This window comes from Artibeus jamaicensis, unplaced genomic scaffold, assembly GCF_021234435.1.
Source record: "Artibeus jamaicensis isolate MK-2021 breed Jamaican fruit bat unplaced genomic scaffold, CSHL_Jam_final scaffold_916, whole genome shotgun sequence".
NCBI classification, from domain to species: Eukaryota; Metazoa; Chordata; class Mammalia; order Chiroptera; family Phyllostomidae; genus Artibeus; species Artibeus jamaicensis.
Genome location: NW_026522059.1, coordinates 37,416,532 through 37,662,646, shown reverse-complemented (window position 1 = coordinate 37,662,646; position 246,115 = coordinate 37,416,532). Strand labels below are relative to the sequence as shown.

The window sequence follows — 246,115 nt, the reverse complement described above, 5'->3', positions numbered from 1 at the left end:
AGCATTTATTTCTTGTTCCTGGTTTTGCTGGAAATGGTTTTAGTATTTCACCATTTGAAATAATATTTGTTGCCTCATCATATTTAAGCCACTTATTTCAATGTCTTCTTAGAGTTTTTATTAGAATTTCTGCTATATTTTATCAAGTGCCATTTCAGAATATATATTGAAAAGATGAAAAAGTGTTTTCCTTAGTATGTTACTTTGTGAATTACATTAATTGAAATATTTTTATGTTGAATCCCCTTCCATTCCTAAAAAAAAAATCTTCCTTGGTCATTCTGATACATTGAGTGGACTGAGTTCTATATTAAATGTTAGATACAGTTAGATTGGATTAAAAAACAACAGGTTTTTTTTAGAATTTGCACCATAGTCATAACAGTGAAGAATGAGTAGTTTTCCTTTTTTGTGTTCTTTTTAACAAGTTTTGTTATTAAATTTAACTGTATTCTTGACATAAATGAAGAGGTTACTAGAAAATAAATCAATGGTCTGAATTTAAAATCTAAAAAATAAAATTATATCAAGAAGAATCCAAGTGTTGGCACCTTTTTCTTTTTTTAAAGGAAAATATGACTTGCAACACATACAGATGTGTGAGGAGAGAATGTCAGAGCTAAGAAAAACATGGCCAGGGTATGCATATTTTTTAGGATGTGCATATTGTTTATGGATATCATTTCCCTCCTCTTTTTCTTTGTCATTCCTCCCTCATCCCCAAGAATGCCTGTCCATGTGTCAACCTGAGCTGGGCTCAGCTGCAGAGCAGTTTTGTACTTTTGCTGCAGCCAAACCTACGAAGTTGGAATATACAGTCTCTTAGGGCTTAGCAGTTGTTAGAGTGAGAAAATCATCTCTGGCAACTGTTGAGGGAATGCACAAATGTCAGGGAACAAGGACATCCTGGAGGCAAAGGGCCACTCTTGAGAGATGCAGATGTGTAACTTGTAAGGCACGCTCACTCCTGACTGTTGTAGCAGCTGTCGTGGGTGTCCTGGAACTCAGAATGCTTCCTCAAACCCTGGGCCCTAAATTGTAATGAACATTTCTCTCTTTGATAGCTGATTCTATAGTCAGAGCTGTTCTTGCAACTTCTAAATCTGTTGCAATTGTAGTGGAAGGAATCTGTGGTCTTTTCCATCCCATCCATGGGTCCTTTGCCTTAGCAAACTACCCTTCTTCTCTCCTGCAGTTTGTTTCTTATTTCTGCCTCATATCTTCTGTCTTTCCAACTTTACCTTTACCCCCTCCATACATTGCACTCAGCCTAGTTTAGAATGGAATGTGGTCCAGCACATTGACCATATTTGCTGCTCACTTTGAATGCCATGTTCACTTAGGATGCAAGTTGTTTCATAATGTTGGCAGCAATAGGTTTAGAGTAATGACAGCAGTGCAGTGGACTGAGAGGTGGCAGTTCTGATGGTCCAGATTAGGCAAGGATGCAATTTTCATGGTGACATTGTTGGCTTCTAGAGAAGCAGGGCATGAATAATGGTCAGTTGCAACCCTCCCCCCACCCATCATGGATGTTGTAATTGCCTTTCCAGCATCATTTCACTCCTTCTCCATTGGCTTGGCTGAGACTGAACTCACCCTCACTTCTTGGAATGGGACCTGGTTTGATCTAAGCCAATCATTACGATTTCTTGCTGTAACAGCTAGTTCAAGGCTAAGCAAAAACTCAGCCCTAACCTACTTAGTGCACAGAATTACTTCAGCCATAGAGATTTGTTGGAGAGATGGGCACATGCCATTCAAATGGTCCAATCAGAGACAGTGTTAAGAACTTCTGTTAGATATTATTGATGTTGTTTCAGGAATCTATCGCTGAAAGAAAAAATCACGCCAAAACTTAAATCATCAATGATTTATTATTTCTCTTAATTTTGTGAGTCAACCATGTGTCTCTTTCTCTGGTCTTGCCTAAGGTCATTCATGTGGTTGCAATTATGTAACAGTTCACTTGTGGCTGGAATTCCCAGATGGTAGCACCCTCATGTCTGACAATGGATACTGACTGCTGGTTAGAGTGTCCTGGCTCTCCTCTATGTGGCTTATTATTCTGCAGCAGGGTACCCTGGGTATTTGTCTTACATGTTGCTCTTAGGTTTTTAAAAGGGCAACAGTGGAAGTTAAAGTTTTTTAAGACAATCTCAGAAACTTGCATATCATCGCTTCCATCATATTCTGCTGGTAAGCGCAATTAACAATGTCAGCTACATTTAAGCTAGAGAAAAAAAATAGACTTCATCTCTTCGTGTGAGCAGCAGAATTGTCAAATTACTAAGTGATGTGAACACAAGGAATTATAATCCATTAAGGAACATTATCTACCCATAATGATAAGTAATGTTGGTTATGCAGGGCAAGTTACATGTGTTGCATAATCCATTGTCCATCATTATCTTTCAAAAACTATTGCCCTGGCTGGTGTAGCTCAGTGGATTGAGCACGGGCCTTCGAACCACATGATCACAGTTCAATTCCCAGTCAAGGCACATGCCTGGGTTGCAGGCCAGTTCCCAGCAGGGCACGCACGAGAGGCAACCATACATTGATGTTTCTCTCCTTCTCTCCTTCCCTTCCTCTCTAAAAATAAATAAATAAAATCTTAAAAAAAAAAACTATCATGTAGTCTCCTCTATATGGTATATTCCAGTTTTTATAACTTTTTTAAAAAACTGGCTTTCTGTTCTACCACATCTTATAGTGTGGTATGTTTATTTTAGTGTCAAAATATGAAGATACTACTGATTTTTCTTTTTAGATTATCATAATCCTTTTATTTAAATGTCCCACTGACAGCTACATTGTACTGAATTTGAAACTTGTAAGTAAAGATGGTTCAAGGTAATGGTCTGAGAATGTACATTTTTCTGTATCTTTTCACCACCACCCCCCGGCGGCCACCACAGTTAGATAATAGTAAAAGAAAACACCCATTGCCATGAAGAGAAATGTAAGTATGAGATTTCAACAAATGTCTGAAGGATAAAAAGAGGATGGAAGTTTTGGACAAGAAAAAGAGAGCAAGGCAGTGTTAGAGCAGAGTCACAGGAGAAAGCTGAAGAAAAGGAGACGTGGTGGGGACAGGGTGACAGGAGGCTAGTGACTTACTTGAGAAGTCTCTCTGCAGAGCAAGTTATGCTTTCTTGCTGAAACACCTATTTCTTCCTTTCCCCTCTCTGTGTTCTCTGATGATTAGTGTAGGAACCAATCATCAATTTCAGACTGAAAATATGTAAGGATTCTGATCTAATAAGACATAGGTAGACGCACAGGCAGATGCATCCCAGAGTAAAGTTTTCCCATTTTGGCAATTGGAAGCTCCCTAGCTAAACACTTGCCACCTGTCTATTCCCATTGATAGTTTCATTTCATTTAGACAAGGCTTGGACACAACATAAAGTTCCCAATCAGTGTGTGTGTGTGTGTGTGTGTGTGTGTGTGCGTGTGTTTAAGATTTTATTTATTTATTTTTAGACAGGGGAAGGAAGGGAGAAAAAGAGGAAGAGAAACATCATTGTGGGGTTGCCTCTTGTGCACCACCTACTGGAAACCTAGCCCACAACCCAGGCATGTGCTCTAGATTAGGAATTGAACCAGCGACCCTTTGATTTGAAGGCCAGCATTCAATCATGGGGCCATACCAGCCAGGACCAAATCAGTATTTCTATTAGTGAGAGATACCAAGCAGGAAAACAGACCTACCTATAAGAATATAGGAAACAAACCCCTGCTACAGAGAGAAACTATCCCCTTTCCTTCTCTTAAATAAAGGGATATCCAAAGATCATCAGCATCATGAATGAACAGGATATAAGATAGGATAAGGTAAAGAAAGGGTAAGATTAAACAACAACAATGACAACAAAATAAAGTAAAAAGCAGAAAAATTGTCTCTACAAGAAACAAAGCCACTTCAGTGAAAGATTACAGAAGGTAGTGCCCCCAGAGTACAAGAGCAGAATGCTGAGAGTAAAGGAAAATCAGAAAACAAATTAGAACGTTACATGAATCATCATATGCCACATGAAAAACTTAACAAAGGCTAGAGTATAAAGTGAGTAAGTCTCTTACAACATAGAGAAAAAAGCCAATGGAGATTGAACCAAACAAAGTGACACCACCAACAAAACAAAGAGATTGAACACTTTAAATATTACATACAGAGAGTAATTTTAGGAGATCCAACTCAACTAATAAAAGTTCCAGAAAAATGGGCACACAATAATAGAGAGGCAGAAAATATAAGGGAATAATACATTTTTTCCAATCATTAACAAAAATGGTAGGAGAAAAGTAAGCAATGCATTCGAACTTCTAATGGGCAAGTAATTCTGAACCTAGTATTCTTACATAGTCGAGCTATTAATGAACCATAATAAACAGGATTCAGACAGTTTACATCCCATGCACTCTCTCTAAGGAAATCTTTTAAGATATAATTCAGCAAAATGAGTATAGATATCAAGTACTGTCAGTTGAATTGTGTGCCCCTAAAGATATTGTAGCTGTAAGCATGTGATATTATTTGGAAATAAGGTCTTTGCAGATTATCAAGGCAAGATGAGGTCATCAGGGTGATCAATATGACTGTGTCCTTCTGTAAAGGGGAAATTGAAACACAGAGACTGGCTCTCATATAATGAAGACCATGAGAAGACATAGGAAGAATACTATCTTCAAGCTAAGGAATGTCCGAGGGTACCAGGCAATAGTAAAGAGGCATGTATAGTTTCTCCCTCACAAGCATCAGGAGAAATCAACCTTGCTGACACCATGATGTTGGATTTCTGGAGCCCAGAATGGTGAGCTATGAGTATCTTATTACAGTAGCCCTAGAAAATTAATATACACAAAGAACAGATTTCTGATAGAAGAGATGGTGGAATTCACCAGGAGGCCTTGGCAAAAAACCCCAGGGTGAGAGTTTTCTATCAGGCCCTCAGCAATCAGCCCAGATTGGAAAATTAAATCAAAGGGCTCCAAGAAGAATGAAGAACAGAAGAAAAAGAGAATAAAATGACAGATAGTACCTAAGGGGCTAGATAATGTGAGTAACTTTGTGAAGAAAGAATATATTTCTCCTTTCCATCAAAAATATGATTTCCACCAAAAATGGAAAACAAAAACAAAGAAACTATGTCATAAAGTCATGGCTCAACTATAAGGAAATCAAGAGATGTCATGCCCGTCTTTCTGTAATTGGTGGTGTGTTATGACACAGGAACCATTTAACCTAGAAGTGGTCCCTGCGGTGTCATGAGTGTTATGACTTTGGACCCAAAGGGAACAAAATGCAATCTTACCAACTTATGTATTTAGGTAGTAAGCATTATTAAGGTAGTCAGATAGTATATGCCCCATTTATTGACTTAAAGTTTTTGGAAAGTAACCGAGGTGACTTAAATGTGGTTACAAAACACAAGATAAATACTATCAATCCTGACAACACAAAACTAATGGTAAAACTCAAAATGTAGAAGGCAGTGAGATGGAGAAAAAGGGCAGAATTGTTGATTTGGAGAGATCTGATCAGATCACTGGGGAGGAGAAGGGTGGGCTTATAAGAGGAGTTTGCCTGAGGCAATGGTAAAGTCTAGGATGGGACTGACTGAGAAGCTGACGGTCTTTGGAGCGCATAGAATTATGGGCCAGAAGATATAAAATAAAAAGAAGGCAGAGACTGGCTCTTGGTCTATCTTCCTTGAGGAGGCCTGGGTGATTGTGCTGCAGTTGTCTGCCATTTCCCAAAGAACAGTATTTTGGATGGATTTGGACTGGAGAAGCAACTTGGGGCAAAGTTAAGGATCAAGTGGCCTGGCAGAGGGTGGCAGAGTTATTCTTCTTTGGGTGCTCTGCGGCAAAATTCTGTAGCTTTTGTATCCTAAGTTGCTTTAGTTTGTAAACTAATCCTATAAAATGCAATAATTAAAAACTAACAGGGGAATGCTAAACTCTTGAAGAGTTTAGCCTTAATTGATAGTCTCAAGTGACTAGCGCTTGTGCAAAGCTGTTATTCCAAAATTCTGTAGCTTTTGCATAAAGACTTCTTTCTTTTATCACCAATGCTTTGCCTCTGGAATTTTGCCTAGAGGGTGGCGGTGGGCAGTGGGACCCCACTTGCCGTTCTGTAACATTGTTAGTAGTCTTATTTGAGTATTATTTATTTTTACAAAGTTGTCAATATAAGAATTAAAAATAATAACTGTCAAATATGGGTACAGTTTTTACCAACTTGATAAAGATCACCTGTGAAAAACCCACACTTACCATCAGAGTGAATGGTGAGCACCTTCTCCACTGTGATCAGGAGCAGGGAACCAAGACCTGCTGTCACCACCCAAATTCTGCATTGTACTGGAAGTCCTGGCTCGTGCAATCAGACAAGAAATGGAAATAAAAGCCATATAGACTGTTCACAGATGACTTAATTGTTTAGGCAGAAGTGCTAAAACAATAACAGCAAAACTCTACTGGAACTAATACATAATTATGGCAAGATGACAGGATACTGGGTTAATATAGAAAAGCCAATTGCTTTCTTTACACCAGCAATGGATAACTGGAATTTGAAATTTAGAAACATGACTATTTACATTAGCACATAGCAATAATATAAACTTAGATAAAAATATAGCAAAATATGTGTAATATTTATGAAGAACATTTAAAAACTGACTAAAAAAATCAATGAAGATCTAAAAAAAATGGAGAGGTATTCCATGAGTATAAGCATGGAATATTGTACACTCAATATTGTAAAGATAGCAGTTTTTTCCAACTTGATTTATGATTCAACATAATTCCAACCTAAATCCCAGCAAGTTTATTTGTACATATTAAAAAAGTTATTCTAAAATTGATATGGAGAGGCTTAATACTCAGAATAGACAACTTAATATTGAAGAAACAGAATAAAGTTGGAGGACTGATCATACTTGACTTCAAGACTCATGATACATGTAGGATAATCAATACAATGTCATCCCTGTGAAAGAATAACGAATAGGTCAAGGTGTTGGATAGAGAACACAGAATAGATGCACAAAAATATAATCAACTGATTTTTAAAAGAGAAGCAAAGCAAAGATTAAATTTAAAGAGTTATTTTTTCTAATAAATTGTGCTGGAGCAACTGTACACCCAATACAAAAAAAATCTAAACACAAACCTTATATCTTTCACAAAATTAACACATGGATCATCGACCTAAGTGTAAAACACAAAACTATAAACATCTGAGGAGACAACATAGGAAAATATGCAGATGACTTTGGCTCTGGTGAAGATAATTCTACACATTTTTAGATACAACACAAAAAATGGGATACATGAAAGAAAAAAATTGATAAATTAGACTTCATTTAAATGAAAGCCTTCAACTCTGCAAAATAAAAAGACCAGCCACAGACTAGGAGATAATATTTTCAAAAGATGTGTCTGATAAAGAACTGTTCAACGAAATATATACAGAACTCTTAAAACTCAATAATAAGAAAACAACCTAATTAAAAAATGGGCCAAGGGCCTTCACAGTCTTCCCTAGACAAGACATACAGATGGCAAGTACACCCTGGGAAAGGGGTTTAACATTGTAAGTCACAGGGAACTACACATTAAAACCATGAGATGCCACAAGGTACTGTTTATATGGCCAAAATCCAGAACACTGACAACACCAAAAGCTGGAGAGAATGTGGAGCAATGGAACTATCTTTCATTACTGGTGGGAAAAAGCTTGGCAATCTGTTACAAAGCTAAATATACTCTTGTTAAATGATCCAATAATTGCAATCCTTGGTATTTACTCAAATGAGTTGAAAACTTGTGTCCTCAAAATGTTTATACTGGTTTTATCTGTAACTGCCAAATTCAAAAGCATCTGAGATGTCCTGCAGTAGGTAAGTTGCTAAACACACTAGTGCATCCAGACAATAAAATTTTTTCAGTGATAAAATGAAATAAGTTATCAAATCATTAAAAGACATGGAGGAAACTTAAAAGCATATTGCTTAGCAAGAAAAGCCAATGTGAAAAGGTTACATGCTGTGTGATTCCAGTGATATGACATTCTGTAAAAGGAAAAACTATGAAGATAGTAAAAATATCAGTGATTTCTTTTTTTAAAATTTTATTTAGTTATTTTTCAAGTACAGTTTTTTGTCTATTTCTCCCATCCCAGCCCCCCCACCCCGTGCCCCCCACCTCCCTCCCATTTCCTCCCCCCAGTCCTCATCCCTGTGTCTTTCATACTTGTTCCTCCAAATCCCTCCCCTTTTCCCCCTTAAATTCCCTTCCCTCTCCCCTCTGGTCACTGCCCCCTTGTTCTCTATTTCAGTGTCTTTATTTTTATTCTGCTTGCTTGTTTGTTTTGTTGTTTAGCTTCCTGTTAAAGGTGAGATCATATGGTATTTGTCCTTCAACACCTGGCCTATTTCACTCGGCATAATGCTTTCCAGTTCCATCCATGTTGTTGCAAAAGGTAGTAGCTCCTTCTTTCTCTCTGCTGCATTGAATTCCATTGTGTGTATGTACCACCATTTTTTGATCCATTCATTCACTGATGGGCACCTAGGTTGCTTCCAGCTCTTGGCTATTGTAAATTGTGCTGCTATGAACATTGTGGTGCATAGGTTCTTTGATACTGATGTTTTAGGATTCTTAGGATATAATCCTAGCAGTGGAATTGCTGGGTCAAAAGGCAGGTCGATTTTTATTTTTCTGAGAAAATTCCATATTGTTTTCCATAATGGTTGTACCAGTCTGCAATCCCACCAACAGTGAACTAAGGACCCCTTTTCCCCACACCCTCTCCAACATTTGTTGTTTGTTGCTTTGTTTATGATGGCCATTCTGACCGGTGTAAAGTGGTATCTCATTGTGGTTTTAATTTGCATCTCTGATAGCTAACGGTATTGAGCATTTCTTCATGTGTCTCTGAATGTTCTGTATGTCCTCCTTGGAGAAGTGTTTGTTCAAGTCCTTTTCCCATTTTTTAATTGGGTTGGGTGTCTTCTTAGAGTGGAGTTGTGTAAGTTCTTTGTATATTTTGGAGATTAAACCTTCGTCTGGGGTATCATTGGCAAATATGTTTTCCCATACAGTTGGTTGTCTTTTTAATTTAATACTGTTTTCTTTAGCCACACAGACGCTTTTTATTTTGATGAGATCCCATTTGTTTATTCTTTCCTTTATATTCCTTGCTCTAGGGGACATAGTGGTAAAAATGTTGCTGCGTGGAATATCTGAGATTTTCTTGCCAATGTTCTCCTCTAGGACTTTAATGGTGTCCCGGCTTATATTTAAGTCTTTTATCCACTTTGAATTTATTTTGGTGTATGGTGTAAGTTGGTGCTCAAGTTTCATTTTTTTTTGCACATAGCTGTCCAGTTCTCCCAACACCATTTGTTGAAGAGGCTATCTTTACTCCATTTTATGTTACTGCCCACTTTGTCGAATATTAATTGACTGTAGAGAGTTGGGTTGATTTCTGGGCTCTCTGTTCTGTTCCATTGGTCTATGTGCCTGTTTTTATGCCAGTACCAGTCTGTTTTGATTACAGTGGCTTTGTAATACAGTTTGATATCAGGTATTGTGATCCCTCCTACTTTGTTCTTCTTTCTCAAAAGTGCAGCTGCTATTCAGGGTTGTTTGTGGTTCCATATAAATTTTTGAAGTGTTTGTTATATGTCTGTGAAATATGCCATTTGTGCTTTAATAGGTATTGCATTGAATCTGTAAATTGCTTTGGGTAGTATGGACATTTTGATGATATTAATTCTTCCAATCCATGAACACGATATATGTTTCCATTTGTTTGTGTCTTCCCTGATTTCTTTCTTCAGTGCTGTGTAGTTTTCTGCATACAGGTCTTTTACCTCCTTGATTAGGTTTATTCCCGGATATTTTATTTTTCTTTTTGCTATATCGAATGGGATTTTTTCCTTGATTTCTGCTTCTGATTCATTGTTAGTATACAAAAATGCCTTTGATTTCTGGATATTGACTTTGTATCCTGCTGTTTTACCAAATTCATTAATTAGTTTGAGCAGTTTTTTGATAGAGTCTATAGGATTTTCCATGTACACTATCATGTCATCTGCAAACAGTGACAGTTTTGCTTCCTCCTTTCCTATTTGGATGCCTTTTATTTCCTTTTCCTGCCTGATTGCTGTGGCCAAAACTTCCAAAACTATATTGAATAGAAGTGGTGAAAGTGGACAACCTTGTCTTGTTCCTGATCTTAGTGGAAAAGCTTTTAGTTTTTTCCCATTGAGTATGATATTGGCTATAGGTCTCTCATATATGGCCTTTATTATATTGAGGAATGCTCCCTCTATTCCCACTTTGCTGAGTGTTTTTATCATAAATGGGTGTTGTACCTTATCAAAAGCTTTTTCCACGTCTATTGATATGATAATGGGGTTTTTGTCTTTGCTTTTGTTTATGTGATGAATTACATTTACTGATTTGCGAATGTTAAACCATCCTTGCATCCTTGGAATGAATCCCTCTTGGTCATGGTGTGTAATCTTTTGTATATATTGTTGGATGCGATTTGCCAGTATTTTGTTGAGGATTTTAGCGTCTATGTTCATCAGCGATATTGGCCTGAAGTTTTCTTTCTTTGTTGTATCTCTATCTGGTTTTGGAATTGGGATGATGCTGGCTTCATAAAAGGAGTTTGGGAGTTTTCCATCCTTTTGGATTTTTTGGAGTAGTCTGTGAAGAATAGGGGTTAGCTCTTCCTTAAATGCTTTGTAGACTTCTCCTGTGAACCCATCTGGTCCAGGGCTTTTGTGTGATGGGAGTTTTTTTTTTATTACTGCTTCAATTTCTTTTGCTGTTATTGGTCTATTCAGGTTTTCTACTTTTTCATTGAGTTTTGGGAGATTATATTTTTCTAGAAATGTGTCCATTTCTCCTAGGTTCTCAAATTTCTTGGCATACAGTTCTTCATAGTAATTTCTTACAATTCTTTCTATTTCTGTGGTATTAGTTGTAATCTCTCCTGTTTCATTTCTGATTGTGTTTATTTGTGTCCATTCCCTTCTTTTCTTGATGAGCCTACTTAAAGGCTTGTCTATTTTGTTTATCTTTTCAAAGAGCCAACTCCTGGATTCATTGATCGTTAGAATTGTGCTTTTAGTCTCTATGTCATTTAGTTCTGCTCTGATCTTGGTTATTTCCTTTCTTCTACTTGCTTTGGGCTGTTTTTGTTGTTGTTCTTCGAGTTCTTGCAGGGGTAGAGTAAGTTTGTTTGTTTGAAATGTTTCTGTCTTCTTTAGGTAGGCCTGTATTGCTATAAACTTCCCTCTCAGGACTGCCTTGGCTGTGTTCCATAAGTTTTGGGTTATTGTGAGATCGTTTTCATTTGTTTCCAGAAACTTTTTGATTTCTTCCCTAATTTCATTCTTAACCCATTCGTTGTTTAATAGCATACCATTCAGTCTCCATGATTTTGGGTGTTTTGTATTTTTTCCTTTGGGGTTAGTTTCCAGTTTCAGTCCCTTGTGGTCAGAGAAAATGCTTGGTACGATTTCAATATTCTTGAATTTGTTGAGGCTCATTTTGTGTCCTATCATGTGGTCTCTTTGAGAATATTCCATGTGTATTTGAAAAGAATGTGTATTTAGCTTCTTTGGGGTGAAGGGCTCTGTATATATCAGTTAGGTCCATTTCATCAAGGGTGTTGTTTAATGCCGCAATGTCTTTGTTGATATTTTGTTTGGAAGATCTGTCCATTTTTGATAGTGGGGTGTTAAAATCCCCTACTATAATTGTGTTGCTGTCTATATCTTTCTTGAATTCCTCTAAGATTTTCTTTATATATTTTGGTGCTCCTATGTTGGGTGCATATATATTTACGATGTTAATGTCTTCTTGGTGGATTCTTCCCTTGCGTATTATGAAGTGACCTTCTGGGTCTCTCTTTATGGCTCTTTTTTTTGAAGTCTATTTTTTCTGATATGAGAATTGCTACCCCCAGCTTTTTTTTCTTGTCCATTTGCTTGGAAAATTTGTTTCCAGCCTTTCACTTTTAGTCTGTGATGGTCTTTTATCCTGAGGTTGGTCTCTTGTAGGCAGCATATGTGTGGGTCATGCTTTCTTATCCATGCAGCTATTCTGTGTCTTTTGATTGGAGCATTTAATTAATTTATGTTTAAGTCTATTATTGATAGGTACTTATTCATTGCCATTTTTGTACCTGAGTTCCTCTCTGTCTGTCTCTTTTCCCTTCTTTCCTTAAAGCAGACCTTTTAGTATTTCTTGTAGAGCTGGTTTGGTGGAGGCATATTCTTTTAGACTTCTTTTGTCTTGGAAGCTCTTTATTTGGCCTTCTGTCTTGATTGAGAGCCTTGCTGGGTAAAGTAGCCTTGGTTGTAGGCCTCTGGTTCTCATTACTTGGAATATTTCTTGCCATTCTCTTCTTGCTTGGAGTGTTTCCATTGAGAAGTCAGTAGCTAACCTTACTGAGGCTCCCTTGTATGTTACTTCTTTTTTCTCCCTTGCTGCCTTTAAGATTCTCTCTTCGTCTTGGAATTTTGCCATGTTAATGATGATGTGTCTTGAAGTGGGCCTCCTTGGGTTCCTCTTGATTGGGACTCTGTGTGATTCCTGGATTTGTGTCACTTTTTCTCTCATCAAATTAGGGAAATTTTCTCTCATTACTCTTTCGAATACGTTTTCTATCCCTTGTTCTTCTTCTCCTCCTTCTGGTATTCCTATTATTCAGATATTATTATGTTTAATATTGTCTTGCATTTCTCTTAATCCTTCATTCTTTCTGAGCCTCTTTTCCCTTTCCTGTTCTTTCTGTGAGATGCTTTCTACTTTGTCCTCCAACACACTAATCCGATCTTCTGTCTCATCTACCCTATTTTTAATGCTTTCTACTGTGCTTTTCAATTCAGAAATTGTATTCTTCATTTCCTCTTGGCCCTTGCTAACAGTTTCCATGTCCTTTTTCATGTTGATATAGTTCATGGTGAGATCGTTATAGCTCCCCTGTAGTTTCTGGTAGCTCATTGTGAGCACTTTGAACTTCCTGATAACCAGTGCTTTGAATTCAGGATCTGATAGTTGACTTGCCTCTATTTCATCTAACATTCTTTCTGAGGGTTCCTCCTTTCCTTTCATTTGGGGATTGTTTCTTTGTCTTCCCATTGTTTGTGAGACTCTTCTTGTTAGCCTCAGCTTCTTAGATTGATCTGTTCTGACGCCCTGGGTTTATGGTGTGAACTTCTGTGGTGGAATGCCTGTGAATTTCAGTGGTGCGGTCTCTTTTGGTTATCCTGTCGTTCTCTGCTTCCACCTACTCAAATATGCAGCAACTTGTGGCTTCTCTCCTACAGCAAAGTGCAATTTGTCTCTCTGACTCTACTTTGGGAGACCTCTTCTATGGGTCCAGCTCTGGTCTTTTTGTATTTTCAAGTTGATTGTGACTCTTGTGGGTGAAAGAAAGAAAAGACAAGGAAAGAAATAAAAGGAAGAAAAAAAAAGGGTAGGGGAATGGAAGAAAGAGCAATAAGTTTAGAAAGAAAAGAAGAAGGAATAAAACAGAAAATCTGAAAAAAGTGGACAAAAGTATCAAAAGATGAAACAGTAATAAAATTTAAAAGAAATAACAGATTACGTCTGGTTCCTCTGTGACTGTCCAGGTTTCTGGTCCCTTATTTTCATATATGCTTGTCAACTGCTGGCTTGCTGTCAGTGATTTCTAAGGTCTTGGAGAGAGGGAGAGATAAGCAGGTGGATTTTTAGGGCAGTGAAATTATTGTGCATGATATTGCAATGGTGGATACATTATACATGTTTAGCAAATGTATGACAAAGACATGTCTTTGTTCGGAGATGGAATGATTAAACTCTGGGAGGCCAATAAAGTTCCAGTATATTTTATTCTTCTATTTATTTATTCATTATTCAACCAGAAAATATTTATTTAGCATTAATTACATGCCAGATTATCGAGGGGCACAGGGTACACATGGCTGACATAATCTTTTTTCTCAAGACACTGTGGTCTGGTAGTGAGTTCCATCAATTGATCTGGCAATTATGATGAAGTCTAACCAGTGCTACATTGGGGAGAAGGGATTGTGCTATGGGGCTTGGCATTGTAAGAATCCTGAAAGTACTCCAGCTTAGCTGAGGTGCATTTGCACAGTGGGGAGTGGCATGGAATGCAGCCAGGGAGGTTGGCCAACAACGACCTTTGTCTTTATTTTGAAGTGTCTGAAACAAGATCAGAAACCCCATGTATTCAAGGGGAAAACTCTCTTGACCTCTTCCTTTATTTCTGAGGGTCATGGAAGCAATGCCTTAAATAATTAGACCAATCTGATATAGGAACAGTCCAAGAGTGCCTCACCCTTCTCCACTCCTGACTCAAATCTTACCTGTGAAAACCTTTGGACACTCATGCCTGGGCAACATGGATGTACAGGGGCCAATCTACTCCCTTCAGCACAGTCCTTGACCAACTGAGAATAGAAAATGATGAATAGGTGTTTCCCTCTTTCTTCCTCCAGGTAGGTAGCTCTGAGATGTATTTCACAAGGCTTCTCAGAAGGTCCTGTAGGATAGAGCATCCAGTTTCACATAGGGGCAGCCCACTCTCTTATGTACTCCTGTATTGGTTTTCCCTCTCTCTCTGTATGACTCTCCCTTTGCCTAACTCCTGCTCCCCGGGATCATATTATCATATATATTATCTTCGCCTTAGCTTTTGTCTCACACTCCACTTTCTGAGGAAACTAGGTCAAGTCAAGTAGAGAATGATATATGTATAGATGAGTATGTATTTGATATATAATACATCCTGTATAGATAATAATTAGAAAGTAATATATATTTTATGTATATCAGAATTATATAATATATTTAAGGTATATAAGAAAGATAATCCTGGAGAACATATGACAGGGTGTTAATATAAGAGGCAGGGCAACCAGGTAGAGATTTTCATAGGAGGAGATAAATAGGGTGTAGCTTGAGGTATGGGAGATTGGAGAAGATTTTTAATGGAGGTGATAAGGGAGGGCTAAGCAGGCAGATGGTACAATGCAAGGATGTATCAAGTCTCTTCTGAGACTGACCACAGACAAAACCCGACTATTTATTTCACAGGGATGGTTGTAGGTTAAATTTCCATAATAAAAAAAGTGACTATCTTTACACATTAGATTGTGACTATGAGAGGTTAGTCAAGCCAGTGTGGAAAGGACCACATCTTTAAGAACTTCAGAGTCTTGCTGAAGTAATCCTATCAAAACATTTATTTACTTTTATATGCCATAAACATTGCAACTAAAAGTAAAACATGGCTATGAAAACTATATTTTGTCCTTTCAGGCAATACACATTTTAAAGTCCTTGAATTGGTGTGATAGAAATATTTAATTACATGCTCCAGTACATCCCATGCTTGTTATGACTAAAGTATAACTGAATTAATGAGGGTTTTAGAATTACTTCCTGTCCAAGACTCTTAATTATGCATTCTATAGCTCAATGTATCTGTAATATTTTTATACTGGTGTAATTTAGAATCATCTATCACAGACCAGGGCAGTGAAGGAAATACCAGGATTTTACTTGTAAGTAAAAAATAGTCTGACTCTTAGAATTTTCTATTTAACTAGATGGATATACAATCAACTTTTCCATTTTTCTTCAGTGCTGCTATCTTAATAAATGTCCATGTTGAATTTGATTTATTACTTTATTTAGTATTGAAATGACAGGAATGTTAAAATGATCTCCACCTGAAACAGGACCAAGGAAGCTGTCTTTGTACAAAGGGACAGCACAGGCTTTTCTCATTCAGTCCAGGAGTCCTTCTCTCCACCGGACCAAAGGAAACCTGCGCTGCCGTGTGCTTTGGCTCTTTGAACTGTATGATCATGGGTTCTAACTATGCCAAGTTCATGCATATGAAATTAATTTAATAGCTGAGCTAGTTTACTGCTCAGCAGCCTCTTCTCTCTATCTCCTTTTCTCCCATCTCCTTTTTATTGGATGCTTCAACCTCATTAGTATTTCAGGAAAAAAACTGGATCCTGTCCATCATTTTTGTTGTTGCTTTCCTTTCCCTGGCAGACAGGGCCTGAAATTTCAATGGAGGAAGTGGGGAGAGACACAACACATTCAGAGTTTATGAAAGACCTTATTTACCATCAAAGTGAAGGTTTCCAGATACTCCAGCCCTGTTTTCTTATGCTCTTATGTCTTTGATGAGGAATTAAGAACTTCAGCCAGAACTACAGAAGACACTGAAAGCTGCCTGGCAGAAGGCACTACCTGGTGTCCTGCAGCCATTCACTAATTACCAGTGATGTTGAGGAGTACACCGAGGAGCAGAAGAATGGGCAGAAACTATTAATAAATTCCAACACTGGGCACTTCTGAGAGAAGAGTGAGTCTGCACACTTTAAGTGAATATTTTTCTGCCAGCTTCCTTGCACATTTTTAAATTTTTTGCAAAGCAATTATTGCAGTTTGTCTTTTGATAGAATTACTTAAACACGTGACACTGTTCTACTCAATTGTTAATCTTTAGAATGGTGGCTCTTGGGTGTTAGCATGTCTAAGAAGGATCTGAAGACATTGTCAGATTAGTTTAGGGCTCACATCTTTGAGATTCTAATTCAATAACTTTAGGATGGGGCTGGAGACTGTTCATTTCAACAAGATCTCAGGGAATTGTCCTATAACTGTCTATGACTCACCTTAAAAAATTACTTGCCAAGAGGTCAAGATCTGTATGGTCTCAGGCCCTGATACTATGCAACACACAAAGAGGTCCTCAGCACGTGTGTGTGGAACTGAGGTAAGTGCTTGGGTGGGTAAACCCCGTTGATGATTCAAGCTCAATGCATTGCTCTCCGAGGTGAGACTGAAGCTTTAGTGGGTTGTGTATAAGTTCATTTTTTTTTTGGATAGAAAAAAATTGCATAAACAGTTCTTCAATTGGGGATAATTTGGGAGAAATATTATTCTATCTAGGAGAACATCTGATGCAAAGCATGCTTTATTCACTCACTTTTTACATTAGAGGAGGGTGCAGACCTAGGGAGGAGGAAATGCATCCATTCCCTGCTGCCTGCAGTACATCGTGAAAGGTTCAATCCTGTTTGATTTTCCCATTCATTTCCATCCCAGGTCTTCCGCTTGTTTGTTGTTTACTAGGTGCTGTTAGCTCTGCTCTTTCATGTGCCTTGTCCTTTGTTCCTCTGCCACAGGGTGTGAAGCCATTTACTTATTTGTCCTTGGCTCATGGCAACCTCTCAATAGCTATGTGCATAAGAGAGGAAAATCACACCTTGTCCACTGGCTTCTCACACATCATTTAAACTGAGTCCTCAGTATAAGAAGAAACAGACAGTCCCCGTTCACTTCATTACAGAGGGGCATAGTGATTCATCACAAACTGGGCTCTTGAAACACATCGTCTGGAAAACCGATCATTATTTCAATGGCAATAATTGGGAAGCATCTTTATTTTTTAGAGTTTTGCTAATGTTTTCAACTATTGGAGCAAATTAATGTGCCACTTTCTTGCATCAAAACAATTCGCTCTTCCGTTTATTTAAATGTCACTTATTGCAGACTATTCAAAGTTGCTGTAAGTAGGAAAAATGACTCTGAAAAATACACATGCATGGTATCAAGACAAAATGCATATGGGTTATTTTTGCTTGCTTGTTAAATCAATTGGAACTATTCAGTGCTCATTAGGTTCTGGATCTGTTTCAAGTGAGAAAAGGCAATAAACATAAACATTAAAATCAAGACATGCTCTCTGTTTCTCTCCATTTTCAAATCCTAAGAAGCCGTCTCTAGGTTTTTTGATGAGCATTTGGTAACAACTTTGTTATAACTAGTGATACTGTCTTAAATTATAGCAGCTCTTAGAGACAAAACTGGCACAGATAATCTTGCCTCAGGTTGGGTTTACACACCATCTAGACGTTGAAATAAAGTTACAGACGTGCTAAGGATCTCCCTTCCAAACAGCACAGTGCAATGGTGATGCTTATTGTATCTGGAGCTTATTGCATAGGCCAGGGCAGTCCCTTTCCCATAGTGTCTCTGTTTATTATGCTAATTGACTCTCCCCGGGGCCGGCAGGACAGTATCAACCCTGTGGAATATTCTCGGTTGGGGGGAAGTGGTGAAAAGCAAACCTGTTTTGTGCCTTAATAAAACAAACAAACAAACAAAATCAATCTGTTTTGCTTTTTTTCAAAGACGGGAGGGTCAATACCACGGTTGTTTTTGTTCCCATCCAGTTATGTAAGCCTGGGGACTTGTTTCTCTGCCTTCAGGGTTCGTACAAAACACATTAGAGCTAAACAATAGGCGGGAGACACAGGGGCAACCCTGGAGCTGCGTCTTGGAGTGTGACCTCCTAGGTTTGGGAATCTCCCAGTAGTTCCATCTCAAGTGCTGTGTGTGTGTGTGTGTGTGTGTGTGTGTGTGTGTGTGTGTGTGTGTGTTTAGTTAGCTGGCACGCAACACACTTCCCCAGGGTTGTGTTTCCTTTTTCCTGAGATTTGGCGAAGGGTAAAGGGTCGGAGTCACATGGATACAAAGCATTTGATTAATGTCCAAGTCACCGCTGTGGCTGCCAGAGCCGCCTCCCCTCCAGCCGGGGCCGTGTGAGGCCGGAGCGGCGGGGCCAGGCGCGCAGGTCCCTGGCCTGAGCCCCATCTCCCGGGAGTTTCCTCCGCAGCGCCCCGCGCCTCCCACGCTGGACCTCCAGCGAGCGCCCCGGCCGGTCCCCGCGCCCCAGCCGAAGCCTCTACCCGGCATGTAAAGTCGCGCGTCCCTCCTCGGACTTTGCAGAGCCATCAACTTTCCTTTCCCACCGCGTGGACCGGACCGCGCGCAGCCCTGTCGCCAGCCCGGGGTCCCACCGCCACCATGAACGACGAGAGCCGCGCGGACGGCCGCGCCGAGAGCGCCAAGGACCTGGAGAAGCAGCTTCGCCTGCGCGTGTGCGTGCTCAGCGAGCTGCAGAAGACCGAGCGGGACTACGTGGGGACCCTGGAGTTCCTGGTGTCGGTGAGTGTGCAGGGGCGACGCGGGGGTGGCGGGGCGCGGGAGGCATTGTTTGCACGGGGACGGGACGGGTCCCGGCATCCCGGGCACCTGAATCCGGATGCCTCACCCCTGGGGGGAAAGTTTAATGCCTGGGGATGCACTACGTTGGCAGGGCCTCGGAGAGCGGCTAGTTTGGAAAGTTAGCTGGAATGAGAGAAGGCGCCCGTTCAGGGAATCCCGGCGGTCCCCATCTTTACTTACTCTTCTTTACACCCCCGCCCCGGCCTGCTCGGTTGCTCTGTGCACCCCCCCTCCCCGCCCCCCGGCTACCCCCCTTCTCTTTCTCCCCTGGGATTTTGTGTTAGGATTTTGGCTTGCTGATTAAAATCAGTCTGCTACATTCAAATACATTTTTAAAAAATCTTTTATTCTTCTAGAGTCTGAGTTCATTATTCAGATTCCATGGCAGTGAAGTCCCTTTAGTTAGAATAATCTTTGAAGCAGGATTCTGATGGAGGGTAGGCACAGAAAGAGCAGCGGGGTTATGATCTCTAGCAGCTGTGTGATATTAAAGACACATGTAGTGGTGACCCCATCCTAGACCTACTAACTCCTCCTCCACCCCTGGTTTAAATCAGTCCCCGGTCAGGTCCTGGGTCCCCTGTGACCACTGAGCCCAGGAGAGGCGCATAATAAAACTCATGTCAAACAACTTCAAGATTTCCTAGAACTGGCAGAAACTTTGTTTCAAAGTTTCAGCTTGGCCCAACTGGAAGTTGCCTTTGTGAAAGGTTCATTCATTGTAGGATATGGAGGGACAAAACTGAGTGAGAGAAACTTCTGAGACATCACTCAAGAGTTGGATTTTTTCTACTCACTGCTGCAAAGACAAAGAATTTGAGGATTGGCTGCTCTCCACCCAGATGCCCAGGAGAGTATCCTTCAGACTCAGGAGCCATGGCCTTTGCAGACTACCCCAGCTTCTAACCTTCCTCTTCCACCACCCCCTTGGGAAAGCCCTGGTCCAAAGGAAAATGTTTCATAGGCCGAACTTCCTGCTCAGTTTTCTCAGAGGTGTAAGTGTTCTGCCTATGGTTATGATAGAGGAAATTAACTACTTAGCTATGGCAAAAATGCAAGAACATTTTCTCAAGGGATTTAAGGTGTGTAGGTTGGCTTCTGGTTAATTTCACAAGTTAAAATCAATCTACCTGAACCCTAGGGACTACCTTCTTTAGAAATATATGGGCATTTGAGACGATACTGGTAATTGCTAATAAGTAGAATTGCACACTTCCATGCAACAATGTCAAAGAGGCACGTTTTCAAAGATTTGACTTTTAATAACCTCAGATATGGCTTTCTGAAACCTTGGTGGTAATGAAGTCCTTTGACTTAACAAAAATCTGAATCATGTTTTAAATTGCATTAGTTATGCCTTCCTGGAGTTTATGAAAAAGATACTGTGCAAATTCCTAATTTAGAGAAATAGCTAATCTAAACTACCTTGGAAACCAAGTTGATCTTTATTTAAAATATCACTTTTCCCTCTAATGTTAACACCTGCTAATTAAAACTGCAAACTAATTGCTATATAGAGCTAAGTAAGAGATTATGGGAGGCATAAAACAAATTGCATTTTCCTATTTACAAGTAGATCATCTTATAATTTCATTCTTCTCATCTGATTCAGAAATTATGGATTTTTCATTTTCTTTTGTCCACTATTTGTGCACATAAGTGGTCACACAAACACACATAAACACAAGGACACTGACTGGCCCTAAAGTCATCCTTAACAAAAGTTTTCTTACTTCTGTGTAGTTTTGTAACTATTCACAATCTAAGACATACTTAATACACTATTAGATTTTCTTGAGTATTATTTATAGTAATAAATAATGCATTTTTTGTTTTCATGTATTATATTTGTTTACCTTCAGTTGATATAGTCAATCTAGTTTTAATTTTAGCCTAAGCTAATATGTACCAAGAGCTTTAAAAATATTTAAACCCTATGGCCTGGTAATTCATGTTGTAGAAATTCATTCTAATAGAATAATTAGAAATGCAGACAAACAATAAAAGTAATTAAAAAGTTAGCTACAGTATGAAGTAAGTACTGTGGTAAATTTGTTGCAAAAATTTGATAGTGCATTCTTAAGTCAAATTTAAATATTTGTTATTTTAGTAATTTAGATTTCTGTTGTTGCCTCAACATGGATGAAAGGTAACACCTATCTTTATTACAAAGAAATAGAAAACATAATTTTACCAAGAACATATTTTCACTTGTGGGCCTGGAAATAAGTCAACACAATGGTATTATTGCTCTTGATTAAATGGTCGTATAGCCTGAGGTGATAACTTTTCTTACCAAGATCTTTTACTTCTGATTCTTTTCTCTTCTCTTTTCCAGCCCTTTGCCTCTGAAGGAGAGAGCACCTTTCCCCACCTCAGTCCCAGATAGTCTGTGACAATGGCCTTGTTCTCTGTACATAGACTCAGTATCCATGCTCTCTCTCAGGTTGCCACCCAGGAACACACTTCCTGATTGAACAAGGGACTGTCCTTTAAGTTTATTGCTGTCATTTAGAGTGGCTCTCTTCCCGAGGGTGCCATGCTTTCTCAGGGCTCCTCTTTTGCCCCTCCCTAGCCCTTAGTTACCTGCTAGATTCCTACTGGGCCTTCAAGACTTAGTTCAAGTCCTGCAGAAACCTCTCATGGACCCCTCTCTGTCTGCTGTATCCCCCTCCAAGTTAGAGTGCTCACTGCTGTGTACCTACTCTGCCCTGTGGTTACTTCTTTCTTAGCACCAAAGACAGCCTATGCATTTATTTGTTCACCTTTGTCTCATTCTACTAGGATGTAAGATTCTTGAGGGCTACATTTTATTCATCTGTGTTTCCCCAGAATTTTGTCCGGTGCTTGAGACATTGTAGGTACTCAGTACATGCTGAATGAATGAATGAATGAATGAATGAATGAATGAATGAACAAATCAACAAGCAAACTGACCCATCTTCTAAATTTCTACCTATTTTTAAGGACAATTTCTTAATCCTTTAATTTCTGATTTGTTTTTCTTACATTTGGTATGTATAGATAGTGAAATAATTACTTCAGCTCATATACATGTGTACTTTTGTAACAAAATATTTTAAATTAAACATTGTGTCTTCATTAAAACAGAAGCATGATTTAAATCAGGCATTGAGGTATGAAAAACTTTGCAACACAGTGTTATTTGAATTCACTGTATTCTAAATTTTTATTGGAGAGTATGGATAGATTATATTATCTAGATTAATTATTTTAGGTGAAGAATAAAATGGTGGAGAGTGGCCAAATACATTATATATTCTTGTTTTGTTTGGGAAATGAGATTTCGTGTTTCATTAGAAATACTCTAATAAAACATTTCTTCTAAAGAAATGCTATCATGGATGTAGTGTTTAATGTCCTAAGTCTTGACAAAAGTAGCCTGCAGCCAGCTTCCTGTCTGCACCCTCGTCCCAGGGCCTGCCAAAGTCAGGATGGTTTCACAGACCCATCTGAGTGGATGCAAAAAGGGCAGATCAGGGCCAACCTCATGGGTCTCACTTCATAGCAGTGGCATCGGGCTTAGTGCTCAGGAGGACCTCGTGCTAGGTTTAATGCTCTGCTATCACCATCTCGAAATTGTTGCGAAATCTATCTTTGAGCTTGTCTTTTGCAAGCAGAGTCCAGTGGGACAATGGAGTGTGACCAGAGTGGATACATAAATGAAGGAAAAAACTTATTTCAGCACCTTTAATAACACTTTCTCCTCTGCTTTTTGAACAGAAGGCCTCCCAGTTTTATTTTGCAGTGGGCCTGGACAGTTGTGCAGATGTGTTTCTCTGTAGCAAGTGGTGGCGAGGCAGGATGACTGTGTTCATTCTTGTCTAAGCGGGGACACTTTTGAGAGTGAGAGTGGCTTTTAACGATGACAGTGGGAAACGGATTGTTCTTGGCAAATCAGCACACTATGGGCACTTTAAGACAAAGTTGTGTGTTTTGCCATAAACTGAAGATACTGAAATTTGTTATCGGCCCACGTTTTGACGTCAGATATGCCGCAATAACTTTGGACACATTCCTGAACTTTGCAAGCCCCATTTTCCTGATCTGGAAAGTGGGGAGACAGTAAATGTCTCCGGGTCTCTGGGAGGGCGGGATGATGTATGCATGGGGCTCAGCTCAGAATCTGGCTGGGGCGGGGCGTGTGCGCTCAGTGAATAGTCGCCATAATCTCCTCTGATGCTGCAGTTGTCCTGCAGAGCCAACACGTGCCGCTCATCCTCAGTGTATAACTTTTGTCTCTATTGCATTCTCCTCTACCTGTGTGCTGTGTCTCAGAGCTGCTTCTTGGCTCCCTACCCTGTTTCTTTCTGTCAGGGCACTCCTTCCCTTGCTATTCTGCAAGAGCTCAGTGCTCTTTAAGACAGCGAGAACACTTTATATCTATGTAACAACTGTAGTAAGTATGGTGCTTTACAATTTACCCTCAACAACTGCATATTTATTACCTTGTCTGGTCTGATATATGTGTCTCTTAGCTCTTTCAGATGGTGCTCCGTAGAGCTCCAGGGTGCTGTGTTTTGCCTACAGGGTCCTCACAAAGGGCCTGGGGAGCTGAATTGTGTGGGTTCGGCTCTCTACCCTGGCTTCTAGCATAGCCCCATCTTGTCCTGGTTTGTGTTTTTGCTAATGCTGAGAAAAACCACTTAACTAGATGGCGAACTCCAAGAGAAAACCCACTTAACTAGATGGCAAACTCCAAGAGAATAGCAACAGTATGTTTACTTCCTGTGTGTGCTTTTCTTGGCCTAAATGTAGTGCTTTGTAAATAGCAGGTGCTCAAAAAACAAACAGGCAAATAAAGCAAAAGCAAACAAAACAGTTTGAATGAATCTGAAAACAACTTCTTTCAGTCCTGATCTAACTTATCCAGGCGCAGATTAATTGCTTCAACACATTATGTTAAGGCTTATGTTACTGGGTGTATTTTGCACACCCCCCCCACTGCTGCAATTCATGTTGCAGGGCCAACCCTTAGTATACAAATAATCACAGTATCGTGTGGGAGGTGCAACAATAAAGTGATAAGCAAAGGAGCAAGGAGACATTAGGGTGCTCCTTCAATCTGGGGTCAAGAGAAGTTTTGGGGAGAGGTGATAATAAAGCTGGTTCCTGAAGGCTGAGGAGGAATTTTCCAGAAAGGGCAGAGAATGACCTATTCCCTGTTCACACAATGTAGCATGCTCAGTGTGACCTTGGGATAGCATGCCACGTGTGCTGGCATGACCTGGCATGCAGTGGGCACTGGAATATCCTTCATTAAGGGAGATAAAAAGTTCCATATGCTTTTTGGGTATTCACAGGAGATGAGATAAGTTCAGTCTGGTTTGAGTAGGATTTCACTCTTTAAAATTCTGACTTCAACTAAAGACAGTGGGAAATCAATTGTAAGCGTATGCTTGTTCTTTTTTAAAAGAGATTTTTAAATTTATTTTTAGAGAGAGGGGAAGGGAAGGAGAAAGAGAGGGAGAAAAACATCAATGTGTGGTTGCCTCTTGTGCGCCCCGCAGTGGGGACCTGGCCCACAACTCAGGCATGTGCCCTGACTGGGAATTGAGTCTGTGACCCTTAAGTTCACAGGCACCAGGTGCTCAATCCACTGAGCCACACTAGCCAGGGCAGCTTGCTCTTTTTAAAAAGAAATGATAAAGAAGTTTAAGAATTTCAAGTGCCACCACGGTTGGCACTGGGCAGGGGTCTCCCACAGGAAGAAGTCGCCAGGCCACGATTCCCTGAGTCTGTGTCTCAGAGTGTCACCTTCAGATTCCTTTTCCTCCTGTCCTGTTTCTGCCACCTCACGGGCCCTCAGCACATGCTGCCTCTTCAACAGTCCACCCACGCACACAGAGAAGACCTGTCCTTGCTCCTCTTAATCTGGGCCAGGTTATACCTTCAAATGGTGCCCTTATTATTTAGTAAAGGAGCGCCTAGGCCAGTAATCCCAGAAGCAACATGAAACAAGCATAGCTCAGCTTGTGTAGTACAGATTTCTTCTCTTACCAAAGTCGTCTTGCTCGTTGGGTCTGCAGACTCTGCCCTGATTTTATCTTGAGCCCTTCGGTACCTTCCGTTTGATGCCCCCGGCAGGGCACTACTCCTGGGACGACTTGCCTGGGTTCTTTGTGTTCTACTCCTTGGCCTGAGGTGCACACAGGGGGGTGGCAACAGGAAGCTGCGCTTAAGGTGTCCTGACTTTTGCAGTAAATATGCCATGAACTAACTGGGATTCATTCATAATTCTGATTTTTGAAGTATTCATCCTGTGGTCAGAGCCTACTCCCTACGCAGAGGGAGGTGTCTTTAGTCTATGGTTTCACGCGCATGAGTGTATCTCATTATGATTGATGATGTTAATGGGAAAATAGAACCTGTTGAGATTAGCTTTCTTTCTTAGCAAGATAAGTCTGTCAGAGGTTCTGAGGAACAAAGACTGGAGTCTGGTTACCCATTGGGAGTTTCTGCCATTGTGATGGTCCACGTACGAAATGTGAAATGTCTAGTTTAAGGTGGAAGCAATGAAGAAGATGCCAAATCATACCACACCGAGCCACACACACAAAAAACCAAACACCCAGGGGGCATTTCTTGGGTAGAAACTCTAGGTTTCTTGTTCACTCAGAAGTGAAGGTAAGTAGAATGGAGAATACAGGGTGGGGTGTGGGTTTCCAGTTCCAAGATAAGATGGGGAGTGTCATTAATGAGGAATGAAATGCAAGAGAAGAACAGTATTAGGGGAAGGAGAAAAGTGAACTTGGCTTTGCACATTGAGCTGCAAATTCTGATTTTGGAAGACAGGAAGATAAAACTTAGGAAAGAATTTGGGCAAAAGTTAGAGAGCTATAAATTAACTAGTCATCTGTGCTGAAGCTGTTGAGTGGCTCCGATGACTCAAGGGGAACAGTGTGAGGAAGAAAGCATACAAACCAAGAGCAGGGCGTCGGAGAGCCGATGCTGAAAGGTGGGAGGGAGGGGAGGGTGCCCAGGTGGCTTGGACTGAGCCGTCAAAGGTGGAAACAAACAACCAGGACATAGTGATCTCTTGACAGCCAAGAAGGATTTATAGTTCCCAAAAGAAAGTTTTCTTTCAAGAATCAACTTTAGAGAAGTACGTAGTGTAAAGATAGAAGGTTTGGTGCTTAGGGCATTGTTGGGGTTTTGGCTTCAGCAGTGGCTGTGAGCAGAAGCTTGCCCGAGAATAAGGTGAGACATGAGTGGCAGCTGAGGAGGTGAAGAAGGTAGAGAAACTATTCAAGGAACTTGGTGGTGAATGCAAGGGGAGAAATAGGCTAGTGTTGTAAAGGGACGGTTTTGTCCAAGATGTTTGAGGAAGATGTGTATAGCCAAGGAGAAGGAAATAATAAAAAGGGAACTAAGGAGCATGGCAGAAGTCAGGTGCATCTTCCGGCAAACCAGGGCCAGACTCACTACGCCACCGTGCCGTGGAACATACCCACAGCAAAATGTCATTGCAGAACTAAGACTGAGCAAGCCGTCTCTTCTACGTTTGTAAAAGTTCTGCTTGCTGCTTCTCTAGTCTAGAGCTTGTGGAACTGCTGGGGTGGCCTGCACCCCTCCTTGTGAACACTCGCCAGCACTCTACCCTCCCCACTGGGACAAAGGGGTGAAGGTAGAAAGCATCAGTTTAGGTAATCTGACGATTTGGGTTAAAGACCTGGCAGAAGGTTTGTATAACATATACAAACTGTGTGAACTGAGACAAACATGTGAAAAGATAATATTAGGTAGTGAGCATTTTCTTTCTTTCTCCCTTCTCCAACTCTGAGTTCATCTCTCTCTCCTCTGTCTCTCCCACCTCACAGACTGAGCCTGGAACTTGCTTAGGCCGCCTAGCCTCCTCCTGACCTCTTCCTTTTGCAACCTAGAAGCACACAGGAGAGTTTGACAAATAAATAAAGGTCCTCAGGAGGCCAGAGGGGCCTTCGGGAATGCAGGGAGGGTGGTCTTGGAGCTGCGGAGGGATGCTTTCCTCTGCAGGGAGGGAAGGATGTAAAGCCAAGGGTCATGTTAGGGGACCGGGAAGTTGGAGGTATCTACCCGGTGGTCTTAATTTCTCTGTGGAGTTGAGTTCCTTGTGTTCTGCTTTGTTTTTGTTTTGTTGTTTGTATTGGTTGAGAGTCCCTAAAAACAGGAATAAAGATTTGGAACATACACTTTCAGGAAGAGTAAAGGGAATTCAAAATAGACATCTGAGGTTTGTTGGGTGTCTGTATAGTATCTTTGTATAATTATTTCTTTAAAATGTGACTTTCTTAAATGCAACGTAAATTTAAAAGTCAAAACAGAGAAGTAACCTTTCCTGATGGTTATGATGAGGTTCAAACCTTGGAAATATTAATGTAGTAATTTTAAACCATGATACAAATTTTGTAGAAGTTCTATATTACATTTAGTGTACACACTAAGCATTGTGTATACTTTTTAAAAAGAAACATTGATTTATCTCACAATGTTTTGTTGTGATTACATTTTTCTCAGTGTTGGTTTTTTAACAGCATTTTGTTGAGTGTTCTTTCACACTTTTTCTGGTATTGTATTTTAATTCTTAATAAAATTATATTTGTTCTGAGTACAATTTGTTTGACCTAAGATAGTTCTTTTTGTTTACATTAATTCCTTGAAAATATGTATATTTATTTTTCATAATAGCTGATTTTTTATTATTTTCAACTTATTAAAATTGTCTTACCTATATTAAAATCAAGATTTTTTTCATGTATGACATTATAAAAATAATAAAAAATACAGGAAAGACATTTTTAGTAGATTTTCTTTGCTTAAAAGTGTGGGTCACTTTTCCGATAGTATTAAGCATAATCGAATAACTGATCTAATAAAATTTTTCCTATTTTTTCCATTCTTATAAATTATTTCATTTGAAATGAATTTAATGATTGTAATTTTAAGAAAATTGATACATTAAGGTGAGATAATGACTTTTAAGCACTTCTAGTTAGTGTAGATGATTTCAGATTTTGGTTCTTTGAATAAATTTGTTGCATTCTAGCCTTACTATATAGCTAAGTATAGTGTACAAGAAAGGACCTGTTTTGTGGGAGAAAATCTAAGCCAAGGTCATTGTGTTCCATCATTAATGCAAAATGTGTATTTTCCATTAGAAGGCAAGCCCTTCATCTGAGAAGGTTAAATGGTATAATACTTAAGAAATGACTCCAGCTGCTTAAATTTAGATGACTGATATAAAAATAGGCTCTAGGTTTTTTAACAAAAATATGGCTATAGAGAATAAGAATGGGTAAACTTTTTTATTCATCCGAAAACTTTGTCTCTCTGAGACAGTTACATAAGGGTTGGTATCTATGTTTGGCTTTGTTCTGCCACTTTTGTTGCTTTAATTACCTCTTTAAGTTGTCTTCTGGCCAATAGGAGAAACTTTATAGATGGTGACACATTTTTTAGTGATTGCGCAAATAATGTTGATGTTTGCCTTTGATGCCTTGAAATGTCTCAACTTGGCCTTGCTCCCTTGGATTCTAGTTGTTTCTCATTTGCCCCAAAGAAAGAAGTCTCAGAATTCCAGAAATTCCATTCCAAAGTTTTATTTCTCTCAATAGCACTAGGAGAGGAGCTATAGAAAGGCATCATTTCACCTAAATGGTAGTCCCATTCCCATGTATTCCAAGATTACTTTAATAAGTCACTGCTTCCCCAGAGGTAAAACTGCAAAAGAGGACTTTCATTTTTTTGCACGCTGTACATACATCTCCATTGTGTTGGACTTTCTATAACTTTAATATATGTTAATGTTTTATATAGAAATATTTTTAGTATTTATATATTTTACACTTGACAACATTTTTGAATATTCTAGACACAGTTTATTCTAAATTTTTTAATACCTTTTAATCATGAGACCTCTGGCAGAGACTTCTAACTGCCCCCAATAGCCAACATTCTTTCCTTCTGTAGTGATAGAAGTTTAGCTCTTTACATTATTATCCAGCTTCAGATCATGTTTCCTGGCCTCTGCTGTGGTTAGGTGTGGGATATGTGTAGGTTCTAGGCAGTGGGATGAGCAGAAGTGTTATAAAGTGTGTTCTTATGACAAACGAGCAAGCACTCTCTCCCTTCTTCCTGGCTGGCGTGAGGTTGTGATGGCAGTTGATGGGCAGCCATTTGGGACCATGAAACGGAAGTCACATGTGGAGGATGACAGAGCAACAAAACAGGAGGAGTCTGTTTTCTTATTAAAGCAGTCTAACCCGTAATCTATCAGAAATGAGCCTGTATGATAAGTCAGTATTTATTTAACTCTGTCCTAAAATCATCTTTTTGAGATTTCACATTTTGCTTCCAAGCTGTCGTTGATTTATGCAAATTATTAATGAATTGGCAAACTTTAATATATTTTTTCTACCTTTGTCTTGTCTAACTGCTGAGTCTTAATATTTAAAATCTTATTTTTAATTTTTCTTTAATGAATCTTCTTTAGTTTAGCAATGATTTCCCTCAGACCATACTCTCTTTTTTTTGCTATTGGTATACTTTAGTGGTTTTTTTTAGAGACACTACAACTTTTTTTTTACCTGTACTTATATATTCTTTCTTTTAAAGACCAGAATTTTTTATGTATGTTTATTATGTATGTTTATAAGCATATTTGTTTGCTTTCACCACAGCCAAATACCAGTAGTTTAAATGACACAGAAGGATTGTTTGTGGATATGAAAGCTGTATGTAATCAACATGGCCTTTTTTGCATTCTTTCTTAGAGCTCTGGTTACTTAGTTTTTTGATACTATTTCCCAACCATGTTCCAGAAGAGTAAGCAGCTCAGCTCCATCAGGGTATTCAGAGACTCTTGTTCCTTCTATCATTTGCTCCGTCATCCCCCAGGACCAATTAAATCTGAGTCTGTAGGAGAGAGAGCCAGGCGTTAGTATTTTATGTGGTTTCCCCAGGTGGTTCCATTGTGCGAAGAAGGTTGGGGAACCTATATACTGCAGTGTTCCTGTGGGTATGGTTGGAGCTGGTGTGCCAGGGCCCTTTACCCATTCCAGACCCAGGGGGAGGGAGGGTGTGAGGCCAATTCTGCACATCACTTTCACATTCATCCTCTCGGTCAGAACTTCATAACTTGGCTGAGTGAGCAGCAAAGGAGACTGGGAAGTGTGCTGTGAGTTGGGCAGCCATGTGTATAGCTCGGAGATTTCTACAGTAAAATAAAGAATTGGAGGAGTAATACTGAGGAGCAAAGTATGCTGTGGTCTCTGCCACATATTGGGCCCTAGTGGTACTTTAGGCTTGTGTCTTCAGAAAATCATTTACATTAAAATTCCAGAATTCCTTTACTGTAAGAATCTATCATATTTAAAATACAATTTGAATTATTTTTCTTTAAAATAACATTCTTATTCACATAAAAATCCATCTAATATTATCTTTTCACATATGTTTGTAAGAGCGCCCTAAAGTTCCCCCCATCCTCACTGGCTTTTGCTACAGGAATAATTTGGGGGGGGGGGGAATTTAGAAATTTTGTGTAATTTTTAATCTTTCTGAAGTCTCTAAAATAATGAAATCTAAAGTAATGAAGGTAGGGTAATAATGAAATCATCAACTATTATGTGTTTGTATGTGTCAGGTGCTACACAATCACATATAACTCACAACTACCTTCAAGTCATACATCATGGTAACTCACACCTGGGAGCACGCTGATCAGCTCCTAAGTGGGAGGGTGCAGATTCTGAGTGGGTTGTGCAGCTATTCCAAGATTCAGCCGGTTTCTAGATGGCGAGGCCAGTGTCGTTAATCAGGACTAGGAAAACCAAGGCAGGTGTCGGAATCCAGACACAGAACTTCACTCTGGAAGTACACGGAAGCTGGAAGTCAGGAAGGAACAGTAGTTCATTTAGGCAGACTATCAAGAGCAAGAGAGCAGCAGATGCTGATGGTCAACCAAGACAGGTCAGAGCCAGGCAAGTATTCAGGAGCCAGAGATCATCCAAAAGTCAGGAGCTTCCTTCTCGGAAATAATGACACACAATACACCTTTTCAAAATAGTCTTAGTTCTCCTGTTGGTAATCTGTTACTGTACATCATATTTGAGACTTCATTTAGCTTTAATTTAATTCTATGATTATTTTGGATCCTTTTGTACTTATTTACTTAGTATTTCATAGATTTGAACTCTTATTTTTAGCTGTGAAATATAGCTCATATTTATCCTATACAGGCTTAAATCAGAAGATATTTGAGGCAAGGGTTAATTTTATACACACACACACACATACACACACACACACACTCATGCATGTTCTTTCTACTCTCCAAAATGGGTGTGCTGCTCTGCATTCAGTGGCTATTGTGTAGATTGCATTGGTAGAAGGCAGTAATGTAATTTAAACACAAATGAAGTGACTCCATAATTGAAATGATTGTTATTCCTGGGATTCTGTTGGCAGGCCTACTTCTTTTGATCACTTAGGTGAGACAGAGTTCCTAGGATTCTGGTAATCATTCTGGAATGAAGTCTGATAAATAAGTGTGTTACATAGACCGGGGTGTTCTCCTCAGTTCCTAGCAAGGTCAAGTAGCACAACTATATACATTTTTTGAGTCCAAAAGGACTCATGCTGCAGATAGATGAGTGTAGCTTTCAGTTGAAATCTGAGAAATTGATGTTTCTGCTGTATGTTTTTCAGAGAGGTCATGATTTTCAGATATTAACTGTGCCTTCTCAGTATGGTGAATTTTTGAGGGTAGCAAATAAATATACATTGGGATTTAAGGTATTTTTCAAGTTTATACTTAATGTTGACTTAATTATAGGAACCAGGGTAAAGTTAGATTGTAAGAAAAGCTGGGAGTTTAGTTGATACTTGAATGGATTCTTAATTTTAAACATACACATTTATAGAGTTGAAGATTTGGGTCAGATACAACTTTAATGGCATTATGTAAACTTAAGCCAGGTAGTCAGCCAGGATATTTGAATAAATTTTCTAAATAAAAATCTGCTAACTAGATTTAAAGAGAAAAATATATATTTTTTATACTGTATTATATATCTTCCCTACAAATTTTTTTTCTGACCTACCAAGATTCAACATTTAACTCCTCTATGATATTCTAGAGTTTTCTTTAGGATTTAACATATGGTAAATAATATTTTTAGTAATTTTAAAACGCAGAAATAAAAATTTTTGTAAAAAATTACTACTGAATGGACTCAGAGTGATTTTTGATTCATTTCCAAAACCAACTAACTTAATTTGTGAAAAAACCTTATTTCCAGCACAGTGTAATTTATGAGTCGGGTAATTTAAAATAATAACCTAGTATGCTGAGCACTATAGTTTATCTTTTCAAATAATTGTTTTCAAAAACATAGGGTCCAGATACTTTGATTCTTAATATTCCAGAGTATATTTGTTGAGCACCTACTGTGTGCCAATCACTGTTGTAGCCTGAGAGGATATATTATATGCATATATATGTATGTGTGTGTGTGTATATGAATTAAAAATCCCTGCTTTCATGAAGCTCCCACTCTAAACCAGGAGCTACAATTCAAAAAAGTAAAACGTATGATATGTTAGGTAACGTAAACAGCAGGAAGTTGAATGAAGCAGAGGCAAAATAAAAATCTGTGTTTGGACAGTTTATGTGAGGAAAAGGCAGGAATTGACTTTTTTCGGTCACACTTTTTTCCTGTAAGTCTCTAAAAAATTAGAAAATAACATTTATTTTTTTACTGTTAACCTTAATAATCGTTATCCAAGAGGAAACAGATCTCTTGTTTAACTCTCCAGTATGATTCTAATTTATAAAACCCAGATGTACATTGGTAATAAAGTTAATAGAACAGATCAGCAGAAGCATTGGGACGAAGATTTAAGGCTTTCACTGGTTAATTCTTCAGCGGGCATTTCTCAGCACACTGCCTTGAACATAATAGGCATATTTTTTTGGCAGTGAAAAATGAAAATCCACTGCCTCCTGTTACATGTTTATGCCATTGAGGAGCTTATTTTGTAGCGTGTTTGCCAGCTGGTTCCGGTCACAGCAGCTTTATGTCTAGTGGGATCTGCCACCAGGGTCGTCACCGCCAGGGCACTGCTGCTGAGCAGCTTCTGCTGGAAATGAAATGAGGTGTCTGTCCTTCAGCCTCGGGGGACAAAGGCACCCAGCAGGGTGGGTGGCGTTGAGGGGTCGGAGAACCAGAATGAGCGGTCAGTTTTAATCTAAAGCCCATTTTATCATTGTTACTTTAGATAGGCCCAAGTGTGAGTTAAAAGGGGAGGTATGAAGCCCTTTCATACGTTTTTTCAGTTGCTTAAGGTTTTTCCCTGAGAGGGAACAGGAAGAGTAAGCTGTGTTCCTGGCAACCCCTCCCCACTCAGTGTTCCTACAGTACTGTCTCCCTGATGTCCCCGAAGAAGTGATTCCCTTGAGAAGTGAGGACAGCTGGATGCCGCCCCTCTGTGGCCTGTGAAGTGTCTGGGAGCTAGGACCAGAGGCTGTGGGGGAGGGGAAAGGTCACTTCAGGACTGTGGAAAATGGCCCCACCCCCTCAGCATCTCGGGGGCCTTACTGTTAATAGAGTCTAGGAGCTCGGAGTCTGGGGCCGAAGTTTTGTTCAGGGTTAGTTAGTTCAGTAAGTGGAATTTTTAAGCAGCCTTTTGTGGGGCTTCATTCTTTAGTTCCCTGAATTTGTAGCACAAAGGAGAGGAAATAGACTTATTACTAACTGAAGGGAAGGGATTTAGCTGCCTGTATTTTTTGATAAGGTTCTGTGTTTTCCTCTTCCGTTTCTCTTTAGAGACCATTCTATGGCTAATACATCATAGAAGTTAAAAGGAAGTGCAAACACAATTACCACAGAAGGTTGAAATCGTTTCCATTCTATTTGTGACTTGTCTGCCCAATTGTTTCAAAGTAAAGAAAAAAAAAGTTGGTATTCTTATCTCGCCTGTATCAGTGGCACTGCTTTTGAGAATGCGGTGTGGGGCAAACCAGCCCTAAGCGCTAACGGCTTTGTGCTGAACTAACCCGGAGACTGTGTGCAGAATATGTGCAGTGAGCCTTAAAGGCAAGTAATTTGTCTAATGAGATAGTGTAAGATACAGTGTGGAGAAGGGGAGTCAGACACAGAACCTCCCTTTAAATCTGTGACGAGTGTTCAGTGCCATCAGTAGCTCTTAGGGCTGTGAGATTTTCTGCTTTGTGCTCTGCTCAGGATCTTAGCACTCATCCAGGTCATGGGTCCCCAGGCCCCAGCAGGTGGCACTGAGTGCTGCTGATGGTTGGTGCTCATTAAAGAAGAGCACAGGGACTGCCGTGGGGGTGATCACTGGGTTTAGAAGCTGGTCTAAGATAACATCTGGACATTTCAGCGGGTCATGAAAGGAAATGGGGTCAAGGGTTAACACAGCTGAGCCAAGGAAGCAGCTTCGGAGGATCTCTGCCACCTTTTACTCTTGAGAAATGTAGTTCCTGCTGCTCAGCCCCTTCCTGTGCACTCTGGTCTGGTGCAGCCTGGCATCCTGCACTTTCCAGATTCTCTAGCACAGACCGTTTTCCTGGACTGCCCCATAGTTTAGGGTAAGAACTTCAGGCTTGTGATAACGTCTGAGGGATGGATGATCCTATAATAATCAAGATTAGGACCAATATTTGTAACAAGGAGAAATAGATTTTAACTGTCTTTATTAAAACTTATTTTCTGAGATCATTAGAATAATCATTTGAGCCAATTAGTTTATAGTTACTCCCTTAGTCCATTTTCCATGAAGAAAAGTATATTAATGTTTTATGATTATTGTACGATTTATAAGAGTACTTAGGAGACACAAAGACCTTCCTTAATAAATCAAGCCTGGTCCTACCTAGAGACTGAGACTTCAGGAAAAGCTTGAAAACATTCCCGACAGCTTGTGTAAGGTCAGCAAGCTCACTTTGCTACCACTGTGTGAACATTAAAAAGGCCTTTCGGTTCACTTACGGTCCCACATGCACAGAGGTAAAATGGGTTGCTCCAGACCAAAGGGACAGAGTCGGAGACTCTTGCCCATCATCTGAGCCTGACTCCAGTCTTAACGTCCTGTAATGCAAGTTTCTACAGCTCGATTTATTCTAATTCCCAGCACCTTAAATGCTTCTTCCACTTGATTGTTTATACTGGTGGTATAATTAGGTTAGAGATTCAGGGAGTATGAAAAAATAAGAGAGAAATCAGTTATCTCCCTCATTTTGGGAAACCACAGTGCAAAGTGGCTTTCTGTGTTAACTTGACGATGCTTGAGTAATAGTTGTTGGGAGGAAGGTTAAGATCTGTTGTTAGCACTCATAGCCTCTGAATTTCATGGAACACAGGATAAGGTCCAGATACAATTCAGCTTTCGAAATACCACACCAAACTGAAAACAAAAATGATTTAAAAGCCCCCAAATCCCTAAACCTCAAATGAGAGCCATTCCTATTCATCTGAAAACACTGTAACGTTCATCAGCCTTTCAATGACATGGGATTAATTATCCCAGCAAAAATAACAATACCCCTAATCTATTTTCACCCTTCTATGTCTCTGATGGAATCAATTTACAAGTAAAGGCTGGCATTTTACTTTGAGTTCTCAGGCCCACCAACCTCCTACAGAGATTGGGCTGGGCTTCTAGTTTGGGAAAATATACCAAAAACACTTGGAGTTAAGAGTTCTCACACTGGTAGTTACAAACTCATGTTTTTTTGATCAAGGGATAATCCCACTTTTGACTTCAGAGTAAGAAATGTGAAATAACGTGAGAAAATCAGTCTCTTCTTAGGAGATTGTGATGCAATTAATGTCACACATGAAGCTGCTCAGAGTCTTGTAGATTAGAGCCTGGAGGGTCAGGACAGGGGGGTGCAGGGGTGCTTTCTCCCACCTGCTCACCCAGGGCCCAGCTCTCTGAAGCCATTTAGCAATTAGATTCTTACACTAATTTACTTAATATAAACAGATTCTCTCCCTCCCTCCCTTCCTTCCTTCCTTCCTTCCTTCCTTCCTTCCTTCCTTCCTTCCTTCCTTCCTTCCTTCCTTCCTTCCTTCCTTCCTTCCTCCCTCCCTCCCTCCCTCCCTCCCTCCCTTCCTTCCTTCTGTCCTTACCTGGAGCTACTGCTATTGATTTTAGAGAGAGGGAAAGGAAGGGAGAGAGTGGGAGAGAAACATCAATGTGAGGAAGAAACATCAGTATGAGAGAGAAACATCTATCACTCTACTGCAGTGATTTTCAACCAGTGTGTTGTAGAATTTTCAAAACATGCCATACTTGACTATTTAGTCAGGGGCACTGACCTCTTTCCTTTGGATTGTCAAATAAAAAATTGATGACAGCCAACACAACAATATCTGTCCAATGTGAATTAATCAAAATTACACCTATTTTTTGTGAGATCTGCAAAAAATATATTTTTGGTGTGCCCCCAGAATTTTAGTAATTTGTTTACGTGTGCCTTGAAGATGAACAAGGTTGAAAATGGCTGCTCTAGTGACAAAGAAGGAAGGCCTATGGTGTTTGAGTTCGGTGTGAATTGTTGAAAAGGCTGTCTCATTCTTCAGTTTTGCTTTTGTAGATCAGGGATCAAAATGGTTATCCTGAAGGGCTGCTGTGGAGGAATGGCGGTGGGAGATTGGGGAGGCCTGGGGTCAGGGGGTGGTGGATAGATAGCCTCGAATGCCAGAAGAGGCAGGTGAGAGCTATCAGTATACAGTGGAGAGCAGCTAGGGGACCTCGCTGAGCCAGGGAGTCGCAGAATGGAATCTTGGTTCAGGAAGAGTCATGTGGCAGACTGGCTTCAGACAGGCAGTAGATGGTAGGAGTGGCTCTGTTGGGTACAGGGGGACTGGAAGAGATCATCCCATTGAGCCCAACAGAGGTTGAAAGACTGAATCTGTGGGGAATATGATGATGGCCTTACTCTTACTTAGATGACCAACTTAGTTAGAATTTCAGAGTAAGGGGAAAGGGGGACTCAACATTTTTCAAAAGCTCTCTAGCTGATTCTAATGTGTAGGTAGGGTTGAGAAATACAGGGAAATGAACAAAATGGCATACACACACACACACACACACACACACACACACACATAAATCCAGGAGGAGTTAAATAACGTTTTTCCAACATGCCCCTAAAACTTGGATCAGTTGGTTTAAATTGTATACTTGCTTCCTTGAAAAGTGAGAGAGCTCTGAGGTAACAAAGAAGAAAACAGAATGACTTGAGAATCGGAGTGCATTTGCGGAGTAGTTCAAAAATCACCACTAGAAAGACAGATATTAAATTGGTCAAAATGACCGAAAATGAGGCAGAATGACCACAATCATGGGCCAGAATAGGCTTTTTTCTGCCGTTAAATGTGCTTATGGATTTTCTGATGCTCCCCTTCCATACTTGACTCTAGTTTTCCACATCCATAGATCTGACATCTGGTCCTTCTGCTGCTTACTAGGAAAATGGGGAAAGTAACTGATGTCTGTCAAGTAGCTCCCACATGATGGGAGTTTATTATATCACATTATCATTAACCTGCACAACAGTCTGGTGATATAGGGATTAACTTTGCAATTTTATAGAAGATGAAAGGAACCTCAGAAGGGTTCATGGGTTCGTGAGAGAGCTCACCTCTCCTTGTTCCCAAGCCTGTGCTTCCCATGCTGTCTCAGTTCTGGGGAGAAGGAGTGGAGGTAGACTTTGAGTACTTTGTCATAAAGGAGAATGCAAAGATTAGCATTATTATTTCCAGTATTAATTACCACAGAGATAACCCAGATGGACAGCAGGTTCAAGATTGTTTGAAGATAAGTGACAAAGGAAACGTTCTTGTGTAGAAGAAAGCAGAGTTCAGTTATTCTGAGACCAGAAAGAAGGGTTAGGCTAAAGACAGATAAATGAACATTACTCTCTTCAGACTTTTTGTTGAACCCAGCCCTGCTTGTGTTCATTCCACTACTCCACCAAAAATGCCTTTCTCGAAGTCACCAATGGGGCTAAATCAATGCTTGACCTAAAGGAGTGTTTCATCATCTTCCTCACTTTCTTCCAGGACACTGCACTCTTCTGACTCTCCTGCTGTCTCTGCTCCTCCGTCTCAGTGTCCCTGGCTGGTTGCTCTTCTCCGTGAGGTGTAGCTGCTGAAGCTACACGATACGTTTCCCGGAGGCCCAGGATTCATTGCTCTGACCCTTTCCCTTTTCCACTCATGTTTATTCCCTTGGTGGTCACGCTGAACTTGAGCCTTGAATTTCTGCCTCTCCTCCTGCTTGCATCTACTAGATGCCTCACAGTCTTCTTTGCGCTGCTCTTGGAACATGCCAGGCATACTCCTGCCTCGGGGCCTGGCACTGTTGTTCCCTTTGCTTGGAGCACCGTCCTTCCAGAGACCCTGATGGTCAGCTCCTGTGCTTCTTTTAGGTGTTAGCGAGGCCTTCCCTGACTACCATATTTCAAAATTGCAACTGGTCTCTTTTCAGTCCAACACTCCCCATTTCACCTTTCCTGCTTGAATTTCTCTAAAGCCCTTGCTGGTATACTAAATACCTTAATTATTTTGTTTGTTTATGTCTGTTTCTTCTCTCACTAGCAAGTGAGCTCGTTAGGAAAAGAAAGAGATTCATGACAATTGCTCTTTGCTCAACCCCTATAATGATTCCTAGCATTAAGTAGGTGCTCATAAATGTTTTGAGATGAATTTGTGTGAGTTGTACTCAATATCACATTAAGGTATAGAAATACTGTTTAAGACCATTTGGTGAGAGAAATTCTTGAAGCTTTCTACAAATATTGGAAGGATATTGAAGATCTAGTAACAAGCTACAAACTGGAGTCAAATCTAGAAACATAAAGAGTTTAGCAAAGTAAATAATATTGATAATAAAATGAATGATGAGAAAGGATACCTTGACCAAATTAACTTATAACATTAAGGGGTAACTAAACATTGCGAAAGAAGCTAATGAGAAAAGAAATTAGGTAGGAGACTGCATTTATAAGGTGATGCCATTCACTGGTTATCCAATAATACTTTTCAGTAGTAATTGGAAATCCACTAGTATAAAGGATGTTGTTAAAGTTTCGATTTAACTTAGGTAGAAGAGAAGTCAATTATTTTCCATGTATTTGACAGAGTGATAAGACAATAGTGATTAGTGGGAAGGACTCTTGATGTGGGAAAGGAAGTATGCTACTTTGGGAAATAAGGATGTTGTAGAAATTAATATTTCAAAGTCTTTGGATGATTCCCAGAGGGGACTGATGTATTTGCCAAAGTTCTTTGTTGTGATTAGATATGCAGGGTTATTTTCTAAGGGCCAGTTTGTGAATATAAGCATCTGTATACTTAGGGAGTTTTGAAGAGCAGGGAAGCCGCTGTAGTTTGATGTGATGTCGTTAATGGTTTTGTTTTGTTTTTGTCTTTTTTTTTTAATATTAAATTTTATTTAGTTACTTTTCAAGTACATTTTTTTTTAATCTACTTCTCCCATCCCACCCCATCCCCCCGCCTGGTCTCCCCCCTCCCTCCCATTCCCCCCCCCCCTCAGTCCTCATCTCTGTGTCTTTCATACTTGTTCCTCAAAATCCCTCCCCCTTTTTCCCCTTAAGTTCCCTTCCCTCTCCCCTCTGGTCGCTGCCCACTTGTTCTCTATTTCAGCGTCTTTGTTTTTATTCTGTTTGCTTGTTTGTTTTATTCTTTAGCTTCCTGTCAAAGGTGAGATCTTATGGTATTTGTCCTTCAATGCCTGGCCTATTTCACTCAGCATAATGCTTTCCAGTTCCATCCATGTTGTTGCAAAAGGTAGTAGTTCCTTCTTTCTCTCTGCTGCATAGAATTCCATGGTGTATATGTACCACAATTTTTTGATCCATTCATTTACTGATGGGCTTATCCCTCATGCCTGAAGGTGTAACTAAAGTTCACTGGTGTGAGAGGCTCAGATGCCTTTGCTTTTGGCTGTAATAGCAATAGTTTGATTTCTGGTTGCAGTAGATCCTGAAGTAAAAGTCCACTGGCGATCTTCAGAGAATTTAGGCCATTACTGTTTATATGAAGAAAGAAAAACGAGTGTCACTCTAAGTTCTTTCTGTCTTTAGGATTACTTTTGCCATCAGATTAGACAGGCCTTTGGTATTGAAAATGCCACTTCTACAAACTGCTGTGGAAATTCTCTTCCAAAGCTTTCAGACTCCTTGCCCACGTTGCTGTATTTACTTGAATTTACCAGCCTCCTGGCCCCACTGTAGGAGGAGGACTCCTGAAGCTTTCCGGTGGCCATTTTTAACTATTCCTCTTAACTCTGTTCCAGTTTTGACCTCCCTTTGCTTCCCTGTGGCATTCAACATTGTCATCAATGCTACTTTTTTAAAATTTCCTCTCTGTAGGGTGTCCCTTTTGGGTGCATGATGAGCCACTATAATTCTTCTCCTTGCTTCCAACCCTCATTCTTAGCTTCTCATTCCTTTTTTCATGCAATTTTTAGCTTTTTTTTCCCACTAAGTTTATTAGCTTCTCATGGCCTCTACAATTACCCTACCCTGCTATTTTTACAATTACCTTTACACGAATAAAGTTTAATTGAAATACTGCTCTAGGTAAGCTCTTGACTACTAAGGTCATGTCTTTTAAATACAGGACATTTTGCTGTATGTCTCACTTTCACCTCCAGCTCCTCGTGTGCAGAATTGAACTCATCATTTTCTCTTAGAAGACACTTAGGCTCTTTTTCTCTCTACCTTCTTTCTATAACTGGCATTCTCCAGTCTCCCTGGGCTGGAAAACTGTCATCTTTGTCTCCTTATTTTTCATCCCTATCTAACCAGTCTCAGTGCCCTATTGATTTCCCTTCCTAAATGTCTCCAGATATTTCCAAATGGCCACAGGACTCTACTGCTTATTCTATGAGTTAAATACCATTTCTTCAGGGGAGATATAACAATAAGAGAGCAGACAGAGTGATATCCATCCAGCCAACATGCCCGGATTAATCTTTCAAAAATAGTCCTTTCATCTTTTTGTTTCTTTTGTCATAGACCTCACATCTTTGATTCTCACATTCTAATTTCTCAACTTGACATTCTAAAACCTTTGTAAAAATATCCTTACCATACTGTCCAAACTTTACTTTACTTTAGTGACCCCTAAAAATAGCTCTTGTAAGGTTAGTTTGGTTCTCAAGTAACCCAAATAGACATGATACTGACATACCTTTCTGCCTTTGCTTATGCTCTTCTTGCTGCTGGGATAACTTTTCTCCTCTTCTTGAGTATTTATAATCTGCTTGACTTTCAAGTCCAGATTTAAATACACCTTTTTGTAATGACGTCCCTCCCTAATCTATCCCATATCAACCTTACTTTTTATCACCTTCTTTATATTTTATTATTCATAATACACATTTCTTCACTTCAGTATTCCATTCTTGCATTGCCATTTATATGGTCTCTAATAATTATTTGCATGGACATCACAGTTAACAAAGCATTGCCATATTTGTGCCTGATACTACAGCAAGGCAGACATTTTACAGTTGGGAAGAGTAATATTAAGAGCCTTGGAACACGTGGCTAGTGAGAGTTAAATAGGAAACAAAAATAGGTGGAGTATTGACACCAAGTGCAGGGCTTTTTCAGTCATTCCAACTTTCAAGGTGCATTTGCTTTCTCTAAAATTTGACACATTTTTCCTTTATACTTTTCATAAAACCTAGCATTTGCTTGTTACATAGTGAATGTTTAGTGTCTTATTGGCTAGTTGTAATATATGCTCTAAATAATTGAGACTGATTCTGCCCTTATTTATTCCCCAAAACCTCCCTGTGCTGCTAAGAAATTAAATTTCCTAATGATTCTATGGATATGGCTTTTACTTATACCTCTTTTTATGCCGTCAGATTACATGACGACATCAAAAATGGGTAATGGTTTACCATGACCTATTGAAAACCAATCCAAACTCATGCTTTTCTCTGGTCAGGGCCTCCCAGTCTTTTGAACTATTATGAACAAATGAATCAGTGGATCTGATTCATGTTACCTATGAGTAGTTTTTTTTGTCTCTCCATCTTACTTACTGTGTTTCTCTCCAAGGATCTGCAAGCAGAAACTGTGCCTTTTTCCACATTTTTATTCTAATAATTCCTCATACAGTGTTAGTTCTGTGGTGAACCTGAAGAATGAATGAATGAATGAATAAATGAGCAATGCATTGAAAGTGAAGCAAATAAATGTTAGTGTGTACCTTTTTTTATCAATTACAATTCCAAATATATAGCAGTCTCTTAATAAACTGAATATATAGAAAAAGAGCACAGAAATTGACCAAAGACTTGGATGGGTATTACCATATTGGTATGGCAGGGAAGCAGTACCTAAGTTTACCTGTTAGTGCAGTTATATCTTTTCAACACATCCTACTCATCTATACTTAGTATTTAGTAGGGGTTTGGTGACTGGTTTTTGATTACATGAATGCATGAATTTTTTCTTATCTATATGTTTAAGTTTTTGACTTCATAGTAATACACTATTGCAGCTGATTTCCAGAGTTATCTTCCCAATGACTAAAACCTGCCTGTGGTCACACTTTATGTGGCACCCTTTCTTGGACCCTGGGCTGGCCTCCTAAATTGCTGTTGACCGATGACCCCCAAGGCTGGGTCAGATGAAGCTGTGCAGCTTCTGTCTGGGTCTCTTGGGGAGATTTGCTATTGGAATGCCCCCTCTTGAACCCAGTGACCACACAGGAAGTGTGCCTATTCTGAGATTACCATACTGTGAGAAGCCTGAGCCATATGGGGAGGATTTAAAGTATGAAATACCATGGAGAGAGAGAGAGAGAGAGAGAGAGAGAGAGAGAGAGAGAGAGAGAAGTTCACAGAGGTTCCAGACATGTGAGTGATGGAGGAATGAAGCCGCTTCAGCAGCAGACCCTCTAGTCCCCGCGGTGGTGCCAAGGTGGAGCAGCAAAGATGAAGCCTTGGGCTGAGCTCTTCTCAAATTCCTAACCCTCCGAATCATGGCAAAATAAATGGTTGATTTAAGCCACTCAGTTTTGGCATACTGAGCTCCGTAGCAAGAGATAACGGAAACATAACATACAGCAGCATGTAAATCACCAATAAATTTCACAAATTGAACACAATGTGTAACTTGCACCAGAATCAAGAAACAGAAGATTGCCAGCACCTTGGCCGCTGTTTTCACCCACTTCTAGTCATGGCCTCATCCATGAGCAGCTACCATTCTGACACCCAGCACCCTGGGTTAGTTTAGTCTGGTTTTGAATTTTATGAAAGTGGGTTTATCCATTATATACTGTTTTGTGTCTTCAGTCTTTTACTTATATTTGTGTGATTTATCTGTGGTTGTGGTCCAGACCTTCTCATTGCTGTGTAGTATCCCATTCTATGAATATATCACAGTTTATCCATTCTACTACTGAAGGACATTGGCCTGGTTTCCCATTGTTGACTATTATGGACAGTATTGCTATCAATATTCTTAGATACGTCTTTGGTAAACATATGTACACCTTTCTGTTGGGCACTTTTTGAATCGTTGTGATTGTTTTGTACTTGTTAATTTAAACTCTAAGCATTCTATAGGCCATTTTAAAGTATAAGGACTAGGGTTTTTTCCTTTTTCATCATGATGCCTTGCAAGCGTTCAAGTTTAGAATTGTCATTCAGGAAATATATGTTGATTGGTCTTTTAGAAGTTTTAAAGCCATTTATTTGGCTTCTCTGAAAATGTTCTAAATTAATCATAGAGCTTACATTCCCGTCTTTAAGTGCAAAAAAATAGGAAATATCCTTTTAATTGGGCATTTCAGTTGAATTCATAAACGCTTATTAGAAAACATTTCATTTGCCCAGAGCTATTGTTTGTTGTTTTGCAAACGGCGTAAGGAAGAAAATCACTTTGTTTCTTATAATGATAAAAGAAAGGATACTAATGAACAACGAAGGTTTCTGTGTACTGTTAGCATACCGAGGGATTTTAAGCTTCAGTGAATCACTTGTTAGGAAAGAACTAACAAATTGTATTATTGTGTGTAACTTGAAAATAGTCTTACAATACATATTCTCTGTTTTGATATGTGTTTACAGCTGTCTCATAACATTTACTGTCATATAAATTAATGGATACTAAAAGTGTAATATTTTTTCTTCACATCTAATCAACTCCAGAAATTTCCTTGTTCTTTGCTCTAATATTTGGACTATTTACTTGAAAAACCACAATGATAAAACCATTTCAAATAAGCTAGGTCAAGGTCTGATTATTTTTAACCCTAGCATATTTACTTAAATTTCATATGGAAAAAATTTGACTCTAATAGGCCAGAATTTTTTTCTTTTTTGGTAGAATCTAGCTTTTGGACAAAAAAAAATGAATGGCTTAGAGATTCAAATTAATGTCACATGGTTTTATAGTTTGTGTGGTTGCTAACTCTGAAGAATCAGGATCTATCAAAAGATGAAAGAATCTTTTTAACTACCAAGCTTAAAATATATTTGTTTACAAACACATCCATGCATTGTATATCTTGGTTTATCCTTGTCCTTTATTTGCTAGTATGTTTTCTTTTTTAATACCACGATGTCTCTTGCATCTTCCCATTCATTTATTTACTGACTCATTAAAGTTTGTTGAGTCTTTTCCTTGGGGCAGATACTACTCTGGGTCCTTCCATTTTCATAGATGTGGCTGTGCCCCAGGGGCAGTCTACTGGGAATACCAGATATGCAGACAGACATTTATAATGTGACATCTAATAGATAAGTGAGCAGAGTAGGATCAGAGCCACTCATTCTGCCGAGGGGGGTGCAGGACGTTTTAGAGAGCAGGTGAACTTGTCACTGAGACTTAAAGGAAGTATAGGAATTTGAACAAAGAAGTGGAGGGAAAGATGTATGCAAAGGGAGTAAAGGTAACACAAAGCTGAACTGAGAAAAGTTTGGCATGTTCAGGAAAGTGGGGAGTTCCATTTGTTTGGAGCTCAGAGCACGGGGGAGTGAGATGGAGGGAAGTGTGGGGATGAGTTAAGTTACTGTTCCCGCTGCCAGAAATGAAGAGTCCTGCCTTCCCGCAGGCGTCTACCTTCCTTTTTTACTTGGAATATTGCAGTAATCTGGGAGCTGGAAACTCTTTCCAGAATTGAGAGGAATGGAAGGAAAGGTAAACTTTTGATCAGGAAAGAGAATAGGATTGGATGTTCTAAAAAGCAAACAAAAGAATATGAGGAAGGAGAGGAATATTCTCAGAACAATAAGTAGATCAGTTGGTCTTCCTGAAGTAGAGATGCTACAGATCACATGGACACGCCGTTTGGAGGGAAACCTTCAGTAGAGCACTGCAGGGCACTGGCCGTGGCCGTCTTTGCCCTGACTTGACCCTGGTGAGATTGCAGAGGGCAGCTGGATGGAATAGATGCTAACGTGGTTGATGATAGAAGCAAATAATAAAACATGGATTTTTGATAGGAAGAGAGAATGACTTGAAAATGGGGATGTATAATTTAAAGTCATAAATACAACTTTCTAAAATTTTACATTTATTAGGAAAAAGATGTTAGGCATGTTAAGCAAATGCCTAAAAGAAGGGGGGAACAGTGTTATGAGACTTGTTAAAGAAGCAAGCGTCTTACCAGGAAGCCCTGGGTGGGGGAGAAAGTGCCTCCTACCCTCCATCAAGGCAGTTCCTTCAGTCTGGGCACTATATTTTAAGAGATAATAGCAGGGAAGAGAGTGGCTGCAGAAGGTAACCAGAACAGTGAAAGGTCTGGAAACAGTATTGCAGGTAATGAAACTGAGGCTCTAAACCCTCGAATTGAATGAAGGTGACAAGACAGTTGTTGAAAGCAAGAGTTTGTCTGGAGGGAGGACAGTAACCACTAAACGAAGTCCGGGGAGTAGATTTAGTTCTTACTAATGGGTTTCTCTGTGAGTAGGGACGTAAACAATGTTGGGGTACATACCGTGCCTCTAAGATAATGAGTTCCTGGTGGACTAGGAATGTTCCAGCTGAAAATGAGTGTGAAGCTGTCAGTAATGCTGTGAATGTGGGAGTATCACCTAATGACCATCAGTGGCACTAGAAGATGTCTGAGAGCATAAATGTGACACTGTTGATGTCCTTAAGATGTGCGGGAACCTGATGGCGCCAGCTGAATGTATTTAGGATCCCCGAAGCCAGTGAACCTGGGTGTAAGGTAGGGCTGTGTGCTGAGAAGTTTTGTTTTATCTGAGGTTGGACTGGTAGGAAATGACTTCGTTGCTAAATTGAGATGCATTCAATTATGATCACAGCCACTGGGAAATCAGAGCCTCTCAGTGCCTTAACCCTCACAACCTGATTGGGTGGAGGGGTCGTCCTTCCTTTGGCCAGTGAATAATTGGGGTTAAACAAATTGAGTCCAGCTGTGACATTTACTAGCTGTGTCACTTTGAGAGAGTGACATAATGTCTCCAGGCCTCAGTTCCACCATCTAGAAGTGCCGATGTTGTGAGATGTGTTGTGAGGGTTAAATGTGTCTGGCACAGAGTACAGAGTAGATGCTTAATAAAAGTTTGCTTTTCTACTTGAATTTTTAGGATGGCTCCAAAATTCACCCTGTGTGTGCACTATGGCACTTTCACTTCCCCTCAGGTAGCAAAGGATGGAAGTGAATGTGATAATTAGTGAACGAAATAGTGAAAAGTACTAGAATCTTCATTCTTTACAAGGGAAATATTAAAAACATATGCATTCCACTTAGGAATTTGGTAACAATCAGTGATGGCACAAGTGGACTCACATTTTTATGTATGGGAACAGTTGACAGCATTTGCCCCTCTGTGTATGATTGGTCGTGTCCCCAAGCCGATCTAAAATGCGGTCCACTTTATAAACTTTTTCCCCATCTACGAGGTGGGAAGGGATTATGTCTGTCTTTATTTGCTTATTTCCTGCTGTTAAGTCATAGTTATACTTGTGTATTTATCTTTTCTTCTCCAAAGGACCCAAAGCTCAGTTTTGGCCCAGCCTTTGTCATCTCTGTGTGGCATTTCTTGGACAACCTCATTTATGCAGATGATTGATCTTTGTTTGAACTGAGCCTCATTAACAACCTTTCATTTTCATCCCCCTTTTCCTGATTCCCTTTAAGTAATACTGAAAGGCATCTTCAGAACATTTACTTTATAGACTCTATAGTGGTTTTTGAAAGTAGATATGCCCATTCAGAAAATTTCATGATTGTGTTCTTCAAAAGCAAACATTGATGAAAGCAGGTTCTGAAAGTTTGTTCAGTGTTTGCACACCAACAATTGTGAATCAGTGATGAAGGGTACAAACTTGGTGTCACACTTACCGTAGCCCAGAGGACGCTCATGAAGTAAAAGACTAAATGCTCCCTGTAATGCATCCACCTCCACGGACACGTGGGTGCACATTGTCCCCTGCATTGCCCAGCCAGGCTGGCTCTCTGATGCTTATGTGTCCAAGTGCTTTGCTACATCTGTCATCTTTCCATCTTCACTCTCACTTGCTTTGAATTCTAAAATAACTCTCATACCTGAGTTATTGTAATAGCCTCCTAATTTGAGGTTCCTGCCTCCATTATTGACTCAAATAAGTCCCCACCTTCCATGACAGTGAGCTTTCTGTACAGAGAGGTAACTGCATTCATTCACCTAGAACATCCACATGTGTTCCACCCTCCCAGGTCGCTCCCCTTTGGAATTTCCAGCAGCATCTGGCCTCCTGCTCTCTCCCTTCTGCCAGACCCTTGACTTTGTGCTCCAGAAATACGCTAGTTTTTCCATTTGTTTACTCTTTGATTATCCATTAAATATTCCTTTGTGCCTCCTCAGTAATTATTAGTGAAGTAGGCTCTGGATCCACATGGTCCAGATCAAAGCTCTGGGACCATAGAAGAGGTTCTTAGTTTCTGTCTCCTTCCCCTTTCACATCTGTAAGACTGGGATGATATGAGCGCCCAAGTCATAGATTGTTGTGAATACCTAGTGAATACAGGTAAAGAGCCCATCACACACTAGGCGCTCGTCGCTTTCCCTCTGTGCTCAGGCCTGCTCTGGAGATTTGTATCCTCATGCCTTTGTTCCTGCTGTTCCTGTGTCTCCAGTGCTCTACTCTGTCAACTTACAGAACTTCTATCCATTTAGAACCCTCCTAAGGTACCAGCTTCTGAACAAAGCCTTTTTCTATCACCCTTTCCATCCTAAGAAGAACTTTATCATTCCATCTTTTGTTCTACTTCTGAACCTTGAAAATAAATTTATATGCAATGTACTTTAAGGCAAGTATTTCAGTGAGTATCTTTGTGCCTTCTAGGTCACTAACTCATGAGAATAGACTATGATTTATCTGTCACTGATTCCTTAGAAGATAGCTCAGTGCCTGTCACATAGTATTTAACAAATAATTGTGACGATATTGTACATAGAGAACCCTAACACCAAAAAGTTACTAGAATTGATAAATGAGTTCACCAGAGTAGCAAATAGTGAACTATCAAAAGAGAAATTAAGAAAACAATCCCATTCATGACTGCTTCAAAAAGAATAAAATACCTAGGAATAAATCTAACTGAACATGTAAAAGATCTATACTTGGAAAGTTATGACACTGAAGAAAGAAACTGAAGAAGATACAAATGAGTGGAAGCACATACTGTGTTCATGGATAAGAAGGATTAACATCATTAAAATGTCCATGTTACCCAAAGCAATCTATAGATTCAGTGCAATTCCTATCAAGATTCCAATAACATATTTCACAGAACTAGAACAAATATTTCAAAAATTTATATGGAAGCACAAAAGGCCTTGCATAGAAACAGTGATCCTGAGAAAGAAGAATGAAATTCAAGGACTCATGCTACCTAACATTGAACTATAGTATAAGTCCATAAAAATCAAAACAGCATGGTACTGGCATAAAAACCAACACGTAGGTCAATGGAACAGACTAGAGAGCCCAGAAATAACTCCCACTTTTAAAGTCAATTAATATTTGACAGAGGAAGCAAGCACATACAATGGGCTAAAGATAGTTTATCCAATAAATGGTGTTGGGAAAATTGGACAGATATGTGCAGAAAAATGAAACCAGACCACCTTCTTACACCACACACAAGAATAAATTCAGAATGGGTACAAGAATGTTAGACCTGAAAACATAAAAATTCTAGAAGAAAACATAGGCAGTAAAATCTCAGACATTGATTGAAGCAATATTTTATCTGATATATCTTCTCAGACAAAGGAAACACAAGAAAAAATAAACAAATGGGCCTACATCAAACTAAAAAGCTTTTGCACAGCAAAAGAAACCATCAACAAAATAAAAGGACACCCCACTGAATGTGAGAACATATTCATCAATGATACATTTATCTGATAAGGGGTTAATATCCAAAATTTATAGAGAACTTATAAAACTGGAAATTAAAAAAACAACCCAATTTAAGAATGGGTGAAGGACCTGAGTAGACAAAGAAAACATACAGATGACCAATAGACATAGGAAAAGATGGTCAACGTCACTGATCAGAGAAACGCAAATTAAAACCACATGAGATGCCACCTCACACGTGTCAGAATAGCTATTACCAATAAAACGACAGTTACTGGTGAGGATGTGGAGAAAGGGGAACCCTTTTGCACTGCTGGTGGGAATGCATCTGTACAGCCACTGTGGAAAGCAGTATGGAGATACCTCAAAAAATAAAAAATGAGACTGCCTTATGACCCAGTGATTCTACTTCTGGGAATTTATCAAAAGAAACCCCCATTGCCAAGATATGAAAGCAGCGTAAGTGTCCATCAGTAGATGAGTAGATAAAACAACTATGGGACATTTACACAGTAGAATACTACTCGGCTGTGAAAAAGAAAAAACTTACCCTTTGTGATGATAGCATGGATGGGCCTTGAGAACATTATGCTGAGTGAAATAAGCCAGTCAGAGAAAGACAAATACGATATGATCTCACTCATATGTGGAGTCTTATGAACAAAGTGAAGTAACAAGCCAGTTAGACATACAGTCACAGATAGAAAGCAGGATGACAGTTATGGTTGGGAGGTTAGGGGGTGGAGGGATTGAGCAGAAAGGAAAACGGACTCATGGACGTGGAAACTGTGCTGATAGCTGGGGGGGGAGGGGTATAAGGAAAATAAATGGTAATGAAAAAATACAATAAAAAAACAAGTAATTGTGAAACTGTATTTTTTGAATTGAACAGCAAAACACTTTATGACAGCAGGGGAGGGAGTGGTATTGATTTCAAGATGTGGCGCTCTAATTCAGAGCACTCTGTCGCTGGGTCATGCTGATGGGCGTACATATCTGCGAATCTTTGTGTCGTTTGATTAAATAGTGACTGTGAGTTGTTCACTTATTAACTACTTCTGGGAGTTTAGAAGAAATTATTTTCTCTGATTTCCTGTGGAGAAACGGAAGCCGGGAGTTGCGGTGGTTTAGTGCCAAAAATGCGTTGCTGTTCTCCTGGAAGACTCCATGTCCGCTGGCGCAAGCTGCGCTTTAATAAACAGGAGTTCGACCACTTGAGGATGGGAAGTACAGCTGAGGGCTCTTTCAAGTGCCCAAGCTAATCATGCTGAATGCCTTTCTGGGTCATGTTCATTTCATAAAAACAGTCCATTCCCAGCCTTCCCAGGAGAGGAAACGCTGAAGGTCCCCAGCTGCAGTGTGGGGTGAGAGGGAAACCGAGGTCGGGGAGCGGGAGGGCCCCAGCGCCTGTCTTCTCCTTGGCCAGTAACCGGCAGGCGGCAGGCACGGAGCCCAGTCACACAGGTCCCTGCACAGCAGCTTTCAGGCTAAATTTGTAATTTGTGCTGCTGCTTAAATGCAGACTTTTTTTTTTCTTTTCTTTTTGTAGCGACCACGTTGTTCCACTGACCAGAGCAACATGACATAGAAGCAGAAAAAACCACACCAAGTTCTTGCCAGTTGCTAGGCAGAGAAAATGCCTTTGGATGGTTAAAGTATACTTCCCATGTTGATTTCCTAATCATGACTTGTTTTCAAAGCCAAATACAATAGCCCCGTGAATACTCATCGGCATTTGGTCGGCTTTGCTGCCAAACTAATTAACAGATTTTGATTTAGAGAGAGGAGAATAAAGGGGATGCTTTTACTAAAAAAGTTGCTTCATGGGAAATTTAATTTTCCTCTATTTAAGAATGGTTATTTCTAATTTTTTGACATAATGTTATAAATACTAATTCTATTGGCTATGTGTGCTTTAATTTTATCATGTGCAATCTTTCGATTACACTTAATGTTGATGCCAACATATTTGCAATGGATATTACCCAAGTCATCTTTTAAAAATCTGATGAATTATTGAAAAGGTACTTCACTTTGGATCCAAATGTCAAGATGAGAGCAGTTTAGCTGTGCGGTGATTTACGTGTGCACTGAGGAGGCTTAATTTTCCTTATTGTCAGGGGTGGGAACACGGCTCTTTGCTCTAGAACAGCAAGGCTCTTCCTCAGGAAGCAGGGCGTCCCCTGAGTCCTGAAATGAGAGGCAGGGAATGCTCAGGAAGGCTGCTGAGTATAGGAGGCTGAAAGGGAAGCAGGAAGGGGGCTTTTTCCTGGATGGCCGAACGCATTTGGAAGTTGCAGGAAGGGGAGGATGCAGCGGCTGGTTTGAGAGTGATGCCAGGGCAGGGCATTTGGGCGGCTGGTCCTGGGGTCAGCCATTTACCTGGGGGCAGTGGAGCTGCTCCATCCGTACAAGCAGCCAGTGGCACCCACCAGAGATAACCAGAGTGATGTCTGTTTCAGTCTGTTGTCGGAACTGGGAGGTGTTTAGCTGGGAACACAGCTCTACTTGAGGCTTCCAGGAAGCTTTGTGAATAGGAAGACTCATGTGGTGGTGGAAAGAGCTCAGGCCAGCTGTCACTTGGGAGATGGAAGTTCAAGGTTAATTTCACTTGGTTGGCAAAAAAAATATTGAGAGAAAAGTTCATTTTCATAATGTTTCTTTTGGCTGGAGATAGGAAAAATGGGGGAAAAGATTAACATATTTTCCTAAGGTCTTTTTGGGGCTAATCAGGTTATCCTAATGAAAGGGCTTAGTGTGCACTGTGCTAAGTGCGTTGTGTGTGTAAACTTAGTTCTCACAATATCCCCATGAAGTAGAAACCCCTATCTTTCCTTCTTTCAGATGGAAAACTGAGGTACATAGAAAAGAAGGGATGGCCCAAAATCACCCAGCTAGTAAGTGGGGGAGCTGAGATTCAAACCAAAGAACTCTTGCGACAGAGTCCCTGTCCTCAGCCATTGTAGATGTGACGGCTGGATTGGTCCCTCTAACACTTTCCGTGGGCATTTTTCACACTGGGTTCAAGTCATTGATTTTATCCTTGTATTACTGTATCACTTCTGTCATTCCATGGGCCTTTGACTATGTTTCCCTGGCCCCAGCATGGTGTCAGAGACCTTGGGGACACAGGGCCAGCCACCAGGGGCTGAGAGGTACAGGGAGGGGGTTGTCTCATGACCCATGTCACCCCTTTCAGCTCTTATAGAAGAAGAGAGATAATGTCTTGTGTTGGAGTGTCGGATTCACTGAAACCAAACTTTAAGATGACTAAAGAAATAAAAATAATCTGTTTTTGATGTGTTTATGTTTGCTTTCTTTTTATCGTCAATATTTCTGTCTTTCCAGAACTATATGAAGCCTGTCAACTCTCCCTAAAACCTAAGTGAGCAAGGTATTGGGCTACCGATGCTAAACTGATGGAGAGCTGCTGCCAGCTTTAAGAATCTTAAAGCTTGATTCTTTTTCTTTGTACTGTCTGGGTGCCTTGAGAATATTTAGTATTCCTCTCCACCTCACTGTACTTGTACAGAGATTCTGTGGTTATCTCTGCGTGGGGAGAGTTATGTGCACTGGATGCAAAGTTTCTGTTCCCCAGTGTGTCCAGAGGGAAGTCACAGCCTGGCCCCGAAAGGCATCTGTAATTCCTCTCCAGGTACATTATCAGGTTCATTTCCATCCTTCATCACCCACCCCATGCTTCTATCACATGTGCTGGACTGACTACCTGTTCTCAAACAGACCTGGTAGCTTCTGCCTCTGGGTCTGGCCTTAATGGTTCTCTTTGCTAGAAATGTCCTTTACCCCACATTCTCCTCCTGCCCGTGGGAGCCCTTCTTCTCTGTCTGTGAAGCTCATACTCCATCTTTTCTCAGCAGCTGCCCGGGATCCCCCAGCTGCATTCCAGAGTGTAGCTCCTTCCCCTCAACCCTCATCTACTCTCCACCTCCTCCCTCACCCTGGTGTGAAAGCAAGGCCAGATTTAGAGTGGGAGGGTTGACGATGAGTTGAGGAGGTGAATGCACTCTGCAGCTGATGCTCTCCTGGCAGCTTTTGGTCATTATTTCAGTTTTGCAGATGAAGAAACTGAATCTCCTGGAGAGGATGAAGTACAGCCAGGATCTGAAGCCAGCATTCCTCACTGACAGTCCATGTTCTCCCTGCTACCTCTCCCTAAGTCTCCTGAGCCCTGCCATGTGCCTGGTGCAGCGCATTCATCACTCCGGTGTGTCCTCACCACTGTCTTCTCCGGAGAGAGATTGCTCAGAGAGAGTGAGCCACCGCTGGGTTCCCACTGCTGACACTGATAGAGCCCATGACTCATGCACAGGTCTCTCTGATGCCTCTCTTTCCATTCTGCTGTGCCATCTCCTGACTGCCCAGGGATGCTGCCCGCTGTGTGCCTTTCATCTTCTAGACCCCCATCTGAGCTTGGGCTTTGGGCAAATGGTCTCTTTCTTGATGAGTTTTCCTTTTGTGGGAGTGTTATCCAGGAGCTAGGCAGGTTATGTGTACTTGTCAAGTGGGTGTTGGGAATTGGCAAGCTGGAGGGAGCCTGTGTCCCATCCCAGGGACCAGTGCTACTCAACTCCTGCCAACTGTTGCTAAGAGGCCACATGGCCCCAGTGTTTCCAGAGCTCCTGCTTTTCCACAATAAGCTGAAATTCTGGATTTTTTTTCTGAGTTTTCCAAAATGTTTAATGCAGAGCAAGCAAACCAATCCTGTGTATGGACCAAATTTCCAGGCTAATATTCTGCGATCTTTGTCTGGAATCCTGGATACCTATGGCCACTTCGCTCACTCGTGTGATCAGAGTGCCTCTGGATTTGTGATCAGTGGTTTGGTAAAAGGAGGACAAAATTAATAAATGAGGTATGCATATGGAAAAGAGATAAGAAAAGAAAGCTAATGTTTGATGAAAAAGATTTATACTGTAATGAGTGGAGACAGTCTAAATTTACATTTAGCTCTGGCTGGAGTGGCTTAGTGGATTGAGTGTCGACCTGGGAATTAAAGGGTCACTGTTTTGATTCCCAGTCAGGCCTGGCACACGCTTGGGTTGTGGGCCAGGTCCCCAGTAGGGGGCGTGCAAGAGGCACCCACACATTGATGTTTCTCTGCCTCTCTTTCTTCCTCCCTTTTCCTCTCTCTAAAAATAAATAAATAAAATTCTTAGAAAATAAATTTATATTTAGATAAAAGTGGCATTCTAATTGAGTGACTAGAAATAATAGTAAGATTGCTTTAAAATCATTCCCCCTCCAAATTTGTTAGGTATGTCTCTACTTAAATTTTGCTTAATAATGGTCTTTAAATATATTTTAAAAACTTCACAATCTTAAATATTCTAAGAATTAAAAATTTCTAGGTCTGGTTAAATATTTAGGTTACTATGAAGTAATGTTTTATTTTCTCAACATAAAACTACTTGAATTACTAGTGTTTTTATTACTTTGCCATCCTGGATATATTACTACAGTTTGATAAGTAATTGAACTATTTACCAAATTAGCACACAGCTTACCCATATATTAGCAATGTCTAACTATTGTTGCTCTATATTTCATGCAAAACTATTGGTGAATTTGCTATTTTAAGTAGAAAACTTATGACTTTACCATATCAATTTAAAGCTGTCTCAGTATTAAGTGAAAATAGCTTATCTGTCATTCTTTAATTACTTATTGTGGTGTTGATAAGTTCAATAATTTGCTGAAGATGCAAAATTATTACCCATAAGCCTGTAGAAGTGCATCTAAATAGTCATTTAAAATAACCTATATAAGGACACACTTTAAGAATGGTCACATTCCATAAATATTTATTTCATAAATATTTATTCCATAAATATTTATCCATCCCATCTCTCCAAGTATTTATATATAATTCACACTTCCCAAATGCAGGCAAGTTAATAAAATGAGTATTTTTCTGCCACATGAACCAATAATTTCTGGGATTAAAAAATCTCCTTAAGAACCCCTGCAACGAACCTTTGAGAGCCCTAGAGTCGCTGGGTAGGGCTGGTGCTACTCACAGGTGGATCAGTGGTTCTCAAGCCTGGTTGTGTATTAGAAGCACCGGGGAAGCTCAGAAAGTATGTCTAGATCAGCCTCCTCCAGTAGCTCTGATGTACATGGCTTAGGGTAAAGCCTGGTCATTGTTTCCTTTTGTTCTTAAACATTCCCCAGGGGGGTTGTAATGTATAGCCAGAGATAAAAACTATCATTGGCCTTAAGAGGAGAATGTCAGGCATGAATGATATGGTTTCGCTGAGTCACCTCCCTCAAGGTCCCCTGCAGCCTACCTAGATCTCGCTGCTTTGGGGCTGTGGACCCTGCTGACTTGGCTTCAGGATGAAATCTTCCCAGAGGTTACAACACCTCACAGTAATGTGCTGGAATAGAGGGAGTTAAACTAGCCTCATTTGTGTGTCTGTGTCTTCCTTAATAACTATATTTATGGATCCATTGTGCTGTGTGCTTGATTGATACCAGAACTACACTTTATTTCCTAACAATTTTACAAAGTAGTTATAACTCTAATTTTATCAGGAGAAAATAAGAGCAGAAAGAACTAGTAAGTTGTAGGATTTAAGTCCAGGTAGTCTGACTCTAGAATGCACAGCATTAACCTTCATACCAAGGGGTTCATAGGAAATACTCATGGGGCGAGGCAGAGAACAAAAATGAGCAAAGCTGTTCAAGGGCAGACATTAAGGAGTGGTGGAGACTGGGGCACACAGAGGGGCACCACCCCTCAACTCTAGTCAGTTGTTGCCTGGAAGGTATGTGGCCCCCCGGGGTAGCCAGGATCTGATTTTTTTAAAAGGCAATCTAAAGTATCTGAGATTTTTAACATAGATCTTTTTCAACTTCTGAACATAGCAGGTCTCTTTACAAATGACACCATCTTTACTGCTTTTTCATGCTTGTTAAGGAAAGCCCTAGTCAAAGACAGAGTTTCCAAAAAGATAGTACAAGTACTGGATTAGGCTCTTTGAAAAGGGATTATGGAGATTCTCTTGACGAGGGTCTGTACTGACCTGCACGCACTGTCTGACACTCTCCAGGACAGGTGTAGACTGGTCTTCTATGAGGCCAAAGCTAAGCTTCGGGTTAAGAATGTCACATTGGTCAATCTGAGGTTAAATCGAGGACAACTGCCTAGTTTCCTTGCTGTCTTTGTGGCTTAGCAAGGATGAGAGTGTCATGCTGTCATGATGTCATAGACACAGGTGTTAAGATACACACTCTCCCCACCCCTGCAATTTAACTAACATCCTGGTGTTGCTCTCTTTTCATGCATAAATTTCTAATTTTGGTGCTTGTGTCTTAATCTCACCGGAGAAGATTGATGAATATTTCCTTAGTATTTATTTATTCAACAAGCAATTAGGCTGAGAAACTTTTAAGGACTTGGAGAAATAGAGTGTTTTATAATTTTATGGGAAATTGCATAAACTCTGATCAGATTTTGATCCTTCTAAAAACACCTTTGAGATTGAGGGTTTTATAAGCAATTTTTAAGACATGGGTTTCTTCTTTAATTTTCTAATACAGCATATAATGGTTTAGACATTCTGTGTGTGTGTGTGTGTGTGTGTGTTTTATATATAATAGACTACTTCATTCACCACCAGCAGATTATTTATTCTTCTCAAGATCACATGGGGCATTCATTCACCAAGATATACCATATTATAGTCCATTCCATAAAACACATCTTAGCAAGTTTAAAAGAATAGAAACTATACAATGTCTGCAGTGCAGTATTTTGCAAGAAACATCATTGTTAGTGGCAGTATAACCATAGGATCTGAATATTAGCACTTCGATTTAGATAGTCAAAAGCTTACTTTCCATAGCCTCTGTGGCAATGGTTCAGATTTTATTAATGCGGGCGATTCATCTGAACGCAACAGGAGCTGTCTTCCTAGGAACAGCAGTGAGTTTTGCAGAGGGTAGAGGGGATTCGAAGCTGGTGCCTTCAAAAACCAGAGGCAATGTAATTAGTTACTGTTTAGGAAAAATGTTCTCTGAGCACATTTCAATTGTGAATGCTAGGGTCATGAACAAATTTCAGTGTTTACTTTAAAAAATACTATTGGAAGATTATGAATGATTTATTTCACAACTTGAAACATGTAAAACTATCTGGCTTAAGATTGTAACCAGATTTCAGAATATTTTGATTTTTTTAAGGTGAGGAAACAATTATTGAAGATGGGTCTAGATTTGTAAGTATTTATAGATGTGTTCATTTAAGAATACTGTTTTTCTTAAATACTGATAGTTTCTCAAACTAATGCCTTGTTTTTACTGTATTTCCTGACCATGTCTGACCATGAATCGTACTTCATTAGACTGTGTCCCCTTTCTAGATAGTAACATCCATTTGGTCTTCTATGATGATTGAGGACAATTTTATGTATAATTTCAGTTTCTTAGAAAAAATAGTATGGCTTAAAACTAATTTTTGAAATTTTAGAATATTGCTCCATTTCTATACCTATTTGGGTACCTTATACGGTGTCAATCACCATGCGCATGCTCAAATATGTAAATGTCAAATAATCATTTTATTTCATAAATTCTATTGGCAATCCATTAAGGAAAAAATATATGGGCCAAAAGATCGGAGGAAATCTTCCTGGGGGAATTGGGCTTTGAAGTGTAGGCCCCGAGGCTGGATTGAGTTTATATAGATAGGTGTGTATGGATGTCATCATTAATAACCCTGGTGATTGAAGGCGGAAGTGATTGGGGTCACAGGATGACTTTAGGAAGATTAGTGGCTGAGAGATAGTATTTAAAGAGATAGATGAAGGTTTGCAGGAATGGTGCACCTACATATAACTTTAAACTGATGATGGCTCATCTACTGTCATCTGGTACTGGGTGAGTCCATCAGTTAAGCACAGCATCTAGTACAAAGCCGGGCCTTCTTTTCTTGTGTTCCAAGGCCATAGACTGCACCTCCTCTCTCAGAAATGTGCCCTACTGGCCATCAGTAGGTGGTCTGGCTGAGATCCCCACTCGCAATTGACAGGTGAAAGCCTGAATCAGCACAGCCCAGGAATCATACTGTTTGCATTGGACAGATACTGCAACGGCACAGACGCTGTAACAAAAATTCAGTTGTTGGAGCGGCCTTAATGTTGTTACTGAATGTAGTATTATAAATTTTGCCGTATATAATGTGCATTTCTTTTGCCCAATATTTTTAGGGAAAAATAAGTGTGCACATTATACACAGCTAGTACTTATTCTGTATCTATATAAATGTTTTTAGTTCTTTTATTATACTTATGCATTAAAGGTATAATTCTAGAAAGCAATAATGAAACCTGTATGCAAAATAATAACCTGGAATACAATAATCAGTTTTATTTCTAAATATAAATAAATAAGAAATTGAAATAAAAAATTGAAGCAAAAGATTTTTTTCCCCTGAAAGTTTAGCCCCAGCTGGTGTGGCTCAGTGGATTGAGCTGGTGTGCTGGTCTGAAAGCCAAAGGGTCACCTGTTCAATTCCCGGTCAGGGTACATGCATGGGTTGCAGAGCAGGTCCCCAGCAGGGGGAGCATGAGAGGCAATCACACCTTGATCTTTTTCTCCTCTTTCTCCCTCCCTTCCCCTCTCTCTAAGCTGTATCTTCTTTGTGTTTTAGTTTTTACCCGTTTAAAAACATTTAAAATAAATAAAATCTTTTTTTAAAAAAAGAAAGTTTAGGCCAAAAACTGTTTTTCCAGGTGGCTATACTTACTAGTTTATATTCTCACTAGCAATGCGTGAGAGTTCCAGTCTCACATCCCTGCCAGCAGGTGGGATTCTTGAGTCTTTATAATTTTAATTCATGGCATTTAGTTAGTGGTCTCTTATTATCATTTTAATTTGCTCTTTCCTGGTAATTAATGATCTGAAGTATCTTTGCATGTGCTTATTTATGTAAGCTGTATCTTCTTTGGGTTCAAGTTTTTACTCATTTAAAAAATTGAGGTTTTTGTTTGTATTATTGATTTGTATGTATTTTTTATATATTCTACAAAGGGGCCCATGTCAGATAGATGTATTACAGATATTTTTTCCCAATCTGTGTCTTGACTATTTATTTCATTAATTAACAAGGTTTTGACAGGAGCAAGTTTTTTCTTATGATAAAAGCTATTTTACATTTTTATTTTATAATTAGTACTTTTTTGGTAGAAATATTTGCCTATCCCAAGATTATATATTTTTCTTTATTTTCTTCAAATTCTATATTTCTATCTTATGCATTAAGGTCTATGATTGATTTTTATATGAAGCAGGAAGTAGGAGACGTGGTTTTTGGTTTGTTTTGTTTATTCCAGATGGATGTACAGTTCTTCTGGCAACATCTATTAATAAAATTTCTTTTTTTCCATTGAATCCAATTGGCATTTTAGTAAAAAATCAATTAACCTGTATATTTGAAGTTATTTATGTAGTCTCTCGTGTTTCACAGATTTATTTGTCCTATGCCCATGAAGCCTTATTTGACTACTGTAGCTTTATAGTAAATCTTGAAATCAGTGTTTATAAGTTTTTTAACTGTTCTGGTTTTTTTTATTGTTTTGTTAGTTCTCTTGCATTCCCATATAAAAACTCACAAACCACGGTCAGTTTTTTCAAAGACCCTCCTGATATGTTGATTGAGTTTGTGATAAATCTATAGATCGATGTTGGGAGAAGTGATATCTTCTAAGTATGGAGCCTTCCAACCCATAAACATGGCACATCTCCATTTCTTCAGATCTTCTCTGTATCTTTCAGGAGTGTTTTGTAATTTTCAGTGTAGAGATTTTTCTCTTCTTTATTTAGATCATTACTATGGAATAATTATCATTACTAAGATAATTATCTGATAACAATGCAATTGTATGATATTATTTTAAGCTTTTATTAAATAGTTTTCACAGCAGTTTTACCTGCCACTCATTTGTTCACCACTGGCTTCAAACATTTTGAATATGGGAACAGGATTGACTTTTCTACATGGTTTGGAGCCCTGAGGATGCAGAGTTTTCTATATGTTTTACAGCCTAGTTGCCTTCTCTCCAAGTAACTTTTTGTGTTCCTGAGTTGTTTAAGTGTTCCTCCTTAGCACACTTGGCTTCCTGCACTTCGAGAGTTCTCTTTCTGTCTTGCTTCCCTGAGCCCAACATTCTAAAGGTGTTACAGCACACACTTCATGAGGGCTGAGTTGTTTAACCTCAGTTCTTGATGTGTGGTCCTCAACTTTTAGTGGGTCCTTGCCTTGCACTGGGAGAGCCCTCGTGGGCTCCACTGGGCATCTTTCCCAGCTTTCTTGCTTTGGTCTCCAGTCTTTAGCACACTGCCCTTCAGCACATTCAGCACTTGGTGAAGTCTTGTGGGAAAGAGTTGGCTGGTGCATGTGAACCTGCCTTGTGGCGGGACTTCTTGGGATTCTAATTTCAGATGTAGTCTTTCAAGTTCTTTAGAAGTTGAGCTCATTTCTCTGTAACCTGATCTGTAACATTCACATTCCTTCTATAGCTCCTCCAGGTTCGTGAGCAGCATACCTGGTCATTTCTCACTTATGAAGGTCTCGCCACTGTCTGGAATTTATTTTGTTTAGATTTTTCACATCGTTAGCTCTCTGAAAAATTATGATTTTTGGCACTTATCTATTTTGTCCTGCTTGTTGGGGTGGAAGCAATGGTGTCTCGAAACTTTCTATATTCCACTGAAACACAGAAGTTCTGCGTAAAGCTTTTTAAAATGTTCACTTAAAATGCATGGAGAAGAGACTAATTCTCTTCATCAAGCTGCCCCAGTGGCTCTTTGTCCTAGTGGAAGCATTCAGTGTCCTACGGGTGACATATGAACTCACTGGAATATGTGTGCTTCTTGGTGATGTGTTTGTGATGTGTGTGAACTTAGGAAGTTGAGAATATTCTTAGATCTTTACCTCATCCAAATCCATTCTATGTGAAGTGTGTGTGGTACTTCCTAATTTTAAGAGATTTGGAAAATGTCACTAATGCATTTAAAATCATAGTGCCAGTTGCATGGTGGAAAACAGAGTTTTTTGATCCTTTAGTTTGAGAAAAATAGTAAATATAGTTTGATAACTGGCTAAATATAGTTATATGGCTTTTGAGTTAGGGCCTATGATAGGGAAGATGTGCTGGTTGAGGAACTCACGTTTTAACATCGTGTGGAGAACAGTGAACTCTCTGGAGAATGAGTGCTTAGTGTAATGATTATTATTAACTCTATAGGTCAGCTTCAGTAGAGACTTTTTATGCTACTTTTAATTCATTAGTACATTTTTCTTAAAGATATCTGAAGGCTATTTCAGGGTTTGGGGTATATCCTGTTTCCTAAAACCTTGTAAGTCCCGGTATATTCCTCTAAGTAGTAATTTCTTCATACAGTAATTTCTGATTAGAAGAAAGTGACCCTTTAAGTATCTAAATTCCCCAAATAGCAAAAGATCATTCAGATGATGACACTTTTGCCAAGTCAAACTAGTGAATGGTGTGTAACCACAAAGCCCTTTGCCTGTCCCTGGTATCAGCTGGAACTCGTTAACTGAAAGTGGGTACTCAATTGTATTGTGCTCTTTAATGTGGTCTTCTTAACTTACATGCTGTAATTAGGATAAGAGGAAAGGGTTTCTGGAGAATTTTCTTCTATAAGCAATATTCTGTTACAGAAATATAAGGTTACTCAAATTCTGTGCTTTTTATTCAGTTAGGGGAAAAGTCAGTGCAATCAAACAGAAGAGACTTATTTAATTTCTCTGCTAAAATATATGAAAACAGTGATATCCTTTCCAAGGCAGGGATAGGAACTTTGGAAATTAAATTTAGAAACTGAGTGTAATTTTGCTTTATTTCGGCCTTTGCATGAGGTCTCTTGACCCGACTATTCTAATTTACCAATGAGGGAGCATGGATCTAGTCATCCAATCAGTGGTTAGCGTGCTAAGTGCTGAGTCCAGCAGGGATTGAATCCTGGCTCCTTCATTTCTTGGCTGTTTGACCTTGGAGAGGTTACGGCAGGTCCTCCAATGATGTCCTTTTTGTTTAATGTTACTTTGTTATAACATCGATGAGAAAAAAAATTGATTCCAGGGCCAAAATTTTTCTCTGTGGGTTTGCACCTCCCTGCGTCTGTGTGTGTTCTCTCCTGGTCCTCCAGGTTCCTCCCACACCCCAGAGATGTACAGCTGAGGTCAATTGGGTGTCTTCCTTGGCCCAGGCTTGGTGAGTGTGGGTGGGTGTGAGAGGCCTGGAATGGAAGGGCATCTTGTTCATGGTGGTTCCTGCTTTGCACCCGGAGCTGCCGGGACAGGCTTTAGCCACTGTGACCCTGACGTGAAAAAAGCAGGTTGGAAAATTATTATTACTTGTTTTTATAAATCTTTCTTAACTATATATCTAGCTCACATTTGTTTCACTGTTTAATATTTGGGAAGCGTTTGGGGTCTTCATTTAGAAGTTTGGTACTGTTTTTGTGATCAGAAATATGCCTTAGGAACTTAACCCTTGTTTCTGTCAGTTAGCCTCTGGTCAAATTGTGGTTTTGTTGTACATGGTTTCCCTTAAATTTGCAAGAACCTATGGGTGATGATGAGGACTAACTACTTCTTCTAGACTCAGTTTCCCCACTGGTGAAATGGAGCTAAGATTACACTTAACTTTACAGGATTATTGAAGCATTAATTGAGATCATTTCTATAGCTGGTGAAAAAAAATGAACTCTATCACTTTGCTATGACTATAATAGAAATAGGAAATTTGAACAGAAACCTTAGTTATTCTGTAGTTGTCTTTCTTGCCTTTTCTGGACATCTGGCAGTGACTAGTTATTTCATGTTCATTCATTCATACCTGTTGTCATTAACTTAACTGTTTAGTGAACAAACATCAAATCAGCTGTGCTTGTCCTTACTGACTTAAGCTGTATTGAAAATTCAAAGTCGTTTATATTTCCTGCTCGTGATAAAAGGACTGTGTCAATTTACATGAAACATTCTACTTAGTGTAGCTATCGATATAAGTAATTTCTTGATTTAAATAGTGTTTGATATTTCTCTTAAACATTAGCAATCCCTATATAAATATACGTATTATGTTTCTCATTTCCGAACTAATATACGCTCAGGTATGGACTTGTGACCCTGGGAGGCCTTTATTTATTGACATTACTTTGGAATAAGAAAGGCACTTACTCTTAATTTATTTATGTATTCTTAATGCAATAGCACATAGTGGGACAGCAATTGTTGACACTATTTACTAGTAATACTTTTCATGGCTTCCCTAATTCAGTCAGCGGAACAGAAGGGAATATTTCAATGACAAAGAGGGACATGAAAACGAAGGATAGCTGTGCAGCTAGTCCTGAACTTCCACTGTAAATAATTTTGAGAAATGAAAATCAGGATACTTTGGGTAAGTGTTTATTAATTGAAGTTGTTTGTGTGCATGTGCATCTCTGTGTGTATACAACGTTTCTCATTATGGACGTGGATGTTAACGAAACCCATTTTACCTGATGAGGGGCGCACTGGCTTCCTAATTCCTCTTTCTACTTCTGAGCTTGAATCTCATTTTCTGTTATCAACATACTACTGTGCTTATTTTTTAAAAAACATGAGCCAAGTCATAACGCTTCTCAAAAACCTTCACTATGAGTAAAAGTCAAAGTCCTCATAATGGCCAATAAGGCCCTACACTGTCTTCTCCCCCTGAACCCTCTAGTTTTGTTCTCTGCTCCTTCTACTTCTGTATAATCTTAACTTGCACTCAGATTTTTTAAATTCATTCATCAAACATTGAATTCTTACTATGTTCACAGCACTGGCTAGTTGTTTTGAGGACAGAGACAGTTAAACTATCACGTTTGTCCTCAGGGAGCTTCAAGCTACTGGGGGAAAGGAGTGCATCCAGGCAATACGGGCAGACAGTGCAGAGGTGCACTCACGAGGAAGCATGCAGGGCGTTCTGGAAGCCAGGGGCAGGGCAGCCCTGGCCAGGGGAGGTAGTGCAGGGCTATAGAGAGGGACGAGAGGACACCTGAGTGACTGTTAGGAGTGGAAGTGGACCAGGTTGGGAGTGGAGGAAGGGCCTGTAGGCACAGGCACAGTAAGGACACAGGCACGGAGTAGGAAAACCGCCAGGAAGGGCGAGCACCGGAAGAAGGTGAGCATTTCAGGACCATGACCTTATTTAACGGAAGGCGGACCCGGTCACCAGCACCTCCAAGTGCTCTTTTAATGTCCTCATCTCTTTAGTGTTTTGTCTCTTTGCCCTCGTGTTACTTGTGGAAAAATCATCATCTGCAAAATGTGGACTTAAAATACTTCTAATTTTTAATAGTTTATGAGCCAGTGTTGCCTAACATTAGCTGTCAGCTATTTCTTTCCGCCCTCTACCCATGTCAGCTGCATCTGTCCTGTCACTTACGTGTGTACCTTGACAGGGTGAGCACTCTCGTGTTTCCTCCAGCCCTGTCCCAAGCCAGTAAACAGGCACCAGTGTTTACTTAGTGTTCAGGCCAAAAAGGTAACAGGCAGCCTTGGCTTTTTCTCATAATCTATCCAGCAACTGCTTCAACACATACTCAGATTCTGACCGGTTGTCCTCACCTCAGCTGAGGAAACCCAGCTGGTGTTCTCATAGTCAGTCCTCCACACAATAGCCATAGTGAGCTTTACACCTGGCCCTCTGCTTACAGCCCTCTAAGGGTTTCCCATCACCTGGGGAATAAAATGCCAGGTACTTGCTGTGACCCCTCTGTGATAGGCCCTTTTATGCCAGTCACTTCTCCACGCCCCTCCTCCTCCCTTAACCCCCTTGGCCCACTCGGCCCTGCCTTTGGGTCACCCCTGTTTCATTTGTACCTGCTGTTGTTTCTGCCTACTCTTCCTGCCCAGATAATTCCACGCTCACGCTCAGCTCCCCAAGGCCTCTCTGTAAATCACTCCTCTTCAGGGGATTCTTCCCCAGCTGTCAGGTCATCACTCTTCCCATTAGCCTGTTTCATTGTTCTCCACCATACTCACCACCACCTGAAGTTGAATTTGAAATTGTGTTCAGTGGTTTATCTTTAGTCTGTCTACTCTCTGTAAGAATCCGCCTGTTCATCAGTATCTGCTTAGTGCCTACAGCAGAGCCAGGCATGGAGTGACTGTCTCTTCATCTCATTGACCATGGCAATGACTATGAGGGTTTTGTTCTTTTCCATCTGGGGACAAGAAGTAAGGTCATGCTGATTCTTCAGGACATAGACATTAGTTTCCAATGGGATGCCCACTCTCCGTTCAGTCAGGATACAGTGTTGAATGTGGAAGTCTGAAGTCCAGTTCCTGCCATTATTCTTTGTGTTCTTTGATCAGAATGTGCAGTTTTACAGTTGACACGGGGGAGTCGGCTCACTCAGTTTGCTGGGCCTCTGAGCTCTGTCTCCTCAGCCTCCCAGGTGCCCCAGAGGCAGTTCCCACCAAGCTGGAAAAGGAAGAGGATCCCTGGCCACCTGGGAGGCCGCATCTGCGATTACTTTTGCTGTCCTGAATGGAGCATTCCGGGATGAGGGAGCTTCAGGCTGATTAGAATCTGCTTCCACATTGCATTATAAAACTGGGATTCTACCTTATTTCTGATTTTTATTCCAGTTCATATTCAGGTCTGGTGTGGAACCTAAATCCCACTGCTTTTGGGGGAGGCCATGACAATAACAATTATTCTGTTAGATGCCACTTTCTCTCTTCTCCTCATTTCCTTTCAAGTAGCATCTGTTTGGGTCACTTTCACCTCCATGACACTGCTCATATGCTCCCATCTTCATGAAAACTGAATACTCTCCCGCTCCCTGAAGTCTGCTTGCTGAGGTGCTTAGGGATTCCAGACCCCTGACCCCAAAACATTGGGCCTAGTCATGAATAGGTTTTCGTTTACCATTCAGTATATCCTTTATGTTATTTGCATTTTCAGGCTCTAAGTCTTGCAAATAATTGCCCTAAACCGTGTTAGTTATCTGTACTCAGCCCAGGGACAATTTCACACACAAGTCCCCAAAAGGCAGCTTATTGGGAGGACTTGGGGTGATGCAGGTCCTCTGATACCCAGACCATTTGATATTAGGGGATATTGTTATTTTTTCAGAAATTGAGCAAATCTGTTGACTCTTTGTGATTATATAACAAAACTCCAAGTTTAAACTTTATTAGCTTTTTTTTTTTGTTTATTTCACATGACCCAGGCAGAAGACATGCATGAAATACTTTTTAGTTATCAGAGCTTTTTTTTCCTGGAAGGCAAGTTTTCTTCTTTACCTGCACCCAGCTTACCTCATGAATATTCATCTGTTGACAGAGTTGCAAGCCAATATTCATGGAAATGGATATTCATGAATGGATAATCCTATTCATGAATAGCATTTTGCTTGCTCCTATTTGATTTATGAAGTATGTAGAAGTATTTGTATTTCACATTTTATTTTCTTCTCAGTTTTTGAAACAATACAATTGTCACCCCAGATTTGCAATTGAGTTTATTTATTTTCTCTTCTATTTTTTGAATGTATAAGCAAATGCTTTCAGATATTTGCCTTCTTCCAGATTGTTGATAATTTTACAAAGAACCTTATAAATAAAAATTATGAGTGGCTTAAAAACACTTTAAAAAATTTTACATATGTATACATACACAATACCTGTGCCTCTTATTAATGCACTGACTATAACTGGATGTTGCAAAGAAGAATGATTCTCCTCCTTGCATGTCTTCCTCCAGAAATGAAGTGTGCAGTGGTTCAGTTAAAGTAACATCTAGCAAGTATATTGGGTGATGTCAAAGAAAATAGAAAAAAGTAGTAATCATAGCAGACAGTATATATTAGTTCTTGATGTGCCAGTTGCTTTAGAAATAGATATTTATTTAAGTTTTAGAACAAGGCTGCTATAGCATCCATCACATTCCTCTCATTTGGCAAAATGGAGGCTGTGCCTCAGAGTGGCAGTAACTTCTGTGGTGTCCCATGTCTAGTAATTGGCAGAGTCGGGATTTGAACCTAGGCACTCTGGGTTCGGAGAGCTTGAAGCCCTTAACCACTTCTCATTCTTGTCTTCTATTATATTTTTCCAAAGTCTATGAACTCAGCCGCCCATTGTCTCAACACCTGTGCATTCTTTCCTCCCTTAAAGGACCACCTGTTTGAAATACTAAATTCTCTCTTACTCAGGATGTTTTCTGGACTCTGTTCCGTTGCATTGAGCTATTTGTCTGTGTTAGCCCAACATTGTTTTCATTACTACACATCACTTCCTGTTAGGAATGGAGTTTGAATACAATGAAAAGGCAAGGAAACAAAACTACAGGCTAAGGATTGGATAGAACATTGAATATTTGGGCATGAGGAAAGAGACGGCAATATGCTGAGTCAGAACCGGAATAGGGTGTTGACAGAAAAGTTGTATGTGCTTTGAGGGTAAGAGTGGACAATTTCAGGAGTCAGGTTTTAAAGGAACAGTAACACAGACATATACATTCTTAACAAAAAGTTCTTTATATTAGTTGAAACAAGTATGTATCATGAAGAATATTTGAAAATCTTTTTTCTCTCTCTCATGGGGTTGCACAGTGAAAAAAATGCATGAGAAGAAAGAGGGCAGGGGATCAAGGAAGAGACAAATCTTCGAATCCTCATGTTGGCCTCCTCGATTCCTTTCCCTATGCCGTTTTCTAGCTTTTACATACTTTTCCTCCCCCACTGCTTACGTTTCCTTTTCATGGGAACTGAGTTCTTGAGTACCGACTTCAACAGGAATAGTGTTCTGCGTTTTGAGTTTGGGAAATGGCCTGTTTCCTGTGCCAGAGAAAAATCCGTGCTTGAGAATATTATCTGTGTTACGTGCTTTCTACTGCCCGCGTAGCCTTCTCTTTCATCGTGCTGTGTTTTTTGTTATCTGATATCAAATGTAAATTCCTGAGCAGCACAATATGAATGAAGTATTATATTGGAGACACAATAGCCTACTGGCCTCTTTGTGTAAATATTTGTATAATATTAAAAATACAGCAATTTGCCAGACATCTTATTAAGGAAAATGTTTTACAAGTATATTCATGTAAGCTCCTGAACTGCCTTTTAGAAATCCATTTTTATCCCACAAAGATCTCTAAGTGATACCATGAAACATACTTTGATCTGAAATGCTACCAGAAATTGTGGGCTATTTGAAATATATTTATATGTTGGTATAATGCTGAACTGTATTTCCTTGTTTCTTCTGCATTGACATTTGCACCGACGGTGAAAAAGCGATAGTGTGTAAGGCTGTTGGTGCTTTAGTGTGAATCAAGGCATGGCACCAAACTGTGCTAGTGGTCACTGTCATACACTGTCATGGTCATGAGGTGGCGGGGAGAGGAGGCCAGTGTCACTGAAGAATGTTTTTGATAAAGCTGTAAAAATTATTAACTTTATTTCATCTTGGCTCTTGAGCATTTGTATTTTTATTATTCTGTGCGATGAAATGGGAAGAACTTCTGCTGCTTATTCAAGTACGACGGTTGTGTCCAGGGAAAGGATTTGTGTGACTGAGTTGCTATGGGGCATCTTACTGACTTGAAATAACAACTGTGAGGCAAACTGTGGCTTCAGTTTCAGGGCAGGGAGGTATTTTGCAGATATTTTCTCAGAAGAAAATGAAGTGAGCCTGTCACTTGAAGGAAAGCAACTGAAAGTATTTGTTGATGGTGATACATTCAGGCTTGCAAATAGATTTAGTATTTTGGAGAATTTATGTCTATGACCATGAGCATGGCAATTTCCTAATAAAGATTTTCCTAGTGAGTTGGAAACTCATATTAACTAATAGGATGTGGATTTTTTGATCATGTACAATGAAATGGGTCAATATTTCAAATATTTGCATAACTCTTAGTTAATCGATGTGGAAAAAGTTTGCAAAACCATACATTGATAAAAGATTCCTTCAAATTGCAAGATAGATCAATGTGTTTTAATGGAACAGAGTACAAAAAATTTACTGATACGGTTTTAGATTCTATTTCATTACTAGCTTTTAAGAAACTTCAACTTATTTAGATTTGTGGTTTATTACAGAAGAATATCCACAAATATCTGAAAATGTTATAGCAATGAAAACATCTCCCCCTTTCCTTGCTCTGGCCCATAGAGCAGTCAACTGGAGCTCGACCACCTACCTAGAACAAATGGGTTGGGGGGACAAGAGGCGCGAAGAATGGCAGCAAGACAAAAGATTCTGATCAAGCTGCAAACTTTCTTTTTCCGAACTGGGTATATATATATATATATAGGGGAGGAGAGAGGAAGGAGATTAGGTTGCTTGCTATTGGCTAGCTTGAGACAAAGGAGGGCCCGATTATTGGTTACTTGGGTGTAACTTGTACTGGTGGACACCTCATGTGCCTGTAGCCGATTGGCTTGTGGAGCGCATGCACACGGATGCTAGCCGGAGGTTGTTTTGAAAGTCCTTGTTGATTACAGGTTCCGGTAATCAACGCAATGTTTTTAGCTAAAGGCCAGGTGCTCGAGACCTGGGGCAAGGTTCCCAACACTTTTTTATTAATGTAGATGTTAAAGAAATTTGTAATTATATGAAACAGTATTATACTTCTCACTAAATTATCTTAGAAAAAGGTACCTATTTTTCATAAGAATATGTTATATACAGTTAACATATAATGGGTTTATAGTAGATTTTAAATAAATTTATAAGTAATTTATTGGATATAAATATTAATTTTTCTTAGTTTAATTTCTAATGCATTAAACATTGATAGATGTAATATACATAAATAAAAGCTCTGTGTGGTTCTCCATAATTTTTAAAAGCATAAAGGAATCCCGAGAAGCTTAAGAACCACTGCCAAGAACAAAGCCTGGCTCATAGCATAAATATTGCTGATTTTTTTCTAATAGTTTGTTAATATGTAGTTAAGTTGACAGATTAATATTAGCACCATGATATGTGTGTCTCTTAATTTTTTTTCAAGTTAGGGGAAACATTCCTACTCAAAAAATGGGTATCAATAGATGTTCAGGGAAGGCTGAGATCCAGAAGACTGGAGAGGTTCCAGAAGCTTCGCTGAAGCTCTACTAAAGCAACATAATTTGTGATGTGAGGGATGACTTGAGATGTATTATATTTAAGTTTAAAAAGCCTTTCTATGGCAATGGCTCCATTTTCACATCCTCCATTTTGCTCTCTACCCATTCCCTCGGGAACTGTTCTGAGCAAAATCACTGGTGACTGACCTGTGTTGTCAAGTCACATATGTGTTTGTAAGTTACTTGATTTCTCAGCACTGTTGAAGCAGTTGACCACTCCCTCTTTTTGGAAACCCTCTCTATTGTTGGCTTTTATGATACCACGTTCTGGGTTTACTCCTACCTTACTGGCTCCTTTGGTTTCTCTTCTTCTGCTGGACCTCCAAGTGGTGGAGTGGCCCAAGGTTCTGTCCTGGGGCCTTTCTCCTGTCCATCCATATTCTTCCTTCAATGTCCTGGGGCCAGTTGTCTCCTCTCTTTATGTACGCTTTCCCTGTGTTACGTCTTTATGCATTTTCCCTGCGTCATGCCAGTGATCCTCATCTCTACCTTTAGTTCTGCTCTCTCCTCAGATTGGTACAGTAACTCTCTACTGGAGATCTCTACATTGCTGTCCAGTAGACACCTCAAACTGACCACTGCCAGAGCACATTATGCTTCCCATACCCCCAACCAAATGGTAGCATTACCAGCCAGTCGTTCAAGACAAACCCAAATGACAAGTCTTTTCATTTAATAGGACTTCGTTTTTCTTTCGGGAAGACACAACGAGACAACGTTCTAAAGAATTTTGATGTATTAATATTGTTTTAAGTTCAAGAGTTAAAAGGAAAATATTTACCGTTATTTTTTCCATTTATTTTCACAAAATGAGTATACAATTTCCTGCAATAGTGTGACCCCTCTTAATTTTTTTCCTTTTTCAACCTTTATATATAAGATTTACCTATCTCTATCTATAATAAATAGCCACATTTTAAGATGATTATTTTATTTTTCCGAATGTAGAATGTTTATGGGGGTAATAAGGTTTACTATCTGTACAATATTATGAAATTCCAATTGGCATCAGATACCTAGAATTAAAAGTATAGACATTTAAGATCTGTGGGACTTTGGAGAGATCTACTCTGTGTGCCTGACAAATGCAAAAAGTGCGAAGGACAAAAATGAGTCCAGAGTGCTCACTGGTACACTGAAATGGGGGAATTAACAGGTGTACCCTGAGCTGTCAGTGAGCCACGTGGACAAACAAGGGGGGAGGGGATTGCTGTCATCTCCTCGTATCTTAATGAGTTTTCTTCCTTTTTTTGATTCCTTGGTAGCAAATTTGACTTTTTTTTTTTGCTTTCTTAAACTTTAATCAATATAACAGCATTTGGCATATTTTACCAAACACATGAGAGGAGGAAAACGATATATAGAGCAAGCTGAAGAGTTCTGCTCTCTGAGCAGGAAAAGGGCCGCTGTGACTAGCGCGAGCTCCGGGATACATTGGACAGAACCGTATGGGGGAATGCTGGTGCGGGAGTGTGTGCTGATGCGCCTGACAGCTGAAAAGTACCCGGAGGGGGGCGCCCGTGAGCCCCACTGCTTCCAAACGTGACAGTCTCTCTTAACTGGCTCACCAGTCTCTGCGTCTGCTGAGTCTTCAGAGATTATTAAGACCTGTTAACTCCCAGACTGGTTTTCATTATTGGGGGAGGGGGAGAAGAGGGTCCTCTGGCGGGGTATTCCCAGTCCCAAGTGGCTGAGTGAGAGGATGTCGGACATAGAATTTGACAGAGTTGAAAGTCAAGGTGAAATAATAAACTCATTTTTTTTTCATTTGGACTAATTTGTTTCTCAAAGTCTGTTTTTCAGACTTTGGAACAATAAAGGAATGATAGTAAAAATGTGTTCTGTAGACCAACTGCATCAGAATGCTGATTTTCATTCGAGGGAGTTTGCTTAAAATGCATATTTCTGGGTCCTAAACCGGTCTGCTGAATCAGACAACCTGGGAATAGGCCAGGGAATCTGCATTTGGAGGAAACTTCCCCAATCTTGTACACAATAAAAAGTTTGAGAACCATTGGCATTAGAAACTGTTTTCCAGTACTTATTTTCAATATATTTGTATTAAAACGAAGATGATCTGATTCTGGTGAAATTCTGGACTGGTGAGGATGACTGAATGCAGACATAAACAGCATGTTAACCCCTCCCATGGCTTTGTGACCAGGGTACTCATGCTTTCTCGATGCTGTGGGAAAGACCAAAGGCCCTAATTACCGTCTGAATGGGCTCCTCAGACACTGGCTGGTGAAGGAGGGTTCTCAAAATGTTATCTTTCCAGTTCCATCCATGCTGTTGCAAAGGACTGGAAAGCATTATGCTGAGTGAAATAAGCCAGGCGGTGAAAGACAAATACCATATGATCTCACCTTTAACAGGAACCTAAACAACAAAATAAACAAGCAAGCCAAATATAACCAAAGACACTGAAATAAAGAACAGGGGGACAGTGACCAGAGGGGAAAAGGGAGGGAATTTCAGGGGAAAGGGGGAAGGGTTTATAGGAACTAGTATAAAGGACACACGGACAAAAGCTAAGGGGGGTGGAAATGGGAGGGAGGTGGGGAGCACTGGGGGGGAGGGCTGGGATAGGGGTATAAGACAGAAAACGGTACTTGAACAATAGTTACATTAAAAAAATTAAAAAAATATATAAGCAACTATGTGACAAAAATGTTATTTATTAAGGAAGACTTACACATTTTGTAAAAAATGTCAGCCAATTTTTATAAGTTGGCACTCTCAGCAGACTACCCAAAATCTACCTTGATTGTTGTGTAAAATGAGGCTCTTGGGAAAAAATAGACGCTTGGTCAGAAATGCTAGTAATTTCCAGGTGTTCCTTCATTTCCAGTTAAGCAAAAAGTCCCATATTGTCGGAGGATAAGAAGATCAAGTCAGATAAAGATACAGTTAATTTCTTAGTTTGTATTTTCCCTTCTAACTCATATTTGCTGCATTTTTACTACCTCCTTAGTTTAAATTGTTGGTTTCAGGATGTGACTGAGTTCAGTTTATGAAGAAAAGATTTATGAATCTAGACTTGGAGTTTTGCTTGCATGTGAGGTTACCCGTTTACTCTGTGGTCAATACTGAAATGTAAACTAGGCAACTGAACGACCCATGTTATTCTAAGACTAAATGGAAAGGGCTAAAGAGCGTTTTTGGTATGAGTATGTGGAAAATATTTAATAAAGACAAAACTAAAATTAAACATACTAATAATAATTAAAATGGGCTCTTAAGGTCAGAAAATCCAAAACCTGTGTTTCCATTGCTAATGAAATGTAATTTTTGAAAACAGTTTGAGAAATTGTATCAGGTTTTTTAAATTAAAATTTAAGGTAACGTCCAATATGTTGTTACTCATTTTATTTTATTCTGTTGAAGCTGAATTATTTTATTCTATTGAAGCTATTAGGACTGATGTAGGTTTGCTGTTGTAAAATATGAGACATGAATTGGTTGAATAGGGAAAAAAGATGGTGTTAAAGCTAAGGTTAGGAGTCAGGACTTGAGGCTCATTTATTTGGTTTCTTTCAAGTAGTCTTGTTTTCTTTTTACAAAAGTCAAATAGTCTAAAAATAAGGAAGTGCACAAAGGTCACTTTCCTACTACCTGGAGGTAACCCCTGCTTGTGTTTTGATATATGCTACATGTTTTCTTTCAGGATGCATGCTGACATTACACATGTGTATATAAGTACATATATGTATGTGTATATATGTATCATACATGTACATACATATCAAGTATGCCACTTTGTAACTTTTTTCACCAAGCCTTGGAGACAACTGTTTCATACACACACGTATATGTAATTTTATAGCATTTCATTTATTATTATACTTCTGTACTGTGTTGTAAAATCTGAATGTATAAAGTAAATCAGATGATTTCCTTACTGGTATCCATTTATGTTCTTTCTGATGTTTCTACTTCAGTGTAATCAATACACTGAAACCCCTTGTCTGACTACTTTCTTAGGATATATTTCTAGAGAGTTAAATTTGCTGAGTTAAAGGGAATGCCCATGTAAAAACTTGAGATGTGTTGTCAGGTTGCTCTCAGAAACGCACCATTTTATACTCTTACTGGCCATTTCTTGAGGGTGATAATTTTGGAACATTATGACCAGTCCTGGGTTTTGTTAGTCTCCTAAATGCTTATTATGCCGTAAATGGGTACATGCCTTTGTTTGATACAGTGTCCAGAGTTCTCTGGAGCTTCTCTGTGCCCTGGGGAGTCGTGCCTTGCTCAATATACGCTGACTTGGCAGGCAGTGGGGACAGTCCTTAAGACAGACACGGGAGAGAATGGACTCACCTGGGCATTAGTCAATAGACAATAGTTTGAAGTCACAGATGAACTTTGCTGGATGGAAAGTCTATTCTCCTTTCCTTTCTAAACTTTTTCTTTTAAGGCCCAATATAAATAACTCATTCTATTCTTTTTTTTTTCCTTTTCAAAAATAATAGCTTGTTTAGCAATGGGTCGAAGCTGAATGATCATCCAGACAAGTCCAGATCTTTGAAACGCTGATGAACTTACTGGTCTACCATAGGTCTGAGCTGATCACAGACATGTAAATTCTGGCTCCCTAAAACATGGGATAAACAGGGATAAACATGGGATAAACAGGTATAAAAAGGGAAGGGATATTCTTCCATCACTTCTTGAGGAGTTACTTTCTCTTCCTCTGTCTCCCTCTCAATCTCTCTTAGTTCTAAAGGGGATAATTCAGAATTTCTGGGCCTTTTGTTTTTTATTAGAAATTCCACTTTTTTTATTAGACTTTGGTCTTTTGTGCTTCCTAAGACTTAGAAGTTTAGGAAGCAGCTGATTTGAAATGTTTGCCTAGAACTTTGAGTCTCCAGTGGGTAAATGTCATTCATGTATGTGATCCCTTGTGGCCCTGACCCAAAACTATAATGGAAATATAATGCCCAGGTGCGAGCAGCAATACATAAGGAGTCCCCTGTTTACAATAAAACTATTATATTAAACAATTCTTGGAGTTTTAAACTTTGTTTTTTTGTAAAAAATTTAAGTTGGATCAACACAATCATTTTATTAACCTAATGCAACCTTTATAATATCTATTCTTGTTCCACGCAGGCATTCTTACACCGAATGAACCAGTGGGCAGCATCAAAAGTTGACAAAAATGTCTCAGAGGAAACAGTGAAGGTGAGTAGGGACAGTCGGCTCTCAGCCCAAACTCAGGTTTTCCCTAGCTAAAATTTCATCTGTAGAAGGTTTCTTCAGTCCCAGTATAAGTTCTTGTGCCATTCACTTCTGTGGGTGAAAACTAGAAAAAGGAAAACCAGAGTTTGGAAAAAGAGGATAGAGCAGGAGACATAGTAGAGAGTTTATTTCTTGCCAGTGGTTTGAGAAAGTTCAAAAAGAGAAAGAAAAATAAACCTGAGACCAAGAACCTTAGTGTCTGCAAGAGGCAGGGCACTGAGCTCTGTGCGAGAGGAGTGAGCTGGCTCAGGAAGCCAGGATGGGAGGAGATGCAGCTTCCAGCCTCTAATCACTGAAGAACAGACAATTTGGATGGTCCATTGGTGCAGAAAAGAAAGTCTGCACAATACCTGCAACTCAAACAAATGTATAAGCGTTTATTTTTAAACTGCAGGGAAGGGTGATTTTGAAGAGCTTTGGGGAAAAGGATGGGAAATGAAAATGAATTTTGCTATAGTCATTGTTACTCAGGTTGCATAAGTCATTAATACGTATTTTTGATGCTAACCTGCTATTTTACTTGACTGAAAATGAAAACTTTCCAAGGAATTTATGGGTTCTCCTTACTTTATTTCCCTGTAAGTTCAATCCTAACTTTTAAATTCTCCTACCATTTAGTTTGCATGCTTGTGGTTGCAAAAGACACCTATTACTCAAATTGACTTGAAGGTACTTTGGTTCTCGTACTAGGAGCTCCAGACAGAAGAGTAGGTTCAGGACTGGTGACTCAGGGAACTTAATAAGGATGCGAGGTTCTTTCTAGCTCTTGCCTGTACCATTCAGCTTATCAGCTTTGCCCCTGGACTGGCTCTTCCCACAACTGCAAAATGATCTAAGAACTGTCCACACAAAGGCACCTTTCCAGAGGTGGAAAGGGCTGTCCAGTCCAGGATGCCCTTCCTAGGATCAAAGAGCCTGCCAGTCAATCTGCCTGCCCTGTTTTACCTGCAGCCCATTCTTGTTCATGGGGTGGGACCACCGTGCTTGAATTCAGTGATTCAGGCTTTCATGAGAGCCAGGAATAGGTCCTGGTTTTCAGCACTGTGTGGGAGTAGAGAGGATGTCCAGACAAAATTGGTACTCTGCCCTCTGGGTGGGAGGAAGGAATGGATTAGGGATAGATAGCTATCCACTGAAGTTTTCAGCTTGGAAGAGAATACTGTGCTTGCATAGATTTTTTTTTAATTGCTTCACTATTGCACTTACTGACATGTTCATTTATTTACAGATACTGTTCTCAAACATCGAAGATATCCTTGCAGTACATAAGGAATTCTTACAAGTTGTGGAAGAATGCTTACATCCTGAACCTAGTGCTCAGCAAGAAGTGGGAACTTGCTTTCTTCACTTTGTAGGATAAATTTCTGTTTATTTTAAAATCTCTTTCCACTTACATTCGCGGGTTTAGCTTTTGGCCTAGTAGGATGTGGGAATTCAGCATTAGAAGTAAAATCTGACACCAAAAGTTTGGGGTCTTTTAAGGCCAATGAAATCTTCCAGTTGGAGCCAGCAAATGGGAGAGCGCCTCACATCATCCATTTTATTCAGCGAAGAATAAACAGCCTTTTCTTTTTCCCAACAACTTAGGTCTTCGCATCCTCTGTAGCTCTGAATTCTAATGAATATTCAGGCTGCTCATAATGAATGGATTTTTATGTTTCTCTCAAACATAGAGCATTTCTCTCTTGAAGCAGAAATTCTTATTCTCTTAATGGCATGAGGAGCCTTTGATTAGTCAAAACGTCCCCTTGTTAATCAACTGGTGACAAACCTGGGGGTGAGCAAACCTGGTCATCGAGGCACATGTGTGTCTGTGTCTGGGTTTTTCTCCAGGATGGTTTCTCAGAGGGGCATGCTGAGCGGTGCAGAAGGATCAGTCAGTACTTATCTATTTCACACTGTACCTCATGCCTCTATGGTCATTTTGATCACTTTGGGCACAGTAGCTGAAAAAAATTCTGCAATTGATTTGCAAAGTGAAAAGCCACCTGTATGATGAAAATTGTTTTCAGAACTAAAAAATATTTATCTCAAAAAAAGTGCTGTTTGTACCATTCCACTGATGCCAAGTGGCTAATTCGAATCCATATTTATCAAAATGTGATAGGCCTGGCCAGTGTGGCTCACTTAGTTGGAGTGTCATCCCATAAACCAAAGAAAGGTTGAGGGTTTGATTCCTGGCCAGGGTGCACGCCTGGGTTTCATGTTCGGTCCCCAGGTGAGGCATGTGGAGAGGCAACTGATGGATGTTTCTCTCTCACGTCGATGTTTCTTTCCCTCTCTCTCCCTCCTTTCCTCTCTCCCTCAAATCAATAAGCATGTCCTCGGGTAAGGATTAAAAATATGCTACATAATTAATGTTTTATTAAAATATGTAAGAGTATTTTATATCAATTTTTGTTTATTTTGAATTTTTACTTAGTCTTTTTTATAAAGGTAGCTATGTAATTTCTAAATCTATATCTCTTTATGTCGTGAGCAGTCTCTGTATATGTTACGTTTGTAATCCGAAAATATTTCATGAAGATAATTATATTAAAGGGAGAGGCTCCTTGGGTGGAGGAAGATGAACTGTGCTTTCCCTGGATACGGCTGGAAGCCAGGCGTGTTTAGTCCGCTGATCCCAGACTGTTCGATTTCACGAGGGAGTTCTAGTGTCCTGCCAGCTGGAGTGGTTGCTATCTCAGCTCAGGGCTGCGCTTGGGAATCTTCCACCCTGACATCCATTTCCTCTGTAACACGCTATCAATCTGTCATCCATGTATTTAGCTAAACTATTTCTTAAGTTTGTTTTATTCTGGTTCATATCATCTCTTAAAATAAGTAATTCAATATATTTCCTACTGGCTATATAACGTACACTCTGTGTTTCTTTCTGCATGTCCCTAAAATTTCAGGGGACACACTTCTGTTCTAATATTCGATCAATACACTTTCTGTCTTCCTCCTTGATTGGTACTTGTCTGATAGATACTGACCATAAATATTTAGAGAAAATCTCACAGATGGAGGAAAGCTGAGAGATCATAATGGCAAAATTCCTCCTGTTTTGAAAGTATCCTCTATACAGTATCTGTGAAAGTTGTTTATTTATTTTTTACTTGATCGCTTTTACTGACGGCTGTAATTGCTAGAAAATCTTTATATTAATCACAAATCTGCCAATCACTCGCCATCACTCCCTTGCAATTTCCACCAATTGTTTCCAGTTTTGTATTTTGGAGTTACATAAAGTTGTAAATTCTTTACAATACAGCAGCTATTAAAATGTAGCTACCATTTTCTTATTTTATAAACTAACATTGTATCTTTCTGAAATGACCTCTCATATGCAGTCAGTGGCTTCCTTACCTTATTCACCTGTTGCTGAATATTCTCCTGCTTTTCAGTGTTTGTTTTAAATGCCCGGCCCAGGTCGGCACCTGTGAACTTCAGGACACAGTGTTTCTGGAGTTCTGTAGAAACTGGTACACACATTTCCCCGTGCCTCACATACTTTCTTCCCTCTCCCTGCCTGGGAATCATGGATCCCTCTCTCTGGACCCTGCTGTACTGTTACTTCCCTTTTAAAACTCTGACTCAGCTCTCTGAGCAAAGCTAAGGACTCTCTCTTCTCTAAGTTGCTTCCATGTGGTTCATTTACTTATTGTTGCACACATCATATTGGATGATAATTATTGTGTGTAGCTTCTTTCCAATGCTATTCTTTATGGATCAGGGAAAAGAAATGTATATACATATATATGGTATAGCTTGTAAAATATAGTAAACACTTAATAAAGTTGGTTCATAAAATCCCACAGGTTAATATTTCAAGTGGCTAATAAAATGACTCTAATTCATTCTGACTTGAATTTGCAGAAAGACAAGTTCCGTATCTATGATGAATATTGCAGCAACCATGAAAAGGCACAAAAATTGCTTCTTGAACTTAACAAAATTAGAACCATCCGGACATTCCTTTTGGTAAGAATATTATGTGTTAGCATGTGTTACTCTTTGCTGATAGGCCAGCCAAGCACCAAGGAACAGCATCAGTGTGGTGTAGAAACCGCTGTGGGGCCGTTTAACATACCCAGCCTAGGAAGCCAGAGTCCTTCACTCATGTAGGAAGTGAGAGCTGGGAGAGGCCAGTAGTGGGGACACACTGATAATGCCCTCTCCTGGTTGATTTCTGTGCTGTCTGTGAATCCCACAGGTCCCTAGTGAGCAGATTGTGGTGTGGAATAATGTCCCCATGATCAAGTTTTAGACATTTTCATTACCCCCAAAAGTCCTTCATTCCTGTTAACAGTCCATCTCCTCTCCCACCAATCATTGATTTGCTTTCTGTCTCTGGAGATTTGCCTATTCTGGAGGTTTTGTATCAGTGAAATCATACAAAGTATACTTTATTATGCCTGGCTTCTTTTACTGAGTCAAAGGTTTTTGAGATTCATCCTTTTAATAGTATGTATCTATATTCCACTCAAATTTATGGCTGAATACTATTTCACTGGGTGGCTGTACCATTTTGTTTATCCACTGCCAGATAGGAACATTGGGTCAGCAAGTGACTAGGAAAATGGTGGACCTCATGGTGCTGCCTATGAAAGCTCATTTCGGAGAGAGATTGGTTAGTGTAGAAAAGTCAGGAAATGTTCAGTTTGGGCTATTACAAATAATGCTTTTATGAACACTATGTATTGTGCAAATCTTTGTGTGGACATATATTTTCATTCTCTGGAGTAGATACTAAGAGTTGAATTGCTGGGTCGTAGTAAGTGTATGTTTAGCTTTTTAAGGGACTACCCGGGTGGCTGTGCCATGTCCACCCCAGTGTATGAGGACTGCAGTTGCTCTGTATCTTTGCCAACACACAGTATTGTAAGTTCCAATTGTAGCCATGCCACTGGCCGTGTAGTTGTATCGCAAGGTGATTTTATTTGCATTTCTCTATTGACCAATGATATTAAGGATGATTGCATGTGTTTATTAGGCATTCATATATTCTCTTTGGTGAAGTGCTTTTTCATATCTTTTACACATTTTTAAACTGTAGTGTTTATCTTCTATTGAGCTATAACTTTGTTTTGGAAACGGTCCCTATATCAGACATAATTTGCAGCTATTTCCTCCCAGTGCGGGGTTTGTCTGTTCATTTAAAAATATTGTCTTTTGGGCCCTGGCTGGTATAGCTCAGTGTATTGAGCACAGGCCAGTGAACCAAAGGGTCACCATTTTGATTCGCAGTCAGGGCACATACCTGGGTTGTGGGCCAGGTCCCCAGTCGGTGGCGTATGAGAGGCAATCACACACTGATGTTTCTCTCTCTCTCTTTCTCCTTCCCTTCCTCTCTCTCTAAAAATAAATAAACATTTTTTAAAAATAAAAACATTGTCTTTCAAAGATCAAATGTCTTAAATTCTGTTAAAGTCCAGTTTCTAAAATGTTTTCCCTTGTGGTTGTGCTTTTGTTGTCATATTTAAGATATCTGTATTCATCTTACACTTATTTTGATTAATTTGTTACTAAGTGCATTACTCTTTTTGATGGTATTGTGATAGGAATTATCTTAATGTCATTTTTGGGTTACTCCTTGGTAGTATATAGAAATTTAAATGACATTTGTGTATTCTTGTATCTTGTATATTCTCTATTCTTCCATCTTGTGATTTAAATTCATGTATTAATTCTAGAAGATTTGGGGGAATCTTGAGGATACTTTATAGATAAGATTATGTCATCTGAAAATAAAGACAATTTTACTTCCTCCTTTTCAATGTAGATGTCTTTTTTTTTCCTTGCATAGAAGTAGTAAGAATAGACAGTCCTGCCTGGTTTCTCATCATTGCGGGACATCATTTAGTTTTTCATCATTAGGTATGATGTTGTCTGTAGATTTTTTTGTAGATGTTCTTTATTGGGTGGGGTTGAGGAAGTTCCATTTTATTCATAGTTTGTTGAGAGTCTTTAAGACCTTTTTATCTTTTCTAATTATAGGTATTTAAAGCTTCGAGTTTTGCCTTATATGTGGCTTTAATTGTATCCCATACATTTTGACATGTGTTTTCATTTTCATTCAGTTTTTTAAAATGTCTAGTGTCCTTTGTAATTTCTTTGATCCATAGTTTATTTAGAAGTTTGTCTTGGGAGGCAATTCTCCATGGGTCTCATGTCTCTGCATGCTTTGTCATCAGAAGAACTGACTGCCTTTGTTCTGCTCATCTTTAAAATAATGTTTGTATCACAGACCGTCTCAGAGATACACTGTCTTCCTTCTGCGGAGTGGGTAGACATGCGTGCTGCCCTTACAGGAGGTCCGTGCTCCCTAACCTCAGGTCTCCTCTCCTGTTGTACACGTGCACATGTCACCTGGTCCTGTCTGTGTTGTAACATGGGAATTGGGGCTTGGGAAACTGGCCCCCAAACAGTGATAGTCTGGCTTTTGCTATTGCTTTGAGGAAAAAATAAAACCTCTTCCATGTCTCAATCCAGTTGCATCACTAGTCAATGGCAGAGCACACCTGGAACCCTGTTGTCTTTAGGCCTGTTCTTCTACAAAACAATACTACTTCCCTTTAGAAGGAGGATACATCTATGTATCTGTCTATTGTTTACCCATCCCTCCATCCATCCACCCACCCACTCAGCAACCCAGACAACCATTCCATCTATCCATCTACCCATCTATTCATCCATTCATCCATTGATCTATTTCTCCATCTCTATCTCTGCTTCTATTTTTTTCCCTTAGACTTTATACTCAGGAGAATATATGTGAATCAGTTTTCAAGACACAGATCCAAAAGCACATCTTGGCTTCCATAACTAATACGAAAGGCAAAAGTGTTTCTCTATCTCTCCTGTAAATGTTGTTTGTAACTGAGTGTGATCTTCTCAGAGAAAGAAGCTATAGAGAGACATCCTTTCACAACTTCTCAGCAGAAAATTTTGTGATGGAAGAAAGTTTTACATCTTCAGGTTTTAAAAACATGATCGATCATGTCTGTTCCCACCCAGAACTGCATGCTGCTTGGAGGACGGAAGAACACAGATGTCCCCTTGGAAGGGTACTTAGTGACACCAATACAAAGAATATGCAAGTACCCTCTTCTTTTAAAGGTATTTTTTTTGTATTTATTGTAATGTTTTCCTTTTACCTGCATATTTTGCTTATAGTCTTTAAAATATGTTTTTTTCTCTTAAATAGTCTGACCTAAAGAAAGGGCATTCATAGTCATTGTGGTAGGGGAAGGTATAACAAGGTAAAGGGGGAGAAATGGTAATAGAAAAAGACTTGAATTGGGTGGTAAACACACAATGTAATATATAGGAGATGTATTGTAGGTTTGTATACCTGAAAGCTATGTAGTTTTATTAACCAATGTCACCCCAATAAATTCAATTCAAATGGTCATTTTGTCACTAATTTATATGTGGAGTAGGAAACAAATCTTTAAAGAAAAGAGACAAAACATACTCTTTGTAGAAAACATACTTGAGTTTCATTTAGAGTAAGGGTGTTAGTTTCAAGATAGGTCCCATTAAATACATTATGACCAGTTTATATAGCATTTTATCTTCTTTATCTCAAGTAAATTCTCAGTTCATGTGTTTTTTGACTTACTTTAACATTGGTGTTAATGAAGTAAAGGTCAAAGTAACATAATCCAGAGCCTTCTTGATGCTAATGAAATGAAACTCAAAGCTACATAATTTCAGAGCCTGATTTTAAAGCATTAGTACAGAGAATGATGGGGGTCACATGTGACAGTAAATGATGAGCATAGAATGCCAAGGTCAAGAAAACATTGCCTCTGGGAGATAGGAAATGCTTCATGAATGGTTGTAGGGACATTGCCTCCTTATAATGACCAACATTTCTATTATGAAAAACATATTGTAAAGTATTAATTATTGCTTACACTGTAAGGTCCCATGAATAGATGAGAACAATAATTCTGGAAATAGTGTTTTTTAGAACTGTTACCTCAGAATAGACAGTTTGGCGTGGTGGTTGAACACATGACTTCTGAGTTCAAGTTCAAAGTGTTCTGCTTATGGCTGTATGACTAACACATAATCTAATCTCTTAAAGCCTTGGGTTTTTGCTTGTGAGTCAGAAAGGGTAATGATGATAATGATGATGATGAAGAAATTGTAGTGTATACCTACAAGAATATGTATATGTATATATGCATATCTGTGTATGTTTACATATATATGCATATATGAATTATTACCTAATAATTAATTGAGCTATTTAATATAAATTATTTAGCATAGTATATATTCCATAAATGTTAGCCATTATTATTCATACATATTTGATTCTGATTTATTTTAACATGTTAATTACTACTTGGTTATCCAAATTCAAAAATACCCAGAAATGCTATGGACATATTAACTGGTATTCTTATTAATTTACTTTCCAAGAAATAAATTTTATGAATTCGAACTAAAATACACTTTTTACTATGACTTTTGTCAGCTACATAAATTTGGTTTCTGTGTAAAATTTCATTGAAAGGATCTCTTCTTATTGAAAAGCAAGTCGAATTGCTTGGGAGAGCTGGGTCAGAGATCTCAAGTTCTGTACAGTTCATGCAGGCAGGAGCATGGGGAGGGCTGGCATAGACGTGCCTCCTGTCCCTGAGATCCCTCTGGACCTCTGACACGGTGACTCAGATTTGCATGTGTGCTCATCACTGCACTTACTCCCATCCCAAACTTCGGGGTCCCAGGAGTTGGTTTGTTTTAAAAGTCAGAAGGCATAGTGATATTAAGAAAAGTGCTTTATGTCGAGTGGTTGTTCTAAGTCACTCATTTCTGAGAAGGATGATCTCATGTGCTTGAGCTGGCATTTCAAAAGCTAGAATTTGGACAAGTCCTTACTTAGGAAAAAAGAGGCTATTTTAGAGCACCTTTAAGCAGTGGAAAGATGACATCTTCTCCAGTTTGGGGGAGATTATTTTCACAGAGAAACACAAAGAAATGTTTACCTGTGTAAGTAGATATGTTGGTGCTGATGTTTTTCTTTCTGGTAGTAGCAGCTGAAAAATTGTGCTGGTGTTCTCTTTGATTTTGGAGGGCTTTATTTACTCAGAGAAAAATATTATGGGATTAGGCTGTGTGTTAAAGAAAAGATACATTGGTCTCATTTGTGGAGTTTGAAATTATCAGGTTGGCCCATCAGAACAGCGTGCATGGCAGGTAATTGAGAGAAGATTGTACTAGTCATTTCTCTCATTATTTCACATGATTTAAATTAATGTCTAGACTTCACAGATACTCACTGGGCACAAGTCCACAGGGCTCCAAATCTCATATCTTGCAAACTGAGTTGATCTCTTCACATGATTTACAAATATTTCTACTCTTCAGAATTTCTGGAAAAGGTCACCTACCTCCTTTATTTGTGATTCAGCGTAACTTTTTAAACCTTATCTTGGGAGCGATTTAACGTGCACTCATGTGGTGCTTGCTCTGAAGAACAGAGTCTGAACACATTCAATGCAGGGTCAAAGTTTATGGCAAATTTGTGAAAAACAGCAGACCTCCAGAGAATATAGCCACTGCCTATTTTCCCACTGTATGTTAAGAATTAAGAAAATTCTTGCAGTGACTCGCCTCAGGACTTCTGTAGTTGTGGTAATTGTGTTAGTTGCGTGGTGAGGGCAGTGCAGTAAGAAAACAAATGACTAATTAAAAAGCAATGTGGTCACGGCCGTCTAGACTGTGGGTGAAAATGTTTAATTTTGTGTTTCTAAACAACTAACAAGCCCTTTTAATATATTTACAAGATTAAAGATCACTTTGGTTCTGATATCCTGAATGGAAAAAACAAACAAACTATAAATAACAAGCCAACAAACCCTGTCCCCAAACAAAAACAAAAATAAAGCTATTGAAGGTTGTATGGCAGTTGATTCATAGCAGAGAATGAACCTGAGTAATTTGTGAAAACGGCATAAATTGTTCTTTTAATGATGGAGTATTGTGGAATTTATGAACTATTTATTCTGCTAGAGTATAAGGCGCCCTTTAAAAGTTTTACTTATGACATATTTTTGTAGTTTCTCCAAAAATTATTAGAAAACAGAGCACTGAAATTATTTTTGAAATTATGGCACATATTCATTTAAAGATTTACTATTCTGTTAAAGTCTCTGGGAAAATGAAATTAACATAGAAAGATGTGCTTCTGTTAGACCCAAAGTCAAACTTATGAAAAAAAATTACATGCTGCAGGTGAAATATTTGACAACTTGAAAAGAGAAATCGCTTAAGTTAGTTTTTAAGAACAAAATAATTTTTCAGGAAAAATTCAAGTGCCAAAATGTGTATCAGAGTAATAACACATAAATTGATTCAGTCTTTTGTTAGATCTCAATCTTGGTGGAGTTTGTGATGTCACCTCTGAAAGTGGCTCTCACGATCTTTGCAGTTTTCATTTCCTGGTCAGTCTGAACCTGCTGTACCAGAAAGCTGAAGATCAAAGGGTGATTTGTTTTTGTGTATAAACAGGAGTTGCTGAAGCGGACTCCAAGGAAACACAGTGACTATGCAGCGGTGATGGAAGCCCTCCAAGCCATGAAAGCCGTCTGTTCCAACATAAATGAGGCCAAGAGACAGATGGAGAAGCTAGAAGTTTTAGAGGAATGGCAGTCTCACATAGAAGGCTGGGAGGTACAGTCACTGTTTCAGCAATTGAGCTTAAATTAGTTTTGCTGTTTCTCATGCTGTGTATAGAGTGGATCGGCATTGGATGGGACTGCAAATGGTCATTTTCCTAGACAATGCTAGGGGGGCTGTAAGTATTTCTGAAAAATGCTGTCATTTGTATTTTTAATTATCTTTAAAGTGGTAGTTAATTGGCTTATCCTCAAGCTTTGTGCGAGAGCCAGCCAATACTGCGTGGGTTATAAGATTTGATATTTTAGCATTTGTGCATTGGAGTTATCCCTTTTTCCTGCATTAACTGCGGTCAATAAGTATATAGCCTGAACCCTGGAAAGAGTACAGAGAAAGACTAAGGCTCCATACATGTGCTGTGAGACTATTTTCAGACTATAAATTTGGGGTTTGCTGGTAAATTTCATTGTAAGCTGACTTATTCTCTCTAAATTTGAATTTCTTCATTTCTAAAATGAATGAAGTAGCTGTGATGGGATTTTTAAGGTCCATTCAAGATGACAAATTTCATGGGTTCATGATTTATTAAAGAGAGAATTTTCTAATTATAAAAAAGTCAATGAAGAGTGGTATTCAGAATCTGTAATGTGTTTTCAGCTATGGTAACTTTGAGTCCCATTTACTTTGTGGGGGCCCTATATTACTTTAGTGCTACTTGTAGGACAGACTGAAATGTCTGTCTTTCAGTTGTCTTATTTAGATGAGCATGGGCTTTGGACTGGGATACACTTTTATTGTTGTAAAGTAAACAATTATTATAATATTCTTAAAGTGTAGACAAGTTTTAAAGAATTTCTAACCAAATATTGTATCACACAAATCCAAGTAGCTTTTATTGTTAGGGCATTATAATGACTGATTTGTTTCTTATCTTCAATATATTGGTTTCCACTTACATCCAAAATTACAGCCACTTAGATTTGCGAAGAAATCTCGAACTTTGACTTCAGGGAATTCTCCTTTTTATCCATTCTTTCCCATGAATTTTTAAAAATGTTTACTGAGATCTGACTTAGCTTCCTCCTCATTTATATTCTTCCATTTCAAGTGTCCAGGGTGACCCCCATTCAGCACAACTGCTACTTATTCCAATCAATCAAAACAGTCCTGTGTTTTACAGTCGATTCATGATGATAATTCCCTTCCTGGGGAGCGGTTGTCCTGCTGGGCTGAGAAAAATGGACTAAAGTTTGCCTTTGCTGTCTGTTGTCACTGAAATATTGGAAGAAACACTGAGCTTACTTTAAATTAAAGGATTTGTCGGTGATGTCTGCCAGGCCTTTTACCAAAACAGAAACCCCACAGTCTGTTCAGCTCTTTATGGAAATGGGATCTGTAATATTTTTGTTTCCTACTCCCATGAGATCCCCCAAATCGAGTCTCCTGTAGAAATGAGCCATTATTTAAAAAGTATTGATATTTCTTGTGTGGTGCATGCTAGTGGCTCCAAGGAAGAATGCATTGGGGCCATCCTGCGTCATTTGTGACCTGTAGTGGTGGGTGCCTCGGCCTCGCCAGTCTTGCGCTGGGTGTATGTCACTGGAGTGCAAGGAAAGAGCATTGCTACTGAGAAAACTGGTGGGAGGAAATCAGCTGTGACTTCAGTTCCAGCAGTAGGTAATATGAATGTTGGGACCCCAAAAGAGTGGCAACACAAAGTCTCCTTGAGGAGATTTGAAAATGATTGCACAAGTCTCAGCCATACAGTGATTTGGGAGTTTGGGGACTTTGAGGAACTGCTGGTTGGAGCACAGCCACACCAATAACTTGTGTTAAGAACCCGATTCCTCATCTCAGCCCATCACCTTAGAGAGATGGGGCACGCTGTTTGAGTACTCAGCCTGGGTCCCCCTTGGAAGATTAGGAGCAGCTGCTATCTGATGGGACTCAGAGGTCATGAAACAGAGGGACACAGTCATCCTTCATCCAGGATGAATCCCAGCTCGGGAAGGAGTGGGAATGGTTAGTTAAAGAGCTTTCTTTGAATTGCTAACAGGTTTGTTCTGTTTACAGACAGCTTTGCATCTGTTTAGAGTGACTCTCCTGGGGTTAGTTAGAGCAGAGCCAAGGACAGACAGCTGTTGGTGTGACAGTCACAGGACAGAGAGTTTCTCAGAGTTTTTGAGGCTTAGAGTCTTGAGCTGACCTTGGGAACCAGCTCCTCCTCTAGCGCTTTCCACGACGTCTTGCACACCTTCAGGGCCACCTTGGACATGACTCTTGCTCCTGTAGCTAGAGAGCTAGCACTCTCTTGAATGGCTGGGAACTTGCCTTATTTCCACTTTAGGGGAACTATTATTTCAAATAACTGAATTATCTATGATCTTGTTTCCCCATGCATTACATGAAGGCTTTTTACAGTCAAAATCTCTCAGGTAAACTTGCCTGTTCTAAAAATTAGATCTGTCAGCATTTACATGGTGACTGCCACTACAGAAGACCTATAAGTGCTTTAATTGCTCATATTTGAAGTGTACCTTTGATTAATATAATTTATGATATCTCAGTCATATACCTTATCCAACATTCCGAACATTCCACAAGATATTCTACTAAAGGTAATTGTAGAGCAGTATTCACTGCTTGAAAACCAATTTATTAACTGTTAAATCAGGGTCATTGATTCATTTTGTAGAACAGGACTGTTCTTAGTCTGCTTTTTGGTGGGTTGATAGTATTGTAACTATATTATTATAATTTTTGGGATGATACTGACTGATATTGACAAAGGGGTATCAATAAACATCATATCTTTAGTAATTCACCTTTATATCCTTGATATGATTGATCTCTTAAATCAGGGGGAAAATCACAATAAAAGATCAGAGGGTGAATTATTAATATATCAAGTGTTGAAAAAAATAAGATTCAACATAATAATTTTGTTTTAGAAAGTAAGGAGAAGCAGTTGTGTTTTAGAAAGTAAGGAGAAATCTGATACTTGTTGCTTACCTTGTTACACGGGGAAACACAACACTGCAAGACCGTTGAAAAACCGCCTCTTGTTGGTTTCGGAATCTGTTTGCTGCATAATTGGATGAAATTTATGTCTGACAGTGTCCTGACTCCAACTCATGCTGTCTTGTATTTTGCAACTGTGAGTCTTGCAAAGGTTATGGTGAGACCCATTTCTTTTTGTCTCCTCCCTGAGGTGATTTGGTAAGTCTACCTTAAGGTAGACTTGGTTTATAAATAGTCCTTGTTATTTAAGGGTAAGTGATTGGGGAAAGGACCATTAAAAGTGAATTCACATAAAAGGGAGAGCAAAATTTCACAGGTGGGACAGGGGGAAAGTTTGATTGGGACTTTATCTTAGTGAAATGAGAATTTATATTATTGGTTTGTTTTATATAGTATGTAACAGAATTTAAGTTATATTTTCTGTTAATAATTTGAATCTCGAAAAGAGTGAATCAAACGCTGAGTCTTTTTTTTGGAGAGGGCATACTTTTTTGACAAAATTGTATAATAAAACAATGTGACATTCTTTATTTCACATTCAACTTTCCTAGTAGTTTTAAAGTATTTTTAAAAGAACATTCAAATGCTTCATTAATTTTCTCAAGAAACTCCTTTGATATTGGACCCATTTTTCTATGGGCACCCATTGACTTGTGCCTCTTATCCACCTTCCGTTCCTCCCCGCAGGTGGGTGTGGCGCAGGTCACTCTTTTCTGTGGACACCGGGTATGTGAGGGAGGAAGTTTCAAGGCCACTTTCATGGCTCATCTTTCCCCAGATTATGGTTTCCTCTCAGCAGTCACTCTGTGCTTCTCTGATGTTGACTTTCAGCCTTGAGTTGACAAGATAAATGAGATAGCCCCTGGTGTGAAGCAGAGAGAGCCCAGAATGAGGTCAGATAATCAGTGAGTGGTTTCCGATTACAATGATTTTTGCCACCTCGTAGCTGCAAAAAATCAGCAATGAACCCTTAAGTAACGTATTTTGAAAGAACTTGTTAACACCAAAAAGATCAAATAGTTCAGATATGGTTTGGCAGTATTGTTTTTTTTGAGAAGAGGGTTTATTGTTGCAGTTCTTCATAAACTATGATTTTAATGTTTAAGAAACATTGGAAATTAGAAAAGAAACCATGAAATAATAAATGCACGTGCTTCTGATGGCCTTTTTGGCTTTTGTCATTTTCTGAAAGTATACTTTGGCACCAACAGATGTCCTCTCATAAAATGTAGCATGCTTCTGCATTAAATTCTGTAATGGTACATTGAAATTTAATAGTTTTTCATGTAGACTGACCATATAATTAATTGGCAGCCTGTGATGTATTTCAAGTTCTAGACTGAACTTGAAGCTTTGTTCAACTTAGCAATTTAGATTCCGAATTGCTATAATTTTGTTGCTGGATTCTGCAGCCTGAGGCTCACACGACAGGAAGAGATGCTGGTGGTGACAGTGGGGCCCCAGTGGGCTGCTCTGGGTCCTCATCTCCGACTGAAGTCAACGTGTGCTTTTATCTGAGATCAGGCTGATCTCAGCCGTACTGCAGGGTAATACTTACATGGTGTGCCTCATGAATTCAAGGAAGACAATTACTGGAGAGTGATGGAAGCCTGAAACCACATCATGGAATGAACTGTATCATTAATGATAAGCTTACATAATCATAAACACACACAGGCCATGCCTGACTCATCACTGTTCACTCATACCAGGCCTCATTTATTAATGTTCTATTCTTTCAGTGATCACACTGCATTTAATTGTGCTCATGTTTCCTTTTCTTTCACTAGTGTACATGTTTCTTGGGAGCTGGTGTCATGTCTCAAGTTCTGGGTCTCAGCATCTAAGACAGTTGCTGACACATAGTGGATTCAGTGGTAATTACGTGCAGATATAATTATGTTGTAGTTATGTATTAATTGTTAGTGGCTTCTTACTATGTTTGGATACTCTTGGCTCTTTTGCTTAATGTCAGTGATTCTGACATGGTTCTATTTAAAGTCCAGTGTTTGCTTCATTATTCTGCTACTTTGATGTTGTATAATAATCCGTAGCATCCTGTTCTGGTTTATGGTTCACAAATACACAGATACATTTTGTGAGTTTTTTTCACTTCCTTGTGGTTATAGTTGAACACCCTGAAGTTTGTTTGAAATTCAGTCATTGTAAAGGTACTTCTACAAGGCAGGTGCTGTTTCTCTCGTGAACATTTACAGGTGGGCTTCTCTCAGCGTATTTCACCCTTTGCACTGCTGGGCTGGTGGTGATGAAGAGAAATAAGATAGGTGCACAGCTTGGGGTAGAAAAAGAAGCTTTTGGAGGGAGAGGGGCCTTGATGAGTACATTTTCCATCTCTGGTCACATATTTATTTATGATTACTTCCTACCTTGAACGGTCAGCCTGCCTCCTTTCCTGATCTAATGAAAGCAGTCATTCATGTAACTTCCTAGTAGAGGTTTTTACAGTATTTAATTCGATATATGTAATTCATTGCAAACAAACCATCTCTGATTTCACATCATCAATTTAGCTTCCTAGAGGGAAATGTATATTAATTCTAGATGATAAAAGTACATTACTTTGGTTATATTTTAAGGGGCTGCTGAAAGACAGCAAGGCTCCGAATCAGAGAGAGTAAAAACATTATTTAAAAGTATCTGCATTAAATATGCACATATACATATTACATTATACGTAATGGCTTTGGGACAGTTCAAAATTAATGATTTATGCAAAGCCCTCTTATTTTTTAAAGTAACTCTTTCACATCTCACCTCTGAGATGTTGGTTTATGACTGTGATACATCAGCACCCTGTTCCAGTGGCTTCTTATTCTCACGGACAGTATATTTCCCACGGTCACAGTTTTTTCTTAGTGCAAGAGGCTGCTTCCTCTGACAAAGGCATGGTGACCCATGGAACAGTTTACAAAGCTGATTTAATTCAATAAACATTTTTTGGTAAAACTTTAGGATTAGGAAGACCAGATGTCAGAGATTTATACCAGGAGAATATGTTCAGCACATTGACTGGGATGGTATAGAACTGTAAAAATCTGACCTTAGTGCTCACCTAGGTATAAGTGTTTACTGTATACATGGTTGTTCAGTGACTGAATATGGATTTGTGAAAAGTATATTTAAAAATTAACATCAGTCTTCAAAATGAAGACAAAAATACTATCCAGGTAAAGCCCTTCCTGCAGATTTAAGTGAATGTTCAGTGGTGATGAATATTCCGTGGGGATGAACACACTGGAGGTGTAACTGGGACCCCAAAATGTGCGATAACACCCCTTCAGGTACTGGGCTGGAGAGGCAGCAGGGACCGCCTCCAGCGGAGACCTGTGCTCCCCTTTGTCTTCATGTTCGCGTGGTTGCTGCATTGAACACTTGAGCACCTGAGCTCAGGTAGTCAAGCCTCAGAAGCAGTGCTGCTAAAAGTGTTGGTGGGAAACTCCGTGCATCAGCACCTGCAGGATGGTCTGGAGGGCAGTCCCAAGCCAAGTTTTAACTAGCCCATCAGGTGTGTCTTCCACATGCTGAAATTTGAGAACCATTGTCCTAGAGGCTTTGATCTCCTCCTCTGAGCTGTCTGGCTTGTTTGATTTCCTAGCTCATTCATCCAACATTCTCTTTATAATAGACTTTAGTGCTCCTGACATTTACCTCACAATCTAATGCTTGTAGTCATATCTTATTTCAAGTTCTCCTGTGAATTTTGTAGGTTGGTGTTTTTACCCCAGGCCCCCAAAACTCTGATAAGTGAAAAAATGCACATAATTTTTAAAATATCATAAATTTTATATATTTTAAAGATAAAGCTATAAGATTTTTTTTTGCTACAGAGACAGGTAGATTTTTTATTATTTAAGTGAAGGGAAAATGTGCAAACAGTATATTTTCTGGTAGTAACCCTTTCATAATATAACATTATCTTCATGCCTTGGCTTTTATAGGCTACTGTAAGAAATAGTGTAAAGTAGGGTATTTTGTGCCTTTTGTAAAGTTGCTATTAACAAAGCCACTTTTCACAATGTTGTGTAAGTCCCTAGTGTAGCTATCAATGTGACGTTTCCTTTTTTTATATTTTGAATACTGTTTGTCCATCTTAGCTTTTTTCTTTCAAGGTAGAGGTAGTATTCACTATAAATAAGAAATTGCCACTGGAATTGGGATTGATATTCACAATTGATGACAGTTTTTGCTTAATTATCACATGACAAAATATGTGAAGTTGTGTAAATGTCTGACAGTACACACACACGCACACGCACACACACCCTTATGATGAATGGAAAGAAGAGGGAAATATCTAAAAATTAAAGTGTATTTGTAATATACATACTTAAATTAACACAACAACACAGTACTAATTAACTTCCCTTTAGGAAGTTTCTTATTATAGTTATGAGTCATCATTTTAACTTAAAGATTTATAATTGATCAGAAAACCGGTATTAACTATTGTGGAAATGTGAAATCTAAAGTTCATGTTCTGAGTTGTAAATATTAAAAGCAAAAATTAAACCATTAAATTTAAAAAGAATCAGAAATTTAGCCCCAGATTTAAAGAGACCAGACATATTTAAAACGGAAATATTCTTGTGGATAAAAATTTCCTTTTTAAAAGGCCAACTTGGTGCACCAGTTTTGATCGGCTCCAGTATTTACAGTGGCTCAGAGCGGATGTTCATGCTCAGTTCCCAGAGCAGCGCGTGGCCTGTTCCGCTCGCCAGGCGGGAATCAATCATTCATTCCTGTGTGAACGATGCAGGGGCGCAGGCTCCTTCCTTCTCGTGGCTCCATTGAACTGTCAGTGGTTTGAGCTTGTGTTAAGAATCAGTCTTGTCACTAAACCATGACTTTAGTGGCTATTCAAGGCTTATTTAATGGCTGTGTGTCTGTGCCAACTTTTAATATGTACGGTGAAAAACTCTGTGGGAGGTTTAAATCTATGTATTTAAAAAGCTCTTTTTAAATACACAGATTTTTTCTTTTGTTTTCTTTTTCCTCTCTGCCCTTGGGCTGGGTCTATAAGTTGAGTCCTGCTAAAAATTTCAATGTTTCCTTTTTCTTTGCCATGTGCCCATGGGGCCCCCTCCCCATACCAGGCAAAGAGAGGAGGAAGAAAGGACAATGAGGAATGCTAATGTTATGAGCCAGTTTGAAATCATTTCCTTGTTAAAGAACATAAATAACATGCATCATAGATGCTCATGTATGTATGCATATGTAAAATAGCTAAGAGAGACCCAGAATCTCTCAGCAGCAGTTGTCTTGTCTGAGACCAAACACAAGGAGAGTGGAAGGAAAGGAGGCCTGAGTTCTGTGTATAAATATTTGTACTGTTTGAAGTGTCATTCTGTCCATATACTGCATCTTCAAATAAATACAAATATGCATTAAAGGAGTAAAAGAAGTACATGTGAAAGCTGACATGAAGCAGTCAGACATCTTCTCCATTTTTTTCTCACTCAGGGGTCCAACATCACTGATACCTGCACTGAAATGCTCATGTGTGGAGTCCTGCTGAAGATTTCTTCTGGGAATATTCAAGAACGGGTGTTTTTCCTTTTCGATAATCTTTTGGTGTACTGCAAAAGAAAACACAGGTAAGAGGATACACAGGTAACACTTCAGAAGCCGTCTGTCTATCTCACAGGTGCCACCTTTTCATTTGTGTTTGGTCCTGGGAACTCATGGTATCATCAGCAAACTTCGACATGCTTGGTCTGTCCTGTGACCCCTTCACCTTCTGATAACACCTGTCTGAACTGTGACTGTGACTGTCCATCAATGTCACTGCCTCCCCAGGAGCCTTCTGGGGGCTCCACTAAGCTGCTCATGTCAAAACCGCCACTGACCTCTGTGTTTTCTAAGTAAGTGGTTATGTTTCTGCTCTGTACAGTTTTACTTGTTTTCTCAGCAGTATTTAACTTAATTTGGCACTTCTTCCTTCTTAAAACACTTTCATATCTTTATTTGGTAAAAACTTTATTTGGTGTATAGAGCACAAATAGTGGAGCACTGAATCAGAATGTGTTGGGTCCAGTTGGGAAACTACTACTGTCACCTGGGAGCAGAAGTCAGTGGGCTGGGCTACAGTAGATGAATAGATGTGGGAAGATTTTTATATGTTTTAAATGGAGAATCAATGAGATTTTCTAATGGATTGGATCTGGGAGGATGAGTGAAATATAGGACCCAAGGCTAATGCCTGTGGTTTGGAATCAAGGAAACTAACGGTTAGGGAAAACTGGGAGAGGAACAGTTTTAGAAGAGGAAATAAAGAAATTTGGGGGGAGATTTTTAAGTTAATATTTTTTCAATGACTCTTTATATTCAATAATATTTTGTATTAGTTTCAGATGTACAAAATAGGAATTAGACAATCATATACTTCACAGAGTATTCCCCCTGATATTTCCAGTACCTAACTGGCATCATACATAGTTATTCTAGTATTATTGATTATATTTTCTATGCTGTACTTTACATCCCACGAGGAAATCAAGAATTCTATTTCTTTCATGTTGCACTGGCTTTTTCTCCTTCCTAGTTGCTCTTCCCTGTGAGTTTTGCATGGCCGGGTTCTCCATGACTTACAGATCTCATCTAAATGTCACTCTCTCAGAACTGTCTTCCCTGACCACCCTGTCCAGGGAAGCCTCTCAGCGCCCTTATCAGTATCTGCAAAGTGTATGCTGATATCTTCTCCATTATTTATTTGTTTATTTTCTACCACATTTATAAGATTAGACAGTAAGTTTTGTGAGAACAAGGGTCCTGCTGCTTTTTCATTACTGTTTCCCCGGAGACTGGAGCAGACCTGTTATGGAATAGATACTCAAGAATTATTTGTTGAGTAAGTGAATAAATGATTGAACAAACAAAACCCAAGCATGTCCCTGGTATAACTTAGCCATCGTTAAATAATATTATGTATTAATGTTATTGATGTAATTGTTTGTTTTGAAGCATAGATATGATTTTTTTCAGAAGGTATTTGTTTGATAGGATCAAACTTGTGAACACTCCTGTCCACTCATCCTAATGACCATTCAAACTCATACTTAGGAAGGAAGTCATAGACTCAAGATATGCAAGTACTCAACATTACAATATAGAGTAAAATTATTTTCAAACCATAGGCTTTTAATCTTTAAAATTCAGTGCAGCCATTTTCTGAAGGGACCCAAGGTCTGATTGAATTAAATGTTACAGTACCGATACACGCTTACTAGAACTTCACATTGATTTTTATCATCTGTGGGTCAAGAGAAATATAAAAAGCCTATACAGAGTTAACTGTGGGATCACAGAGAAAATTAATACTTTGGAAAATAGGACCCGGTGATAGATTCCAAGCCATGATTATTTGCCTGTGACTAAAACTGTCATCAAGGATGTTAAGCTTTTTAAAATATGATTGGTTTTAAAATGATGTATCAATTGATAGGAAATTCTTTTTTGTAGCACACCATGATACAATTTCCTATGTGAGAGAATATGCAGTTACTGGCTTCTTAGTGGGCTCTGCATTCTTTTTTTTTAAAATATATTTTATTGATTATGCCATTACAGTTGTTCTATTTCCCCCTTCATTCCCCTCCACCCTGCACACCCCTCCCCCCATCCCCCCACTTTAGTTTATGACCACATGTCTCAAGTTCTTTAGATTCTATATTTCCCATACTATTCTTGTCCTCCCCCTATTTTCTACCTACCATCTATGCTACTTATTTTCTGTACCTTCTCCCCCCTTCTCCTTCTCCCATTCCCCTGTTGCTAACCCTCCATGTGATCTTCATTTCTGTGGTTCTGCTCCTGATCTAGCTGTCCTCTTAGTTTGCTTTTGTTTTAGGTGTGGTTCTTAATAACTGTGAGTTTGCTGTCCTTTCACTGTTCATATTTTTTATCTTCTTTTTCTTAGACAAGTCCCTTTAACATTTTATGTAATAAGGGCTTGGTGATGATGAACTCCTTGAATTTGATCTTATCTGAGAAGCACTTTAGTTCTGCATTCTTTATCTTTGGCCTCCAATGACGCCAACTTTTCCAGTTACCCTGCTGGAATCCTGGTGTATAGCATTTATTTGGGCTTATTAATGAGGGACATTTGGAGGTTGCTTTCAGAATGAGCATGAGAGTGTAAGGTCATGAAGGCCTGGATCTTGAAGACCATTTAGGAATGATCTTCACTCTTTCCCAAAGAAGGAAGTTAGGGACTGTGAAGACATCTTGTGATACCTCTTTGTACTCACTCCATGGTGAGTATCAAACTGCAGAGGAGAGGGAACATGAGTTGGTGCACAGCTATGTCCTAACTTTTGCCATTTTGGTGTGTCTGTGCCACACAATAAATGAGTAATGATTTCAGCATGTTAAATTGTTACCTAGACTGCGTCAATAAGTCAACTTGAATAGTTCAGGGCAATTGAAATCTCTTGAGTGACTAGGTAATCTTTAATCCTCTTGAACTATTCCTTACAATCTTTCCTTTAAATTTAATTGAAAAGATTTAGTTTTTAAAACAATCTCTCCTGAATGTTTAGTGACTCAACTATAAGCATATACAATGACCTAATTCATTATTACAAATGCTCATCTGTAAACCTGGGTCTTTTAAATCTTTGTATCACATAATTTTAAAGATTAAAGGCCAGTGCCAAACCCACTATAAGCAAAGTTTTGGAATGTTTTGGACTATTTTGAAAGTAAATAAAACCCTTATGAAGGAACATAAATGTATTAAGAGACTTACTAACAAATATACACAGTTATATTCCCTATAAAAATATAGGAAAATATGTTCACTTGGGTAATGCTTAAGAACCAGCAGAGGTCATTTCTTTACAGAGGGATCATGAGAACTAACTGAATTTTACTGGGGAATTGCCAGCTACCTACTAAAAAATGAGAACTGAAGGTGAAAGAAATCACAGGAAATTTTAACCCACTATTAGTGTCTGTCCGAGTTTGACTTGGCACCATTGATATCCTATATTGAGCAAAAGTACATGTTTACCTTTCCATCTACATATTGTTTTGAGCCCAGACCTTCGGTTTATTTAAAAAACTAGAAATAAGTCACCTCTCGTAAAGCAACCAGTGCTGTTAGGAATGGGAGAACACGAGTAAAAAACACCAATAGCATAATGTTTGATATCACTGATCGAATTGGTACCTCTTTTTCAAAGATTTGCTTACATTATGTTGCTTCAAAATTGTTTTCCAGTAAGTAGAATGATAATGATTTTGTGATTTCCTTCCTTTATAAGACGGTTGAAGAACAGCAAGACATCTACAGATGGACATCGATACCTTTTTCGTGGCCGGATCAATACTGAGGTGATGGAGGTGGAGAATGTGGACGATGGCACAGGTGAGTGATGAGATTTACAGTGAAAAGTTTGATGGTAAATTCCCCCGTAAGACAGGTTCTCCCTTGAAGAATTCACATGCAGTGCATCTGAGCTTAGAAAGACTTTATTAGGTAGAGCAGTCAGAGGAAAAAGGCCAAAGGGAGAGAAGGACTGTTGCCATAACGGGAGTTTATATTCGGCTGAAACACACTAACATTAAACACAAAGACACAAAGAAGTAGCTGAGTAGGAATAGCAATGCACAGAGGCACACACAGCTCCTAGTCTAGAGAGTGTGAATGCAGAAAACACTTAGTGAATGAATTGATTTTCTTTAAGTTATGCTATGTTTTATAAGCATGTATGTGACATCATGTTTCTCTAATACATTCAGTGTAGAATATATAGCAAACTCTAGCTTTATTTTAACTCTACATACATTATTAATGTAAACAGGCTGCCGATTTGCTTACACAAGAAAGTTGTGGATGGGGGTGGTTAGTGTAATTTTAAGTGCTCATTTTAAGTTTTGATTTCACAAAGATAGTAAACTTTTGCTCTGTAGGGTTGAAGGTATAGAAATCATGATTAGTCACAGATTTTTAAGTAAAATGAGGTTAAAATACATTACTTACTATTTGGAAAAAAGTCTGTAATATAAGTGCTTAGTTAATTGAATTACTTTTCCCAATGATTTTAATTAGAATTTCAAAGGTATGCTTCTAAGAGAAAAGACAAGATAATATAAAATATGTTAATTGTTGATAAATGACTTTTATTCCCATGTAGAGAAAAGTTTTTGTAACTGTTGATTTAAACATGGGGTTTGGGGCACAGATTAGTGCTGTCCCCCAAACCTTCCTGGGTCTCAGAGGGGAGCAGGGTGACTATAATCTGCTAGGAACACAGGTTTTCAAATCCTCACCTGTGTGCCATTCCTTTATTGTATCGTTAGCATCCAATCAAATTGTCCAGTACTTAAGATAGTGAACTGTGGTTGCCTCAGGTATGGGAAAAAGACATGCAGTGAGCGCAATTCAGGTTATTCCCGAGACAGGGCACTTACCGTGGGAACGAGTCGTGCTGTGGAGATGATCCTCATTGGCTGATGGTGGGATAAAGGGGTGGAGCTGTCAGTCAGCAGGGACAGAGAAACCTCACACTTCCAGCCCCTTTCTGTGCTGCAGACTTCAGTGCAGTTGTAGACTCCCGGGATCACACATGGGACCTAGCAGGCTGCCTTTCCATGACACGGCGTGTGCACATTAGTGCCTGTAAGGTGGCAGTAGCTCATTTTATACCTTTCCGAGGAGACTGTCTAGTGACACTTAGAATGCTACTGTCTAAAATGTGAACAGCTCTCTTGCTTCTGTAACCTGAATGCTCAAGAGAACATCCTAAAGCCTGCATTTTGCTCGAGGTGGAAGTGAGATAGGGGAAGGCAGTCAACTCTCCACGCTGTTGCTCTAGTGCTCTGTTTGTTTTCTTCCCTTTTTCCATGGCAGCAGAGCTCCTGTGTCTCACTTCCTTCCTTCTCTCAGATGATCTGGTTGTCAGCACGTATACCAACTACCCTGGTTGTCTAAGTGAATGTTCTATTGATTACTTGGTTACTGAGCTCATGGGAAACTGGAGCCCTAGATAAAGACATGTAAGAGTCCAGGGCCTTCGGAGGGATGGGCATAAAGTGCTGTCCTCAGTGTGCCTGTGTCAGATGTGGAGGAGCGAGAGCTTGTGAGGGGCAGTGTTAAAAATGATTACTAAGCACGGACTGCATTTAATGTACAAACATTGTGTTAATGTTTTTGTTCTTCAACACACGCATGTAAAGCAACGACAGTTTGAAGAATTTACTGGTTTTAGTACTTTTGTGAATTGAATGATTGCATAGATATGATACTATATATAACATTTGCTTATTCACCTTTGCCCTCAATTTCCAGCCGACTTCCATAGCAGTGGACACATTGTGGTTAATGGATGGAAGATACATAACACAGCAAAAAACAAGTGGTTTGTGTGTATGGCAAAAACACCCGAAGAGAAACATGAATGGTTAGAAGCTATTCTGAAAGAAAGAGAAAGACGAAAAAGTAAGTATATGCATTGGGCAGTATTATACTTTGTGAAGACTCTAGAACTTAGCAGAAAAGCACATAATGGGTAAAAGTTGTAAGAAAGTCAAAAGGTACTTAATATTCACTTGAATTTTCTATGTGAAGTAAGCCACATGCTTAAATATTTTCCAAATACTTCCAATAGTTACTTACTAAAATAAAAGACAAGGATACCTTATATAGTTAGCAAAGTAATCGTATTGTCACTGGCAGTGTCATTTTAGTAGAGTCTTAGTCTGCTCAGGCTGCTGTAACAAACTGCCGCAGGCTGGGTGGCTTGCAAACCACAGAAACTTACTTTTCACAGTCCCGGAGGCTGGGGAGTCCAAGCTCATGACACCCGCAGATTCTGTGTTCTGTGACACACCACTTGCTCATACGAGGCCTTCTTGCTGTACTCTCACAAGGTGGAGGAGCGAGAGGGCTCTCTCTGGAGTCTCCTGGAAAAGGACAGCAGTCACATTCATGAGGGTTCTGTTCTCATGCCCTAATCACCTCCCAGAGACTCCACCTCCTAATGCCATCTCACTAAGATTAGGCTTGAACATATGAATTTGGGGGGCACAGACGTTCAGCCTACAGCAGATAGTTTCACTTGCTTTAAAATGTGTTCAGTGCTCGTTGCACTTGCCATTTCTGAAGCATCATCACTGAGTTTCCAATTAAGAGACAAGTTTAAATAATATGCAGTGTTACAGTGCCTCCAGTAATTCTTCTCTGTATATTTAATAGGACATTGAAAATTCTTAGGCCAAATACATTAGCGTCCTCATTACTGAAGAAGACACTTTGGGTATATATTAACTTTTTTAAAATGTTACAATGCTGTTGAATATAATGTAATATAACACAATAAAGGAGCTTGTTCACAGGAGGTGGCCTAGCTCAAACATGCTTTCTTTTTTTAAAGCAAGATTTGCAGGAGGTATTTGGCCTGGCAATATTCAGTTGTGTGGAGTTTGTCTGCAAGTAACCATATTTCTGTAATTCAGCTAGGAAATAGAAATGCTTGTATAGCTACTAGTTTCTTTATCAAAGAATTGATAGGACAGTGTTTATACCTTTCTCCAGAGATCTAGGAATAAAACATTTCATTGGTGATAACATTTTAGAACTTGAAGAGCCCTTTCTATCTTCAGATATATTCCCTTGAAGAATGAACAAACTTTCTGCCTTAATTAAAATATCCATCATCCACAGTGGTGTAAGAATTTCCAAATACTTACTTCTTTGATTGATATTGGATGAAGAACCAGATAGGGATTTTTAAGACAAAGATAATGAATGCATAATGGACTCCTGAGTTTTACTGAATCTAGCAATTAATTCAAACATGTTAAATTATTTAAAAGATAAGTTGAATTCTTATCACACCAAAGCTTTATCTTTTTCAGAATGACTGTGCACGTAGATATATCCAAAACCCCCCATAAAAGGTGGAGGACGGGAGAAAGAGTGAAGGAAAGAAAGAAAACACATTCTATAAATCTGTACATGTTAATAGGCTCAGTTCTTACTGATTTATTCACTATTATTGACAAATGTTAATGGCTCCTATATTGTAAAAAATAAAATGTTAGTAAGAAATTTTGTAGCTAGTAGACTAAAATACTTGAAGTATTTCTTCTTCTTCTGCGAGAGTGTTCATGAAAGTGTCGTTGACTGAGTGGCTGTGTTCCCAGGACTTCCACCCTGTTGCTGTCTCCTCTCAGCTCGATTCCTTACCTGGTCAACAGAGCAGCTTCTACTTCTACATTGCCAGTCTCTATGTCTAGACTTGTCGTCTCTCCTGAGCTTCATACTTATGTATTTCACTGACCCATGGACTCCGCCTCAATGTCCAGAGTCAATGTGCTCAGCCACTGGGCTCCTCCTTACCCCAACCCATTGCCCACTGTCCACCCCCCACCCCCATTCAGTTGTCATGTCTAAAGCCTGCAAAGCATCCTGATTCTTCTCTTGCCTCCATGCCTACAGTTCACCCGGTGGTGTTTCTTCCCAGTACCATCTCCTACATGTTTCTCAACTTTGTACCTATTATTGTCTGTAGGGGCTTGAACTTACCTGAACTTTTGCAGTTTCCGCCAAATAGTCTCCCTCTATTTAAATTCTCTCCCTTTCATCTTGTCCTCTTAGTTTCCAAAGCAACAATACTTCCTTTCCTTCACCACCCTGCCTTCTCCCCCTCTGGTTAAAACAGAGGGTTCCCCAAGACCTAAGGAATGAAGGGCCTTGAACTGCTGTTGAACAAGGACCCTGCCTAACCCACTAGCACCTCTCCTGTGCTCTCACCTAAACCCAGGGCTTCCTGATGGTGCTGATTCACCTCAGTTAGCTCTTGTGACTCCTTATTCTCTCTCTGCAAATCCTATTCATGCCTATGCGTGCAAACGAGGCCCTTCTGCAGAGTCTTTCTGGCCATTTCTCAGATAAGGGAGCTACTCTGAATGTGCTTCTATTATATCACAATTTTTCCTCTAAGGCTGTCTCTGGGGCCACCCAGTCCAGTCCTGCTGACTGAGCACTGCAGGAGGAGTCCATAGAGTGAGATTCCACCGCTCTGCCTCCACTGGCCAAGCCACGTGCCTTTGAGACACATCTTGCACGAAAGTGCCAAATGGCCCTGGGCAACTGCCTCCACTATCTCCCTGTATCCCATGAGCTTCTGGAAAACCAGGGCCCTATAGTACAGGGCTCGTGTGCACAACCCGAGCACGTGGTAGACATGCAGCAAATGTTTGTTTAATGATGAGTGAATGAAGAGACTTTTCCAGTTACCTGTCTTCTGTTTGATTTTCAATAGGTTTAAAATTAGGAATGGAGCAAGATACCTGGGTAATGATCTCTGAACAGGGTGAGAAACTTTATAAGATGATGTGCAAACAAGGAAATCTGATCAAAGACAGAAAAAGAAAACTGACTACGTTCCCTAAATGCTTTCTTGGAAGGTAGGGTTGGTAATCTGGGTATATATATATATGTTCACTATCTCATGTGTTGTTTTTCCTTAAAAAATATTCTCCTAAGCATTTAAAAATATTTCTTTACTATCTGCATTTCCTGGACCATAGTGGGATGAGCGAATGGTCATAGAGCTGGGAACCATGAGAAGGAAACTTAAGGCATTTATTCACTCATTTACAACTTCAGTACTTTCTGATATACTGTGTTCCACGGGCGAGGCAGAGGGCAGGCAGGCAGGCGAGTTCGCCTGTAGGGGACAGAGTCTGGCAAGGACATGAGTACAGGGCCTGAGAGAGAAGACTGAAGACTGGAAAAACACAGTCTAAGCAACCAGTTAATTTAGAATTTTGACTGCTGGGTTCAGGATGAAAGGCAAGAGATGAAGAGTCTGAAAAAGTGGGTCGTGTGAGGGGCAGGCATGGAGCAACAAGCAGGGAAGTGGCCTGGGTGTTGAGCGTAGATGGGTCGTGTGTGCCCCTGGGTTTTTGCAGACCGTATGGCGCAAGAGCAGCCCCTGCTGGGTTAAGCAGGCGGAGCCAAAGGGAAGAGTGGTGCCTCAGGTACCTGCAGGAAGGCCAGGCTCCAGGCTGGATTCTTTTCATACGTTGTTTCTAATCCCTGAGTGCGTACTTACATTTTATAAAGAGTCAAAGACTAGTGATCAGGGAGTTTAACATGCCCAAGTTCATGTAGCTAGGAAATGTCAACGTCAGTTCTATAAAAGTAGGCTAGAGTAGCAATTCAAAGCCCCAGCTTCACAATCAGACTGTCCCCAGATCTGGCCTTGCCAGTGGCTAGTTGAGATTTGGAAAAGTTAAATTTGTTTTCCTTTCTAAAAATGAAGATTATTGTAGTGCCTACCTGTAATATCTATTAGAACATAACTGATTAGCTTTGCAGACACACAGATTCACCACAGGCCACACCAGCTCCCAGACCCACTAGAAGAGGTCAGGAAAACTTTTTTTGCAGGGAGGGCATTTCTTTTCCAGTGAGTGTGTGTTCCTCACAGCAGGCCACACGGCCGCCAATGGGCTTGAGTTGCTAGTGTCTCTAGTCCCCCAGGTGATGGCTCTTGTGCAAGGGAATGAGCAAATGTGAGCCCACCTTGGCTTAGAAGTCCCGTATTACAAGGATGACACTATTTCTACTAACAGCCTCATGGACATACCTTACAAGGTCCCCACATGAGCATGTCCACTTACGAGAGAATCACTTCAAGTTCTGGCTTTTCATCAGGTGTTATGAGTATGCAGTTTAGCTATCGAGGTCATTTTTACCATAAGCCATCCTGCCTACTAGTGCACCTGATACCCTGCCTTCATCAGGTTTCTAGGGGAGCAAGGTCAGAAAGTTAATCCAGGGTCAAACTTGTCCTTATTGAAGGAGAGGGGGTTTTGTTAACCCTGTACCCACACTGTCTCCTATGGCTGTAGTTGTAGTTAATTGCAATAATATGCGGCGTACTCCCCAGAGTGCCTGATACATAAAAGACTCAGTAAATGTTAGCTGTAATTAATTACGCCTGTTTCCGTAGTGGCACACTCCCCACTATGTCCCTCATGATCTGGCCAGTTAGGAATTTATGATCAGATTACCCTGTGAAGTTACTTTTGGTTAGATTTATTACAAATGCGCCTTTTTCATCTGTACTAATTTATAACGACACTTGAAGTGTGCTTTTTCATTTGATTTTTCAATGAGAAATGAAAATTTGACATATTGAGGAATCTGGTGATGTCAGAGTGTAAGATTATGCTTTAGATACTAGCTATCTCAATGCACTTATTAGTCTCTGACATTTGTAAGTGCTCGTGAGGCGCCAGGCACTGTGCTGGGTTCCTGATATCATCGGCTCGTTTAATCTTGTAACAGCACTGAGAGGTGGGTATTATTTCTGTAATGGAGTAAAAAAACTGAGGTTTAGAGAGCTAGACTGACTAATTCAGCAACACCCAGCTATTAGAAGCAGAGGCAAGATCAGAATCCAGGTTGCCTTATTGAGAATTATGCAATCTTAACTGCTATCCTGTATTTCACTTCTTTTATTTTCTTTCTCTTGGATGGTGCTCACTTAATAGAAGAATAAAAAGCACTTTAACAACTTCTTCTTCCTTAAAATGTACTTGTTACATCATATGTACTAGACATCATATTTAGAATTCCATATTCCTTGGCTATTTGACTTTAGCTAAACATGTTGCTTTTGATGAAATAAAGGGAAAAGCACTTTCTCCATACTCTGTAGCTTTGCTTTTCTTGCCTCTGTGCAAAAATGAAACCGTCCTAAAATATATTCATTGCTTTATGTAAAATGTCAAATGTTACACTTTTATAACATATGTGTGATAGAATTTTTATTGTAAAATGTCTTTGTATTTAGTGTTCTTTTAATGATAACAGATGGCCTTAAAAAAGTTACTACTGAGCTGATGTGCTATCTGCTAGGTGTTATAAAGCATCATCCTTCTTACCTACCATTCCTGGGCCTCCTCGCCCCTCCTCAGATGGCAACAGCTGAGAGCTGGAAGCCTGCACGGCCCCTCACAGCCCCAGCAGCTGTGCGTGGTAGGCAGTGCTAATGGATGGTTTCCAGCTGCAGTATTCCTTATGGATGACAGTTCAGAGACAATGAGTTCACCAAGTAATTTAAACATTTTTAAAAATTAGTCAAACTTTTCTATGTCTTTTGATGTGTATTAATTTTTTATTACTGCAAAACAAATTATCTGCATACCTACTGGCTTGAAACCACGCCCATTTGCTAGCTTGTAGTTCCATACGTCAGTTTTCCAGGGCGCAATACTGGGTTTTCTGTTTAGGGGGCTCAGAAGGCCAAAATCACGGTGTGGGCTGGCCTGGGGCTCTTATCCTGAGATCCTGTGGAGGAACCTACTTCCAGGCACATTCAGCTTGTTGGGAGGATTCAGTCCTTCCTGGTTATAAGAATGAGGCTCCATTTTATGTTGGCCGTTGGCTGGGGCCATTCTCAGCTGGAATCTGCCTGCGTGCCTTGTGTCAGGGTCTTGTGCCTTCAAAGGCAGCAGTAGCACAGTGAATCTTTCTTAGGCTACTGGCCTGACAAGTCTCTGCTTCCAAGGTCCCAATAGGTTCAAGTGATCTGGTCAGGCCCCATGGGATAATTTCCATATTTTAAGGTCAACTGACTGGGGATTTTAATTACATATGAACCCGTTGCAGAATCCATTGACAGGACTCCCTACATTAGCCTACATTAGGGTGTGATTCAAAAAACAAGGTGTGGGATTCATGACAGGGTGGGAGGACATCTTGAGAATTCTGTCTGCCACCTGGGACACACAGTTTTGTTTTGTTTGCCCCCTTGGAGTTTCTGACCACTGGTTCTCTGTGCTTGGAAAACCACATTCAAGAGTTTCTCTCTTTACAAAGTGTTTCCCCGATGCTACCAGTACCCACCTGGCACCAAACATCATTATCACAACTTTGTTAACTGTGTTGCCTACGCCGCACTTCACCGTCCCAGGATGACGCTGGTTGACCTGAAGCAGTTCAGCTGTACAGCTGCACACCCGAAACCAGTATAAAGTAACACTGAGAATAAACTGTAATTGCAATATTTTAAAAAGGAGTTTATCTCCTATTTTAGGTCATTATTATTCTATCTAGTTCTATGTTTAGGATCTGTTGTATACTCTTTAGTCCCAAATTTGCCTTTATGTGGGTGGTGACCTTATAATTGAAGCTGCTTTAAGATTTTCCCTCTGTGTTTATTAGAAGTCTTAATAAGTTAAATTGTTGTTAAGTGTGGTAAAGGTAAGCCTGAATGTATGAACATGGGTTTTCTAGAAGAGTCCAATTTAAATAACTGTGGGGTTTATGTATATGAAAAAATGTATGCTGAAATACACTAAAATATTCCTTTACATTTTGAGGCTCCTTCCATAGCTGTTTGATGAATGCATGATACAGATAGACTTTCACGAGGGGCAGGAAATAATTATTTAACCTTTTCATTGGATTTCTGTTGCAGCGAATTTGTGTCGTGGCTGTTGGAAATTGGAGAGATTCACAGGCCTGAAGAAGGTGTTCACTTGGGGCAAGCATTACTAGAAAATGGAATTATACACCATGGTAATTATTTTATTAATGGCTTATTTATTCTGTTTATCCATCAATTGCATGTATCTTAGTTCCATCGATTAGTTCAGTTTATAAAAATTCTCCACATGATAGGACACATATTTTTTCGACATTTTTTAATTTCTTTTTTTTTATTGTTGTTCAAGGCAGCTTTCTCCATTTTCCTGCCACTACTTTCCCTGACCCCACACACCCCCACCTGAGTGGCTAATATATGTAGAACTGTGTTTCAGGTTTATGGTGATGTATTTGCTAACTTCAAAATGAAAAATTATAACAGAGGCAAGAATCAGAAATGCAGGTAGTATTGTAAAATTGTGGAGGAAGGGATAGTGAGTATTTAGAAAGGCTTCACAAGGGAAGTGGGATTAATGTTGGGCACCGTAGAATGAACAGCACCCTGACAGGGTCAGAGGGCAGAGGACATCTCACCCTGGGGAGTGTTATACGGCACTCACCTGCAGCAGAGGGGAAGTTCATGGCAGTCTCTCCAGGAACTAGCACAGTCTCATGTAGCAAGACAAGATACTTCAATGAGGAATATATTGGGGCAGGAGGCGGGGTGAGAAAGGTGGGCAAACACCTGGACCAGAAGGTCTTAACTTCCTGGCTGTAGTATCTCTGGCTGATTCTGGAGGTAAGAAGCTGATGGACCCTTTTAAGCAAAGCAGTGACCAGACTTGGTTTTGGAGTTGAATGCACCGGTGGGAGCCTGGAGCAGACAGGTTGGAGACTGCAGAGAGCCCTGTGCACTGGGGGCCCAGTCCATCCCCAGGAGTGAAAGGATGAGGGCATTGCCTGCCTGGATGTCGTCCGTGGGCAGGATGAGAGTGGCCCAGTGCAGAGATTCGGATGACACTGAAACAGTGTATTTGATAACTGGATGAGGGAGATGAAAGATGATGAGCAAAATCAGATATTCCGAGCTTTCTATTTAGATAACAAAAAGAGCTAATTCAGGAGGAGGAACACATGGAGAGAAAAATAAAGATTCGCTGTGGGTTAGATGCGAGACATCTGTGGAGAAGTGCCCAGCAAATGTAAAAGATGTGTGTGTGAAGCTTAGGGTAGAGAGAGCGAGAGACAGAGTTGGAAATCATTTCAGTGAGTTATCAGATTCTTCAGAACATCAGTGAGAAACAACTAATGAAAAACAAGAAAGCAATGATAATGAGACCGAGGATAAAAGCTTAGAAAATGTCTAATGCAAAATGTGGGAGAGGAGAAAAAGACTGGGAATTATGAGTAAACATGGATGCTTGGTTATTGTATTTTGAGGTTCAAGTGGGTTGAAAACTAGATCCTCCCCATTTTCCCCACCACACTGGGCACCCCTGATGCCACACACTACCGTATACGCAGATGGGAATCCTCTGGAGTTCCTTGTCTCCCTCTTAAAAGAAAAAACAACAACAGGATTTTTTGTTTGGAAGAGATACCAGATGGGAGAAATTCAGTCCTAATCGACTTATCTCCCCTCTATCAGTCCCACTCTTCTCCAACAATACGATTTTGAAACGGAAGTGAGAGATAAGTTCTGGGTTAATATTTAATTTGAAATTTCAGATGCTAGAAGCATTTGATTATTTAACTTATGAGAATTTAAATCTTTTGGACAGTGATATTTATAAATTAACTTTTTCTGAGAACTATGACACTCTCTGTTAATATTGTTCTCGTTACCACAGTGTGATTTTAGGGAACTATCTATTACTATATTCAGGATTTGATCAGTTATAATGTCAGATGTGGCATTCAAAATTTTGGCACTGCAAAGAACCTCTTTTTAAGTGTTTAAAATTAACATATTCCCCAAAACTGGATGTAAGAAAACATATTATGCAACTTCACATTAATAATTTTATTAGAATGAAGAATATGAGCCACACATGTTACTTTCATTAGTATGTGGTTCCAGCTGCATTTCAGTGAAAATAGAATTCCTAAAATAAAGTTGAATGAACCATCTGTTTTAAGGAAAGGAAGCAGAAAAAAAGTAGAAAGTAGACTATTACTGCTGTTATTCATGTTGCAGATATTGCTGAGAACTCCATCAGAGGCAAAGCCTCTCTATCCCAGGAATTCATGGGTTGAAGCTCATATGGTTTCTCTGTGATATGCTGATAATATTCTTCTTGTCTGGTGCTACTATTTACATTATAAATGCTTATGTGAGAATTCAGAGACCTCATTTGTTATATATACCCACTGGTGCAATGAAATGGGCTTGTATAAGCTCAAGAGAACTGGTAATTAAATTTTTAAAAATTTTGCCCTGACTGGTATGGCTCAGTTGACTGAGTCCTGGACGGCAAACCAAAGGGTCGCAGGTTCAATTCCCAGTCAGGGCACATGCCTGGGTTGCAGGCCAGGTCCCCAGTAGGGAGCACATGAGAGGCAACCACACACTGATGTTTCTTTCTCTCTCTTTCTCCCTCCCTTCCCTTCTCTCTAAAAACAAATGAAATATTTTTTGAAAAATTTGTAAGGTGGTTGTTAAACAACACATTTATTATTAAAACTTAAGTTATAGAAACATGTAAGTACATAAATTATACACAAAGGCAATGTGTTCTTAAAACTCTTCACTTCCTAATTATTTTACTGTTAACTACATTCTTGGTGTTGCTTATGCCTATTATTTCTGTGTGAGGGAAATACTAGATAACGTGTTACTGTATGTCTAATTCTGTGTTAAGTGACTGTGTTTCAGGAGCTTGCAATTGGCCATTGTGGGAGTATTTACGTCCCAGAACTTTGGTGAATGCTCCAAGTCGGAGCTACCACCCTGGGAGGCAGTCATTCAACATGGAGCAGTGCAGATGAATCCAAGATTAATTCTCAGAGCCACAGGAGTTTGCCTGAGGGTTGAGCACCCCGTTTAGAATTGGTTAAGCCATCCTGCGTTTTATTGTGGCAAGAGAACTTGGGCCCGACATAGCCTGGAATTTTGGAATATTGAGACAATAATTTATTTCAGTGAGCCTTGCAAGATAACAGTGGGCATAGGTAGATTGCATAGCAGAAAGAAATAATTGGTTTTGAAAGATGCCATAGGATTTCAACATATTTCTCTTGATTTTATTTCTCACACATGCGTTTTTTAGATTTCGGGACTTATTCTGGGAAAGGGATGCCAAATGGCTGGGTTGTCTATCTTTTGGAGCAGGGAGTGGGCAGCAATCTTGTCTCAGTTTATGACTATAAGTGATACAAGCTGTGCACATGGTTTCAATGGGTTGGGGTAAAATTGGTGAAACTTCGTGTGTGTGTCTTGTAAGTCTTTTGGCTTTATTTTCTGTATTCACCAAATGTAGTTCATGAGATTTAATTCTGACAGCTTTTCTCTCTCTATAACGTTGTTAGCAAAAAGTAAAGGTCAGAGTCTTCTATCTAATCACGAAAATAGAGCCTGTCGCCACACAGGATCTCTTCCGCAAATGTTGCCATCCCTGTGAAGGAAACATTTTCGTGTAAACTCTTTGAGCTTCCACTTGAGGTTTTTCCTTTCTAGAACAGTCATTTAAAAAAATTGTCTATAAAATGACTTCTGGAAAAAAAGAAACTGTGAGAGGAAGTTTAATAGGAGTTTTTATGAACATGAAAATTTTATTCTAAGGATTCAAGAGAAGGATGACTACTCTCATTTTCCACAGAGGAAAAGAATTAAGTGACATGAAAGGAAAGCATTTCTCATTGTAATAAAACTGTTAACATCTCAGAATCAGTCACATATTGAAATTATGTAATCTGCTCTGGGGATCTAAACACAGGATCCAGGGTCAAGATTGACGTGTGTGTGGTCTGGGCTTGATCTCTGTGGCATAAAACAGATAAATGCTAAACCTCATTTGTAGGGTGGAGACTCAAAACATAAATCGGAATATCTGCTCTTCGAAGAGCTCATTGTGCTTAACTTTGTGGCCTTGTAAAGAAATAGAAAACACAGACTTGTATATTTATTACATATAAATACACAGAAATACATATAATATGCTAGCTAAATGTTGCTAACCTCAATTTAGTTCTTAAGTCATTATATGAAAATGGTAAATGTATTATATAACCAAATCTTATTATGACTCTTATTGTCTGAATACTGAGTTTGCATGACTGTGTCAGGAAAACAAAAGCATTTTGTAAAACTAAAGTTGAAGTGTTTGGGAATAGTTCATAAATGTTTTTAGCTGCCACCTTTTAGGTTGTCAGTATTTTGATGTATTGTTTTTATATTCTTAGTTACTGATAAACATCAATTCAAACCAGAACAGATGTTATATAGGTTTCGTTATGATGACGGAACATTTTATCCAAGAAATGAGATGCAGGATGTGATTTCAAAGGTAAGAGCTTCTACAACCTTTAATCAATAGCAGAATTCATGTCATAGTTTGGCAAGATAAAAGGCTGTTGAAAGACTTAAAATATTTTTCTGGTACAAACTATTATTAAATGGCAAACCTCTCAATTTCTTCTTGCTATTTCAAGAATTCTAATGTTAAATCATTTTTTCATTGTATTACCTACAATGGAAGTAACACAATTGAATCATTCAGGTTATATCCATTCAAAGCTATTTTACGTGAAGTAATAGGCGGTCATGATGAATGAATAAATAAAGACAGTACAGATATATAAATTTAATGTAATATCATTTTTCTTTGTGCACGTGAGAAAATTTATAATGACATACAATGAACCAGTAGTATGATATATTGCTGCATAGATTTATTTTTTGTTTATATTATAGCTTAATATTTTGTATGTTATACAAATATACTGAATATTTTACAAGTATACTTTATAATATTAAGTACTTTAAATATTAAATATGTATTTTAATATGCATTTTAATAGTAAGTGTATATTTTACAAACATACTTAATATTTTATATAAAATATTAAGCTATACCTATTGTATTTCACATTTTGTATTGTAAATGTTTGTATTTTTAATATTTCATGTTTTAAGGAAAATTTAAAAAACCTTTGTGTATATATATATGTCATGTATATGACAAATTCATAGCAAAATTAAATCCTATTTTTAATGATTTAAGTCGTATTATCTCTATGAGTCACAACATATGTATTGCATTATAAAATGTAACATTTGAATAACATATGCAGCTTGAGATTTTGTAATGATTCCAAATGTTAACAGTAAATAAATATATTTATTTCAAAATGTCATTGGTATGTTCTTTGAGTGAACTTACTTGCTTTTAACATATCTTTATTTTACAATAGGGTGTACGATTATATTGCCGTCTTCATAGTTTATTTACTCCAGTGATAAGGTGAGTCTGGTTTGTAAGTTATGGGCAACTAATATGGAAATATTTATATTTCATATTAGGTAAATATTATCCAGCTGGAACATGATGGTGTTCTTTTCCCCAAAAGTGAAAATTTTACCTTTAAAGATTAAGTAATAATTTATCTTAAAATCTGCATAAATTTTCTGAGGCTGTAGTATGTAGTTTCTTTCACTCTTTTTATTTCAATTTCTAAAATTATTTGCCTTGAATTTACTGTTAATTATTGACTTCATAGTGAAGTGATCCATATTCTATTAACATTTAATAAATAATAGTTGATTGGGAGAAAATTTGGGGGTATTGTTTACTGTTAATATTTACCATTATGATTACTTATATATTAACTTTTAAATTAAATTGCGTAATTCAATCTTGAGTGTGTATTTCCTTCTAATGATCTTTTATTCAAAGGAAAGATTTTATACTTGAAAATTAAGAATTTCTTTGAAGCCTTGGCTGGTGTGGCTCAGGGTCGAGTGCCAGCCTGGGAACCAAAGGGTTGATGGTTTGAGTCCCAGTCAGGGCTCATGCCTGGGTTGTGGGCCAGGTCCCCAGTAGGGGGTGCACAAGCAGCAACCACACATTGATGTTTCTCTCCCTCTCTTCCTTCCCCTTTCTAAAAAATAAATAAATAAAATCTTTTTTTTTAGAAGAATCACTTTGAAGTTAATAAGTATAATTCAATAATTTTATTCTCCCTTATGTTTTTCCTTCTGAAGAGCTATGCTTTTTATTTTTAAGTGGAATCAGGATTAATTTTCAGTTTGTCTCCTTAGAAAGACAGCAGAAAGCTCAGTGTTGTAATAATTCAAAATAGAGAAGACCATCAGCAGTATTATTGTGCTTTGTAATATACACTGATGTACACTAACTGATAGAATATAATATTGAACTAATTTCAGAAGGCCAGATATCATTCAGTTTATTGACAAACATATTTTTCATGCAAAAAATATGGATGTACAATTTCCAGAATGAATAAAGAGGCTTTTCAATTTTGGCTATAGACTTCAGATGTTTGATGTACAGTGTTTCTAGTTTTCTTTTTGATTTCCAATTCCAAGGAAATACAGAGCTTAATTAAAAATAAAAACATTTCAGAAATTGCTGTTTGAGTGTATTGGATCTCCCACTAATGTTTCAGAGAGAACACACCACAGGTTCTGGCGGATGGCAGGGTATCTCACCCATTACCCTGGAAGTACCCTCTCTGCTTTCATAGGCAGGCTTCACAAGGTGAAAAGAGGAAAAAGAACCAACATTTGTTGATTCTTTGGCACAGATGCCCTGCAAATATTTTGAATAATTTAATACTAAAAGGAGTTTGTTTAACTCATTAGCAAGTAGGTACTTAATTTTCTCTGCTAAACTAATAGAAAACAATAATAGTTCATTTTTTATGTCGTCTGCACTGGTATGAGTTTGTATGTGAGAAAATGTGTTCTGAAAATATATTTTAGCCATATGGGATTTCTTATCAAGAAGTTACACTTGCTAAGAGCTGATAAGAAAGAATTGTTCTTTGGCTAAAAATGACAATTGTTTATGAGTTGTCTAGAGAAAATTTATGGGGAAAAACCATAAAAACAGATGGAATGTATGATAGTTGGGCTTTTAATATATATGAACTCAGCTTATGAAAAAAATTACTTGGGTGAAGAACCCACAAACCAACATATGGTCTAAAATAGATTTATTTTTCCTTCCTAATTTTTTCTTGGGTGGTGAGGCATCAACAGAGAGATAAATTTTAAAAGATTAAAAAATTTTTCTGTTGATTACTGGCTAACCTAGTGCAAATTATTATTGAAATCTCAGAAATTTTAACCATATTTCAGGGAGTTCTTTATTGAAATGGATAAAATGATACAAATATTAATTATAATTCCCTGACCGAGGGTAGAGAACTCTGAATATAGCAAGTAATTATTCATTAACTTCAAGTTGTTTACAATTTGGGTTTTTTTATGATTTGAAAAGACTGTCACTTTCTTATTTCCTTTTGATCCAGGCCCACAAACTCAAAGTAGTATAGACTTTTGCCTTCAGGGTCTAGTTCTGATCACCAGCACTTTGTTGGTATCTAACCAGACTTGAGTGATTTCTCAGATCTGGGAAGTCTACTGAAAGGAGTCTGATGTGGGACAGTTGATTACCTTGGTTCCCTGGGGATGTGACATACTCATGACAAAATGAATGACACAGTTCTCAGTGTATTTACCATAGGACAGGCCTACCGTCTTCCACTGTAGCCAAGCTAAATGAATGGTCCTTCAGAGCAAGTACAGCCTTCCTGGAGAGGTCAGGATTGAGAGTGAAATGGTTGCTTTCTTCTCCACATTTAGAGAGGTTTTGCAGAATCTATCTTGATTTAAAGGGAAAAATCTATGTTATTAGTCTTTTACCAATGAGATATTGTATTTCTACTAACTTATTAGCAGGTAACATAGCAGTAATAATCTACTTGGATTTAAGAAAATGCAAAAGAAGAAATGTCCTGCTTTGGTATCACTGAGGGTCTCCTCTACTGGTAGGAGCTGATGGAGGAGTTTTGGGCTGATGGACTGCTGATGGTGCAGTCCTTGTAAACCTCTCTTATTTACAAGTAATGTGGACAATCGATTCAGATTGCACTGAGTAAATGTTCCTGTTGCATGAACTAAATTAAATGTTTCCCTGGGCTCACTTATCTTCTTCCTTAATGGTTTTGGTTTATTTATTTTTTTTGTAGAGATAAAGATTACCATTTAAGGACCTACAAATCTGTAGTCATGGCTAACAAACTGATAGACTGGTTAATTGCTCAGGTAAGTAGACAAATAGAAGTTGTTGAGTTATGGTCATTGTTGATGAAAGCTTGAACATGTAATTTGGGTATTTTTTTAATCCTTACTTGCAGATGAGCACAGTGAGATGACTTGACCAACTGATGTAGCCGATATGAAGCCATTAGGATTTGAACCTACTTAATTTATTTGACTTCAGGCTTAATTTTTGTGCTATGTCATCTTTTAAGAATATATTCCTGTTTTAAAATTATCAGATGAGATAGATCAAAAATAACATGTGCTTTGAATACCACTGAAAAGAAACAATGGACATATGCTAAATATTTTTGCTTATTTTTTTCACTAATTTTTTAAAGTATCTTTTTATTAGTCCTAGCTAATTATTCTTATCTTCCTATGCCTTTTTCTCTGTTAGATAATAATTGTGCTTTCATACTATGAACTTTAGCAACCACCTCCATTCATTTTTTTAAAGATTTTATTTATTTATCTTTAGAGGGGAAAGGAAGGAGAGATAGAGAGAAATATCAGTGTGTGGTTGCCTCTCATGAATCCCCTGCTGGGGATTGGCCTGCAACCCAGGATTGTGCCCTGACTAGGAATACCTCCATTCATTTTAAGTAAAAAAGTACAAAATTTGTTTTTGTGCTTTTATTCTGTTTCTTAGAATATGGGAGCCAGGAAAATGGTGTTTGCTGATCAGGGCATCTCACCCATCATAATAGATATTCAAATATAAATTTATTTAAATGTTTTATTATACTAGATAAACTAACAAATGATCAAATATTTTCTTTTGACTAAGAAAAGTGATATCTACTTTGACAGAACATACTATTTTAGAAAATAGAATATTGCTTTGTTGAAATATTGTCATTATGTTTGGGTATTTAAGTCAATTTCATAAACAGTTCTACTGTTTTGTTATTTAAAAAGTGGCCTGCTTACTGTTACAGGTGAGTAATAACATTCAATACTAATCATAAAGGTATTTATTTTTGTTTAAAATATTGTTTAACTCACATGTGCTTATGTATATGCATTTTGAGATTTGTATTATTACTATTAATTTCTAAAGTATTCACGACCACCTGTGTTTATATTTTATAGCACTTGAACTTATTCTATTTAGAAGTTAAGATTTTTAATTAAACCGACAATTACCTTTAGATAAAACTAATTCATCACACAAAGTGTTTACCAGGTCAGAGCCTTTTCTAACACGATGGCTGATGTGTGTCATTGGAATAGGTTCTGCACTTGACATCAGAGTTGGGATTTCACATAGCAACTATAATGCAACAGGATTCACATGAACTTGCACTATATGTTGGTTATGTGAGAAAACTGAAGAACATTTGTTTGGAATAGAAGCTGGTGGTGAATAAATATTTAAACTTCTGACTTGGGAAGTCAGTTATCATCTTTTTTTTCCTTTTGGCATTTTTACTTTCCAAGTGTGAGCATTAGAAGAATAGAGTAAGTTGTTCAAAACCTGGACAGAGTTGCAAGTATCTTTCTTCAGGTTTGCTTAGTGGACTGTTATGACCGTGCCTGTAGAAATTGCAGTGGACTGGGACTCAGTAGCCGGTGTCTGATGACAGCGCTGTTGCTAAGCAGCTCTGTGAACTTGGACAAGGCACTCATTCTCTCTAGATTGTATTTTCACGTTTGCTACTTACGGTGATAGCTATACATGTCATCTCTTCTCTGTCACATAGTGTTATGATTATGATATTGTAAAACTTATTCAAATGTAAACGTCAGACATGATTAACTCTTATTGCTTAGCTTCAGACTAGGAAAACATGGGCTGGCTTTGAGTATGAAAGCAAAATAATGAAATGATAAGAGAATAATAAAGTTCTAATGTAAAGCGTAAGGGTCTCTTTCCACCAATACTGCAAAATGATAATAAAGCAGCTAAATTTCATAGGCTTAATTGATTTGGAGAACTTTAGAGGCCAGAATACAGAACTATTTCCAGTATGCTAGTCCGTGTATTGTTAGGAGTATAGTCTGCATCAGACAGTTTTTCTGTTCTTCTGCAGTATATTGTATGATGTCATCTTGGACAATATGGTAACTTGTTTTCTCAATACATTTTTCACTCGCTGTTGTGCTGCTTCTAGTACAATATAGTGTCTGGTAACATATTCCATGAAATCAACTCCTATGTAGCAAGTACATTAATGTACATCTCAAACATCATTTAAATCACGTAAGTTGTGATTTGTTTATGGGACAGTCATATTTTATTAAAGCATTATTAAATAATGCTTTTCTTCTTCACAACCAAAGTCATTTCTGTTGTGCCCGTTTTAATGCTCACCCGTTCTATATGGCACTAATAGGATCTTTGTAAGGCATATGGATGCCAAAACATTTTAGATCATATTTTTTGCATATCAACTGAATAACCAGCCAAATGTCAGTGATTAATAAAAAAGCTCTTATGGTAAGTTTAACAAGTGCTTTGATGATTAAAATAAAACAAACCAACAAAATGGGAAGTAGGCATGAGTCCTGCCTTCAAGTCGACTGATACAATTTTTTGTGTCCTCTAAGGCTGTGCTCCAGTGTCATCTCCCCCAGGAAGTTTTGTGGGTTCTCCACACTGGGCCCAGGGTCCTCTTCTGTGGTCCCAGTTTCCTGGGTGTATCTGCCCTAGCAAATACCATAATACATTGAAAGTGTCCTAATGTGCACATTTCTAAGGACAGAGACATGTTTAACCTTTTTCTAGGTACTTAGTACTAGGTACTAAGGGCGGTACCTAGTATAATGTCTCATGGGTACTTACTATAGACCACATGTTAAGTGGCCACATCCTTCATTAGATTTGAATTTCTTGAGGTCGGGAAGGTATTTTATATTTGAGTGTTTTACTGTATTATCTCTAGCAGTTGGCATATTATGTGGCAAAAATATAAATATCTTTCAAATGAATGCATAAGTTACCTAACAGCTAGAATTTGAAAAGGACACAGATGCATTGTCTGCAGATACAGATTGTGTTTTGTTAGTTAACTAAAGAATTAGTGAGGGTAGGAGGTGTCGCAGCATGAGGTGGAATTGTCTTAGTCCTTGATAGACAGAGAGCTAGCATTTAAATGGGTGAAGGGTAAGGAGAAGGGCATTGTAAGTATGAGTAATTACATGAGTGAAAGCAAGGAGAATAAGCACAGAGTTCAGGCAAGAGTAGGGCCCAACTTGGCTAGAGCAAAAGGTGTGCATATTTAGAAGGTAAAGCTGGAGAGAGAATGAAGCCAGGATGTGGGTGTCCTTGAAAGTCAAATAGAAAATTTTCATATGTTATGATTGTAAAAAAGAGAGCCTGTTTAAAGTTATGGAACATAGCATTTCTGTGTAATAAAATTTAATTTTGTAACAGCATATGTTGGAAAAAGTACCAAAAATTATGATAATCTTAGATGCAGAAATGTTACAGTGTTGACACAGACATGGTATAGACAGAGAGGGGAGAAGGGAGAAGATAGACTAGGTAAAGTACCCAAGTGATAAAAGGACTAGGGAAAAATGAGATAATATGTGGAAAGCACTTCTTAAACTGTAAAACATTCAAATCTAGGGTTACATGCACACACATGCATATACGCTTACATTTTTGTGTATATGCATCCATTCTTAAATGAATAAAGTAGGTACCATGATAAAAGGTTGCATTGGGCTTTTTTTCTGGGCTCAATTATATGTTCTGATTTTTTTTTAGGCAAGATAATGAGAAAAAAGCTTACATTTGCTGGCTCAGCCAAACAATTTACTCTAAGGGCCTTACCAGCCAGTCACCCTAGATTAGTAGGTTTTTTAGGGTTTTTTAAAGAGCAAAGCCATTTGGTAGAAGGGAAGTGATAGCTGAGATCATGCATAATGATTTACTTAGCTTTATTTCATGTGATATCATTGTACAGGATATTTCCTTGATGCAAAATTGGGATACAAGATTGAAGAAATATGAGAAAAGAATCATTTTTGGTTGCAATAAATTTTAGGCACTTCACATGTTTTCATATTTAATAAAGCATGGTTTTTCTCAAGAATATTAATGTGAATGGGATATGTTTTCATTATCAAGTGAATGTTTTCTCACAAATAGATATATTGTGGGCTTATGAAAGCAACGTATACCATAATATATGAATGACTTTGTCAGCTTAGTGCTAATAAAGATGCAAGCTTTCAGTTGCCTGTTAACCTATACAGTGCTTTTATGATGAACAGGGGGATTGCCGTACCAGAGAAGAGGCAATGATATTTGGCGTTGGACTCTGTGACAATGGATTTATGCACCATGGTAGGAATGTTTACTCTGGGAGCTCACAGGTGTATGTTACTGTTCTGTTTTTGTTAAGGCTGGGAATATTTCAGTGTTCCCGTGAGGTCATTTAGAGACAGACCAGCAAGACAGTCCAGGCCTTGCCATGTGTGCACGTGAGGTCACCACATCTGTATTATGTCCCGGTTGCCATGACTACTTTTCTATTTTTTTTTCTAGAATAGAACTGATTCCAGAAGAGCAAGGGCTTGAGCTTAGATGTTCTTAAGAAAAATAGATTACATGCATTGAAGCTATTTCAGATCGGACTCATTTTTTCCTGAATGCTAGACTATATTAAAATGATTCAGTGAGAGTTATGTATAGTTACATATTTATTCTTAGTTTTTATAAAAATATTTTAAACTTAGAACTAAATAATAAATCTCTGGAAGAAATACGGTTTTTTGGCTACTAATTAAAGATGGATTTTCTTTTTTGTTTGAAGACTTAATTTCCCTTAAGTTTATAAGAAATAACATCTTAGTTTTTCCTCTGTATAACATCTTAGAGATTTCATAAACCTAAACAATGTATTTTGATTGCCTATGTGTGTGTATATATATATACCTATATATGTTTATAGACATGTATTTGATAGCACTTTTCAAATATTTGATACTTATTTGTCAGTTCCTTTCAAAAGGTTGTTAGCTTTTTATGAAGAAGGAACTATAGCAAAAGCTACAGCAATTTTGACTGCGTCCTTGATTATTGTACATTTCTTTGGGAATTCCATTACATTCCACTGTCTCTAGAGCACATTGTCAGTTGTGATATAGAAATATTGATCCTTGAAGAGCAAACCATTGAATGGAAGCAATGGTATCATTCTAGGGAATTAAAACTATAGTATCAAGCTGAAAACAAGCAATAAATAAGCAGTAATCTGATTTCAACACATTTTAAAATGTTGAGTTATGTACAACAGAGGTTTTTTTTTTTTTTTAAGATTTTCTTTATTTATCTTTAGAGGGGAAGGGAAGGAGAGAGGGAGAGAAACATCAATGTATGGTTGCCTCTAGTGCATCCCCTGCTGGGAACTGCCCTGCAGGGAACCTGTCTGCAACCCTGGCATGTGCCCTGACTGGGAATCGAACCTCGATTGTCTGGTTCGCAGGCCCGTGCTCAATCCACTGAGCTACACCAGCCAGGGCTCAACAGAGGTTTTTTCTGTGACAGTCCCTGTCAGTAAAGCACAACCAATTCAACTCACGCCCAGCCTTCCTGGTGTCTTCTTCTTCTGCTCCTTTACACAGACCATTTTGGGGCAGAAAACTGTAGCAAAGCACCATGTGTGTGAGTTTTGGAAAACTCCTTATGTCACGTACATAAGACCTAACTCGCTCTCACGTGTATTCTCATTTCTATTGTTAGCCATGACTTGTGTTACTTTTTAACTTGTGGTCCATAATTTTATTTATTAACTCACATTGCCAGCTCGTCTTTCATCCAAAAATCAGTACATACAATTACCTTGTCAATAATTACTCTTTGGAACTCCATAAAAATAATACAATAAATAGCTATCATCTTTGATTTGATGACTACATGCCAAGTTATTTACATTATTACCTTGTTTTGGTTTTGTGCAACACTATGAAGAAGGTTTTATGGTCCTTATTGCACAGATGAAGAAACTGAAGTTCAAAGAGTTTATGCAACTTTCCCAATGTAAAACCAGAATCAATCCCAGACCTGGAATGTAAACGCAGGTCTGTCTCATCATAAAGACTTACGTCTCTGCTGTGCTTGGGCACCACGGCCTCCCCTTTAACTCCCTGGCTTGATAAATCACCTGTCCCAACAGACTTCTCTTCAAGGTACTAAGGAATGTAAATGGAAATAGAAAAGATTTCCCATCTAATACATTTTGACTGCTTTTAGTAGCTCGCTTGAATACAAATGCTTTCTATTGGTATTAACCCTTATTTTTTAAAAGGCTTATAAAAACATAAACCTTGAATTTGAAGGAAAATATTAATGTTCAGATGAAAGGGGAAAAGTAACCCTTGCAAAAATAAAGTTATTTGAAGACAATGCTTTTAAACAGAAAAGATCGAGGAATTAACGAAAACTAAAATCCCATTTCACCCAGAAGACTTATTTCTGGTTTGAAGCGTTAGAACCAAGCGACCGCAGAGGGAGCAGCTCACACACACAAAGCCAACACTTAATCCAGCTGGATTTTCCCACCATTGTGCGGGATATTCAAAAACATACTTCAAATGTTTACTACAACGTCAAAACACTGTTGTTTTCTGTATTTTGGATTATATAAATTTTTTATTCAATATAACCTATTTAAATTTAGATTTTAATCTGGAAATTGAAAGACTCGGTTAAGTATAAAAAAGTTAACTTTGAAAAATACCTTATATTAAAAATTCAGACGTTTTTAGATAATAGTAAAAGAAAACATTGGCTCAAAATTATAGAAGGAAATACAAAATTATCATATGGATAATAGTGTGCATAACTTGTTCTAGGACATGGTACTGGTATTATTTTACTGAACGTCTATCAGTTTGAACCAAGAGTTGGATTTTTGGATTAATTGAAACAATTTGAACATATCTCTGTTTCCTTAGTCCTTGAAAAAAGTGAATTCAAAGACGAACCTCTACTTTTCCGTTTTTTTGCGGATGAGGAAATGGAAGGATCCAATATGAAACACCGGCTTATGAAACATGATTTAAAAGTTGTGGAAAATGTTGTAGCTAAATCATTGTTGGTAAGTTTTTTTCTATATGTTTTCTTCTCGATTAGATATTAGCAGATTACATAAACGTGTTTGGTGCTGATGTGTATTATTTCTGGTTGATTTGCAAACTTTTTCCTACTTGCTTTATTAATAATGCTAATATTTTGCATTTCAGATTAAATCCAATGAAGGCAGCTATGGTTTTGGGTTAGAAGACAAAAATAAAGTTCCAATAATTAAGTTGGTAGAAAAAGGGTCTAATGCTGAGGTAATGTAAATTAACATTTTTATTTAAGTTTGTTGCCCATGGCATATAAGTATAGATTTCTAAACTAATTGAAATCAGCCTTTAAGTATCTTTATTGAAAATAAAGTTATTGAATAATCTTATGTTGTAGTTCTACCAAATGCTCTTGAAGTCTGTGAAAGGAGCCCATGTCTGCGTACTCAGGTGTAGTTTGGGGAAAGTATTGGAGATAGCTACAGCTGCGCCCTTCTTGATCTCCTGAGAGGCCAAATGGCTCATTCCATGCCCCCTGGGACTTCCCTGCTCACTAATGCTGGCCTGGAACCCTGTGGAGGCTGCGTAGGGTGGGACTCTTATTATATATGTCAGGTGGTTCTTCCATTAATTTAAATACTGTGTCTTCTATTCTTCTATCACTTCGGACTGTCATATAAATAGCACCTCCATCAGTAAAGCACGTGTTTTGACTTACTTTCAAATTGGGTTAATACCGACCGATGTTCTCTCACCTCAGCAGCCTGTTAAACCAACAAATCTCCTGATCATTTATTTGTTCATCCATTCAGGAATATTTATTTGGCCCCTGTTATATGCTAACCAGTGTTCTAGAGTCTGGGAATGTAGCACTGAACAAGATAGACAAAATTTCCTCTCCTCATAGAATCTTCTTTCCAGTATTGTGTACCAAATTTATCAGAGTTCAAGTATTCTCACCTTGCTTCCTGGCATTAAAATGCTTAACCCCCCAGCAAACTTCTCAGTAGTTCATCTTTCATAGAGACTGTGCTAATGAATGAAACGTGGCTTTTAACTTTGAATCTATTTACAGTTACTAGTAAACCATCAGTCATCTACTCATCTGATAATGCACAAGGTCTCTATCGTTTACCAGATCGCAAACTCACATGAGACAGTTTAATGAACAGCACATTCATGTCAAACAAAATAACTCTTGTCAACTCATACTCTGTTAGTGGGCCTGGTCAATAAATGACTGCTTTTAGTAATTTTCTGTGAGTAGGCAATGTTTCTCCCAGATAGCTTCAGAGGGTGTTCCTGTAGCACAGCTTCATCTGGGTAGGCCCCTGATTAAATGCTTCCTCCCAGATTTCCATCATTTATCTGGTAACTGAAAGAGCATATTGTTTATAGGCAGTAGGGTAGGTTAAGAAGAGCAGCGTGATTGGCATGGAGAGAGAATGTCTTCTTTGTCATCTTTTCAGCATCTTGTAGTCTGTTCCTGTTGGAGCGCTCCGCCTTGGATGCAAGGCCATTTGTCTCTCTTGCCCTGGAGACTCTTATGCCTTCTCAGGCTAATGATGTACATTTGGCTGTCATTGATGTCTGTATTGAGATTGAAACTCTCTGAGTTAATTGGATATAGATGCAAAAGACAGTAAAAAAAATTAGCTTGGGGTTTGACTATAGTTAAAAGGATGAAATATAAAAAATAATCATAAAATACAGCAGAGTAAAGGGTCACAGGAAGAGTACAATGTTAAGTCATGGAGGGAGGAGGGAGACTTTCAGTCAAGATGGGTGATCAAATTTTAAACTAGGTTGGAGAGAATAAATGTTATCTTGCCTAGAGTCCTGTTTTATGAAGTTGTATAAAAATATTGCAGATGTGTTAAAATGTCAAAATCTGTAAGTTCTAAACCTTCTCAGGTTCTAATTCTGGAAAAAAATAGATTCCCTCATTAAAATATAATTTGATTTTTTTCTTGCTATTTCTCTCTTAGATGGCTGGCATGGAAGTTGGGAAAAAAATTTTCGCTATTAATGGTGACCTAGTTTTTATGAGACCTTTCAATGAAGTGGACTGCTTCTTGAAGTCGTGCTTAAACAGCAGAAAACCTCTGAGAGTTCTTGTGAGCACAAAGCCACGGGAGTAAGTTGTACCAAATTTGTGTGGGATTAAAAGTACATTATACATAGGTGAACAAAATAGAAAAGTTAACTAAGCAAATGTCTAGAAGTAAGTATCATCTCATTGCTTAGAACATTTAAACCTCACCAGCATCACCAATACTGGTCTTTAAGTGATGGGAAAAGCTACATTGCTTATGATGATAAAATGTTTTCTACTTAAATAAGGTAGTTTCAGCAGAAATAATACTTTTCTTTTGCTGCCTACATTTTCCTCTGGGTTGGGTTGGGTCTGAATATGAGTGAACAAAACTAATAATGCATTTGATATTAAAGAATTGCATTCTTCCATGTTCAACTCTAAGAATTTCAGGGGCTATGAGTTGATTTGACACCATTCATAATTAAACATTGATAGGAGATGGGTTCAAGACTGGGGGTAAGGCCTTTCATGCTCGTGTGTATTTAGAAATGCATCCATTCTTTTAAAAAATATGTCTGCCTATCTATCTGCCTATGATTTGAAAAAACTCATGTTCGTTACAGGAAATTTAGAGTACAGACTTTTCTGAAGGAAGATATTTTTCCTATAATCATAACATTCATAGATAACCATTGTTATTCTTTTTATTTATTGTTGTTCAGTTACAGTTGTCCCTCCTTTTTCCCCATCGCTCACCCCTACCCTGTCCCCCACTTCCACATTTAATACCCCCCAATGTCCATGCCCACGAATCTTCTATTCGTGTTCCTTTGCTTGTCCCTTCTCTTTCTTTCCTGTTATCCCTCCTACTGCCCTCTGGTCACTGTCAGTTTGTTCTTTATTTCCAAGTCCCTGGCTCTATTTTGCTCATTTGTTTGTTTTGTTGATTAGGTTACAATTATAGTTTTGTTTATATTATAAACATTTTTATTCTTTTGAAATTTAGTGTTGGTTGAATTTTATAAGTACTGGCACCTATGCACAATCATTTATTTATAAAATGGTATATATTTTATGATTTTTTAGAAAAAAATTAATAAGATATTATAGATGTACTTGTAAGACATTGGCTTTTCTTCTGTAAATCATTGATGATCTCATGTTCCCTTACCAGGTTTCCATGTGTTTAACCGATTAAGTAATCAAAATAATGCATACAGAGTATTGTGTACCATAATGTATTAATATACAATGATGGTATCAAAATTACTATTTAATAGTTATATTTATCAGTTGTGATAGGCAACTTCATTATTTTTAAGATAAATACAGGCTACCACTTCAAAAACTAAATGGTTTATTTTAACTACTTATAGAAAGACTCTAAGTATAGGTAATATAGTATTCTTCCCTGCCTATATATATTCGGCAAAGCTGGGTGCCTTCTTTATCTTAAGAGTCAAAGTGCAGAGTAATGGGCTAGATTTTGTAGTAGGTCATCAAGGTAGATGCTTCTACCAACAGCATACAAAGTCCTTGGAAAGAGTGAGACTTATTGAAGTTACTAATATAGAAGGACTTTGGGCTGGAGAGCAGCAAATAACCATGATAATGCCATCTCTCTGAAACTAATTATGATCTATTGCTTCCCCTTTATCCAACCCTATCTGGGATAAGGCTAACCCAGTTGCCTACCTCTGGACACTTTGAGGACATTTAACAGGAAAAGAATAAGGGAGTAGTATTCCTAAGCATTCATTAGTGGCCATGAAGGTTTCCCATGGCCCCTTAACCCCTGGTTTAATCCTATGAATACTGGTCTGCTGATTACAAGCATTTCAGTAGGTAGAGGACTTCGAAACTAAGTAGATGGGGCAAATCCTCAGTCCTAGAAGTAGTTGCTAGCTAAGCAGGGTTGGAACCTAGGTCTTCTGATTATTCCTTTGGTGTTGTGTAGAAACTAGAATGATATTTCTGGCCCAAGTACGAGGCTCTCTTCTACCATTTTCTCGCTAATTGTGTTGCTTCAATATCCTCATCCTTAAAAATGGGGATGATAAGAGTGCCTATGTCACAGAGCTGCTAAGAACACTAAATAAATCTAGGTTTGTAAAGAGCTTAGTGACATGCCCAGCCCATAATAAATATGTACTCCAGTGATGTGATCTATGATGTTTTCCTGTTCTCTCATTTTTCCATTGCTTCTTTTCACATCAAGAGCATATTTTACATTGTATTTTAAAACTGTTTTGAGGATGGAATACTTATTTTTTTCTGTTTCTCTTTAATTTGTTTGAAATTTATAATCTTTCCTTTATGTCCTTATTCTAATGTATATTTTTATAAATCACTCTCATATTTTCTTGCAATACTTATGATTTATGAAGTATCTCGTATGGGGAAAAAGCAATAAATGTGAGAGGTAAATACAACAGAATTTTTCTGTTGAATATAGCTGTATTTTACAACAGATAATATCAAGGATTTTTCAGTGGCTTTGTAGCAGGAAATAGAGCATCCTTTTCATATAAATTTAATTTTTGTTTTAATAGGTATCATAGTGTTCCCACCAGGAAAACAGGTTTTTCAAAGATCATTTTATGAAGGGAGTCCCCAAATTATGACCAAATGCATCTCATGGTGTTTTGTGCTGATTTTATTAAGAGAATAGTAATAATATTCTAGAAGATTAGAGTAGGGCCAGCCTTCCATAGCATAGTAGAAGGATAGAAAACCTTGCTTAAAAAGGGTTGAGAGGTCACTGTAACCAGAAAGCCCTAAGTTATTTCAGCAAAAGTGAACTTTCATTGATAATACGTACAAACCTGAGCTACCTGTATTTTTTGTTTCATGCTCAGAAAATGTCTTTATTTTTTTTCCTTCATTATCTTCTATTTTCAAGTGTATCTTTGACAGACAATAGTAACAAGTTGCTATTCAGAGAAAATAGGTACAGCTATATATGCCCAAAATATTTAATTAAGGATAAAGGATAAGTAAATTAGTTATGTGACCTCCATCCCACCAATGTGCAGATAACTTCATGGTATATAATCTAATTCGTAGTAATACTTGCAAGGTTTCCTGGAACAGATGATGTGTGTTTCTGTGACTGAATGCCTGAATGCCTGCCTACGTTACATTCTAGATTACAGTGCCAGCCCGCGCCTTCAGGACTAAATGTACTCTCTGGGTTTCTCAAGTGTTCTAGGCACTGTGTTGCTTCAGCTGCTCCAACAGCAGTTTTGTCAGATGCAAAGAAGAGCTGCTGTATCCAGCTGGAGATGCTAATGTGCCTGTTGCATTTATTTTGTGATTCATTCACCAGCTTTTGGAGAACACTTTTGTTTCTTGGGCATCAAGGGCTATCCATCAACATTTACTGCTTTGTATTCATTTGTCTGCCCTCTACTGCAATTTATTATACTTGTTAATATTGTCATGAGGTTCCAACTTATGTTCTGTTCTCTGCTTTTCATTGTCATTTTCTGATTTCTGGCTTCCTTCTCTGGAGCAGCTCATTGGTTAGTGCCACATTGGACATCCCTCACTGATTTGCCATGACAGCTTACTCAAGCTCTCCCTCCCTTTATCTTCTTTTCCATGTGAATTCATTGGAAATTTCTTTTTTACTTATGCATGTTTACCTTTTGATGTATTATTCTTTTAAAATTCCACTGAACAAATACTAAGGTTAATCATATTCTTAAATTACTTTGATGTAGTGTTTGACACATCCGCTCTTACAACTAGCTCTTTGTTGTTGTTTTTTGATGGAGTTCCCAACAGGTAGAAATGTATTAGCTTTGTGTTTCTTTTATATTAATGTTAACAAAGAAATTTCTCAGTGCTTGATGTCTTCTTTGTAATAGTAAACTAAGGAGAGGTGCTTCCACTTTCTTAAGTACCTACATAGGTAGTTCGCAGCACAATGTGGGGCAGCTTACTACCAAAGCTATCTCTTTTAGTTTCCATTGACACCTTGCAAAGTACATTTTAACCTATCATCTTTCTAGAAACTCAGACTCAGAGAAGTTAAGGAATTCATTCAAGTTTTTCAGCTATCAAGTGACCAAATGAGGATTCAAAGCCAGGTGTGGCTCTGGCCTGTGTGACTCAGTTGGTTGGGGCATTGTTCCAATGTCAAAAGGCTGGGGTTCCATTCCCAGTCAGGGCACGTACTCAGGTTGTGGATTTGGGTTCAGTCCCTGGTTGGGGTGTGTCTGGGAGGCAGCCAGTTATTGTTTCTCTCTCACATTGATGTGTCCCTCCCTCTTTCTCTCCCTCCCTCCCTTCTGCTCTCTCTAAAAAAAACAAGCAACAACCAAAAACAAAGTGTGGTGTGTCTGAGCCCAGGGCCCGTTCCTTATTTGGAATGTACCGTGCAATGCCTACATCTAGTGAGGAACTCCTCAGGGTGTGCCTGCTATTTGCCTTCCTTCGCAAGGACATGCACCATGGTGCCTCCTTCAGGGATTTCAAACCCAGTGATTTTCACACGGTCAATTCTCCATACAAATGTATTGAAAGAATAAATAAAAGTGTGGACAAGTATTGTTTTATCTAATCGTAGCATTTTAAAGTCATTTTACCTTATTTTCTGTTTGTTCTAGGACAGTGAAAATCCCAGATTCAGCTGAGGGGCTTGGGTTCCAGATCCGGGGATATGGCCCATCTGTTGTGCATGCGGTAGGAAGAGGTGAGTCCATCCTGTGTGGTAAACAGCGTTCTAGCCTTTGTGGTATTTTTTGATAAAGAAGATTGTGTTTAAAATGTATATAATAATGTTGTTATGAAATTTTCCTATCATATTTTATAGTACTAAGTCAATGGTAGTATATTCCTAAAATAATATTTTAAAAATTCTTAAAAATTGTAAGGCATCTTTAAAAATTTATAAGCAGCCCTGGCTGGTGTGCCTCAGTGGGTTGAGTGTCACTCTGCAAACCAAAAGGTCACTGGTTCAATTCCCAGTCAGAGCACATGTCTGGGTTGTAAACCAGGTTCCTAGTAGGGGACACACGGGAGGCAACCACACATTGATGTTTCTCTCCCTCTCTTTCTCCCTCCCTTCCTCTCTGTCTAGAAATAAATAAATAAAATCTTTTAAAACATTTATAAGCAAATGATGCCTCCTAAAATCACTTTGCTCTGTGCTTCCATTTAGCCAAAAGATATAATTTGTCTTTTTCTCTGACAGCAAATAATTTTATTTTTGTTAGTAATTCAAAGATATGACATTTTAGGTTTAAGAATGATTTGTGTGCTTTATAGCTTAGCACTAAATGATTACTTCAAGTATTCCTATAAGCCAAGCATTTTATAAACCATAAAATGCATTTTAAATTGAATAATTTTAGTGACTAAAATCTTTTTTTATATTTTATTCTCCTTTTGTTTGTTGGACAAATTAGCTGTTGATAACTCTTGTTGTTATGTACTTTTAAATTTCATACTAACATTGTAATGATTTAAGGGAATAACTGTTCAAAGCTCACATTGCTGAACATAGTAAATAACTTGGGGCCGGAGCAAGAAGTCACTATGAGCGTAAGAGGCCATTTGTTGATCTCATCAAGAGACATTCTTTACTTTTGTTACAAAGAGGTATAAACTGTAAAGCACCTTATGATGATCGCCCAAACATTAGACTGGAGAATTTTGAGAGGGCATTGTTAGCCAAATCAAATTTATCAGAAACATACGAGGTTAGATTATAAATATGCTTTCATTAGTGTTTGTATGATAAAAATGAATCTTATTTCAACAGCTTGTTCTTTTTACTCAGATTTTTAAAATACATGGATTAGTAAACATTTCAAAAAAATAAAACCTTCCTAACAACTGATTAGTATTATCAAACTGAAATGGGATCTATTTTATACTGAAATGGGACATTTGATATGTCAAATGTCTTCTTTATTTTTACTAAACCAGAATGGAGTAAGTCACACTACCAGTACTACCAAGTAAGTGCAAACCTGAGCAAATCACGTGGAACCTCCTTCCCTAGTGCAACGTGGCGCAGAGAGAAGGGTCTCCCTTTGGAACTGTGTGAGAGGGCGTGCCCTCCATGTCCCCGGGGCATGCCCAAGTATGGTCACTGTGCTCTTTGCTTCTGAAGAGTGAAAGAAATACTCCTGTGCTTTTCCTTTCAGGTGTATATTAAAGGAAAATATATTATTCAGTGATTGCTTTTTGCAGTGTAATTTTGTCATAAGAAAAAGAGGCTTTGTCCTCCATTTGTCAGCTCTTTTTCATGGCTACCACTAGACTGTATCACTCACTGGAATTTCACCTTTAGAATCCAAAATTCCAATATGCCAGGTTCTGATGACAATCTCCTATTTTTGTCTCATCCACTTTGATGTTCTCAGATTTTTCAGTTCAGTTGGGACTTCCGTTCTTCGGATCCTTCTCTTTTTCTCCGGGTTCGTTGTACCCCTCAGGACGGCACTTCCTTCCCCAGCTAGCCTTATCCCCATGGCAGGCCACTTCAGTCCCTCTTGTCGCATCATCAAGATCCCCTCATCCTTATTCCTTAGGTGCATCCAAGCTGTTTCATTTCTGGCACACCCAGGCCAGATCAGCCTCAGCACCTTCTTCGCTCATTCTCCTGAGCAGCTACGAAAAACTGTCGTAGGTTTGGGATTCGTGTCATCCATCCCCATTCAGTCTTGTCTTTACTGGGCCCACATGACTGCTCTGTGGTCTTCACCTGTCTCTGCTCAGCTCCCTCTTTTCCTCCTCACAGTTGCCACCTATTTCCCAAGATGAACTCCCTTTTCCACCTCACAGACAGATTCAGGTGTGAAGCCTTCCAAGCCTCACACCCCTCCTCGTGCACACGTGTTCCTGGCTGGGTCACCTCCACCAACTTTTCTCCCATCCTAGAGGAAGAGGTCTTCTTTTCTCTTTTCTGGAGTTCAAGGTTAATCTCTCCACAGATGTTCTGGATCCCATCCCTTCCATCATCCTCTGGAGTGTTGAACTGTCAGATACTCCTTTCCATAATTTTCAGCCGTTTCTCTTCATTGGATTATTATAGTATAGGATCAGTTCTTTCCCTTTAAAATCAACAAAGAAACAAAGACGTCTTAAACTAGAACACCAAACACAAAACCTCTCCTTTATTTTCTCCTCTAGATCCTTGTGACTCAAAATGTGATCCACAGACCCACCCACAGTACTGGCACCACCAGGGAGCTGGTTAGAAATGGAGAATCTCGGGCCCCAATCAAGACATACTGAGTCAGAATGATCCCCAGGCCATAGGTCTGCATGACAAAGACTTGAGAAGCTCAGCTCTAGACTAATGCTGTAATAACTTTCATTTTTGTCATAGACAAACTTCCTGAAATACTGGCCAAAATTTTCTTTCATCAGTCCTTCCTCACTTCCTATCTGAATTTTAACCCAGTGCGGTAGACATCTCCTCCCACCCGTGTCTCCAAAATTTGTCTTATAAGAGTTATCGTGGATTTAACTGGAACATATAATGGATACTGATAACCCTTATCTTAGTCGAGCTTTTTCTGCCATTTGTTTAAACTGACAACTCCCATTTGCATAAACTATTCATCTCTTGATTCCTGAGATGGTACTTTTCAGATTTTGCTTCTACTCCTCCTCTGCCTATTTTTTTCATCTTTCCAACTGTTGGCATCCTCTTCCCTTCTCTGCCTTCTTGTTCTCCACAGCAATCTTTTTGATCCTCTCTGCAGAGCATTTCTACATTTCTGTTTCCAGCCCAGACCTCTCACCTGGGTTCTGTAGTCCAGATCTAATGGTTTATTATACACGTAGTGGCCCTCGGGCACCTTAACACTCAGTGTTATCCCCTCACACTCCATTGACACTCGGCTCGTTTTAGGGGGTCATGCCACTTCTCTGCTTAGAATTCTTAAATGATTTTCCTCTTTCGTACATAGTTAGGTTCCGACTCTGAGGCCTTCACAACAAAGCACCTCGGGCTTCACAACCTGACTCTGCTCCGCTCTCCAGTATCTCTTTCTGTTCTGAGGTCCCACTCCCAGCCGCCTGTGTGTTCCCAAATGTCCGGGTTATTTCTCAACTCAGTGCCTATTTTCAGGCTGTTCTTCCTGTTGGGAATGTCCCTCACTCCACCAGAAATCAGTTCAATCTAGAAAAGGCACTTAATATTTCTGGGAGTGAATTTTACTGATGATTCTTGACTATAAATTATGCCCATCTAGAATTTTACTAATTCTTCCATGGGAGAAATTGCTTCTAACATACTTATGATAAGTTTTATAGTAATTTATATTAATTGTATTCATTGTTTTTATTAATGGTGCTTTGTAAATGTTGATTTGCTGAGAATACCAAATAATAATGATTAGAAGGTTCTGAATATTTTTAAAAATATTTTTATTTTTTGGAGAAAGGGGGAAGGGAGGGAGAATAAGAGGAAGAGAAACATTGATGTGTAAGAGAAATATCAATTGGTTGCCTCTCACATGCTTCCAACTGGGGACCTGGCCTGCAATCCAGGCATGTGCCCTGACCAGGAGCAGACCTGGTGACCTTTGGGTGGTGTGCAGGTTGGCACTCAGACCCACTGAGCCACACCAGTTCTGAAAGTCTTAATCCCCTGGTTAAGATATGCCACTTCCATATTTAAGTCTATTTCTATTCAAATAAATTATGGACAGTTGATGTTATCTGATTAATGTCATTCTTCACCAGTTCTCTGGTTCCTGACCCTTTGTACATATTCTGACTTAATTTCCTCAGCAAACTCAGTCTACTTGTAGTTGCTAAATGACTTGATTTTTTTTTACTGGAGAATTTCTTTTAATTGTTGGCATTTTTAGAAATGAAAATGAATACTATTTTTATTAATCTTTATTGTATTTTTGCATTACCATTTATTTAGAGATTTTGTAAACTAAAGAAAGATAAATAAGGCATGTTTCTGGCTTTCTCATTTTGCTATTTTATATGCATATTTTGAAAACTAGATTGACTAGACATTTTAAAGGGAAAATAACTGATTAGCATTATAAAGGTTACTTTTCAATATCCCTTCAAATTAATTCATAGGGTGATGGAAAAATACTCTGTTTATCACAGCTTGAATGGCCTGTTAAATAGCAGAAAATTTTTCAGAGGGCATTGCTATGAGAACCAAATATATCAAAAATGCCCTAGTTAGATCTTTATCATATTTTAACATGGCTTTCCCTATTGCATGTGTGATAAAAACAAATATTATTCCTAAAATTAGTTTTTGGCAATTTTTTCACCTGTATGTAAAGGAACTGTGGCTGCAGCAGCTGGTCTTCACCCTGGACAGTGCATTATCAAAGTCAACGGGATCAATGTCAGCAAAGAGACGCATGCCAGTGTCATCGCACATGTCACCGCCTGCAGGAAATACAGGCGGCCAATGAAGGTGAGCTGCCTCTCAGCTGGTCTCCATCTAATTCCAAAGCGCAGACAAAGCCCAGGGGACAGCACAGGATGTTCCAGAGCTGTTGGTGGTTTCTTCCCCTGGGCTCACATTTCAGCCCAGCGTTGCAAATCTCATCATGGTTGCTTTGTTGGCATAGTTATAATTGATTATGCTTAAATGGTTACGCTTTACTGTTGCAGTGTAATCACCTGTTTAAAAAGAGCTCTGGCCCATTTGCATTTGCATTGCTGTTTGAATTTTTGAATAGCTCACATTTTCAAAATGAAACTCAAAGCTTTAAACTGCTTTCTTGACCCTTGTAATTACTTTAGAATATAGAATGGTCTTCTTGTGTCTGTGTATATGAATTATAAGTGCTTACAATGCTTATCTTTAGAATTTTGTGAAAAACTGAACTTGTGGGTTTTATGGGGTCTGAAATTGACTTTGGATATATTTATTTAGGCAATTGAATTTGGCTCTGAAAAGAAAATACCTAAATGTGCTTTCACTATTTAAAATTTTCAGCACTCCCCTCTGATCCAAATTTCAAGTGTTATAGAGAAATAAAATTACAATATAAACAGAGCTTATGTCATGAAGTACAAGCGAGCATTGGACTAAAAGAGAAAATTCAACTCAATTAACTAAATGCAAAAGGATTTTAAATGCAAACAACTTCAAAGGAGAGGTTTTGTGTATTTTCTTTCATGTATAGTGAAATACTATTTTCTGGATTTGAGAATATGACTTTGTGTCCAAACCAGAAAGATGAATGGCTATTTTTTTTATAGTTCAAGCATGATACCTGCACAATACTGAACATTCAAGAAAATAGCTCATCGATTTTGCTTACTAATAAGGTCAAACTAGTACAGCAGATTAGAATTCACACATCGATGCATAGGTTCTTCTGGTTGATAGTAAGTAGTTTAAATAAATATTTATTGAACTGTATTATTTAAAGGATTTTTAAAAGGGCACTTCTGAAATTATCAAGTCATTCTCCTTCCATCAGAATTTTAATAAGTAACTAAATTGATTTGACTTTTATTCCTTTTTGTTTTTTTCTGCCTGCCTTCTTGGAGAGGTGTTATTGGTCAATAAAATGATTAAGAAAAACAATAAATGGAGAGAAAAATTTACTAAATGAGTAGCATGCTCTATTGGGTATCCATTGCCACAAATGTTCTATCCCATAACTTGGTGGCTTGAAATAGCAGTGATTGATTATTTCTCTTGACTCTGCGGGCTGATCGATATTGGTTCCTGTGAGGGCCCTGACCTGGTCTCAGGCCACTGCTGCAGGCTGTCTGTCACTCCGGACTACACCCTGTGTCCTTCCTTTCAGTCATTAGCAGGGTTTTCCTTTTGGCATGGCATGTGGATTTCAAGAGGGGATGTTATAATCAATTAACTCTGTTTACATCATACTTTTGATATCCCTTTGGAAAACTCAGAACACATGACCAAGCCTGGGGTCAGGGTGGGAAGGAGTTACCATAAAAGTGTGGATGCTGGGGGATTTGGATCATTGGAGGCCATAGCAGGTTACCAAGATGTATTTGAATGATCAAATATGAGCCAGCATTTTAATGATGCATAGCAGTATAACAGTTAAACACTGTTAGAAAGTTAATGATACAGGAGGAAAATGGATAGTATGAATTACACCACACTTCAGTAACACAATTCAATTTATCATCTTACCTAGGAAAAATATAAACTTAAAGTAATATAACCCTGAAAGCATTTACTTGATAGCCATTATCTGTCTCATTTATCTCAATAAGACTGGGACTGCTATCTCAATTAAAATATGGTATGATTTATGACATGGGAGGATTAAAAGATAGTTACATCACATAGAACCCACTAGATGAAAGATATTCATCCAACTTTTTTTATCGATTTGATTAAAAAAAGCATTAAATGTATTAAAATTCATGTGACTGTTAGGAGAGCATTTAAATAGTTTGTACAATTACAGATGAGTGATTCTTTAAAAAAACTATTTATCTAACAATTATTTATTGAAAATGTAATTTATAATTTTTTAAAGATATACTTAAAGCATTTAAGTAAGACATTTGGGAATATATCTTACTTAAAAACATACCTTTAGAAGATAAAATTTCAAGCTTTGAAAGGTCTATGTGTTAATAACAATAGTTGCCATCGACTCTCTTATTTAAATTATATTTTATTGATTATGCTATTGCAGTTGTCCCAATTTTCCCCTTTGCCCCTCCACCCAGCACCCCCCACTCCCTCAGGCAGTCCCCACACCACTGTTCATGTCCATGGGTCATGCTTGCAGGTTCCTCGGCTGCTCCCTTTCCTGTGCTGCCCTTTACATTGCCATAGCTGTTCTGTCACTACATATTTGTATTTCTTAATCCACTTTCTGTTAGTTTCTCGTGTTGATTTTCTTTGTTTTTCAATTTTATTACTTTTTTTAAACGAAAAGGAAAAAGATTGTCAGCTCTCCTGCTGAAGCAGGTTTATAGAATGAGCATGCCCTTTAGGAAGCGCTACCACCTCTGAATTTTTCCCTTCCTCATTTCCAGCAAGATTCCATACAGTGGGTTTATAACAGCCTTGAGAGCGCTCAAGAAGACCTTCAAAAATCTAACTCCAAACCCTCTGGAGATGAAGCAGGCGATGCTTTTGACTGCAAAGTGGAAGGTGGGTTCCTTCTTTTCTCCTTATTTGTAGTAGTATTATTGTCAATGTGCCTGTGCCTACTCCCAGGTATTAGAAATCTCTTATGTTCAAGTCACTTCTTTTTTCGTTGTGGAATGTGAAGCTCTTTGTAAGTATAGTTGACATACAATATTATATTAGGTTTCAGGTGTCCAACATAGTGATTTGACATAATTTATATACCTTACGATGTGACCACCACGAGTAATAACCATTTATCACCATACAGAGTTGCTATGACATTACTGACTGCATTCCCTATGCTGTGCTTTATGTCCCTGTGACTAATTTAAAGCTACAAGTTTGTATCTCTGATCCCCTTCACCTTTTGCCCATCCTCCCATTCAAGCCACTTCTTTAAGTCATTGTCAGCAATAGATGTCACGTCAAAAGCATAAGTAGTAATAGCTTATAGCTAACATGTAACATGTACAGCTACTGCACTTTTGTTAGTCACTTTATTAAGTGTTTTATGTGGATTATCTCAGGAAGTCATCAAAAAAGAAAATCTCGTAAGGATGGTATCATTATCACCATCCTCCTTTTATCGGAAGACAAATCAAGGCTACTGGAGGTGCCCAAGCTAGTACAAGGTAGAATGAGGATTGAAACCCAAGTTACAATGTCTTTCCTCGTTTTGAGTTTAGATGTTGCGTAGAACTGCTGTCTCTAGTGTGGTTTGCAGACCAGCAGCAGCTGCAGCAGCAACAGCACCTAGAGCAAGAGAGACATGCAGCATCTCAGTCCCGCCCCAGATCTGTTGACTCAGAATCTCCATGTTAATAAGATCTGATCTGAATGCACACTAATATTTGAGAAGCCCTAGTTTAGAAGGTTCACAGTTTGTCTGAAAATAATTTCTTGATTCAAGTAACATCTACTGTATTCTGACACTGATAGTAATGAAAGAGGCAAACTGATGTGAAAATGAGAGAAAGAGAGACCTTTTGATAAGGACCCATCATTCTGTTTTCTCTGTGATGCAAACCAGCAGATTGCTGTGTCCAGTGACTTCTTTGCCAAGGGGGGAGGGGCCCAGGCAATTACTTTGCACTTGACAAATGCCTTGAATTACTGTTTCAGAAGTTTTAACCAGAAATCCTTGAATCTTCTCTTCCATTTTCCTGGTATCTTTTCACTCATATAGTTTGGTGGGTGACTCTAAATTTTTAGTTTAGGTTTAGTTTCTTGTAAACCAGCCTAAGTAGAGAATTCCCCTTATACAGTAGCAGCAATTACAAAAATTAATACAAAAAGCCGTCAATATAATGTGTAACATCATGCTGTTTTCCCACCACTCCTAGAAGGCCACTTGGTCAGAGCCATTCAGTTCATGGACAGCATTAGAAATATACAATCTCATTGGAGCAGCAAATTGTTATGATAAATCAACTCTTACTTACTTAAAACAGGATGAACCTCAGGACCTTATCCTGAGGCTCTTATTTCCTCATTTAGACTTAGTTGTTGCTAATCCTCATTATCACAGTGAAAGGGAGAATACCTTGATGAAATGCCCAGGAAGTTGATTTCTGGCTATTCTACGACTTAATTATTTTAAGGTATACCACTTTTCTGCTTTTTAAAATTTTATGTGTGCTGTTTTCACTGTTCAAGGACTTAGTTCTTTTAAATAAACTAATCTAGTTTTTCTTTTTTGATATTTAATATTAGGATTCTCAGTGTTTCTTAAGATTTTAGGTGTTTGTTTTTGTTTTTTACTAGCTGAATGGTTGTAGGCCAGGAAAGAAGACATTTCAGATGTAACTGTTACTATAGTGAATGATGACAAATTTTTTTCAATGAGCTATCTCCAGAAGATGTTATTTGGGAGAATTCAGGAGCCCTCCCTGCTGAAAAATAAAATGATTATTTCTTCTCCTTTCTGCTTTTTCAATATGTCTTCATGTATTTTTTCCTGAATATTCAGACAATATTCATTCAGTGTTTAAGGCAGTGTTAAGAAGGCTGACTTTAATTTATGCATGTTTTTAGTGAGAAAATAAAATAATTGTGTGGATAATGTTTATATTGATGTAAATAGGGATATATATAGTCTATAGATCAACATGGAGATGCAAAGGTAAGACTAGTCATGTTAGAATGGTGAGATTTGGATCACTCAAGCATCTTTTTAAAAAATGTTCATTTAAAAAATGTTAACATGGACAGATGCTTCATTTAGCACATCAGATTTAGCCATCCTATAAAGAACTCTTTAAAATCATTCAAAGAGACTCAAATTATTTACAAAGACTAAGAAACCTTTCATTAATTTGCAAAATTAAAATTGTGTTTCTTCCAGAAGTAATTGACAAGTTCAACACCATGGCCATCATCGATGGGAAGAAGGAGCACGTGAGTCTGACAGTGGATAACGTGCACCTGGAGTACGGGGTCGTGTATGAGTACGACAGCACCGCCGGGATCAAGTGCAACGTGGTGGAGAAGATGATTGAGCCCAAGGGTTTCTTCAGCCTCACTGCTAAGGTCAGGGTGATTCTGGGAACAAGGGGCTGTGTTCTAAATAAAGCAAGTGAAACCTTTCCCCACTCCCAACTTAAAGAATGTCAAGAGTTGTGTATGTTTCATCCATCAGCCCATTCAACTTCTATTTTTCCCCAGTGCTCAGCATGTGTACACTCTTCCTTTTCATTGATATTTTTTGGAGCACGGTGCTAAGTTACATGGGGCTTTGGCCCAGGGGAGGGTTAGTTGATTTGGCAAGTCTCCTCTGGGTGTAGTATGTTTGCTGTTTGTTAATTCTGTATCATGTGTATATTTCACATGTTTTTCACATCAGGTGTGCTTTTTTAAATGTACATAATCTTCTGAAGAGTATCTGAAGTCATGAAATACATTACAAAAAATTTCAAATTCTGCAAGTCTCAAGTTTATTTCATAACATTTCATGAAGCTTGAAGATTATTTATGCATAGATCCTCAGACATTTATATAATTCTTGGTAGTAAAAGATAACATCCTTAGTCCTTAGACTGTAGCAAGATAGGGAGAAAGGAAGCAAGTCTTCATCCAAATGTATAAATTGTGTAGGGAGTGCTCTCCATGATTCTTCCACAAGGGAAATCAATCAGACTCCTAAGGGACCCTCCACAGGCTAGGACTTCAGTGTTTTGTCTGCTTTTCTATTACCCTATGAGGATTCAGGTGTTATAAGTAAGTAGTGTGATGTAGCTTCACTGCCTTTATTTCTTCATCTGAATCCTTGTTTTATATATGTGTACTTGAGATAGACTTAAAACATAGCATGTATTTTAAAAAATTTTAGTGGGAGAAAATAATTATAGAAATACAAATGTACTATTTCAAATATACTTTTTGTTTTCTATTCTTAAAGTCAACTTAAAAAATCCCATTATTCTGATTACATTTACCACTGTATGTATCTATTGATAAAGAATATATATTTTAAAAATGCAGCACCTTTCTAGCTGCATTATATTGTTAAAAGGGATCCATGTAAGGATTTGTGATCAAGTTACTGTAATTATTTTGTCTCATTTTCTGGTTATTTCAAACTTCCAAAATTACATGGATTATTTTGTATATGCCAACTGTGTAATGTACTCTTTTAAGTATTTCCATTTCATACATGAAGAAAAGAAAGTCAAAGATGATAAAGGGAGCCCACATTTCTAAACTAGTAAGTTATACTCCATAATAATTAATGGATGAAATAAATAACTCACATGCCACACTCTGTAAGACAGAAGTGGAAGTGATGAGGGAGTTCAGATAAATGCCATCTATACATTTCTCAAAAAATATTTAAAAATGTTATATAAGGGTGTAATCAATCCTTGGGATCTTTGAACAATCAAAAATGCTACATATAAATATGACACATAAATAATTCTCAACTCGTTGGAAATTCTCAGTGATCCAGGGTGTGTATGTGTTTGTGTGCGCACATGCGTGTGCACACGCCCACACACTGCCTTACCATTGGTTCGAAGAGCTGGAAAGATGTACTAATTGGACACATAATAGGATGCTTTTTGTCAGACAGGGCTCAGACACTGCAGGTAGCATTGACTGTTACTTTTGCAAGAGAACTTCTCATTTATTCATTCCTTCAGCAAACATTTGTTAAATGCACTCTGTGTACTGGGCAAGTAAGGAGTCTATTGTATTGTTTTTTCTTAGTTTTTATTTTTCTATAAAGTTGAGGAAAAAAATGTTCTGAGTAACATATAGGCAGTCTTTTTCCACATCAAAGTGTACTGATTACCAGCAAGGAGTCTGAGAAGTCCACTCCCCCCCAATCAGGGAGCCTGTTAACAGCCAGAGGAGGGCAAAGTGTAAGATGCCGAACATGCAAGCCCATTGCTTCGCTGCCAGGGCTTCACTGAACATGGAAATCTTAGGCAGTTATAAGAAGACTATGGGGCAGTCACCTGTGCTGTGGAATTGTGAACATATTATTTGGTTAATTTTAAAGATTTTTGTTTTCTTTTTCTGTCTCGTGTGTGTGTGTGTGTGTGTGTGTGTGTGTGTGTGTGTGTGTGTGTATGACTACAGATTCTTGAAGCCCTGGCTAAAAGTGATGAACATTTTGTACAAAATTGCACCAGCCTTAACTCTTTACATGAAGTGATTCCCACTGACCTTCAGAGTAACTTCAGTACCACTTGCAGTGAAAAAGTTGAGCACATATGTCAGAGAATATCCAGTTATAAAAAGGTAAAGTTTCTATGTATATTGTTTACATATAATTGTTATTTAAATTATTATTTAAGTGTCAAATTTAATTCAATTCCTGATATTTTTATTACTTATTTATGTACCAGTTTGTTGAAATGATAACAAACATTTTTAAAGTTTGTAAAATGCCTGTAAATCTATTACCTCATTTGATCTTTGCAAACCTGTAAGCCATGGCATTTTTCCACATTTTCCAAATGTAGTAACTTAGGCTTAAAGAATTATATTACCTACTAGCAAGAGATAGAGTTGGGCTTTGAATCCTGGCCACCTAATTTTGAAGTCAACTTTTAAGATTACACTATAGTTCTCCTTTTCTCCTAACAGGGGGATCTGAGCCCTTATTCAGAGTGTTCATGGAATTTGGTCTGTTTTAAATTGATCGATTGTTTCATTCATTTGATACCTTTTATTGAGCACCTTTACTATGCCGAGCACTGTCCTTGGGCCCCAAACTATAGAGCAAAAGACAGAATAAGATCTTTCCTCTTATGGTGCTTATGTTTGAGTGGGGAAGCAGCAAAGAAGTAAACAAATATCTGTCTTCAAAGCAGGTGTTCAGGTGTTGAAAAGAGTTATGAGGAAATCAAGATAGGGAGCGATGGTGGGAAGTGCCCAGATGGAAACTTTATTTTTTTTTCAGGTGGTAACTTTAGACAGGTAACTTTTTATTTAGAGAAAGCCTCTTTGAGAAAGCTTGCACTGAATGACAAGTCGAATGACCTTTGTATTATTTTTGACTTTTCATCAAGTCACTATAATTGGATTTAAATGTGTTGTCATGGTCAATTAATTCATGAATCAACTAGCATTAAAAACCTGAAGTTTCATTTCCAATAGTTAATTATAACTGTCACTCTACAAATATGCCTCCCTATATCTATATTAAAAAATAAATATTTCCCTTGAACCCCATACACCTCTTTGCTTACTCTTCCATTTCTTTGACCTTTGTCCTGAAAAGAGCTACCTGTATGTGCTTTCTACACCTGCTGCTCCCTCACCTTTCCTTCTCAATTCAGTCAAGTTGGGCTCCAGTGCCCTCCATGTAACTGAAATGGCTCTTTTTCAGGTCACCAAAGACCTGTATTTTGCTAAAGCTCATCCACTGTTGTCATTGTATTTATAATAAAATAATTGTTATCTGTAGCCATAGTATTACACTGTATTTATTTGTGTTCCCTGTGAAAGCATGAACTCCAGGTGGGCGAGAGCTGTAATTCTAGCATTTAGCACAGGATCTGAAATAGATGCTTCTCATCATATTTTTTAATGAACTGATGTTGGTTAAAATGAGAGAAGACAAGAAAAGTGTAACTCCCTACTGTGGTACATGCTTTGGTGTAATATCAATATATTATAAAATTGATTTCTGAGCATTTCTGTGTGCCATGGGAGATTTATCTGAGATTTTTGGCCTCAACTACAGTGGGAAAGAGCTTCTGACTGAAGTTTGCATTATTATTGAATTCATTAGTAACTATGCTAATAAGTGTCCTGCATTTCAATCCATTTCTATTTGGGTCCTACTATGTTCTAGAAGCTCACTCAGCACTATAGCTTCTGACATGTAATTATATGTATATTAAACATGAAAACACAGTTTAATATATATGTAATATAGTTCATATTCCAATGCTGAGCATATATCTTCAAGATGTGATTTTGATGTCATATCTTTTTTCTTGAACTTTTATCTACAAAAGTTAGCAGTAACCAGTATTTATTCCTTTCAATGCCAAAATTACTATTCTACTAGTAAAATAAATAGATAAGATCTGATTATAGTTTTCGAGCAAGAAGAGAGCATAGAGCTGACTTGATCCATATTCCTTATTGTACTCAGAATGATGGAAAGACTGTGACTCACCCAGCATCGCATCAGGTACTGGAACAACATAACTGCAACACAAGTAACTGGTGGCTCTTGTTGTTTCATTTGTTTTAGAAACTGGGATCCAGTTCAACTTTATGAGATGTCTATTTGTGGTGCATAAGACACATCAGCCTTGTCCTCATGGAGTTTACCATATGCTATGGGAGATGGAGATAGGCAAATTGTTTATAATTACAAGGGGGGGGGGGCTACAGTGTACTGTAAGGTAGCACATGACCAGAGATTTTGAACCTAGACCAGATCTTTGAAAGGCTCCTTGATGATTTCATAGAACTTAAAAATACATAGGAGTAAGTTTGGCAATGAGGGGAAGGAACATGTTCTAGGCACCCTGACTAATGTGTACAGAGAGAGGATGGTGTGTGAGAGGAACTGAGTAAAGACCAGGATGAGTGCAGGGAGTAAGGGAAGAGAGTTTGTAAGATATATACAAGCTAGGTGTGATTAGACTTTGGGTGGTTGTAGAGAACATGGCAAGGATTGGATGGATGTGGGTTGCAAGGTTTTAAGCAGTAAAGAGGCTATCTTAGAAGTCCTGCAAATCTTTGAGTATTGCTTTATTCTCAATGGCATAAAAGCAGAGTCCACTCCAGTCCTCAGGCTGATCCTGACCCAAGTGCTCAGCAGTGATTAACAGAAAGAGTGGGAAGTACAGTTGGTTCTGTCTGTCATCCTGCTATTCTGGGTCAAACACTCCACACCTTGCTGTCTAACCTGCTCAGGTTTGGATTGACTATCTGACAGTATTCGAAATAATCCCATCTTCTTCCACTTGACCCCCCTATACTGGTGTCCTAGGACACTGATTTCTCTCTCAAACCCTCAGCTGTTAGGAGTCTGTGCATTTGAATCCTAGACGGTGATCTTGGTCACCTAATTGCTTTTAGCACCTGCCTTGCAGTTAGAGTTTCCAAGGAATCATATGCATATGCTGCCCATATTGCTTTGTTTTATTAAAATGTGTGAATTTTAACATAACGAATTCTAACATCTTATCATTGATTGTGCTTGTTCCACTTGACATGATTTAATTTTCTTTTGATTTTGCTGTGGATGATGGGAGCAAAGCATTTGTGTTATATCACTGTGTTCAATGGCTGTGTATTTCTTCTCTAATTTGCAGTTTTCTCGTGTACTAAAGAACAGAGCCTGGCCCACCTTTAAACAAGCCAAATCTAAAATATCTCCACTGCACAGCAGTGATTTCTGCCCTACCAACTGCCATGTGAATGTGATGGAAGTTTCTTATCCCAAAACATCGACCTCCCTGGGGAGTGCGTTTGGTGTTCAGTTGGATAATAGGAAACACAATGCTCACGATAAAGAAAACAAATCTGAGCAAGGTATGCTGGCTTTTGAAACTTGGTCGGATCATGACAAGTAATTTCATCAATCATAACTGTCCCCATATCCCTCACACTGGATAGATTTCTGAGGTGTAAGCAAGTCTGAACTTTCGTAAGGAAAGATTCCTCACTCACTATGATCATTGGGATAATTAAGTATAAGCATTTGCAGAATGAAAATGGGGTATGCATTTTTATTATTTTATTTTTCTTTTAAGAAGATTGACTGTTCTTGCTTTTCTTACACATGATAGGCACAGCTCATTTTGCTGTGAAAACCATTCATCTGAAATGGCTCTGTAACTATGAGAAAAATACAGGTGCATGTTGTAATTCCCACCACCTCAGCAGGCTATGGGATTGAACTTTATTCCTCCCCTTGAATCACAGTTTCCCACATGTTTTAACTCCTGAATTAAACTCAGTCTTGGGTTGGCATTTTATCGGATGTAAGTTTGGCCCTCTCAAATGAATCGCCCTGGATTGTGAGTGTCAGTTAAAGGCAGTAACTACCACTGTGGAATGATTTTCCCTCCTAGGGAAGCTGAGCCCCATGGTGTACATTCAGCACACCATCACAACCATGGCGGCCCCCTCAGGCTTGTCTCTGTCACAGCAGGAGGGGCACGGGCTCCGGCATCTGTTAAAAGAAGAAGACTTAGAAACCCAAGATATCTATCAGAAACTGCTGGGCAAACTTCAGACCGCACTGAAAGAGGTGGAGATGTGTGTGTGTCAAATAGATGAGTAAGTTTTTAAAATTTATTTTAAATATAGCTGTAGAATGTAAATATAAAGGTAGAAAATGAGACTTTTGAACGTTTATTACTGTCTTTAGTTTTTGAAAATGGAGGAGACTTTTGCTGGCCAGAGAGATCCTCTTCTTCTTGAGAACTTAGAAATGATAAAACATGGCAAATATATATGTATACACACACGTATATATGTATATATACACATATATTTTAAGGAAGCTTTAAATACCAGGGAAGAGAATGACAAAATTTTATTTTAAGGCAAACACTAAATAAATGTTAGTGTGAAAATGTTACATTGAAAAATACGATTGAAAGAGTATTAACTGTGTGTGAGGATTTTACAGATGTAGTCGTTACAGAGCAGGGCACGGTCCTTGGTGTACATGCACACACTCGATGTTTAGGAGAACCGTAAACTGTGACAAATCCTTATACTTCTTAAATGAGTAAATCCAAAACATCGTATCCGTTGGACCAATGACCAACACTTTTTTTCACTTCTGATGGAATTAATGGTCCAGTAAGCAATAACCCAAATAGCTGTGCCAGTAGTTTGAAAGATTTTACCAAGCAAGGCAAAGGAAGTTAATCATAACTTTTCTGAAAAAGTCAACTCTGAATCTTCTCGAAGAGGTTGACAGCTGGAGAACTGCCTGAGCTCTGCAGGGCGACTCGCCATACTGTGGTGTGTGCTTATGTGTCATGTCTAGTGAAGGCAGCTCTTTGTGGTCAGAACTACAGTGTCTTGTGTGTACAACAGGACGAATAATAATAATGCAGTACAAGCTTGTGGTGACAATTATAAAAACTAATACAAAAAGCGGTCAACATTATGTGTAACATCATGCTTGCTCACCATTTGAGGGGTTAAAATTATTGAACATGTCCAAAGGTGGTAGAATCTGAAAGTGGTAGAAGCACCATTAATCCTCTTTTTATTGAACCTCTTTGTGAAATTACAGATTTACATTGCCATTGGGTGTTGTTGTATATCCACACACACCAACATCTTCCCATACTTCTATGGGTAATTCAGTTTTGACAAAATATTTAAAGCTCATTCTAAGCCTTTGTTGCAATTAGACACTAATGAAGTTTTAATTGATGTGACCTCTGACTTTACACATCTTAGATGTTTAGAGATCAAAATCACCATATTGGATGCATTATTTCTGTAAGATTATCTATAAATATTTACTATTTTTCTGATGTTTTAATGAGTTAATTTAGAATTACAGTTCTGTTTTCCTGTGTCTAATACACTAAGTTTTTAAAATGACATAATATTTGTATGTTATATTGTGACTGCCCCACTCACAGATGAATTCAATACTTTGAGGTCCCTGAGAGCAGGAAGCTATTTTTAAACAAGTATATGATACTTTTGAATTATCCTAGAATGACCATGGGACCTTGTAACAGAGAAATGTATATTTTAGAGCATTATATTTTGCTTTGTTTAATAAATCAAATTTCATTATATGATTTATTCCATATTAGAAATCAGTTTTTTCCTCCAAAATATTTAGGAAGTGCATACAAGAAGATTTATAGGCAATAAGGCCATAAATAGTGGCACTGAATCATGTATCCTAGATCTCAAAGGGTTTTAGGAGAACATCTGGACCAATCCCATACTTCCAGTCAGGCCAAGAGTTTTTATCCCTACTCTTCAGAAGGGGCCTTTGGCAACGGCAGGGTTATTGATGTGCCTGAGCGCACGCTGCCGCAGAGGCGACGTCTCCAGTGCACTCACTACTCAGCACTGCCTGGCAGTTTTCCAGGCTTTATCCATCTGTGTTAATGTTTTGACTTTTTATTTCTAGGTTCTGCTAATGTAGATAATATTTTTCAAAATGGTTAGAACCAAGGAGCTCCTTTTTCTTGGTTTAAAATGCTATAGATTTAAAGCACTACTTGCAGGAAGGAGTTATTATCCAAAACTACTTAAAACGATTACCTATTTTTACTTAAGATTTCTCCACTCTGTTTTTTTAAAACGTTTTACCCAACTGGGCATGCTTCTTAGCAAAGGGACATGAAATGAGCAAATGATTTGAAAAACGTCATGGTCTCCTCTGTGTGTACCATGTAATTTAACTGCAAATATAAACGTGTTTCACATAATTCAATGTGCAGTATAATCACTTTAAATAGTGCAGTTGTCTAGGAGCCTGCATTCCCCGCCGCCCCTAGAATTCAGAGATGCTGCAGTGCGGTCAAGCTTACCGCATTATCTGAAAAGCTAGTTACCACACAATTTTCTCACCATGTAATAATTATTCTTAGTCAGATACAGAAATCTCTGCTGAGTAGAGAAGCAGATGTCAGATGCTTTGCCAAGTTTTAAGAGAAACTGCCTCAGAACACCCCATTGCTAGCCTTCCCCAAAGCCATTCATTCTGGTGAAAGGGCCTGTGGAGAATGTGCCTTCCTCGGGAATCTGGTCAGCCCGTCACGTGGGAACACTTCTCCTAGAACTAAAAACTTTGATTAACATGTAGGCATTCTGCTGAATCCTCCCCTTTTGTTTAGGTCCAAAGATGGAACTAGAGATGAATTTGCTGTCTAGTACCATGAAATAAGGCGACGTTATGGGTTAAATCAAGACTGTGTGATTCCTGTTTCTTGGTGGGACACTGAATACGTTTGCTTTTTAATTGGCTACTTTCTGATTAATGACACTTAGGTACTAGATGTTAATAAAGGGGAAAATAATTCATGGACAGTCTAAAACTTTCCATGGTATTTCAAAATGCAGGGAGGAAAGAAAGAAAGAGCCTTGGGGGCTAATGAAGATAGGAAATTTGAGAATAAACTTCATTTCACAGGTGCCTGACATCCCAGGATTGAGCTATGAACAAACCACATTGCAGGACATTCAGGGAGCTGGGGGTTACAGATGCAAGTGGTAGGGCTGTGGCGGAATTCACTCTGAGCTTTCCCAAGCCCTTTTCTGGTAAATGTGTAAAAGAGGGCGCAGCATCACGAAAACTAACATTTATTGTAGGTGCTTATGCACCAGGTACAATGAGTCACTTTATGCACTGACTGACTTTGTTCTCACAGTTCCTCTGTGATGTGGCTAATGAACCACTGGGAAGTATTACAGACACATCAAACTTAAATTTCTTTTCAAAACTGAATTCCAGACCTTCCCATACTCAAATCCACCTCAAGCCCTCTACCTTCAAGGTCTTCCCTTGCTCAGTGAAATATTTCCTGTCTCTTCAGTTCATGAAGCCAGAATCTGGGTCTCATTTTTGACTCTTCCCTTTCCTTCCCTTCACCTCCAGTAGTCCATCAAGTTCTGTGAATTATACCCCAGAACTACTCAGTGTATCTACTCAGTCATCTTAGAAGGGGACACCGTCGTCCCGTTGCATGTGCCCACTGCAGGCGTCTCCAGCGGTGCCTCTCTAATACATGTGACATTCAACTGTGCCAGAGGGTCTATAAAGGTAAATCATGCTAGTTCCCAGTTTAAAACCCTTTTATGGCATCGCAGTCCCATTAAAATAATATTGAAGGGGTCATTGTGGCCCGCACGGCTCTACATGTGCTCCTGCCCCTTCTCCAAGTAAACTCAGTTCCCTGAATTCCTGCCATACTAGCCCCCTTTCTGTCCCTGGAAACTGCCAAGCTGCCTGGTCAGCCCTGCTCCTTGAGGTCTGTCTGTCTGTCCTTCTAGGGACTTAAGTGTCAGGCTTATGGCCCAGGTGTAGATACTCCTGTGTCCCGTCACCTACGTCACATTTTCTTGTGTCCAACTCTTTTTACCCACTTTTTTGCTATGGTAACTCAAAAGCCTCACTACAAGGTTTCTTTCTTGCTCGCTCTCCACACCCACCTGGGTTGCAGGGTCTCTGCTCCACAGTGACCGCCCTCCCTGAGTGGCTCTCAGCCCTCGTCACGGGGCTGCCTCTGCTTGTCACGGCAGCTGCTTGTCACTTGTGGTCTGAGGCAGACCACACTGGCATAAAGGTGACCTGGAAAGGACCCATGTCACCTCTGCTCACAATAAAAGCAAGTCCCATGGTCATTCCCATCCTCATAGGGGTCAGGGAAGCCACCCAGGGGAGCTGGGATGTGGGGGACAGCGTTAGTGACCACCTTCCTCCCCGTGAAGTGTCCCAGTGACATGAAGGCAGAGGGTGTTCTGCTGACTTTGGAAAGTGTATGTATACAAGGGATATATGTATCCCAAATTTAAAATGAGAATAAAAATAGTAACAATGGTACCAGCTTCATAAGGTGGTTTTAGGGATTGGATGAATTAATGTCTGTTAAGTACTCAGCCTAGCTAACATCAGATGTTATCTATGATATGCAAAATACAAAACTCTGTTAATCAAGGGCATCAGGAAAAGATTGACTTGGAATGGCAGGCTGCTCAGGATTTTAATTCAGAATTAATGGACCTACAGTAGGTAGCTTAATATTATATATGAGCAAAAGTAAAGGAAGGTGTTTCTGCATACACACATGCTAAGTTTTATGCCTTCTTACTGCTTTCAAGAACCTAGAAATTTTATGGAAAAATGTGGTGTCAAATACTGTTTTCCAAACATTTGTTAGTGTAACACTTGTTCCCACAGGGTCAGTGTGGGCATGAGTGCAGCTATTTCAAATGAAAAGCAAATATGAATACATTTCATATGACTTGGAAAGAAATATTTATGCTTACCCCACGGCTCCTCATTTAAAAGATACACAGAACCCAGCGGACTCCTTTTGGAACGAGAACTCCTGCAAACTCTGGTATTCAGGGTTTATCTGTCCGTGCAGCGTGGAGCTTGGGTAACTGGAGCTAGTCTCCTGCTTCATTCTTTTGGATGAAGGGAGTGAATGCATATTCAGTCTGCTTTACAAGACATAAAAGTATCCTTCCAAATACAAAAACTGTGTTTAAAATAATATATAGCCTCACAGAGCCCTGAGCCATGGACCACAGCTTCCTGGTTGTCCCAGTTTTCTAAAGCCCACAAACTACCAAGTGTCGGTCTGGTGCCCTATCCCAGGGAGACCGTACACGGTTGGAAGATGTGGACCTGGCTTCCTTCTTGTCTTGGTTTATCTCCTTCATGTTTGTCACTGTCTGATGTGCTGACTAGACAGTTTAATTGTTCATTGTTTGTTTCTTCCCAGGAGTTTAAGTTCTAAGAAGGCAGGGCTTTCATTTGTTTTGTAAACTTGGTAGCCACAGAATTGAGACCCATGCACACTACGATAAAGGTGTCTAGTTAATTAATTAGTAAAAACCACATAACAAGTCTTTGCTCAATGCACAGCATTGGGTTTGACATTATGGAACATACTGACAAGAGATTTAAGACATTTTTCCTGGTCTTGAAATGAAACGAACAGGACATTGCCGTGGGAAAATGGGTGTCACGGTTTGTGCCTGTGCGGTCGGTCAGAACAAACATCGTTGCTCTTTTGTAAAAGAGAAGGCAATGGTTCCTTGGAAAAGCCATGAGCAGGCCCCTTTTTCAGATGTGATTTAATTGAAGTTTTATGGCATCTTGGTGGATAGTAAAGACCGATTCCGGTTTTGCATAATTTTGAGTTAGTTCTAACAGAAACCTTTTCCAGCCAAACATTCATGACTAGGGGGTTGGAATCAGTGCTCCTCGAAGTCGAAAATCGAGTTTTACACCAGTTCAGCATCCGAAGGTGACATTTTAGCCGTGAGCCAAGTTGGAAGAGCCCCTCACTGGGGCAGACTTGTGACACTTCGTCCAGGCTGCCTGCAGAGGCTGTGGAAGGAATCCCCTCTGGCTTCCTACCATCACCTCATCTGTGGCTCTGATTAGTGTTTTAGGGTGACAGGGGCCAGGACTCCTGTTAGTCTGAGCTGAGAGACAGAACCGACAAACGGAGAAAGCCTGGGAGACGGCTGAGACCCGTCTGGGTGGGTATTAAAGCACATTTAGTGTTTATTTTGACATTTGGATAGCCATGTAAAGTTTCCCAAGTATCCTCATATGGTGGTGATAGTAGATAGTGGCCAGGAGTGGAGTGACTCCAGAATGTAGCAGGAAATGCGGCACTCTTGTTTTATCCTCACCGCAGTCCTGTGGGTTGTTGTTATTCCCATCTCACACATGTCCAACAGTCCGTCATCGTGTCGCTTTGAGAACAAAGCTAATAAATCAGAGAACCAGGATTCGAACACAGCGTTCTAGTCTAAATTGTGTGCTGTTTCCATTACTTATTCTGAGAGGAAAAAGTAAACTTTGTAGGACAGGTTTTTTTATGAGGTAGTATATTTACTTCGTGTGAAACACAGATGCACTCTAGACATATCTGTAAGCCTGTCGTATCAACAAGTAAGCAGCCAGTTGGTAAGACATGCACTTTTTCTTTTATATCACACTGCAGCCTTCTGTCTTCGATCACGTATTCTCCTAAATTGGAACGTAAGACGTCTGAGGGCACAGCACCGCCAGACAGTGACAACGAGAAGGGGGAAAGGAACAGCAAGCGAGTCTGTTTCAATGTGGCAGGAGACGAGCAGGAAGATTCAGGCCATGACACCATCAGCAACAGAGACTCGTACAGGTAACTCGTTAGTTCCCTAAATGCCTTTCACCCACGAAGCCAAGTGTGATTCTGTGTTTTCCACACAGGTCTTGAAAAAACAGTTTGAGTGTTGTTTTTGTGTCCTGCTCACAAAATAACTGCTAGCTCTGACCAATCCCAAACAAAGTGTAGTGAGACAGCGTAACCTTTCAAATGCTTCCTTTTTATAATCGGAGTAATTTTGAGAAAGCATTTTGTTCTCCAGCTGTGTGGACCTAACTTGGGAAACTTGTTATTTTTGGTTTGTGCAACATCTATGGCAAATAATCAAGTTGTGCCTATATGAGCCTTGTCCACGATATCTGTTTCTGATTATTGGACAGTCAGGTAGTTCCTTTTGTCTTGCTTCTCCCCTTTCATCTTTTATTTTATATTCCAAGCTAATTGGATGACTGTCACTGGCTCCCCTCCATGACCAGCTTTGTGTATTTTTTTTCTGCCCTTGCACGCCTTCTGTATAATTTGGGTAGAGCTGATGTAACAAAGTACCAAGCACAGGGTGGCTTAAACGACAGAAATTTATTTATTTGTCCTCCACGGTTCTGGTGCTAGAAGTCTGGAATCGAGGTGTCAGCAGGGTTGGCTCCAGGGAGGGCTCCAGGGAGGACTCCGGGCCAGGCCTCTCCCTTTGGCTCGTCACATCTTTGCCCTTTCAAGCATGTCTCTGTGTCTAAAGTTTCTCTCCTTAGAAGGCCACCAGTCATACTGGATTAGGGCCCATCTCAATGACCTCATTGTAACTTGATTACCTCTCTAATGACCCTCACTCCAAATATGGTCCCATGATGGGGTTCTGAGTGTTAGACTTCAACAAACAAATCTTGGGAGGACACATTTCAACCCGTCACACCGTACAGCATCCAGAATCTGTCATCTCTCTACCAGATTCTCAAAGGATGGCCCCTCCAGTGAACTTTCTTAACTGAGACAGCTTTTTCTCCTTTAAATCTTTGTGTCACCTGAAATGTCACTGAGGACTGTTGTAACTCACCATCTACGCTATGTGTTCAGCCTCAGCATCTGTCATTTTATTGACATTAACTAAAGTGCTATTCACTCTTATTTATTATTCAGTGTTTCACAATGAAAAGATACTAAGTAATTACTATTCAATCAAAGTTATTCACATCAGAGATGTTTAGTGCATGCTATTAAAAACATATTTTTACAAGACACATGGAGGGACAGGATGATCTCATGTAATTCTCACCACAGTCGTATGTGGCCAATTCTGATATTAACTCCATTCTACAGATCAGGAAGCTGAGGCCCACAGTACTTACCTAAGTTACCTAAGAAACCATGTGGTCTTTCTTAATCCTCTACTATCCCAATTTCTATATGGAAGGGATTTTAACACACACATAGGAGTTAATTATTTCCAGAGATTTAATAATGTGTCACACAGATTGACCACTTTTACCATTTCATTTACTTTTAGCTTCTAAGGATGTATACTCTTTAGTAGGAACCTGTGGTTTTTCTCCAGAGGGAGATTACTTGTCTAAAAATACTTTCTCACCTCAAATTCTAGTTATCAGGTAATTAAAACCACCATCACAGTCTCTCTGTTGGCACAAATAAATATTTTCCATGAAATTTAAAAGTTAAATAACTCATTTTTATTTTTTGTGAGAGGAAAAAATATTTAGTCTCCTGCACTATTTCAGATATTGGTAGGATAGCCACACTCACTCACAAGCATTTAGACCTTCCCTGCGGCACTCAGCAGTGCCGCGCGTGAACAGGTCTGCGTCCTGGGCTGAGCTCTGGGGTGGCAAGAAGGCCCTGGTCCCGCTCAGGGCGCCCCGAGTGCCATTGCGAGGCTATACTTCAAGCTGCCAGGAAGAATGGAAAGGCAGAGATCATAAAACAGGATTTTATTTGTTTCTATGAACAAATTAATTACAGGCATATACTGGAAAAGAGATTGTGAAGAATTATAAGTTTGGTTTGACTCCTAGTTTTGTACCTATTTTTAAAACTTTTATAACTATGCATTTTAAAAATTCATTTCAGATTAGGTTATATGACAAGAAAATTTGAAATGTGATTGAATTTTAAATATATTTTTTAAAAAAGATTAACTGTGAGACAAGTTTCTCTTTTTCATCACTTTCTACAAAACATTAATAAATATAGTTCCAGCATAGTAAGTTTCTCTCAGAGAAAATCACAGGGCAAGTGTGGCAAATGCAACCTTAAAATAGATGTAACTAACTCCTTTTCAGCGACTGCAACAGCAACAGGAATTCCATCGCCTCCTTCACAAGCATTTGCAGCAGCCAGTGCAGCTCGTATTTTCACAGCGATGACATGGACTCAGGTGCGTTTGGAGAAGGCATTGGTGCTTTTGGTGCTGGTCCAATTGCAGGTCCTCTTCAAGGACTGACTTGTTTGATCTTAATGTGTGTTCAGCTTCATCAGTCATCCCTGGTGATGGTACATGTTGTGTTTCAGTGTTACACGCTTGATAAAGCCCATTTCCCAGTCCCATTATAAGCAGAGAGTTAAAAAGAGATGAAGGAAACAACTAATTTTTAAATTATCTTAATATGTGTCGTATGATCTTTCTGTGAAACTGTGAAGGATGACAGGTACACAGGAGGCGGGCTTTCCTAAGCATTAGGATCGTTGGTTGGGCATGGAGGTGGGAAGGGCTTTGCAACTAAGGACTCGGTGACACCTGAAGCACTGGAAGTAGGTGCTCCTGAAGTGGCCCGGACACAGGTGAGGAAAGCACTGGCTGATATACATGCCTCCTGAATATCTTGTTTTGTTTGTGTTGCAAACAAAACTTTTCAGCCAATTAGGATAGATTTTCATTTTTAAATCTGTAATTTATCTCAGCCATTAGAAAAATGTGCCATTTGAAAGAATTTTACACAGTGCAGTATTCTTTCTGTGTGGCCTGCTGTTACCTCACTTTCCAAGGATCAGTAAGCTGATACCCTCACAGCTATGAAATCTTTTAGAATTCATTTTCTGAACTAATGTATGGAATAAGAGCTTTTGTTTCCATTTAAAATTTTTATTTATATTAAAATCAATTAGAATGTTAAATGTAAGAGTAATGATTTTTTTCCATCTAGGTGATGAACTTCCACTAAGTGTTCGCATTTCACATGAAAGACAGGACAAGATACATAGTTGCCTTGAGCATCTTTTCAGCCAGGTGAGACTGGGACAGTCATGGGTGTTTTCTCTGTAGGTCAAAATGCCAGGAATCTCTTTTTCAGATACAGTTGAAAAGAGCTTGGAATGAGAATAAAAAAGCCCCAATCTGTTCCTCCACCAGTATATCTCAATTTCCACAATTTAAAATGGGAATAACTATTCCTTCAGACTACAATAACCCAAAGGATTATTGTAATGTCAAGTATTTTACAGTCCTGGGAAAACTATAAAGAGTTATACACACAAGAGTTATTCTTTTTATTGTTTGTTTCTGTATGGGTTTTCAGAATCTTTTATGACATTTCTTGTTCAATTTTTTTTTTTAATTTCAAAAGCACAAGATTGTCTCAGGGCTCATGTTGCTATTTTATACTCTTAAAAAATTGATATCCATTACCAGAATTTATAGTGTACAATTTTTTACTACTTTGAAAATAATTTTGATAAATTTTAGCTTTTTTAAGAACTCTAGAACATTTACTTCTTTTGTGACATGAATTTGTATTTTGTATAAATATATAGTAGGATAGGAAGAAATGTTGCAAATGTTATCAGGTGAATTTATTCCAATACTTTGTTTAAAGGTGGATTTCATAAAGAATTAATGGGATTTCAAAATAATCATATTTAAGAAAAACACATGTTACAAGATTTGCCCTTGGAAAAATATGTTACATTACGGGAATATGTCACTCATAGAATCTCTACTATTTTCTTAGGTGGATTCGATTACCAATCTTCTAAAAGGGCGAGCTGTGGTGAGAGCCTTTGAGCAAACCAAGCACCTTACCCCAGGCCGAGGATTACAGGGTAAAGTTTAAAAAATAACTGTTAGAAACAGTTGGGGAAAAAGTGGTAGACAACGTACCTGTGGAACAAGATTATAGGACAAGAAGAAAAGTTGTGGCTCATGCTTCATAACTCACTTCGTACTACTTCTTTTTTTGATAATTTTTGACAATAAGGAAGAACTCAGTATAAGACCTTTTAGGCTTCTATGAATGTTAAAATGTTTCATGCCTATCGGGGCCAGACTGAATTAAAAATAAATTTATTGAAGACATGTAAGTAGTGAGTTGCTGAGGCTGAAATCAAGCGTGGTGCTTACTTGCTCATATCTCGGGGTGGGCGAGGGGGGCTGGGAATGTGGGAGGGCAAACAGAACAGGACCTAGAGCTGCAAGTTCCAAGGTCTAGTTCAGGGTGTTTAAAGGGTAGTTTTTCTTCTAAAATTGCTCCTTTGTTTAAACATGTATAAGAAAATAATATTAAGGTTTGGCTTTCTGGCTTTAACACATTTTCCACTTATGGTGTAGCTAAAGAAATTACCACAATGATGATTATTTAGGGCAATAGCAAAGAAAACAAGAAGATTCTGAAGGTTATAGTCTTGCTAATTGGTAAATAGTTGAGAGTTAAGAGACTTTTTTTGTGTGTTTATTTAGAATTTCAGCAGGAAATGGAACCAAAGCTGAGTTGTCCAAAAAGGTTAAGGCTTCACATCAAGCAAGATCCTTGGAATCTTCCCAGCAGCGTCCGGAATCTTGCTCAGAACCTCAGAAAATTTGTTGAAGGTCAGGATAAAAGCAAAGAACATCTCATGATGTCCGCAGTTGTCACTTAAAAACCCATTAAAACCAAAAGTTCAGGAAGGCTCTGATTGCTTTTTCAGTGTTTCATGTTAAAAGGAAAATAAAAGGACTATAAAGTACGATGGAGGAAGACAGAAAGAAGGAATAAGATTGTAGAACCTTGTGCTCTGAGGATCTAAATAATTGATATCGTGGAGAATAAGTGATTAAAATAAGTGTGCATACTTACGACAAATGGAACACAGAGAGAGTTTCATATTTTACAATATGAAACAACAGAAAAATTTCTCAAGGATTCACAAAAGCTGTGACGCTAAATTTTACAGAAAGTCTAAAAAGTTGGTTGTGCATCTGCGTGAGAATCAACCAAATGACACAGATTGCATCGTTTGTTTTTAAGTTTCTTTTTCAGAATTGCTTGTCTGAGTTGGTGGTGGTGTCACCCACCATGGCAGTATTTCTTCAATACCCTGTAGTTGGTAAACCTGTAATTAGAGATAGAACTTCGAGACAATTTCAATAACTATGATGGTGTGGTTAAGACTGGAGTTATAAGTAGAAAATTCTGAGACTTGCCAACACGGTTGTAGTGAAAAAGATGAAATGAGAAATTTGTTTAATTTTTTTTGAATGTCTAATTTAGTGATTTTCTTCCCAATATTTTTGGCCAGTGGTTAGAGACACATTTTCATTGTCACAACTGTGCTTATACTCTTGGCATCTAGTGGGTAGAGCCCAGGGGTACTACTGAACCTTCTACAATGTACAGGATAGTCCCTCACAGCAAAGCATTATTTCACTCAAAATGTTAAGAGTGCTAAGGCCATGGAACCTGTGAAATGAATAAGTATTAAGCTTGTGCTTAAATTTTTATTCTACAGTCATGTGTACATAGCTGGATATGGTCCATGCTATTCAGCAAGATTACAGTATAACCCCAGTCATTACCATTATTTTAGGGTAAATTAGAGAGCTTTATATATTGGGTTTTTTAATGCTGTGAATAAGCAAAACTCAACCAAGTAATTTTGAAGACCTAATCGGATTTATTAAGGGATTTGTGAATCTTGTAGCATCTCATCTTGAGTCCACAAGGGTACTCTGAGGGGGTGTGTAAGGTGGAAAGTCTATGTAAGAAGAGGTGTGGGGCAAGGGAGCTATTAACAAAAGAAGAGACCAGAACATCTTCTTCTGGAGGAAAAGGAACTGCAGGGGGATTATGGTTATATTTCCAGGAAAGGTTGAAACAGCGATTAAGTCAGGTATTAAACCTAGGTTGGGAATCACGAGATTTAGCATGTGACCCCATTTTGAGTCTGTGGTTTTCTTTAACAATGTTGGTAAAAAGCAGCTCTTAAACGCAACAGAGCCTGTCACTTAACCACTTTGGGCCTCAGTTTCTTCATTTTTGGAGGCCTTTTTTTCTGTGATTGCTAAGTCTCCTGCCTAGAAATGTACTCAAATGTAACAGCTTAGGTATTGCTTAGAAGAGATCAGTAGAGGAGTTTGTGCAGATGCAAAAAACTCCAAATAAATCACAGTAATTCTATTGTGTGATGGATTGTTTTGTTCTTGACAGCCAGATTCCTTGGCTATGTTTTATTTTATAGCTAAATATAATGCTTACTTGAGACACATTATAAGATCACATTTAAAAACTCCCCAAAATAATGAGTAGCAAAAATGATAATTATAGTTTTGCAAAGGCTGAGAGGCTTAAGAAAATTAGACCTCTGAATCCTTTGTTTTTGCAGCTTCGCATGTAAAATTTAATGCTTTCAGGTATTTTCTGAATTTCTTGTTGGTAAATTTTGTTGCTCTGATTATTGTGAACTTATGTAGAATAGGATGCACGCTAACCTTTGTTATTTCCCATAATCTTGGGCATGTAAAGAACTCTGCAGGTTTTTATATTTATCTATTGCAAGTAAACTTTGCCAATTGGAAGTAAATGGACGCATAACTCATTAGACACATAGTAATGAGTATAAAGTTGATTCGCATCACTTAGAAACATTTGTGATTGACCCAGTTTGGAGATGGGCTGGGAAGATGAGTATTTGGGAACATTTAGTAGTTTTCTGTCTTTTAGGACAGTATCTTGACTTACAGATAGGCAAGGAGGACTATACATATTCTACATTTTCTATAAAAATAATCTATATAATTACATATAGACTATAATTATAATACATAATACATAATACATAATATAATGTATATAGTTGTATTTACTATTTACATGATCTTTAAAAGTTTAAATAACTAAGAAAAATACTGTTTGGTACTTCATTGATCAAGACTATGACAATGGTAAATATTTAGAGAATAAATACCATGTAAGCTGTAGCAGTTAAAGAAGACCTACAGAGTTAGCAGGATCTGAGTAATGTTTCATAGGCTCACAAATTTCAGACCTAGGAGGCATTTTAAGGTCTTTAAGAATGTGTAAAATTTATATAGGCAAATAGGAAAGAATAGTATTTCAAGCAAACAGGACTTTTATTACCTCATGTAATGAGATTGTGCTAGTTTTTTATTAAAGTACAGTTAAAATGCAGCAGAAAAAGACTGAATGGCTAAGTGATTTTTTTTTTCCTCTGCAGAGGTGAAGTGTAGAATACTTCTGGCACTTCTTGAATATTCAGGTAATATTTTTCATTATTTTTGCTATTTAAAATTATTGTGAACCACACCTTAGAAAGTCTTATGATAGATATCTAGGCAATGCCTTCATCAAAATAGATGGAAATATGATCCCTACCTTCTCTAGACTCCTGCAAAGTTAGAAAAAAAACTTTAGTTTTGATAAAAACACAAAAATGTGTACTCATCTACAATTACCAGGAAAAGCATAAAGATACACATAAGCATTTATATAGAATATAATCTAAAAAGAGAAGGGGAGCAGGTTTGATAAAGTTAATTGTGCAAATGGGACATAATGAGAACCTGTGTCTAACTTTTTGACACGAACGAGGGTGTAGGTGGGCTCTGATTCAAGGGCTGCGGAAATGGAGCTTTTAATAGGAGAAGTCTCATCTCAAAATCATATTTTAAAGGCATGGATATAGGCAAGGGAGGGCGTTGTGACCACTTTTACAATCTACCACAGTTGGAAAATTTAAATTATAAATAAATGAAAGGAGAAGCTAAGTTAACCAAGAGGGCCTTTTTGTTTGTTATTTGGTTTTTGCCTTTAAAATGTTTTTGCTTTGCTTCTTGAATAAATATTAATACCATAAACTTTTTACATTTAAGTTCTACTAATAACCGCATAGCCAATGAACCTAATTTTTATGTATTTCATCTGTGCTATTAGTAATAATAAAATACTATTTTTCCACAGTTTTAAAAGAGGAGAAATTAATAATCAGGTGATTAATAATAAATAAAAATCAAATAATTAAAAATTAAAAACCAGACAGATTAATAGTAATAACTAGTCCATGGTGCTCATTCAGCACATATTTTGAGCATCTAGGAGATTAGGCAAACAGATGCTTTACTGAGAACATGAATAATAAAGGGGGAAGATTTGAAATTCAAACTTGTGCCAATTTCAGAAGTGGTCCTGGAATGTATTACTTTATCATTAATATTCAGATGGCCGTTTTTACAGATCCTTATTTTGATTTAAATTTTATTTTTGCCATAATTCTTCTTTTTTCTGCATTTTTCACTCACTCTTTGTTCCCTCTTATACATAGCATAGCATCGAAACAGAACCAAATTACTCCATATTGTTGGCTGTGAAGTTACACTTTTCACTTGAAAAGAGTAGACTGTACTGCTAAATATATTTCTTAACTCACTTTTACTCCTGCCTCTCTCTGATCTTCTCTTTTAGTTTCTTGTTTATTTTGCTTTATTTTCTCTGTACCATCTCAGAAGAATGACTGGGATTGCTCGCATATCAAGAAACCATCTAATTTTCTTTAGACCAGCCAGATAATTGTGGAACTTGACCTTTTAAAACAGTTGAGAGTAAATGAAGTCTTAATATTTTAAAACATGTTTGTAGAAAATTAGTTTATGTAGGCTGAAATGAAATAGAATCATTTGATACGTTTTAAAAAATCAACTTTTTAGTGTATTTCCGTTACAAGAGAATACTTAACTCTGCAAAAGAAGTAAACAAGCTGTCAGAAAAGAATACAGCCCTCTGCTTCTCTTCTGCTAGCAGCTAGAAGCAGCACTTGTGATTCTTGCTGCAGTTCTTATAGATAAAAGTGAAGAATGAGAGTAGCATTGGAAAGGATGGACACTTCTGAGTTTCAAACAGCTGCAGAAATAAAAGGAAAAAACCTATGTGTTTGTGCTGGGAGTTGGCTTATTTTGGTTTCCTTATTTATCATGTAGCCCCTCTCCAGTCAGCAATGAAATGGAGCACCCACTCATTGCCGGGCCCCATGCTAGATGCCAGAGAAAAGAAGAATCACTATAATAATACTGTCCCACTTCACTTCGCTAAAATTTCACTGTGCTAAATGCTCTAAATGTTTGTATCTCATTTATTGTTATCACAGATATAAAAATTAGGAATGCACCATTTTACATGTAAGAATCTAATACTTATGATTATATGGTTTAAAATTGGTGGAAGGGGTAGAAAAAAGCAGATTATATGCCTCTAAAGTCCAAGGTATTCACACATTATATGTTATATGCCACACCCCCTGGCCTTCTTGCTGGAGGCCCCTGGGGTTCACAAGCATGGAACAAATTCTCACCAGGATAGGTCACCAGCCATTTAGTACAGGGATGCCCCAGCCCTGGCGGCAGACAGAAGTGCACAATACTTCCAGGAGAGGGGAAATGTTATAGGGGGAGATGATATTTTAATAGTTCACAGTTTTTTTTAAGGTAAAACCATGTGTCATTCTTTATAACTTACAAAAAAATTTTTATAAACAACTTTATATATAGAAATAACTGTAGAACAGATTTGTATGCATGGGGAAACTAACCAGAAAGGGAGAAATATTGGCCAAAGGCCTGGAAAATGCTGGAAATGTACATGAGAGGGGAATTAATTTGAGGATTAATATCTGATACCCATAATCAATAAGTTCCTAGGTGATTTTTTTTAATCAAGAGAAAATAACCAAATTTAAAATACGCATATGTATGGTAACACTACATACATACATGAGATGTTCAAAGATCCCACTGGCAGGAGATATTCAGAGACAGAAAGAGGGATTAAGGTGTATTAGACATTCTGAACTAGGGATGAGGTAATGCACCTGGGTGGCTTCACAGGGCCATTGTAGGGTGATGAGAACAGATGTTTAGTAAATATGCCCTGTAGGCCAGGCACCTATTCACGTTCCAGGTAGTTAAATAAAGGGGAAGAAGTTTATCTGGAGTTTCTGCCTGCTATAGTTGCCTTCAGCTCAAAACAATCAGCATGGCTCAGAGACACATCTTAGGGCGACTCATTCTGGACCCCACAGTTCCTTCCTGAATTGGGGTTGGTACAGTGTTCTGTGTCTCATTAAAGGATGTTAGCCTTGAGGAAAGTTCAATTGTGTAAACACTTGTATCTCATTTCAGGAGGTGGTAATGCAGGTGGGCTCCCAAAGTTAAGCCTATCGTAAGCATCATGTATTTAATGAGGCATCTCTATGGAAATGTAAGAAAAACAAAGGTTAATGATTGGAGTAGACTATAGTCTCAGCTGTTTGAGTTCTAAAGGCAGGCGGTCAAGATTATTTGCAGATGGAGTGGGATCAGGCAGTGACTGACCGACTCTCCTGGTCTGCAGTTCCAATGTCCCTGGTGATGTTTCTACAGCAGGCATGCAGACTGTGAAGAGTGTCCGCAGATGAGCTGCTGTTAGGTCTCTGAGGTCTGCGTCAGGCTGTCCCACGTTAGCCTTGCGTGGCTTGGAAAAGGGCAGGTTTGGTTCTCAACAATCCAGGTCAAAGGATGGGAAAATGAAAATGTTAGTTTGGAGCCCTGGCTGGTGTAGCTCAGTGGATTGAGTGCGGGCCTGTGAACCAGACAATCGAGGTTCAATTCCCAGTCAGGGCACATTTGTGGGTTGCAGGCCAGTTCCCAGCCGCCCTCCCCCAGCAGGGGATGCACCAGAAGCAACCATACATTGATGTTTCTCTCCCTCTCTCCTTCCCTTCCCCTCTAAAGATAAATAAATAAAATCTTAAAAAAAGAAAATGTTAGTTTGAAGGGTTACAGCCAGATATTTAAGAAAACTAGTAAAATTCAGGACCCAGTCCAGTTTATAGGTAGAAAAAAATTTAAAAGAAACTCAGAAGACAATAGCACCAGAATCTAATATCCATAAAATATAATTTCTATTAAATCATTTTTTCTCTCTAAAATGACCTTCATTTTTATCAAAATAGCCAAATTAGTACTTATTTGCAAAATAACTCTAGTGTCAATAAACTTGACCTGGTTATTTGTACAAGTCCAGCAAGAATAGTGATTAACCACATAGGCTCTTTTACATTTGCTTTGCTGGAATTTTTCATGAGGAATCCTCATCTTAAAAAGGCCTCTCAGGGTCAGAAAAAGCCAAGCCATGTACTTACCATTAGACTTCACCTGCAATACCTACTGACACTCAAGTCAGTTGACTCTGAACCAGAAAAGTCCCTGTTGGTGCTGCCTGTCACCCCAGACCCAAAAAGCAAAGACAAAGATGGAATCTTTACGGTCACTTTGGTCAGATGGCCAGCGATCTGAGAAGACAGCAGGTTATGTACCAACCCTGAAAGCGTCTTTCATTCCTTTCAAGCCAGCCTTTTTTTGTAAGGAGGAAAAAGTAGGTAAGGGATTTGGAATTCAGGAAAGAGGTTACTCAGATAAAAGCTGCAGTCCAGTTCTCTAACATCCTTAGATTCACTGACCAGTGATTTCCTGCCTGTGTCCTGTGTCCTGGATGATTTCTACCTGGGTCCTGTGTCCCGTGTCCTGAGTGATTTTCTTCATCTGTATCCTGTGTCCTGGGTGGTGGGATGTCTGTCCCTGGAACACACGGCTCAGATACCACCTTGGTTGCTTATGGTCTCTTCTGGAGCACAAAGGTTGACTTGCTTGCAGTCTCCTGGAGTCAGGGTGGGCCATACCTTCAGTTTCTGAAACAATAGCTTTTTACATGCATTAACTATTAAGCTTATTAACAATCACCTAAAACTAAAATTTTCTAACTCTTGAGGTCCCCATCATCTTGACCAATGAGTTAAAGTTTGCGGGTGGGGAGGAGAGCAGGGCCTGCATCCAGAGGCCTGTGGACAAAGGTGTGGGCTGTAGGGGTAGTTCATGCCTGAGGAATGCCGAGCAGTATGGTGTGACCCAGAGAGGTCTGTACAGCCACTGTCCTGGCTGCTTTCAGGTGCATTGTTTTATGATATTCTCACAAATATCTTGTGGAGATTGTTGCTGGTTGTCTGGGATGGCTGGAAGTGATGTGTTGAGAAGCTGTAAACAGGAGTTGGATATAGACAGAGACCCCTTTCCACTATTCAGTTTTCTACCCTTGTTACTCACTGGGAGATAGTAACGTCAAAAGTCACTTGAGAAGCTCTTAATATATGATGTGCATTTTGAAGTCTACGCAAACCAGTCATTTACTCTGTTAAAAACTGGAAGGTGGCAATTGGAAATCACCTCATGAAGTAGTAAGTATTTATTAAGTGTTTTTTATTTGAAAATATATTGGTTTAGCATTTCAATGACAGTGTGTACTGAAGGCATCTTGTTTGTCCATCCTCAGTCTACTGGGTGCAAAGGCGCCAAGGCCCCAACTCGAACTCCTGCGTACCCCCAGTAGTCGGTGCGCTGGTTAATTCCTGCGGGGCATCCAGCATTAACATTTTGAGTTGATGAACAAATGAAACTTGTGTGTGATTAGTTCTGATTTGGTAGCGAGGCTAAATGAACATTTTAATTTGGCTTACAATGCATATAGAATTTAGTAGCAGAGAGTAGAAGAAACACCTAAGTATTTATTAAGATAAAAGAAGAAGAACTCTGAGAATTTCTTCTTTAATTGTTGTAGTGGTAAAGTCCTAAAGCTCACGGTGTAACCAGATCCTCCCGTCTCCAGGCCTTAGCTTTCTGCTGTTCATATAAGTGATTTCTTTCTATTCAGATTTTTATTAAGAAATTATTCTCAGGTTATAGGTCGGAATACTCCTGCCAAAGCTATTGAAGTATATTTTACAGTTGCCCCAGATTTTCTCCTTTATTATAGGACAACACAAAAGCAAAGCAACAGCCCTGACCATGTTACTCACTTGGTTATAGCACCACCCAGATAAGTCAAGGTTGAGGGTTCGATCCCTGGTCAGGGCACAAGAAGCAACCAATGAATGCATAAATAAGTGGAAAAATAATTTGATGTTTTTTTCTCTCTCTCAAATCAGTAAATTAAAAAATAATTAAAATAATTTTAAAAAGCAAAGTAACAATGTTCAAGGAAGATATAGGGTAGTTTTTGCCTCTTCTTTAATCTTGGCCTTGAACCTCAGCCCTCTAGCTGCACTTTTGGGCTAACCACTGTCTGAAGTAGCCTTTTAAGTGGAACTAAATCCTAGCATTTCAAGAAGCCTGAGAATGAAGTCAGACATTTCCATTTCACTTAATTCATTTGTCTGTGAGTTGCTCTACTAGTTTATTGTTTTCATTATTAATTCAATAAATATTTATTAAATGTGTACATTCTATTAGAAATTATGCACAAAAAATAAGTGTTTTGCATTTTACTTAACTGAGACTTGGACAGAGTTCTTTCCCATTTTAGATATTTTATAGTAACTTATAAAATATTATTTTCCATCTATTAGAACAGGGCCCATGGTATATAACTACTTAAGGAAAATGTCTAACACATGTTGTTGGTTAAATTAATAAGTTGAACCATATGGAATTGCTATATTCAACTACTTTGACCTACAAAAATAGCAAATTCTTATAGTTTAACCTAATAAATGAAAATTTTATTATAAAATTAAATATTTTAAATTTACATTATGTGTACACATGACTTTAATGGTCATTAAAAACAAATGTCCTGTGTTCTTGGTAAACAGCTTAAAATTATGCCTTTTTATCAATAAAGCATGAATTCAACACTGAATAAAGGCAGCATTTATACTGTGTTATACACTAATATGAATAAGATATTTCAGAAGATTCTGAGCTCCCAAAATATTCAATAGGCTTTTGGGAATATGATTATGTTTACCTTTGTTCTCCTAGTAGATGGGATTTTTCAGTGTATAGAGCACATAGCTTGGCATTATGTTATTTACGTAGCTTGTTCATGTCCAACCACTCAAGGAAGTTAACCCTTTGTGGTCAGGCTCTCAGATGCACAGTCTCTTTCCTCTGAAAAACCTGGGGCCCAGGAGCAGCAGCTCACATGGTAAACATTGCTTCAGAGTGGTTCAGTGATAACTCCAGTCAACTGCAGAATAAGATCTTAGGAAAAATCAGTTTGTGCTAAAACTGTAAGTGCATTACTTATTTCAAAGCAATATAGGAGTTTAGGAAATGGACATATTTATAACTTGTCAAGTGGAATAGCAAATTCAGGAGATACAGATTTGCTGATTTTTACTGACACTTGGACATTGATACTTTTTTCCCATGTGTATTTCACATAAATATTTTAATAGGTGTAGTAGAAAAAATTTATTATTGGTAACATCTTATTTTGTTTGCCAGTACAAGCTGAAAAATTGAGCTTTGAGTTTCCTTTAGGAAAGTTTCATGCAACAAATGCAAATTATGGACCCCAAGGGGAAAAAATGTAAATAAATAAAGCCTTAGTTTTTTTCCCTCAGGTTTTATAAAGCAATTTAGTAATTACAAAATAAAGTCACAATATCAATTAAGACAATTTATTTTAATGTGTCTACATAGTTTTTGCTATTTAGTATTTTCTAAAAAATTATTTTGCTAAAGTGTATGTGCCCCTTCGAAGAGTTCAAGTTCACATTTCTCACATGGTGTAAGGTTAGTGACAGGATGAAATAACAGCGAGCATAAACACTTAATGGCTTGGTGTGATTCATATGACATTTCTCAAAACCGTCTTGATGTTCTTCTGAATCACAGACAGTGAGCCACAGCTCCGAAGAGACGTGGTTTTCTGCCAGAGTCTCGTGGCCACCGTCTGCGCCTTCTCTGAGCAGCTCATGGCAGCCTTGAACCAGATGTTTGACAACAGCAGAGAGAACGAGATGGAGACGTGGGAAGCCAGCAGGCGGTGGCTGGAGCAGATCGCCAATGCGGGCATTCTTTTCCACTTCCAGTCACTTCTGTCACCAAACTTGGTAAGGAGACACAGTGCACACCACTGTCTGTGTCAACTGAAACTTCCGTTGTAGCGTATTCCCAAATAAAAGTGGTTATTCCTGATTGTGTCAGTGGTCATTCAGCTACTTTAAAAGAGTATCTTTTTCCATGGGCAAATAGAGTTTTTATAGGCATGTAGGAGGAATTTTTTCTTTCCTGATTTTCATCTCTTCTCAGTGACTACTAACAGCTGTGAAAGCCTCCATCTGTTATTAATTCCTGCATCCCTAAGCTCTTGACTGAAAAGGTCATCAGAGGAATGAAAGTCTTTCTGCTACGGGTCCTTATTTTCAGTCCAGAAAAAACGCCATGTGATGGAACCTCACCTCCCACTGAGGCTGATATTCTGGAATATTCTTGATAGAGAGCTCTGACAACTTGCACGTCATACTGTCTGACAATCTGTTTCAAACCTGCATGTGTTAAGTGATTCCTTTCTTTACTTTGTGAGCATGTTTGTCCTGTTAAATCTAAGAACGTTGTGTTAGTTACTGAGTATTCCATGTCTGTTAGCATTCTATATTGGGTATGAAGAAAGCGTCTCTAAATATTTGATAAATTATACTGTGGTGAACTTAAGAGATTTTTCACACGTACTTTCTGTAGTTCTGATAGTTGTCATGATGTTTAAAGGCAAATATATTCAACTTTTATATATAAACAAGGTGCTAGTTAAAGGGAAGGATGTTTTTGAACATGAGATGCTACATCTATTGAAGTACACAGAAAATGAAGCTAGTAAGTAACATGCTTAAGATTTTAAACAAATGAGGCCCTGGCTGGTGTAGCTCAGTGGATTGAGCATGGGCCTGCGAACCACACAATCGCGGTTTGATTCCCAGTCAGGGCACATGCCTGGGTTGCAGGCTGGTTCCCTGCAGGCCAGTTCCCAGCAGAGGACGCACGAAAGGCAAGGCAACCATACATTGATGTTTCTCTCCCTCTCTCCTTCCCTTCCCCTCTAAAAATAAATAAATGAAATCTTTAAAAAAAGATTTTAAACAAATGTATGTGAGTATATACATCATACTATGGACTTTCTTCAGTGACATTGAAGATAGGGAGGTAATTGCTGTACTGCACGGTCATAAAAGGTTCCGGAATGGTGAGGAAGCCTACCTCCATCTACTTCAGAGAAACAATTAGATTCTTTTGAAAAGACTCTGCTAATACAACCAAATAAAAAATTTAATTAATGAAAATTTTAAAGTGAGGATCTTTTGAAAATGTTTAAAAATAAAGATTAATTAATACCATTGCCTAAAAAAATGCAAATTATGAAACATAGGAAGCCCACTTCCTAACACATAGTAGGCGTTAAGTGTTGAATGAATGAGGCTTTATTTCTATTCCGAGTCTTATGTTCACACTGCCATGGTCTAATCAAGTGCTGGTACTTTAACTTTAAACTTCATTTTATTTGAAATTTTATGTATTTATAATTTATATGCCTGATAAGTGACATATCTAGGTTACATAATGAATTCTTAAAAACTAAACAATGAAAAAGCAACTCAAAAAGCGGGCAAAGGATTTGAATGGTTGTCTCTACAAAGAATATATAAAATTGCCAAGAGACAGAAAAAGAGATGATCAGCATCCTTAGTTACAGGGGAAATGCAACGCAGAACTACAGTGAGATGCTGTGTCACATGTGATGTGGATGGATGGCTACAATCCAGAAAGACAGTTACTCACGATTGTCAGTGAGGCAATGGGAGTAAAATGGTGGAGCACTTTTGGAACAGAATTTTCATATCTCACAGAAATTTTACTCCAAGGTAATACCCAAGAAAAAGGAAACTTTGTATTTACGCAAAAACTTGTACACAAATGTTTGTAGCAAGCGTATGCATAATAGCTAAAAAGTGGAAACAACCCAAATGTTCATGAAATGACAAGTGGATAAACAAGTGGTGGTATATCCATACAGTAGACTATTATTCAGCAGTAAAAAGGAATGAAGTACCAATACATGCTGTAACGTGGATGAATGTTGAAAACATTATGAAATGAGCCAGTTTCAAAAGACCACATACCATTGTGATTGCATGATTATGTAAATCACCAAACAGGCAAATTTTAGAGACAGAAAGTAGGCCAGTGGTTACCTAGAGCTAAGAATTGGGGGATGGAATGTGGGGAGTGAATGCTTATGGGTACTAAGCTTCTTTTTGGGGTGGTGAAAATATTCCAAAACTCGATGGTGGTGATAGTTCTACAGCTCTGTGAATATACTCAAAACCCCTGAGCTATATGCTTCACATGGGTAAATCTTATAGTATGTGAATTGGATCTCAAGAAAACTCTATTTTATTTATGTTGCCCTTTCAAAACACTTAGTTTTATTACAGAATTGATTTTAAAAAGGTTGAAAAAAATTGAAGAAACCATAGTGTTTCTGCCAAACCAGAGCATAAAAACCTCCTAGCCCTGTGAGGGGAGCTGCAGGCTCTCCTGGTCCGTGTGTCCCTTCGCTGTGGGCACAGTCCTGGTCACTAGGGTGTGGCTTCAGTCCCGTCAGTTGGAGCACTGTGGCATGCATGTAAGCAATCAGAGGCCAGCCCCTGTGGGACATTCCTTCCTGCGTGTGTTCCTGTTCTGGAAAATTGCTGATTCTTTAGTTCTGTCCTGCTGTTCTGTTCATGGCATTTTTCTGCTGCTTCAAAGGACTTCAAGAAGGAGCACTTTAATAAGCATTTATCCAGCACTTTCCCTGTCCTGTATACACTGTATTCAGTACCACACCAAGGTTAAAGGCGACAATTCTCTTAACCTCCTGGTTTCCTCTCAGTGATTCTTTGTCACACAATGAAAATTCTTTACCATCTCTCCTGCAGTCTCTACTAATGCTGCCCCCAAAATATGGCTATAAACGTAGAGGAACTTTTTAAAAATGTGTGTAAAGCATGTTAATATTATAAAGGATCATTGACATTCTTAAGGAAACAAATGTCACCTTTAAAAGAGAAGCTATACATGATAAGGCTCATTATTCTTTCATGAGGAAATTAGTAAAAGACTCGAGACAGTGTACTAAACTGCTCACAGGAAGGCCAGAATTTCGTATCAGGTGGGTGATATTGCTGAGACATGCAGTGAACTTGTTACCATGCCTGACCTTACCTGTCTAAGATGGAAAATAACATGCTGTAAAAAAATCAAATCTCATATTCACAAGATTCTAGGGTAAGGCCCCAAAAAGGCAAGTGAGATGACAATGATTTTATTGCTAAGCCCTTTGAAAGAAAAATCATCACACACATGCAAATTGCCTTTATTACAGTTTCAATAAATTGCAAAATGAATAATGCATAGGTTATGTTATTATAAAACAGGATGACTATTATCTCTTTTGGCTTTTTAATAAAACCTTTTCACCTTTTAGCTGTTATAAGATTATAGACATTTAGAGCGAGTGGCATTTTTTTGTACAGATATATTTATAAGTGTAAACAAAATAAATATGATTAGACTCTAGCTACAAAACAGACTGAAAAGTTGTGTAGAACCATTTAGACAATTGAGAAAATGAAAATTTAAAACTATAAGCAAAATGTATAACTTTGAGAAACTTATTAATTTGATTGAAGGCAGTAAACTTTTAGTTAAGTGTTGATAATTTGGTTTATATATGAATAAAACACAAGTGCACCTAGTCTGGATCTGGTGACGTCATGTACTCTAGGCCAGGCCAGGCCGGCTATGCTATGGTCTACGCAATCCTATAATATCATGTACTGTTTGTTTTTCTTTCTCTCTAGACAGATGAACAGGCCATGCTGGAAGATACACTGGTCGCACTATTTGATTTGGAAAAGGTCTCTTTTTACTTTAAACCATCAGAAGAGGAACCACTGGTTGCAAGTACGTAATTAAATGTTTTATAAAATTTCTTTGACATAAAACAACAACATATGGTAATACTTTTATGTGAATATATGTAATATGAAGTTTAAATTGTTTTATATAAAATATCACGTGTAAGGAAAATAATAATAGCAATTTGGAGGGGGCGAAAGGTATATGTGACTTAAATCTACTGATAATTCTAAATTTTTACTTTTACGTATTAGTTTGGCCTCCAGAACTTTCTGAGCATCAAATTTTGTGCTAGCAAAATTTTCTTCCCTTCTTTTTTGTTTTTGTTATTGCAGTAAAACATATATACCATAAAATTTACCATTTAACCAATTTTCAGTGTCAAATTCAGTGATGTTGTACAACCATTTCCAATGACTTTTTTCACTCTCCCAAACAGAAACTCCAGACTCATTAAGCTCTAAGTTCCCATTCCCCTCTCCTCTGGTCCCTGGTAACCTACGTTCAACTCTCTGTCTCTATGAATTTGCTTGTGCTAAGTGTCTCATATGAATTAGACCACAGGATATGTGTCCTTTGTACTGCTTTTATATCAAGATATAAAACAAATAAAATGACTTCCCTAATATATTTGGCTGTGTGGCTAAACCCCATAGATTCCAAAACAAGTTATTAAGTATATAGTAAAATTGCCTGAATTGAGTGCATACTCAACTGAACATTTTCAGTTGTTCCTTAGAGAATGTGTCAGCAGGCACTGAAAACAGGTATTTAGGGCCAATAAGAAACAGAAGAGCCCTATGTTATGCTCACGATGTATAAGATTTCGATCTAAACCAGTTCAGAAAGGCATTATAATTATTTGATCTGACAATAATTGGTAAAAGTTATAATTTAATTTGAAGTAGACACATCTTCTGTATTTTTGCTAGTTTAAAAATGAAAATTGAAAATCACTTCATCTGAATGTCAAGCATTTTAATGTGTATAAATAATCACAATAAGTATCCTGATTCATTTATTTATCTCCGACAATATCCAAGACGGCAGAACCTTTCCTATCTTATTCATTGTTGTATCTCTAGCACCCAAGAGAGTGCCTGGAACAGAAAAGGCAGTATTTTTTTTCAAGGAAATGAATGAACAAATATCAGTGAAGTACATGCATTGCACAGGCAGAAGGGCTTTATGATCATGAAAGCAGAAGTAGAAGCAAACTTAGTGTGAAGAAGGAAGGAGAGAACTTCAATGGAACATCCTTGTATGTAATGTTGCAAAGAAGTTACTTAATAAATTGAAGGACTGAAAAGCATTCCTTTGATTTAGCAATTTGCCATCATTGTACCTAATAAAGATAGTAATTTAGAAGTATACATTTGGAGAAATAGCTATAAGTAGGGTTTAGTCTCTTTATCTTTTAGTTTCTGCATTATCATTGATCTACTATTCCAACATTGTCAGAAGTAAGTTTAAAATTTATGTATGAGTCCAAGAAATATTTAGCAGTTTGTTATTTTTCTGCTTCTTGCTTATGCATAAGTGTGGGGACCTTGTGTATTATGCTAGATATATTAACCTCTCCAGGGGTGGGAAAAGTTCTTACTTATTTTCACATTTTTAATGTCTAGCACAATAAATAGGGACCCAATAAATATTCATTTAATACATGATCTGATTGAAGAATGATAAATCATTCATTCATTCATCAAAACTTCCTTGAACGCCCACTATAACCAAGCACTAGTCTAGGTGTTGATAACAGTAAACTAAACAGATGGATAATTCTCACGGAGCTGATATTCAGGTGGGGAGATATGAGTAACAAGCAAGACAAATGAGATAACCTGATAATGCATTAGAAGATAATACTATGAATGTATAATGCAAATGGGAGAGAACAGAGGATGAAAATGAAGGAGCTGATGAAAGGGTGCAAATGTCTAACAAGCTAGGAGGGGGAAGCCTTATAGGAGGAGAGCAAAGAGCTGAAGGGGTTAAGGGAGTGAGTCACACAGACATTTGAAGGAGATCTCCCAGAGTCATTGGAACATTATGGCATGCTCTCAGAATAGCAAGGAGACCTGCCGGGCTGGTGTGGAGTGACTGAGGGAAAAAGAATAGGAGATAAGAAGGAAGAGGAGGCCAGACCATTGAAGGAGCTTTGCTTCTCTAATTAAGCCATTGAGCAGAGGAATGACATGATCTGCCTTACCTGTTAAAGGCTGCCTCAGACCACTGCATTGAACAGACCATTACCAGGGGCCAAAGCAGGGCAGCTAAATAGCTACCGCAGTGACCTGGGTGGAAGAGGATGGGGACTTGACCTTGAGGGTGGCTGTGGAGATGGTAAAAGTTGTTGATTCCATAGGCATTAAATTATGAAGGAAGAGAACAGAATTTTATTAAAGTTTTACCTTCACTGATAGATGAGAGAAGAACATGATTAAAAAATTAGGAATAGAGGTTATATTCAAGGGATAATTTGTCTGATAAAGGGGATTATTTGATAAGGATAATATTATTTGAACAAATTTTGTAGTCTTCTGTGGGCCTGTATAAAATAGAATACATTTTCATTTACTTAATGAAATGTAGGCGTAACTTCACTTCTCTTCACAAGAAGAGAATGATTCTGTATTCAAGGATCATCAAATCTTAGTTTTGTGAGTTAAGAAAACTAGAGCTTTATCATTAATTGCATGTGATTTAATTTCTGTAGAAGCAGAGAAATGAGATTGATTCATTACTTGGTGTCACTGTGATGGAAGCAAGTTGGCTGTATGCCTCTGAGAGGGCTGAGCGCAGAGGGGTGGAGGCAGGAAGGTATAGAGAACGAGAACATTGACCTGGAAATCAGGAAAGCTTAGTTCAGATCCTGGTTCCATTCTTGTCCACAAACATGAGAACATTAGCTTCCCCTGACTCACAGGCTTGCGAGGCTTAAATAAAGTAATATATTTGAAAGTATCTAGTATTATATAAGGCTCACTGTAGTAGTCAGTAAATATTCTAATCCATTCTCCTTGATTTACTACTTCATATTCTTTTCAGAAAGCTATATTTAAGCCCTGGCTGGTGTAGCTCAGTGGATTGAGCACAGGCTGTGAACCAAAGGGTAGCCAGTTTGATTCCCAGTCAGAGCACATGCCTGGGTTGCAGGCCAGGTCCCCAGTAGGAGGCATGTGAGAGACAACCACATATTGATATTTCTCTCCTTCTCTTTCCCTCTCTCTAAAAATGAATAAATAAAATCTTTTTAAAAAGCTATATTTAACATTACTCATAGCATTGTTTTTGTACTAAAGAACACTGAGATTCTGAAGAATTACAATATACCAAGCAAGTAGAATTCAAACGTCTGTACTGAAGACAGTTTACTTTCTTAAAAGAAATAATTATTATGTATATACAACATGCTGAGTGTTAAACTCAGATCTGGGGAGATAATGATGACTACATGAAACAATGTCCCTGATGGTATCAAGCTTAGAGACCAGTGAGAAGTACAAAGGAATAAATGGACCATTTGACCCACTTCAGCACAGGGACAGTACAAGGTACTTCCCACCTCCTATGTGACTGGTGAAGGAAGAATAAAGGAACTAAATTATTAGGTTGTATCTAATTAAATTTTGCAGAAAATCTTTATGTTTTTGGAGAATAATATAATGACAGCAGACCTTCCCCTTTTCAATTGTGATAAAGGTAGTTTGATAGGAACTGTTCTGGGAATGCATATTTTTGATCCTGCACTCCATCCGAACGGGCCTGGAGCTGTGGGTGCCTTGGTGACCTTGATAGACCATGTCCCTGTCCTCACAGATCTCATAGCCTAGGTGGAAGACCACAAGTGAGGAATCAACAACAAAGACAATTAGGGATGTGATAAATCCTACACAGGGAATAAGTAAGGCATGAAGAACAAGGGTGAGGTGGCCCTTTTAGATGTCACCAGTGAAGGGCTCTCAGCAGAAGTAGCTTTTAAGATGAAACCTGAAGGATAGGAAAGACCCAACCCTGTCCAGGGTAGAGGAAATGCAATTCAGGGAACTAACTACTTCCAAGTCAAAGACTTATTTTCAGACTCACTGGCCTGTTCCATGATGGGGCCCCGCCTTTGAAACTTCTCTCAAGGATGCATCTCTCTGTAGGGTAGACCCAGAGACCTTTCCCTTATGCAGTCATGTTTCTGGAGCTTTTAATCATTACGTAGTCCTAATCATCAGTTTTGTTTTCCACAGCTGATAAATTATAACTAAAAGGCAGTGATTTTCAACTCCGCATTATTATACACTTTTCAGATACACTTAATACTTTGAAAGAAATGGGTTTCCATTCTTTTACATAGTACTTTTAGTTTTTTACTTCATTTTAAATTCAATAACATGGTTATTTTCATTTCAGTTTCTTAATTTCTAGTAAATCATCTTTATTTGTTCTTTGTTAGGCCTATAATATGGAACTCACAACTGCATTATATATTTTTTCAATAACATTATTCATTTGGCTCATGCAGAGATAGGCTGCATGGGTGCCAAAGAGTAAGGAGAAGGAATTAAAATATATATGAAAGATGCCCTGGCTGGAGTAGCTCAGTGGATTGAGCACGGGCCTGCGAACCAAAAGACGTTCGATTTCCAGTCAGGGCACATGCCTGGGTTGCAGGCCAGTTCCCAGCAGGGGACGCATGAGAGACAACCACGCATTGGTATTTCTCTCCCTCTCTCCTTCCCTTCCCCTCTAAAGATAAATAAATAAAATCTTTAAAAAATATAATAAAATAAAATATGTATGAAAGACATTGTTTAAAAGGGGAGCTAGAAAATACCAATATTTAAAATATGCAATATAAATCTTTATTTTCTTTGGTGTCCATGTATCTTTTTTCTTCATTTTAGAATCAGGAAAACAAAAAAAGAATTTTTCCCAATGATTTAAATGTAGTTAATTTCCAAATATTTGCCTGAGAAATTTATTTATTCCTTTTTCTAAATCAAGATCCTTCATCTCCCTTAAAAAAAGAAACAAAGCAAAATAAGCAGTATTAGTATGTGAATAAAAGAGACTTGTAGATGTTATTATGATGCTTCTATTGATATGCAGAATTACATACACTTAGTAGGTAGTTTGGAATCTGTTATTAATGGTATTTAACCTTGAACTCCACTTCTATACAGTTTTATTTCAATGATATTAGAAATAAATATTGAGACATAAACATATATTAAATGTCCACTACATATTGGCCTTATTTTTAAACTGGTTAATGTGACTATTCTAGCTTTTAAGAAAGATTTTACATTACTTTTTTAATATGTGGAAATTATTTATCATGGCAATTATCATAAAATGAAAAGGTTTTATGATATCCCTGTGAAATACTCCTGCAGCATTTTAGCTTCTGAGATTAGCTGGGTTTGTTTTTTTTTTTTGAGTAAGTAAATTTAGGATATTAAAAAAAGCTAAAAGAATTTGGACAGATAATCTCTAATGACGGTTGGGCATCAGCAGAGATAATCCAGTTTTGATCTTGGGCTCAAGGAACGGAGCTTGCAAAGCCCATGCAGATTCTGGTAACAGTTGTAATGCATTCGATTTCTTGCACACTATTTATGAAGTATACCCCATGGACTCGTTTTAACTGAAATGTGAGTGAGGCAGCGGCCATTATAGACTGTGATTCTAAAGCACGTTTAGCTTAACTTCTCATTTAGTTAAGTGAGACATCTGGTATGTTAAAGTGTAACAAAGTTTCCTCTTACAGGATTTTTATATACAGTACAGTGTTAAATCTGTTGCTTTAGCTAATGAGAATCTGATTTATAGTCTTTCCCTAACTAACACCGAACTTGATAAACGGGGGTACTTTTAAGATATTTAGTTTCTATTAATTTTCAGGATTCGTTTTAGAGGTTAACAAGCGTACTGTATAGCATGTCCTGATTTTAAGAAACGATATAACATGAAATGTCACTTTAGACGTCCCTCTCACATATCAAGTGGAAGGCAGCCGGCAAGCTCTGAAAGTTTACTTCTTCATCGATGGTTATCACTTTGAACAGCTGCCGCAACGGCTGAAGGATGGAGGAGGCTTCAAAATTCACCCTGTGCTTTTTGCTCAAGGTAAAGCTGCTTCCTTGTTTATGCTTCACATGCCTGCATTATTTTATTTTGGTCAATTAAAAAAAATTTAATTGTCATCATCATCATGGCTTTTTTTCATTAACTCAAAAAATTCCTGCATAGTATCTAAGTAATATACCTACTTCAGGGAATGTTTATTAAGGAAAAAGTCATGCGTCATTTAAATATTTATAAAATAAGATTGCAGCATTATTTATAAGGGAGAAACAAGACACGAGTGGTTGAAATAAAGATAAATTAATTTGGCATAAATAAATGGTGGTAGAACCAATAAAGTCATATGATTAAGATATTTTATGAGAAAAAAGGTTAACAATATACACATGCAGATTATAGAAAAGAATTTATATTATAGTCTGATTATGTCATAGATGCACCCATTTACTTATATGTATGTAAAATGCTTTTAGTATAATTGGGTGATTAATGATTTTTTTTTGTCTTTGAGTTTTTCTGTATTATGTCAGTTTTGTCAATAAAATGTGTTTCTTTTGTAAGTAAATTGTCTTTGCAATAAGCAGTGAGTTTCAACTGCAGTAGAAGAAATTAAGATTAATGTGAATGAGAAGCTTCTTGCAGTGCACTGCTTTCTGATGAAAAGTCCAGGATCCTTTTTGGCTTCTGGAGTCAATTACTGCCCAGAAAGGATCAGAAGCCCAGACTACTGTGTAGACTCCTCATGCTGTGGTCACAGACTACATCAGTTTTCTGAGTGGTACCATAGACCTCACTTTTTCTTCTTTTGAGTTTTTGAGACCTGCATTGGTTTTGCTGTGGAAATTTTATATTCTAATAAAAAAGAAGAGTAGAGGAATAAAATCAACCTCTGTAACTGAAGAATAGGCAGGCACATATAATCTACATTCCCTACGAAGCGAAAATTCTGCTTGTAGCACACCCATATTATTTTAATTCTAACAATGACCATGGTGAACAGATTCTTGGTAAGACTGCATTTAAGCAGAGGAAAATTTCAGTGAAGGGAAGGTCTTAGGAGTTAGTAGAAGGTATGTTCTTCCTGCCTTTCTTCTAATCCTCCTTACCTCCCTTCCTTTTTTTTTTTAGGACTGTAATAGGGTTCATAAAGGTATTACAAGTTTCTGTAATGAAAGGAATAAAAAAGAGAAAATCGAGCAAAAATAGACCTTTGGAGCTATGTTAAGAGAATTGTTAAGCCTAAAATGTGTTAAAAGCCATTGTAGAGACATAGTTTTAGAAGAGGGGAGGATGCTGGTCTGGAATGTTAACTTTTACGGGGTTTTACTAGAGCTCACGGTCGTTAAAGCCTCTTCCCTCCTTTTCTTTTGTCTCTTTTTTTTAAAATCCTGCCTTTTCAATGTTACTGAGATGACAGATGGCATTAGACATTTTTCCTAAAAAAATTATTACCTGTGTGATATATCAGCCATAAATAGCTGAATATTCATACCCAGTAGCAAATGTGCATAGGAAAAAGATTACTTTGCAAGTAACCTCTATTTAATAATAGTGGCTAAAACAAATTAAAAAAGAATCCCTGAGTATTTATTATTTCAGTAAGTACAATATCACTTTAAAAATGTAATTGAAAGAGCAGCTACAGCAAACATTTACACAGCAGTAAAATATTAAAAAATGAATTGAATAAGAACCAGTGGAAATACTTCTGCAGTTGAAGTCACAGACAGGTAGAGACTGGAAAACTCTTGGTTTCCTTAAGAATCTGTCTTTGATAAGGCAGTTTATAGAAAGGGCTTGCAGAAGTTCCTCTGCATTGATAAAACTTCCGTGAGGAACCATTAGTAGCTGTCAGTATTCATCAGATTAAGGGAAGCACAGCCAGTACAGCTTTAGTTCCAGGGGAGATTACTGTCAGGAAATTGAAAGTAGTGGTAAATGGAAGAGACTCCAAATGGGGTCTATTCTGGAGTGAAAGTTTACATGGGTAGGGTGGATTTAGTTTTGTGTGTGCATGTATACATGGCTCTTTCCTGGCAAACGATAAGAAATACTAGATAAATTTGAAAATATCCTGGGATATTTATCAAAGTCAACAACCCTCCAAAAGTTGGCTGAGGTATCATACTTAGAACAGGAAGTGAACGGACTGCCTTCCCAGTTTTCTTGGCCGAGCGGATCCTGGGGCAGCAGAGGGCGCACTCCTTGATTTCTAAGGGAAGGAGCACAGACACAGTCAGGAAAGTCAGCACAGAGCACAACCAAGAGCTAGAATGTGAAGATCATGCTAAAGCAACCTTCCATGAGTACTTCCTGCAGGTCAGGGAATTAATCCTGTTGGGATCCCCCAGCTCCTGGTGAGATAAAGGAAGTAAAAAATGAGAGTGAAGAAGGGTGTCGGGGTTGCTTTCTCCACCCACTTCCCCCTGGCTCGTTTTCATTCTGTCTCTCAGTGGCTCCCAGTACTGGCTGCATATTAGTCACCTTGGGAAATATGAAAATAGTCATATTTCTAGGTTTAGAAAATACCCCTGCTCAGTCCCATACCAAACAAGTACATCAGAATCTCTGGGAGGCGGAGCCCAAATACCGGTCTGTCTTAGAACTTTCCAAGTGATTCTAAATGTCCGCAAGGAGTGAGAAAACACAGATCTGGTGGATTATGAAATACAGTGCAATTTTCCAGATGTTTGTTTAACTAGAATAATCCATTTCACAGACATTTAATGCTTCTAGCTTCTAGGGAGTTGGGTCAGAGGGACTGGGCCTTTTTGCCTCTGCCTTGTTAAGTCATTAGATGCAGGTCGCCCCTCAAAGAGATGGGATTACGTGGGACAATTCTGTAGCAAAGGCTGCAGATGCCTTAGAGAGCTGACAGTTGAGGATGTCTTCTGGCTGCCATAGCAACTAGGAACAAGCCCTTCAGTTTTTAAGGAGAATCTGAGTAGGTGACTCTCAGAGCATCTGCCACAGTGCGCACCTGGCACCCTCGGATCCATTTGTTTTTGTACGGATTGGGAGCGTGTCCTTCGTCACTGATGGACCTCCCCTTCTGGGGGGATAATTTAGAAGAAGCATGTAAATGGACAGCCCTGTTGCTACAGCTGGTCTCAAGCTGCAATAGAATTTCATTTTTCCTCTTCTGCTATCCATTGTAAATTAGCCTTGTTCTCTGTCTGAACTCCTGCTGGTGTCCATGACATGATTAAGACCTCATCCCTGAGGGGCCTGATTCTCTGGTCACTATGTCCTTCTCAGGCCAAGGTCTTTGCAGTTGTCCAGTCACCATCAAAAGTGGGCAAGGGAGTACCAAGAGGGACCTGAGTGGATGGATTACCTGGATGCCAGACATATTTCTCATTATATAATAATAACCCGTCAGGAAGTATTCTTATGATGCTCAAGGTCTATTAGCCTTGCCATGATAGTATTTGCTCTTTGTGGCTGCTAGTACCTTGGTACAAGGAGCCTGCAATGACCAGGAGGCAACCACAGCTTACAGTTCAGTGGGATCCCTGCTTTTTCTACTGGGGGAAGTGTGCCCCTTTGGGGACCGCACCTTCAAATCCACAGAGCCAGAGTTCAGGGAAGGAAAGCACACATTCCCCCAGTGAGGCTTCAGAACTGCGTTTGTGTTAGTCTCCCAGGGCTGCCAAGTGACTGACTACCAGCTGGGTGGCTTAAAAACAGCGGAAATGAATCCTCTGAGTTCTTGAGGCCAGACATCTGAAATCCCAATGTTCACAGGAGGAGGATGAAGGTAACTGGACAGAAGAGTGCGAAGGAGAGATCAAATTTTGAAGTTTGGACATTATTATATATTTAACCTACTTTTCCAAGAACAGAAAAAAAATAATTTGGTAAAATGTAATTTTATTTCTTCTTTTCTGAACAATAAATAACCAAGCCATGGACCTAAAAAAGAAAATGTGGTTCTTTCTCTACTTTGCCATACAAAGTTTACTTTTGAAATATAGAACTCATGTTATTTTTTTGTTTGTTTCCCCACAGCACCATGCAGGAACCATAAAATTTTGCTGAGGCTCTTGACAAATGATGAGACTCTCTTTAAATTTTTTTTTACATAATATTAACTATTGTTAATTTGGAAATATTGTCAAGAAACTTAATGAAAATGTCAGTTTCTTTTTATATTATAACAAACTTTTCGAGCAGGACTGGACATTCTGGTTAAAATTGAGCCATCCAGACTTTTATAAAAGTTAAATGCCAGGTGTTTTCTTCTTACCCTGCCATGCCCTCCCACCCCACCCAGCTCCCCTCTAGCTCCTTCCTGGTGTTTTTCCAGTCTTCCTCGTCTCAAATCACGTGTTAAAGTCTCATTATACAGACCCTCCTCTCAGTTCCCACAACTTCTCTGTTCCTTAAGCGCACTCACCCTTCATCTGTAGGTCCTGGAGGTTAGGTAATGCCTGAAGGGCACTAGGCCCATTGCCTGGTACATGAAACACGTATGATGAATGGTAAGGGTAGTCATAGGCTCTCTTAATCCTATTATTTAACTTAGTTCTTTTCCAAGAACCGTAATTAGTCAGTACTTTTATTTTCCATTTTACAAGTGAGGAACCTGCGACTCTCAGATATTAATTAACGTGGCCAAGGTCACACAGCTACCAAGGAATGGAAGTGGTGGTTTCATTCCAATGCAAGGGCTTTCATAATTACCTTCACCACTAGTAAGAGGAACCCACGTTGAAGCCTGACCATTGACAGACTGAATGCTCCTGGAATACTTGCTTTTCACAAATAAACGCATTGTGAATGGAAATGAATGTGGTATTTGAAGACTTATTTTTTTAGGAAGGCTTTTTTTTTTTAAGTTTCTTGCATGTATTCAGGACCAGAAGCTGGGTTAACTGATGCACATATTCTAATTAGTGCAGAAATCTTAAGCAGTAAGCAAACAATCTTTGAAATGAGATCACAGATTGTATTTCCAGTAGTAGAGTAAATATACTAGGCTTTCTCTCTAATTTTGCACAACTGCTTTTCTCAATTACAGGCCAATAATTCCATTTTAAAAATTTCCGATTTGGCAATGCTCCTACAGTTTTGTTGTTTCTTCAATGCTCTAGAAATCTGACTAGTTCAGAAAATATTGCACAACTAAAATTAGCAGTGACTTTCTTATTTTTGCCCCCCAAATGGTGATTTCTTTCTGTCAATTGGAGAAAACCTTATTATTTAGTTTAGAAAGTATCACATTTATAAGTTTTAAAATAAGATTAATTTTTAATCAATTTTGAAATAGTCTGATGATGTGTGAGGTTCTTTAGTAGTAATAATTTCAAGGGGAAATAATTTACGTTGGACCAGATTGATTGCATTGCCATTTCTGTGCTGGCAGCCTCTCTATAGGAAATCTTGTACTTCTGGGCAATTCCATGTGACTCATTTCCTTTCCAAAAGGTTAAAAATATCACTGAATAAAGTTCAAAGGAAAATGAACTACTTAGCCAAAAATGTTAGTTAAGAAGGAAATTTATATTAATCAAAAGACTTTTAAAATTGATGGAATTTATATATATAAATAGCTAATGTATATTTTTGTGCTTGTTTATTTTTAATTAAATTTACTGGCCATTGGTGTAAAGGAAATTTTCTAAGATTTCACTTTATATTGTTTATTACACTAATATTTCATAATTTAATTACAGCTATAAGAGAATGTGGATATACATGGAGAGTGACAATATCAATTTTTTATTCCTCTGTATGTTAATGTATAGTTCTGCCTCTCTACATATGTATATATATACATATATGCATGTGTACATGTGTTTGTGTTTAGATGTTAAGAATATATGAATTTGAGTTGAGCTTTGCAAAAATCATATACAAAATGTTTTAAAAACAGAAGATAGTTTAAATTAGAAATTACCTTCCCTGCTTAACAGAGAATCATCAAATGTTTGTGATTTATTATGAAAGCAGAAGAATGAGTTTTATTCATTCTTGGTCTGGTGAAAGATAGTTTCTTGCATATGTTGGTGCTATTTAATACATTTACCAATAATTAATAAAATCACACTAAATGTGAAGAAATTGAGTTCTAAAACCATGTGAAAAGTACATTTACTTGTTTACATAGCACTGGAGAGCATGGAAGGATATTATTATAAAGACAACGTTTCAGTGGAAGAATTTCAAGCTCAAATAAATGCAGCCTCATTGGAAAAGGTCAAACAATATAACCAGAAGCTCAGGTATGTGATCATTTATCTTTTTTTTAAGTTTCTATATTTTGACAGGCACAGATAATTAGCATTTTTGACATTATTTCTTATATTAGAAGAATCATAATATTTCTTTTCATATAAAACAGAGCTGGTATAAAACTCTGTATAAGGTTTACTATTTCAAATATTCTAATGGGTGCTCTTTTTTCAAGTAAAACAAAAATGTTTATAAATTTTCATGCTATTGTTTTAATTTCTGTTGATGAGCAAGGGATTAAAAATTTTGTAGACTGTTTCCAGGGGGAAAAGCATTGATGTTTTGGGGACATGGGTGTCCCCAAAAATGTTCAGTGGATTAAGGGTAAAATGGTTTTCTTTATGCGCCATTGAATGACGAACCCCTCATACAGAAAGATGTGTAACGTGGAAGATAATTGATGATGGGTAATGGATGTTTAACGTGGATGAAATTTGTACTTGTTATTGGAAAAACTCATGCCTACTTTGAAATACGTGTGATGTTAATGTTTGCATTTTACTGTTTCCCCCTCTAAACATAACGTTAACTGGTACAGTGATCAATGGCAGAGATAATTAACCCCAATAAGTGTTATAATTCAGCAGCTTTAATTTTCAACACATTATCAACATATATATTTCCCTCCTTTAATATCACTCTGCTAACAGATTACCTTTTAAATTTACTAGCAGATTACAGCTCTTATTTTAGAAGAAAATGTTTTGTTCTACCTTAAGCCCTAATAACTCAAAACTACTATTGTGACATTATTTTGGTTTTGTCTGCAATATGGTTAAACTGTGAAAATAATGTCTAAAATTCCTGACATGGAGCAGGTATTGGTTCTCGTGGTTATGACCAATGGGTAGGTTTTCTTTCACTTAAACTGCTTTGTCTCTCTACTTGTGCTTCACACAAACCCCTTTTCTCCTAGTTTTATGCTTTTTAAAAAAACCTTTTCCAGCATTGTATCATCCTCTGAAGCTCTAGTCTCAAAGCCCCCCACATATTTTTTATTTCTTATTTTCTCCTCCTAAAATGTAGTTGGAGATCCTGATGATTCTGACCCACGTGTCTCTGAGGCTGATCCAATTTTACTACCTTGTCTAGATCAGTCTGTCTCAAATACATGTGATATACTGACTCCTTTCACAGAAAAAAATAAAGTTAATCTTAAAATCTTAAACAGTATGTCTACTGACATGCTTAAGGAATACTGACTTAAGAAGCCTAAGTTCAATCTTTTGAAAATCCATTGCATACTGTCTTCACAAAAGAGAAATTCTGCCCTTCTGACTGACTGAATAGATTCTTATCTTTCAAATAAGGACACAGAATTAAAGCATTTGTGTAGAACATGTGGGCCGTGAGAATACCTCCCTGGGGTCCAGTTGGAGAAAATAGTACTAGATCATCGCTGTGGCACCTGATTGATCTTTCTCCAGGAACCGGGGTTGTTTTATCTGCTCAGGATTTTGCTTCCAGATAATAACTTTAAACCACATTGCACCATGTCGGTCTCTTTCTCGGAGCAGTCAGTGTTTTCTTATTGCTCCAAAGGAGTCACAAGCTCCTTGGTGCGAAGTCAGGGTCTGTTATGACTTGAGCCAGGATTTGGTTGCTCTGCCCACACATCAGCCATGCGCAGCTCACCTTGTTTCTGATCAGGCCCTGTCCTTTCCTTCTTCCTCACCTTCTCACCCTTCACTTAGCATCTGCTTCCTGTCTGTTTATAAAACTGCTGTTCATATGTTTCCATGTCCAGCTCTAGTAGAGTCTCCTTCATAAAATCGGTTTCTTTTATTACTGGGCTGGGGTGAAGCCTGGGCATTAGATATTTTTAGAAGTCCCCTAGGAGAGTCTAACATGCAGCTAGGATTGGAAACCAATTCCCTAGTTCCTGGGGCTCCTAAAGCATGATCCCCAGACCAGCAGCACCTGCAAATTTGTTAAAAATCTCATGGATGGTGCTGCCGTCTGTACTGTAAAGGCCTTGAACTACACAGTTGTCAGGTCACTCTTGCAGTCTTTCATGTTACTTTACTTATGGCTATTACAGAGTTCAGTATTTCTCCCCAAAGATACATTATGTGTACAAATCTCTCATCTTCTTTAATCATTTTTATAATGTGTGTGCGTATATATGTGTGTATGTGTATGTGTATATTTAAAATTTTTCACTTACAGTTTACTTTCAGCATTATTTTGTATTAGTTTCAGGTGTACAGCATAGTGGTTAGACAGTCATATACTTTGCAAAGTGAACCCCCTGATTTTCCAGTACCCAACTGGCACCAGACATAGTTATTGCAATATTATTGACTATACTTCCAATGCTGTCCTTTATATCCCCATGACTATTTTCTAACTACTTTTCAATCCCTTCGCCTTTCTCACCCAGCCCCCCAACCCTCCTTTCCACCAGCAACTATGTCTGTTCTCTGTATCTTTTAGTCTGTTTCTGTTTTGTTTGTTTACTTATATTTTTCTTTAGATTTCACATATAAGTGAAATTTATTCTTTTATAACCTCTTTGAGATGAGGGATACGCTTATCTTGGTGTTTCCATTGTGTTTATCAAAGTACTTTGCATAAGAAGTTCTCCATAAACCTTTAATCACATTAGATCTTTTAGGTATAACTTACAAAAGAAGAGACTGTGGAATATAGCATTCACACCACACCCATGTGGATGTTTTTTATTAAAAAAAGCAAATATAATGTATATTTGTATATAACATACATGACAAGATGTTTAAATATTTTAAGAAAAACAGCATGTGTATTAATTGCATGCTAGCCACTAAGAGAACATTTTAATGTATCTTTCTTGGAAAAGGCATTTCTGAAAGTACCAACTCCTCAGTACAGATTACATGCCCTTGTCAGCAATTACCTGCAGTACATCCGCTTGTTGCATATTAGATTTTTGTTGCACAGGAAGACACTTATCTTCCTCTTTACTTCCAATAGTGCCTTCTCTTCCTGTTATTTCTTGAACAAGGGTGTTAATTTCTTTCTTAGTTTTTCCTTTTCTTCATAACCACAAACACTCCAAAATTGCTCTTTGGCCATCTGTCCTTAGCTTTCAGAGCCAGAGGCCAATGCTGACCATTTCTTTAAAGCCCCTTACTGCCCGTGTTTAAAAAATAGCCCAGAGGTGTTGCTAGTTCCTCAGAGTCCTATAGCCTTTTTAACGCTATCACTGAAAACCATTTCATTCTGGATGTTAAAATTTGTTTATTAATTAGACCTCAAAAAAGGCTTTTATTTCCTTAGACTTACAACGAGCAAACATAAATAAGTAAATAAACTATTATTTTATTAGAAAACATTCTCCAGACAACAAGTTTCAGAAACCAAACTCAAACTGCTATAAACAAAACACTGTGTTGGCTTCTATAACAGCTATATCCAGGGACTGGAGCTGCTTCAGGCAGAGCTGCATCCAGGGATATGAGTCTTTAAGAAACCCTCTCTCTTTCTTCCTTTCTGTACTCCTTTGCTCTCTATGGGCTTCATTTTCAGGCAGGGTTATTTCACATTTGGATAACAATAGTCACTACAGACCAGTGTTACATTCAAAGAAGAGAAGGTCGCCCTCATGCTCCCCACTTCTCCCACTGAGAGCTCCAGCATAGTCCTGAGGAGTCAGTCATTAGCCAGACCCAAGTCACATGCCCACTGTTGGTGAATTCAATGCCACAGAGACCAGTAGACTGTCATGAAAAGTGCAGAACAAGGAGGCTGGACAAGCATAAACATTGGATTCTACTCCAGTTATAGAGATTTTTTCCAGAACGACATAGTAATAGGTGGGAATAGTTTTCTACTTAAAAGATAATGATAGCCACAAAACCTGCTAACTTTTTAGAACATGTTAAGAGCCACTAATGCTAGGTGAGTTACGTGGATTGATTAGATAGTAAGTTCCATGTTATAATTTCCACTGTAAGGTTAACATACAAGTTTACCTGGATAATAAGTGGTGAGAACTGGGTTTAAATCAAAAGCCTTTTTTTCCTCTTTTAAGTCTACACTAGGCCATCGCAGTGTGTGGAGTGAACATTATACACTAAGAGAAACTCTGTGTCACTAATTGGTGAGGCCTCAGATATCATCAGATGTCCCCGCTGCTCTGACTGCACCATCACTGTGTCATTTACTCAGTGTTCATGACATTTTGGTTCTTAAGAAAATGGGAAAGGCAGCAAATGAACATGTAAGTAAAGTAGTGTAGACAGTGAAAAATACGGTGATGAAAGTCTAAAACAAGGTGCTATCCTAGGAGGTAGGTCATTTAGAGTGGGTGGTCAGGGATGACTTAAATATTAAGTGGTGTTTGAACGGAAGCCTTAATCACAAGACAGCCTTGCCAATCTGGGGGAAGATCTTACCTAACACAGTGAGTAGATGCACGCAGATGTTGGGAATAAGCTTACCATGTCTGAGGAATACACAGAAGGGCAGGGGAACTCCAGCACACTGAAACAGATGATACCTGCTGAGAGGTATGTAGGACTGTGTTCCAGTGGAGGGGTTCAGCTTTTGTTGTAAGTGCAACATAGAAGCCACCGGAACATTTTTACTTAATTTCCTTCCCTTGCAAATACGAGAGTAGTATTCAAAATGGTTAAAGTTCTTATGAGGCAGCGCTGCAGCGGGCAGAAGCCAGCTGGCTGGTCTGACCACCACTCCTCAGTCTCTGTGGGAGTCGGGACCAGGCAGTGCACCTAGGGCGCCCTTGCTGCCTGCGCCAGAGCCCTGGCACCGTGGCCTGAAGAAGGCCTGCCTTAGCTGTTACCCTCCGCGGACAATGTTAACCCAGCAGAAACGTTTGACGGCTATGTCTAAACATACCCTCCTGTGCCAAGTCAGTTCTTGATTGATTTCCCTCTGATTGTTGAGAAATAACGGCATGGAAAGTGTTTAACTCAGAAATTCTAGCTGAGAAAGTCATGATAGGGCATATTCATCCCCTACTTTCACCATCCTCAAATGTTTTATTTTCTTTTTCCAACCTCAGGTTTTCATTTTTATTCATTCCCTCTGGACATAAGCCATCATCCCCATTAGTTCTGTTTTTGTCCTGCCCTACATAACTGTGCTTTATCATTACCAAAACCTTTCATTTTAATGTGTCCTGGATATTGGCCAAAAGTGCCATTGCATGGTGACCAGAGAGGTAAAATGTAGTGCAGATATGAACATTAGTCCTTGTATTAACATACTCCTTTCAATTTGAGGGTTCTAGAACATCCTTTAAATATTATTTTTATTATAAAGCCAACAGTAAAATAAAGCAAAAATAAAAAAATAAAAAAAGAAGCAAGTTGTATACTAGTTATTGAGGTCATTTATTATTTTTGTGAAGTGACAGCTTCAGACTGAGACTTTTTAGGGCTTATGATTTGGGGCATCTCAATGTAAATTCAACATCTTTACAGAAGGAAGACAAGAAAATCATTCACAGCACGGATTCTCTTACTTTGTGCTTTTATGGACATGGAATGGCACATTTTTCTTTAGAAGAATGTTTTTAAGAAGCCAAAATACATTTTATATAACAAGTAGATAGATGATAGATATTTTATTTGTATTCACAAGAAACGCTGTGTGAATGCCAATCACAGAAACATGTATTGTGAGCAATTTTTTTCAACTGAAAAATGTCTGATCAGAAGTCCTGGCTATTCCCACGATAGCACTTCTGTGAAATGTTTCATTTCTCTGCACTCTGAGGGGGAAGAAGTTGTCACTCAATGTGTTCTCCGGGCACGAGGTAGATGTGAAGGGCAGCGTGTGCTTGCTGACATTTCATGTCTTTAAGTACAGCTGTCACACAGGGTGAGTGAATAACGCACTGTGGGACCACAGCCTTCATGCCTCATCTCCAGGCCTAGGCACGTGGCCCCACCCCCTCCCCCCTTCCCTGTCTTCCCTCCCTCAGAACCTTCAACTCATAAACACTCTTTCCCATTCCTTGTTTGGACAGCAGTGTGTCCAAGCTTGAAGTGGAAGATGTTGGTTATTCTTTTGATGAGGAGCTGCGGAAACTACCTTAAATCAACAAGAGTGTGGACTCAATAAAACCTGGGAAAGAAAATAAGAGAGACCATTAATGGGAATATAAATAATTCCTTTATCCTTCAATTGTTTTTTCTTAATGAAGCTGTGGCTTTAGAGTTATTAAATGTTGGGATTTCTCCTTAAATTAACTGGAAACATTTCAAATGCATATTCATCTCCTGTATTGCAGTTTTATATTTATTTTCTAGTTTGTGTTTCAGGCAAATTCTGGTTTGTTATACCTTAAGATACATCCATCTTTCTGTTGCTCTAAGACAGACTGTAAACTGAATGTGGATATTCAATTTCTTTCTGTTTTCAGATTAGGAAAACAGAGTTTTTAGAGTTGTAAATTTTGTTTTATATAAAAAGTGGTTCTTTGATACCAGGAGAAGATAACTAAATTTACAAAGAATTTGAATTCATTTATATTGCTTGAATGTTTTCTGCCTTTCTTTCCTGTATGTGATATATATAAAGGCTCTAATATTTACAAAATATAAGTTAGACATAAGTGCTAAATTCTCACACAAAGTAATAGTCAAGGAGTTGCTAGATACTTACATTTATTTAACCCACCAAGTACCAGGGACACCGCTTCACACTGAGGGCATCACAGAAGACAAGATTGCTGCCTTCCAAGAACATTTTGCCCATGAGTTATGCTAAACATTACACAAAAATTTTACTAATAATTTGTAGCAGTTTGTGGGGAAATAATGTACGGAAAGTGTAAGGTGCTATACGTGTGCCTAAGAAGGGAATCAATCTTAACTGGGGGCAGGATGGGGATGTGGTTGAAAGGCCTCAGGAGTGAGCTGTTTGAGGAAGTGTGACCCTTATGCTGAGATCTGAAAGGGGTGTTGAGGTTACAGTGTTGAGGGGAGAGGGGATGGGGGAAGGGTAGGGTCAGGGGACCTTTTCTGTATGCGTGAAAATCACACAGAGGGACTGAGAAATGGTAACAGTGGTGTGGAGGTCGGCGTTGAAGGGCAACAGGGCCGTGACACAGGTGAGCAGACAGAATCAGTGTGCCCGCCTGTATCTCCTCACGAGCAGTTCTTCTTCAGCATCTTTGAACCCAGCTGTCCCCAGGGCATGCTTCAGCTTTGTTTCCATTTGATGAGAGGGTTTCATTATTTACGACCCATCTCCAATTTATCTTTCTGCAAGAAGCCTTTAGTCATTACAGCATCAGCTGGAATGAATCACTTTCTTTAAAGCTTTCAAACCTCTTATTTTTTATTCCTTTTGTTTTGACTTGTGAGTTACTTGTCTGCCTCGCTCAGTTCACAGGAGGGCAACCTGGTCCTAGTGGCCACTGTGCTTGATACAGAGTAAGGACCACAAAAACAGCTGAATTGACTTGGAAATCAACTTAACTGCAGTGTGGAAGCCTTCTTTTCTTGTGCTATTACAATTTCATTGAATTTATTCCAGTATACAATCTACTTTTTATATCTAGAACATTCTAGGCCATTTGAAGGGCACAGATGCTGACTCTGTTGGAAACCTCTCTCAAGAAAATTCATCAACATAGCCAAGGTTCATAAGTTTCACATGAGACAAGAGCAAATAAACTTGAAATTAGAGTGACAGTCTTGAGAGCAACATCTTTTCTTTATTTGAAAAATACTGTGATTCTTATAAATGTCACCACCGTTGCTGTCTGAGAATGTCATACAGCAGATTTACATTTATGCAAGTAATTTCATTTAATTTATCTGCACATTTTCTTATCTGCATTCAGACTAATTAATTTGCTAGTTGTTCTTAAGTCTAATCTTTATTTTACTTTTACATGAAAGGAATTTTTAAATACAATCTTTAGATAAGACCAGCAAGTGAGATTTCAGCTACATAACTGTGCTTTTACATTTTGTGATAAGTCTTTTATTGTGATAATATTCATCCAGGATGAATAGATATCCTGGCTTACAAGCAGAAGCAAGTAAAATCATCTTTAAAACGAGTCCTTTGAATTACCTCTGTCTCTAAGCTAAGGAAGCCTATTGTTCTCACTAAAGCAAAGGGAAACACAAAGCACTTTGTGCCCAGAATTTCCTTTGGGATAAGTGAGGGCTGGAGGTGTTAAGGATCAAATAGGCGTTACCTGAAGGTTCAGTTAAGGAAATATACTCTGTGAGGAAAAATTGTCAGTGCTTCCGGAAGCAAGATTGATTTTTATTTTTCACTCTGCTGACTTTTTCAGCCCATCACAAGGACAATCAGTCTTTCAGAAAATGTATTCAAGGCATCTGTGTCAACTTCTTTGAGTGAATTTTTTTCCTGTTGCTTTTGTTCGGTCCTTTTGGCCGACACTTCAGACTTCTTGTGTTTGGTGGATGTACCGCAGGAGGTGAGGGACCCATAAGTTATCCTCTCAGAGCTCTGCTTCTGCACAAATGAGGAAATTAGCTGGGGTCCAGAGCTTTTGATTCAAAAGCCATTATTGTAACTTAGAAGAAATTAATATGGACTTACGAAACATCATGATTTGTGTGAAAAATTGAGCATTATGTTTCTAAAATTAGCATGGATCACACAACTTCAGTGCAAGGCAAAGTTCTACTCAACTTACTGAGATTATGACGGTCATTCAGGAAGAAAATAAAACACATCTTTGCTTGGCTTTTGGTCATTTTAGCCAGAATGACTCTAATTTCAGTTGCTGTGGCTAATCCCTCCCCATCTTTCCTGGCATACCTCAAAAGCCATCCCTCCCTAAGTTAATCTTTTTCTTTATGTTCCCTTCAGTGCCTACCTTACAGCTTTTATCATATCACGTCTTATGTTTTTTTGCATATCTGTTTTTCCTTTTCACCTTTTTCTTTTTTATTTACCCATTCCTGATAAGGTATCTACTAATCGATGATTAATGAATGTTTGCATATATATAAATGCCCCAAAGTTTGGGCAGTTGAACTGGAATGTACATGGTGGTGGGTTCCTGAGTGACATGATGATGTCAACAGAACAGTGTTCATGGAGAACAGTGTGGACTGCAACGCCAGTGTGCAGCAGGTCTTCATAGCCACTCCCATTCTATTTTGGAAATATTCTTTGCGGCCTAACAATATGTATTACGTATTTATTCAAGCACAGGAATGCATACAGCCTTCGGCTACAGAGATGAATCAGACAATATGTCCTTAAGAATCTTAAAGGAGAGGGAGAGTGCATGCAGTGAACAGGTTATTTTGAAACACTACTAAACATCATGGCAGAGATAAGAGGATAGATGCACAGGGCAGGTAGAAAAGGAGACTCAGGAAAGACCCAGGAGTTCAGCACTGGGCAGTGCTGACAGGTAACTGAGTGGACCAGGCGAAGGAGGGGAGAGAGGCCCTTTCACAGGGAGGGAACAATATGAGCAAAGTCATTGCAGAACCATGATGGGTGAGGAGGGGCAGACAGCAAGCAGTAGGGGTGGGCAGTAGCAGGCCACCGGGGACCTCAGACACCAGCCGAGGAACTATGGCTCACCCCTAAGTGTAAGTGAGGTGATTCACTGGTGAGTTTTGAGTGGTGCAGAGGGAGAGGTCCTGCATTTTAAACTGAGCATGCTGGTGGTTCCACGGAGGAAAAATCAGAGGTGAGAACAAGACTGGAGTCCTCGAGATTAGTTAGGAAGTTGTTGAGGCAAATGGAAATGGAGAGGAAGGTATAGGTTTTAGAAATATTTGGGAGGTAGGGAAAAAATCTTGATTGAATACATTGTGCATTGAGGAGACAGACACGTTGGAGTGTGTGCCTGTGTCATTATCTGATACTGTGACAGAAGCAGAGGAAACATTCATTGGAGATTCGGAATTGGGAGTGTTAAGAGATTGAACTGAATTGGATTTGAGATATAGGATGGAATCCAAGCGGCTGTATCCAGTAGGCTGGAGTCATTAACACAGAGGTAAACCACAATAATGCAGGAGATTTCCCAGGTGCCAGCACCTCACACACACTGAGGCTCCGTGAACTGCATACCAGGGCCAAAACTCACAGTAGATATTTTCAGCTCCAAAGCATACACTTTTGTTCTAATGCTCCATTGCTTCTCCTAACAAGTGAATGATGTGCATGGCTTGGGGAAATGATTTAATGAAGTTGTAGTCACTTACAACAAGAGTGAAATACAACACAAATATGTGAAATCTTCTTTGTGCTTCCAGTGCTCGCTTTAGCCTCAAGACAGAAAATGTGGTGGGCCAGCTCTGCTATGACCAAGGTCTTGGCTCAATTCTCCAGTGATAGTACCTCCAGTGAGGGTGTGGGAAGCAGAAACTTTCAGTGCTGCATGTAATTGAAATGAAAGTTTCACATTCAGCTCTGCTCTGCTGAACTTGAATGCTACCAGGTGCTGTAGGCAATAAGCAAGTGCCATGAGAGTCCTTTTTTGTTATTCTGCATACAAAAATAAGTTATAAGTGACATCACTATTCTCTGTATTTGGTGTCTTTACATACACATATACTTTGAACAATACTGCATGTGCCAATATCTAAAGTTTTCAGCATGAGAAATGAGCTAGTTTCTTCCTTGTGACTAATCTGGGCTGGGTTGGAATAGTGGCCTAGCCTCCAGGGGGAAATGCACCCCTATAATCTTTCCACACTGGTTTGAACCACCCTCGTAGTAGAAGAAATCCAGTCTCCCAGAGATATATTGGTGGGAGAGAAGCAGAGATTTAAAAGCAATTTATTAACAAAACTTCAGTGACATTGTATTGTCATCTGTAAATTATGGATAAGTACTACCAATCATATTTTTCTAGTTAATTAGGTTAAACCATCAGCTTTAAATGTCTGATTGACAAGACTGTAGAGATGACAAGTTTTAAGCAAAAAATGAATGCTTGTGTTTGATTTCTATTTTTATACACTTTTGGTTCATAATAACCTTCAAATATGATGTGTTGCCATGCAGTCCTGCTGTACATGACTGATCTGAATCACCCAGCTTCCTGCACTGGTCTCTGCCCTGGTCAGTAACTTTGAATGCTTGCGTGTTGAGGCCATGTAAATTTTTATGCAGTTTCTAAATTCCTGCTGGAAATTTTTTAAGTCCGTTAAACATTTTGAGTGGCACTGAGCTAGAAGAATAGGCTGGGATTTAAAATAAATAGTTGCTGGTGAGAGATGTCGCTTTCATTTTGTGTTTCCATCCCTAAACAGAGATGGAAACTGCAAAGTGAGCTCAGAGCAGATCCCCATGGAGAGAGAGCAAGCTTGTCTGGTGCCTGGGTTAAGGAATGTTATTGGAAACAACACGGGGGACAGGGCTGCTCTGTGGGGGACAAGCAGATTCAGGAAGAACTGGCATTAGCAGTTTCTGTTTTCCCACAAAGAAAGGCTCCTAGAGTCACGCTGTTCGGACACTTACCAGGGAAGGAAGGATGTGTTCTCATTTGAGGAGTGGCCACATTCCTTAGGAATAAGCTTTGTCTCTTGCTCATTGCAGTATTCCTAAAACAGGGAACAGTGCTTTATAGTGCAGTAGATTCTCAAACAATATTGGTTGAAGTCATTGAATGAAAAGCATTAAGAGCACTTCCTTAGGTCCAGAAGGCCATTGTGTAGGATTAATCATCCTTATTACTCTCAACTGTTGTTGAAAGCCACAAGGATTTCAGGAAGGTTAGGCAGATTCACAATAGTTTACCAACAATTAAGGCAAGGGGACATTTCTTTTAAGTTTCATATGATTTAGTCTTCATTTCCATCTAATTCAATGCGGGAGAATCCATTACCAAAAAAGGAGTAAAGCACTCTCTCTTTCCCCCTCCCTCTCCTCCTTTCCTCCCTCCTTCCCTCCCTCTTTTCCTCTCTTCTTCACTGCCTCCTTCCAGCCCCTGACTTCTGTCCCATCTATCTCTACCTCCTTTCTTCCTTAAAGTTCTTTCTTTGTTCCTGTATTTCTCTCCTTCCTTCCTTCCTTCCTTCCTTCCTTCCTTCCTTCCTTCCTTCCTTCCTTCCTTCCTTCCTTCCTTCCTTCCTTCCTTCCTTCCTTCCTTCCTCCCTCCCTCCCTCCCTCCCTCCCTCCCTCCCTCCCTCCCTCCCTCCCTTCCTTCCTTCCTGTCATTTCTCATTCCTTCCCCTTCTCTAGGGGATTAAATAGTGTTGCCCAGACTTAAGTTCCATGGTCTCAATGAACTATTCCTCTTCTCATTGTTAAGATTCTCCTTGTGCCCTAAAGACCCTTCTTTCTCTTTGCCTAGTAACTTCTCATCCTACCGAGCTCACAAATGCTCTGCGGCACCCTGCTAAACCTTTTTACATCACTCATCACACTGGACTGGGTTACCTATTTATTGCCCTCTTTCAAACATGGGTTCTTTGCAGGTAAATATTTTCTTATTTCACCCTTTATCCCCAGTGCCTGGCACTGTGTCTGACTTATGACTTGTTATTGAACACATAAGTAAATACATGATCTGGAATTCAGACATGCACAGACCTGTTTTTCTGAGAGGAAAAAAGAACCCAAGAGAGTGTTCAGAGTGTGAGTAATGTAATAGTACTAAATCATGCTTATTTTAACATTTTTATTTAAAACTGAAGAAAGGATTTTGCTGTATTATTTCCTGCTAACATCATTAAGAGGTAAAGTCAACACTGTTGTGAGGCTTTTAAGGGACTATATGAATATTTTTCTCTTGATCAAAGTTGTCCCTTACTGAGGAGGGGTTATTAAATACACTTTCTCTCAAATTTTAAGTCCTAAAGAATGTTAAATACCTGTCTTAAAAAATAATCATGCTTCAGTGTTGAGATATTTAGTGTAAAATTTGTAAGCTTGAGAAGACTTTTCCTTGCAGACAAAAAATCTTTCTAATATGCATACTAATCATTTTGTCTGTTTTTAAAATTAAGATATTTAATATATGTCTTTCCCTCTATTAGGTCATGTATATATTTAGTAGCTTGATACTATGGTGATTTCAACTCCTTTATCACTCTCATGAAGTACAATTCAATTCCATTCTGTACTAAATCAAGGCTATGTGTCAGGCACTGTCTTTGGTTGTAGAATTGCAGATTTTAAGAAATGGTCTCTGCCCTGGCTGGTGTAACTCAGTGGATTAGTGCTGGCCTGAGAAACAAATGGCTGCTGGTTCGATTCCCAGTCAGGGTACATGCCTGGGTTCCAGGCCAGGTGCCCAGGAGGGGGCACACGAGAGGCAGCCACACATTCATGTTTCTCTCCCTCTCTTTCTCTTTCCCTTCCTCCCTCTCTAAAAATAAATAAATAAAATCTTTAAAAAAGAAAGAAAGAAATAGGTCTCTGCCCACTGAGAGTATGAAGTTTAGTACAGATGACAGAATGAGTGTAACTTGGTATCTATCATACAGTGAGATAAATTCGTTGAAGTGGAGAAAGTCTTAAGAGGATGTCATATTTGAGCAGGATTTTGAAGGATCAGCAGAACTTTGCCAAGCAGGAGGTAAGACAGAAGTTGAGGCAGAGGGCGCAGTAGGAGAGGAGGCGGGGAGATTTTCGTGTGGATGGTGTGGGGGAAATGGAGTGTGGAATGGCAGGGGAAGAGCGGGGAGAGGGGGTGGGAGACCTGTCGGTGGGTTGTTAGGATGTGGGGCACGGAATGCCCAAGTTCAGTCTTTGGATGCTGGGGAAAGTTTAATGACTTTCAAATGATTTTAAATGAGGTAGTACAACGTATCTATGCTTTAGAAAGGTAATTTTGAAGGCTGACTGGAGTCAAATAAAGAATACAAACATCGTGGAGAAGGAACCAACCGGTCAACTTAATAAAAATTGAGCCATATGAGACTGCTATGCTTTTAAACCTAATAATTACCCTTTAACATGGAAGTGACACACTTTCTGGAGATATGCTATTAAATAGAGTTAAAAAATAGAAATATGAATGGAATTTACTGGGTTTTTTTTCCTGGGTGTATGAGATGTTTTGTTTTTAACATAGCTAAACGGCATTCTTGGAAAGATGTTCTTATTTTCAAAGAGTTGCTATTTCTGTGTGTTTCCACAGAGAAGGTGTGTCCGAGTGCTGCGCTGTGCTGTTGCCATTGGCAAACCTGCAGGTGGTGCCTGTGGCGATGTGTACACACCGCAGGTGCAGGGAAGGGACGTCACCCTGGCAGACTCAGGAAAAGGGGGACAAAAGGAAAGTGAAGAAAAGGAGCGTTTGGAAAGCAGAGAATAGAATTTCAGTCCAGTCAGGTCACTGATTAAGGCCATGGAACAAGAGGGAAAGGAGCCCAGCAGCGGCAGGAGGGAACAGTGGGAAACATCTCCGTTCCCTGACACCGCGGTGCTGCCTTGGGGCATCAGAGACGGGAAGTGCTTTCTTAATGTGGGCAAGTCTTGCCCTCTGTCATCACACAGTTGTCTCGTCTGCCTCCCAATAGTGTTTATTCCTGATGTTCAAGTAGGAATGTAGCTGTTAACTGGTAATAGGCAGTTCTCTAATGACAGTCCCCTCCGTTTTTGATGAGCCAGAACACACATTTGTCCAAAGCAAATCCAAGGTGATCTCATTATTCAGGATCTCTCTTCACAAAACGTTCAATAAAAGCTGCTCCCGAGAAGTCAAGGCTAATGTGCATGGGCACGGAAGGTGGTTGGTGTGGGGGTGTAAATCACCACTCTCCTGCCTCATTGTGTGTTCTTTAACTGTACGTGGGCTCAATTTGAACCTGTCTGGTGATACTCATTTGTACAAGGGATCAGTGTCCTTTAATAAGATTTTCTGCAGAATAATTTTCCTCATTTCAGTGCTATAGTAGTCAAATGCAGTTTAACAATAACACTCATGAGACACCCATGCTCACCTATAGTCAACTGTGGCACCACTGTTATAATGACATATTGAGTCATTTCTATGACTAATAGCTGTAATTAACCAAACACTGTTACAGTTCCTTTTTGAAATGCAGAGTAAATGCTAAAATCCAAAAGCTACCTGACAGTTTAGAATATTTTGGCATAGAATATCGTATTAGGAGAAGTATAGTTGACTCTGGCAAAGTGAGAAATTTCCATGATTATTAAAAAAATAGAGATGATCTCATTAGCAATGATCTAGAGAAGAAGCAAGACTATAGCAAAGATCTGAGCTGAATATTGTAGTTATTCTTCCCTATAATAAAACACCAGGGGCTCCTATGTCTTAATCATCCCTCTTGGAAAATTGCATATAACCCAACATGCCCAGAAAAGGGAGGGAAAAGGTGCCAAAGAGAAGAATATCACAGTTGTCATTGTGTAACCCCTCTTTATTTCCAATGACAAAATTAATCAGCTTCAATATTGTACCTCAAGCTGTTGGCATTGTCTCTCTTTGTATAAAAATCCGACCGTCCCTGGAGCACCAGCCTGTCCCTATAGAGCTATGAGCCTGTCTTTACCCATTTGAGAAAACTTTCTCCTGACTCTTAAATTAGTATATTAATTTACATCTCATTGTTCCCCAAACTCATTTTCTTTCTCTTGTGACAAACATCAATTCCCTGTTTACAATACTATGGTCTTGTTATGAATACTGAGTGATGTTTTTCATTTCTAGGATCTCTTGAAGCTCTGAATTCCCTAAATTTTTATATTTTATGTATTGCATAGTTTTTATTCTTACATTTTTGCTGGTAGCTAAACATTTACTGTGTAGTGCTTCTGTACTACTTAACAAATCGTTTTTTAAATATTTTTTAAATTTATTTTTAGAGCAAGGGGAAGGGAGGGAAAGAGAGAAAAAGAAACATCAGTGTGTAGTTGCCTCTTGCCACACCTCTAGCCGGAGACCAGGCCCACAACCCAGGCATGTGCCCTGACTGGGAACTGAACCAGCCACCCTTTGGTTTGCAGGTCAGCACTCAATCCACTGAGTCACACCAGCCAGGGCCGCTGCTTAAATTAATTACAATTTTCTTACTTCAGTGTTTAATTTTGTCATAATAGGGACCCAGCATACTTGTCACACATTCTCTCTCCCTCCCTCAATGAACTTTGTCTTCAGCCTAATGGACTCCATGTACTTCTTTATGTGTCCTGTTGCTTTATGATGTTGCCTGCACTTGAAGTGCTGCTTTTCCATTTGGACCTGTCCAGAGTCCCATCCATGGGTCGAAGTCCAGCTCTCATGCCACTTTCTGATGTGGCCTTCCTGCTTCCTTATGCGGGTATATCCTAGTGACTTCCTGCACCTTTTACTTACCTGTCACTTCTACCTTGCATTACAGATACCTGTGTACTTGTCTTCACTCTTAGATTGTATGCGATTAGTTTACTCAAGATTCCTTTAATTGTAGTTATTTGATATGGGCAGATTTACATCAGTACTGATTGTAACTTATAATCACCCCTTTCATTAGTATTTTGGTATTAGTCCCTATGGAAGAACATAGGGACTAATGAAAAATATTTTTATAGTGTATCCATTTATAGAATTGTAACAGTGAAGACTGATGGAATCCAGAATGAAAGGAATCTTACTGTTCAGCTTCTGGAAAACAGGAGCAGCACTTCAAAGTGGTCTTAATAAACTTCGCTGCATTGAGATGAAGGACCATGACTTCATTCTTACTAACCTCAGAAGTGTAATAAACTATGGTCAGTTTGGGCATTAATCCAATTTTACCATTAACTTTCTCATAAATTTTGATTGAGGGGCATTGTAGGACTTGCAATTAAGAGAAGTGCATTAGGAATTCATTTCCTATCCACAGTGCGTCATATTCTGAAGAAGACGGAAGTTCTGTCAGTACCTGCAAACCTTGGGGATGGTAAAATATCTTGCTGAACAAGCTTTTCTCCTGGTGGGGCATATACCTAAAAGTAGTTGTGGTCTCAATTCCCAATGTCTATTTTAAGGAATAATTGATTAAAATATTTGCTGGCTAAATAAATTTCCTGAGAGTAATAAGGCATCTCTATTTCGTGGTTATTTTCTCTAGCTATCATCAGCTCATAGATATATTTTATAATAATTTGTTTCTTTCTGTGATCATGGACTAACAAATACTAGCTGCTTGCCTAAGTCTGGACCAGGAATATATTTAACTCTGAATTTGTAGTTTGCCTTTCTCTTCTAAGAGTATTTTCAAGGGTGCAGTTAATGTTATTCAGTGATTTTTCTGCTTTAGCTATGCTATGAAGGAAAGATGAGATTGTTTCTAAAAAAATTTCACTTATTTATTTTACATCTATAAAAGTTATTTTTTCTCCTGGCTCTCTTCATCAACTATGTTTTTAAATATTTTGCCCCATTGAAAAGTTGAAGATATCTGCCAAGTCATTTTAGGTGAATATGGTAGAATTAGACTAACATGATCCTGCTCTTAACTTTATTTTTAAGGGGCATTTTTCAGGAAGCAGGAGGAGTGTCCCAGGTGCCAAGCTGTGGTGGCAGGTTCCAGCCCCAAGTTTTCCTTCCCTTCTCCCCCAAACCCTTTCCCTCTGATAATCACCATACTGTTGTACTCATGATCCGTGGACTTTTACAGAATATTTTTCTTCCTGAACTATTCAGGGCAAATAAGAACTGCTGTTTCCACAGCCAGTGCTCCTGAGTAAGCCATTTAAATCATACTCTTCTTTGACCCAAAAAAGGTTTCTATCCTTTTAGACCTGAACCTGTTTGTGCACTGGTCCTGGAATTATGTAGATGCCAAATATCTACCTTAATTTTCATGTTTACATGGATCATAAAATATTTTAGATGGCCTTGGAAGCGGGGCATTTTGGCTTGCGTGGCTTCTACTGTGTGCACTTGAATAATAGTTGTCTATGGAATGAGCCCCATTTGCTTACTGCAGTACCGAGCACTTTACATGTACTGATTAATCTCCAACATTAGCAATAGGTAGGACTGTTTTAATATCCATTGTAAAAATGTGGTACTTGAGACCCTGGAAGGCTAACTAACTTGTTGACTCTTTTCCTACCAAGCACACCTGAGGAAGGTGTGGGGACATTGAGCAGGGTGGCTCTGTGGCTTCTGGCTTTGAAGCACCACCTCTGTTCCAAACGTATATCAATGCTAGATGACATAGGAAGGCAGGATATATAAGAGTCACAGCTGAGGCTTTTATTGTCTCAGTGACCTGTGAATGGGAGGAAATGCAAGCAATGTGTTGTAAGCTGTGCTGAGGCCCCTGGCCTGTTGTCTTCCGGTGGTGGAAAGAGGGGTCTGTACAACTTCCTCAGAGAAATGCGAAGTTAAAGTCATCTCACACTAGGTGGAGATCCAGAGCCAGCCCCACGGTTAAAAACTAGGGCAGAGAGAAGGACTCTTTGTCTCTGAGCAAAGGATGAACAACCTGCTCTCTGCTACTGCCTGAGACCGTGGCTTTTGTGGACTTAAGATGGAAGAGACGCTGAGATGGAGGAGGCAGCTGATGCGTCTGTCAAACTGGGAACTGAACCAAGTCGTTCGCTGGTTCAGGGTGTGGCTGGTAGTGACCAAGATGTGAGCACAGTGTGGGTGATTGTACATGCGGGGCTCTGGGCACAAAGTGAGCACACAGTCACTGGTAAGAGAAACATGATGAGAGGTTGGGGATGGAGCTTTATAAAAAATTTTTAAAATCATCTCACCTCAAATGAACTTGCAAAACAAAATTCCAAAGCACACGAGAGAGTCTAACACTATGAAGGAGCCAATAAGATTGACTATTGAAAGTAAATTTGACTCAAAAGAAATTAAAATGTTGGGATAGTCTGCCACAGTATATTTTAGATGCTCAAAATATAAACAAAAGATTGCAATCCCTTAAAAAATAATAGAAAATCTTGACATAGAGTCAGTTATCTGATTATTATTTTGTTTCCTGTAACTATTTTATGTTGAATTTATTGGGGTGACATTGTTAATACAATTATAAAGGTTTCGGGTGTACAGTTCTGTAGTACATCAGCTGTGTATTGTATTGTGTGTCCACCACCCCAAGTCTAGTCTCCTTCCAACACCATTTAATTCCTCTCCTACCTCCTCCCTTTTCCTCTGGTGATTAGCGTACTGTTGCCTGTCCAGGAGTTGTTGAGTTTTCTTTCTTTTTTAATTTTTTTTGGCTTAATACCTTTACCTTTTTTGTCCAAATATTTATTTATGATGTTTATTAAGTTCATACTGTTTTAGGTGCTAGAGTTGAGCAATGAACAAAAGTAAATAAAATCCATAACCACATAGAAAGTTTACATTTTCATAGGGCAGTTTACCTTTTAGTGGTAGAAATAAAATTAGAATAGGCAGAAATCTTGGGAATGAAAAGTTAATTATTGAAATAAAATTCTTATTAGAAAGGATAAACTCCATACTTGAGCTTTTTATTTGAAAGGCATCACTTAGCAAATAATCTAAAATGCAATAATGGAAAAATAAAATCTTAAAAGAAGGTGTACATGTGTGTTTCAGTGTCTCTGTGTGTAGGTATCTGTATGGAGAGAGAGAGAGAATACATATGAGATTCTGTGGAAAGATAATAGCAGAGATGATTTTAGAAGGGAAGACAAGCTTTCTCATGAGGAGAGCGTTCTTTGAAACTCTCTGGATACGTACAAGTAAATCAATGCCTGAACATTTTGTGATCAAACTTTAGAACATCGAGGATAAAAAGAAAATCGTAACCTATCAGAGAAAAAATATAGACAAGACTCAAAGCAAAGACAAGTGGACTGAGAGCAGATCCCAAAGCAGTATTGAGGTGAAAAAAATCTTCTGTCAATTGAATTCTAGAATTCTGTGCTGGATATACCAATGGACACTGACCAAAAAATGTTAATTAAATAATGAGCTTCTTGAGGAAGCAGGCCTAGAAAGAATGTGTGGATTTAAAGGAAAAAAAGGTAAAGAGAAAACAGCTATTCTTCAGTATCTACATTTATGCCAAGCATGTGGGTGACCTTGTAAAGTGTGGAAATAATGTGTCAGCTTCCAGGTGGTATTTTCCTTGGGGAGGGAGCCTTTGGAACCAGAATGGGAGTGGAGAAGGGTGAGCAGCAAAGGGCTCATCTTCATCTGTACTGTTTCATTTCCTCAAAAGGAGAAACAGACTGCAAAATGCTAAGGTTGTTAAAGCATGGGGTGCATGCATAGGTTTGCACAGTATTCACCTAAATGTGTACCTGTATAACTGAAAGAAAAAGGCCCTCAGATCTTTCGGGAAAACATGGATTTTTATGTGTAGCAATAAAGTGTATATAAAACAGCCTGTCTTCTGGTAAAGGAACAAGTTAAGATGCAAATCTTTATCAGAGTTTACAAGGCCCTACAGAGTGTGCCTGTTTGAGCCTCTTTCTAAGCTGCTCATTTGTTCATTCCAACCGAGCTCCAGCCACACTGCCTCTTGCACGACACACAATGCATGCTCAAATCCTTTTCCTACAGCAGCAATCTTCTTAGGTCATTATTGTCTCTTCCTGATGCTGGGAAAAGTCCAGAACATTTTAAAGTAGTTCACATTCCTCTGATTTTGCTCTCCATCCTGTGTTCTTAGTAGATTTTGACTCAACCAGGTAAATGCAACTATTTTAATGGCACTTGGTGGATGTTCCCTTTTCAGTGGCTCACGTTCCTATACTCAGTCATCCTGAGCTGAACATTTTCCTGGCTCCCTCTGGTCCCCACACTCCTGGAAGTGTTGTGCGTTCAGGACCAAGATAGCTGTGGGGTTCAGGCTGAGGGAATAATGTATCCGCAGACTTGTGTACCGAGCACACTCGAGGAAGGGCATAGGGGCATCTTACTGAGATATCTCACTGGGTTCCAGCTTTGAGGGACCACCTTTGTGCCGAGATGGTCATGGAAATCTACAAGTTCAAAATGAATTATAACGAGTAACAAAGAATCTTGGATGCTAAACCGTTTTAAAATTTGTTATTGTTTGTCTTTGAGAGATGAATAAGCTAATTTTCATTTGGAAGTTACTATTAAAGCTTTCCTAATTTAAAATGTAATACTTGATTAGTCCATGCTACTTGATCTTAGACAAAACCCAAACAACATTACTGCTAAGTGGGATTCCACATAGTGTATTAAAATAGTGGTGACCAGTTCCATCCTGGTGACAAAAGAGAGCTATTGTATCCTGGAAGGGGTTTAACTTCCAGTCTGAAATAATCCATCAGCAGTCTTTTTACAAGTAGTTTTTTGAGTATTATTTTATAATCACACACTTGCACAATAATGAAAACTGGATAATATCCTCCAGTAGCCACAAGAAAATATATTTCTTCAACCTTTATAATAATATTAAATATTGCAAATATTAATGAGTACTTACTCTGCACCATGTACTATTCTAAGCATTTTATTTGCATTAACTCATAGTCATCTTGGCAGCCTTGTAAAGTAAATGCTAGTATTATCTCCAAATTACCAAAAAGGAAACTGAGGCATAGACAAATGGGGTAATCTCTCTGAGGACATGTAATATGTAATGGAGCTGGTAGTATCTTTAAATATTTGTTTTGGAACTGAAAATTATCCACTTTTTTTGCAGTGCCACCCACCTTAGTGTTTGATACTTGGTTATTCATTTGTCTTCAAAAGGAAGTCAGTGAAACTTGTGTATGTCTTCATGCATTTTAACTTTTTCACAATAAATGATTACTTATTCTTTGGACTCTCACAGAGCGTTCTACTTGGACAAGTCAAATTCACCACCCAACTCCACATCCAAGGCTGCCTACATTGATAAGGTAAAAATAAATGATAGCATTTATTTATTCCTTATAATTTACATGCCTCCCTTACTTAGTTTTGCCACTCTTGTTCTTGAGAAATGTGTATATAATTATAAATATTGGTCATCTCCAATGCTGTTACCTCCATAATAAAATATTTTAGACCACTCATTAAAAGTTAGAACAACAATAAATTATATTCCATCTAAAAGGATTTTGTTCCCCTAAACATGTGAACTTCCCGTTTGTCTCTTTGTTCTGCAGCTCATGAGGCCTCTCAATGCCTTGGATGAACTTTATCGCCTGGTAGCTTCGTTCATCAGGTCCAAGCGCACAGCCACCTGCGCGAACACCGCGTGCAGTGCCTCGGGTGTGGGGCTGCTGTCGGTGTCCTCGGAGCTGTGCAGCAGGCTGGGGGCGTGCCACGTCATCATGTGCAACAGCGGTGTGCACCGGTACGTGAGTGTGCGCGGGCCTCGGCTGTGCTGTGCCCAAGTTTATTTGACGGTTGGGTTTACATTTTGGCAACATGACGTTATAACTGAAACATTCAAAGAACTCACGTGTTTGGAAGAAAATTTTGGAAACTAGATAATTCTTACATAGTATTTTCTAACTTAAGTTCCTATATTTTCCGTGACTATTTATTTATACAAATGAATGCCATCCTGCATTTATATCATTGTGGCCCAGAGTGTTACAACCCTTATATTTGTACTTTGGGTACAAAATTTGCATTGACCTTATTCACTGTAGCAACTTGCTTGGTAGGAACTGGTGCAACTAGTTAAACAAAGTGCTTTTCATTGCATTTGGTGAACCTTCCACTCTTCGGTGGTTTGGATCCCTGTTCCCCGAATGTTGTGAGCTGGATGCTGTCTTGGGGTTTTGATGATCTTCTCACTCCTGGCAAAATTACAGTCCAATAACCCATATAGTATGTTGTTTCTGAAAATGTAAGCAGGCACCCAGATGGGTCCTGTCCAAATGGTTTGTCTTCTGCAACTGTGCTCTGTTTGGGAGAGCCACGGTAGGTGTGTGACTTCAGGTAGCTACATCAGATCCAAAAGGTGAGTGGAGTATCACAAATCGAATCCTTTTTTTGAAATAATTACTTGCTCCTCTTCTGTCAATTCTCCAATTTCAAAAGGAAGTGAAACTGTGTAAATGGAAAAATAGGGAAGAATTTAGTCCTCATTGTAATCTGAGTAGACAGAGAGCCTTCTGTCATCAGTCATTGTCTCTTCTTAGTTCTAGGCCAGTTAGATTTGCAGATGGTGGTTATTATTTATTCCAGTATACTTAGTACTTAACTCATGCAGTGGACTGCGGTGCGGTTGGTGCTGTTGGCGGCGTAACAAAGTGGCGATGTTCATGTTAGAGACAAAGCATGAACATACAACAGAAAGCAATAACAAAATTATTAATAATAATATAACAAGTAGCAAAAACAATGATAAACAAAAAATAACAAATCTAGACTGTAAGAAAATGTAAATGATCTAAGAAGCTCCCAGTAAAAAATAAGATGCAGAGAGAAAATAGATCTGTGTGATGGTTAGAACTGGGAAGTTTCCATGGAGAAGCTAATAGCTGAACTGGGTTTGGCTGCATCAGGTCGAAGAGGCAAAAAGAAAGAGAAAGATGATTCACGGAGTGGGTGCTCGTGTATGAAATTCCATTTGACTGGTATGCCTGAATTCTAGCTTTTAAGTCCTAAACAGCATGTATTGGCTTATGAAATATAGCAAGACTATTTTTCTGAAAGGAGCATTACGATTTTGGGGGGGTTGACAAAATACACAAAATTTCTTTCTATTTTAATTACCATGTTCTTTGTGTTCTGTTGCAAGCTTATTAATAGCTTAATTGAAAACATTTTCTGTAACTGAATATACAGAATTATTTCACATTTTTATTAGCAGAAAAATGATGTCCCCTTTTATGATCAACTCATGTTCATTCATTCTGGCCCCATTAATTCATTCATATATTCACTCATTATTCATTCACTCAGTAAAAATGCACTGAGCACCAATTATGTGCCAGGACTGTTCTAAAGGCTGGGGATACAGCATTGAAAAAATAAAGTCTCTACTCTCATATAACATTCATTGCATTGGGGGAAATAGATAATAAAGTCAACAGGTAAATATATAATGTGACAGGTGAAATAAAGACAGAAAAGATTAGAAGTCAGACAGGTGAAAGGTAATAGGACGGGAAGGAAGAAGAGGTAGCACCTTCTGACGAGGGGATTTCATTAGACACCTGTGTGAACTGGATAGAGTGAATCGACCCGATATCTCAGGGGAAGAGCATTCGGTCAACCATGGGAGCAGTCCTGCAGATGTGGAGCTGTGGTGGGGGTGTGTCTCGTGTGTTCAAGGAACCACACAGCGGCCGTGGTGGCCTCAGCCAAGGGCCATCACCTTGATCATTTGTGTTTTGGTGCAAGAACATAGTCATCTGAGGGCGTGGATACTTTGTAACAACCTCTGCATTAATTTACTGTGAGTCAATCCAATCAAATCTGCCATTCAGTCCTGGAGCCCTGGCCAAGTTGTCCAAATGTTACTCAGATATTCCATGAGCAAGGTGCGAACTTGACTGAGGCTGTATAGGAGAAGATGGTGTCCCACAGCTGTTTTACAACTGTTGTATTCATTGATAAGTGTGTTAAAATCACATGTACCATTGGTTTTCCATATCTACAATTCAAAATAAATATAGTTTTAGTTACTTCATTTTGGAGACATTTACTGAGGGGTGTGCACAAATTCCCGATGACAGATGCTGAACTGAAGGTTAAAATTGTTTGAAAATGGCAAGGTTTGGTTTTTTCATTATGCAGGATAAAATGGGAGTTTAACATTATGTTTAATCTTTTAGTGAAGGCTGTGCTTAGATTTTTCATGATGATAAAAATACTAATTTATAATTTTTTGGAAACAGAAATCTTACGTAAGACTGGTTCTAAAATAATTCCTAGCCAATGCGACCCCAATAAGTTCAATAAAAAATAAAGTGATTCCTTGGTAATTATAATTCAGAGAGGAGCCCAGCTGGACCCGTTCCTGCGCTCACACCAGACAAGGCTGCAGCCTGTTTGCAGTGTGAGTCAAGATAAATGTTACACAAACTGGTTCGTTCTACAGTTCACTTGTAAAATCAAGATGAGAAGTTATTGACAATATGATACCCGTGTTAGATGATCAGTGTCCTACCTTTTCTGCTTTATTTGAAAAAAAAGAGAATCTGAAATATTGTTAACATGTTGTGTTATGTTGCATATATTTGCTATTAGAGAGGAGAATGTGGTTTCTCAGTATGAAAAGACAGACTTGATTGGCATTAATGTCTAGGTGTTTTAAAGCCAACTTGAATTAGAGGGCAGGGCTGCATACAGCAATGAACGTGAGGTTAGTTGGAATAGAATTCAGTGTGAATATTAACATCTTCTCCGAGCATTTAGCCCGGCTTTGGTTTTATGAAATTCCCTTTCCTAGGAGAGTCCTTTGTGTGAGTTACAGTTCATCGGGTGGACTTTACTGCCCTCACTTGCTTCCACCACTCACTCACCGTAAACTGCTTTTGAATAGTGGAAGAACAGGACTGTCACTTTTTAAGATCAGATTTTTCCTTTTAAACAATATAAACATGCTATTAAAAGTTTCCTATCCTGACATGCCTTTTTAAAATTTTTTATTTTATATCATCTCTTGCACCTTGTATCAAACAATATACATTTGAACAGTTTTATTGGCATATATAGTTTAATAATCTGCTTTTTGCTCATAGCATCTAGATATGTATTTCCAAAATGTACACATCCACTTTCTTATTACCATTTTATTTGTTACATAATATTCCAACTAGTTGTTATTTTATACGGTTTACTCAACTGTTAGTTCAGTGGTTTTTCTTCTTTATTCTTTGTACATAAAAGGCATCTTTGTTTATGTAGCTGTTCAAATTTTTATTTTATTTTTCATTAAATTAACAGAAAACAAAAATGTCCTCTAGGAAGAAGTGCTGAATTGTAAACCTCGTTGGTTTGTGTGGGGGCGACTTTTCCCATGAGTTCTCCACCCCCTGCCCCCCATCACGGATGAAAAGAAGCACTACCAAGACATGATCTGCTTGGGGAGGAGAGGTGACCAGTGTCTCCGAGGAAACAAAGGCCTTGAGTCCCTTCCTCCAGGAGCTTTTATTGGGTTGTAATACAGGGGAATACAGGGCGGCAAGGATCAAACAACAGATAGCATTTCAAAGAAATCTGAGGGCTTAGTCTGAGTCAGAGTCTGTCAGGGAGGGAGTTTTGCAGGAACTTTTAGGGTTTCCTGCTCGGACCCTTAACATATGAATGAAAGCACTCTTAGCAGAGTAGATTTCACAGGATTTTTAGGAATTCTTTGTGATGTCAGATTTCCTCCCCCACCCATCCATTCTGGCAAGGCAAGGAGCTGCACCCCTCTCCATCAGGTATTCAGGCTTAAGGTGATTAGAACCAGGAAGCGCTTCTCCCAGAGGACATGGGGACTCAGGCTATGTCATGTAGCCGGGGTGGGAGGGGGGCAAGGGTCCATTGCTCACTCTTTGTTACAGCCCCCTGAGTCCTTCCATGATGGCCTCCCAAGTGATCAAGTCTGGCTTAGGTTGCCCCTCTCTCTGTGAAGAGACTTACCCATCATAGACTTCTGACCATGCTTTGGGAATAGGGAGAGGAAACTGAGGCAGCATTTGCTACCAGAGACAGGCTTTGTCTCCTGTGGCCTGATTCCGGAGGTTGCTCACTCATCCTTAGCCACGGGGGTGGGGGTAGAGTTACAATTCCTGAAACCAGGCAGAGCGGTCCAGAACAGGTTTGTACATCATTCTCCAGGATCCTAAAAGGACTGTCCTCGAATGCAATAGAACCAGAAGGTCAGGCAGTGGTGGGGGCCCATTCACCCTTCTCTTGTCTGCAGAGGGCATTAAACCTCATCTGCAAGGGTGGGTAAATGTGGCTTTACAATTTTGAGCACACAAGACACAGAGTATATTATTGTTTTATTTATTAATCATTGTATTATTTTTTCCAGACAAGCATCCGAGGCCTGGTCTCACCCACCTGTGTACACCCTCCTTCTCCCCTAGATGTGCACTGATAGTTCAGTAGTGCTTTAATTTGCACTTCTTGGATAAACAAATGCAAACATTTGAATGTCCTTAGAATTTTCTTTGCTACCAAGATTTATGCCATATATTGTCTATATACCTGCCTTATAGACAACTTTACTTTTTTGCCAAAGTGAAGGTTTGTACCTTTTTGCCTAAGTGAACATTTTTAAAGTATTGGGTCAGCACTGTGGCTTTTAATTATCTTGTTTGGCCTCCTGCCAGTTATTTGGTGCAGGCAATCCAAAAGCAAGCGACAGGGACTTCCAGATTCCCTGTGGACCTCATCCTGCAGCATCCTTTCCTTCACTCTGGTGTTTCATGTTGTTTTGGTTCTTTATTCCCGCCCCCTGCTTCATAGCCAACTGTTTTTCTTTATGAGACATAAATCAATAGACTGAAAATGTTACACAACCTGAAGCATATGGCTTAGTGTGTCCAAACACAAAGATGCCATTTTCCTCCCACTCTATTAGCTTTAGGGGGGTGGACAGGTGAGTGGGAAATTCCAGAGTTTACCTGAAAAGGTATGTCAGAGAAATGTCTGGTGATGGCAAAAGATCTGGAATCATTTTTTCCCTGTGGATTTATTCCAGACGCCTTTTGTCTGCAAACTCCCTGTAGCCATGAATAATGGGTTTTCAGTGGTGCCGGGGCCCAGGGGTATCCCTGAAGGGTGGGCGTGGTCTGCGCACCAGCCTCATGCTTCCGATTTGCCTGTGATGTCTTTGAATTAAAATCTTGGAGGTCTGTACACATAAATTACCTTTTATCTTCATATTTTGTATAAGCATCTTCATATTTTTCCCCAGGAAATAAGGTCCTGTATTTTTCACTAACATCCAGGGGGTCTTGTGAACAGCACCATCAGGAGGGGTCACTACATCCATGGTTCACCAGCACCAGTCAGGGTCCCCACTATCTCATTCGGAGACACAGCCGGTCTGAGAAAGGAACAGTCTGTGGCAGTGCCGGTTCTCATCATTGAAAAACATAATGATGATGAACACCAAGCTACTTGGAAATTCAGATATAGTTTCACATTGCACAATATTACAAAGGGTGGTGAAATTCTCAGAGTCATCTTCTTCCCCTTCTGTTATGGAATTCAAGGGGTTTGTCAATTGGGATATTCTATTCAAGAACTAGACATGGCCCTGGCTGGTGTAGCTCAGTGGATTGAGCATGGGCCTGCGAACCAGACAATCGCGGTTCGATGCCCAGTCAGGGCACATGCCTGGGTTGCAGGCCGGTTCCCTGCAGGCCAGTTCCCAGCAGGGGACACACGAAAGGCAACCATACATTGATGTTTCTCTCCCTCTCTCCTTCTCTTCCCCTCTAAAGATAAATAAATAAAATCTTTAAAAAAAAAGAACTAGTCATGGTTGTCGCAAGGTAGTTTTTTTACTTGCAGCAACCAAAGGAGACAGGTTTATATGCAAAGCTCTGTTTCGCCAAAGGTAGGCACAGCCATTGCTCATATACCCCATTTGGTTAATTACACATTGATTTCTTCTTCGAGGTCTGCTACCCCTAACTAGTTGAGTTGCTGTCAAGCTCATCCATTTACATCTGTGACTATATACTATACTAAATTTTACTATACTATACAAAAATACTATACTAAATTTTAACATTTAGTGAGAATAACGTTTGGTAAGGACCACCTAGACCATGAGACTCTTGTCATATCTAATACTTCCTCAACCAGCTGGAGCTTATGTAGCCCATCATTTGACCATAGTATAAGACTCAAAGTATAAGTATAAGCATTTGTTAGAAAAATGAGATCTGGAAGTTAAAATGCAAAACAATGAAAGAAAAATATGTATCAGCAATTTGGTTAATGAAACAGTTTTTATTTCGAATGATGAAGAATAGTGTAATCACTATTCCTAAAGCAATTAAAAAATCTTTTTGGTATCTATCAATGAACAATTCTGAAAACCACTTTCATTTGAGCTTTAAAGGACTTTTGCAACATTTTATTCTGTCATAACTATGACATCAGAGGACAAATGGACAAAATAGGCTCTGTTTAAAAAACACAGTATCTTATAAAAGTGGGCCACTCAAGGTAACCTAATCAGAGCCCTAATAGGGCAGATGATGAAGTGGCATCTTTCTCCACTGGTCATTTGAAACATCAAGTAAGAGGAAGCAGATTTACTCTGGGGATTTCCATATGTAGGTTAGATTCTATGGGGCAGAAGAAAAATTACTGCAATAAGCAAATGTAAGTTTCAAATGTATCCATTTACTTTTGCTGCAAAAGTGATTTGAAAGATTCAGTAACAAGATTAGAAGTGCTTGAATTTTAAAGCTCCACAAAAATGAATAGAACAGAAGAAACAATTTTGCTGACTCATGATGCCAAGATAATATACATTCCCAATAAGAAGCTCTAAAATTAGTCTCTATAGCCAAGAATCTGAATGTTTCAGAATCTGAAACATACTGGTCTAAAACACTTTTTAAAAAATATATAAGGGTAATAATATCAATGACAGAGCTGACATTTAAAACTGTTATTAAATATAACTATAGTTATGATTTCTCTAACAGTTAGAATATGAGTATGATTTAATCAGATATTTGTTCAATATCTAATAAAATCTTTAATGAATCAAAACAAAAATAAGCCCTGGCTGGTGTAGCTCAGTGGATTGAGCGCGGGCCTGCGAACCACACGCTCGTGGTTCGATTCCCAGTCAGGGCACATGCCTGGGTTGCAGGCCGGTTCCCTGCAGGCCAGTTCCCAGCAGGGGACGCACAAAAGGCAACCATACATTGATGTTTCTCTCCCTCTCTCCTTCCCCCCCTTCCCCTCTAAAGATAAATAAATAATAAAATATTTTAAAAAAACAAAAATAAAAGTGTGCTCTAATCTTTAGAACACAAAAAATAAAATTCTATACTAACGGCTCTGATAGACAAAATATGAATATATCCTACTCACAATAGAATATAAGTACAAATCTTAACTGCTCTTTCAAACTCATAGAAACAGCAGAATGGCAGTTAGCAGGCACTTGGAGAAGGGAAATAGGAAGATGTTGGTCAGTGGTATAACATTTCGATTATGCAAGATGAATAAGTTCTGGAGATCTAAAGTACAACAGTGTAACTGTAGTTAGCAATACTGTATTGTACGCCTGACATTTGCTAGGGAGGTCTGAAGTGTTTTCACTAACACACACACACATACACACACACAAACACATAAGAAAATGGTAACTATGTGAGCTGATTGATATATTAATTAGCTTAATTATGATGAATATTTCACAATGTATATATATAATAAATCAGCAAGTTATATATAATAAATACATATAATTTTTAATTGTCAATTGTACCTCCATATAGCTGGGGAACAAAAGAAAAGTAAGCCTAGAATTTTAAATTATACTGAATTATAAAACATGCAAATAAAACTCCACAATTTCTGCTAATTTCAACAATCAGATAAATAATATAGGTATATTCCCTTAAAATTATAGGAGGAAATCAAATATTTCAAAGATGATAAAAATTACATTATTTTATTTTTACCCAGTACCTGTTATAAAAAGTTCTCTACTATAAAAGTTCCCTACCTTAAAGAGGTCAAATTCACATATATATTTTTTTTCTTAGATTTTTCTTTGCAGTTGATATGGATCTTTAAAATTAGTACGTTAAATTCTGGTATTTTTAATGTTCATTATTTTTTTAAGTTGGATTACCGTAAAAGAAGAATAAAACAGTAATTACGAGAACGATGGCCTCCTGCAGTGGTTTCGAATTCTGACCTCCAGTACTGTGTGCTGTTGTCCAGACCAGCCTTAACTTCAGTACATGCATCTCATTTTTATATTCAACTTTTTAAGAAAATGAAGGGTTTAAGCTAAAGATATACATAACACGTAGACACAGACAACAGTGTGGTGATCGCCAGAGGGGAAGGGGGCGGGGTCAGTGCAGGAAGACAAAGGAGAAGGGGGGGGCGGGGAGATGGAGACATTGCAACATTGCCTGGGGTGATGGGCACAGGATGTGATGTGCAGACAGTTTTTTCTTGAGTTCTACATTTGACAAATGTACCCCAATGCATTCACTAAAAAATTACAGTTTACATTCAATATTACATTGTGTTAGTTTTAGGTGTACTTTGCACCCATGTACTTTACGTTAGTGGTCGTTTGGTAACTACCCATCTGTCTTAAGTACATTTAAAATGAGAGCTTGTACATGCTTACTTTCATCATTAAAATTGGAAAAGTCTAGGTAATCATATATTAAACACATCTTCATAAAATAATCTAAATATCTAAGTTATATTTAATTTTTATATCTGTACTGTTTTAATTATATTAAATTTAACATTAGCATGTTATCAATATATTACTAACTATAACTAATTGTTAGTTATAGCTAATAATTCATGTCTATATTTGCCAAACCCAATTTTACTATTTGAGCATATGAGTAAGGTTTAAGTGTTCACCTCACTGAATTTTATCTATATGTAACTATTTAACAGTGATAAATACAGAGTCCTCTTTACAAAGTATTAAGCATGGCATGATTCTTCAAAACTTATTTAAAGAAGCTATATTGTTTCTCATAAATCTGCAAAATTACATTAAAAGCACAATAGAATCCCAGTCGTTTTCTAGGATGTTTCTGGGGGCTTTATAACTCCTCCAGTAAATGTCGTAAACCAAATTTCCCAGCCCCCCACGGAGAGAAGTGTATGTGCTTCACTTCTGTCTGCCCTTGAGGAACTGCCTCTTTTCTCTGGGAACCTGGAGCAGGGAAGCGGGTGGTGTGGAGAAGTCTGAAGGAAGGAAGCTGCCGTTCCCGCCTTTCCCATATTATTGTGAAATCAGTGATCTAACAAATTCAGGAGAAACACAGAGCAGTGAGATTTGAGTCCTGGTAGCGGGGAGAGTGTAAGATAGTGCCTGCTGCAGGATTTAAAGTATGAATAGTGTTTACCAAGTGATGAAAATGCAGGCGGATGGTTCATGGCAAAGGACTAGTGTGGGAATATAACCTCGGGTGTAAAATAGCAGATGACATGAGCTGAGGGCACTGTCCGTAGTTTGCTATTTGTGGGTAGTGACGCCTGACATTTGCTAGGAAGGTAGGTCTGAAGTGTTTTCACCACCACACACACGCACAAACACATGAGGAAGCGGTAAGTTACGTGGATGGGGAGCTGGGAGATGAGGCTAGCAGAGTAGTCGGGGGTTGGAGAATGGGCAGCGCTGCCTGCTAGGTTAAGGATCCGGGACTCTCTCCTGAGGGCTCTGGGTAGCCAGTGAAGGGTTTCAGCAAAGGAATACCACGGTTAGGCATTTTTAAAAGTGAAGGTCACGCTCACAGTCTATGAAGGGACAAAAAATGGTGGCAGGGAACAGCTGGGATTTCACAATAATAGAATAGGAGATGACAAGACCCCAAACTAAGACTCTGGAGTTAAGGTGAGAGGGGAAGGAATAGATAGGAAAGGTATGAAATGGTTGTCAAGGGGACAAGGTGACCAGTGAGAAACAGAAAATAGAAGAGAGAGGGAAGTTGGCGGTTCTGCTGGTCCAGCTTGGAAAGGTGGCAGGGGAAGGGGGCCTGTCACAGGAGCAAATACGCATTTTTCTCTGAGAGGCGTGTGGAGAGGGATATTGAATTAATCTGTCACCTGCTGAGTTTAGGTGTGCATGGTGGACCTATATGGGATGACCTCTGATGTATTTATAGTCACCGAGGAGTAAAAGGATCCATAGGCATAAACATGTTCACCCACACGTACATACCAGTAAGCTATGGAAAGCCAGAAGCAGGCTGATAAATTAGTATAGGGAGAGAGGACAAGGAGACTGGGTCAGAGAAAACTTCTCTGAGATTTTTGTGAGCTGCGTTTAAAACATTACTAAGAGCTGTCCTGGCTGGTGTGGCTCAGTGGATTGAGTGCCGGCTTGCGAACCAAAGGGTTGCAGTTCACTTCCCAGTCAGGGCACATACCTTGATGTGGGCCAGGTCTCCAGTGGAGGGTGTGGGAAAGGCAACCACACACTGATGTTTCTCTCCCCCTCTCTCCCTCCCTTTCCCTCTCTCTAAAAAGAAAATGTTAAAAAAAACATTACCAAGAACTCTTCGGGAATTAATACACTTAGGTATTATAAGAAGAGGTATTCCAGGAGAGGTCACAGAAGTGTGACAGAGAATAATCAGCTGGCAACCAAGGAAGTTGAGAAAGCATTACTGGAAGCACGTAAAGAGTATTACTCTCCCTGGGTCTCCACCTCCCATCCTCTGTGTGTCCTGTTTTATTCCGTGGCTCCCTCTGGGAGATGCAGAATAAAACACTGGAGCATCCACCAGAAATATCGGAAAATACTCAAACAAAGGTCTATTCAGTATTTGGGATAAACAGAGAAAAGAACTATGGTTCAGTATCAATCGAAGAATAAGAGAGACAAAAATCTCATACTTGACACCCCTAAGTGTTGATGTCATTAAAAAGACCTGTAAAGACTAAGGACAAAAGTCGAATAGCAAAATACAGAAGGTACGAATGGAGAGGCAGTGCCAGAGAGTTTCACGTAGCTGCCTATCAGGCTGAGAAGTCTAAAATGTGGAGAAGCAAATTCAAACCTAGTGGCTAAGGCCTAATTTACATGGGGATATTTCATATTCATACACGTCTTCAGCATAGCAAATACCTACTCAAGTGCCCTAGTGCTCAGTTACTCAAAGGTCAGTGAACACCTCTGTGCTAAGCACAGCCATGAGTCCGCGACAAACAGAAAACACATCCTAACATTCCTGAGTAGAAAGAATGAGGAATGAAGGAGTTTTTGCCTAGCAGTTGATTTTTAAGCCTTGGTTTAAAGATAATGTGAGATCCATCTGGAAAAACTCCAACCGTTGTTAATATAATGAGAACAGTTTGTCCAACATTGATGTAAACTGGAAGCCAAGAAGAGAGGACTGGAATGTGCACGTGTGAACAATGATGACTTCACTGTACTTACTAGTCAGCGAGGGTGGTAGATGCCACTGAGAGCATGTGTACTGTGTGGCCGTCACATTCAAAATGACTGATCAAGCAGAGCAGTGAATCTGCATCATATTTTGAGTTAAGCTTGAACGTTCCTCCATGGAAACGTCAGATGATGCAGAAGCCCCACCTGTAGGCAACTGGTGATTGGCAGCTTCATCACAACAATGCGCCTGCTCATCACGTCTCGTGCAGAGTTTTTCGGCAAAACATCAAATCACCCAGGTGACTCAGCCCCTCTACAGCCCTCATTTGGCGCCCTGTGACTTCTGGCTTTTCCCAAAACTAAAATCACCTTTGAAGGGGAAGAAGTTTCAGATCAGTGATGAGATTCAGGAAAATATGATGGAGAGCTGATGGTGGTGAGGAGAACTGTGTGAGGTCCCAAGGTTCCCACTTTGAAAGGGGCTGAGTATCATTGTTCTATATGCAGAGTTTCTTACATCTTCTTCAAAAAATGTTTCTATTTCTCACAGTACACGACTGGATACTTTCTGGACAGCCCTCTTAGGCTAACAACTTCCAGGGCATGTACTGAAGGTTGCAATAGAAAGTCCCATTATCTTTAATGAAAATTTCATGGCTAATCCCATGTGCAATACTAACGATGTGCCCCTTACATTCAATGACTTTTTTGCCTTAAGGTATACAAAGTGAATGAAGTATTCAGTTTGGCTCTGAGTTTGCTGCTAGGGTCTCACTCCCATTGTTCTGTTTACTTCTGCTCAAGGCTCAGCTCCTTTTCACCTTGCCCTGCTCTGCCTGCCTTCGCGGTGCGGCCTCTTCAAATACTCAGTAACCCCTCATCTTTCAGCTCTGAGTCTGTGAAGCCTAGGAACCCAGGGCAGTTGTGGGAAGGTTCCTTCAGTACCGGCTGTTTGGCAAGAGTCAAGCAATACTATTGTAAGCAGCTGTAGGCATCTGGAGGTTCTTTCTATAGAATATACTGGAAACTTGCCTGAGTGACTACTGGCTTATGGATCTTGCTATGGTTACATTGTTGTCATTCACATTTTCCTAAAGGGAGAGTATAAATACTTAATGTTTTATTTTATCTGTGTGTGTAGGGGTGTGTGTGTGTGTGTGTGTGTGTGTGTGTGTGTGTGTGTGTGTAAGTGAAGTCTTTACTGTTGAAAACAAATAATCTGTCTCTTTTTCACAAAAAATGCTTACGTGTTTTATTAACAAAAATGTCTTCTCTGTTACAGGGATCAAGGACACAGGGGTTGGGTTTTTGAAATCCCTGTGGACCTGTGACCATTTTTTCAAGCTTTTCTTTTGTCACAAATACATAGTTAAGGGTGACCAAGGCGGGAAAGGTCAGTAGGCCAGCGGTGGCCCTTGCACAGTAACATCGCAGACACTCTGTGCAGAAGCGGAGCTGCAGGGCTGACGGGTATTTAACATCCAGCGTCAGCCCTCGGGCATCCCATTCCCCCTCCGTGTAAGAAGTAAAAGGCCCCGGGAACATACAACCGTGCAACGTTAAACAATTAGTTTCTTCAATCAGGTGCTTCATTCTAATTGTCAATAGACTTTTCAGAGTGGTGCCCTGTGCTCAGTACTTGAAAGTAATTAAATGCCAGAATAAATGAGATCACCACAGGAATGAACACTCTGTACACAGAACAGTGCATTTTATACCAAAAGATGCAAATCTGTCATAGAGAAGGAACACAGTCTCTCTTCAATTTATTTTTACTACTTGATTGCCTTACCGCCAATATACTTTTTTTTTTTTTACCATGCTTTGCATCTAGTTCCTTTTTAATCACGAACACATCCATTTTAGTATGATGAGGTCTACATTCACAGTGGAGTGGTTTTGGCGGGCTGAATCAGTCTCTCTGAAAACAGTTCATTTAAATTTAAATGCTGAGTCAAGACTGTGGTTGTTGAATTATGTCTGTGCAGAGCTGGAATCTCTAAATGCAGTCATCTACATGTTACAATGTTGAAATAATGGAAAGAGACCTGGATTTTGAATTCAAAAACTGGTTTTGAATCCCACACCTTACTCGCTGTGCGACCCTGATTACATCACCCGGTCTCTCAGAGGCTTGTGGGTGGAATGTGAATAATGATTGTCTTTCTGAAAAAAAAATTGGCATGAGGATTAAATCAGCAATATATGTGAAAATAAGTACTACCGGACCTGGCTCTAGTGAATGCTCCATATTCAACCTTAATCTGTGTTTCTGATAGTGAATTAGAGTTAGAAATATAAAATGCACATGTTTAAAATGACTGAACCATACTTACTAAAAGAGAGGAACTCTTGTAAGAACTACTTTAAAAATCACAGTAGATGGTAAGAGTAGATCTGAAATGCTCAAACAGCAAACATGGGCTGTGATACAGGTGTTAGCTATTGCTGTCGTAGCTATCATTTTGCAAAGTATAAGTGTAACAAATCAACACATACACACCTTGAACTCACACAGTGTTGTATCTCAGTGATTTCTCAATAAAGCTGGAGAAAATCACAGTAATAATAGGCCATGAAAGGATGAAAAAGGAGTATGAAAAATACAAGAGCTAACTTGTCCAATCTATAAGAAATAGAATACAAAAAACTCTGGACTCTATTTTTTTATAATATGGTTTTCCCTATCTACTGTTTTACATAAACTGTTGAAAAGCAGCCCGTATAGTATGTGATTTGTACTTTTCTTCATTATACAAATTACTAGTGTGAATAAGAAATTCAAAGCATTGCTGTGAAACAGAGGCTAGGTTGTGATTCTTTACTGTACCGTGGGACCATCTGAGCTCAAGTCTACGAAATAATGGAATAACGAGCTAACTAATGAATATCAATGTCAAGTTGCTGTGACATGCAACACTGGTGAGGTCGGCTAGAGTTATAGGGACAGACTACACAAATCTTTTATGTAGCAATAAAAGATTTAATAATCAACTCACTATCGAAGAAGTCAGAGACCGAAATCATATGGAAACTGTGACTCCAAAAGGAAAATAATGTCCGAGTTAAGTGAAGTAAGAAGGCGGAGGAAACAGTGGCAGCTCCTCCAGCTCCCCCGAGGGAGCAACATGGTCCCAAAGGGACCTGGATAAATTGGTCTGAAGCTCTGCACAATGAGATCACTGTTTCTGTTCAGATTTAATGTCGTTTGAATTGGCACATCTATTGGGTGATAACCCTGCCCTGTAAAGAAATGTCAAGCCCTATTTTTTCCTGGAAATTACTTTCCTGTTTGCCCCTGTCTTCTACAATATACTTACATTAGCTTAAGGTTACGGCTAGGATATAAGATTTTAAACAGTTTTATTCTATATGGAGCCTATTTTTAGAATTCTTGATAGCTTATAGAAAGTCATTCAGGGCAGCAGAACAGGCTCCCCCTTGAATTCAAGGGTATAGGGGGGCTTTCTTTCTTAGTGTCAAAAACGAGAGTACAGTGTATTTTAGAATAAAGACAAATATTTAGGGTTTCCATTGGGAGCTAGCATTTGTTTATTCCTTCATTAATTAAAAAAAAAAAACTAGGTATGGTGCACTGACAAGTGCCAAGCACTGTGCTACAGCAAACTAGGGAGATAAGAGAACTGTGCCTCCCACAAAACTTCCAGTCTCAGGTCAGGGCAGGAGCACCGCAGGGGTAAGCCGGGCAGCCACACTCTGTGGCACTAGATCTCCTTATCAATGACAGCAGAAGAAAGATGGCAAAAGGACGAGGTTTTTCAGTGAAGTTACGGAGGGGTGGATATAGACTTTTCAAACTACAACAGAGGAGAACAACGTATAGCATGTCATTTTGACAGTGTGAAAGAACTGATTCTGTTAGGGTGGCAAATGTATGCTTCTGAACTGGGAAATATTGCTAAGTGATAAGCAGATACCTCCCATCTGTCATAGAAATCTCCTGTGTGTAACAGGCTGGTGTGCAAATAGCAGTAGTAAGTAGCTGCTGATAGTCTAGTTTTTTCACCCACTTCACTCTCTTGGGGTTGAAACACATGCTCATTATTCCTCCCCAACATTAGATGCTGCACCAGTAACTTAAGTTTAGTATATAGGGTGGAGCAAACATAGGTTTCCCATTGTGAGTACATGAAACACAGAGCTTATTCTTGTATTATTTATTAATTCTTATGTTAATTTTCCTAAAAACAACTGGGAATCTTCCTTTACCCCATGCTGTAGAATCACAGAGGTGACAGCTGATTAGATTCCTAATAACTTGTTTGTGACAGTTACCTGAATAAGGATAATGAAACCTGATTTTAATTAAAGGAGAAAAGATGACTTCATAGAATAAGGAAAAATGACCTCATGTTTTTAAAGATATAAATCTGTAAACTTGTAAATACAGACCTGTAACTATATAAAGACGTATGAACCATGTGAAGAATATTATCCAATGCTGACTGATGCATTTACCCTAAGGAAATTTTCTCACTCTTTTTTCCATGACCAAAAGCAGCATCGTAGTCATAAAGGATGGTGAAAATGAGGCAAGACACACAGAACTGGAAAACAAAATTCAACTCTGATCATTGGGTAGAATTCTATATTAGGGCAGAAGCCACTGATTTCAGAATCATTAAATATTTATTTTACTTTATATTTATCCAGGATAAAATCAAATTAACCTTCATATTAATGCAAATGATTCAGAATGAGTGTCATTGTTTAGCCAGTTTACATGGATTATTAAGGGCTCATGCCTCATACTGCCATTGCCATAGTTGATTAAAACTGTTGTATGGCACACAGTCTGTTAAACTCAGAAAACCCCAGTACGTGCCTGAAGACTCTGGGTGTGTGTTTTTCGTATATTGTATTTTTTCTCACCACATATGACTCTGCTAATCATATGTGATTTGTACTGCACTGGCACAAAAAGCTGACACACTGTGCCAGTGCCTCACTTCAAACATTTGTGCAGGACACGGTGAAAATCACTGTGCAAGTCACTGTTGAAGTCACAACATGTCTCCCCAAAGTCAGTGACTCCAGTGGGTTTTGTTTTTAAGGATAGTTTTTAGTTGTAATTCATTATGAAATATTATCGAGGAGTCCTATAGAAACTTTGAAAGCAATGATCAGTCTCAATAAGTAAGAACAAATACTGGAGAGGTTGTGAAGAGAAAGGAACTTCATTCACTTCTGGTAGGAATGTAAATTGATACAGCTATTGTGGAAAACAGTATGGAGGTTCCTCAAAAAATTAAGAATCGAGTTACCATATGATGCATCAGTCCCTCTTCTGGGTATCTACCTGAAAAAATGTGAAAACATTTATTCACAAAGATACGTGCACCCCTATGTTCATTATAGCATTATTCACTGTGGCAGACATGGAAGCAGCCAAAGTGCCCTTCAGCACAGGAGTGGGTAAAGCAAAGGTGGTACGTGTATACAGTGAAATACTACTCAGCCATAAAAAAGATGAAGTACTACCATTTGAGACAACATGGATGGACTTTGAGAATATTATGCTATGTGAAATAAGTCCATCAGAAAAAGTTAAGAACCATAGGATTTCACTTGTATGTGGGATGTAAAACTGAAACTCATGGACACAGACAAGAGTATGGTGGTTTCCAGAGGAAGGTAGTGAGGGGGTGTGAAGGGGGCCAAGTATGTGGTGATGTGAGATGATCTGACTGTGGGGGGTGGGCACAGAATGTAACATACGGGTGAAGTATTATACAACTGTATACTTGAAACCTATATAATTTTATTAACCAATGTCACTAGCAGTAAATTTAATTAAAAAGATGGGGAAATAAAAACAAAGTATCCTTTGATAATTATTTTTAATTACTTTTTAAAAATGTTTTCAATACCTTCATTATGTTCATTTATGGCAAATTATTGCAGCTCAAAATTTATAAATCTTCATTACATAAGGTTTTCATGTGATTTATTTAATGTCGGTTTATAACTAGAATGCGAATGCCCCTCCTCTACTAATAATAACAATATTTGGAGTCACACCCAAGAGATAGAAATATAATCATTAGCCACCAAGCAAAAGGTTAGAATTTCTGACCTTGACCTTGCTAGGAATTAACAAATAAATTAACAGTAGGAAAACAGAGCTCAAAGCCGTGAACCTCTCTTGTTCTGGTTCCCCATGTCAGGTTTGGCTACTGTACCACCCTCATAGACTAAAAGGCATGAGGCATCTCCCCAAGTGTTGGATTTAACACATTCCAACCGTTGGGAGATTGGCTTCTTGTTCAGTACAATTGGAATCATCATTGAATGAGGCAGTAGACCTGTTTAGATTTGAAAGTATAACAGAGTACAACTGATGTTTTTGTTTGTTATCATGGCAAATGAGCAAACATGTAGAAGGTCCTTAGCTTTAAAATCCTTGATCTAATTTACTATAGAAATGTCATGTTTGGCATGTTTTAGAAAAGACGTACATAAAATTTGATCCAAGAGTTGAAGTCTTACAAACTAAGCTAGATATAGGGTGGTAGATATGACTTAGTAAATGGTTGAAATATAATATTGCCCAGTTAAACCAACATAGGAAAGTGAGTTTTGTCTCTGCAGTGAGACTTAGTTGAGGAGAACGTTTGGATGTTGGTCATTTTGACCCCGGAACCTCTAAATAGAACTGGCATATAGGAGACTGTTTCACATGCTGTTCCTGACCCTTTGCTTCACAATTTGACACATACAATAAAATTGATGGGTAATGTCTAAGATCAGTTAGAACAGACATATGAAAAAATAAAAGCCTCATGTTAGCAAGTACCAGATTATATTCAGATAAACTCGACTTCAACCAAACCCCAATTTATAAAATAATATTGGTAGACATTTGTCATTAACTCCATGAAATTATCATAATCCTGTAACATCAAAATCTTATAAAAGAATTTACTACAGAGTTACTTTAATGAACAGCTCTCTAAAATAAAAAGTAGAAAGCTTTTAAAAATACCGTGGAATTTGAGAAATTGGGATTTATGAAACCTCATGTTCTTCAGATTTTCTAAATAATGTGTTGCCCATGTGAACTCATGGACAGACTTACTAAATGAACTCAGTAGCAAAGAACAATGTAAATGACATTAGGACACTTCTTGCTCGTCACATTTACAAACTTATTTCCCCTCCTCCACACACACACTTACAGTGCTGGGTGCCCCAGATGTGAATGTGTTTCATTACAACCTGTGGTCCTGCACCTCCTTTTCATCACTAGGTGAATTTGTATAGTGGGCAGTAGGAATACCCTAGAATCCATTCCTGCAGGAGAATATTATAATAACCTAACTGTAAATGGAAGTGACTGAATTACATACATAGGTCCCAGTAAACCTAATCTACATGCACCCTTAATTTACTTCATTTAGCTTAGTTCCAGAAATAACCATAGCCTGAGCACTACAGAACATGCCAGAGTGAAGTTGGGATATTAAAAGGCAACGGTGGCAACAGTTGGTCCAATTAAAACATTTTGCTTTTGTGAGTTTTTAAAAGCACGTGACTATGTCAACAGGTTCCTAGGGTTCCATGCAAGTAAGGGACACCAAAACTCAACTTTTCTATTTTGATAGTAAATCCACTTCTGACAGCACCTAACGGCACTTGTAGGTACAAAGTAGGCACCCAGAAATATTTGTTGGATGGTTGGATGGGTAGATCAACACACAGGGACAACTTTATGACTATTCCACAGCGTTGCTAAATCAAAGTGCTTTTCAAATTAAATTGGACCAATGAGCTGCAGGTTATGTTTACATAGTAAATATATGCTATATCTGTGAGTGATATGGGATCTATTCTTAATACAAAATATGTCAGGAAGATGTATTCGTTATGGCACAGATATATTGACCCCTTGCCTTTTCCTTCTATGGGGAAATTACTGAGTTCTGCATAATTTTGCAACCCTGCTAAGTACACTTCTTCAGGAGTGTGTCCTAGGCAGAGCCACTACTTGGAATGTTTTATTACTAATATTATGGAACAACTTTCTTCAATGCATATGTCGTATTTGCCTTTTTACAAAGAACAGTTTCTACTCTGGACTTTTTTTTTTTTGTTACTCCCAAGAAAACAGTTGTCCAAAAATTTTTAAGTGGTATTGTAGCTAGAAAGGAGCTGAAAAATCAAAGGTTGATATTTTTCAGGATGGGGTAAAAATACAGATTTATTTGAATTTTAGTTCCCTATCTAATGTTAGAACAAAGATTGTGCTAGAAAAGAAATTGGTAGGTCAGACAGGAAATCTCGTACTGAATGGAATTTGCTTAGGATGCTGGCCTTTGGTATACTCCCTTCACTCTCATGCCCCACCAGGGTAAACAGATCAGTTTCACTGATAATCAGAGAACTACCTACAAAATCAAATCTTCTCTCATAAAACCTAACTCTGTGTATACATGAGTGCACCACTGGAAAAACCATGTGCCACTTTGGGGACGTGGAATTTTTCAGAGAATGCCCACATTGAAGTGTTTCTTGCAAGTACTGAGTTTTCTCATCTGGTATTCAGATTGAGATAGTTGAGAGATGATAAAAACTTATGAGGCAAATAATGACGTATTGACCATGAAGTGGTGGACTGAGGGCTAGGTTTTTTTTCAGGAGCTTAATTTAGGAAATGGACTTCTGAGATGCCGTGAGTCAGATATAGGCAACGTGTCCCACGTTGACCTGCTTAGGTCTTTTAAAATGTCTCACTTTTATGCTGTTGCAAAGAGTTGGAGCTTCTTCTTTCTCTCTGCTGCGTAGTATTACATGGTGTAAATGTACCATAGTTTTTTGATCCACTCATTTACTGATATGCACTTAGATTGCTTCTAACACCTGACTATTGTAAATTGTGCTACTGTAAACACTGGGATGCATAGGTTCTTTTGGATTGGGGTTTCAGGGATGGAACTGGAGAACATTATGCTGAGTGAAATAAGCCAGGCAGCAAAGGACAAATACCATATGCTCTCACATTTAACTGGAACATAATCAACAAAAGAAAAAAGCAAACAAAATATAACCAGAGACATTGAAATTAAGAACAGTCTAACAATAGCCAGAGGGGAGCAGGGAGGGGACAGTGGGGTGAAGGGTTTTCAGGAACTACTGTAAAGGACACGTAGAGAAAACCAAAGGGGAGGGTGGAAGCAAGGGAGGGAGGTGGGTTTGGAGGGGGTTGGGGGGAGAGGTGGGGAGAAAATGCAGACAAATGTAATTGAACAACAAATTAACTTAAATAAAACGTCTCTCTTTTAAACAAGTGTAAATTAGTCTAAGGACCTACTGTATTTGCGACGTATAAAGCACACCCATGTTTTTGGGCCAGACTTTCAGGGGAAAAATTTTTCTTTTTAGTTTTTTAATTCAATTTTTTTATTTATACATAAAACAATGATCATATCCCAGGGAATTATTTTGCATATGGATATTGTTATTGATTTCTAGAGTTACACTTTTAACACATAAGCATAAATAAAAGAATTAGGTACAGAATTAGTACTACCCATGTATATATAATGTGCATCCTATTTTTCCCTCAAAAATTTGGGCAAAAAAAAGTGTACCTTATATCCAGCAAAGTATGGTAATTGTAATATACAGAAGTTAGTATGAAAAGCAAATATAGATAAAGCTGTCTTTTTGGATATGCTGGCGAAAGAAATGTCACACTGATATTTCAGTGTGATTAGAAAAAGATAAATATGTTTAGCTGTATTCAGCTAGTGCAATGAGCACTATTGATTAAAATGTTAGGATCAATAAAGACTTAAAATTGGAGTAGAGGAGATGTGAGGAAGGAGAATAAGGTTATGGTCTGTCAAGTAACCTAAATGCTTTGTAAAAAATTGATTTGAAACATGAACTGTCAGCGATACCCTGGGCCTGCAGGGGCATATTGTGTCCCACGGCAGCAGATACATGTAAAACCACAAAGTACGCTGTTACCATTCTCACACACTAAGTATCTGCAAACATTGTGCACTACTAGAAGCTAATTATAAAGCCTTAGCCTTTGAGTATGTGCTGTTAATGCTTTCTAAAGAATTCTCTGTAATGTTAATGAGGAAGCTGCTTTTCAAGTCATTTAACAGCCAATGGAACGTAACATGTTTCTCCTTAGAATGCAATTATGTGTATAATGCAGTTGCACTTTGTCAAGTTATAAAATTACAGCAGTAACATTTTAAACATCTTTCTTCTTTTTTCCTTAATTCATCAGTCTCAGACTATATACTAGACTTCTGTAATACAACCTCATAACCAGGGGTAAATGGGTTAGATGTTCATCGCATATAAGCAGTTGTGTTAATAGAACTTGCTTTTGTTTGTAGGGAAAAACTAAACAGATCTAGAAAAATACATGTGTAAAACACCAAACCATAGGGAGATAAATGCAGACATGGAGAAAAGGTAATCAAAATAATAATAAATTGAAAAATGAAGTAAAAACAATATTTACTGCTGCAAATTTTAGGAAAAATGTCTAAAAATAATGAGCATTGTTATTAAATGTATACAGAAATTACCCTTGAGCAAAAACAATTTGGAGGTTAGCACCTGAAATTATTAACAAATTGTTAAACATAGGCTCTAAGAACTACTGGGGAGAAAGGTGTGAAAGAATATAAAGAAGCCCAGAAAGGCAAGGACCTACATCCAAGATTGCTCTATCCAGCAAAGCTTTCATTTAGAATGGAAGGGCAGATAAAGTGCTTCCCAGACAAGGTCAAGTTAAAGGAGCTCATCATCACCAAGCCCTTATTATATGAAATGTTAAAGGGACTTATCTAAGGAAAAGAAGATGATAAAAAATATGAACAGTAAAATGACAACAAACTCGCAACTATCAACAGCTGAACCTAAAAAAAAAAAAAAAACTAAGCAAACAACCAGAACAGGAACAATTAGAGAAATGGAGATAACATGGAGGGTTATCAGCAGGAAGGGAAAGTGGGGAGAATGGGGGAAAAGGTACAGGGAATAAGAAGCATAAATGGTAGATAATAAGTAGACAAGGGGAGGTTAGGAATCTTATGGGAAATGGAGAAGCCACAGAATTTATATGTGTGACTAATGGACATGAACTAAGGTGGGGAATGCTGGTGGGAGGGGCATGCAGGGTGGAGGGGAATAAAGGGGAGAAAAACGGAACAACTGTAATAGTATAATCAATAAAATATATTTAAAAGAAGAAATTTTAAAAATGCCTTAAAGGGAAGAAAAAAACACAATGCTCACCAATCATTGAACTCAGAAACTGAGTTCTGAATTTTCTCAGGCTGCTCTGGACACCACATTCCTGTATAACTAATTAAAATGAAAGGTTCCTTTGGAAAATTTCAGTCTTTCAGATTGAGTCCAAGAAACATACTTTTGTTCACATCGATTCAGATCTTTTGTGAATATTAATTTCACTGTTTACTTTTCTAAGGTATGGAGCATAAATCAGTATAAATCTATTTTTATAAATATGAATTAAAAATATTAGGAAGTCATTTTTAAATTACATGAACTATCAGTAGATAATGCTCTCTGATAATAGAATTTATTATATTTCTGCTTATTTAATTTTCTGTGTATAAACTTTATCATAAACGTAGTTCATTATGGGTTTGTTTTAAATTTAAATACTTAATTTTGGACCCCAACAGTATAGCTCTTTAGAATCTGTTTTAAACAGGTACTATGTAGAAAAATCATTGGTTTATTGTTTAGTTGTTTTTCTTTTGCCTGATGCTTTTTGATTTTGAAATTAGTGTAGGGGAGGAAAATGAAATTTCCTTCTACTCTTCCAAGTTATTAGCTGAGACCCTAGTAATAAAAGACAGATTAATAAGAAAAAATAAACAGAAGTTTAAAAACATTAAATTGTAAATGTGCAATAAAACATATATACATCATGTATTCACGGGAGACACCCAAGAGGAGATGAGTGACTCTCCACGGTGCAGATCTGGGGGAGGCATATTCTGTCCTGAAGTGCTTACCAGGAGCCGGTGGGATCTGACTCCCCTTTGCCTCTGCATGCAGGTGCACCCTGAGCGTGACGGTGGAGCAGGCCATCATTCTGGCCAGAAGCCACGGACTGCCTCCTCGCTACATTATGCAGGCTACAGACGTGATGCGGAAGCAGGTGAGCCTCGCTCCCATTGTGGGGAGTCGCTCTACAGGACCTGGGTTTTGAACGCTTGTTTGTTTGCTTATCAGGTGCCTGACAGGAGCCTGCATGGGACGGGTATTTTTCCAGGCACAGAGAGTAAGACATGAATAAGAAACACTCCCAGGGAAGAAGACTGCACAGATGTCCAAGAGATGTAGAAAACCTAGATAAAAGGATGTCTAAGAGGTTAACTGGAGGGAAAAAGGGAGTTGGCCAGGCAAAATGAGCAGGAGCGGTTTGGGGGCTAATGAGAAGGAGAGAGAAAAGGACACATGTCACTTTCTGTGAATTGCAGGGAACAGACTGGGGAAGGGGTGGGGGAAAAACAAACAAACGAATAGAAGTGAGGCCAGCGCTGGCCTGGGGTCTGCCGCACGGACGTGAGGCACGGCAGATGCACGTACTTTGGAGCTTCAGGCTGTGGAACCCAGACCGGAAGACTGAACACCTAGGTCTCACAAGGTCCAAGAGGATTTGTTAAATGAAGGTTTGATCCATGAGAAGCACATGACATTGTAGCTCATCTGGAAAAGGGCATATACAGATGTAAACACAGCGGGTTCAGGAAGAACTTTTTGGCGGGGATATGCAAATTCAGCTTTAAAAAGTAGGCCAAGGTAAACTTGTGATTAGTCATATCTGGATTGGGGCTTGGGTGCTGAAACATACAGAAAGGGCCTAACCTTTCTGGCTCACTCTGTTACTTTTAGATTAAGTTTGCAGTCAGACTTGCAGAAACCATCTCAAAATTGTGGTTTATGGCAGATTAAGAGACTGTATTAACCTCTTTCAATAATAATCTAGTAAGGGGGTAATTATGAGTTGGCTACATATATATTCTAAGTATATTTACTTAAACATTGAGAACCTTAAAATTCTCATGACTGAAAATGGGGATAGAGAAAATAGAAAAAGTTAAAACAATATTATGTAGGTCTTAATGACTTGTTTAACTAGTGTAAACCTTTTAAAAACATATTATACATATACATATTATATTTCTATTCATAGATGTTACTATATATTTATAAAATATGATTTAAAAAGACTAAAAAGTTACAAAGTTCTGTCTAAAACCCCTATTGATTTCTAATCCACACCATTTTTAGTATTTATCAGTCCATCTTTTTCCTATTGTTTTTAAATAAATACATTTAGAACCCTAAGACTTCTTCTGTTGATTGTTTGTCTGCTCCAAGTTTTTAAGACATCTCTAAGTGGTTCTGAGAGACAGATACTAATTTCTACCTTCTTTGTAAAAGATTATGGAGCCCAGGCCCTTCCTTTCTTTAGAGAAACTGGGGTAGACCTTTGCAATAGTCCTTCTGCTGCTGATCCTCTGACCAGTGTTTGGCAGTTTTAGGGAGCGGGATTAATGGCTAGGATCCAATCTGCAAGCCAACTCCTACCAGCCTGGGATCCAAGTAGTTGGGACGTAAGTGTAGTGAAAGATATTCCTTTGGCCTTTCAACCGTTGAGACTGTTTCCAGAGAGTAAAAGATTAGAATATTTGAGGTTAATGATTTATTTTTTTCTAAGATCTTTAATTTCTTTTTTAGGGAGAACTTTTTCAGCGTGATTTATTCTTATTTTTTATTGCAGTATAGTTTTCATGTACAGATTCTGTATATGTACTTTCCATAGTTGTTTTAATTAACTGCTCAAATTCAAAGGAAAGATAAAAGATAGAAGGAAGGGTACTGTGCTTCTTATCATTTTTTTGTAATGATTATAATAATCTTTAGGATAATCAACAGATCTGATTACTAAAAGGCTGAGGGTAGACACTTCTATTAACATTATAAACTTAAAGTTATTTGTCTAATAAATTACACATTTCAAGTGTTCTTTGATAGAAGCCTACCCCCAAAGCCTTTTTTGACCATCTTAGTAAAAACTTGGATTTCCGAGAATTCTGGCTCCTTAGCTACAGCATCAGGGTATCAGGACATTAGACTGGGCACTAAGACCGAGGACCTGGGAAGATGCCTTCTTGCCCCATGTCCTGGTGGACACTGTGTAGGCAAGTCACCATCCCATAGACACCAGCAGGCAAGTGCTGTACCCTTACAGCGCAACCCGAGTCTATCAGGATGGAAATCAAGAAACAAATAAAAAATTATGTGAATTCTCTGCTCTACTTTTATAAACAACTTTTCTCTAAAGTCTAAAATAAAGGGCTTTTTTTTTGTTTAAAAAAAACCTGTCTAATAGCAATTTCTAAATTCCTTTCCATCTCTTTTTGCCGCCCCCTCCCGCCCCTTCCTCTGTTTGCTTTCCTTTGTTTGGCCCACTCTGAGAGAGTTTTTTCTCTCTCCCTTTCTTCGGCCCTTCTGCCCCTTCCCATAGGTTAGAATGCGGTGGGGGAGAGAGTTGCAGACCTTTCTTCAGATACCTCTTCTGCACCTGTTCTCACCCCCACACTCCAGTGTTTCGTTCTGTGTAGTAACTAATTCCCCTTAGTAACTGATCTGTGATTATAGCTTCATTCGTGAACTTGACAGATGGGAAAGACTTTTTCATTACTGAAGTACATTGTCTTTGTGGCAGAATTTTGAGGCAGAATTCTTGCACTTCAGAAATCTACGTGAATATGCCTTGTCCAGAAATTGTTTCAGAACTGCATGGAAATAAAGAACAAACTAACAGTCACCAGAGCTGGGGGGATGGGGATAATGGGGCAAAGAAGGGGACAGGTCATCAAGGAACATGTATAAAGGACCCGTGGACAAAGACAGTGGGGAAGAGAAGGATGGAATGTGGAAGGTGGGGATAGGTGGGGTAGGGGAGAGTAAATGTGAGGAAAATGAGGACAACTGTAATTGCACAACCCTATAAATAAATAAATAAATAAATAAATAAATAAATAATGAAACCATTTTCTTGATCAATACCATAAAGTTCAAAATAGCTGACTATTCAGTGAGGACAAACGCAAGAGGGGTAGAGCTGTGGTTCCTGTTCCACGGAAGGGGAGGCACAGCGGATACTTACACCCTGCTCGTTTCCTGCTGTCTTATGCAGTGCTTGATTCTAGGAATACAGGCACAGGTGAGACGGTGAACAGGAAGCTGTCGTTGAAAGTCCTTTCAAGTGATTTAAATGGCTGTTGGAATACATACCCATCCCTTTAAACAGTGTATCAGCGTGTTTTGATTCTTCAAAGCATTCATTTTGAAACTGCTCAGGTGATGATTTCTCTCTTCTTCATCCAGTCTCCCTTGATGTTAAATACATGGTTGGAATAAATGTTCTGCACTCAAATGTTAGTGGTATATTGCATTAATTACTAATGCAATGGGGAGCTAAGAGTGATTTTCCTTACCTTTTTTTTCAGGGAGCAAGAGTTCAGAACACCGCGAAGAATCTGGGAGTCAGAGACAGAACCCCTCAGTCTGCTCCCAGGTAGGTGACTTCCCTGCTCCACGCCTGCCAAAGGGCTTCCACCCTCCCCCACCCTCTCCCAGGCGGCCGCTCACAGTGAATGCGGTTGCTCCAGGCCATGCCCTGGGTGGAACTGACGGGAGTCATAGAAACTGGCCTTGTAAACAAACATTTTGTGACGAAACGTGATAAGGCACAAATGCTCTCAGAGTGAAATGGAATTTTAGCTGAAGCAAACTGAGGAGCAAACAGAAGTCTTGGCATTGTTTTATTTTGTAGGTTTCATTATGAATTCAAAACCAAAACTCCACACAGTTGGTGTGAAAATTTATATTCCAACTGGGCCAAACTACCAAAATGTATTTTCATTTATACTTTTACGATTGTACATGCTATTTATTCCCTCTGGCGTGATCGTGTGTCCTGTCTATATCTGTATGAAAAGCTCCTATTTAACAACAAAACCCAACTTTGTTGTTAATTGTTCCTTGAAGTCTTGGTTGAGTTTCCTGCCTCTGTATGCTTCATTAGCATCTTCTATATTGATCGATTATAACCCTCATTGTGTTGCAATATATTGTTACGTGTCCCTTTTTCCAACTTGAATATGAATTCTTTGGAGGCAAGGAATATGTTTTTGATTTTGTTCATTGCTCATCATAGTGCCTATCATGAATATCTCATTTCAAGAATGGGTGGGTGAATGAATACATGAATGAATTAACATTTTGTTTGTTAGTAAACCAAATATTCAGAGTTTACATACCGTCATAAGAAAGGATTCTAATCCATCTTTAAAAGAAATGAACATGGCAATAGCCATCAAAGAAATATTGTTAATTTGATTTCCCTGGTGACATTAGGGTAAGCAGCCATTTTCCTGAAGTAGGGCAAAAATTAGGTAATTTTTTTACATTTGGTTGCTTTTATACATTTGCATTTTAACAAAAAGTAGGCTCCTCCAAGCACTGCCGCAGACGAGACACTCTTTGTTTCTGTGTACAAAGCAATTACCAGAGTTAAAATGATAACCACAGCATTTATGAAATTATTCTTCATTTTGAAAAACTGTGTGGGCAGTGAAAGTACTTTCAAAAAACAAAACATATTTTCCTTTAAAAATGGATGAAGCACTCATGTTCTAATTGCATTTATTTTTAGTGCTGACTCCTAACCTTATTTAATCCTCAAGTCTTGTTTGTTATCTTTCACAGTTCATTAGATAAATCTAAGACTTTCTTTTGCTAAATAATCACTCACCATTTGCAGAAGAATTCACTTTCTAGCACCTGGAACAGAGATGGTGTATTTGGATAATAGACCAAGTGCACTGTTAAATTTACAATAAGAAAACAAAATAATACCTCAGCAAGGTCTTCTTAGCTAGAGTTTATGAACAATAATAAACAGTGGAGAAGGATAAGACTTTAGCATCCTAATCAATAAACCTATAGAAGACTGAATACAAGAAAAGAAAATGATGAACTCACTCTTTTGTTTATTGGGTTATATTTTAAAACACTTGAAATAAGACTCAATGAAATGTGCTAGTTATAAAGTGGACTTCTTTTTACAAGGGAATAATAGCCTTCAGAGAGAGAGCTAGAGTAACTTCTGAATTCTATTGTACCTATTCTTTCATTCATTCTACAAATGTGTATTGAGGACCTAAGAAATGCAAAGCATTCTGCTATCCCCTGTGGAGAAGCTAAACATGACATAGAAATAGTCTGATCACTCAAGGACCTTTCAGTTAAAGAGATGAGATGAATAAAACTTAACTATAAGACTAGGTAGAAGGTAAAAGAGTGCTGAGGTCCACGGAGGGGCTGGGATTCCCTCCCAGCTGGGAACGAGGATTCCTTTCCCAAAGACATCTTACTGAAAAACACATTTGGCTCTCAAGGCCAGGCCACCCATAGGCAAATCTGGGGTCATGTTTCTGCAGATGTCTTCATGGAGATAAAGTTTGCTACCTCTGCCTGAGATAATATTTGACTCTAATCTCCAACCAGTCTCTTCATAATTTTCCTAAAACCATCCACTTTCTTTCACTTTTAAAAGTTCACTCAGCAAACATCTATTGAATTTCGGCTGTGCATTTGTAGAGGTCAGACACTTTGTTAAAAGCTAGAGATACAGTTTTTTGCATTAGTTACTGATGTGAACAAAAGAGTAGCCATTGAATAAAATGGAAATAGTATACAGTTAAGAACTGTGGCAGAAATAGGTACAGATTGCCATGAGAATAGAGTAAGGGCACATGTCTCAGCCTGGGGAGGGAGAGGAGAGGGAGCAGGGCGACCCTGGCCCGGTCAGCATGGTAACAGATGTCCCCTGCAGCCGATTCACTGAGGCCAAGGCCTGCGTAACGCATCACGCTTTGAGAGCTACGCAGAGGCCTCTGTGACTGACGGTTGAATGTGCTTAAAGAATGATGCAAAGTTACAGTGGAAACATAGGCAGGGGCTGGGTCACGACGAGACTTGTATGAGATATTGAAGTGTTTTGATTTTAACTTGAAGACTCTAGGGAGGTATTAATAAACACTCTTTCTATCTGGAAGATTTAAATTTTAAAGTTTATCTCTGGCCACATTCAGAGGATCCATCAGAGGAATGCTAAGATGGAAATGAAGGCAGGAGCTTGAACGATTATAGTATTGAGAATGGAGATGGGAGGAGGGATTAGAGAGACATTTAGTAAACAGAATTAATAGTCTTTGAACACTGATTGGATGAAGAAGGATGGGTTAAAGGAAGATCCTAGAATGGCCACCAAATCTTTGGCTTGGGCGACAAGGGGTTAATGGTTCTAGTCCCTGAGATAGAAGACACAGCAAAAAGAGCACAGATAGGGAACTCCGTGTGGTACTATTGAGACTAAGGATCAATGGGACATCCCTGTGGAGATGCCTGTGTGAGCAGGAGAAATGAAGTTCATCCCCCTCCTTCCATGCATTGGCTCTTCAGAGCAATAAGCATATCTTCACCAAGAACTAAATACTACATTTCAGGGGGAAGGGCATGCTAGTCTTATTTTCTATTGCATTACAAAATCTGTAAACTATGGTGTAATGGAAGCTTTATTTTTTTATTCGTGTAATTGGGAGGCAGCATACTATAGTGGTTAAAAGTGACAGGATGGCTGGAGCCCCAGCTCCTGTTATGTGACCTTATTCAGTCAGGTTATTCATCCTCTGAGACACTTCAGCGTTTGTGTAATGGGGAAACTGCCTTGCGGCAGAGTATTATTGGACTTCAGCCTTGGAAGAGACATTTGCTTTGTGGTTCCCTTTAACACAACTTGTATTTTGCCATGTATGAAGATGAAGAGCATGATCTATAGACTGCAGTTTGAAAGTTGTACTCTGTGGATTTAGATTTGGGCTGGAAATACCAGCTGCAGCGGGAAAAGAAGAAAGTGGAGCCAGGACCAAACCTTTTTTTGTGCAGGGCCACTGCTGTGCATGAGTGGAATGAGAAGAGAAAGGGTCGCCAAATTTGGGGCAAAGAAAGACTGCCATTACCCAACAATTTAGCTGCCCCAAACCAAATGCCTCCATGCAGAGTAAAATTCCAAGTCTTATTATTACATTTTACTTCCAGATTTCATCTGCTTGTTCTAAATTCCCAAAGCCCCACAATTTCCATTACAAATGTGTCTGAATTCAGATTACCGTGAGTGGCTTCCAAGAAGCCTCACAGAGGCTGAATTTGCCCAGCTCTGCAGTACCCAGAGCTGTTCTTTCATTAGCTGATCATAGGCAGTAGCCTTTCCACTGGTTTGCAAAGCAGACATTTCAAAGACTCGCCTGCCCAGTGGCATTAGTTACGTTCTGTGGGAACATGTAGTTCAAAGCAAAGGACTGTGATGGCTCAGCCCAGATCTCACCAGGTAGGATGGCCTTTGCCCAACTGATGGTGTCTGCTCTGCTGGAGGACAGCCACTGCACCTTCCCACTCGCCAGGCAGCGTGTTGGGAAACGAGAGGATAGGCGTCCAAGAGCAAAAGACTTCTCTGATCATCCTGCTATTCCAGCCCCGGGAACGCAGTTTGAAGCAGCGCCATAACCTTTAGCTGGAAAAAACAAAAGGCAGCTTTGAGGTCTTCCAGCTCATTTTAATATATTCTTTTCCCTGGGAATGATGAAATAGCCTTTCTGATGTGAGATATCCTTATTTCAATATTTGTTTTCTTCCTTGGAGTTGACATGTGGAGCATGAAACACCTTCTAGACTTAAAATATGTTTTATAAACCTCCAGGGCATTAACTTCTTCTATGTGTTTCCAGACTAAGAAAGTTCATTTTGTGAACTAGGTTTCTAACCCAATATTAAATCTTTCTCATTCTTTCCCTTTGATTTAGAATTAGCATAGGACTAAGTGTTGAAGGGAGAAGAAAATTTTAATTTGCTAAGTTTGTCAACAACTCATTTACCCTTGGGTTTAGAATGCTTTAAAAAAAAGCAAAGCAGGAGCCTGCACCTTATTTTTTAGACTGTCAGACCAAACTCTGAGGGAGAACCAGCATGGCTGTGGGCACAGCTGAGGACCACAGGTGGAGTCCAACATCCAGGCACCTTCAGCCAGCTGATCTCTCAGACTAAGCTTTAAATAATGGGTGTGCCCTGTATGGACACTACTGTAGCTCTGTTCCCTTTTGTTTTGGAGTTAGGATTCCACCGTTGGTGGGGGCAGTGAGGGGACATGGAGCACAACCTGTATAATCCTAGGCCAGTTCCCTGTGTGGTCTCAAGGCTGTGTGGTCTCAAGCAACTTGACCTGGGACTCAAAGAGGGAACATCTTCCCATCTCCCAATGTCTCCACTGATTCAGCTGGATTCCCAGACCTACTTGCATCTCCACCTGATTCTGTGGGCAGGTGAGAGAAGGATGGGTAAAGCTGGGCATATACCATATTTTTCAGACCCTAAGATGCACCTAGGTTTTAAAGGAGGACACTAGGAAAAAAATTTTGAAGCAAAAAATGTGGTAAAATATTTAATAACATAGATAACATAATATTTCACCAATGTACATGTAAACAGAACTCAACAGCAGCATTAACAACCACTATTCCTCCCAAATTTGGTGGGGAAGTACATCTTAGGGTCTGAAAAATATAGTATATCTTAGGAAAACCAACTAACTGTGCCTTTGATGTTTAGGATTCAGGACTTGGCCATGCAGCCATTCCACAGCCAGCTGCCCGTACCAGCAGATGGTACATAATGAAGCAAATTTCCACAACGGGTTAGAAAAATCAGTAGGTCCCCAATGAGACAGGTGTACACATGATGGTAATTACACCATCGTCATCTCATGGAATTTAGAGAATCAGTTTTGCTGCCAGCAAGAGCAGCGGGCACCGGGGCAGAAGCTGCGAGTGTAACAAAAGCAGCATTGCTCAGCCAGTCATCACGCTTGTGTGCACAGAGGCGTGTGTGTCTTCTCAACAATGGAGCTGAGATTCCAGAGTTCGCTAATTCATATGTGATTTTTGGTGAAATAGGCAATATGGTCATGCCTCACAAACCAAGAGATTATTGTCAATACATTTATTATACTAATGTATTTGTTATACTGATAAAAACATTTCAGGTACTGTCCATGTGTCAGGCCACTGTCACACAGTGTTGTGCCCCTTTCTAGGCTGTACAAGCTGTGCGAGCCGCCTCCCCCAGTTGGAGAGGAATGAAGAGAACCTCGAGGAACCAGCGGAGCAGAAGCTTCTGAACACTGGGCAAGACAAAGGACTGGCGGGCTAAACGTTCTCCACGCTATAAGAAAAAAAGAATTTTTTCCTCTAAATCTTTCACCATGATATAAATAACTAATGATCAGCCTGTACTTAGATACTGCTGCTGGAAATGGATAGACCTTCATTCACAAACTGGTTTCTCTATGTATTGACACGAACTACTCATTTTTAGGGTAAAATCTGTCCCTGGAAATTATGGAAAAAATGCCAGAGAAAAAGTTTATTATCATGCCTTTTCTACCATTTATTGAAATAATGTTATTGCATTTGGTTTCACCTTCTCCCAATAGGACCTGTAATCATGGGTCTTTCCATTGAGGAAGCCTGTCACTGAAGAAACATGGTCGTATTTTCTCAATCGCACAGAAACGTTAGAGAAGACACAGCTGGTGTCCTCGGTTCTCAGTTCCTCTGTGTCAGAGAAAGTAGTTTCTATGTCAAAGGCAAAGAGCTTGCTTTCCTCTTTTGAAGAGTGTCTTTGTCAGTCGGGGAGAAGGGAGCCATTGAGGTCTCCAGCAAGACCCTCTTCCTCCTGCTTCAGGGTCCTTTGTGCTCCTGGACAGTCCCAGGGGTCCGTGCTGTCCGAGGGTCTTTGAAGTGGGTGTGGCTTTCTTGGGCCAGGTGGGCAGGTGCTGTGTCGGGTGTGGCGGGGTGGGAAGAGGCAGGGACAGAGGGGATGGGAAGGAAGATGAGGTTAAATGAGGGGAAAAAATGAGTCCATTTAAAAACTCAACCTTTAACTTAGAAATATACTTTCTAAACCTCTTAATTTTATTAAGACTTTCTTATATGATGTCAGACTCTAAGAGAATACACCATGCCCAGAATCTTTCTATCACGGTGTAAGGTATGAAAGTAAAGCTTTACTTGTTGCATTTTAAAAGAACTATTAGAGCCCTGGCTGGTATAGCTCAGTGGATTGAGCGTGGGCCTGTGAACCACACGATTGAGGTTCAATTCCCAGTCAGGGCACATGCTTGGGTTGCAGGCCGGTTCCCTGCAGGCCAGTTCCCAGCAGGGGATGCAAGAAAGGCAACCATACATTGATGTTACTCTCTCTCTCTCCTTCCCCCCTTCCCCTCTAAAGGTAAATAAATAAAAATTAAAAAAAAAAAGAACTATTAGAGACCTTGGTAATCCATGGGAGCACAAGGCATTTTCTATGCATAGTGTTTATAATTTCTACATTGATAAAGCAACATTGTTCTTAACATAGTGAATATAAATACTGAGTTCAAATCCATAATTTTCAAAATATTAAAATGCCCTTATTGTGACTCTTACAATTTTATGAACTTAGACTAATTTGGTGTGTGAAATGCTTTTTATAACTAAAGTATATACAAATCATTATTAAATTTTAATTTATAAAATTTTTTTATGGTTTTCAAGCTATCATTAAAAACCTTCATCACTAGCAGTTGTGTACTGAGTAACAAAAATACTGGTTTTAAATATGTATGAAATATTTATATACTCAAGGTAATAATTATTGTTATTTGGCACAAAAGATCTTAATACTTTTGCAATAAGTTCATATATACAATGAAAAATAAAGAAACTAACATCAGAGTTTTCAAAAAAAGTTGAATACTTTGAATGTATTAATCAGATGACTTTATCTTAAGTATCTATATTAAGTATATCCTTTACTTTTAGGGATTTTACATTCTCAATACTATCTGCAAGTAATCCTAAAGTTCCGTGATATTAGTAAATTATGATTTTCTTATACTGAACATTTGATTATATTCTATGTAGGGTTGATAAGTGAGCAAGACTGATTAACTAGCAGGTACTTTTTGCATTGTCATTAGTGTTTGCTAACCACGATCCTGGAAGTAGTAATCACTCAGAGGAATGAAGGGGTCATTTAAACATTTGGATGACACTTTGCTATGTTTTGGGGGAAATTATCTGCTATGGTGATATTTATAAATTAAGATGTTTTTAAAGACCTACACTCTTCATAATATAATGTTTCTACTATTATTTTAAGGGTTAAACACAGTATAAGCATAGCATCTACTTTAGTAAGTGCTTGGCATTTATTAATGCTCCAAAGTTAGTGATGGCTTACATTATCATCAGTCACTGTCATGTTTTGTTATAATAAACATTGTAGAAAACACTTCAGTTTTAATACTATGTGCCAAGCAAAACATCCAAGTGCTTTACCGGCACTTTGGTGTTACTGCTTCACTTGTCCCATAATGACGACCTGAGGTGGCACTGTCTTCATAACGCCCTCTCTACAGTTGAGGGCCTTTGCCCAGTGACTGGCTCTACACTATGAGACTGACAAGTGGTAGGACTGAGATTTGAACCCAGGAAGTCTGATTCTCATTACCATCAGAACTGTTGTAATGTTACCAGTTACTTGCTACCAAAGTAGGAGTTACATGAAGTGTGTTGCCATTAAATTATACATCTTATATTGAGGGAAAAAAGTGAATGAAAATATGTAAAATACCTTTAATATATGAAAATCTTAAGATTGCTGGGACATTTAACCATTCTGAATACACATTTTAAGGTAACTCAATGCTGTTGCAGTCTGAAAAAAATACATTCCTCAAATTGAAAGTAACAGTTTTAGGCATGTTTTGAAAGTCCGGAATGGTACATTATATAAAATTTGACTCTGATTCCCAAGCAGTGGTAACAGGAATAAATATATGATTAATGAATGAATGAGACAGTTTTTAATGCCATGATGTACCTCTGTGTGACGCTGGGCGTTTAACTGGCCCTGCGTGTTTAGACCAGGTTCGCCTACATGCTCACACGCTCCTCTACAACCCGGCACCTGAAGCCATGCTGATTTAGCTAGTGGTCCTTCCATGTTCTGGGTTTGGACATCCTACCTCTCTCCACCAAAAGGGAAGGTCATGCATAGAAGATTGGGTTCTTAACTTGGGACCTCTTCCAAATTATGAGTTAATGGGTAATTCCTCATCAGTACATCCTAGACACTATATTGTATCTTACAAAGATTTCTAACATCACACTTACAAAATTTAATATTAGGTGTATGAGCGATTTTAGGGACTAGAATTTTACATATATTCCCATTATTATTTAAAAAGGGAGAAAAAAGGAAAGAGAAAGTTTTCATACTCTTTTTCTCTATATTGTATAGTACAGTTTACTTTAGATTATAAGCTTCATTTTAGGAGCCAATATCCCAATCTAAGAAGTCTCATACTATTTTCTGTCTCTTTAAATCACATTTTTTTCCAGTGGCCACTTGGATTCAGTTGCAGCAACAATGTTCAATCACAACTAGTTTAAATCCCATGACACTATAATCCATAGTCGACCTTGAACAACACACTTTTGAACTATGCAGGCCCACTGACATGCAGATTTTTTCAATAAATGTGCACAGTGCTGTAAATATATTTTCTCTTTTTTAATGATTTTCTTAACATTTTATTTTCTCTAGCTTATCTTATTGTAAATATATAGTCTATAATGCATATAACATACAAAGTGAGCATTAATCAACTATTTATGTTCTCAGTAAGGCTTCTGGTCAACAGTAAGCTATTAGTAGTTAGGTTTGGGAGAGTCAGAATCTATACAGGGATTTCTGACTGTGGGGGCTGTGGGGGTGTCTGTCCTTCTGAACCCCCACATTGTTCAAGGGTCAACTGTATATGATATTGTAATGACATTGGTTCTCAGTCTACTCATTTAAATTTTGTGATAGTTAACTTTAGAAAGAAATAAAATTGATCCTGACACTAACTATAAAAAAATGAAGAAAATAAATGGGTAAAAAAACCCTGAGGGGTACATTAATTTAAGAAAATGAACTATTTTCAACCCTCGGGGAACATACATTATATAAGAAAAATAATATTTATTATTGTGAAAGCATTTTGTTAAGAATTAGCTACTCCATGGATTTGGAAGTAGTATATTTGTACTTAAAAACTAAAATATTCTTCCATTACTTTATGTAGGTCTTTTTCTATATAGCACAACTTAATGAGATTCCAAGGCATATTTTTATTCACTTGTATGTTTGAAAACAATATTGAAATTTTAAATAAATCACCTTTAAGTCATTTTACTTTACATTTTACTTTAAAGGTTATATTTTATGGGTTTTTTTTGTTAGTGGTATTTACTCATTTTGAAATTAACTTTAACATGTGACTAAATTATTTCTGAACTTTCGGAAACTTTATTTAAAAAAACTTACTTTGAAGTGAATTGGTGTACTAAATTATAGTTTCCTTACTTGCTCCAAGTCAGTAGTAGTTATTTCATTAACATGTACATATATTAACCAACTTGCTGAATGAATTTTTAGGTGCCCTGCTAACATATAAAGGCAAAGAGCTTTTGAAATGGTTTAGGATGATCTGAACTTGATTAAGAAAATATTCTGTACTCTACTAATTTTTTGAAGTTTTACAGACAAGCCTCAGACTGTCTGACCCTGCAGGAAGTTGAGGAGGTGGGGGAAATTTACAAGAGGGGGCTGTGCCAAGCATGGGCTCGGGCTGACTCCTTCATATGTAATCGCCACAGTTTTCTTAGGTGCTGCCGTTCCATAAATGTTGCTGGTTAGGCTTTGGTTTTAGGAAAATGTTACTGCTTCAAAGGTACCTCGAACAGTGATCTCAGCATTCATACTGCCAAGTTGCATGTGCGGGAAAGATTGTTCAATCGGTGCCTCCTCCATCTGCTTTTCCACAGACACATGGCCCGCTTCTCAGGACGGCTGGCCTCTCTCACTGAGAAGAGACACCCGAGGTCTACTAAGTCTACTAATGTATAAAAACTGTATTTTAAATGCATTTATATGTGCTGCTTTTCATTTTTTATAGTAACACATAGAAATTAGATTCTTATGTCTTGTTTCATATGATGATATGATAGAAGGAGTTGTTCAGTGTATTGCATGTCTGTTCTGTAGACAGCAGAACTGTCTCCATATATAGTAAGTGCTCCTGGTAGAGCCTCGTTTTGCTCACCAACATTAGTTTGCTTCTCAATCTGGAATCCATTTACCTAACTGCTACCCAGAAGTAGCTGATTAAATAAAAGTGTTGCATTTTTAAATGATATCTCTACTAGAAATAGAAAGCTTTGTAGAGGTAACTTTGGGTGTAAATAACTGAATACATGCCACTCACTTGTGTATTCATTCAACAAATGCATTTGAGATCACTGCAGAAGGCAGAGCACCTGGGCTTTCTTTATGTGTTGGATGCGTTTGGTTGACACCTTCTCAGTGTCTCTTCTGTGTTAATGATGGCCTATGTTTGTTACTTGAAATAACATTATTTGTAATGCAAATCTATTCTAATACCATTGAGGTATATATACTGTATTAAGTCGAGAACATTAAGCTGATAAAATGCTTTAGAAAACATACATTTAAATTTGAATACCTAATGCTTCAAGCAAATTTATTAGAGTTTCAGAGGAATATATATTTTTGTTACTGCTAAGTAAAATGAGTAGAACATAGCTTTTGCTTAAAAGTATTTTTGTAAGTATTCATTTACACAGTATTCATTATTTTAAATCTTAGAATTGGGCCTATAAATAGTAATTTTTAAAAATGTATCCATATTTAACAATGTATAACATCCAAATTATAATGACAAATTTCATCTGAAGGTGTTATTCAAGTACTCTGTTCTTTTGCTTGTAAAATATTCATGTAACATAGTTTCAATCACTCAGTGTTTTGTGTATGGTTAATTTTACCAAAGTGTATTATGTATTTTGTGTCATTTTTATTTGCATAAAAGATTAGAGTAATAACATTGTACCATAAATGCCAATAACAATAAAGTATAATGTAGTGTGACCATGTCAGCTTCTCTCTACTTAACCAATTCCTACTCTGTTCTCACCTGTGTAGGAGACAAAACTTCATGAAAAACAGATTTTTCACCCTTTAAAATTTACAGGCTTTATAAAAGAAAATTGAAATAAGTATGAAACAAATCTACACATACAAACCAAGGTGAGTTGTGGGGACAGTAACTCCTAGGAAGGGGTCAGGAAGTGAATGTTAATATTGGCCACAGCATAGGAAAGCTTCATAGGAGATGAGACTTTTGCTGTTCTTGGAATTAATTAGCCAATCTATCAAAATTTAGTCAGTGCCTATTAGGTATAAGTGCTTGCCCTAGTTGCTGAGGGTGTTATTAGTGCATATGATCCCCAAGCTCTGCACTTGAAGAACTTGTATAAACTTGTAACGCAGTGCACAAACCAAAATGACACCTATCAACATAAGCAGTGCACACTAATACAAAATGATAAGTAAGGCAATGAGATATGTGTACCACAGAACTTCAAAATATTTACATTTACCCCAATATCCTTTTTATCAGGCATCTAAGAATGATTAGGTCCTGAGCTGGGCTGGATTTTTAGTCATTAGAAACACACATAGGGCTACTGTCCATATAGAGCTTTCAGTCTAGATGAGGGGGAAACATTACCAAAAAAAAATGACGAGGGAGGGCCAGGTTAGCTTTCAGAATCTGTGAGATTAAGCAGTCTTGTTAAGAACAGCATGAATACTCACACTGAGACGCACCAGATGTTCTGGTCGGATGGTGGGTGGGTCAGTCTGAACAGAGAAATAAGACATGTGGATGTGATTAGAAAGAGCTATGGATATAAGAGAAAGTTGGGTGTGGATGGTGCAGGTCTCTGGATGCTGGCTTAGAAGTCTGCGGATTGTATGCAGAAGGAAGTCGAGACACCTAGTTCACAAAGCTGATGAAGAATTAAGAAATCCCAGGGGAGAGTTTGAAAGGTGTGTGTGTTACGGACTGTGTGAGCCACCTCAGAGAAGCCAAAAGAAATAACCATGGAAAGAAACAAAAATCAGTAACTAGATTTTCTTTTTGAGAAATTGCTGGTA

At 38.6% G+C, this 246,115-nt stretch overlaps 1 protein-coding gene across 1 annotated transcript; it reads left to right on the top strand.

Moving 5' to 3' along the window:
* Positions 1 to 18,390: 18,390 nt before the first annotated feature.
* On the top strand, positions 18,391 to 245,300 carry PREX2 (phosphatidylinositol-3,4,5-trisphosphate dependent Rac exchange factor 2). Its single transcript, XM_037148935.2, has 40 exons — positions 18,391 to 19,083; positions 75,815 to 75,886; positions 77,172 to 77,294; positions 79,805 to 79,909; positions 82,946 to 83,047; positions 86,456 to 86,617; positions 95,066 to 95,199; positions 98,869 to 98,972; positions 100,896 to 101,045; positions 103,873 to 104,017; positions 108,046 to 108,146; positions 112,395 to 112,498; positions 113,406 to 113,455; positions 116,208 to 116,283; positions 120,508 to 120,580; positions 123,193 to 123,335; positions 123,481 to 123,573; positions 125,295 to 125,443; positions 129,958 to 130,043; positions 134,626 to 134,762; positions 137,333 to 137,450; positions 139,774 to 139,958; positions 142,011 to 142,172; positions 145,214 to 145,433; positions 145,976 to 146,183; positions 152,579 to 152,758; positions 155,011 to 155,105; positions 155,872 to 155,954; positions 156,676 to 156,766; positions 157,401 to 157,529; positions 160,154 to 160,195; positions 167,640 to 167,857; positions 171,644 to 171,746; positions 177,681 to 177,824; positions 183,895 to 184,009; positions 205,670 to 205,736; positions 205,986 to 206,176; positions 229,931 to 230,033; positions 233,398 to 233,465; positions 239,100 to 245,300. The coding sequence occupies exons 1-40, from the start codon at positions 18,943 to 18,945 to the stop codon at positions 239,143 to 239,145; spliced, it is 4,818 nt and encodes a 1,605-aa protein (XP_037004830.2). The 5' UTR covers positions 18,391 to 18,942; the 3' UTR covers positions 239,146 to 245,300.
* The last annotated feature ends 815 nt before the right edge of the window (positions 245,301 to 246,115 follow it).

Coding starts and splice junctions, on each gene's coding strand:
- PREX2 (XM_037148935.2), top strand. CDS start 18,943: ATGAACGACGAGAGCCGCGCGGACGGCCGCGCCGAGAGCGCCAAGGAC. Junction 108,147..112,394: donor AAATGGAATTATACACCATG/GTAATTATTTTA, acceptor TTATATTCTTAG/TTACTGATAAACATCAATTC. Junction 205,737..205,985: donor AGGCTGCCTACATTGATAAG/GTAAAAATAAAT, acceptor TTTGTTCTGCAG/CTCATGAGGCCTCTCAATGC.